At 42.4% G+C, this 288,358-nt stretch overlaps 8 protein-coding genes and 2 long non-coding RNA genes across 31 annotated transcripts; 6 read left to right on the top strand and 4 right to left on the bottom strand.

Annotated features, from left to right (window-relative positions):
* Positions 1-77,731: 77,731 nt before the first annotated feature.
* On the bottom strand, positions 77,732-90,434 carry tfap2a (transcription factor AP-2 alpha). Of its 8 annotated transcripts, none has more exons than XM_071328584.1 (7): positions 90,292-90,434; positions 85,643-86,077; positions 84,447-84,498; positions 82,914-83,139; positions 82,213-82,331; positions 79,993-80,134; positions 77,732-79,150 (listed from the first exon to the last, which is right to left on the bottom strand). In XM_071328584.1, exons 1-7 carry the CDS (start codon positions 90,325-90,327, stop codon positions 78,868-78,870), a joined length of 1,293 nt encoding a protein of 430 aa, XP_071184685.1. In that variant the 5' UTR covers positions 90,328-90,434; the 3' UTR covers positions 77,732-78,867. The 8 variants fall into 8 exon arrangements, with proteins under 8 accessions (XP_071184685.1, XP_071184689.1, XP_071184684.1 ...); XM_071328588.1 differs by having other exon boundaries at positions 85,661-86,077; XM_071328583.1 differs by lacking the exon at positions 90,292-90,434 and adding an exon at positions 88,393-88,645.
* A 3,866-nt stretch (positions 90,435-94,300) lies between these two features.
* tmem14ca (transmembrane protein 14Ca) lies at positions 94,301-96,477 on the top strand. The gene is made up of 5 exons (XM_071328580.1): positions 94,301-94,673; positions 95,294-95,366; positions 95,536-95,637; positions 96,036-96,123; positions 96,241-96,477. Exons 2-5 carry the CDS (start codon positions 95,294-95,296, stop codon positions 96,299-96,301), a joined length of 324 nt encoding a protein of 107 aa, XP_071184681.1. The 5' UTR covers positions 94,301-94,673; the 3' UTR covers positions 96,302-96,477.
* A 74-nt stretch (positions 96,478-96,551) lies between these two features.
* mak (male germ cell-associated kinase) lies at positions 96,552-112,360 on the bottom strand. 6 transcript variants are annotated; one of them, XM_071328575.1, is made up of 15 exons: positions 112,212-112,360; positions 110,016-110,332; positions 107,931-107,985; positions 107,544-107,665; positions 107,204-107,283; positions 105,990-106,122; positions 105,718-105,889; positions 105,203-105,370; positions 104,492-104,767; positions 102,443-102,648; positions 101,985-102,124; positions 101,680-101,817; positions 100,398-100,517; positions 100,103-100,189; positions 96,552-97,592 (listed from the first exon to the last, which is right to left on the bottom strand). In XM_071328575.1, exons 2-15 carry the CDS (start codon positions 110,114-110,116, stop codon positions 97,432-97,434), a joined length of 1,959 nt encoding a protein of 652 aa, XP_071184676.1. In that variant the 5' UTR covers positions 110,117-110,332; positions 112,212-112,360; the 3' UTR covers positions 96,552-97,431. The 6 variants fall into 6 exon arrangements, with proteins under 6 accessions (XP_071184676.1, XP_071184675.1, XP_071184678.1 ...); XM_071328574.1 differs by lacking the exon at positions 107,204-107,283 and adding an exon at positions 106,596-106,678; XM_071328577.1 differs by lacking the exon at positions 100,103-100,189 and having other exon boundaries at positions 112,212-112,359.
* Positions 112,361-112,543: 183 nt separating this feature from the next.
* Positions 112,544-126,060, top strand: LOC139531767 (uncharacterized). Its single transcript, XR_011666426.1, has 4 exons — positions 112,544-112,670; positions 115,962-116,024; positions 118,537-118,640; positions 125,858-126,060. It is a non-coding gene; the product is annotated as an uncharacterized lncRNA (long non-coding RNA).
* A 24,166-nt stretch (positions 126,061-150,226) lies between these two features.
* Positions 150,227-155,471, bottom strand: gcm2 (glial cells missing transcription factor 2). Its single transcript, XM_071328573.1, has 5 exons — positions 154,902-155,471; positions 154,224-154,476; positions 153,417-153,529; positions 152,763-152,888; positions 150,227-151,651 (listed from the first exon to the last, which is right to left on the bottom strand). The coding sequence occupies exons 1-5, from the start codon at positions 154,995-154,997 to the stop codon at positions 150,731-150,733; spliced, it is 1,509 nt and encodes a 502-aa protein (XP_071184674.1). The 5' UTR covers positions 154,998-155,471; the 3' UTR covers positions 150,227-150,730.
* A 1,781-nt stretch (positions 155,472-157,252) lies between these two features.
* sycp2l (synaptonemal complex protein 2-like) lies at positions 157,253-188,170 on the top strand. Its single transcript, XM_071331071.1, has 33 exons — positions 157,253-157,334; positions 157,559-157,678; positions 157,882-157,999; positions 158,107-158,219; positions 158,785-158,806; positions 158,903-158,988; positions 159,196-159,284; positions 159,750-159,784; positions 159,883-160,025; positions 160,174-160,320; positions 160,371-160,421; positions 160,636-160,728; positions 160,881-160,941; positions 161,070-161,218; positions 161,340-161,400; positions 163,553-163,592; positions 163,682-163,715; positions 163,890-163,933; positions 164,036-164,096; positions 169,864-169,916; positions 170,129-170,174; positions 173,144-173,261; positions 173,379-173,428; positions 177,814-177,946; positions 180,018-180,094; positions 180,522-180,576; positions 180,897-181,010; positions 183,418-183,527; positions 185,067-185,161; positions 185,353-185,452; positions 185,782-185,840; positions 185,966-186,038; positions 186,686-188,170. The coding sequence occupies exons 1-33, from the start codon at positions 157,329-157,331 to the stop codon at positions 186,698-186,700; spliced, it is 2,571 nt and encodes an 856-aa protein (XP_071187172.1). The 5' UTR covers positions 157,253-157,328; the 3' UTR covers positions 186,701-188,170.
* Positions 188,171-193,570: 5,400 nt separating this feature from the next.
* LOC139531343 (uncharacterized) lies at positions 193,571-200,109 on the bottom strand. Its single transcript, XR_011666335.1, has 3 exons — positions 199,970-200,109; positions 197,282-197,343; positions 193,571-195,805 (listed from the first exon to the last, which is right to left on the bottom strand). It is a non-coding gene; the product is annotated as an uncharacterized lncRNA (long non-coding RNA).
* A 6,111-nt stretch (positions 200,110-206,220) lies between these two features.
* On the top strand, positions 206,221-266,219 carry LOC139531791 (guanine nucleotide-binding protein G(olf) subunit alpha-like). 2 transcript variants are annotated; one of them, XM_071328635.1, is made up of 12 exons: positions 206,221-207,007; positions 222,155-222,227; positions 223,401-223,455; positions 223,606-223,725; positions 234,833-234,930; positions 252,420-252,474; positions 252,718-252,791; positions 260,264-260,322; positions 262,545-262,665; positions 263,182-263,312; positions 263,842-263,909; positions 264,034-266,219. In XM_071328635.1, exons 1-12 carry the CDS (start codon positions 206,566-206,568, stop codon positions 264,178-264,180), a joined length of 1,443 nt encoding a protein of 480 aa, XP_071184736.1. In that variant the 5' UTR covers positions 206,221-206,565; the 3' UTR covers positions 264,181-266,219. The 2 variants fall into 2 exon arrangements, with proteins under 2 accessions (XP_071184736.1, XP_071184737.1); XM_071328636.1 differs by lacking the exon at positions 206,221-207,007 and adding an exon at positions 221,354-221,924.
* A 5,728-nt stretch (positions 266,220-271,947) lies between these two features.
* On the top strand, positions 271,948-279,355 carry LOC139531793 (inositol monophosphatase 2-like). Its single transcript, XM_071328640.1, has 8 exons — positions 271,948-272,644; positions 273,956-274,089; positions 274,871-274,975; positions 275,160-275,205; positions 275,289-275,397; positions 276,770-276,878; positions 277,356-277,507; positions 278,427-279,355. Exons 1-8 carry the CDS (start codon positions 272,567-272,569, stop codon positions 278,555-278,557), a joined length of 864 nt encoding a protein of 287 aa, XP_071184741.1. The 5' UTR covers positions 271,948-272,566; the 3' UTR covers positions 278,558-279,355.
* Positions 279,356-284,431: 5,076 nt separating this feature from the next.
* On the top strand, positions 284,432-288,130 carry LOC139531761 (putative nuclease HARBI1). Of its 9 annotated transcripts, XM_071328571.1 has the most exons (11): positions 284,432-284,817; positions 285,097-285,167; positions 285,255-285,431; positions 285,522-285,583; positions 285,666-285,752; positions 285,840-285,881; positions 285,950-286,123; positions 286,203-286,238; positions 286,337-286,891; positions 287,173-287,284; positions 287,379-288,130. In XM_071328571.1, exons 1-8 carry the CDS (start codon positions 284,660-284,662, stop codon positions 286,236-286,238), a joined length of 807 nt encoding a protein of 268 aa, XP_071184672.1. In that variant the 5' UTR covers positions 284,432-284,659; the 3' UTR covers positions 286,337-286,891; positions 287,173-287,284; positions 287,379-288,130. The 9 variants fall into 9 exon arrangements, with proteins under 9 accessions (XP_071184672.1, XP_071184671.1, XP_071184669.1 ...); XM_071328570.1 differs by having other exon boundaries at positions 285,950-286,238; XM_071328568.1 differs by having other exon boundaries at positions 285,950-286,891.
* The last annotated feature ends 228 nt before the right edge of the window (positions 288,131-288,358 follow it).

The raw sequence follows: 288,358 nt of genomic DNA, 5'->3' as shown, positions 1-288,358 counted from the left end.
GTAACTTTAGAGGTTTTGTATTTTTCGTCAGATTCGGCCCGCAACTTTCACTGAGTCATGCTAGCTTCAATCAGGTGTTTTTCTTCGGTTTTTGACACAGGCCCCATAGTTGGACGATGGAAATGATCCACCTCCATCAAACACTGAAAGAAGGACCTGCCTCCCTTCCATGTTGTCACAGGCAAAGCAAAGAGAGTCGGCTCCCTATCTGCCCCACAGATATTTTCCCAAGCACCGTCGCCTTGGGGAAGGCAGGTGTGGGGCTCTGAAGTTCTACCTATGTGTTTTTTGGAAGAGTGGTTGGGAGGTGGGCAGGGGAAGAGGGAAAGAGGGGCAGATTCGTCAAGACATCCTGACATATACGGCCAATCCGATGACATGAGTTATACTCCTCTAAACGAGAAAAGACCACCTGCTTTTAAGGCCTCGGCTCTGCTGCAACACGCTATGAACGACAAACCATATCTATTATAATGAAGGTAGTTCAGGGCCAGGAATGGGCCAGACTGTGCCCGAGCATCAGACTCCATACTGGACTTGTCTTTCATCAGTAAAGGTGGTAGGTGGACTGAACGAGGGGGGAGCTGTCATTGGCCTAAGACCTCTATTAGCATGTCTCAGTCTTTTGCCACACACACACACACACGTGTGAACCCTGTGCCTAATAATACTCTGAAAGGTATGCGGTAAAGTAAGCGCACAGTCCTGAATAAGTAAAACTCCATTCCACTGCCGTGCTCCATTATTAATACACAGCAGCCTCATCTTTGATTAAGTTACTCAAGTAGCTCTTCCTGTGTGGATTTTGATTAAGACTCGGCTATGTCTCAGGAAGCCACCCGAATGGAGGCTCTCTCCTCTCCTTATGTCTCTATGTATTTTTTTTAACTTTCTCAGTCGCATCTCTCATTCCTTTACCCTCTCTGCCTCTTTTCCTCTCTCCCCGTTTCTCTGTAGTATTCACAAGGTGAGGAAAGACACAGGACTAGCCTTTCAGCATTATTTCTGCGGGAGTCATCATTACATTTTATACCACTCAAGTCTGCAAATGCCACAGTGTGTTGTGGACATAGTAGCATGGGAGTTTCTCTCTGTTCATACCTGTCTGTCATTATACCATGAATTATCACAGTGTGTGACACATCAGAGACCTGCTTGGCAAGATACAATGGAATTTAATAGTTTAAAAAGTTTATTCGCCACGTGCAGAGGTTACAACAGGTGTAAAACATAACAGTGAAAATCTTACCTTGAGAGCTCTTTCCCAACAATACAGTGATGATGATAATAATAATAATATACATTGAATAAAACAATTTAAAACAAGAAGTAGGAAGAAACATTAGAATGCCAGTATACACTGAGTGTACAAAACATAAGGAACACCTTCCTAATATTGAGTTGCACCCCATTTTGCCCTCAGAACAGCCTCAATTTGTTTGGGCATGGACTCTGCAAGGTGTCGAAAGCGTTCTACAGGGATGCTGGCCCATGTTGACTCAACAACCACAACAAAACAGGTGGGGTTTTAGTAGGGGTTCGGGAAGGACACTCATGGGGGTGTCCACTGAAAGTTGACTAGCAACAACAACTGGAACCTCAAAGACACCCACCATGAGCACCCACTAAATTTGCCCAAAAAAGGCAAACAAAAGAAAAACCCACACCAAACTTAAAGACAGGAAGCAACCAAAAAGGTGGAGCAAAACAAAATCAGGGAAATCAGACGAAGGAATGTTTTTTTAGTTGACCCTCCACATCTCTCAAGACTACTGGAGCCCTGGGCCAGCCACTTAAATAGCACCTGGGCCAGCACAAGTGAAACACCTTCCCACTAACGAGATGGCAACCAGCACAGGTGTAACACATACTGACTAACTAGGTCACACCAATCGGTGCGCCCTACATGCTAACAAGCTATACTGTACGTGCTAGTCCAACCTCAAAACATAACAGATTTCACCTGGATTCACCTGGTCAGTCTATGTCATGGAAAGCAGGTGTTACTAATGTTTTTTACACACAGTATATATAGCTCTATGCTTTTACCTTATTTAATTTGCAGGGGTACTGTAGTGGTTGAGGTGGGTTTATACATAAAAATTCACTGGTAGTAGGATATACTGTACATGTAAACAGGGCTGAAAAGTGACGTAGCAGGAATATATAAATACGGTAATATACTAATGGTAATACAGTGGGGCAAAAAAGTATTTAGTCAGCCACCAATTGTGCAAGTTCTCCCACTTAAAAAGATGAGAGAGGCCTGTAATTTTTATCATAGGTACACTTCAACTATGACAGACAAAATGAGAAAAAAAATCCAGAAAATCACATTGTAGGATTTTTAATGAATTTATTTGCAAATTATGGTGGAAAATAAGTATTTGGTCAATAACAAAAGTTTATCTCAATACTTTGTTATATACCCTTTGTTGGCAATGACAGAGGTCAAACATTTTCTGTAAGTCTTCACAAGGTTTTCACACACTGTTGCTGGTATTTTGGCCCATTCCTCCATGCAGATCTCCTCTAGAGCAGTGATGTTTTGGGGCTGTTGCTGGGCAACACGGACTTTCAACTGCCTCCAAAGATTTTCTATGGGGTTGAGATCTGGAGACTGCCTAGGCCACTCCAGGACCTTGAAATGCTTCTTACGAAGCCACTCCTTCGTTGCCCGGGCGGTGTGTTTGGGATCATTGTCATGCTGAAAGACCCAGCCACGTTTCATCTTCAATGCCCTTGCTGATGGAAGGAGGTTTTCACTCAAAATCTCACGATACATGGCCCCATTCATTCTTTCCTTTACACGGATCAGTCGTCCTGGTCCCTTTGCAGAAAAACAGCCCCAAAGCATGATGTTTCCACCCCCATGCTTCACAGTAGGTATGGTGTTCTTTGGATGCAACTCAGCATTCTTTGTCCTCCAAACACGACGAGTTGAGTTTTTACCAAAAAGTTCTATTTTGGTTTCATCTGACCATATGACATTCTCCCAATCTTCTTCTGGATCACCCAAATGCTCTCTAGCAAACCTCAGACGGTCCTGGACATGTACTGGCTTAAGTAGGGGGACACGTCTGGCACTGCAGGATTTGAGTCCCTGGCGGCGTAGTGTGTTACTGATGGTAGGCTTTGTTACTTTGGTCCCAGCTCTCTGCAGGTCATTCAATAGGTCCCCCCGTGTGGTTCTGGGATTTTTGCTCACTGTTCTTGTGATCATTTTGACCCCACGGGGTGAGATCTTGCGTGGAGCCCCAGATCGAGGGAGATTATCAGTGGTCTTGTATGTCTTCCATTTCCTAATAATTGCTCCCACAGTTGATTTCTTCAAACCAAGCTGCTTACCTATTGCAGATTCAGTCTTCCCAGCCTGGTGCAGGTCTACAATTTTGTTTCTGGTGTCCTTTGACAGCTCTTTGGTCTTGGCCATAGTGGAGTTTGGAGTGTGACTGTTTGAGGTTGTGGACAGGTGTCTTTTATACTGATAACAACTTCAAACAGGTGCCATTAATACAGGTAACGAGTGGAGGACAGAGGAGCCTCTTAAAGAAGAAGTTACAGGTCTGTGAGAGACAGAAATCTTGCTTGTTTGTAGGTGACCAAATACTTATTTTCCACCATAATTTGCAAATAAATTCATTAAAAATCCTACAATGTGATTTTCTGGATTTTTTTCCCTCATTTTGTCTGTCATAGTTGAAGTGTACCTATGATGAAAATTACAGGCCTCTCTCATCTTTTTAAGTGGGAGAACTTGCACAATTGGTGGCTGACTAAATACTTTTTTGCCCCACTGTATATACATGTAAACAGGAGTAATAGTGACCAGTAGCTGGATAAATAGAGAGATACTAATGGTAATCAATAATCAATGAACAGCACCGTAGTGGTAGTAATAAATCTAATCAGTAATCATTTTAGCAGCAGCGTAGGTGTGGGGGGGGGAGGGGGTGTGAGAGTAGGAGTGACAGTGAAGGTTTGTGTGTCTGAGTGGGTACGGACCTGTGGATGGGCATAGAGTCAGTGTGGATAGTCTGTGGGAGAGCAGTATTTATTAGCCATTTAACAAAGTAAACATAGTAGTAGCCATTTGTCTTGTGGCGGATAGAAGCTGTTTAGGATTCTGCTGGTCAGAGCCTTGATGTGCCAGACGGGAGCAAGGAGAACAATCCATGTCTCCGGTGGATGGAGTCTTTGGCAATTTTTCTGGACGTTTTCAGACACAGCCTGGCAAGTACGTCCTGGATGACTGAGAGCTCGCCCCCAGTGATGCGCTGGGCCATCCCATACCACCCTCTGTAGGGCCTTCCTGTCGAAGGCGGAGCAGTTGCCATACCAGACGGTGATACAACCAGTCAGGAAACTTTCAATGGTGCAGCTGTAAAAGTTCCCGAGGATCTGAGGGGCCATGCCAAATCGTTTCAGCCTCCTGAGGAAGAAGAGGCGCTGCCGTGCCTTCTTGACTGTGCTGGTGTAAGAGGACCATGTTATGTCCTCAGCAATGTGGACACAGAGGAACTTGAAGCTCTTGCCCTCTCCACTGTGGCCCCGTTGATATGGATGGGGATGTGCACCCCACTCTGTTTCCTGTAATCCACGATCAGCTCCTTGGTCTTGCTGACATTGAAGTAGAGGTTGTTGTCCTGGCACCACGCTGCCAGGTCACTGACCTCCTCCCTGTAGGCTGTCTCATCCCCATTGGTGATCAGGCCTACCACTGTCGTGTAATCAGTAAACTTGATGGAGTTGAGTCGTGCGTGGCCACACAGAAATGGATAAACAGGGAGTACAGAAGGGGGTTAAGCACAACCCCTGGGGGGCCCCTGTGTTGAGGGTCAGTGTGATGGAAGTGTCTTTGCCTACTCTCACCACCTGCATAAAGAATTTGCACCTGTTTTCAAGAGGGAATAAAACATGAAAGGAAGAACAATACATTTTAAGTAGATAAAGACAGAATATGTAGATTAAATAGATTAAATTCTTCTCTTCCCCACTGAAAATAATTGGTCTAAACTTTGCAGTAAAACCTTGGAATTTTTGATAATTTTTTGTTTACTTTTGTTATGAAATGTAGTGTTGCGCTCCACTATTTCAGCCGCTATCACTTTGTGGGTTTGAATTTGACACTGCCAAATGGTCATAAACTTCCTTATTATATAAGCTATTATGTCATTTGTCATCTCTTATGCAGTCATCAAACCCCCTTGGAGCAGTTCTCCAGCATTCTTTGACAACAGGGGACTGTACATGTTTACCATCCAACCTAGATGCTATCATATTACACATTTAAATGAGTGCAAAATGCACTGTGATACAGATACAATAGTTTATTGTAACCTGGGTACAGCTTAGTGATGATTAATTTAGCTTCATTTGTCTGTCTTTGAGACAATGGTTTAGTGGTTGATGGGTATGTAAGAAAACTGGCCAAACTCAACTTCTGTCAGTCACACTGAAAAGCAACTCATACGAGTCGTTGATTGATTAAGGGGTCTGCATGTCAGGCATGGTACAGTATGGTAAAGAATCCCGCCAATGCGATGTTATCTAAAACATGTAGCTAGCTCAGTGTAAATCCTATAAGTGCGCTTGGCAAACAAAAAATGGCTAGTATGTCAGTCTTGTGAAGGAAACGCCTATTCAGGAGGAAAACACTTCAGTTGGAAGATTAAGATCAGTCATTTAATAAGTCACTAAGTGCTAGTTAAACACACTGATTGTCCTCAGGTGTAACTCCTCATCCTCTAATGTCTGTGTATGTTATGGTAAACGTTAGAGAGCTGCCGTCTGTGTCCCTACCACCTGTTATTCTATAGCTACAGTAGTCAGACCCCTTCCTTTTCCCACATTTTGTTACGTTACAGCCTTAATCTAAAATGGATTTAAAAAATCCTAAATCTACACACAATACCCCATAATGAATAAGCGAAAACAGGTTTTTAGAAATCTGTGCAAATTTATAAAAAAAACAGAAATAACTTATTTACATAAGTATTCAGACCCTTTGCTATGAGACTCGAAATTGAGCTCAGGTGCATCCTGTGTCCATTGCTCATCCTTGAGATGTTTCTACAACTTGATTGGAGTCCACCTGTGGTCAATTCAATTGATTGAACATGATTTGGAAAAGCACACACCTGTCTATATAAGGTCCCACAGTTGACAATGCATGTCAGAGCAAAAACCGTGTCATGAGGTCGAAGGAATTGTCCGTAGAGCTCTGAGACAGGATTGTGTTGAGGCACAGATCTGGGGAAGGGTACCAAAAACATTCTGCATCATGTAAGGTCCCCAAGAACACAGTGGCCTCCATCATTCTTAAATTTGGAATCACCAAGACTCTTCCTAGAGCTTGCCGCCCTGCCAAACTGAGCAATCGGGGGAGAAGGGCCTTGGTCAGGAAGGTGACCAAGAACCCGATGGTCACTCTGACAGAGCTCCAGAGTTCCTCTGTGGAGATGGGAGAACCTTCCAGAAGGACAACCATCTCTGCAGCACTCCACAAATCAGGTGTTTATGGTAGAGTGGCCAAACGGAAGCCACTCCTCAGTAAAAAGCACATGACAACCCGCTTGGAGTTTGCCAAAGGGCACCTAAAGGACTCGCAGACCATGAGAATCAAGATTCTCTGGTCTGATCTAACCAAGATTGAACTCTTTGGCCCGAATGCCAAGCGTCACGTCTGGAGGACACCTGACACCATTCTTACAGTGAAGCATGGTGGTGGCAGCATCATGCTGTGGGGATGTTTTTCAGCGGCAGGGACTGGGAGACTAGACAGGATCGGGGGAAAGATGAACGGAGCAAAGTACAGAGAGATCCTTGATGAAAACATGCTCCAGAGTGCTCAGGACCTCAGACTGGGGTGAAGGTTCACCTTCCAACAGGACAATGACCCTAAGGACACAGCCAATACAACGCAGGAGTGGCTTCGGGACAAGTCTCTGAATGTCCTTTAGTGGCCCAGCTAGAGCCTGGACTTGAACCCGATCAAACATCTCTGGAGAGACCTGAAAATAGCTGTGCAGTGACGTTCCCCATCCAACCTGACAGAGCTTGAAAGGATCTGCAGAGAAGAATGGGAGAAATTCCCCAAATACAGGTGTGCCAAGCTTGTAGAGTCATACCCAAGAAGACTCGAGGCTGTAATCGCTACCAAAAGTGCTTCAACAAAGTACTGAGTAAAGGGTCTGAATACTTATGTAAATGTAATATTTCAGTTTTTTATAAATTTGCTAAGATTTCTAAAAACCTGTTTTTGTTTTGTCATTATGGGGTATTGTGTGTAGATTGATGAGGCAAAAAAACGATTTAATGAATTTTAGAATTAGGCTCTAACGTAACAAAATGTGGGAAAAGTTAAGGGTTCTGAATACTTTCCGACTGCACTGTAAAATACGTCTACATCCACTATATCAGAACTTTGGGTCTACTTGAAATACTGCTGAATGAATGGGGACATGGGGGAGTTATCTTCCAGAGATATTGATGATTATTTTGTTTCTGAAATGCATACTGTACCCGACTGATACTCCACTCTGTCTCCTGTTGCCACTCTTAACACAAGATTGACCTATAAATGACTGAATTCAAGATACAAGCCTCAAAATCCATTGTTTGTGATCCTAGCCCGGGTCTCCAGTGCTGGTCTCATGTGTAGATGTGATCCTAGCCTTGGTCTCCAGTGCTGGTCTCATGTGTAGATGTGATCCTAGCCTGGGTCTCCAGTGCTGGTCTCATGTGTAGATGTGATCCTAGCCTTGGTCTCCAGTGCTGGTCTCATGTGTAGATGTGATCCTAGCCTGGGTCTCCAGTGCTGGTCTCATGTGTAGATGTGATCCTAGCCTTGGTCTCCAGTGCTGGTCTCATGTGTAGATGTGATCCTAGCCTGGGTCTCCAGTGCTGGTCTCATGTGTAGATGTGATCCTAGCCTTGGTCTCCAGTGCTGGTCTCATGGGTAGATGTGATCCTAGCCTGGGTCTCCAGTGCTGGTCTCATGTGTAGATGTGATCCTAGCCTGGGTCTCCAGTGCTGGTCTCATGTGTAGATGTGATCCTAGCCTGGGTCTCCAGTGCTGGTCTCATGTGTAGATGTGATCCTAGCCTTGGTCTCCAGTGCTGGTCTCATGGGTAGATGTGATCCTAGCCTGGGTCTCCAGTGCTGGTCTCATGTGTAGATGTGATCCTAGCCTGGGTCTCCAGTGCTGGTCTCATGTGTAGATGTGATCCTAGCCTGGGTCTCCAGTGCTGGTCTCATGTGTAGATGTGATCCTAGCCTGGGTCTCCAGTGCTGGTTTCATGTGTAGATGTGATCCTAGCCTGGGTTTCCAGTGCTGGTCTCATGTGTAGATGTGATCCTAGCCTGGGTCTCCAGTGCTGGTCTAATGTGTAGATGTGTAGTGTAGCGGTAACCCCAGTAGAGTCTTGGTGGTTCCCACAGTCCAGGCAGTTGTGTGTGAGTGAGCTCAGGCCACTGGAGCCCACTAGGGGGATGGAGAGGAGGGCACCAGCCCACAGCTCTCTGCTGGGAGGACCTGTGCACCTGAGCCCACACAGCTATACAGTACAGGGGGCTAGAGCAGGGGCCAACTAAATTAAAACCCAAACAAACAATAAACATAGAAGACACAGATGCGTATGCACATACGGAAACACCCACATAAGCATATATATAATTTTGTGCCCTGGTCTTACTATTCTCTTTAGTGTCCCTACAATGAATGACATACGTACAAAATATATTACCCATTCAGTCCTCATATGAAAGCATTTCACATGAATGATTCTTCTTATAGGTGACACATGTGAGTGTGCTGGTGTGGCGCTTCACCTAACCACAACATGACAAGTTGGCACGCTAAGTAAGGTGACATTGCGACAGAGGGGATCAGTGGTGGGGACATGTGTGTGGTGGTGGTGGGGCGACATAGTGTCTGTTTCCCTGTTTCCATGCCTGTGCACAGTTTCCCGCATGTCAACACAACAAAAGCCACTTGGGAGGCCATTGAGAGCCACGACAGCTGTGGAATATTTTAATGAAATTGTGTTGCGGAGCAGACTTAAGGAGCCATGGTGGGATTTGCTCTGCTTGTAGAAGTAAACAGTGAGGACGTGGTGATGATGTGTCTCTGTGGGGAGATGTTGTTGATGATGTGAAGGTACGGTTACCTCTGCATGTCTTCTGCTCTGTCGATCTAGACACATGCTGCTTTATCCAGTCCTAAAGTATAGCAATATAGCCTAGTCGACAGATGAGCCCTGAGCTCCTTGACATATTCTAATGGTTGGAATGGGAGGAGAAAACCATATTTATAGATTTTTCTTGAGTAATGTAGCTATGAAGATCTATCAGAGTCCAAATAAGAAATACAGAAACTAAACAGAAAAGCAGCGGTTGACTCCTAATATGGTCAATGGCCTGGAACTGTGTGCACTAAACCAGAGCACCTGTTTTAAAGAGGGAATAAAACATGAAAGGAAGAACAATACATTTTAAGTAGATAAAGACAGGATATATAGATTACATGTACATTGTTTTTTCTTCTCTTCCCTACTGAAAATAATTGGTCTAAACTTTGCAGTAAAGTAAAACCTTTGCAAATGTTGCGTTCCACTATTTCAGCCGCTATCACTTTGTGGTTTTGAATTTGACACTGCCAAATGATCATACACTTCCTTATTATATAAGCTATTATGTCATTTGTCATCTCTTATGCAGTCATCAAACTCCCTTGGAGCAGTTCTCCAGCATTCTTTGACAACAGGGGACTGTACATGTTTACCATCCAACCTAGATCCTATCATATTACATGTATCACATATTACAAATCTGATACAGATACAATCATTTATTGTAACTTGGGCACAAGTTAGTGATGACTCATTTAGCTTCATCTGTCTGCCTTTGAGACAATGGGTCAGTGGCCGGTGGGTATGTAAGAAAACTGGTCAAGCACGACTTCTGTCAGTCAAACTGAAAAGCAACTCATACGAGTCGTTGATTGATTAAGGGGTCTGCATGTCAGGCATGGTACAGTATGGTAAAGAATCCCGCCAATGCGATGTCATCTAAAACATGTAGCTAGCTCAGTGTAAATCCTATAAGTGCGCTTGGAAAACAAAAATGTGCAATAAACCAGAGCATGCAAATATAATTCCTGAGCAAGCACAATGATTATTTGAACTGGGACAGGTCAAACTGAAGACACACACTGAAGACAAGCAGTGGTCTGCTGATAAGCAAACATTGGATGGTTATTGACTAGCTAGACAATAACCATCCAATGTTTGCTTATCAGCAGAACACTGCTTGTCTTCAGTGTGTGTCTTCAGTTTTCTATGGTCCCAAAACTGCACCATTGGAGTAAACACAACATCCCTCCATTTCCAAAGAGGCAGGTGGTGGAGTGCTGCTCACAACTCATTAGTCCTTGTGTTGTTTGTTTCTTTCTTCAGTAGCTCTGCTCTGTGTGTGTCTATAGGAGACATGCTGGGCCTGGGGGGCTACTCTCTACTCAGACCCAGCCATAGGTCCAGGGTGGTGGGGGGACTGCAGTGTCTCTTTAAGAGATCCCCTATTTCCTCCTCCTCCTCTTCTTCTTGCTCCTCAGTGCTGGAGCTGTGGCTGTGCATCTTTAGCTCTGTCTGTCTCTCCACAATGGTTCTGCTACCACACTGGGGGTGTGTGTGTGTGGTGTGTTGTGTGTGGTGTGTGTGTGTGGTGTGTGTGTGTCTTGCTCCCTGGCCCTCTGTGCCTTTGCAGCGAGGAGCAGGCCAGAGCTCTGTGTGCCTGCCTTGGCCCCGGGGGGGCCACCATTGTTCCCCGTCCTGCACGGCCCAGTGGCCACAGATGTTCCCCGTTTGATACCGCTCCCCGCACCCTCTCCTGGATGTGTGGGTGGCCAAGTGGGGCGCCTGTTGCGCCTGCCGCTCGCCTAGCACTCTTTGCCATTTGCTGCGGCACCCAAGCACGTGACACGGCGAGGCGAGCTGTGTTGTCTAATGCTTTAATCCTGTGACCGTGAAGAATGGAACAGAAGTCCCCCGAAGTGGAGAAGAATCAGTGGCGAGGTGTTCATAAAGGGATCCGGGAGAAGAGAAGTGTGTTGCCTTAGAGCTCCTGGAGAAACAGGCTTGGCTTCCAACTGCATCTCAGTATTGAGTTGACTAGAGGATGAAGTGGTGGGTTTATTGCAAAAAATAGGGTTTTTAAAGGAACAACAGATCCATGTGTTGTCACAAGGAAAGAAAGATATTGAGCTTTACTTTAAAACAATTATCTTCGACTCACCTAAGTATGTTGCTGCCGTTTCCCACAATTACAACAATGACTTACCTCTCCCATGTTCCACAATTAGTCCTAAAACAATGAACACATGTTCATTGTTCACACGTTACCCTGTGTTATTAGCATGTATTATTATTATTTTCAGTCATACTGCTAATAACAGGTGATTGTTGGAAGCTGGAGATCCAACAGTACTGGCAGTTATTTTTACCTCCTGTCACAGTCTTCTATTTCACAATCCTTCTTTATTCCAACTCCAAACCTTCTCAAATGCTCTCATTCACCACGATACTGTATGTTGCTCTGTGCATGCACATACTGGCCCCCTGGATTGGAATATGAGCAAGCCTGACGATCATCAAGGATCTCACATTGACACACCCTGACGGAGACACCCCTGGTTTATAACTGAGGAAAGACATGGATGGCATAGACGTTGCTAGCTCTCTCAATGTTGTTTGGATTTTGATCATTTCCAATTCTGGTGAATGCAATGTGAGTTGGTGTATTTCAGTCGTTTGTCGATTGTCATGTCACTCACACTTTTTCCAATTCCAATAGTTCAAATGTACAAAACACTTTATAGAATGTCATTTTTGCGCTACTGCTTTGACTTGTGATATTATGTATAGTACTTTACCTGAATAATGGCAGTTACATCTATACCAGGGACCCAACACGGAAATCCTGTAAAGGAAAGAGATATTTCTGTGGCCGTACGCCTGAAAGCTCAAGCTGTTCCTCGGAGGGACAGAGTAGTAAGTAGCTCTCTGGCTGCCTGCAGTTTAGAAAAGGACCTCAGAACTGCTACTTCTAATTTAATAAAAGGTTACAGGCCCGGCATAGGAACACGTTATTATGGCCATTGAACAGGGGGAAAGTGTGTCATTTTGCCAGGCGAGGCTTTACTTTATCTTGACGGTACTGAACCTTAAATCCCCGTCAGCCAGGCTAGTCTACACCGTTCTCACATTTCCATTTTAGCTGGCGGGGCGGCTGTGGCGGAGGCCGATGTTTGCTGACTGACTGGTTGGCTGGCTGGCTGGCTGACCTGGAGAAAAGCTCTTCAGCCTTTCTCTAGATTGCATTAATGCGTGGAGCGGAGCGGAGCGGGGCGGGGAGAAACACTTTCAACGTTCAGGGAGATTCCAATCTGTTTAACCGGGTTCCATGTTCTGTATAATAAACTGTCATAAGTGTCAGTGTTCCTCTCCCTTGGGGGGGATGGGCGCTACATTGGCGGCAGCACTGGGAGAGGCCTCAGAGGCAGTGGGATTTATCAATAGGAGCGTAATACTCTTTCAGACAGGCACAATGCTGGGTGCATGGGCCACAGGCAGGCAGTTGATTTCTGAGACAAGGTGATATGTTGATGGTCGAATGTTGAGGACTGGACCTGAGCTTCCAGACCACACACGTGGTTTGAAAACCACAATCAGATTATGGTATTAGGCATACGTTTACCGGGAGCCTTCCTGGAGTGCTGCCCAATGCATTGTTTTTGTTTGCGATTATATTATGGCCAAAATGGGTAGAAATATTTAAATTGGCCAATTATGAGATTATGCTAAATGCATTGCAGCTTCATGCCTACAAATACCAAATACCGTATCTCGCCACGAATGGAAAAATATGGTTTGTTGCTAATCATAATAATTCCATGTACAGAGCCATAATTGAATGTGCATAAATGAGGTATAATTGTCTCTTGTTCATTCATCTCAGCAATGCACTAATCATTTGGATTCCCTTGGCTGCTGTACTATGCTGTTTTCCCTTTATTTTGGTCAAGGCAGGGCTGAAGCCTCAGATTTTCACTGTATTTATTTATTTATGGATGCAATACACATTCAAAGAATGACTGTGCAAAATGTTGATCTTCAAAAAATGTATACAAAAAAATATAATTGAAGAAATGTATATATACAGTGCCTTGCAAAAGTATTCAGACCCCTTGGATTTCTTAAAGTCTTTTTTTGTCAACAATTTGCACAAAATACTCTGTCACAAGTGGAAGAAAAATTCGATTTTTTAAAAAGGATTAATACATTTTTTTATTTTGTACAAATAATCATTGCATATGTATTCAGCCCCTTTGTTTAGGCAAACCTAAATTAGTTCAGGAGTAAATTTGTCTTAACAAATCACATAAAAAGTTACATGGACTCACTCTGTGTGGAATAATAGAGGTTGGCATGATTTTTAAATGACTAAGCCTTCCTCTGTTCCCCATACAACATCTGTACGATCCCTCAGTCAGGTATTGAATTTGAAGCACAGATTCAACTACCAGGGCCGGCTCTAGCCTTTTGGGGGCTCTAAGCAAAATTGAGTTTCCTGCCATACTACATATGTTGCCATGGGGCAATTCTACACATTATGACATCGGTCTGAGAGACATTTTTGCAGTTTTGAAGCAAATTTCCTGCAATTCTACACATTTTGCCATGACTTATACAATGTTAATATGAAATCAGAGTAATAGTGACTTACAAAATCAATGGGGGCCCCCTGGAGGTCAGGGCCCCGGTCGGTAATTCGAACCATGATTACTACAAGTTTGGATAGCTGACAAGACTAATTTACCAATCCCCCGAAAATTGCTGACATGGCAATGTTAATTTTCTCAACAATAATTTTGAGGAAAGATACTGGTCAATAACCTGTTATTCCTGACTAAAACTATGACGAGAACGAGACAATGCACACTGGGGAAAAAATATAACTATTACAAATTACTTTTCAATTTAGTTGACGGAAATGTGACGAGACAAGAATTCCACGTGAGACTAATGGACATTTAATTTGACATGAAGCTCCTTTTCATCTGTTTTGTCCAATCAGAAGCAGGCAGCATAGTTCATGCAATCCCCAATTGACATCTTTCAGTTGCACAGTCTGATTGAGCTGATCCGCCCAGCTCTCCCACACAGCTCCCATGCGGTCACTTCAGTCACTCATCAGGTGACTTCACTTGTAACTAACCTCAACTATATGAAACAATGTTTACTCTCTCTCTTACTTTCATGTAGACTATTTTTGCTTTGATCACATCAGAAGCTCTATTTTTCCATGTGTTATTCCTTCAGCTGTGTTGCCACTCTCACTCCACAGTCTGCAAATGCAAGTTGCTTTTGCTTTTTTGTGTGCTATTTGTGCTATTAGGAGTACAGTAATACTGTCATTTTTGTCAAATTCTCTCCTTTTCAGGGAAACCACTTATTTACCCCCTTGACAGTTATAATGGGGAGAAAATCTGAGCTGTAAATTGTTTAACCTGTAGCCAAGGCTTTATAGCCTATATGGTTACTTTATGGTTGGCATTGGTTACAATCTGCCATAATATCAATGTTGCCAGCTAAGGCGAACGAGGGGATAGTAGGCCTAGTTGTACAAGGCTATCTGAATGTGCACATGATGGAAGTTGGAGGTAGCATGAATATTAATTGTTTAATAGACAAAAATGCACGGACTATTATGTGACTAAAATGTCTGTGACTAAAACTAGACAAAAATGTAAGTTGAGATCCTGACTGAGTTCCCCAAAAATTTGCTACATTTAAAAAGTAAATACTTTGGGGGTCGGCGGCCCCCTAGCGGCCGCGGGGCCCTAAGCGTTCGCTTATGTTGCTTATGCCTGGAACCGGCCCCGAGAACTACAAAGACCAGGGAGCTTTTTGAAAGCGTCATAAAAGGGCAGTGATTGGTAGATGGGTAACAATAACAAATCAGACATTGAATATCTCTGTAAGCATGATTTAGTTAACTATGCAGTGCATTATGTATTAATCCACCCAGACACAGCAAAGATACAGTCGCCCTTCTGAACTGAGCTGCAGGACAGGGATGAAACTGCTCAGGGATGTTACCATGAGGCCATTGGTACAGAGTTCAATATCTGTGATGGTAGAAAACTGAGGATGGATCAACAACATTGTAGTGACCACAATAATGATCTAATTGACAGAGTGAAAATTTACACTGGAGTTGCTTACCAAGATGACATTGAATGTTCCTGAGTGGCCTAATTACAGTTTTGACTTAAATCTGCTTGAAAATCTATAGCAAGACATGAAAATGGCTGTCTAGCAATGATCAACAATCAACTTGACAGAACTTGTAGAATTTTTTTAATAATGAAGGTGAAATAATGTGCCAAATGTATTGACTCAGGGGGTTGAATACTTATATAATCAAGATATTAGTAAATATTTTACAAATTTTAGAATTTTTCTTCCACTTCGACATTGGAGTATTTTGTGTAGATCGTTTCTGTTTTTTTTAAATTTGTATTAAATCAATTTTAATCTCACTTTGTAAAACAACAAAATGTGGAAAAAAGTCAAGGGGTGTGAATACTTTCTGAAGGAACTGTATATGACCTTGTAATGGAAGCACACAGACCTTCTCCGAACATTAAGTGTTATATTCATATCAGTATCACATTCTCCGTCCGCCGCCATAGTGTATTCTATTCCCTCCTAGATCCGTATGCACTGGCCCTGCTCCCCTGTGTTGGTGTTGTAGCAGCCGTGTTTGGATAGCTAATGAATAGAATAGGAGGGAGATGAAAACAGCGGCATGCCCTGGCGTGATGGAGGAACCGAGTGTCAGTGGCTTTGTCCTATCAAAAAGAAATCAGCTTCGGCAACACTCCGGGTGCAGAAATGCGCATCTCGTCGGGTTTCACGGCAGAGATTGCTTTCACCTGCAACACCCGAGGCATCACACAACACACAGAAAGTCTCTCTCTCTCTCCCCTATCTCACTCTCTCTGACTACAATGGAATCATATTAGCTCCGACCATGCATTCTCAAACACGTATTACGTGGGAACACCGGACAGCGCAGAAAATCACAATTATAATCGCATACATTTAGGAGGCCTTTGTTCCTCTGTGTTTCTGCGTGTGTGCGTGTGTGCTCGCGTGCATGTGAAAGGGAGAACGAGAGAGAAGCTGGAATTTTGTTGTCAAAAAGGCGCATCTGTATTTAGTGCTAGACAGATATCCTTGACTTGACAGGTATACAGTCATTATCTGCTTGTCATATGTCGCCCGGGGCGTCCGTGGAACTCCAAACCCCAGGTTCCCATGTATCAGAGAGAGCCTATTAGCTTACCTGCTTCCAATTCAAAGGCTATCCCCAACCAAAAGACGCCAAGAGGACAAAACAAGGTGTCATATTTATGAATGTGTCAGCAGGCCCAGAAATGTAGCGTTTTGAGGAATGGGCCTGACAAGCTGCATTCTGGGCTTTTACAGTGAAGAGAAATGATATCTTCGCCACGGCAGGTGAAACCAGAAGCCTGGTGCAGGAAAATGATTGTAAATCGCCCAGGCATTATGGAGGACCCCAATTAGACAGGAAACTTGAACTTCTATGTAAAGAGGAGAGGAGTATCCAGTGTTCCTTAATCACTTAACTTTCTCTGGGTTGAGTGGAGTTAAGGGTGAAGGAGCTGTGTGTCTGTGTGTGTACATGTGGAGTGTGTGTGTGTGTTGGGAAAGGGGGGTACAGTTTCCTCTCCGACTGTATAGTCAGTAAATGAGGGTAATCTTAACCAATGAACTGGTCCAGTTGCAGTTGGAGACCCCAACAGTGGTCTGCCTCAAAAAGGAGTCCTAACTTTATATGCTCTTCTACAGAGCCATTTCACTCCATATTTCCATGCTATGCTAATTCAAGATGGCAAGTCTCCAAATATCGACATGTACAAGAACGGCAGGTTCAGCATGGGGGTAAAAAGGTGATTTGACACCTGGGGGGGGGGGGGGGGGGTGTTCTTCGTGCTACTTTGAAACAGGCGAATAGGGAAAACAGTCCAGGCAGTTCCATCAGTCTGGTCTGGTGGGTCTGTTCCTTACAGCCATGTGGCACCTGGGAGGGACATTTAGCAGCATAACTAATGGCAGCCCCCCCCACCCGCCCACACATTTTGGTTTTTGTCCTACTTATTGAACTTTGACCCTTGGTGCAGACTATATCTGAGCGCCCAGCGGTGGGGAGGTTGGCCTCACACCACTAGGGAGGGGCCAGGTGGCCAAGGCAAACAGAGGAAAATGTGTCTCTGTCATATTGACGTGCCAGGCGCCAGATCTACATGAGCACCTTTGCCTGTACCGCTCCCGCACTTGAAGCTAGGGCCAGAGTGGTGAGAGAGTTTGGCTTTCAGAGAAATTGTGTGCATGGGTGAACGTGCCTGTGTCTGTTCCTGCCTGTTTGTGTTTGCATGCATTTGTATACAGTTTGGAATGGCATGAATGCTTGATCCCATAGCCTAAAAGCCATATACATGTTATTATGACTGTTTGAGGTGACTCTGCTTGACGCATTTTACATTTACATTATCCAGAGCGACTTACAGTTAGTGCATTCATCTTAAGATAGCTAGGTGAAGCAACCACTTATCACAGTCAGTCACAGTAAGTATGTTTTAAATGAAGTAGCAAAAAGTCAGAGCTAGTAAGAAAAAATGATTAACTGAAATGCGAGTGTTAGTTCACCCTGCTTGATCTGATCTGTGGTTTAAATGCAAATAATTCTGATAGACACCATTCAATGACTTTCCCGAACTTCAAGGCAAGTTATGAAATTAAAAAAGAAGGTAAACTTGCCGATATTTTTGATTTGCATATAACAAGTGAACAACACAATGAAAATACATTATCACTCTGATTTTGTCACAAGAAATCAAGCTGGCAGTAGCTACAAGTGAAACCACAGACTGTTTAACAGCAGGCTAGCTAGGGAGGTACAGTATCAATCTTTTTTACATCAGTATTTTGCCTGAATTTTTTCTCAAGTCTGCCTCATGATGCCATCCTGAAGCCAAAGGCATTAGAGGTTGGATCAATACAATCTTGGAGCTCAGAATTTATATCATGAGCAAGGCTATTGATCTTTATCAACAGTTGAAAGTTTCTGGGGGGGGGGGGGGGGCTGTATATTTTCACAAAACATCCACACACACAGACCTACTTAGTACAGACTGGCTGAACTTTATATTGGGATTGCTCTACTTTTCAAAGGAAAATAGGATAGCGGAAGGGAAAGGCCTATTGCTGTTTTTAAACTAGTTTACAAATTAATTTAGAATGAATAATAATAATGAAGTAATAGTTGTATGTGTAGCTTGTTATTACAGTAGCTCTAGTAGCAGTGGTTGTTGTTGTTGTAGCTTTACTAGCAGCGTTAGCATCATTGGTCTCCATGATTGGTACTGTACATAAGCAGTCTAGCCGACCATCACCGTCCCCTCTCCCCACTCCCCTCCTCTCCCCACTCCCCTTCCTCCCCGCCAGGGTCAGCCCACTGTCTCTATCCGGGTCAACCACGGCAGCCTGGCTGAAACCCGCGCCGTTTCCTCCCTTCTTCCCCAGTGTCCTGTCTACACACAGACACACACACCACATATCAATAGGGTCGTGGGAGATGGACAGGTGTCCTGCTCTGTAGCTGTGGCCTCTCCAGGGGTCATACAGAAAAGCATGCAGCTGGTCAGGCATCCCACTCCAGGTCCCCACTCTCAGCTGCAGCCAGACAAGGCCAGCACCCACTGAGGGTGAGAGGGTGGGAGGGTGGGAGAGGGGGGGGGGGGGGGGGGGGTGAGGGATGAGGGGACAGAGAGAGAGAGGGAGGGGAGAGGGATGGAGGGAGGGATGATCTATGGAGGCTGGGGCTGAGGCCTGTCAGAGGGACAGGGACAGTGGTCTGGGCAGTGACAGCTAGGCTGATGTTGATGCAGCTTCCCTCCCTCTCACATGTCTGTAGGCTGCTGTTCTCAGCTAGATACAATGAGTGATTACAGGGCCTCGTCTCAGGTAGAATAGTGTATTTGGAGGTGGGCCAACAGTGCTCCGGGAAAGGTGTTGCCTATAATATTCTAGGAATCTGTGTGTCACCATGGTAAACTTCATCAAGTCACCCAAATCGGGATTAAACTGAGCAAGGCTTTTGTTTGAATCGAATCAGTTTAACATATCATTTTAATTATCTTCATCATTCCTTAGTATTAGTAGATGATTATGAACGTGTTATTTCACATGCTTCGTTGCTGAACATGAACATCTCCCTGAAGGAGGGGGTTTTGCCTCCTGGTGCAATGGATCATCATACACTTCAATGACTAACTGCGGAATCACTCACTGATCATGAAGGTTGGACCTCGGGGCTGTGTAATTCATAGATACAAATGTCATTATTAAAATCATGTCTGTCCTTCCGTCTGTCTCCCCATCTGCCCTTCTGTTTGTCTGTCTGTCCGTCTGTCTCCCAATCTGCCCTTCTGTCTGTATGTATGTATGTCTGTCTGTCTGTCTCTCCCCATCTGCCCTTGTGTCTGTCTGTCTGTCTGTCTGTCTCCCCTTCTGTTTGTCTGTCTGTCCGTCTGTCTCCCAATCTGCCCTTCTGTCTGTCTGTATGTATGTATGTATGTATGTATGTATGTATGTATGTATGTATGTATGTCTGTCTCTCCTCATCTGCCCGTCTGTCTGTTTGTCTGTCTGTCTCCCCATTTGCCCTTCTGTCTGTCTGTCTGTCTGTCTGTCTGTCTGTCTGTCTGTCTCTCTGTCTCTCTGTCTGCCTGTCTGTCTCCTCATCTGCCCGTCTGCCCGTCTGTCTGTCTGTCTGTCTGTCTGTCTCTCTGTCTGCCTGTCTGTCTCCTCATCTGCCCGTCTGCCCGTCTGTCTGTCTGTCTGTCTGTCTGTCTGTCTCCCCATCTCCCTGTCTGTCTGTCTGTCTGTCTCCCCATCTCCCTGTCTGTCTGTCTGTCTGTCTCCTCATCTGCCCGTCTGCCCGTCTGTCTGTCTGTCTGTCTGTCTGTCTCCCCATCTCCCTGTCTGTCTGTCTGTCTCCCCATCTCCCTGTCTGTCTGTCTGTCTGTCTCCCCATCTCCCCGTCTGTCTGTCTGTCTGTCTGTCTCCCCATCTCCCTGTCTGTCTGTCTGTCTCCCCATCTCCCTGTCTGTCTGTCTGTCTGTGTCTGTCTCCCCATCTCCCTGTCTGTCTGTCTGTCTGTCTGTCTGTCTGTCTGTCTGTCTGTCTGTCTGTCTGTCTGTCTGTCTGTCTGTCTGTCTGTCTGTCTGTCTGTCTGTCTGTCTGTCTGTCTGTCTGTCTGTCTGTCTGTCTGTTATAGAGGGTGTGGTTGGGCCTGTCTGTTATAGAGGGTGTGGTTGGGCCTGTCTGTTATAGTGGGTGTGGTTGGGCCTGTCTGTTATAGAGGGTGTGGTTGGGCCTGTCTGTTATAGAGGGTGTGGTTGGGCCTGTCTGTTATAGAGGGTGTGGTTCGTCTGTTATAGAGGGTGTGGTTGGGCCTGTCTGTTATAGAGGGTGTGGCTGGGCCTGTCTGTTATAGAGGGCGTGGTTAGTCTGTTATAGAGGGTGTGGTTGGGCCTGTCTGTTATAGAGGGTGTGGTTAGTCTGTTATAGAGGGTGTGGTTAGTCTGTTATAGGGGTGTGGTTAGTCTGTTATAGAGGGTGTGGTTAGTCTGTTATAGAGGGTGTGGTTAGCCTGTTATAGAGGGTGTGGTTAGTCTGTTATAGAGGGTGTGGTTAGTCTGTTATAGAGGGTGTGGTTAGTCTGTTATAGAGGGTGTGGTTAGTCTGTTATAGAGGGTGTGGTTAGTCTGTTATAGAGGGTGTGGTTAGTCTGTTATAGAGGGTGTGGTTAGTATGTTATAGAGGGTGTCGTTAGTCTGTTATAGAGGGTGTGGTTAGTCTGTTATAGAGGGTGTGGTTAGTCTGTTATAGAGGGTGTGGTTAGTCTGTTATAGAGGGTGTGGTTAGTCTGTTATAGAGGGTGTGGTTAGTCTGTTATAGAGGGTGTGGTTAGTATGTTATAGAGGGTGTCGTTAGTCTGTATAGAGGGTGTGGTTAGTCTGTTATAGAGGGTGTGGTTAGTCTGTTATAGAGGGTGTCGTTAGTCTGTTATAGAGGGTGTGGTTAGTCTGTTATAGAGGGTGTGGTTAGTATGTTATAGAGGGTGTCGTTAGTCTGTTATAGAGGGTGTGGTTAGTCTGTTATAGAGGGTGTGGTTAGTCTGTTATAGAGGGTGTGGTTAGCCCTAGCTCTACTTTGTGTTTGTTGTCAGATCTGAAAATGAGTGCAGTGCATTTATAATGGACTACAACGCTGCAATTTAATTAATATGGTTCAAATGTATCCGCAGTTTCAATAACAGCCTATATGCTTAAAGTCAGTCAGCAAGTTGGACACTTTGTATCAGTGTCTGGTCCCAGTAGACCTGAGCAGTAGGAGCAGTGCAGCTACCATGCAGAGAGCAGGGAGACAAGCCTGCCACTTTGACAACGTGCAGTTTTGTACAAGCCCTGCTCATGTAACAGATGCAGATTTTCCCAGGCACCGCAGAGCAGCGCACCGTGCTCGTCAACAGGGACAGCCGCTCAACTGCGCTGGAACAGAATAAATCACTGAGAAACTCGCTTGTCATTTCACCGCCATCCCAACGGTGGCTCGCCGGCGCCTGATCGACTTGATGGCATCATTTTAAAATGAGGGGAAGAGAAAGGCTGATTCAGCGGGGAAATGGTTTGAGTTAGAGCAGGCTGTTCGGGGGCCGCTGTCTAATTTTGAACAAAAGCCTTGGTGGGTTACTGCTGTAGGAATCTGGACAACGCGCTCTTATGCTAGGAGAATTTAAAATGGGTTGCCGGCCCATCTTTTTCTGGTAGAGTGCGGATAGATGGGGACTACAGAGACTTGTTAGGGGATTGGCTAACCAAATAAAAGGGTGTGAGTGGGACTGTGGGAATGTTCAGGGCTGGGCTGTCACCTGTTAACATTGCCAAGTAATGAATGTAATGTGCTCCTGTTTAAATGTAATCACCTGCAAGTGCATAACAAGTGCAATGCAATCATGCTGTAAGTAGTGCCCTAATTAATACCTTCTCCTTTTCTGGAGCTTACAGATCCACACAGTGTGTTTGCCACGTTCACGTGTCATTAGCGTTTAGCCTTTGATTGAATAACGTGCTTTAAGTTTATTTGGAAACATGTTTGTTTTGGCTTTGTTGTTGATTTTCAGAAGCAAACAGCTTTTGACTTTGACTGTCATTCATAGCATCACAAAACAAGTATTCATGTTACTATGGAAACCTATAATAAAGACGGCAAAAGATTTGAACAATGCACTACTGTACTAGATCTGAATTAGGCCTACTGTGTCCACAAACATATCCTATCCCTCTCTACCCCTCCAAAAATAAAATCACTTGAGGAAATAGGAACATTTGTTACTGTACATGTATGCAAACAATAACTGGTGAATAATTAGGTTTTGATTGACACATGTGACAATTGATCAATGACCCAGGAAAACAATTGATTCTAATATGATGACACACTGGTGGCTTTGTCATAAAAATTAATGCTTAGCAGAGGCATAGATGGACAGGGCTACACAGGAACACACACACACACACACACCCTTCCTCTCTCTCATGCACAAACACAGACACGGAGGGGAGGTTTCACTCCCAACACACTTCACTCAATCCGTGTATCCCAGCTTTGGGTAAAGTGATGGCCAAGTGGAATAGGTCACTGATGACTAGCCAGCCAGGCAGATCGGTTTGTCACTCAGTGAAAGGGGATAGATTTGTGTCTCACTGTCTGTCTCACTGTACGGCTTCCTGGAAGGGGGGGGGGGGGGTCAGGAGGGGGGCAGCGGTAGTGCCTCTCACAGGGTTATTCATTACAATCTGTCCAGGAAACCGATAAGGAAGCTCAGCCTGAGACATATTAACCTCCTTTTGAACAGCTAATTATAGTCGGCATTTGGACTTTTCCCCCTCTGTTAAAGATATAAAACTTGGAATTGTAGCTGTCAAGTAAACAGCGTGTTGACTGGTGAACTCTTGAATGATACATTAAGCTATCAACAGTTGATATTTGATATTCACTCTGGTGTGGTACACGTTTGGACAAATGTATGAGAAGGGTCTTCTGTTTTGTGTTGTACTTGATTATAATTTATGCTAATTCTATGCTAGCTTGCATCTCTCTATTGAAGAATGTTTTTATTCTTTTTTATCAGATAGTATAAAGTGCCTTCGGAAAGTATTCAGACCCCTTGACTTTTTTAAATCAAATACAACAGGTTTTTACTTACGAGCCCCTAACCAACAATGCAGTTTAAAAAAAATATGGATAAGAATAAGAAGTAACAGTAACAAGTAATTAAAGAGCAGCACTAAAATAATAATAGGGAGACTATATACAGGGGGGTACCGGTACAGAGTCAATGTGCAGAGGCAACGATTAGTTGAGGTAATACGTACATGTAGGCAGCGGTGTAAAATGGGGGGGGGGGCAATGCAAATAGTCTGGGTAGCAATTTGATTAGGTGTTCAGGAGTCTTATGACTTGGGGGTAGAAGCTGTTTAGAAGCCTCTTGGACCTAGACTTGGCGCTCCGGTACCGCTTGCCGTGCGGTAGCAGAGAGAACAGTCTACGACTAGGGTGGCTGGAGTCTATGACAATTTTTAGGGCCTTCCTTTGACACCGCCTGGTATAGAGGTCCTGGATGGCAGGAAGTTTGGCCCCAGTGATGTACTGGGCCGTTCACACTACCCTCTGTAGTGCCTTGCAGTCTGAGACCGAGCAATTGCCATACCAGGCAGTGATGCAACCAGGCAGGATGCTCTTGATGGTGCAGCTGTAGAACCTTTGAGGATCTGAGGACCCATGCCAAATCTTTTCAGTCTCCTGAGGGGAAATCGGTTTTGTCGTGCTCTCTACACGACTGTCTTGGTGTGCTTGGACCATGTTAGTTTGTTGGTGATGTGGACACCAAGGAACTTGAAGCTCTCAACCTGCTCCCCTGCAGCCCCGTCGATGAGAATGGGGACGTGCTCAGCCCTCCTTTTCCTGTAATCCACAGTCATCTCCTTTGTCTTGATCACGTTGAGGGAGAGGTTATTGTCCTGGCACCACACGGCCAAGTCTCTGACCTCCTCTCTATAGGCTGTCTCGTCGTTGTCGATGATCAGGCCTACCACTGTTGTGTCATCGGCAAACTTAATGATGGTGTTGGAGTCGTGCCTGGGCGTGCAGTCATGAGTGAATAGGGAGTACAGGAGGGGACTGAGCACGCACCCCTGAGGGGCCCCTGTGTTGAAGATCAGCATGGTGGATGTGTTGTTACCTACCCTTACCACCTGGGGGCGGCCCGTCAGGAAGTCCAGGATCCAGTTGCAGAGGGAGGTGTTTAGTTCCAGGGTCCTTAGCTTATTGATGAGCTTTGAGGGCACTATTGTGTTGAACGCTGAGCTGTAGTCAATGAATAGCATTCTCACATAGGTGTTCCTTTTGTCCAGGTGGGAAAGGGCAGTGTGGAGTGCAATAGAGATTGCATCCTCTGTGGATCTGTTGGGGCGGTATGCAAATTGGAGTGGGTCTATGGTTTCTGGGATAATGGTGTTGATGTGAGCCATGACCAGCCTTTTGATGCACTTCATGGCTACAGACGTGAGTGCTACGGGTCGGTAGTCGTGTAGGCAGGTTACCTTAGTGTTCTTGGGCACAGGCACTGTGGTGGTCTGCTTAAAACATGTTGGTATTACAGACTCGGACAGTGAGAGGTTGAAAATGTCAGTGAAGACACTTGCCACTTGGTCAGCGCATGCTTGCAGTACACATCCTGGTAATCCATCTGGCCCTGCGGCCTTGTGAATGTTGACCTGTTTTAAAGGTCTTACTCACATCGGCTGCGGAGAGCGTGATCACACAGTCTTCCAGAACAGCTGGTGCTCTCATGCATCTTTCAGTGTTATTTGCCTCGAAGCGAGCATAGAAGTAGTTTAGCTCGTCTGGTAGGCTAGTGTCACTGGGAAGCTCTCGGCTGTGCTTCCCTTTGTAGTCTGTAATGGTGGGCCAGCCCTGCCACATCCGACGAGCGTCAGAGCCGGTGTAGTACGATTCGATCTTAGTCCAGTATTGACGCTTTGCCTGTTTGATGGTTCGTTGGTGGGCATAGCGGGATTTCTTATAAGCTTCCGGGTTAGAGTCCCGTTCCTTGAAAGCGGCAGCACTAGCTTTTAGCTCAGTGCCGATGTTGCCTGTAATCCATGGCTTCTGGTTGGGGTATGTACTGTACGTACGGTCACTGTGGGGACGACGTCATCAATGCACTTTTTGATGAAGCCAATGACTGATGGGGTGTACTCCTCAATGCCATCGGAGAAATCCCGGAACATATTCCAGTCTGTGCTAGCAAAACAGTCCTGTAGCTGAGCATCTGCTTCATCTGACCAATTTTATTGATCTAGTGACTGGTGCTTCCTGCTTTAATGTTTGCTTGTAAGCAGGAATCAGGAGGATAGAATTATGGTCAGATTTACCAAATGGAGGGCGAGGGAGAGCTTTGTATGTGTCTCTGTGTGTGGAGTAAAGGTGGTCCAGAGTTTTTTCCCCTCTAGTGGCACATTTAACATGCTGATAGAAATTTGGTAAAACGGATTTAAGTTTCCCTGCATTAAAGCCCCCGGCTACTAGGTGCGCCGCCTCTGGGTGAGCGTTTTCTTGTTTGCTTATGGCGAAATACAGCTCATTCAATGCTGTCTTAGTCCCAGCCTACTGACTGTGGTGGTATGTAAACAGCTACGAAAAATACAGATGAAAACTCTAGGTAGGTAGTGTGGTCTACAGTTTATCATGAGATACTCTACCTCAGGCGAGCAATAGCTTGAGACTTCCTTAGATATCGTGCACCAGCTGTTACAAAAATACATAGTCTGCCGCCCCTTGTCTTACCAGACGCCGCTGTTCTATCCTGCCAGTGCAGCGTGTAACCAGCCAGCTGTACAGTCGTGGCCAAAAGTTTTGAGAATGACACAAATATTAATTTTCACAAAGTCTGCTGCCTCAGTTTGTATGATGGCAATTTGCATATACTTCAGAATGTTATGAAGATTGATCAGATGAATTGCAATTAATTGCAAAGTCCCTCTTTGCCATACAAATTAACTGAATCACCAAAAAAACATTTCCACTGCATTTCAGCCATGCCACAAAAGGACCAGCTGACATCATGTCAGTGATTTTCTTGTTAACACAGGTGTGAGTGTTGACGAGGACAAGGCTGGAGATCACTCTGTCATGCTGATTGAGTTCGAATAACAGACTGGAAGCTTCAAAAGGAGGGTGGTGCTTGGAATCATTGTTCTTCCTCTGTCAACCATGGTTACCTGCAAGGAAACACGTGCCGTCATCATTGCTTTGCACAAAAAGGGCTTCACAGGCAAGGATATTGCTGCCAGTAAGATTGCACCTAAATCAACCATTTATCGGATCATCAAGAACTTCAAGGAGAGCGGTTCAATTGTTGTGAAGGCGGCTTCAGGGCGCCCGAGAAAGTCCAGCAAGCACCAGGACCGTCTCCTAAAGTTGATTCATCTGCGGGATCGGGGCACCACCAGTACAGAGCTTGCTCAGGAATGGCAGCAGGCAGGTGTGAGTGCATCTGCATGCACAGTGAGGCAAAGACGTTTGGAGGATGGCCTGGTGTCAAGAAGGGCAGCAAAGAAGCTACTTCTCTCCAGGAAAAACATCAGGGAGACTGATATTCTGCAAAAGGTACAGGGATTGGACTGCTGAGGACTGGGGTAAAGTCATTTTCTCTGATGAATTCCCTTTCCGATTGTTTGAGGCATCCGGGAAAAGCTTGTCCGTAGAAGACAAGGTGAGCGCTGACATCAGTCCTGTGTCATGCCAACAGTAAAGCATCCTGAGACCATTAATGTGTGGGGTTGCTTCTCAGCCAAGGGAGTGGGCTCACTCACAATTTTGCCTAAGAACACAGCCATGAATAAAGAATGGTACCAACACATCCTCCGAGAGCAACTTCCCCCAACCATCCAGCATGATGGAGCACCTTGCCATAAGGCAAAAGTGATAACTAAGTGGCTCGGGGAACAAAACATCAATATTTTGGGTCCATGGCCAGGAAACTCCCCAGACCTTAATCCCATTGAGAAATTGTGGTCAATCCTCAAGAGGCGGGTGGATAAACAAAACCCCACAAATTCTGACATACTCCAAGCATTGATTATGCAAGAATGTGCTGCCATAAGTGAGGATGTGGCCCAGAAGTTAATTAACAGCATGCCAGGGCGGATTGCAGAGGTCTTGAAAAAGAAGGGTCAACACTGCAAATATTGACTCTTTGCATCAACTTCATGTAATTGTCAATAAAAGCCTTATGAAATTTAATTATACTTCAGTATTCCATAGTAACATCTGACAAAAATATCTAAAGACACTGAAGCAGCAAACTTTGTGGAAATGAATATTCGTGTCATTCTCAAAACTTTTGGCCACGACTGTATGTTGATAGTGTCGTTGTTCAGCCACGTCTCCGTGAAGCATAAGATTTTACAGTTTTGAATGTCCCGTTGGTAGTTTAATCTTCCGCGTAGGTCATCTATTTTTTTGTCCAAAGATTGCATGTTTGCTAGCAGAATGGAAGGAAGTGGGGGTTTATTCGATCGCCTACAAATTCTCAGAAGGCAGCACGCCGTCCGGACCCTTTTTCTCTGCCTCCTCTTCACGCAAATCACGGAGATCTGGGCCTGTTCCCGAGAAAGCAGTATATCATTCACGTCGGCCTTGTCAGACTCGTTAAAGGAAAAAAAGGATTCTGCCAGTCCGTGGTGAGTAATCGCAGTCCTGATGTCCAGAAGTTATTTTCGCCATAAGAGACGGTAGCGGCAACATTATGTACAAAATAAGTTACAAAATAAGTTACAAACAACGCAAATAAACGAACAAAAAAACACAATGGGTTGGGGGCACGTAAAACGTCCGCCTTCTTCTCCGGCGCCATCTGTTTTTGCTTTCCACATTTTTGGAAAATTGATTAAATAAATATGAAAACCTGCTACAGAGCACTCACGACCTCAGACTGGGGCGAAGGTTTACCTTCCAACAGGACAACGACCCTAAGCACATAGCCAAGACAAAGCAGGAGTGGCCCAGCCAGAGCCCGGACTAGAACCCGATCAAACATCTCTGGAGAGACCTGAAAATAGCTGTGCAGCAACTTTCACTATCCAACCTGACAGAGCTTGAGGCGATCTGCAGAGAAGAAAGGAAGAAACTCCCCAAATACAGGTGTGCCAAGCTTGTAGCGTCATACCCATTAAGATTCCAATGTAATCGCTGCCAAAGGTACTGAGTAAAGGGTCTGAAAACTTATGGAAATGTGATATCTGTTTTTATTTTTAATAAATTAGCAAACATTCTAAAAACCTGTTTTTGCTTTGTCATTATGGGGTATTGTGTGCAGATGAGGGGGAAAAAATGTAAATCAATTTTAGAATAATGCTGTAACGTAAACAAAATGTGGAAAAAGTCAAGGGGTCTGAATACTTTCCGAAGGCACTGTATGTAGAAACCACACTCTCAAACTGGTGCAAAGCATCGTCTTTATTCCATCCTTACTAAAGCGGCATCCTAAGCTTCAGGGCATGCATACTTTATTACAGAGCCACTTGGTGACAGCTTGGATAGTCACAAGAAGATGCGGAGGCCTACAATGTCACTCCACCGCGCTGCATTCATCCCAGACCCCCTAACTCTTGACTTTCTCTGTTAGCTAGCCTTGTTACCGCTCCCTTTATCCTTACAGTTGGCCACTCTTCAGTCAATGGCGTCTGGCGACCACGTCTTTGGTGGTATTTGGGGGGATTTCGGGATAATTGAATGTGCCAGGGCGCCTTGGATATAATTCGATTTGGTCCGATACAGTTTTAGACGGAGCGATGACACCACTTCCTTTCAAAAGCACATACTTGGGGGCCTGTGTAATCGTCACATTTCAGCCACTCAACAGATGACTTATTGTGGATGGAGAATGGCTGGGTATGGAGAGAAGAAATACACAGTGGGTAAGTGAGGAGTTTTGGCTAATGTGTTCGGGGAGGTTATGTTGAGTTTTTAGCTGTCGAGAGACTCCTGGTTTGCCTTTGAACGTGACCCTTTTGATTTGTCCCTCAGGGTCTCTAGTTTGTCATTATTACCTGAAGTGATGAATGTGTGTTGCACTTAGTCTCCTCTACATCCTGAACATGGAGCCTCCTGACTCGAGTTTAAAAAAAATACACTTATCTATCTACCCTCAATCCATTACACCTCCAATACATAACCAGAGAGAGATGGAGTTACATAGGTTCGAACCTGCCAGGGACAGAAAGAGAGAGAGAGAGAGGGCCTGAAAACCAAGCATGCTTCAATGTTTACTACATGAGGTCAACAGTCATTGGATCTGATTCCATTATGTAAGAACCATGCTTATGTTTGACAGGGGGGGATTTTTTAAAAAAATTTTAAAATGTATTTCACATTTATTTAACCAGGTAGGCCAGTTGAGAACAAGTTCTCATTTACAACTGCGACCTGGCCAAGATAAAGCAAAGCAGTGTGAATAAAACAACACACAGTTACACATGGGATAAACAAACGTACAGTCAATAACACAATAGAAACATCTATATACGGTGTGTGCAAATGTAGTAAGATTAGGGAGGTAAGGCAACAAATAGGACATAGTGGCGAAATAATTACAATTTAGCATTAACAGTGGAGTGATAGATGTGCAAGTAGGGATACTGGGATGCAAAAGAGCAATAATAAATAACAATATGGGGATGAGGTAGTTGGGTGGGTTATTTGCAGATGGGCTGTGTACAGGTGCAGTGATCGATAAGCTGCTCTGACAGCTGATGCTTAAAGTTAGTGAGGGAGATATAAGTCTCCAGCTTCAGTGATTTTCGCAATTCGTTCCAGTCATTGGCAGCAGAGAACTGGAAGGAAAGGCGGCCAAAGTAGGTGTTGGCTTTGGGATGACCAGTGAAATATACCTGCTGGAGCACGTGCTACTGGTGGGTGTTGCTATGGTGACCAGTGAGCTGAGATAAGGCGGGGCTTTACCAAGCAAAGACTTATAGATGACCTGGAGCCAGTGTGCTTGGCGACGAATATGAAGCGAGGGCCAGCCAACGAGAGCATACAGGTCACAGTGGTGGGTAGTATATGGGGCTTTGGTGACAAAACGGATGGCAATGTGATAGACTACATCCAATTGCTGAGTAGACTGTTGGAGGCTATTTTGTAAATTACATCGCTGAAGTCAAGGATTGGTAGGATAGAGAAGGTGCGTGGCACCAATTCCCTGAGGGGGAACCATCTTTTTGGGGAGCAGTGTTTCCAGACATAGTAGGAAGCAGTGTGAGTGTGACTCCTCGTGCCCAGGCTCAAGAGTGGGGGAAGCGTCCTCTTTGATTAGATTACATGCTTGGCTGTGATGAGAGAGGAATGAAAACACATCTCAGGGTATTTTACATCTCAATGCATCATTGAATCCCCCCAGCTGGTTATGATAGCGGTAGCTCTAGCTCTAGCCTCCCACAGAAGGTGTGTGAGGAAGAGGGCGGGGGAACCACGAATGTGTCTAGGGGAGCCGCATGTGTTCGAACGCCGAGTGGCCTATTGTCGGTGCGTTGAGGAAGCCTGTCTCTCTAGGCCAAGGTCACAGTATTTTACACGTGGGAGGGTTGAGGGGCTGTTTTGTTTTGCCTGTTTCTGTGAGGTGATGTGTGTGCAGCAGGGCCTTGTGTGTTTGTTTGGTTTCTCCATGCGGTAAAATTGAGCCGAGATGTTAGTAGGCTTTTTGGCTACAGCAGAGGTGGTTGAACAGAGTCAACATCAAATCGTCCTATTTGTCAAAGGGTGTGTGCGTGTGTGCTTTTTTCTGTTTTTGCCTGAATGCTTGTGTGCATGTTTTGGTGTTTGCCTGTGTGTTTCAGTGTGTGTGTGTGTGTGTACAGAGAATCTGGGTCATCAGCATTAACAAACACGTCTCTGGCAGTTTCCTGGTTTCTCTTCATCTAAAACCATTCCTGCTACTTGTCGCGGTGCCAGAGTAAATGTCTCTGAAGTGGCTAGCTGCACTAACATCTTTATAATACAGACCTCTCTATCCTTCCTTCCCCGTGTCTTGCATTCACCCCGTTCGTCACATCCCCATTCAGGCAGCTGGGACCGAGGCCTAATTTGTTTAGCCTCTTGGAGTAAACAGGGCTGTCAAAGGGAAAGAACATCTCCCTTTTATAACCATGCAGAGAGGAAACCACATTGGCTAGGCTAACTCGAAACAGATCATCTTTAAGACAAACATGTGCATTACAAGGACCTTGGGTGCTTTATGGGGACCTGTCTGATCTGCAGACAGTCAATCCGTTTTAATGACAAAGTCCTTTGGCTTGTTATATCAGATTTAGAAACGATTTCACCAGGGACTCGGTTTTTTATTTTAATTTGGAGCAAATTTGCACTGGGGAAATTACACTTCTTCTTTATCTCGTTCTCACCAGAGACACGGCTGTCCGCTATGGAGTTTACTACGTTCTGTATGTACTAACATCCCAGACTAACTGGGCCTTAGGAACTCATGTGTCTGGTGAAAGAGAGATGCTGCAATGCTGGAAATGAATGGATTTGTATCAATCAGGTCTCATTTCCCGGATACATTGTGGTGTATGTGTAGCTAGCTAGAGGTACAGGTACTCTAACTCAAAGCCTGGGTTTGGCCGATAAAGATACGTATCCACTCGCGAAAGTCTAGTTTAGCCTCTTTAGATGATACTTTTATTGTGTGAGTGAATTTAACAGATGACAGTACAGGTTCCGCTTTTATTGATTGATTTATTGATTACTTTCACTTTTAACGTCCCTTCTATTTCTGATGCACAGTCTCTAAGGAGTCAAATTATTAGTTAATAAAGTCAAATCATTAGTTAAAGCCAACAGTGTTCCACAATTTTTTACTTTTCCTACCATTTCTCAGGCTCACCTCAAGTAATGCTGCATCAGCGATTATCAAAGCTTGATGAATTTGGATTAAAAAATGAGTATTTTGCCCAGAGACAAATGTATCCTGTGATGGAAAACAAGCTGGCAGAGGAACTTGTTTAACGATGATCTTGGTGCCAGTGCAGTCGGCCATTTCCATGCACACTGTCCTCATTAACGTATTCATAATTTACAGACACACAGAGTATACAAAACATTAAGGACACCTGCTCTTTCCATGACATAGACTGACCAGGTGAATCCAGGTGAAAGCTATGATTGCTTATTGATGTCACTTGTTAAATCCACTTCAATCAGTGTAGATGAAGGGGAGGAGACAGGTTAAATAAGGATTTCTAAGCCTTGAGACAATTGAGTCATGGATTGTGTATGTGTGCCATTCAGAGGGTGAATGGGCAAGACACAATATTTACTGTAAGTGCCTTTGAACAGGGTATGGTAGTAGGTGCCAGGCCCACCGGTTTGTGTCAAGAACTGCAACGCTGCTGGGTTTTTCACACTCAACAGTTTCCCGTGTGTATCAAGAATGGTCCACCACCCAAAGGACATCCAGCCAACTTGACACAACTGTGGGAGGCATTGGAGTGAACATGGGTCAGCATCCCTGTGGAACGCTTGAGACCTTGTAGAGTCCATACCCCGACGAATTGAGGCTGTTCTGAGGCCTGGGGACGGGGGGGTGTTCCTAATGTTTGGTATACTCAGTGTTTATCCACAAGTCATATATTACCATATTTGTCTCTCACAACACTAACTTATCAATCACCCCCACTTCCTTTTATGTCAATGCAAAGACTTGTCACTTACAGTACAGTTCACAATCATTACCCTCCAATGATTGGTTCAAACGGCTCCTTTAACTCCCCCCTCTCAATCATCTGTCAATCCAGTAGTGTGTGAGAAAAAATAAGAGGCCAGGAAGGGAGTGTGTCACGTTTATTTATATGCAGATCCTTCTTTCTTTCCCTCGTTCTCTCTCTGAGGCTGGATAATTAGGGGTCCATAATCTTTTGCTGAGGGAGCACCTTGTCCTCTCCCCTGTTTATAACATCATCAAAGTTGTGCCTCTGGGGGCCCCCGGCTTCATTAATAATTTAGGTGTGCGCTGCCTGGTTATAGCAGGAAGCCCTTATTGAGTTTGTAAACCATGTGATGATTTACGAGAACACCTTGCGTGCGTCATGCTCATTAAATAAAATACTCCCGGTTTAATCAGAAACACTGAGGTAAACTGGACTCACTCTTCCCTCATTTATTTTCTCTTTCCCTCCTTCTCTGTCTCTCCCCTTATTTTTCTCCCTCTCCCCCTCTCTTTACAGGGTGACCAAGCTGAGTGAGTGTGGAGTTGTGAAGAGTTATTGTCTGAGGCAATGACACAGAGAGCTAGGCCTAGTCGGTCCTTCTGCCTGTCTGTCTGTTTGCCTGTCGCTAGCTGCTTCCGAGGGGCAGAGGGTAAGTGCTTCACGCTCAGAAGGAAGTCAAAGCCCCGCCACCCTGACCTTCAACACGCCACTTTACACCCCAATTTAGCTTATGGAATTGATTGTGATATGCCTTGGTTTTTTGGCTGGTCGGGTGGGGAGAAGCAGAGGGCTGGAGAAATTTAATAAATTCTACACCTAGAGAATTTATGGCTTTGAGAAAGTTGAACATTGTGTGTGGGATTGGTGTGTGTGGCGGCGGGGTAGTGTGTGTGGTCGGGAAGGGAGAGTTAGTGTGTGTGTGCGTCCGTGCATGCGTGCGGGCTCCTTCAGCATGTGTGCCTGTGTGTGTTTGCTGTGAGAAAGTATTTGAAACTTTATGTCGGTGGAGTGCCCCATAGTCATTAGAGAATCACTTGCAGAGGACAGGTCAGTATGTTGTCCACACATAATCATTGCTCTGGTCTATTGCACTGGCTGACAGAAACGTCACAAACATCACTTCACTCCCAGATTTTCACAGACACCTCTCACCAGGGGTCAGCAGGCCAAACTAAAGAGGGTCACTGAAGAACAAGAGTCAATCCTCTAATGAACTTTGGGGGGGGTCTCTCTCTCTCTCTCTCTCTCTCTCTCTCTCTCTCTCTCTCTCTCTCTCTCTCTCTCTCTCTCTCTCTCGCTCTGTCTCGTAAACATTACACTCACAAAAGTTCCAAAAGAATAAAGACATTTCAAATGTCATATTATGTCTATATACAGTGTTGTAATGATGTTCAAATAGTTAAAGTACAAAAGGGGTCTCTCTCTCTCTCTCTCCCTCTCCACCATGTGCAAATGTCTGACCTCTGTGGCCCATAATCTGCCTATGACCCGAGGCCAGTTGGATAGCAGAAATGTAAATGGGACTGCATGGTGTAAAAGCCCCATGAATCTGGTTCCCCAGGCAATGTTATGGAAACCACAGGAGCTACTCACCCATGTCATCCCTGGTATTGAGGTAACATGTTGAACTACTGTGTGAGAGCAAATATTTTGAGAAATACTTAGAGAGTACTTCTTAGCTCTATCGTAAGCTGTTCATCAGTTGAGAGTTTAAATTGTGTTATTGTTCATTGTTGAGTTCACAGATGTGTTTGTTTGTGCTGATTCATCCATGTTTAGTAGTTCTTTCTGTTATACAATTTAGTAGTTTAAATGAAAGGGCCTTTTAGAATCAATGACTATGCCCCTTGCTAAATAAATCCCAGAAATGCAAACACATTAGCTACATATTACTTACTGCAAAACACACAGCCTTTTATCTGAAGAGGTCACCAAAAACTCCCCCCCCCCCCTCTCTCTCCCTTCCCCTCCCTGTGGATTTAGGGTGTCAGTCTAATGTGGTTTACAGTTTAAAATAGATTATGCTTTGGGATTACTACCTGAGCAGAGCGGGCCTCGGAAAGGTTCAAAAGTGCCTTTGATGTCCCCAAGCCTAAACAACACCTGGGGCCAACCTGAGTTGGAAGGGCCTTTTTTTGTTATTCAGAGCCACGGCCCTTAATTGTGGGCCCCGGCACAAATGGAGAGAGAGAGAACATTTAACATTTAAAAGGGGGGGTAACTCCGCGAGGGCCTCCTGCTTTACATACATAAATATCTGCGAGATTCATTCACCGATTCCAACCTGCTAAATCACTGACTAACCAGGTTCATCACCAGTGCACTTTAACCCTTCTTCTACTTGTGAAGGTCCACTACTTGATAAGTATTTATCGTTATAGCTCCAGTATTTAGCACTAACAGCCCCTACATATTTAAACTGCCAGCTCCATTGAGTCTAAGGCTTAGCGCTCCTCAGCAGCTCCTGTCTGTGTTATCACCATGCAAATGGGTCTTAATGTGTCCACCAGGCCCTCTAAAGGTGGCTACCGTACAGGCCCTCTGTCTCAGAGATGGGCCTCCTGGTGTAGGAGAAATAGCTATAGCTCTGTAGCTGCTTGATGAGGCTCTGCCTGACTGATACCATATCTTCCCGCCATTGGTGATGGGAAGCTATTAGCAATGAATTAGATAAATAGGCCTTTAAAGATCAGAGCACCTGGTAGCTGGCTATCTTTTACCATTTAGGCTAAGGCGGGTATTGACTGAGGATGGTGTTATAGATTTTGTATGTCAGGTGTGGCTCGGCTCTATTTAGCCAATGGAAATGCGGTATTAGACCCATGAGGGTCACTCTTACTGACACCTGTCTGTCCCCACTCTCATCTCAGCCACGCCTTCCTCTTCTCCACACATTCCCACAGCATTACCCTATGGTGCGTCTCTGCTCCTCTGTCACACCTGAGAGAGACAGAGAGAGAGAGGGATACAGAATACATCTAACTATGTGTTGTGACAGTTCTTGTCCACTACCTTCCACCCAGGCCATATTATGTCCAGAGAAAAAGTCAATCAATATTGTCATTCACAACTTCAGATTAAACTTAACTTCTTCTTACTGCACAGTGCTCGTTTTTGCGAGCGTTCGATCCACCTCGTCGCAGAAACAGAAATAACGCCTTATCGATCGATGTCAGCGAATTAACAAGTGGAATGTTCTTCGAAAATGGCCAAGAAGTGAAGCAATGGAGCAAAGCAAATAAAAGACGGCACTCGTCAACAAACACTATAAAACCCAATCTGGAAACAAGTTTGGTGAGTGAGGCGCATTGCCGTGCAAATGTATTGCAATTTGGAGTCGGTTGCCACAAACCACTAAATGCCTTTAAATAGTACCATGCACTTAACATTTTCAACAGCACAGCCGTTCCATGGCTTTATGTGCGCAAACAAGACACGCATTAAAACTATGAAGGACAAACAGTGGTAAGTATTGAAAATATCCCCAAATTCACTACAAATATTTGAATATATTGACGCACGCTTTCTGCCCGGCAACTATTGTTATGAAAAATATAGTCGACCATGTCTGACTGCTACCACAACTATCCACGTGCTTTAAAACAAGAATGTCGCTGTACTTTTGGACACAGACAAACAGCATTGTTTTATTATATAAACAACGGAGCGGATCACCACTTGCGGCTAGGACTTCCTCATACAGTGAAGATCCAGATTGCCGTTGCAGTGTTGAAAGCCATGATGTCTTGGTTTAGAAGCCAGGATGTCTTGGTTTGGCATGCACGCATCAGCCTCCATTGTCTAAGGCAGCGGCAAGTAGATTATAGTATACTTAGTGTGTAATGCGCTGTGGGACTGGCTTCCCGGTTTCTGCAGTGGGTGTGAGAGGGCCATCCGAAGGTCACTGGCTCGCATTCCCATATGGATCAGTGTAATTTTACACGCCACTAGAGTATCTCACCTGGATCTCTCAGGCAGGACTCAATGTTCTCTAAACCCTCCCATCAACGTTTCTTTAATGTTTCCAAAACCCTCACATGTTCAAGATGTTTGTCCAGAGGAAGAATAGAAGCATTTCCTCAGGTTTGGCTCCTGTTGAGTCATGGATTTTAGTGTGTGTGTGTGTGTTGGGGGAGTGGGCGCAGCCCCTTTGCCTCATTTGGACCTTCATTTTGACCCCCCCCCCCGACACAAGGACAGGGGTCACACTTCAAAGTGCCTCAATGATGATTGAATGAGAGGGGCTTCTTAAAAAGCCTGCCACAGCCTGCTCTTCTGGCTTTAGCCTCTCAGCATTAAGACTGGGGAAGATCAGTGTACTGGATCTACCTTCACACGCACACACACTCGCCACCTCCCCTTAGACTCCTTAAATGCATATCGGCTTCTCAGCTGCTGACCATCCCCCATAGGGGTTGACAACGTAGTCATATGAATGTTAAAGTACACACTGCACACAAGATCTTAAGGCAGAGTGAAACTCATTCCGTGTACCAAAGACTGAGTAACTCTACCACTCTGTCGTCTATTGTTGTCTTTTCCTCATTTTAACCAGTGCACTAAGGACCTCTCTCTCTCTCTCTGTCTCTCTCTCTCTCTCTCCCGCAGGAACAATGCATGGTGGCTGAATGAGAAGATGTGACTGTCAGTTGATTTGTGACCGCACAATGACTGCAGAATGGGAGGCCGGTCTCCAAAAGAGGAGCCAGAGTGGTACAGGCCCGGATGTAATCACACACACACACACACACACACACACACACACACACACACACACACACACACACACACACACACACACACACACCTTGACCCAGCCCCCCTCCTCCTCCCAAAGTGCGTCCTGAATGATGTTAAAGAAACCAGGTATTTACGCTCTACCTGGCTCATCAGATGTCAGCCTGCCCTCCGGGGCGTCATGACATAAAACAGATAGCAATCTATTCAAGAGCTCATAGAGATCACCAGCCCCCAACACAAGTCTGCACCAGCTCTCGTATGTGTGTGTGTGTGTGTGTGTGTGTGTGTGTGTGTGTGTGTGTGTGTGTGTGTGTGTGTGTGTGTGTGTGTGTGTGTGTGTGTGTGTGTGTGTGTGTGTGTGTGTGTGTGTGTGTGTGTGTGTGTGTGTGTGTGTGTGTGTGTGTGTGTGTGTGTGTGTTTTTCCCGTATTTATATCCATCCGGTAAATGGACGATTTGACTTCCGATCCCCCGTATCCTAATGTGACCTTAAACAGCCTAGCGCCACACGACGAGCCTATCCCCTTTTGTTGCCCGTATCTGTAATCTCATATCTCTGCATATCTCCTTAGTCGCCTAGCGTGAGAAAAATAGTGCTCCCCCCCGAAGATTGATCGTTTTAAATGATGATAATTCACAGCCATATTGTTTGTGTTGATAAGCCCCGACTAGATCAGATCCCGTCAGACTGATAGCGGAGGGAGGTTAGATCCTGCCGATGACATTCAGGCAGTTTCAGGTTTGTTTTCTCTGAAGTCTTATCAGCGAGTTAGCTGCTTCTGAGAGAATTGAACCTCGCACCACTTTTCTGGAGCGAGCGTCCCATGGAGATAAATGGATGTAAATCCCTGATAATTGAGCAGAGCCCAGAGATTCTTCTTCTTATTGTCATGTGGGCCTGGCTCACCTGGCAGATAGCATCTGATTTCATCAGCCTTGTGCCTCTTGGCCCCGGGCCAGCTCTGTTTATTTAACTTTAAATGGTTTTAAGGTATCTTTTTTGTTGCTGGATACTTTTAGTTATTTATTTATTTTTGATGCAGATCTCGGGAGGGCAGGGGAGTGAAGGGGGGAGGGGACCAGTTCACATCCTCAAACAATCATATTCTTGGCCCCACACTTCCTATCTTCTACCCTCTCTGGAACCATCTTTTTCATTTTTGGGTCCCAGGAACAGACTTTTTATTTGTATTAATCTCCCCTCTGCACAGTGCACCCGGGACTATAGTTTAATAGACTTAAATGGATGGAAAAAGATTAGCATAGCTGTAACCATTTTCCGGATGCAGAGATTGGGTAATATGATGTGTGGTCACAGCGACTGATTGGCTGATTGTTAGAGGTTAAAGGTCAAGCATTGGAGGTGACAGCCTGGCGCTTTGATGTCTCACCGTTTCCCCCTGCGGTTAGCTGGTACCCTCAGGCTCTGCTCCTTCTTTTTCTCCTCTCTTTCTCTCTCCCCCTCCCTCTCCTCCTCTCTCTCTCTGCTCATCCCGCATGAGTGACTGGCATGAACTGTGTTTTCTTAACAGTTTAGATAAGATAATATATGCAGTTGCTCTGGAGCATAGAGATAGATGTGATAGAAGGTGTGCATGCATACAGTACATGTTGAAATCACCAGTCGTGTTCTTTGGATTGGGGCTGATTCAAATACATTCTAAGAATACAGCCCAGATCAAGCTTATTCCTGAACTATGTTCATTGGAAGTGCTTTGTAGACCAGCAGGCTTAATTTGGGACCATGAAACCACCCTTTAGTGTAATGAGCCTTGTGTGTATGTTCAGAGTTTAATTTGAGATAAAAACCTATTGCAAATTAGGCTGTTGTTCAATCTAGTCCTTTCTAGATTGGACAACAGAATAACTTCTCGCCTAGGGGATGAAAGTGAGATGTGTGCAAGCCCCCCCCCCCCCCCCCCCCACACACACACAGTATGTCATCATGACAGGCTTCTGACTCTTTTACACCCCAAACGTTTAGAATTCAGATAGAACCAGCAGATCTGGAGTATTCTGTTTGGGCACGGCGCAACATTTTTAAATGTCCCCAGAGTGTCTGCTCCGGTATCTAATCTGTCATGTCATGCTCAAAGCAGCAAAGCTTTCCCTCGTATTCCACTAGTCTATTTAAGAGCAGCCAACGCTATGTTTTACTTTCAGATGGAGGGAGACGGCTGGTTCTCCTTAGACTCGCTCCCTCTGGAATACAGTATGTCTCTCTCAGACAGAATCAGCATGCGGCACATCTTGCTCCAGATTCAGAATTCCTCCAGCACGCACCCAGCATGCACTTGTGCATTCTTTACCAGGGAGACGAAAACATGAGTGGCTCTGCAGAGAGAGAGAGAGAGAGAGACAGAGAGAGAGAGAAAAGAGATGGAGAGAGAGGAGGCAGAAAGAGACAGAGGGGTAGAGGGCAGCAGAGGAAAGCAGGCCTAGTTGAACCCTAGCACACAGAGAGCCCTCTCCTCCTCTTGTGCTTCTCTCTCTCCCCTCCACCCACTCATACTGTGCTTCCTAATAGACAGATGGCAGTCTATTGTTTACTGAGCCAAGGTACAATGCCTTATCTGCCATTGCAGCGGAAACTGGGCTAGCGTTTCTGCTTGACCCAGCTTACAACTGCCACCACCAAAGAAAAGAAGGGAGGGAGCGATGGCGAGAGGGAGCGATGGAGAGAGGGAAGGGCAGCTCAGGATAATAAACATTAACATGGGCAAAAATTCACCCAAATTTGATTTCTTTCCTCTTTTTTCTTTCCCTGGTTGACTCCTTGTCTGCTGTGTCACGATGGTGAAAACACACACAAAATATTGCCTCTCCTCTCTCCTCCAATACTCCCTTACCCCTCCCTCAGTAATGGAGTGTGCTGCAGCAGCACAGCAGCTCTCGCCATGCCTTGGGGGCCGAAGGTGATTTCTTGACTGTGGGTTGGGGTGCCATCAGCTCAGACCAATCAGTAATGAGGGTTAATCAGCTGATCGATTGGCCGCTGTGGTGCTGCAGCGGTCCCGGCTCCTGTGTGACTGGCTGCCATGGCCCCTTCAACCCCCCGAGGGCCAAGGGTTGGGAACTTTTAATTATCCAGCCGCTACTCGGACTGACTGAATGGTCAATGGCTTTACTACCGAGGCATCACCGCTTGAATAATAATAGAAAACAATGCGAGGGTTGCTGGGATCGCCGAGCTCCAACCCAACGGGAGGGCCCGGGACTAAGAGGGTCTAAGACACAGGGATATGGGGTATCATTAGATAACAAGTTAATTACCCTTCCAGGGGAGAGGGAGATGCCATGCCAAGCAAGAAGGCATCCCTCCTGGAGAAATGGCCATCAGGCGTTAGCCACGGATGCCTTTTTTCTGTGTTTGTTTTTTTACAGGCCCTCTCTTGCAAAGAAACTCAGTGCCTAGGTTGTTAAGCAGAACCCCAACAGTATGGGGCCATATGGCAGCAGGCTGGAAACCACACTGTTGCCTTGTCTGACAGGGAAGAAAACTTTTATGTAAAGGGGAAGAAGATGTCGTGTTACGCTCCAGCTGCTTGTTAGACGTGGACTCTAAAAAAGTAGTTCCCCCTGTGATGTGGCTGAATAGGTTTCCTCCATCAGGTCGCTTCACTGGAATGCTCCTGAACACACCACCGGCAAATTCACATGACAATGGATAGTTTGCCATTACAAATGTCTGGCTGGCTCCCACACTGAGTGCACTAATAGTTAGGGCCAGGAGTTTGACCAAATGGGAGTAAAAATAGTTTTTCCTGGTCATGTGGTCAACCCATATTCAAAACAGTGATGCTCAGTGGATGTATTAAAATGTGTTCTTAGACAGACAGTTGACGTTCAAGTCTCTCCTATGGTACTACTGAAAATATAGGAGTCCCACCAAAACCGCAGCTCAAAGTGTATCAGTATATTAAGGGAAAATACCCAGAAACAATGACGGCACAGAGATGCTGGTTTATTCAATACAACACCAGAAGACCAAGTCTAAAAAAGCCTCTCTCCTTGTGATTTCACACACTTGCATGGCATTGTGTGGGATTCATTTACTATTTATATTACCATATACACTGGCTTTTGTGCAGTCAATTCATAATTGTCCATTTTTTTTCTAATTAATCACAAAATATTTTTGTTTTGCCTGCAGCTGATTTGAGGGGGTGGTGACTCACAATGGCAAGCCAGAGCTCATACATCAAACACAAGGCCTTTTTCTCTCTCTCTCTATCCTCTGCTAAGAAACGTCCCCCTCTCCCCTCCCTCGCCTCAGTGGCGCTGTGCAGGCCCAGGCCTCGGGGCAGAGGAGAAGCGCCCAGATCTGTCCTCTGCCGTGTGACTTGTTATTCTTATCTGAAGCCACTCCCCCAGACCATCTCCTGGAGCTTAAAAAAAATAAAATCCTTCCTTTTTGTGTTTCTTTTATCTTTTTTTGTAAGGTTCTTGGTTTTACTCCTAGTGCAATACATTGCATGTTGTATTTACCTTTAACATCAGTGCAAGTGGTGCTTGTGTGTTGTTAGTGTCAGAAACAGGTAAGTACAATCCCAGGCCAACACACAGACAACTTTTGATAAGAGTTTAGATTCTCTTTCCTTGAGGTCTCAGTGGTTTACAGAAGTTCAACACAAAGGCACACAGACACTCAGTTCCAAGATTAAGTTCCAGCTGCTGGTTATGTAGAACAAAATGGCCGACGCCACTGTCCATGTCTGTCCGTTGTTTGTTGGTCCATAGTTGCCCATCTGGTCACTTGTTGCCAGTGCCATGTCTAGGCATAAGTGACATAAGCGGCCGCTTAGGGCCCCGCGGCCGCTAGGAGGCCCCCAACCAGGAAGTCATTCGGGGTCACAACATGACATTTTTTAGATTTGGTAGTGCATCAGCAGTTTCTCTTGTTATTTCAGTCACTGACAGTCACTCAATTAGCCCATGTCAGCTGACATTTTATAGATTGCTAGGTAAGTTAGTCTAGCCATCTATCTTAACCTTGTAGTAACCATGGCCAAATTACTGACCGGGCACGCAAGGCACATGCCCAGGGGCCCTTACCTCCAGGGGGCCACCATTGATTTTGTTAGTCACTCAAATAAAATTGTATTCATCACATTCTTGGTAAACAACAGGTGTAGACTAACAGTGAAAGTATTACTTAAGGGTCAGTTTCCAACAATGCAGAGTTAAAGATACAAATAGAAATAGTGACATGAGGAATAAATACACAGTGAATATCAAATAACAACAAGAGTAAATATAACATGGCTGTATACAGGAAGTAGAAAACAACATGGCTATATACAGGAAGTAGAAAACAACATGGCTATATACAGGGAGTACCAGTACCGAGTCGATGTGCAGGGGTACGAGGTAATTCAGGTAGCTATGTACATATAGGTAGGGTTATAGTAATCTTGGTTACCCAGAAGTACAATTATCTCACAATAGTTTGTCATTTCCTGTTTTACTTCTGGGGGGAATGCCATTAACAATTGTGATTACCTTTGTGCAAAGGAAGGAAGCCAAGTCTCCTCCCTCGCAAACGGAAACTCTCGGCCAAACCCCTCCCTTCCGCTAATTTCACCGGTTTATCATGGCCAAAAAGCACATTTTTGTTTTCATGAATGCTTTACCTGTTGCTGTGGAATCTAGTGTAAACCGTTTATCATCCTCAGATGGGCTTGAAAATCACTGCACCAGTTGAAGCACCACCTTCGCCCAATCCTGATTCGTCCAAATATCAATGACGGAAACCCCAAACCAGGAACTACTGGTGCTTGTAATCAAATAATGATTTGTGTGCCTTGACAGATTCTCACCATTTTATCTGTCCACGAGAATCTGTCAACGAGAAATTAGGGGAAAGGCAACAGGATAGATAGACAGTAGCAGCGTATGTGGTGAGTGTGAAAGTGTGTGTCTGGCATCAGTGTGTGTGTGTGGGCATATGTAGTGTGTATGTGTTTGTTGGGGTGTCAGTATGTTTGAGTGTGTGGGTAGAGTCCAGTGTGTGTGCAGAGTCAGTGCAAGAGAGTTAGTGCAAAAAAGGGTCATTGCAGGTACTTGCACTCAAATGAACATGGCATAAATCATGGCAAAATGTGTAGAATTGCAGGAAATTAGCTATAAAATTGCTACATTTTCTCTCCATCCCATGGCAAAATGTGTAGAATTGCAGGTCATTAACTTTGAAACTGCAAATGTTTCTCTCTGCCGCCAAAAGAGGGGGGCCACTAAAAGATTTACCCGCGAGGCCCCCAAAAAGCTAGAAACGGGACCTGCTCATTGGCATGTGCTGAATTACCACTGCCGCAGGCGGAAAGAACAGAGCAGGGATCAGGGGGGAGCATTCTCTCTGCAGGACACTTTCTTCACTCACTCAGGTCAGGAAAGACCGTCCACGCGTTGTGCATCATAGCACTTGTTGGTTCGGCTCTGCCCTCCATCCCACCTCCAGGCGGCAGCATGGCTCGGTTCTGGTGGTGCTCATCTGACGACGAAGGCGGCAGCATCGTATCGTGGCGTGGTATCTGTAGTTGTTCTCCCCAGCAGCAGAAGTGAGGGTATTAGCATCAGGTCTGTCAATTAGGGGAGTGCCGATCGCCGTGGAGACCAGCCAAAAGGGAGGAGACTATAATTAGGAGACACATAGAATATAGGTACAGCAAACCAAAGGAAATGCAAAGGAAAAATAATGGATGCTAATAAAGATAATATGTTTTCAAGAATAAAGTAATAAATACACAGAAAACGAGCCGGTCTCCACGTGACATTAGCACTGATTCAGCTTGCAGCTTTGCCATTTATGTAGATATACATTAAGCAAGAACCTACTCATATCTTCTGAAATTAACTGAATAAATTAAAGCATATGTCCAGTGAAAATCTAACTTTTAAAAGTTCCTATTCTGTTAAGTCATACCCAAATAATGTTGTTGACTCGTCCTATTCGTCCTATTCGTATTTGTGGCCAAAGCATAAATTGGGAAAAACACACTTCAAAAATCCCACATCAAACATATCAAACAGACCGTTTAAAAAATCCTTGCTATTTCCTCATAGGGTATGATGTCATACTCCTGAGGAGAATGAGCTGGCCAGTCAACGGTCTACTTGTGTTAATATTTTTAATGACTGGTATACTCCCACACCATTCTGTTGTTGGTGTACGCCCACACCATTCCAACACAGAAAATATGCTTTTTAACATACTTAATTAAAAACAATTTGGAAGGAAAGCTATTTCACTCAAGTAATTATAGGTTGTATTTCATAGAAATCTGGAAAATACAGGACAGTTACTTTAATAGGCGCCAGGTAGCCTAGTGGTTAGAGCATTGGACTTGTAACCGAAAGGTTGCAATCACCGAGCTGACAAGGTAAAACTCTGTTGTTCTGCCCCTGAACAAGGCAGTTAACCCACTGTTCCTAGGCCATCATTGAAAATAAGAATTTGTTCTTAACTTCTTATGGCTGCAGGGGCAGTATTGAGTAGCTTGGATGAAAGGTGCACAGAGGTGCCCAGAGTAAACGGCCTGCTCCTCAGTCATAGTTGCTAATATATGCATATTATTATTAGTATTTGATAGAAAACACTCTGAAGTTTCTAAAACTGTTTGAATTAAGTCAGGGAGTATAACAGAACTCATATGGCAGGCAAAAACCTGAGAAGTTCCACTTCCTGTTTGGATTTTTTCTGAGGCTGGTAGATTTTCAACCAAGCTCCCATTGAAATTACAGCGAGATATGGATGAGTTTTCACTTCCTACGGCTTCCACTAGATGTCAACAGTCAATAGAACTTTGTCTGATGACTCTACTGTGAAGGGGGGCCGAAGGAGACAGGAATGAGTCACCACTGCCATGAGGTGAACATTTTTTCACCATGCGCGTTCACCTAAGAGGGAGCTCCGTTCCATCGCTCATCTGAAGTCAATGTAATTCTCCGGTTGGAACGTTATTCAAGATGTATGTTAAAAACATTCTAAAGATTGATTCAATACATCGTTTGACATGTTTCTATGGACTGTTACGGAACTTTTGGACATTTCGTCAGGTTTTAGTGAACGCGCTTTCCTGACGTTGGATTTGTATACCAAACACGCGACAAAAATAGCTATTATGGACATAGATGATGGACATTACCGAAAAAAACTAACATTTCTTGTGGAAGTGGGAGTCCTGGGAGTGCATTCGGACGAAGATCAGCAAAGGTAAGTGAAGATTTAGAATGCTTTTTATGAGTTTTGTTGACTGCACAATTTGGGCGGGTAACTGTATGGCTTGCTTTTGTGGCTGAACGCTGTTTTCAGATGATTGAATATTGTGTTTTGCCGTAAAGCTTTTTGAAATCTGACACAGCGGTTGCGTTAAGAACAAGTGTATCTTTAATTCTATGTAAAACATGTATCTTTCATCAAAGTTTATGATGAGTATTTCTGTTATTTGACGTGGCTCTCTGCATTTCTGAACATGGCACCAATGTAAACGGAGGTTTTTGGATATAAATATGAACTTAATCGAACAAGACATATACAGTGGGGAGAACAAGTATTTGATACACTGCCGATTTTGCAGGTTTTCCTACTTACAAAGCATGTAGAGGTCTGTAATTTTTATCATAGGTACACTTCAACTGTGAGAGACGGAATCTAAAACAAAAATCCAGAAAATCACATTGTATGATTTTTAAGTAATTAATTAGCATTTTATTGCATGACATAAGTATTTGATCACCTACCAACCAGTAAGAATTCCGGCTCTCACAGACCTGTTAGGTTTTCTTTAAGAAGCCCTCCTGTTCTCCACTCATTACCTGTATTAACTGCACCTGTTTGAACTCGTTACCTGTATAAAAGACACCTGTCCACACACTCAATCAAACAGACTCCAACCTCTCCACAAGGCCCAAGACCAGAGAGCTGTGTAAGGACATCAGGGATCGAATTGTAGACCTGCACAAGGCTGGGATGGGCTACAGGACAATAGGCAAGCAGCTTGGTGAGAAGGCAACAACTGTTGGCGCAATTATTAGAAAATGGAAGAAGTTCAAGGTTACGGTCAATCACCCTCGGTCTGGGGCTCCATGCAAGATCTCACCTCGTGGGGCATCAATGATCATGAGGAAGGTGAGAGATCAGCCCAGAACTACACGGCAGGACCTGGTCAATGACCTGAAGAGAGCTGTCTCAAAGAAAACCATTAGTAACACACTACACCGTCATGGATTAAAATCCTGCAGCGCACGCAAGGTCCCCCTATTCAAGCCAGCGCATGTCCAGGCCCGTCTGAAGTTTGCCAATGACCATCTGGATGATCCAGAGGAGGAATGGGAGAAGGTCATGTGGTCTGATGAGACAAAAATAGAGCTTTTTGGTCTAAACTCAACTCGCCGTGTTTGGAGGAAGAAGAAGGATGAGTACAACCCCAAGAACACCATCCCAACCGTGAAGCATGGAGGTGGAAACATCATTCTTTGGGGATGCTTTTCTGCAAAAGGGACAGGACGATTGCACCGTATTGACGGGAGGATGGATGGGGCCATGTATCGCAAGATCTTGGCCAACAACCTCCTTCCCTCAGTAAGAGCATTGAAGATGGGTCGTGGCTGGGTCTTCCAGCATGACAACGACCCGAAACACACAGCCAGGGCAACTAAGGAGTGGCTCCGTAAGAAGCATCTCAAGGTCCTGGAGTGGCCTAGCTAGTCTCCAGACCTGAACCCAATAGAAAATCTTTGGAGGGAGCTGAAAGTCCGTATTGCCCAGCGACAGCCCCGAAACCTGAAGGATCTGGAGAAGGTCTGTATGGAGGAGTGGGCCAAAATCCCTGCTGCAGTGTGTGCAAACCTGGTCAAGAACTACAGGAAACGTATGATCTCTGGAATTGCAAACAAAGGTTTCTGTACCAAATATTAAGTTCTGCTTTTCTGATGTATCAAATACTTATGTCATGCAATAAAATGCAAATTAATTACTTAAAAATCATACAATGTGATTTTCTGGATTTTTGTTTTAGATTCCGTCTCTCACAGTTGAAGTGTACCTATGATAAAAATTACAGACCTCTACATGCTTTGTAAGTAGGAAAACCTGCAAAATCGTCAGTGTATCAAATACTTGTTCTCCCCACTGTATGTATTGTGTAATATGAAGTCCTATGAGTGTCATCTGATGAAGATCATCAAAGGTTAGTGATTAATTTTATCTCTATTTGTGCTATTTGTGACTCCTCTCTTTGGCTGGAAAAATGGCTGAATTTTTCTTTGAGTTGGTGGTGACCTAACATAATCGTTTGTGGTGCTTTTGCTGAAAAGCCTATTTGAAATCGGACACTTTGGTGGGATTAACAACAAGATTACCCTTAAAATGGTATAAGACACATGTATGTTTGAGGAATTTTAATTATGAGATTTCTGTTGTTTGAATTTGGCGCCCTGCACTTTCACTGGCTGTTGTCATATCGATCCCGTTACCGGGATTGCAGCCATAAGAAGTTTAACTGACTTGCCTAGTTACATAAAGGTTTAAAAAAAAATAATAATAATAATCACAAGGTAGTGGTTTTAATATGCTAGAATAGGTGATTACAAATGGAAGGAATAAGCAATACCCCTATATTTCTATAATCATTAGGAAATATGATGCAGTATATAACCTAACCTCTGACTAAAACAACACAGAGAATAAACAGCAGTATATAACCTAACCTCTGACTAAAACAACACGGAGAATGAACAGCAGTATATAACCTAACCTCTGACTAAAACAACACAGAGAATAAACAGCAGTATATAACCTAACCTCTGACTAAAACAACACAGAGAATAAGCAGCAGTATATAACCTAACCTCTGACTAAAACAACACAGAGAATAAACAGCAGTATATAACCTAACCTCTGACTAAAACAACACAGAGAATAAACAGCAGTATATAACCTAACCTCTGACTAAAACAACACAGAGAATAAGCAGCAGTATATAACCTAACCTCTGACTAAAACAACACAGAGAATAAACAGCAGTATATAACCTAACCTCTGACTAAAACAACACAGAGAATAAACAGCAGTATATAACCTAACCTCTGACTAAAACAACACAGAGAATAAACAGCAGTATATAACCTAACCTCTGACTAAAACAACACAGAGAATAAACAGCAGTATATAACCTAACCTCTGACTAAAACAACACAGAGAATAAACAGCAGTATATAACCTAACCTCTGACTAAAACAACACAGAGAATAAACAGCAATAAAACATGTTTTTTATTAGCATTAATATCAGACCCTCAAGAAGAGACCTTGGAGAGTAGAGTCTTTGTGGGCCTAAAATACGTTGTTATAAACGAGGACACAAAGACAGACACACACACACAGTCTATTCTTCCCGAGGAGGAAACCTATTTTGCGGAGTGAAGATCGATGAGGAGGTCAGCCCGTGTCAGGAGAGGTAAAGCAGAAACAAGCAGAAGATTGTTTTCTTCCTATTTTTCCCTTCCACTGGAGGGGCAGTGGTCAATCCACTCTACCAGGGTGCCAAATCGCTACACAGGCAGCAGCTTTATTCAAAACAGCATTGGGTTTGCCTCTGTTAGTTTGTGCTCTTGCTTCATCTGTCTGCTCAGAATACAACTGCTGGTTTGACGTCTGCGGACATAAGGGAATATTTCTTACATTATTAACCAGCGACCACCTATCACGTATGTATGAGTCACAATAGACAAACATTTAAGTAAGTACAGTATATTGAGTACGCTATTCTCCCTGGTCAAACAATGCTCCCTCACTCCCATTGTCATCGCTGTCAACTCATCACCACTATTTCTAACCTGTGACATTATTTGTGGACCACAGTTTCATTGATAAGTGTTGGAAAGGGGCATGTGTCAGTGTGTTTCCACTTCCCTGTCCTGAGCCACAATGGCTGCCTTTGTGCCAGTCTCACCTCAGCCCTGTCTGCCTTGGGCCCCGTATGCACAGCGTTTGCATTTAATGGCATTTAATGAAGTTACAAGCAGCTGTAGCGACGGTCCCCTGGGTAGTGGTAGCCTATACGGCTAGCTAACTGTAGGAGGTTGAAGAGCCCAAAAGAACATTGATCCCTGATCCCTAGATCACCGACAGGGCCCATCTCATTGAATTAGCCGCCTGGCGGCTTCCTCAACTTCCTCATTGTTCCCCTCAACGCGGCGCGACCGTGGAGGGTACAGTGGCACCAGGCGGTGACGGATAGGCTGGGGTGTTAGCTGTTAGGGTAGGGGGGTAGGAGGCCTGTGGTGGTGGGTTAACACATTGCATGTGTGGCAGGGGGGCACAGACGGAGGGGTGTGGGGGCACAGACGGAGGGGTGCGGGGGCTCACAGGAGGGGTGCGGGGGCTCACAGGAGATATGCTAGAGAGAGAGAGAGAGAGAAGCCCAGCATGGAGGTAATTAGAAGACCATGTTGACCACCAGCAGTTCATCTCTTCCTCCACCACTTCCTACTCACAGATCCTTCACAGGGTCCCTCTCTCTCTCACCTAAATCCACAAGAGCCCCTTGCGACCATTTGGTGACCTCCACCCTCCTTCCAGGTCGGGATTCCAAAGAGGTAGCCATAGCCGGTGTCTTGGCTAGCTGTCGGCCCTGAGTGACTGTATGCACTCCTCTCATACCGTCAGTCCCTTGACGTCCCCCCCCCCCCCCCCAGGGTGTCCTGGCCCGGGTGTATCTCCCCAGTGCAGGTGGCTGAGTGTGACAGCTCACTCCACAGGTAATATCAAGGCTGCCATAGTAAGGGTCCCCTGAGGGCCAGAGCAGTCCACCACCATCACCCCTACCAGTCCCCCCAGGGGAGGAAAGAAAGAGAGAGGGGTGGATGGGTCAGTCAACCAGGGGGTCCAGTAGTGTAGGAGAGTTGAAAGCCTGGTCCCCCCTGGGTTGAACCCCCAAACCACACACATACACACACACGCTCTCACTACCACCACTTAGTTCTTGTCCCCTAAGTCCCATCCTCACTGACAGAGCTGGAGAGGCGAAATGAGAGGCTGGGATTTTTGAGAGTGTAAATGTGTGTGTCCTTGCATGCGGCCGTGTGTGTGTCTGTGCATGTGAGACACACTGAAAAGTGCCCCTCGGAGTGTGAGCGCAGGTTTGCGGTGCACGGACATCTGGCTGCTAATTGTAATGAGGTCAGGATGTGACAATTGCATGATAAATGACTTCTTGATCCCCTCGCTTCCTCTGGTCAACTCATACGTGTGTGTGTGTGTGTGTGTGTGTGTGTGTGTGTGTGTGTGTGTGTGTGTGTGTGTGTGTGTGTGTGTGTGTGTGTGTGTGTGTGTGTGTGTGTGTGTGTGTGTGTGTGTGTGTGTGTGTGTGTGTGTGTGTGTGTGTGTGTGTGGCAGTGGCTGACTCTTGACCTACTTGGACCTCAGTCAGTAATGGTCTTAGTGTGGAGAAACTTATGAGGCCAATCTGACAAGAACACAAAGTGAGATGTATCACTAAGATACGTATAGTCAAACTAAATATCATCTTATGAAAATAATTGAGGTCTGATTGCACCAACCCATTTCAAAGCACACCTCGATGAGGGTGTGTCTATTGCGGTATACCTGCCAGGTAAGACCAGATAATTAAATTAATCAATTGGAAACCCAGTAGTAAAGCCTGTGAAGGTCCTGGGCCCTATGACAGCTAACTAACCTAACCTGTAATTGTAACAACTACTCCTCCTTTAACTGCCTATGTGCGTGCAGGTAGAGATTTCATGGAAATGACAATAATCAGATTGCTCCAAACTAGCAGGTGTCTGCAGGACTGTAATGACATGCACGTGTCTGGGCACGCTTCGCCCAGGCTGATGGGAAAGTGTGTATTCTGTGGGACGGCTCAGAGAGGATTTGTGTGTGCTCTCAAAGTTTAACTCCAGAAATACACACTTGAGGGAGAGCGCGGGGGTGGGGGTGGGGGGGGGGGGGGGGGTAGTAGTTGTGCCGTGTAGTATCCCAGCGACACAACCAAAACAGGATTTGAGTCAGAACATTCCTACTCATGTCTCACGAGACGACGGCAGCAGGCCTCCCTATCTGGTAACGCATCGTCAATGAGTCCCACTAGCAAAACTCCATGCAGGCAACACAAACACCCTCTCTTCAGCTGACTTATATGGCAAGTGGGGAGCTGGGGTGGGAGGTATCCTATCATCACCCTCTCCAAGTGTTTTCATGGAGCCTATCTTTAGGACATCATTTGACATCATATACACATTCCACAGGGCCCAGATGCTCCCTTGTGATATGCCGTGTGTGTTCCCCGTCTTAAAATGGCCCTCAATGGGACGCTTTCTTTCGAAATCTCCCCTCTCTCTCCACACACACATACACACACACACACACACACACACACAAACATGTAGGGCCATAGCCCACCACTCGTCCCAGCCCTATTCAGCTGGCAGCGGCTTCTCACAGGGTGAAAAAGCCACCACATGATAGTAGCAGGGCCGTGGAGAAACCACCTTTTCTGTGCTGGGGGAACAGACAATGCATTGTGGGTCGTCTGGAGGGGAGTGGGGAGTCTGCCCCCCCATTAAGGCCAGTGACGCCCAGCTGCTTAAGCTCGTTCTCCAGACTATGGGCCATTGTTTCCACGCATGCCCCGCTTTAGTCACATCCCGGGCCCCGATGGGCCCCTAGTGATGATCTATGGCCAAGGCCCCTGTTGGTCTGGGCCTGGCTTTACGGGGGCACCACAGGGCTCTGTGGGTGGACCACTCATTTTTGACTGATAGCCTGTCACCCCTCCGCCCCTACCCCTCGCCCCTTCTTCTGGCCAAGTGTCCTAAAAGAGGCAGTCGTCTGTCCCCCCCCACCCGAATCCATCCATGCTCGTATTGTTCTTGTTGTTTCTGGGATTGTCCGAGTATGCAGAAACTACACCTCATTATTCACAATGTGTATTTTTATTGGTGGCAACTTCTCTCAAGATAGGTGTGCTCAGCCTTGTGTGTTTCATTCCGTCTTCTTTTTTACGACGGGCCTTAAAAAGATAATGTCTGTCTTCTCATCTGCTTGGTGGCAATTAAATGCTGTTGTGGGGGTATTGCAGCAAGGCCGTGGCTAGCACGTCCATCAGATTGAGGGTTGCATGGGAGACATGCTCAGTTAGGCCGTGCGGTCGTAAAGGGGTGTATTAATGGTTTTATGTACCTCACTGCAGCATTGTTAATGGCAAATGACATTTACTGTGTGCTGCAAGAGGAGGCTATTCAATCCACTGTATGGTTTATCTGTCTTGTCAAGCGCTCAATAAAAAAGCCCTCCGTAATATCAAAGGAGAGGCTGAACAAAGCCTCCAACCCCTGGGCTAGGTTTAAACCTCCTCTTGTGTTCTCCCCAAACAAAATGAATAGTTTATATTTTCAAATCCGGCTGAAATGAATCAAATTTAATTTCAGTCACACTGTACGAATGCACACACGCGTATGTGCACACTCATGGATGCACATACACCCAATTTGCACAAACACACACACACAATACTCAGAGCATTTCAGGAAGCATTTTAAGCTGGGCCATGAAATGGGCAACAACAATCAACCGCAGGATAGTTTGTTTGCTTGTTTGTTTGTTAACGTCAATGCCATTGCTTTAGTGTTTTCCCTTTGCCTTTTACTGTGAACCATTGGCCCCGACGTTGTGGGGAATGTGGCGGGGGTAACGATAATGATGATGAAGGTAATGACGGAATAATTCATAATTACCACTCATCGAGGAGCCATACAGTGTGGATTTGGAACAAACAGGCAGATAGAGAGGGAGGGAGCAAAGGAGGGAACGAAGGAGGGAGCGAAGGAGGGAGCGAAGGAGGAAAAGGGGGGCTTTAGTCTTTCTCTTTAAGTGTGTCGCCTGATTGAAGTGTAAGGTTCAGAGCTAATTACATCCAGAGCCACAGACCTCGGGAACAGATGCCACACTTGTGCATCAATAAATACTTATAAGTCACTTATTTAGGGGCTGACTGCCTGGGCTGCCACCAAGGGAAATGGCATGACTGGAAGCACTGGCGCCCAGGGCCATTTCTCTCTCTCCCCCAGCTCTTTGTCTTGTCATCCTACATCTTTAAGTGTGTGTGTGTGTGTTTGTGTTTGTGTGTGTGTGTGTGTGTGTGTGTGTGTGTGTGTGTGTGTGTGTGTGTGTGTGTGTGTGTGTGTGTGTGTGTGTGTGTGTGTGTGTGTGTGTGTGTGTGTGTGTGTGTGTGTGTGTGTGTGTGTGTGTGTGTGTGTGTGTGTGTTGAATCTATTCACTGCTTTAGAACAACATAGGAAGCCAGAGACAGCAGGGCCTGATGCATGAAAAAGAATTACTCAAAATATTCACCCTCTTTATAGTGTTTTTAATGTCTTGTCTGTCTCTCATCATGAAAGTTGTCTCTTCTGGCTTGATCATTGTTAACAGAGTAGTCTGCTAGAGCTATGCTTCTGTTTTTAATGCCAGGATCCCTGTCTCTTTTTGAAGGCGTTAAGATCAATATTTGTTTACTATAGCTCGTAGTACTTCATTCTTGACAGGAAATATTGTTTTATCCATTTAGTTCTCTCTTAAAGTATTAGAGGCATTAAAGTGTTAGTTATTCAATGTAAACGTGTATAATGCTCCTTTTACAATTGAGAAGTGTCATAGCCGGCCCATGGGATTCTCTGCCATCATTGTTATTGACCGTTTATAGTGCCATTCAGATTGTAGTTGACTGTCTGACTGGCCTGACAATAGGCCACTACTGCCCTCCACCTATCTCTAAGGCGTGCCATTGCAGAGGAAGATCTAAACCCCAAACCACCACTAAGACTTGGTGATCCTGCTAAACAGATTCAAGTCATTGCATCATTTTGATTGACAGGGCAAATGTTATATTGACAGCTTTTAAAGTGAATGAACGAAGCATGCAATCGCAATTATCTCAATTAGATATCACACTATTTCAATAATGCATTAGCTAAATTTACAAATACTTATCCTGTAATTGCAGTTTAGACCTGTAAATAGCTGTAGTTGTTCACAGTAGAACACTCCTTGTTTTCACTGTAAATCAGCCATCCCTCTGGTGTCGTTATGTTACCTGCTGTCATCATGGCTCTGATCAGCCCTAGCTGTCTTTCCTGCTCCTATGCCTCACTCCACACCTTAATGCAAATGTGTGTGCCTGTGTGTGCAATTGATGTGTGTTTGTGTGTGTTCGTGTCTGTCTTTGGTATTAACATTGTGTCTGTCTTTGGTATTAACATTGTGTCTGTCTTTGGTATCAACATTGCACAGATCTGCATATAGAGAGGGAGAGTTCTGTGCTCATTATCGCCGCGGCAACATGATGAAAGAGGACGAAAGTCGCAGGAAATTCTGGTTGGTTGAGATGCATGGCCGACCGCAGCTCAAAACACGACACACTGAAGCCTCCCAACAGAGAGTTTCACAGCTATATTTTGAATGCGAGAAGCTGTTTTGCAATTGATTATTTTCCAGAATAATTAGGAAGCGGTATGTTTTTTCATAAGCTCCAAAGCACGGCTTTCTAATGTGCATTTTGTAACTGCATGTTGCAAATATTCCCGGGCCTATTAACATATTTGAAATATGTATGATCTTTAAGGCATGTGCCAGATGTGTTTTAATCGAACGCTGCTCCCCAAGTTCATTCATGTGGATGAGAATAAATGACCTAGTTTGTTTTAATATTTAATAGTTTTTTTTTTTTTTTATACGTTAGAAAAGTTGAATTTTCACATGTACTTGTCTGGTCTTATTGGACGTACAGTAGTGTGCACTCTGAAGTGTTCATAAGCATCGCTGGTGCCCCTCCATCTCAAACACACACACAAACACATGCACACACACTCACACACACACACACAAGTGTTGTGTTATGAGTAAACTGAGGACTGTATGACTACTCTGTTTAAAATGTGAGCCTGATTAACTTATATCAGGAGTGAAACACATGGAAATCCTTAGTGTGTGTGTGTGTGTGTGTGTGTGTGTGTGTGTGTGTGTGTGTGTGTGTGTGTGTGTGTGTGTGTGTGTGTGTGTGTGTGTGTGTGTGTGTGTGTGTGTGTGTGTGTGTGTGTGTGTGTGTGTTTGTGTGTGTGTGTAGTCAGTGGAAATGGAAGACTTGGGAACGGCCATTCATCCCCCCCACGTGGCCCAACGAGGTGGTAGAGAGGGGCGGGTGTTGGTGATCAGCAACTTTTCCATGACATCACTCGTCAGGCATTAACCCCATTAACGTGTCTGTTCTCTCTTTTCCTCCTCTCTCCTGTTGTCACTCAAAGCAAGGCGATGTGGGAGAGAGAGAAAGCGTTGCAGGTTTTATTGGGGTTCCATGTGGCGTCTTGCCAGAGACTCGGCTTCATATTTCTTCCCAGGGCTAATTTATCACTTCTTTGTTTAGTTGTTCACTTGTCCCACTTTTTTCCAGGGTGTGAGCATCCACCACTCCTAAATGTTCTGGAGTTTAGTGGTAGTGTGGTAGAGTTCAGTGGTAGCGGGGTAGAATTTAGTGGTAGTGGGGTAGAGGGCAGTGGTAGTGCGGTAGAGTTTAGTGGTAGTGTGGTAGAGTTTAGTCGTAGTGTGGTAGAGTTCAGTGGTAGTTTTGGTAGAGTTCAGTAGTAGTGTAGTATAGTTGAGTGGTAGTGGGTTAGAGTTCAGTGGTAGTGTGGTAGAGATCAGTGGTAGTGTGGTGGAGTTCAGTGGCAGTTTGGTAGAGATCAGTGGTAGTGTGGTAGAGATCAGTGGTAGTTTTGGTAGAGTTCAGTAGTAGTGTAGTATAGTTGAGTGGTAGTGGGTTAGAGTTCAGTGGTATTGTGGTAGAGATCAGTGGTAGTGTGGTAGAGTTCAGTGGTAGTTTTGGTAGAGTTCAGTGGTAGTGGGGTAGAGATCAGTGGTAGTGTGGTAGAGATCAGTGGTAGTGTGGTAGAGTTCAGTGGCAGTTTGGTAGAGTTCAGTGGTGGTGGGGTAGAGTTCAGTGGTAGTGTGGTAGAGATCAGTTGTAGTGGGGTGGAGTTCAGTAGTGATGCGGTAGTGGGGTAGAGTGCAGTTGTAGTGTGGTAGAGTGCAGTGGTAGTGTGGTAGAGATCAGTGGTAGTGTGTTAGAGTTCAGTGGTAGTTTGGTAAAGTTCAGTGGTAGTGGTGTAGAGTTCAGTGGTAGTGTGTTAGAGTTCAGTGGTAGTTTGGTAAAGTTCAGTGGTAGTGTGGTAGAGTTCAGTGGTAGTGTGGTAAAGTTCAGTGGTAGTGTGGTAGAGTTCAGTGATAGTGTGGTAGAGTTCAGTGGTAGTGGGGTAGAATTTAGTGGTAGTGGGGTAGAGTTTAGTGGTGTTGGGGTACAGTTCAGTGGTAGTGGGGGTAGAGTTTAGTGGTAGTAGGGTTGAGATCAGTGGTAGTGTGGTAGAGTTCAGTGGTAGTGGGGTGGAGTTCAGTGGTGATGTGGTAGTGGGATAGAGTTAAGTGGTAGTGTGGTAGAGTATAGTGGTATGGTAAAGTTCAGTGGTAGTGTGGTAAAGTTCGGAGGTAGTGTGGTATAGTTTAGTGGTAGTGGGGTAGAGTGCAGTGGTGATGTGGGAGTGGGATAGAGTTAAGTGGTGGTGTGGTATAGTTTAGTAGTAGTGTGGTAGAGTTCAGTGGTAGTGTGGTATAGTTTAGTGGTAGTGTGGTAGAGTTTAGTGATAGTGTGTTAGAGTTCAGTGGTAGTGTGGCAAAGTTCATTGGTAGTGTGGTAGAGTTCAGTGGTAGTGTGGTGGAGTTCAGTGGTGGTGGGGTAGAGTTCAGTGGTAGTTTGGTAAAGTTCAGTGGTAGTGTGGTAGAGTTCAGTTGTAGTGTGGCAAAGTTCATTGGTAGTGTGGTAAAGTTCAGTGGTATTGTGGTAGAGATCAGTGGTGGTGTGGTAGAGTTCAGTGGTAGTGTGGCAAAGTTCATTGGTAGTGTGGTAGAGTTCAGTGGTAGTGTGGTGGAGTTCAGTGGTGGTGGGGTAGAGTTCAGTGGTAGTTTTGGTAGTGTCCAGTGGTGGTGGGGTAGAGTTCAGTGGTAGTTTGGTAAAGTTCAGTGGTAGTGTGGTAGAGTTCTGTTGTAGTGGGGTAGAGGGCAGTGGTAGTGTGGTAGAGATTAGTGGTAGTGGGCTAGAGTGCAGTGGTGGTGCGGTAGAATTTAGTGGTAGTGGGGTATAGTTCAGTGGTAGTGTGGTAGAGTTCAGTGGTAATGGGGTGGAGTTCAGTAGTGATGCGGTAGTGGGGTGGAGTTCAGTGGTAGTGTGGTAGAGTTCAGTGGTAATGGGGTGGAGTTCAGTAGTGATGCGGTAGTGGGGTAGAGTTCAGTGGTAGTGTGGTAAAGTTCAGTGGTAGTGTGGTAAAGTTCAGTGGTAGTGGGGTAGAGGGCAGTGGTAGTGTGGGAGAGATCAGTCGTAGTGGGGTGGAGCTCAGTGTTGATGTGGTAGTGGGGTAGAGTTCAGTGGTAGTGTGGTAGAGTTCAGTGGTAATGGGGTGGAGTTCAGTAGTGATGCGGTAGTGGTGTAGAGGGCAGTGGTAGAGCGGTAGAGTTTTGTGGTTGTGTGGTAGAGTTTAGTCATAGTGGGGTAGAGTTCAGTGGTAGTTTTGGTAGAGTTCAGTGGTGGTGGGGTAGAGTTCAGTGGTAGTTTTGGTAGTGTCCAGTGGTGGTGGGGTAGAGTTCAGTGGTAGTTTTGGTAGAGTTCAGTGGTAGTGTGGTAGAGTTCAGTGGTAGTTTTGGTAGAGTTCAGTGGTGGTGGGGTAGAGTTCAGTGGTAGTGTGGTAGAGATCAGTCGTAGTGGGGTGGAGTTCAGTAGTGATGCGGTAGTGGGGTAGAGTTCAGTGGTGGTGGGGTAGAGTTCAGTGGTAGTGTGGTAGAGTTCAGTGGTGGTGGGGTAGAGTTCAGTGGTAGTTTGGTAGAGTTCAGTGGTGGTGGGGTAGAGTTCAGTGGTAGTGGGGTGGAGTTCAGTGGTGATGCGATAGTGTGGTAGAGATCAGTTGTAGTGGGGTGGAGTTCAGTAGTGATGCGGTAGTGTGGTAGAGTTCAGTGGTGGTGGGGTAGAGTTTAGTGGTAGTGGGTTAGAGTTCAGTTGTAGTGTGGTAGAGATCAGTCGTAGTGGGGTGGAGTTCAGTGGTGATGTGGTAGTGGGATAGAGTTAAGTGGTAGTGTGGTAGAGTTTAGTGGTAGTGGGTTAGAGTTCAGTTGTAGTGTGGTAGAGTGCAGTGGTAGTGTGGTAGAGTTCAGTGGTAGTGTGGTAGAGTTCAGTGATAGTGTGGTAGAGTTCAGTGGTAGTGTGGTATCATTACGTGGTAGTGGGGTAGAGTTTAGTGGTAGTGGGGTAGAGTTTAGTGGTAGTGGGGTTGAGATCAGTGGTAGTGTGGTTGAGTTCAGTAGTAGTGGGGTAGAATTTAGTGGTAGTGGGGTAGAGTTTAGTGGTGTTGGGGTACAGTTCAGTGGTAGTGGGGGTAGAGTTTAGTGGTAGTAGGGTTGAGATCAGTGGTAGTGTGGTAGAGTTCAGTGGTAGTGTGGTCGAGATCAGTGGTAGTGGGGTGGAGTTCAGTGGTGATGTGGTAGTGGGATAGAGTTAAGTGGTAGTGTGGTAGAGTATAGTGGTATGGTAAAGTTCAGTGGTAGTGTGGTAAAGTTCGGAGGTAGTGTGGTATAGTTTAGTGGTAGTTGGGTAGAGTGCAGTGGTGATGTGGGAGTGGGATAGAGTTAAGTGGTGGTGTGGTATAGTTTAGTGGTAGTGGGGTAGAGTTCAGTGGTAGTGTGGTATAGTTCAGTGGTAGTGGGGTAGAGTTCAGTTGTAGTGTGGCAAAGTTCATTGGTAGTGTGGTAGAGTTCAGTGGTATTGTGGTAGAGATCAGTGGTGGTGTGGTAGAGTTCAGTGGTAGTGTGGTAGAGTTCAGTGGTAGTGTGGTGGAGTTCAGTGGTGGTGGGGTAGAGTTCAGTGGTAGTTTGGTCAAGTTCATTGGTAGTGTGGTAGAGTTCAGTGGTAGTGTGGTGGAGTTCAGTGGTGGTGGGGTAGAGTTCAGTGGTAGTTTGGTAAAGTTCAGTGGTGGTGGGGTAGAGTTCAGTGGTAGTTTTGGTAGTGTCCAGTGGTGGTGGGGTAGAGTTTTGTTGTAGTGGGGTAGAGGGCAGTGGTAGTGTGGTAGAGATTAGTGGTAGTAGGCTAGAGTGCAGTGGTGGTGCGGTAGAATTTAGTGGTAGTGGGTTATAGTTCAGTGGTAGTGTGGTGGAGTTCAGTGGTAGTGGGGTAGAGTTCAGTGGTAGTGGGGTGGAGTTCAGTAGTGATGCGGTAGTGGGGTAGAGTTCAGTGGTAGTGTGGTAAAGTTCAGTGGTAGTGTGGTAAAGTTCAGTGGTAGTGGGGTAGAGTTCAGTGGTAGTGTGGTAGAGTTCAGTGGTAATGGGGTGGAGTTCAGTAGTGATGCGGTAGTGGTGTAGAGGGCAGTGGTAGAGCGGTAGAGTTTTGTGGTTGTGTGGTAGAGTTTAGTCATAGTGGGGTAGAGTTCAGTGGTAGTTTTGGTAGAGTTCAGTGGTGGTGGGGTAGAGTTCAGTGGTAGTTTTGGTAGTGTCCAGTGGTGGTGGGGTAGAGTTCAGTGGTAGTTTTGGTAGAGTTCAGTGGTAGTGTGGTAGAGTTCAGTGGTAGTTTTGGTAGAGTTCAGTGGTGGTGGGGTAGAGTTCAGTGGTGATGTGGTAGTGGGATAGAGTTAAGTGGCAGTGTGGTAGAGTTTAGTGGTAGTGGGTTAGAGTTCAGTTGTAGTGTGGTAGAGTGCAGTGGTAGTGTGGTAGAGATCAGTCGTAGTGGGGTGGAGTGCAGTGGTGATGTGGTAGTGGGATAGAGTTAAGTGGCAGTGTGGTAGAGTTTAGTGGTATTGGGTTAGAGTTCAGTTGTAGTGTGGTAGAGTGCAGTGGTAGTGTGGTAGTGTGGTAGAGTTCAGTGGTAGTGTTTTAGAGTACAGTGGTAGTGTGGTATAGTTCAGTGGTAGTGGGGTAGAGTTCAGTTGTAGTGTGGCAAAGTTCATTGGTAGTGTGGTAGAGTTCAGTGGTATTGTGGTAGAGATCAGTGGTGGTGTGGTAGAGTTCAGTGGTAGTGTGGTAGAGTTCAGTGGTAGTGTGGTGGAGTTCAGTGGTGGTGGGGTAGAGTTCAGTGGTAGTTTGGTCAAGTTCATTGGTAGTGTGGTAGAGTTCAGTGGTAGTGTGGTGGAGTTCAGTGGTGGTGGGGTAGAGTTCAGTGGTAGTTTGGTAAAGTTCAGTGGTGGTGGGGTAGAGTTCAGTGGTAGTTTTGGTAGTGTCCAGTGGTGGTGGGGTAGAGTTTTGTTGTAGTGGGGTAGAGGGCAGTGGTAGTGTGGTAGAGATTAGTGGTAGTAGGCTAGAGTGCAGTGGTGGTGCGGTAGAATTTAGTGGTAGTGGGTTATAGTTCAGTGGTAGTGTGGTGGAGTTCAGTGGTAGTGGGGTAGAGTTCAGTGGTAGTGGGGTGGAGTTCAGTAGTGATGCGGTAGTGGGGTAGAGTTCAGTGGTAGTGTGGTAAAGTTCAGTGGTAGTGTGGTAAAGTTCAGTGGTAGTGGGGTAGAGTTCAGTGGTAGTGTGGTAGAGTTCAGTGGTAATGGGGTGGAGTTCAGTAGTGATGCGGTAGTGGTGTAGAGGGCAGTGGTAGAGCGGTAGAGTTTTGTGGTTGTGTGGTAGAGTTTAGTCATAGTGGGGTAGAGTTCAGTGGTAGTTTTGGTAGAGTTCAGTGGTGGTGGGGTAGAGTTCAGTGGTAGTTTTGGTAGTGTCCAGTGGTGGTGGGGTAGAGTTCAGTGGTAGTTTTGGTAGAGTTCAGTGGTAGTGTGGTAGAGTTCAGTGGTAGTTTTGGTAGAGTTCAGTGGTGGTGGGGTAGAGTTCAGTGGTGATGTGGTAGTGGGATAGAGTTAAGTGGCAGTGTGGTAGAGTTTAGTGGTAGTGGGTTAGAGTTCAGTTGTAGTGTGGTAGAGTGCAGTGGTAGTGTGGTAGAGATCAGTCGTAGTGGGGTGGAGTGCAGTGGTGATGTGGTAGTGGGATAGAGTTAAGTGGCAGTGTGGTAGAGTTTAGTGGTATTGGGTTAGAGTTCAGTTGTAGTGTGGTAGAGTGCAGTGGTAGTGTGGTAGTGTGGTAGAGTTCAGTGGTAGTGTTTTAGAGTACAGTGGTAGTGTGGTAGAGTTCAGTGGTAGTGTGGCAGTGTGGTATCGTTAAATGGTAGTGGGGTAGAGTTTAGTGGTGGCGGGGTAGAGATCAATGGTAGTGTGGTAGAGTTTAGTGGTAGTGTGGTAGAGTTCAGTGGTAGTGGGGTAGAATTTAGTGGTAGCGTGGTAGAGATCAGTGGTAGAGTTCAGTGGTAGTGTGGTAGAGATCAGTGGTAGTGCGGTAGAGTTCATTGGTAGTGGGGTAGAGTTTAGTGGTAGTGGGGTAGAGTTTAGTGGTAGTGGGGTAGAGTTTAGTCATGGTGGGGTAGAGTTCAGTGGTAGTTTTGGTAGAGTTCAGTGGTGGTGGGGTAGAGTTCAGTGGTAGTTTTGGTAGAGTTCAGTGGTAGTGTGGTAGAGTTCAGTGGTAGATTTGGTAGAGTTCAGTGGTAGTGGGGTAGAGTTTAGTGGTGGCGGGGTAGAGATCAATGGTAGTGTGGTAGAGTTTAGTGGTAGTGTGGTAGAGTTCAGTGGTAGTGGGGTAGAATTTAGTGGTAGCGTGGTAGAGATCAGTGGTAGAGTTCAGTGGTAGTGTGGTAGAGATCAGTGGTAGTGCGGTAGAGTTCATTGGTAGTGGGGTAGAGTTTAGTGGTAGTGGGGTAGAGTTTAGTGGTAGTGGGGTAGAGTTTAGTCATGGTGGGGTAGAGTTCAGTGGTAGTTTTGGTAGAGTTCAGTGGTGGTGGGGTAGAGTTCAGTGGTAGTTTTGGTAGAGTTCAGTGGTAGTGTGGTAGAGTTCAGTGGTAGATTTGGTAGAGTTCAGTGGTGGTGGGGTAGAGATCAGTCGTAGTAGGGTGGAGTTCAGTGGTGATGTGGTAGTGGGATAGAGTTAAGTGGCAGTGTGGTAGAGTTTAGTGGTAGTGGGTTAGAGTTCAGTTGTAGTGTGGTAGAGTGCAGTGGTAGTGTGGTAGTGTGGTAGAGTTCAGTGGTAGTGTTTTAGAGTACAGTGGTAGTGTGGTAGAGTTCAGTGGTAGTGTGCCAGTGTGGTATCGTTAAATGGTAGTGGGGTAGAGATCAGTGGTAGTGTGGTAGAGTTCAGTGGTAGTGGGGTAGAGTTTAGTGGTGGCAGGGTAGAGATCAATGGTAGTGGGGTAGAATTTAGTGGTAGCGTGGTAGAGATCAGTGGTAGAGTTCAGTGGTAGTGTGGTAGAGATCAGTGGTAGTGCGGTAGAGTTCATTGGTAGTGGGGTAGAGTTTAGTGGTAGTGGGGTAGAGTTTAGTGGTAGTGGGGTAGAGTTCAGTGGTAGTGGGGTAGAGTTCAGTGGTAGTGGGGTAGAGTTCAGTAGTAGTGTGGTATTGTTCAGTAGTGATGCGGTAGTGGGGTAGAGTTTAGTGGTAGTGGGCTAGAGTGCAGTGGTGGTGCGGTAGAATTTAGTGGTAGTGGGGTATAGTTCAGTGTTAGTGTGGTGGAGTTCAGTGGTAGTGTGGTAGAGTTCAGTGGTAGTGTGGTAGAGTTCTGTGGTAGTGTGGTAGAGATCAGTCGTAGTGGGGTGGAGTTCAGTGGTGATGTGGTAGTGGGATAGAGTTAAGTGGCAGTGTGGTAGAGTTTAGTGGTAGTGGGTTAGAGTTCACTTGTAGTGTGGTAGAGTGCAGTGGTAGTGTGGTAGTGGGGTAGATTTCAGTGGTAGTGTTGTAGAGTACAGCGGTAGTGTGGTAGAGTTCAGTTGTAGTGTGGTAGAGTGCAGTGGTAGTGTGGTAGTGGGGTAGATTTCAGTGGTAGTGTTTTAGAGTACAGTGGTAGTGTGGTAGAGTATAGTGGAATGGTAGAGTTTCAGTGGTAGTGTGGTAGAGATCAGTGATAGTATGCTTGGTGACCCCTTAGTGTCTGTGGACCTCGTGGCACGCTGACTAAGCTACATTAGTATACTGTACACCACAACCAAGTGCCTTTGCTACTCGGACTGAGTTACAGATAGGCCTACTACACGCTGTAAAGGTTTGCTTCAGTTGCAGGTCTATGGTGTCTAATCCATTTCTATATCATTGGTCTTTATGAAATATCTCTAATTCATCTGGGATTAGTTTGTCTGAGTTCATACTAACAAACTATCCATAACAATGTATAGTTGTGCTAATACTTGAGATGTCTGGAGAGAGTATCTCAACATTGCCTTAAAATAACAAGGGCACATTCAAGACAGCAATGGTAGACTAGTACATTTCATTTGAATTCAATCGATGAATTGGTATAAAAACCTTGAAAACCCCACTGCCTGTCTGTCAGAGAAGTCGGTATAGGGCTGCAGGTAGTGTTACGTTCAAAGCTGCTCCTGCACACTTTCTCACGCTGAGGAGTAAGTGCTAAAACAATGTGGGCTCCACAATGAACTAATCCGAGGTGTCTGCTTTCACCTCGGGGGCAAGAGGAAAAAGTGTCGAGAGGCACCATATTTTAACGTCTCGAAAAATTACGAGGCACTATTTGTCGACTTGTTGGGGCGTCAACCAGACTCACAGTGGAGCATATACATTTTGTTCCTGCCACCACCCTGTCTTTTTGATCTAATTTCCTTTCCTGTTTTTTTTCTCCCCCTTTTCCTTTCCCCCTGAAATTGATTTCTTCTTGTTAGGTTTGGCAGTAATAAGATCAACAGAAGGATTACATTTCAATGGCATACTACCTTCAACCCGGGGCAAATGATTTGTCCAAACTTAATAATAGAATACTTAGGATGTATTGTCAGATGTAAACAGTAGTCGTAATAAAACAGAGCCCCGGGTAAAATACTTATTTAAGTTGTAAAGCCCCTGTACTGCCTTGTGTTGGCCTATTCAACACCCGGGCTGAGGGCTCCCCCAAACATTATGATAAAATGTATCCCCATTTACCCTGATGAAAAGTCACTATAAAAGTCATGCGCTAGGCTAGCAGAGGCTAACAGAGGCTAAGCCCACAGAGTGAAGACATGTTTATCTCCCCACCAAGCAAGTCAAACAAGCAGAGATTGCGGGTCCTGAGTGACACGAGAACAGGCTACTTCAACGTGCTACATTAGCGTTAGTAGCGATGTTCAGTTGGGTCTGTCACTGCTTTGATGAACAGGGGCAACACTGGGGCAGTGGATCGTGTCTGCATGTTAGCTAGATATCTACAACTATTCTGGAGGATGCCTGTATTTGCATCAAAATTCAACTCCGCTACCAAACTCAGCATACACTGCCCTCACATTTGCAAAGAAAATGGTATCTTGACTTATTTAAACTTTGCATATGTATTTGCATGTGATTATAACTGAAGATCTTTAGAGTAAGCCTAAAACTTTAGAGTAAGCCGACTTCTAAAATCCAAACAAATGGGTCATCCTTAGCCTTTTTGTAACTGTTGATATGTTTGAGTTGATACTTAGAGCTAACCAATGTGATTGTGGCATACTTGTTACAGATATATCCATGCTTCATTCTCATGCATCTGTTTTGTTGTCTGGACTGCTGTAGGCACCACATGAGTCCTTGTGACTAAGGCCTTCTGAAGATATCAAGATAACAACCCTTGGTAGTCAGCAGCTCTTGGTACATAGCCTGCTCTGCAAGCACCCAAATCCCGGGACAGTGACAGTCCCTCTGACCCTGTTCCGCCATAAAAAAATGCACTTCACGACATGCAGCTGCCGGTTTACAAAGATCTCATTGACCTGCAGGGTGTGAATCACTCCATCTAATTTTTGGGGATAAATTACACAAACTCAATCTCGAGCCAAATTGAATTTGTTATCATGCCACTTTTTTTCACACGTTCATCAAGATCAGTACTGTAAATGTGACACGAATGTTGACGCAGGGACATTACAAAATCTGGAGTCTGGACACAAGGTGGCCTTTGATTGTGTGCGACTTAAATGTGACCCTAAATGTGACTGAGTGTGGGTTTCTCCTTAGAAAGGAAATGAAAAGTGGGTCGATGTTGGAATGATTTGACCTTAATAAGAGAATACAGACCTCTTTTTCTGACTACTTACTATTTCAGGTGTACGCACCTACTGTCTAAATTTTTTTGAACTGATTCGTAAAACACCTGTTTGCCGTGGCTGAAAGCAGGAGCCTTTAATAGCCTGTCATAAATCACTCACTCTATTGTCCTGCCACCAAGTTACAGGTCCACATTTTTTTTTCAGTTAAAAACTTTGCTTCTGTTTTTCCCGAAGATGCCACGTTTTGCATTTGTCATGATCACCGTGCAGTCACATCTCACTCGTCTTTGAGTGCGTAGAAATAATTGGAGAGCTGATTAACCCCAGCTCAATCTCATTTGAATTTGCCCTCTTGCACGAGTTCTCCTTTTTGCTGGAGTTTGAGTTTGATAGTGTGATTCATTTATGCTAAACAAAACCACCAGCTTTTTAAAAAATTTAGTTTAACTTCTGTTGACCTTTCTAATTGCTACTCCAAGCAGGGAGGGGTCATTTTTCTTAATCACTCTTTTGACAACAAACACAGTCTGTTTTGGCCAGGAAGGCCCAGCAATGGATTTGTGTGTGTGTGTGTGTGTGTGTGTGTGTGTGTGTGTGTGTGTGTGTGTGTGTGTGTGTGTGTGTGTGTGTGTGTGTGTGTGTGTGTGTGTGTGTGTGTGTGTGTGTGTGTGTGTGTGTGTGTGTGTGTGTGTGTGTGTGTGTGTGTGTGTGTGTGTGTGTGTGTGTGTGTGTGTGTGTGTAAATAATGTGATAGGACGCAGGCTGGCCTGACAAAGAGAGAGAAAAGAGCAGTCCACAAACTAGCCTGAATGGGGAAGGTGGCCGCTATAGCCCTTTAGATGAAGGGCTTGGTTGACGGTAAGAAGCTCCACAAAGACAGAGGGAGGAGAATAAATGGGAGAAGGTATGGAGAGCACCTGAGATCAGATCAGTTGGCTACAGTGAGGGGCGTCTCTGTAGCTACTGAAAGGGCCCGGTCTCCATTATGAGGCCAAACATCAAGGGGTTAACAAAAAAGACAGAGAAGAAACAGAGGGCCACACCAGCTTGTCTGCATTCTCTGTCTAGTTAATGTGGGGAAGCTCTAATAAAAATCCACCATGTGCCAATTGAGCGCCTACAATTAACAGATTAGGGTGATAAAGAGGTTGCATGGCTGCGAGGCAAGCCCCCCCCCCCCCCCAAGGCCCCGGGCAGAGGGTAGAGGGGAGTGGGCCCAGCACCGCTGATGAGGGGGCCAGATAATCTCTCCTTCTCCTCCCCTCACCCCTCTCCCCCTGTGCCCTGAAGCACCTTCAGCAAATACCTGCTCAATATTCTAGTACAGAGGGGATAGGGAGGAGGGAGGGGAGGGCATGTGGCGCGTCTGCAGAGGGGAGATACACAAAAGCCGAGCAAAACAAAAACCGGAACATCTGCTAAAGCGATTGCGGGTAAATATGTTTGACAATTATTGTTTACAGTGACAGTGGTAACAGTTCACGAAATCAAACCCCATTTCTATTTGCAATGAACCAGATGGGCCTACAGCGATCCATTAACGGGCTGTCAAGAGCTTAATTTTGAAGTTACTTTTATGTCTTTGCTTCGCTGTCTCGCAAACGAAGCGTTATTATTTGGGATAATGATTGCTATCCATTTGCTGGGCTTCAATCAAGATACCTAGCGTTCATTGTGCCGTTTTGTCTTTCAAGTTTCTTTCACTGCAAGTGTTTAGAGTGGAATGATGATTCCCTCCTTGACTCTGTATTTGTGTATTGAGGCACATATTGTGTTATATTATTGATGGTGGAATCTGTTTCACTTGAAAGCACATCTCTGCAAAGACAATGATTTTTCTGTTTGTTTGGCTACAGAAAAGCCTCCACATTAGGGGGCATTTGGGTTGGTAACTTGTGAGTAATTCTATCAACAACACAAATGATTAATAGCAACTGCTTGTCTTTCATCATCCAACAGGGTTTTTCCTGCTATCTAGTCTGCATAAACACTAAACACAAAGGTACCAGCCATTGTGTGCATGCAAAGCACTCATTTTGAATAACACGTGCAAAACCACTTGATCAAATAAATAGCAGTGGTTTTGTCATGGGGGCCTTTACGTGTCAGTATTTACCAATGCGACAGGAAGGGGGGGAGGAAGTGAGTGGTGTACACACATGAAGACGAACGTGTTATCTACCGTTACCCCTTGTCATCGTTCCTCCCAAACACTGTACATTCTAATGACGTTCAATCAAAATGTGTTGAGGCATAATTAACCCCGGCCTCCCGTCGCTCTAATTGACGCTTATTAGAGGGCCCACGTGATTCTATGATAAATGAGAGAGAGAGAGAGAGAGAGACAGAGAGAGAGAGAGAGAGAGAGAGAGAGAGAGAGAGAGAGAGAGAGAGAGAGAGAGAGAGAGAGAGAGAGAGAGAGAGAGAGACCTGTGATTGGTAAGCAACGTTTGGAAGCGATGCATACCAGGGTAACCAACACTTAATTATCAATGAGGTTTTTTGCAACACTTTGAGAACCCCGGGGCACTGTTTCCCCTCAGTAATAGTAATGGGCTCTTTTAATGGAACTTGTGTTAAACACAGTGCTGCTGCTTGCTAGATGCTGGCGTTTCGTCCCCACCAGTTGAGGCTGCCATGCTAATTTGGGTGATTAGAAGGAGCGGAGGCTCATTTCGCTCATTTCGCCGCAATGACTTTTGAATGTGGTTGGAGGCTGTGGTGAATGTGGTTGGAGGCTGTGGTGAATGTGGTTGGTGGCTGTGGTGAATGTGGTTGGAGGCTGTAGTGAATGTGGTTGGAGACTGTGGTGAATGTGGTTGGGGGCTGCGGTGAATGTGGTTGGAGGCTGTGGTGAATGTTAATGCAGGCTGTGGTGAATGTGGTTGGAGGCTGTGGTGAATATGGTTGGAGGCTGTGGTGAATGTGGTTGGAGGCTGTGGTGAATGTGGTTGGAGACTGTGGTGAATGTGGTTGGGGGCTGCGGTGAATGTTAATGCAGGCTGTGGTGAATGTGGTTGGAGGCTGTGGTGAATATGGTTGGAGGCTGTGGTGAATGTGGTTGGAGGCTGTGGTGAATGTGGTTGGAGGCTGTGGTGAATGTTAATGCAGGCTGTGGTGAATGTGGTTGGAGGCTGTGGTGAATGTTAATGCAGGCTGTGGTGAATGTGGTTGGAGGCTGTGGTGAATGTTAATGCAGGCTGTGGTGAATGTGGTTGGAGGCTGTGGTGTGGTATGAGATATATGGCCACCGTGTGACGAGAGGAGTGACGGTATGTGAATGAGGACAACCACGGATGGTGTCACCGTTCTGTCACTGTGTCATCGGTCAAACTCAAGGCTGCAGGAGTAGTCGAACTGTCGTCAGATACTGTCTCTGTGGTTTTGAATGTATAGTATGCTGTGGAGACCAGCATTTGACCTTCTGTGACCAGTTCCAAACATGCATTTTCACCTATCTAGTTGCACGTACCATGAACAGTTTGAACCCTTTCTAACTAACTGAATGATTGAATTGACTGAATGATTGACACTAGTCCACCAGTCCCACTGACAACATGAGTACTTCCTGGTTTAGCTAGCTAGCATCAGACCATACCCACTCAGCTCCTTTCTCCACTCAATACCTTCCACCAACCAGTAGAAAACAGGTTTTGGTGACAGATTGTGCACACCAACAGCCCACCTCACACTTTGAGGAGGGTGGCGATGCAGGCTTGGCAATGAAATGTTTATTTTTTAACCTTTATTTGACTAGGCAAGTCAGTTAAGAACAAATTATTGTGTACAATGACGGCCTACCAGGGAACAGTGGGTTAACTGCCTTGTTCAGGGGCAGAACGACAGATTTTTACCTTGTCAGGTCAGGTCACCGCTCTAACCACTAGGCTACCTCCAGCCTCTCACTCATAATGCTGGAGCTGTGGGCTGTGACTGGAGCATGTGCGGGCAAGGGCTGAGTATGAGGCTGCATGGGCTGGGAATGGGGCTGAAGCTGGGTATGGGGCTGGAGCCGAAGCAGGGGGCCCCAAGAGCCAGGCGAGGCCCAACTGACCCACTTTGCTGAGGATCCTGTCATGAGGCTCCTGGGTCTGTTTGGGAATCAGGGAAACCCTCTTCCGTCAATGCTAGCTGCCGTGATCTGGGTTAGCACGTGCCAATCAACCCGGATGGGATGACAAGTTTGTGATGACACGGCTAGAGAGCTCCCTCTCCTCTCACTGCCTGGCTATGTCAAAGACAGGATGATGTCTCGATGGCCATGGCATTTCAATGTCAACTGGCAGACTAGGTTGGATAGTGCATGATTGACTGAGACAACAGCACGTGTTTGTGACAACAATTTTTTTTATGAAGTTTGGGAAGTTTATTGGGTAGGGGTGAAACAGACAAACAAAAGGGTCCGCACTCAAAAAGATGTCGCATAAGCTTACTTCCTTTTTCAGGACAGAGAATAGAGCACACTATTAGCACACAACAACATTTCTTAATAACGAAACACAATACACACATCCAATTTGATGATTCATTGTGATTACCCTTTCTGTTTACATGGTAAATGCTATTTTTTCGTTACCTTGATTACCCTACAGACATATTCAATGTTTCACTCCAAATAGTATTGACATGGGGTTCCTCCATCTAAAGAATGGGAAAATCAAAGTTGTCAGTTGTTTGCAAAAATAAATCTCCGCCATTTTGAAAATGGCCTCTCCCTTTAGCAATGGTTGTCAGGGAACTCTGACTGTCACAGTCAGTCAGACTAGCAGGAGCAAGGAAGAAATACATCTGACAATTCACTGGCATGAAAGCGATCCCCTCAAGCTAACAAATTCAGAGAGAAAATTACAGTTTTGCACGTTTGTGTCAATATGCATGTCAAAAGGTAATTGGGAAATTGTTCTGCAATGTCAAGTCCTGTTGGAAGTGTTTAGCCTGTGGTTAGATCTAACCGTTTCTTCTCACACTCGAGAGGTCGAAGCAATCTCCCCTCCCCTATAGGTTTCCTCTAATAAGTTAATAATGTAGCAATTCATCATCAAAAGTTATTACACATGATCTACCCCTTTCCCGTGTACTGAAAATGACATTTCAGGCAAAATTTATATCAAGTCATAAACAATTGCAATTTGTTATAAGTACATTTCTTATTATCGTAAGGGATTTTTAGGAGTAGGTTATCAAACGTTACTATCCAAGTGACTCACTCTGGCCTCCTTTAAACGTTTAGTCAGACATCAGGTATTCTGTCCTAGAGCTAAACTCACTTCTTCTGTGCATCAAATTTTTTATATTTACATTTTTTGTCATTTAGCAGAAGCTCTTATCCAGAGCATGCATTTTCGTACTGGTCCCACATAGGAATCGAATCCACAACACTGGCGTTGCCATGCTCTACCAACTGAGCCACACAGGACCACATCCTTTGCCTATAGGGAACTAGACGGCCATAGCATCTTTATCTGTACAGACAGGATTAATAATGATGACCATGAGAATGATGATCAGCATGATGATGATGATGAGGATAGTGATGCTGATGATGAATATGGTGTTAATGTGAACAGGTTCTATTTAGACAGCATAGTTCAGTCTTCACAACATACACATGGGAGGGCTAGACACACACACACACACACACACACACACACACACACACACACACACACACACACACACACACACACACACACACACACACACACACACTGCAACACCTGGGGCTTAGAGTCCACCGCTTCAGACAGCCCAGGTAGAGAGACATTTGGAGTGTCAGTGCATTGCAATTCATAGCTTTAGTGTCCATTCAGATTAAAGTGGGAATTCATCTTTGGCTCAATCACAGACACACAAACATTTATAAAAATGTTCCAAACAGCAGGAAATAAAATACATTGGAAAAGTGGAAAAAGACAATTGGGGAAAACATCAGTGCAATGCATCAATATACTCTTCTTATTGGCATTTAGAGTGGAAATTACTTTGTAAAAGTGATATAGGCCTACCTTAGTGGATAAAGTTTAAACCATCAACCTTAAAGGCAGATGCTCAAATGAGCTGTAGACAGAATGGTTCCGTTCCTACCATCAAGTCTTAGTGTGTCTTGTAACTTGCTTAACAACTGCACTATTTCATTATTGTAATTCTAAATAAATGTTTTTTAAAACAATTGTTGTGGATTCTAACGATTTGTGAGCAAATTCACCCTTACAGCATTTCTATGTCCCTCAAATCCACTCCTTTCTTTGGCAGGATAAATAAAGAAATATCCAGGAAATGTGCAATAAGCCAAAAGTTAGCTGTATTATGAAAAAAGGATAGAGGGAGGAAAAACCGAAAAGCAGTATAGGCCAAGCCTGCGAGTTGATTAGTCTCAAGTGAAAGCTGCTCTCTTTCTTTGCGCACAGAGTAAGTCCTTTATCACCGGGCGGCACTGGCGTTGCCTCGAGCTATTGCTTGCCTCGAGCAAGGTACTAGGATAGCAAACGGGATCCTATCATCAAACTTCATAATAACGCTGGGTTCGCCACAGCTGCGCGGTGACCCTTTGTGATGGAACCGATAGCAGCTTAGATGAAATAGTGTTCTTCTTTGGTATGAAATAATCATGTCTATTAATTCAGTCAGACATCAGAGTCTCTCCCCTCTCTTCCACTCTCTCTCTTATTCCATTCCTTATCCGTGAAAATATGCGATTTTCTAGCAAATGGTCCATTTTACTCAAGTAATTTTTCATCGTTGATTCACAGAAAATAAGGCTGGGGGGTGTGAGCTTCAAAAAAGGGCAGCTTCGTTGAAGGCACAGTACAGGGGGCCTTTAAACTGTAACAAAACATACGATGCATTTTGTCATTATCTTTTCGAATTTGCTGGACTCGTTCACATTGAAGGCTATGTCATAAATTCATCACAGAAAAATAGGCAATAGAGAGTGCTTATCGAATAACCTAGTTCTCTTGTGAATTCATGTATCTCAATTAATAGATGTAGGCTGACGTTGCTGCTGTAAATTGTCAATATGATCAACAAACCAGGTGTAATAGTTATACAGCATTAATAGTAATTTTTTTATTTATATACTTTCGTAGTAATGTCACTATGGTAATATTATAGTCTTAAATAAGTTTGCTTCGCAATGAAATTAGATTTTTTTTCACTCCATAAAAAATTACACCAATAGGCTATTACTTTGATTTAGATATAGGCATATTCGTTTTTTGGTATGAAAAAAATCTAACACATGTAAGCATTATTCTATTATTATTAGGTAATTTTGCCTGATATTATTGTTATTAATATTATTACACCAATAACACCAACTTCGATCATAGGGTATAATTTTAGCAAGCAGTTTTGAGCATGAGAAAGATTTCCACTTGTTTTGGACATATAGGACGTGTTACCATGGTATAAGCCAGCATGGCTTGAAGCTTTGGTTCTTTTCAAAAGTTGTATATCTTCAGATTGCACACTCCAAGTCTTGGTGCAACTGTTCGTTTGGGTTAAAACAGTTTCTCAATACAAACCATTCGTAGTTTTTTCTAATGTTATGTTAATATTTACTTATAACCCAATAGCTGATGCTCCTGAAGACAGAACTTTATGAGGCAAATTGATGGAATTTCGTGTGTGTTATCTAATTTCATTGAGTGTGATAAAATTCTAATTTTCCATTGACCACATAAATATACATTGTGGGCTAGGTTTCTATATGTATAATGCATAATTAAGATGCGCAATAAAATAGATAGGCCTACCACTCCCCACTTTTACCAAGTTCACCAACTAGGTGCCCTACACAGACAAGTCGTTCTACGGGTCCCCAAAAATCTGTAACGAACGTCATGTGATCGAATAACCAACATAATGACACAATAACTAAAGGGGAACAGACTGCATGAGACCAATAAATAAATAAATGGATAGATTAATAAATTAATAAAAAAATGAATAGTCTTTTGGGGGTGTTGTTTATGGAGCGTGAAGCCGTTTGGTTAAATGTTCGCATCATTTTCGAGGTCTAATGTTTGATAGAAAAGAGACAGCCCTCAAAAGGCGTTTGATTGAAATGGCGTGTGCCGGGCTGACGGGAGCCAGCGAGGGACAAAGCCCCGCGAAGCCATGGCCACTCGAGCAATTATTCCTCCACGCTGAATTTGGATTAGTGCAATGGAAAGAAGCATATGTTTGGCCCGGGGCGACACTCCCCCCGGCTGCCTTCAGAGAATGCGGGGGGAGAGAGAGACAGAGAGACTGAAACTAGAATATAAACTATATAAACCGACAGGGGAAACATTAACAACATTTTTAATCCCCTCTTTTTGTATATTTGGGAGACACAAACCCATGAAATTAGTCGACCTCCGCTTTTAACAGGTGATGGAAATGATCGGAAAACAACCTTGCAGCCTATGAATTGTGATGAGCACGAGCAGTCATCACACCACTAACATTTTAAGATACAAAGTAAATGCATGCCAAGATGACACCATATAAACATGATATTAAACTTAACAAAACGTAATCAATATCGTGTAGGCCTATTAGGCTATTATTGGTCTGAAAACAACATTCATGTTTATAAGCCAAGATAAGGCCATCTAGTCGAAATATTGTCTTTTGATGTTAAATTGATGTTATCTCTGACAATTTTGTGTACGTAATATTAATTGGATAATCTAATTCTGGTTGAGATTTTTTCCCTTCACATTAAAGAAGAAATCAGTGGTAGCCTGTGAACATACAGCCTAGGCCTATATATCTATATACTTCCGATGTTATGTGGGTGTGTGTGGTTCCAAAGTTGTCACCCCAAGACTCATCCAACACCTATCATTATTTCGGAATGACCCATATTGCGTTGGAATTATCGACTTCTCAGCTTACTTGTGAGTCCTTTTGTTTATTCAGTTAATGTTTTGTAATCGATTACCTGATGTCCCAAGTAATCAAGAACGATTTGGTGGAGTCGTTGACCTTTCGTGGCTTTTGAGCCCCGGCTCGCACAGTGGGGTGAGGTCAGTGGAGGGGTGTCGAGACCGAAATGAGGGTTGATGTCAGTCTTGACGACAATTAGCCATTTTGCGCTTCATTGCAATCTTATAGAGTCACATAATTCGATTGCACCGGTCCGCGTTTCAATTGTCATTTGAGTGAACCCTATATCCATCGAACACATATTTCTCTACTTGTAGAATTTCCTGCAGTTTTCAATTCGTCATTAATAAGATATAAAGAAATTAGCAATTTGGTAAACAGATGTGTCCATGCAGGAACTAAAAGTAGCTTGAATACAATAAAGAAATAGATTTACATGGTATACTCTCCAAATAGCCTATACATCGTTTGCATGTTGCAGATGGAAGGTTACACTGTATGCATGCTTGACACAACCGGTTTTCAGTCCGGAGGTCAATATTATAAGGTTACTTGTGTACACAGCACATGACAAAAACCTATCTAGTATTCCATCTTTATGGAAACTGCACGGTTCAAAGCTATAGTTGCACGTGACTAAAAACATATATTTTTTTGTTAGCTAGCCATTCTGATGCAATGGCATTAAATGCAATTTTTATCATTTTAGGCCTGTGTTAGTCTATTTCATCATTTTTTATTTTTGTTAACCCTTGACTTTGTATTTGGGGCCATTCACACTTGAAGGGTCAATTAATTACATTTCTGTTATTTCATGCATTGACTGGTATCGAAATGGAATTGACCCAGCACTGCACATCAAACCAACGCTATATATAGCCACTAGTAACAGTCTTTAGTCTATTGCCAAATCCGCCAGCTCAAAGTATTGTATTGCCATTAAAAATGTTGGATGTTGTGAGTTTGGTCTTGTCTATTTTGAAGAACGGATCGTGGTGTAGTGAAGTCAGCTCACCAACCAATGGCTCCCAACAACATCTCATCAAAATAGTTTCTGACTACGATCAGATAATGAAGCGTGTGGAGTGTATGCGTGCCTGAGCGCATGCATCTCTGCATATTCGTGTGTATGCAATCAAGGGTATGCTGATGCATGGGAAGATCAGATTTTTTTTTAAAGTAAATTGTAGCCTAACATTTAAGAATAGGCTATTTAATAACAACTCGGGGAACAGTACACAACAGACGCACGTATTAATTATTATAGTGGAATCAAGTGTAATTGATGTAGCTGAAACCAGGGGTTACGGATTGAATTAGCCAAATTCAGTTGGGTATTGCTGACTGGCTCTTCAAATTTCAGGCCTCTTCGTTGTTGCAAATTACTTTAGCTGTAAGGCATTATGTAAAACTAGTTCTACCTGTTTAAGATCAAATTATGGCAAAATTTAAAATTTCGTATTAAAACAGTAGCCTATGTAAATTACAGGTTTGTATCAAAGTAAACAAACCAAAGAAAATGTGTTTTTTTTTCTTCAGAAATGGGGGCAATAGCATTGCATGTTCATTCCTTGATAGGCCTATAGCCTTCACGTGCTTTCGATAGCTGCCATTGTGATAGACATGTATAATGCTTTCGTTTCGCTCTCAAAAAACGCTTTCATTTACCCCCGATACATTTATTAAATAACATTAGCATTAATGACACACGTGAGGGGCTTCCTAATACCAGTGAATGCTATTTAATACGATTGTTTCCTTTAAAGTGACTATTTATGCTTTTTTTTAATGGAAGGAGCAGCCGGGTATTCCTCTTTATGAGTGAGCTATTGTGCCTGGGGTTAGGATCCCACACACAATCTGAGATGCAGCCAACAAAAACAGCCCTGACAGACAATGGCTCGCTTCACCTGCTACAGCACTGCACCGCAATTATGCCAAGGACGTGTACAGTTAGGCTTCATTCACCTTATTTGAAAACAACTGCTTCGGAATAAAACAGACCGTCTGGGCTTAAAATATGCAGATAATAAATAACCGCTATTTTGGAAAATGTAAAAGAAAAGGAGGGGGGGTTGAAGAAAAGTTGCTCAGTAGGCCTAAATCTATCTCGATGTCACAACATCCCCATGCCACAACGCTCTCGACTAGAACCAGAGAGTGGAAAATAGAACAGAGCACAGACACAGGATATGCATATACATCCACCGACTCCACTCCACCATGCTTCAGTAGAGATTGATTTCGAGGTGCATGCCATCAATACACAATCAAAACTCCATTTGAATTCGCTTATGTAATGCATCGTCCCCGTGGCTTTGTGCACGCAAAACAAGGCTACAGCAGGTGTGTTAGAAGCATACATGATCATTTGCATCGATATGACTACAACGAAGCCTATTGGTAGAGATGTGAGCAAATATAAGAGATATCCACAGGCCAACTTATTTGTCATATCATTTAACTGAATGCAGTTGAAATAGGTTTCCCACATTTTATTCCAACTGAATGCTGTCAAACAACACCAATAATTACAGACAGGCTAGTAATAACAAATATTTGATGCATGTCTTAAAAAAGCTTTAACAAAAACGAAATAAAGAAAACAATAGAGTGGTAGGGAAAGGCAAATGTAATAACCTTCAACACAGCCATATACATCTCACTGATTTTAAAGAACGGTTTTGCTTGAGGGCTGGCGCTTCACACACACACTTCAAACACCAATGAATTCATTGTTTTCTGTGTCATTTGGCATGGTAAAAAAGCTCGGCTACGGTTTTGAATGATCCTGTGCTCTGAACTATGAGTTGAAAGTATAAGTTGTTTTATTATACTTGAGGGAAACAATGGGTTCAGCTGCTTATTGCAAGGAACACTCGTCAGGGGAGAGTTAAACTCAATTACTGTAACCGTGCTGAATAGAAAAAAATTGCCAATAACGAAAATACACCCGGGCGTATCAACCACTGAATAAAAAATGAAAATATATGAATAAAAATCAACATGAAGCGTATCAAATGTTTATTTTTTTCTGGGCAACAAAGGACTATAATACATTGACAGGCATGGGAACTATTGCCAGCACAAGTCTATACAATACAGCTAAAACCGCCTCCAATTTGGACATTGGACATACAAGATATCAGATGGTCCCAAATGCTTAGAATTACTTCGAACATAAAAAAAATAATCAAAAGACAATATCCATTTATTGCTTTTATGGTGCTTCAAGGGAAGAACAAGTGAAACGTATTCTGATTGGCACAACACATAAAAGCTTGTATAAAAACAAGAAAGTAGAAACACAAAACAGTTCTCTTCGGGGTCTCGATTATGCACGTTTCAATTAAAAAACTGAATGGAATAAGGATGATATAGCTAGAGAGAAATGGATGTTTATTTCTATTAAATTTGTTTACTTGCTTCAATGTCGCCTCAACATGCTACAAGAGGGCTGAATTGAAATATCCCAGAGAAAAAATACCCCAAACTTCTGTTTTCTAAGAACCATAAAACCACATGAAGAACTAACCGAATATTTAAACCCACTAAAACAGGAGGCACCAGATAAATAAAAAAGAAGTTTCAACAGACGCACCATATTTACAATTCCCATTAAATTACACATAAATAAATATATACATACATGAACACAGATTCCCTTATATAACCGTGAATCGTGTTGAAATTCAAAGTTCAAGTTGGTCGCTTGGAGTGAGAGTCTACAACTGAAGTCATGACATGGAACTCTGTGGATTTTTTTTCAAGTTTATTATTCACAATACTGATAATAATTCATCCTCTTTTAGCTTCTTTTTGTCACATGGCTACAATCGTAAATTGAGAGATATAAGGGTCGCTCGATTTCAGTCCGTTGCAGCTCATAAAAAGAGGGAGTACATAAAAAGTCATAGATGTGGCAGAGATCTTTTCCTCTCTGGATCTGTTCCTTTGCGCCTTTCAGCATTTTTTTTCTTTTTAATAATTGTGGGGATCTTGCGCATCACTTCCCGTGAATCCAAAGTTGAATGGAATTAAAAACAAACATGTAAAATCATCGCGAGATCAGGAAGTGGCACGTTTACTTGATCAATAGTATTTATATGTATTTATAATATTTATATTGGGCTTTCAGGTGGGAATCACTTTCTGTGCTTCTCGTCTTTGTCTCCGCCTTTAGTGCCGCTGTCTGAGTGACTGTTGTTGTTCAGGTACATTTTGTCCATGGCTTTAATCGCCTCGGTCAGATAGTTCTGGAGAGCGGTGAGGGCCGCGCACATGGCTGGGGTCCCGAATCCGTGAGAAATGAGACTGAAATGGGTCAAGCAACTCTGAATCCCTGGCTCAAGAATAGGTTGTGGTCGAGAATTCCCCAAGGGCGTACGGTCCTGGGAAAGCAGGTCTGTGAATTCTTTGCAGATTTGCCTAAAATGGGGAGACAATATATATGTTAATTACAATCATAATGCCAGTCTGCCCCTAATATGACGTATAGGCCTATACAAGACATGTTCAAAGATCCTATTAATTTTATATAGTTAGTACTACAACATTAGAATGTGGCCTATCGCATATTTGCTCAAAGGGACGTATAAGTATAGTGTCATAGTATGTCTAAATCTTTTAATGCAGTGGGGAAAGGTTGACGTTGGAGTAAAACCAACTATGTCTCAATGCAATCCCAATCACAGCAAACAAAATGGTTGCATATGGATGAATCTGAGGCCTGTTCAATCGACCAATAACAGTAAACTTAATATTGGATAGTCTCAGATAGGCTATTCGTGCACGTGTTTTATTCAATGCTTACGCAACGCGAAAATGCTTGGCATGAATCGAATACAGAGCATGGATATCAAATTCAGTAGACCTAGTTGAAAGTGTCGAATTCAAGAAGTGTTTGTTCATTGTGGCATTTTGTCATGTGCATAACATCACCTGATGCCCTATCTGGCTTATTAGAAGGACAAATAATTTGACATTAGTCGATTAATTTGTATCCAATTATTTTTTGGTCAGTTTTAATGTCACATCCATTCAATAGCCTACTATAATGTAACACAAATAATGAGTTCATAAATAAACACTTTAGAAATGTATGTGGAATATATAGGCCTAACTAAAAGCCTACAAAAATATATAAAAAACGAATTTATAGAATTGACCACGACCATCCATTTGTGTTTGTAAACACTGTCGATGTAAACACGATAATTCCTTTTTTTTTTTTTTTTTTTACATATGAAATGTGATAATATAGCACTTACTTCGTTGCCAATAACATGTTTTTCCTCTGGACTTGTTCATTTGGGTCGGAATGCTGACGGTTTGTATATTCAGCTACTGCCTTGGCTGGAAACTCAGTCTCGCATACGTAACCAAAATCTCTGGCAAGATGCACGGCTTCGCCTGAGAAGGAAAGAATGGATTGAGTGTATACTATATTGCTCTAAATTGGACATCAAATATAGACCAATTAACACTTCCATTTAACACATGATTCATCTAATGAACGTCTTCCGCCAAAGAGAAGGCCTTGTCTTTGCATCAACTTCTAAATCAGTAGGCTATAGGCTAGCCTTGTACCTTATTTTATTTTTGTATTTTTTGTTGTTGTCATTTAGCAGACGCTGTTATCCAGAGAGACATTTCGGTTAAGTGTCTTGCTCAACAGAACATCTACATATTTTTCACCTTGTCGGCCCGGGAATTCGAACCAGCATCCTTTCGATTACTGGCCCAACGCCCATAACCGCTAGGCTACCTGTTATCAATAAGAGTCAGGCCCCCATTCCGTGAGAATAGTTAAATATCAGGGAAGCAATATAAAATGCCATAAGTAGCGTCATGCATATCACCATGTCATTGCTTAGCCATCCCTAAACATTATTGAAAGTCCAGCAGATCATACAACGAAAGCAATTTTAAAAGGCTATATGCAAATCTCGCTCCTACAAACTTTAGCCATGAGAATTATAGGTTCATTCCATTGAGGTCTGCCTTTTTTTGTAGATTTTTTCAAATATTTGGTTTTAATTTCCTGAAACAGTTGGGTTTTTACTGCGGGGCTTCCTACCATAAGCCTCAACTCCGGAAGAACGCATGCGCCAATTAGCATCAAAGCTCAAGTCCAGTAAACTCGTTTCCATAAAATGGAGCGGATCATAAACAATAACAGCACTTCAGAAAAACGCAGTGTCTCTTCGCTAAATAACCGAGTGTCTTCATACCCCCCCCCACACACACACTTTATCGCAAAGAATCATATATTTCTTCAACCTCATTACCATACAGCACCCAATTTCAATGAAGTACAATGAATATTGCATTCGCTCTACGGCTGTAATGATTAACAGGAACCAATGAACCGTCCCAGGCTTTCACCTTTAAAATCCACAGCTCACCAAATACCACAGCACTGAATAATAAGGTTCAACTTTGCAAGCAAAATGGATTTATTCAATAGCAATGGCATCCTCATAGTGTGCCACAATTACCTGATTTATTATTTAATAGTCTCACAACATATAGATCTTCCATAGGTCACTTCCACTTGAATCACAGAGAAACAGAAAGTGTCCCTGCATGTGTAAATAATAGAAGCCTAATAGCAGTTGCAGTAGCTGTTGGCTAGTAGGCCTACTACTAGTAGTATTATTATAACTATGATTATTACTACTACTACTACTACTATAACTATGATTATTACTACAACTACTACTACTATTACTATAACAATGATTATTACTACTACTACTACTACTATAACTATGATTATTACTACAACTACTACTACTATTACTATAACAATGATTATTACTACTACTACTACTACTATTATAACTATGATTATTACTACAACTACTACTACTATAACAATGATTATTACTACTACTACTGATTATTACTATGACTACTACTATTATTACTATTACTACTATTACTACTACTACTACTACTATTACTATAACTATGATTATTACTACGACTACTACTACTACTAGCCTAATATAGGCTTTATAATAATGATCATGATAACAAGCCACTATAGGGTTAATAAATCAATCGATCCACCTCTGCCAGAGGTGAAACAGCTCCACACTCACGCTAGACAATAAATAAGCAAATGCCCATAACCCTGCTTCAACAAGGAGCCTAGTTCATCTGGCACAAACTAGGCCAGCCAGGCTAACCGACCCCCACCTCACACTGTAGTAGCCTATTCTAGGACCACTTTCACGAGAGGATTGCACACATGAAGGCTAAATACACAGGCCAATGTTGCGAAAAGCCTTTTAAAAGTATTACCATCATCCTCTCTCTCAAAAACACACATATATCCTTCATGCATGACTGGTTTGCAAGGTAAAGTCAGTCCAAATTACATGGATGAGCGCATATACTGATTTCGAATGTCGCCCCTGAAACCGTTCAAAGCACCTGCTATCCCGGGAACCGGAACTCAGATCATTTACAACGCAACTTACCTTCGACTAGTGACGTCAGCAGGGTAACGTTTGCGGCTTTGCGTCTACCTGCAGGTAGATTTAATCCGATTTTATCCAATTTCTCTCTGAGGGACCTTCCGCCATTCTTAGACTTGGCCCTGTGACAAGAACAGAAAAATAGGTTGTATGAATAGGCTAATTTGTAAAATGGCATGTATTTTTTAAAATTACTATCATTGTTACACACTATCTGATCCAAAAAGGGCTGAATGAATAAGTATGTTATTAATCATATTATTGAATCAAATTTTAAAAATAACAATGCCATAATAGCATCGTCTTCCTTCCATACACTTATATAACACTATCGGTGTCTACAGGCCTGTGTGTGTCAATATAGGCAATGTATTTTCAAATCACTGAAACTACTTTATTTGAATGCACAGTGTATACCCAAAATACTGGATTTGTGTCTAGGTTGGAATCTATAGACTAAACACTGACGTAGTTTACTGTTGTTGGTGTAGGCCTATATATGATGTGCGTAAACTAGTCTTACAGGGTTGAGGGTAAGGCCAAAAGGCCTACATTCATTTGTGGGCTACATTGTGAGTGTAAAGTTAATATGGAATTTAACAGTCTGCCTTTTGGGCTGTTTTAAATGCAGGAGGTGTCACGCTTGGTCGATTTTAATTATACCTGGGATAAAGAATGAGGAGCGACATTAAAGTCCGGCTCACCTTCTCAGCACCCCGCCCAGCAGTGACGCGTTGAGGCACTCAGGCGGCGAAAGGCGTCTCTGCACTTCCGCCACCGTGACCTTGTATTTTGATGTGGAGCTGAGCAGAGACAGACGACCCGGAACAGAGCAGAACACCTCGTTGGGGTTTACCACACCGCCAAAAAGACCATCCTTATTTATCGGAATGGCGGAGACGTTGTTGTTCTTGGATAAAGAAACTGGACCTAGGGAAGAAAGAGAACAAGTTCTGTGAATATTATTCAATGTAGACCGTTAATCAGATGAGATTCATATTAAACGCGGTGTGGGTGTAGAGGCCTACACACAATTAAAACAATTGGCATAGGGTATGACAGGCCAAATAATAATACTATTAACACGAATAATAAACATTAATAATGATAATATAGGCCTATTTATTGTTTTCTTATTTTTGTTATTAGGCCAACGCACAAAGGCCTAACCATTGCTAAATGTTGTACAATATTGTAGGCCTCGCATAGGCCCAATATTTGTTTAGGGTAGGCTATCTATGCAATTTGAGCTCTGAAACATCTCACGCTTTTGCAGACGCGCGCGCACACATGTTGCAATACATAAAACACACACACACAGCAAGCGAAGAGAAGCCTTTTTTCAAATATCCATGGTCTCCCCAAAAATACAGTCGCGCGTGTGATTTCACTTTGCAGGGGTTACCGTTTTGTGTGCAGTAACCGGAGACAAAGGGACTAGCGCTTTTGGATAGATCACTTGTGACATTAATAGCCCAGGGGAGGCTAATAGAGACGATAGGAGTTAAACGAACTCTTGAGATTACTAATATAAGAGCCAATTATCATGTTGATGCGGAAAGAGCATCTCTCAAGATTTATCCCCTGCGCATCTAATTTGAACTGACAAAAGACTCCACATGGCGAGAGGAGTAACGTTCAACCTGACCATGAAGTAGGCCTAGCACGCCAGAAATGCTCTTATAGAGGTAAACAATCGAATTCACACGCAATTATGCTAGGCCCGTATATGATAATGCAACACTGAACGCATTATTCCATAATCAACCGAAGCCAAACACTGATGGAATGAGACTCTATAAATGGTTTAAAGACCTAGCCTATTTTTGCAGCCTATATTTTTTCCACCTTTGATGCAGGATCTGGTATCATCCTGATACTTAATACATAGAGCATTACCAACTGCCATGTTAGATCTGCTCGCGAACGGGCCTATATTTACGATATATAGCGAAAAGATGCGTCAACACATTAAAACCACTAGCCTAAACAGCATAGCCTATATAGGGCATATTCGCATCTGACTAGGCCTACTCTGAAATGCTGACATTGGCATTAATTGATGAAAAGGTGCATGCAGTTAGTTTGATGCACTCGAGCTCACGTAATAAAAAACACTGCGCATTAACCCACTTGGTTCAGTGAGGCGCTGACTACCGCACAAGCTCCGGAGCAGAGTGGTGGTGTGGTGTGCAGCTTGTGGAAACATACATGGCATCTCGAAGGAAATTGCTTACCTTTTTTAATTACAGTCTGATCTGGGATGTGAATTCCTTGATCCTCAACATGCTGCAACACACAGACGCAAAATACACTATTTAATATAGAATACAATTGAATTAATTTTACATGTCATGCTGTTTGCAAAAGATTGGCATGTAAGCCCACAATCCAAATATATATGATGGGCCTGTTATTATTTTCAATGAGGGTGATATTGGCTATAGCTGTTGGGCAGTGCGCGTCATGCATATCAGACTTAAATAATGAAGCTCTGTCGCCCAATAATCGTGACCTCATTCCATCCGCAGAGTGGATACTTACGAATAACTATGAAACCAAATTGTATTCGGAATAAAGGTGGTATTACACGTCGTGCACGCTAATTGGGGATTAGGTATTTGTTTTAGAAAAAAAACAAACGCGTCATTGTACAGGCCTTTACTTATTCGATGTATTCGTATTACCTGCGGAGCGATGGAACTTAATCTAAAACATGGTGCTCATAGTGTGCCTGCATGTGCAAAACTCCCGAGTGGACATTTTATTATTGCTCTCAGCCTCCCGCTCATATCGGGACTTGAGTATTTTCAATGAGCACAATTAAATTAAAGATGAAGGGAGGATATCCAGAATCATGTCCAAAAATGACAGGCAATATTAATCAACAAGCGCGGTTACCATCCATTTTGTGAGAGGTGTTGCAGATCATATTATAGTTCTCAGAGCTTCAGCTTTGATCTGTTTGCTTAGGGCAAGTGTTTATAACACTATGCATCTTTTCAGTGGAGGGAGGGGGTCAACAAAATAATACGGCGAATAAAGTGCAAACACAGCTCGAGAATATAGACTGAATAATCCATGCAAATAGGCTTTTATACAGTGTTTCACTCCAGAGCCTTTTGTAAAATTGTATTTCTGTTAGAACATTTACATAAAAAGGGCTCTGTCAATTAAATGCAATGGTTATGGCCATAATCTTTGACCATTTCTGCATTTATAAAATTGCATGCCATGCACTGAGTGAAATGTAGGCCGTGACATTTCATACAGAGCTGCCAATTTACAGCAGCAAACACTTAGGCTATAGAAGGCTACGTGTGTAGGCCTAATAATAATTTGAAAATAATAATAAGAAAATAATAACAACAATTATTATAATAATAATAACAACAATAGTGTAAAAATGTAATAGTAATAATAATATAATTACCAAATAATGCTGAATTACCTGAACATCTTCTAAAGAGTGAGGTATTCCATGGATTGGGATAGAATCTGAGAGTCCGGTATCGATTCCGTGGCCCGACGGCAGGAGCACTTCTCTACGGTACTCCCTACAGAGCTGATGGGGCAAGCCACGGTGCTGGTGCAGCAAACTGCTCTCCTGACTTTGCCTCTGGCCCGGCCAGCCAGGGTGTTGTGGCTGCGGCTGAGCGTGCAGGGAGTTGAGGGAGTAGGGGTCGTTGACGTGCGAGTATGGGTCCTGAGACTGGGGGTAGATTGGCTGGTAGGGCGGAGGAAAGTACGGTGGCTGGAAGTCGGAGTTTGGGGTATGGGAGAGTGGAGGGGCGCTATATGGAGACTGGCCCACGCCTCCCAGCTGAGGTAGCCTGGCTGTCCCATTGCTGGTACCGTCGTGACGATCCTGCAGGAAAAAAGAATCGGAGAAATTAAACCTATACACCAACCCTCCATTTTACCCGTTTTCACCGGGGCTTTTATGGACTGTCACCTACCATAATTGAATGTCTATTCAAAGTCGTTGGTTGAAATAAAATCAACAGCATTTATCTGTTGAACGCTAGCAATAATAGCCTAATAATTATAATAATAATAATAATGCTAACAATAATAATAGTGATAATTACTGTAGGCTAATAACACACCCGTAGGCCTATTTCATAATTTTCTGGGGAAAAATGATTACAGTTGAAATATTTAGATAGGCCTACTGAAATGAAATGTGAGAGCAATCTTGCATTCTTTTTTGTATGATAGTTTAGCAAAACTATTTGACTAAAAAAGGCAATAATCGGAGTCTGATTGCTGCACGAAGTAGGCTATAACTCAGTCTTTGCCACCGAGTCCAACTTACCATCGCGGAAAAGCTGTGCACTAACATCTGCGAAGATTTTCGAGCGATTCAAAAGAGAATTTTCAGAAGAAAAACGTTGATAAAACAACGAAAATTTACGAGCAAACAAAATAATGCCAGCAACAACACTATTGAAAGATCACGGAGCCCAATGTTCAGATAAGCACCACCGAAGAACGATAATCCATCAGAATTTGGTTAAATTCCCACTGCCCTTCATTCGATTCTAAAATGCAATGTTTGGTCTTGCGGATTTATGTTTAAAGTTTCTTGTATCCCTGTTCCGTCTTCTGTCTCTATCACTGTGCTGTTCCCTCGACTGAGCTCATATTAGCAAAGAGCTGCTTCTTTCCTTGGACTCCTAATAGCAGATATTCATGACTATTAATATTACACGAATTCTTAATAAGGGAAGAATGGTCGGAAATCGAGCGTGAAGCGAGGAAGCAACTCAAGGCAGAGTCTGCACTAAATGACGTCCATTGAATGAGGAATCAGTATATCTATCTAATCAGAGATGGGGAGAGAAAGAGGGAGTGAGTGAGGAGGGGAGAGAGAGAGGGAGACAAAAAGAGGGACATTCTCTTGCGTCTGACGAATCAGAGAGAGGGGGGAACATTTTAAAAGGTTCGAAGGCAAGCACAACTGAAAGAAAGACAGAATGAAGGGGGGACCAGAGATAGAGGAAGAGCCATGGAAGGAAACAATGTGCACCTCTGATTCGTGTGAAAATCCAGCAAACGCTGAGGGCATCTCGGCTGGCACATTTTTACTGTTCAGAGGGCGGTTGTCTGCTCGCCATGTCCCTTTGTTTTTCACTTCAGTTTCCGACGCCTCGCTTTCCATGGCCCTTCCCGAGTCTCTCGAATGAATTAATCCACGGTTATTTGAATTCAAACTACGCCAGCCGAGCTAACTTTCACTCCGAGCAAATATATTCAAAAGTTATTATAGGGATACGCAAGCTTAAGACATCCACTTTCCACTTCTAACCTATTTGCACGCGACCATTTTGACAAAACAGCAAAAGAGTAACCATTATGAAAACACGGTTAACGCTGATTTCGATAAAAACAGAAACATGTCTATTAGCCTAACCGTAAACTTGACTTGAATGAGAGAATCACAAATTCAAACACGGGCAGCGAAATCCAGCCCAGCCTTTCTCCCCTGCTCTTTGCATGCGTATTCTCCAGACGCGGTTAAAACACGTTCAACTGGCTGCGCCACTCCTAAACAACTCCCTGATATGACTGCCAAACTTTCTATTTTATAATAACAATCACACAGCGTGTGCAGTGCACACACACCACTAAGGGCTCGAAATGCACCGATTTATTTGATAAGTAAGGGATAGGCATCCTATTATTTAAACACATTATTTTAAACATACTTCTTTTTCGATGATACAGTCAACACATGCATTTTGGGTATGTCTCCCTAAGTACATTCTCGTACATTCTATGTACATTTAGCATGTTTCAGCAGTGAGTTTTGATAAATTCTATTTTATACAATTACGTTTTAAATTATATAAATATATATATATTTTCCTATGGGTTTGCCATGTATTACTTTAATTTATTGATGTGAAAATGTATTATTATTATTACTATTACTTTATTTGCACTGTTAATATTGAAACTGTGTAAAATGTATTTTTCTACACAATTAAAACTTGCATTACTCCATAGCAAAATATCTAACATATGAAATAAACCAGTATGCATCTGTATATCCTTCAATGAATTAAATATGTTCCCAGACAACTGTCAAAACAATTAGAGATTTGACAAAATGAAAATAAAGCAGTAAACTCCATTAATTACATGAAAACAGCAATAAATCAAATATGAGCCTCTTACCTCGCAATCTTCATATTTTATATTATCAGTTAATTTCCAAAGCATTTTCATGGGTTGTGGTGGGTATTGAGAGCGCCTTTCCTTGTTTTACACAGTGAATTGTGCTCTAGCTGAAACTATTTTAGTTGAGCTTGGCTGTCTGCGCTCTGAGATCTCCCTCTAATGGTGAAAGTAAAAGGCTCGCGCACCACTGTAATAACATTCGCATTCCCTCATTAGCATATCAACAGCCGCTTGATTCCCATCTGCCCAACACCAATGGACAACACAGGTAACAACACTGGAGCGAGATTTCACATGTATTTACTTCTCCCACATTCAATGAGAATATACAGAAGGAATTGAGCGTACATTTTATAAGCATTCTCTATGACAAAAAGGCAACAACACACCCTGCACCTGGGGGTGTGAACGTTCATTTGATGGCTATGATAAAACCAATAATTGGATAATACATGTTATGTATTCATTTGCTTCCTTTGTCGTGCATATTCGTTTTAGGAAACGTGGTTTCATAAAAACAACTGTTTATGTAACAGCTTCATAAAAACAAGTTCCATCATCTCACACCCTATATGGGCCTATGGTATAATCTGTCTGTGCTTACATTTTAGGATGGTTAACTTGCTCTGAAGAGCGTGCCACACGCAAATACTCTATCTAGTGCTCTCTTCATACTTTGTTGCCAAACTGATGTCCGTAAAACTGTTGTTTTAGACATATTGAGAGTTGAGACCATGAAAGGCTATTCTGTCACTGTCATGCAAAATAAGAAACACTCTAAAGTAGGTATACAGTTCCATTGACGACATGTAAGAGCGACGTTTTTGGAATGTAAATAATTAACACAACAACATAGCTTGTTTAATGTGAATGAGGGTCTGAAGTATTTGGGCGGGTCAAGAACCAGGTCGCCAACTCCTAGGCGTTGGCCTCTCCTAGTTCAGATTTACATTTTTGGTGGGGTACCTTTACAACCGGTTGTTATTAATGAGAGGGCCCATGAATCTAGATCACAATGACAACTATCAGCGGGGTAAAGGTGCCTTAAAAAATAAATCGTGGGGTGTGTGGGTCTGTATGTGCTTCTATATGCTGCTGTGTGGATTTTAGAGGTTGTGTGCTTTTGGAGAGTGAAACCAAAGGCTCAATCTTACCATGGCTTGGATTGTTTCACCGACTCCAGTTTCACCGCGTTAGAAAGTTCTGTTTTACAATCGACATGAAATAATTCTTTAAAAATCAATTGCATTAGGCCAACATGCCCCTCCAAAGTAATAGGCCTACATCGGAGAGATTTGTTTTGACATTTTAGATGACAAGAACCACAACTTCCGGGCGAGCTATAACTTTAGTATGAGATGCCATTTATCATATCATAGACGAATTAACATCTATAATGATAAGTTGGAGCATCCTATGTATGATTTATTATATTTTTATTGATTTTATTCACATTTCAATAAACACTAGCCTATAGCAAAACAATACGTGTTATATCCTAAAGGATACTCTATAGGCTATTATTTGCTTCTATATAAGGAACGGTTTTCTATAGTCTTAAATTGCATGATATATAAAGTGATGTAGCCTTCTATGCAAGTTAAACCTGCTTTCCCCAAGTTATTACGAGAGCCAATGCGCTATTGTTAATCAGGCGTAAATAGGAACATTATCGACTTTTGCGAGAAAAAAGAACACTGTCAAAGTAAAAATAATTAAAACTATTGAATAACTGTATAATATTTAGGCTAAATATAGTGCTTGCCTACTAATTCTACAATGAAAAGTTGATGGCAATGCATTTACCAATTGTGGCCATATATTCGACATATATTACACTCCTGTAGGCTAGTTAGTAGCCTACACGTTCTTTGTCTTGAAATAAACAGCACATACCTGCCAATCCCCCATTTTGCCCATTATTGACATCATTGTTTCTTCAATTTGCCTGGATATGGTAGATCACACGTCGTGTTATCTCATTGAGGCTTCCGTCCATAAGCCAATTTTTGCTTTTACTTGTGGTGAACGAGATCAGCTCACCTGGCCATAAAAACCCTCTGGGCCACCTGGTTGCACATGCGCAATAGACCGGATGTGTTAACCTACCTGAAGTAGAGGTAATGCTCTTTTGTGAATATGCTTTTGGGGCTTACTGCGTTCAATTGTGAATTAACATATGGCTGGAAAGTGTGTGGACGAAAGTTTGTTGTGAATACAACAATATAACAATATAATTTGCATGCCATTTATATATGTAAAATACAAAAGTAAATGAAAAATCTATATATTATTGAATATCAATATCATGTCAATTAGTCGGCTATATCAGTTGATTATAAAATATTTATTCACATTAAAAATGAAACTGTGTCAAGATAAAATCTGAAGGTTAACTGTAACATCATTACTTAAACACAATCTACCAGGTTCCCTTACGTGTATTGGGGTCATGGTTTATTTATCATCTGTTTATTTCTAATACATACTTATAAAGACGCCTCAGGCCAGAAATGAATGAGCTCAGCTCTTCACCAGGCACACCAAAAAATAAAAAGAGCAACACGTGAGCTCACGGAGGTGTTAATGGTAATGATGGTCGAAAAGGTATTTTCTTTCTAATTCTAACGGCACGTATGTCTACTCTACCTATGGGGCGCTCAACAACATGGTTGCACTGCACTGTCAATTGCAGAATGGAAAGATATAGCTGGCTTGAATTATGATGTATTATTTAGTTGATATAAATATGACAAATAAACCATAACGATAAGTATTCCCTTTCAAATTCAACAGTGAATTATAAGCTATATAGTCTAGATATATAGCCTATTTTAAACAACAGGCCTTTTCCTGCGAAAACACAGCTCAGTTGAATTACAGTCACAAAATTGGGCAAATATTGAAATATTTTAGATTACATATTTGTTTTTGTCTTGCATTTGACTGTGGTGTTTGACAACTGTGCGGTCTATAAACTTGTATTCTATACATATTTGTACTATATTTGGGAAACTTTAATATTCCCTCAATGTTGGTCTTCAAAGACAATCGATTTGAAAATAATAAAAGTGCAGGCAGGAATAGAGATAAAATAGAACAATCTAAAACATATATTCAGAGCAACAAGGTGTAGCTTACTGCAGTACTGTGCACAGGGAACGCGAGCAAGTGTGTTAAAGAGTTCTGGACAGGATCCGTTTCCATGTGAATATCCAACCTGTTTGTCTAAGGCTTGGTTTCAACCACTTCCACCCCTGCCAGGAGCCCCCGGCACAATTTCAGTTAAGCATCATAAAACCGTACAAGATGTTTAATAGGCAACGATACTGAAACGACTGGTTGCACCTTTTGGGCATTGATATATCTCACAATTTAGCAAGGATAATGCGCAATGCATTTTTCCAATAACATCTAAAATGTATTATTATTATTATTAGTAGTAGTAGTAGTATTTCAGATGTTTACTGAAATATTAGTCCTATGCTAAATAAATGGTCTACTTCAAAACATGACATGTCATAGAATATTACAATGGCTAGAGAAACGCATCCTCGTGCGTAATTCTTATTTGTCCAAACTTTGGCGCATTACTTTATTCATTATTTAAAGTTAGGAGTGATGAAACGCTAAGCCGTATAGCTAAGTAAAGAAATATCTAATGGTTTGAAGCACTATAAAATCACTCCGCTGCAAGGTATTTACCATTATCCAGGAGTAAAACATAATTTACACAGAATGTGCCTATATTATATTCCTCCGCAAATCTATAGAGAGGCCTCTCACATAATGTTATGAATTCTGGATTTCTGGTCGTGTAGGCCTACCCTATGCGTTTCAAGTGATGAAACAATCGTTGGTTTTCAAATTATGATCCCCAGAAGAATAAACTGTGGTCTGGCGCCATCAAGTTCTAAAAGAAAGAAAAGCGCTGCAGAAAGGCAAAAAAGTTTCAAATTCAACTGTAATTGAAACCAAATGTATTGAAATGGAAATACAGGAAGAAATAGTAAGCCAAAAGTCTACCATGTCTGTGCAGTGCAGTTCGCAACATGAGTTTTCATATGCAACGAAAATTAAAAAATAAATAATAATCTATATGCCAAAAATTACTTTATGTTATATCAATAACCTATAAGAGTGATTTATGCGTTATACTGGAATCGAACACATATTCTTCTTTCAAATTAACCCTTTGATCTCAACCTAAAATCCTTCATAATGATAATCATCTCAGATTTGGCCCAATCTGGACACAGACGTCAACAGGCATAAATCTTAATTGATCCTCTGGCGCCATCTTGTGGCTGAAATTATACAATTTAAAGGGACCATATCGCTCCCAAACTAAAATGTAGTCAATTCACCTGGACAGTTATTACATATTTCACTTAGGTACTTGATAGACCTATTCTGTTTTGGCAGAAGACCTAGTTGGCTATAGTGCTCCATTCTGAAAATATGTCAATCTAAAACACCTTACAAACACTCAAATTCAACTCATATTAGGCGTATCTCTGACTGAGGATACTCTTGTCAGTATTAGGCCTATATTTATGAAAAGTAATACATTCATTACATAGCATTGTTAAATACAAGTGGTAGGCCTAATGTGTCACAATACATTCACTGAAAATAAGGTCCCACATATATATCTACTATCAGTTGTTTTTCATCAATTAATTACAGTCCTTTCATTGTAGGGTTTCACAATTCATTGTAGACTTTTAACAGAGCTCGTGTGACTTTAATGCTATTGGGCGCATTCCGGCAGATCACTTTTGTCAAGTCGGTGACATGGTCGGACTACTGCATTTGGCGCCCACTCATAGTGAAGAGAGAGAAATGTGCAGTTTTAAAATGCTATTCTACACATTTTGTCATAAGGCTAAGAGAAAATGTTGCAGTTTTAAAGAACATTTCTGCAATTCTACACTTTTTGCCATGGGGCAGGTATTTTTTGTTGTTGCGGTTTTATAGTTCATCTCTTGCTTTTGTTCATATTTTGCCAATAGGCTGAAAAAACATTTTGCAATTTCAAAGCAAATTTCCTGCTATTCTACATATTTTCCCATGAGGTTGAGAGACAATTTTGCAGTTTTAAAGCAAATTTCCTGCAATTCTACAAATTTTGCTGTCATATGCTATCTGGGAACACTGCGTGCACCTTCGGTAATCCGGCCCTGGTCAGTCACCACCTTTCAAAGTGTGTTGCTTTATGGGGATAAAATTTGTCCGATTTGCATCTACTGCAAGTTTCTGCAGTTGCTCTTCAATGTCATCCTGCTGCCATTGCCTGCATTGTGGGAGGCTTTATTGTCAACAAATCATTTTTATTGTATTTTTAACTCACACGAACGTGACCAAAGACATGATTGAAACATGAACCAACTTTGCTGTGAATCACGTATACAGTGGATACATACAAATTAATGTGATGTTTGAGGCTCTCTCACTAATTGATTGTACAATGTGCACACATATTGTATGATTTCAGTTTGTGAGTGTGTTATATGGGGGTTGGAGACATGTTTATTTCGACATTATAAAGAAAAACTTTTATCAACAATGGCAACACTGCCATGTTGGATCTGAGCCTTGCTGTTGGAAAACCTCCCCCGACTTCACTCCTCCACATTCATCTACCATCGGTTGCTTTAGCCTTACAACTCAAATGCTCCCATTTGAAAGGGTGTCAGTCTTAGAGATAGAAGAGGACTTATGCTACGTTCACATGCCAGTCGGGACTCAGAAATGTTCGACTTGCTATCTGGTTGAACGTGGCACGTGTATTACTACAACCAGTTTACAAGTCGTAAATTTCAGCGTTTCCTAGTTCCGACTAGCACGTGAACGCAGCATCATCTTTATATCTGTGCCATTATAGCGGCTGTGACAGCATGGGCAGCTCCATTGAGGCTACAACCCACAGGAATCTTCACCCAGTTGACTACTTTGACTACTTTAAAATGGCGGAAGCATGGTGGATGCCCTCAATGGCGCTGCCCATGCTAAATTGGCCTTTTGGCAACCAGAGGCCTCTATCCTTCTCTATGTTGTCAATTTTAAAACGTTTTGGGTTTGGGTAAATGGGATACGAGTTCTAGTTGTGTGCCAGACAGCTGACGGTATACTGGCTACCATGTTGAGAAAAACTTCACTTCCCATCAGTTATTTGACAACGCGTCATTGCTACGATTTACGTTGTGTGTGCGCCATCATTGGTGGCTCGGTTGTCACTACGAAGCAGCGGTAAAGGACGTATCGAAAGAAGCAAGGTTGTACACAAACGAGTGTTTTAGTATCCAAATGTTTCCAAAGTTTGACAATGTATCTGCATATACATTTATATCGGTAGGAAACATACATGCTAGTCGAGATTCTAGTATGCATGTAGGCTACTGTGGTGCACTGCTCTCATAACATTGATGCTAGGCTATGTTGCTCTGACTTACTCTTGTGGGACTGGCTTAGCCTACTAGTTACCCAACCGACACACAAAATGTACCGAAGAAAGTCAAATATGTGATCAATGTTGAAATGGGAAACATTGTAGTAACGTTGGGGAAATTAACCACGGTGTTCCCCTGATGAATTCAGCTAAACTAGGATAGGCTATTGTATGGAAGAACAGTTTAGCTGCAGATACCATTTATTTGCCCATGTTTTGTTTTTTTACAACATTCATACTGTATGTACAGTACTTTTATGTGTTTTGCAACTATGTAAAAATAAATGACATGCACAGCGCAACGGAATGATCGTTTAATCTTCTATTACTAATTTGCTACATTTGTATCGTCGGCACGTGCCCATTGCCAATTGTTCTGCAGTGGGTGTGTGGAGAATGGCGATAGTAACGTTCTCCCTCATTACTTCGTTATGTGTTCTAATCTAGATGACTGATTGGGTTGGATATGGGTATGCAGCCCTCATTGCATCCGGGGGAGCGATGGGCTATGTCAAAGCAGGTAAGTTTATTATTGTGCCGTCCGGGTTTACTCAATTATATAGTTATGCAGCCATTTACAGGTGAGTTTAATGCATTCTATCATATTTCTACTCTTGTGCTTGCCCATACTTGATAATGAACTGGTAACCAAGTTACCACTCACCCTGAACTTCTTTTTGTGTCTCCAGGCAGTGTCCCCTCTTTGGCAGCAGGTCTTCTATTCGGGGGCCTAGCTGGGGTTGGTGCCTACCAGATATCACAAGATCCCAAAAATATTTGGGTGTCACTAGGTTGGTGAACTTAGGTGTTGGCCCCTACTGTTTTATGAATGTGAAAGCATGCTTGCAACAGGCCTCCCATCGCCCAGACCTCTTTTGATCACCGCTAAACAACTTCTAGATACTCATGATGATTAGGTTTACAATAGACAAAAGATGTAATGGGTTACATAAAAAGATGTTACATAAAGCTTACTTCACTTTTCAATTGTAATTTTCACTACGTCGGGGATAGCATACACAGACGTGCAACATCTTTGAGTGTGGACCCATTACACCTTTTGTTTGTCTGCATTTGTGGGTTTTACGCACCAGCCAAGCGTCTGGGAGAGCATGATGGTCCCCTATTGAGTAGGTCTACAATAGGCCTACTATACTGTACTGAGAGTCATTTCCCCCCTGTATCACAGTCACATCAGGAGCCCTGGCAGGTGTGATGGGAAAGAGATTCTACGGCTCCAGGAAGATTATGCCTGCTGGAATGATGGCAGCAGCAAGGTAGCTGAGATGACCAACTCCTTACTTTGTTTCAGGAGTAGGTCATAGGTATGCATGTAGATGATACAGTACATGATCTTACAGTACTTAACGTGTTATTTTCTCTACTTTGTCTAGTATCCTTATGGTGGGAAACCTCGGTGTTGGAATGCTGCTGCAGAAGCCCCAGGAGTCATAATACACTGATTTGAACACTTTGACACTGATGTCAAAATCATTATCCTCGCTTTCTTTTCCAGTGTCTTGTATTATTCAGGAACAACCGGTCATCAGTCATATGTGGATGTTATTTTGTAAAAATGTATAATTGAACACTGATTATAATATCTTGTTTATAAAATTACAAGGATGGCATGCGTTTTTGTTCATATTGTTACACAGATTGTCATTACATGTTACGAGAGATGAATGAACCGTGAAGTTGTGTAAAAGGTTTTAAAAAATGGCCAGTGTTTAATAGCTGCATCTTAAGCGTGGATTGTCATAATAACTGAAGTCAACACTTCTTTAGCCACTGATACAGTAAGTGGCTATTCAAGAGATTACAATGAGTGATAAACCTTTACAATAAGTTTTAGGAAACATTTCCTTATATAATTTCATTTGAGTAATGTAAACAAAAGTTAAAAAATAAACAGAATATAACTACATTATAAAAATCTAAAATACAAAATCCACCATTATTGGTTCTAATCGTATCATAAAACCGATTGTAAGACGAATGTCATGTTTCGGCATCAGACTCAATCCAGACAACACCCAATGGGCATCAGGACATAGTTATCTTTGAGGGATACTTTAGAGCAGCCCTATCAGCCAGTCTATCATCAATTACCATACAGTAGATCAGTGTTTCCCAACTCTGCTCCTCAAGTACATATTTGTTGTGGCACAAGACTAGCACACCTGATTCTACTTGTCAACTAATCATCAAGCCCTTGACAAGTTGAATCAGGTATTTTTGTCGGGGCTACAACAACAGTATGTACTGTTGAGGGTACTGAAGGACTGGAGTTGGAAAACACTGCAATAGATGGCGCCGGGTCTTCTGTTGAAGTTACAGGGATCAGGCCTCCTGGCGTATGTCTTGCCTTCATACATCACCCAATGATGCCAGTATAAAACATGTATATATCTCTTTGAACCTCCCAGTACATGTGTTACTTAGTTCTAATAATGTATTGGAGGTCTTTCAGAAGTACATTCACTGAGGGTAGTAAAATTCAGAGCAGAGCTACAAAAGGTTTTCCTTCTCAGTGCAAAGACTGGCTAAACCTGTGAGTTGGTTTAATAGCATCTCTTGATGCACTACCGATTGCCTCCGTACTTGGATGCCCAGTCTACCCTCCCATGGACTGGCTGTACAGGTGGACCTCTAGTCAGAAGGTTGCCAGAGGTTTTCCCCAGGGCAGAGTAGTCCTGGCCTTTCATTTGAGGCTTGTCCGCCCTTCTTTTCCAGCCGTCATAATCTGAAAAGAAAAAAGATCTGAGTGAGTGATACCTCCATGTGCTGAATTTACTATTCCATATTTACAGGACTCCCTCTATTAACAGACACCCAGGTACAATCCTGAAACAACACCCCTACCACCCATATAGGCACGTGTGTAGATCAGAGTATTGTGCAGGTATATGCAATATTCTACACAACTTATCAGTTGGCAAGGTGGAGCAACAAATATATTTTTATACCTGTCCAATCCTTTCAGATCTAGGCAAGTGCCCTGGTATGAGGGGGTTGTTACTAGACAGGGATACAGTGTCTACTGGTATGAGGGGGTTGTTCCTGGACAGGGATATAGTGTCTACTGGTATGAGGGGTTGTTTCTAGACAGGGGTATAGTGTCTACTGGTATGAGGGGTTGTTTCTAGACAGGGATACAGTGTCTACTGGTATGAGGGGGTTGTTCATGGACAGGGATATAGTGTCTACTGGTATGAGGGGGTTGTTACTGGACAGGGATATAGTGTCTACTGGTATGAGGGGGTTGTTACTGGACAGGGATACAGTGTCTACTGGTATGAGGGGGTTGTTCCTGGACAGGGATATAGTGTCTACTGGTATGAGGGGTTGTTTCTAGACAGGGGTATAGTGTCTACTGGTATGAGGGGTTGTTTCTAGACAGGGATACAGTGTCTACTGGTATGAGGGGGTTGTTCCTGGACAGGGATATAGTGTCTACTGGTATGAGGGGGTTGTTACTGGACAGGGATATAGTGTCTACTGGTATGAGGGGGTTGTTACTGGACAGGGATATAGTGTCTACTGGTATGAGGGTTTGTTTCTAGACAGGGGTATAGTGTCTACTGGTATGAGGGGTTGTTCCTGGACAGGGATATAGTGTCTACTGGTATGAGGGGTTGTTACTGGACAGGGATATAGTGTCTACTGGTATGAGGGGGTTGTTACTGGACAGGGATATAGTGTCTACTGGTATGAGGGGGTTGTTACTGGACAGGGATATAGTGTCTACTGGTATGAGGGGGTTGTTACTGGACAGGGATATAGTGTCTACTGGTATGAGGGGGTTGTTACTGGACAGGGATATAGTGTCTACTGGTATGAGGGGGTTGTTACTAGACAGGTATATAGTGTCTACTGGTATGAGGGGGTTGTTACTGGACAGGGATATAGTGTCTACTGGTATGAGGGGGTTGTTACTAGACAGGGATATAGTGTCTACTGGTATGAGGGGGTTGTTACTGGACAGGGATATAGTGTCTACTGGTATGAGGGGGTTGTTACTGGACAGGGATATAGTGTCTACTGGTATGAGGGGGTTGTTACTAGACAGGGATATAGTGTCTACTGGTATGAGGGGGTTGTTACTGGACAGGGATATAGTGTCTACTGGTATGAGGGGGTTGTTACTGGACAGGGATATAGTGTCTACTGGTATGAGGGGGTTGTTACTGGACAGGGATATAGTGTCTACTGGTATGAGGGGGTTGTTACTGGACAGGGATATCGTGTCTACTGGTATGAGGGGGTTGTTACTGGACAGGGATATAGTGTCTACTGGTATGAGGGGGTTGTTACTAGACAGGGATATAGTGTCTACTGGTATGAGGGGGTTGTTTCTAGACAGGGATATAGTGTCTACTGGTATGAGGGGGTTGTTACTGGACAGGGATATAGTGTCTACTGGTATGAGGGGGTTGTTTCTAGACAGGGATATAGTGTCTACTGGTATGAGGGGGTTGTTACTGGACAGGGATATAGTGTCTACTGGTATGAGGGGGTTGTTACTGGACAGGGATATAGTGTCTACTGGTATGAGGGGGTTGTTACTAGACAGGGATATAGTGTCTACTGGTATGAGGGGGTTGTTTCTAGACAGGGATATAGTGTCTACTGGTATGAGGGGGTTGTTACTGGACAGGGATATAGTGTCTACTGGTATGAGGGGGTTGTTTCTAGACAGGGATATAGTGTCTACTATATCCCTGTCGTGTAGACACGTGTCTACACCAGCCTCAATGTAACCGCCTCCCTTGTCTACTTGAGACAGATATCCCTGGGAGACCATCTGGTCACTTTGACTGAGCCCAATAAGTGCTCATAACAATGCATCAAAATGGCTCTAGTTAATGTAATGTAGATTAATGTAAATGTTGATTAAGTGCTTCAGATCTTTAGCAATGCAGATCCCCGGTTCACGGTGTGTATTTGGGCTCCCTTTCCAACTGTGGCCTAACAAAGAATCACAGGCTTCTTATCAGGTTTAAGGGCAGGCTATTGACGAACAAAGGATTGCTATAAATAAATAGACTTCAAATGGCACCTACATCAGTACCTGTGTGGGTCGGTATTAAGAGCATGGTGGTAACAACACCAAGGTAGTGGGTTCAATTCCCAGAAGGATCGCATACACACACAAACTGTATGCACTCATTGTAGTGTAATTTGCTCCGGATAAAAGCCTCTGCTAAGTGGCGTATTTGATATTATTAGCCTGGGACTGAAACACTGCATTACCTTCAGTGTTTTCACTCATGGGCGAGGTGGACTTTGTCTTTGAAGGTTTTGGTTTGACATTTTTGTTATCAGGAGTAGCAAGATCAACTGAGAGGGACAGCAAGAGATGAGTTTAATGCAAAAACAAATGGATAGAAAAAGAGTAAAGAATGATGAAATGGCAGAAAAAGAGAAAGCATGTAATGGTATCAATCCCTTCCAAGTAGCCTTATCTGTGTCTGCTGACTGCTGTGCCATCTAGTCCAAAGACCAGAGCATTTTTATGCCAATTAAAATGGTAACTATAGGATCTTACTTGTGTGCTGGCCGGCAAGAGGAGCAAGCTGGATCCTTTGACCCACAGAGCCGACCTCTTTCTTCTGAAAGGAGGGAACATAACCTCCAGACAGATTGTACTTTGTACTGACAAAGTTTCCTGAAAGACAAAAAAACTAATTGATTTAAATGTAGACAAATGTTATTCATCACAATGATTTAATACAGACAAACTCTATTCATAACAAATAACGCTTCACTTGTACATCTTTAGCAGCAGTTCATTTGTTATTTAGAGTTTGGTCATAAAAATGACCATGGTTCCAGCAACCTTAATCTATTTAGTAATCTGGAGCGTGGTTCTCGTGTAGCAGTGTGTGTTTGGGCTCTCTCTCCTGCTGTGTCATAATTGGCTGGGCTCATCAACATGTTAACCCACACCCACAGTATTAGGAAAATGGTTGCATAAGCAGAAACACTTATTTCACTTTAGTATAGCCACCATAAAACAGATACGTAACAACATGTTACTAAATGTTTATGAAAATTGATTATACTTAATAATAAACCACTTCAATTAATTTTACTATAGATCTTAGCTAGAGGTCAGCAGAGGTCAACAGCAGGAATCCATGAACATTCAACTCTAAAAGTCTTTACAATTAAAGTACCTTTAGCTGAATCAGATATTCTTTCTTTTAGAACAGATTTATCCGTAGATTTATCAGAAGGGTTATCAGTGTCTTCTGCTCCCACAGTTAAAGACAGGGGGATAAGACAATACACACATGCAAGCAGAGGGAAAAGAGAGAGCGGAAAGGAGAGAAATTGGTGAAATGAAGCAACAATTTATCGAGTCATTAGAGAAGCACAGTGAAATATAAGTCAGAAATAGAGAGGAAGACGAGGAAGGCTGCTGTAGATTTCTGCGAGAAATTGGGCCATCCAGTCCATAAACTCAAGATGCAGGGTGGGAGGGTGGGCTTGGAGACACTTGATCCTAAGCAACTGTCTTAATAGTCCTCTAATCTCATGAATAAGGAAAGTGGGGGGCAGAGGGAGAGCACAGAGGCACATATTGTGTGTCTGTCTACATGACAAATGAATAATGGAGGCTCCCGTCTCCAAAGTGGCCCAGACGCTTAAGCACAGTAGCATACTCCAAACAGTTGCCTTTTTTGTGCCGAGCCAACACTAAAAGATCAGGGCGAATCAGGAAATGAGCATTGTGGAACTAAAGCATATGACGTTTAGGTCCTTTGTGATATGGGGGGCATAAGAGTAGGAGGGCAAGCGTGTAATATAAAGCGACAAAGGGTTACCTGCGTTGACTCTGGTGACGGACAAACCAGCTCCAATGGGGCCGAGGGGTTTACTGTTGATATTGGTGGTGTTGTCCCACAGATCTCGAAGTGTCGGCCCACCGGGCTCCTTGTCTACAGAGTTCTTGCCGATCAACCCTGAAAGGAAAGAAGAGCTGGGTCTGAAAATGTGGATGGCTGAAACCGACATAAGAGGAACCAGTTGATACATGAGAAAATATACGTCCTAAAAATGACTTGCTTATCTCCCATTCTTCTTGTTTAAAAGAAAACAAACAAATAAGCAAATTTTCAGATGGTCTTACCAGGCAGATATCTTGATTGACTAAGGTAATGTTGTCTTGCTGAGGAGCCCGGGAGACTGGAGTCCATTTGGCCCTTCTTAATATTGCTTGGTAACTTAGTAACAGTGCTGAACGAGTATATCGGTTTTTGCTCTTTGGATCTGATATATAAGAAAGGCAGAAAATCAAACAGTAGGAACAACTCAGACGATTCATCTCAGCCAATGAATATTTCAGTTAGATTGAATATGAACCTCCTACAGGTAAATCAACCTATAATAGGGTAGCTAACTGTAAAGGCCACTTTTGTTTCTCATCGTTTGCACAAATAGTATAACGGTTGTCCCAGAAAGGGAATTGGTTTGTGCCATAATACATGAAATGTAAACATAAGGTTACAGGTAAATCAATACAAGGAGAAGTCTATGCAGGGAGGAAGGGGAAATGGTCCCCTGCTGTAATATAATCATTGATCTTACTGTGGATTACTATGGTCCTTTGGGCCCTTCTCTTCCTCTGATCCCAGGCTGGGTTTCTTGGAGTGGGACACGGAGGTCTCAGAAGGTTCTGACTCATCCCAGCTCTCTGTTGCCTTTATCAATGTCTGGCCCCAGCGCCTCCGCCCGCTCTTCAGACCCACCGCTGCACTGTTCTCACTCCCAGTCCCCACCACGACAGATGGCTTCTGCCAAACGCAATACATTTCATAGGTCATGAGTCATTCAGTTACAGTTGAAGTCGGAAGTTTACATACACCTTAGCCAAATACATTTAAACTCAGTTTTTCACAATTCCTGACATTTAATCCTAGTAAAAATGCCCCGTCTTAGGTCAGTTAGAAACACCACTTTATTTTAAGAATGTGAAATGTCAGACTAATAGAAGAGAGAATGATTTATTTCAGCTTTTATTTCTTTCATCACATTCCCAGTGGGTCACAAGTTTACATGCACTCAATTAGTATTTGGTAGCATTGCCTTTAAATTGTTTAACTTGGGTCAAACATTTCGGGTAGCCTTCCACAAGCTTCCCACGATAAGTTAGGTGAATTTTGGGCTATTCCTCCTGACAGAGCTGGTGTAACTGAGTCAGGTTTCTAGGCCTCCTTGCTCGCACCTGCTTTTTCAGTTCTGCCCACACATTTTCTATGGGATTGAGGTCAGGGCTTTGTGATGGCCACTCCAATACCTTGACTTTGTTGTCCTTAAGCCATTTTGCCACAACTTTGGAAGTATGCTTGGGGTCATTGTCCATTTGGAAGACTCATTTGCGACCAAGCTTTAACTTCCTGACTGATGTCTTGAGATGTTGCTTCAATATATCCACATAATTTTCCTACCTCATGATGCCATCTATTTTGTGAAGTGCACCAGTCCCTCCTGCAGCAAAGCACCCCCACAACACGATGCTGCCATCCCCGTGCTTCACAGTTGGGATGGTGTTCTTCAGCTTGCAAGTCTCCCCCTTTTTCCTCCAAACATAACAATGGTCATTATGGCCAAACAGTTCTATTTTTGTTCATCAGACCAGAGGACATTTCTCCAAAAAGTACAATCTTTGTCCCCATGTACAGTTGCAAACCGTAGTCTGGCTTTTTTATGGCGGTTTTGGAGCAGCGGCTTCTTGCTTGCTGAGCGGCCTTTCAGGTTATGTCGATATAGTACTCGTTTTAATGTGGATATAGATACTTTTGTACCTGTTTCCTCCAGCATCTTCACAAGGTCCGTTGCTGTTGTTCTGGGATTGATTTGCACTTTTCGCACCAAAGTACGTTCATCTCTAGGAGACAGAACGCGTCTCCTTCCTGAGCGGTATGACGACTGCATGGTCCCATGGTGTTTATACTTACATACTATTGTTTGTACAGATGAACGTGGTACCTTCAGGCATTTGGAAATTGCTTCCAAGGATGAATCAGACTTGTGGTGGAGGTCTACAATTTATCTTCTGAGGTCTTGGCTGATTTCTTTGGATTTTCCCATGATGTCAAGCAAAGAGGCACTGAGTTTGAAGGTAGGCCTTGAAATACATCCACAGGTACACCTCCAATTGACTCAAATGATGTCAATTAGCCTATCAGAAGCTTCTAAAGCCATTTCGGGACTTTTCCAAGCTGTTTAAAGGCACAGTCAACTTAGTGTATGTAAACTCTGACCCACTGGAATTGTGATACAGTGAATTATAAGTGAAATAATCTGTCTGTAAACAATTGTTGGCAAAATGACTTGTGTCATGCACAAAGTAGATGTCCTAACCGACTTGCCAAAACTATAGTTTGTTAACAATACATTTGTGGAGTGGTTGAAAAACGAGTTTTAATGACTCCAACCTAAGTGTATGTAAACTTCCGACTTCAACTGTATATGTCCAAGTCCAAGTAGATACACAGACGTCTCAGAGTTTGATTTCAAGGGGGGACTGTGTAATAATGTTACAAATGTTATATAACTTCTACTGTTTTTGACATGTTTAGCAGCTATTCCATGTTTCCTCAGATCTCTTTGTATGGACACAGTCCTGCCACTCACCGTGTTGGAGTTAGTGACTTGGCCATGTGGAGATGTCTGGTCAATCTGATGGTCTGTCTGCTGGAGGGGCTGTTGGGGGGCCTGGTGGTGTCTGCTGGAAGCTTTGGGGTGGTTGCACTGAGACGTCCGGGCAGAAGAGTCTCCTGAAGAGGACTGCAGCTCACCTTTCGGCTCTGATGAGCCTCGGGATTGAGTCCTCACCGTGGCCTTGCGTATCTCACTCCCGGGCCGAGGCCCCAAAACCTGACCCACCTGGAAGTAAGGGTACCGCAGAGCCTAGAACACAGAATGGGGATATGAATAGGATGAATTACTTATCATTAATGACTCCGGAACATAAAGGACATATGTTGACCAGCCATAAACAGGTATTGGGTAAGCAGCACACAGAAGAGCCCCATGAGGCTCTTGGGGTAATCATTCTTTGTAGGGCATGACTCACAGCACACCTAGCCAACGACTATGTAACAGGCATTACGGTGCTGCTTAACCGTACCTCTTCCTTCCTCACCAGCTAACACAGACACTGGAACTCAGAACCTCGTCTTTTGACAACATCTTAGCCAGCTATGCCACCAAAAAGCTAGAAATCCGGTGGCGTGGATAGAGACATTTCAAGCTGAGGAATGAGTTTTTATCATGCCCCATCAGTTACATATAGGAGTTGAAACAGATCTGGGACCAGGCTACAGCACTGTGATGACTGAATACCTGCACGGCCGTGGGTCTCTTCTTAGGGTCCCACATGAGCAGGTCCTTCATCAGGGCGATGGCCTCTGTGCTGGCGTTGGGGATGAGGGTCTTCAGGTGGGTGGGCACACACTGAGGGAAGCGGAAGTTCATGGCCGAGGCCAGCTGGTATCCCTCCGGCCAGTCAGACTGGTAGAACAGGAGAGGAAAGTTAATTTAGAGAAATAATACTGTATGACGTTTCATGAACTCTCTCAATGCTTCACAATATCTGTGTATATTGGAAGCAATACAGTATGTCAACTATTCATACCCATTAGAGCTAATTCTAATAGATTTTGATTAGAAACACATTCCATTACACAAATGTTAATAGAAAACGGTATTATTCTAATCAGTTTAAATGAGCATGAATAGCTGGTTTACTGGATTACTTCCAACACACACATTTTCACCAGGCCATCATTTAAACTATAACACACTAGTACTATATCTCTCTCTGTAGACAGAGGATTGGTTGCTCTTCCCTCTCTTACCTTCTTGACTGTCCCCAGAACCTGGCAGATCTTGAAGATCTCGTCCACCTCGCTGTTCCCGGGGAACAGAGGCCTAAGTGTGTAGAGCTCAGCCATGATGCAGCCCACTGCCCACATGTCTATGGGAGAGCTGTAGATGGACGACCTGAGCAGCACCTCTGGGGCGCGATACCTGGACACGACGACAGCGGAGCGTTCTTTCAACTTCGTTATGCATTGTTTAAAATAAGAGGGGACCAAATGTTCCCACTAGACTATGGAGGGTACCTCACCATCTTGTGGACACGTAGTCCGTGTATGGGGGGCGGGAGCGGATCTCTCTGGCCAATCCAAAGTCGGCTATCTTGACTAGCTCTGGGCCCATGCAGAGCAGGTTTTCAGGTTTCATATCCCGGTGGAAGAATCCTACGCAAGGGGTCATGGAGAACACTCAGCTCAACCTCTTCACAAGTCATCCAGAAGGACGTTTTAAATATTTATATTGATCATGGAGTGTTTAGGTGAAGACCACATTTCATACTTGATTACTGTTATGGATTTTAGTTTTACATGAATCATTCAGTAAAAATAGATTCAAATGGCTTTAAATTGATAGTTCAGTACAATTATTTGGGATTGAGATCTATAGATTCTAATATACTGGGATCTACACACAACAAGCATACAATAAGGATTTTGCTTGACTTAAGACCACTTTTGAGGAAAATATCAGACTAACTTTGAACCAACCATCCCTTTAATCCCAAGACAATGGAGTGAACCATCCCTTTAATATTCATCATATGGGGTTTTGCGACATGGAGTAGTATGCTAATTTACAAAAAGCAATGTCACGCAAACAATAGACAAAAGAGCAGCAGGAGGACAAAGCATCTTACCATGCTTGTGCACAAACGCCATACCAGACAGCACTTGGAACATGATGTTCCTAATTTCATTCTCAGTGAACATCTTATTTTCCCTGGCAGCGCAAAGGAAAGGCACACAAGAGGAAAAAAGAAAGGAGGGAGGAGAAAAGAGACCAAATAAGAAGAGAGAGAGAGAGGAGATAAGGAGACAGCCCCAGGATGCATGCAGCCCATAGGACTAGTGGAAACCGTGGCCGTGTTGGACAAGCACAGACTGAGTTAGCGTGGTGTGAGAAAATAACAACTCTTGCCAAGTCACTCACGCTCTAACAGGCCAGATGGACTAGAAACCTGTTTACCTCAGAGTTTAAAGTGCTTTTCAACGCTGGGTTGCACAAGTGAGGTATCCACATGTCCGTTCACCGAAACAGCAAGACAACAGAGGTCTAACCAAGGGTGACAGCCAGCCAGGTGCTAGCTAGCTAGCGTGTGAAAAGCTAAATATTTGTCAGTGTTTACAGACAATAGCCAACTCTATGAATGATGGGAGTGCCCGTGACAGCAGAGACCTCTGTAGCCCCAGTTGTCCTTGGTGTGTCAGAGGACAGAGTCAAGTGGTTCTTATGCGGGAGACCTACCATGTTTATGGATAAATGATAGGCCTTGTAATATCTGAAAGCTTATGTTTCTGATCGCTGATTCAGGGAACAATTTATTTCTGCAAATGAAGAATTGATAGAATTGTCAACTGATAAGACTCTATATGAAACTTCAAATAAATGTTGGGTTGTATTCATAAGGGCACGGAACGAAAAACATTTTAAAACGTTTTGTAACGGAAAACGAAAATACGGCCTTTTCCATTTTCTTCAGTTTGGTGCCTAATGAACACAATCCTGTTGTTTCCCACTCTTAAATAAATTACTTGCCCAACAAGCATTATCTATTAAACCATTTTCAGGGTTTCGTCACCCTTACCTGTCCTTCATGAGCTGATAGAGATTTTCTTTCATGTATTCAAAGACAAAGTACAGGTGGTCGTTTTCTCTGATGACTTCCTTTAACTTCACCACGTTGGCATGATTCAGCTTCTTCAGGGACTGTGGAAATACATCATGGGATGGACCAAGATGATGAAATATGATCATGTCTTTTAATTAAATATAGTGACAAACATTCTCTAGAATATAGTCATCATAAAATATAAACTGAAATTGAATCATTGAATTCCATAAGCAAGACACGGATGGCATTGTTGTTAGTGATAATTGTAAGCACTTCCAGTTGGTGCTGATACCATCCCGTACGAAACATGAAATGTACCTAAAACATTCTGTTAATCATGTGTTGTGTACCAATCTTTACCTTTACTTCTCTCAGATTCATGCACTCTTCCCACGAATAAAACTTCCTCTTCATTCTGTAAACGAGACAAACGACATGGTGTTTACAGTTTCAATACCATTTTTTCACACAAGAACATACTATCCTATATTTATTATTCACTCTGCAGCCCACTATTTACATAGAAATCCCACACTAATATATAACATAAGAATATCCTAATCGTTACATTTCAGTTTCTTTTTAATCTATACAAGCACCACTACTAAATTTGTAATCCTAAGATATTATTATTAGGCCTAATTCTAAGTAAAAGTGCCAAAAATGTATCTATCTATATAGTGACCACATCTTTTTAATAAATGCTAGGTAAACACTAACTGAAACAGGACTGTAAAACAAGGTGTTAATGCATCGTCGAGGCGTCATTTACAGATGTACTGTACATGAAATGAAACCTTATTCCCAATTAACATTGGAGGTGTCCATTACGTGTCAGCTAATACATGTGGCTATGCTTGGTAGATAGTAGGTCCACCACCTGGTATAACTGACACTCTAGTACAACCTAATCTGTCGAGGACCTTTATTCTGACACTCCCATCTGATATTATGTAACTGGACACTGGGACCTGCAGATATCACACTCCTCCTCCTCCCGTGCATCCGCCAATGCCTCTCTCCGCGGCAACACAACACTGCAGACTACTTTCACTCCTTTCACCGTCACCATGGCTATCACTTTGCATGGTAACGAAGTGTTCACCCCTCTCCCCGTATCCATTATTCAACCTACCCTCCATGATGAAAGGCAGAGTTGTAAGCTGGCTTGCCTTAGACATGGGGAAACCTAAATTGAGACTTCAGCCGGATTTGTTTGTAGTTAGGCATTATACAGCCAGAGAATTGTGCATGGTTCCGGAGTGTGGTTACCTTAAACCTAACCTTAAGCCTAACATTAATCCTGAACTTAACCAATATTGATCCCTATGCTTAACCCTTCTCTTTCTGTCGACTGAATATACACTTCCTTGTTACTACGTTGTGCCAGGCATGAAGGTGTTTCAGTCATCATGAAGGTGTATTTTAGGATGGTAGTGCACTTATGTGCTTCAAAATGGCTGCTTGTGAGAACACTTAAGGCGTCTGCATGCTTCCCTCCCGAAACAGTACGGAAGAGTTTGTGCATATATTATGATGACGTTTTTGTTAGTTTTGGACTTCGGTAAGGGTTTTTTCAGCTGTTCGGGCACACAACATTTTTTCTCGAGGCAGGCCGTAGTTGGTAGCCGAAGTCGACACCCCTTCGTCAGTGATAGGTCAACAGTAAGGATTCTTCAATAAATTCTTTCAACAAGAGACGACTCGTTTTCATGCACATTTTTTAATTGAGAAATACTGCACCAAACATCTTAATGTAAAATTATGCGACTAAGATCTCCTCTGCAAAAACGTCAAAATTAATGACAGATTTCTTGAGTTATATTATATTAATTCTGACTATTTTGAGGAAGTGTATACTGGCTATGGAGTCTCCAAATTGACAAACAGTACTATTGCTGCATTTTTCTTGTTTTTCAAGCGAAAGTCTTTTAAGGGAGTATGTGAGCACACTCGTTCGGTTTCGCCTAGCCGAAGCCAAACTGAAGCATACTGACACCTTTAGCCTCTCAGAACAAAGCCATGTGAGTAAACAAACCACCCAGACCCTTGACTAGTTTATTAGTACTGATGGCCACCAGTGTAGGACTATACGTACCTGTTGATGGTCACCAGTGTAGGACTATGGACTATACGTACCTGTTGATGGCCACCAGTGTAGGACCATACATACCTGTTGATGGCCACCAGTGTAGGACTATACATACATGTTGATGGCCACCAGTGTAGGACTATACATACCTGTTGATGGCCACCAGTGTAGGACTATACATACCTGTTGATGGCCACCAGTGTAGGACTATACATACCTGTTGATGGCCACCAGTGTAGGACTATACATACCTGTTGATGGCCACCATTGTAGGACTATACGTACCTGTTGATGGTCACCAGTGTAGGACTATACGTACCTGTTGATGGCCACCAGTGTAGGACTATACGTACCTCTTGATGGCCACCAGTTCTCCCGACTCGTTGCTTTTCCCCATCAGCACGCTGCCATAGGTGCCATCTCCCAACTGCTTCAGCTGCGTGTAGCGATTCATTGTCTCAGAATCATCAGCTTGGGGGAGTTGCAGGGTGCTTCTCTCTCCTAAATGATAGTTCTACCAGTCCTCTCTTTCTCGCTCACTATGTCAATATGTGATGTTCTTCATGGGTGGGATTCACAATAGGTCACACAGGAACGGTGCCATTGCTCTCTCCTGATCGCCACACTGGAGGTCAGCCAAATGTTACACTCCTTCCTGATGCTGGCATATCTTCAACAACACAGGAAAAAATACAATACTGTCAACTTTAAGGTAACCAGTCGCCTACAGGAAATCATAAAACAACAACAAAACAGGACTTCAGTAGTGGAAGCTCCCAAAGTATAGTCCTAAATATCTCAATGAAAGGGCTGTTAAATGAAAGTAAAGAAGTAGAGAACGTCCTCTCTTCCTCCTCATTGAGAAAGAGGTGAGGAGGTGGATTAAGTGTGTGACAGCAGGGCTTGAGCCTGAGCTGACGCCGTCGTCACACTACCCAGGGACATGACACATCCGTGGCCAGGCGTGGCCTGCCGGTGATTAGGTCCACTGGGATATAAATAGGGCATTACATCACCACCATGCTCACTTACCAGCACTCACTCTATCCCAAGCTCCCAACTCCCAACCCTGCATGACTGGCAATTGGATTTCAAGGGGCACAGCAACAGTAATCAGAGAGTTGGCTGCTATAGTACAGAGGTTTGTTTGAGGTAAACATGTCATGTCATGCTTACGACAGGGACACAGCATTGCCCATGTAGGCTATGACCCCAGTTGCTTTGTGTTATATTCTGAGGGGCCGATACAATATAGTCTAAATATAGCAAACCATTATCAAAAGACTAAAATGACAGAGAGGCTATACTATAAGTCTACCTCAAACTTTTTGAGGTAGATTGAGTTTGTTCAATAAAGGAGACTAAAACGGACATCTCAAAGCAGATTTCTTATCTGGATTAGACAATGCAGACTTGACGAAGCCATTTGGTCTCTTTGGCTAATTCTGATTTCAAATGCAGTTATAGGTGATCATTGTTGAGTGGAAATTTGAATACTCATATCGCCAACAGCATTCTAAACAGCCATATTTGCACAATAAAATGGGCACATCTAGGGTAAATAATAATACCACTATATGTGTATACTGTCTGTATTTAGGCTAGTCGATTCAAGGCCACGGAATTAGATTATTCTCTAGGATTAAATAAGACTGGTCCACTCAATTGAATTTCAAGACAGGAAAGAGACTGCTCTCCATCAAATATGAAAATAATATTTTGAAAATACTTTGCACTCTTCTTGTAGTAGACAAATGTCTGCCATAAATCACTTTATAAAAGAACTGAAAACAGAGAAAACTGAATAAAAGTATTATGTTCTATCTTCTCTATAATTGAATAACTTGCTCCAGTTAATAACAAAACTCCCTTTCTTAAGACCATATGCCTCAGTCTAAAGTAGGCAGGGAATGGTGAGCAAGGAAGGGCCTCTGTAACAGATTGCTGGAGTCCACTAAGCTTTCACAGTATTGTAATCTGTTAGAGAGGGGGTTAGGAGGAATTACAAAAATGTATTAAGGGCACATGACATTAAGAAGCTCCTGAAGGTCGATGATGAAGCTGAAATACGCACACGTTTTATGATACCAAAAGTGCTAGGATAACCTAACAACCACAGGGGAATTAGAGTTTTGAATTGGGAGACAGTCTTTTCTGGGTAAAAAACTACATGATAAAATTGGACACAGGCCCAATATGTCAGGATGCCTTACATTTCAAATCAATAAAACTCAAATTATATTAGAACCTAACCTTAAATTGAAGCTATGCTGATATCAAGTGTTTCACATTTCTATGATTAAAGAATATTTAGGCCTTGAATAATATTAGATTTGACAAACTTCTGTCTCTTAATTATTATAGCCAATTATACAGGTCTATTTTTGGCTTAGAATTAACCTACACAACAGTAACGTTACATGTTCTGTCATGTGTGGACATGTGTTGACATATGCCCATAATAACAGTCCTCTCAACTGTCCCTCTTTCTTGGCCAAAACGTTTCTTCTTGCCTGTCGTTCTTTTTAAAATATTTTCTCGGAACTCACCATTTTAGGGTGTTGTTCCTCCCACTGTTTTCTGAGCTTGTAGATAGCACTGAAGTTTCTTGAGATAAAATGCAAGTAGCGTCCTTAGTGTTCCGATAAGGTGTGTGGCGCTTCTCCTTGGCAACGTACACAGACCAACGATGTCAGGTGGAAACGCAAGGGTTTGTGGGACTTATTGTCGCGTGCCTGAGTGTGTCTTCAGAATCGAGGCCTACCACCAAGGCTAACCAGGGACGGACAAAACCATAGGCTTCTATATTTGCGTTAGCTTTTAGTTTCCTATTTTTGTCAACCATGGCACACAGTACACAAGTAGTCAACCAAATAACAGTAAAATAGTCCTCACCATAGCCTCGCTGCCACCAGATGGCGCTATTATTCTTTACATATTTTGTCACCAGCAGAGCAGGATACGTAGGCAACCTTGCAGGCTTATCTCTGCGCCTTCAGTTCCCTCGGGTAAGTATTGCCAGCCATTGCGCACAAAAGTGTAGTTCGTTCCCGACGTTTGAATTATTTTTAATAATGCCAATATTCAGAAAGAATATAGAAGGCCGTATTATTTTCTGTAGGCTTCATCATGCACGGTGTTTTACAATTAGACGCATAGATGCTGTTTAATTTATATTATTGTAGGCTAACTTTTTTAGCACCTATTGATGAAATTATCTCCTGACCTGGGGAGTTTTGTTAAAATTTTCTGTACGTTTTTGGAAACATAAGGAACATATATTTCAGATCAGCAATAAATATATTTTTTTCAACAAAAGGTTAAACTACTACACACCTTTATAGGGTTAGTCTTCCCACAGGGTCATATCTCCATGTTACATGGCTTGTTTACTGAATACAGATGGAAGACAGAGTGCGGTTTCATGCACACAATAATGTGATAATTGTGTATTGTCAGATTATATAATAGTTCCATTTAAAACGTTTACATGCTTTGCAAGAATAACAATTTCCCAATAATCCTGTTTACATGGACACCTCTGAAATCAGGCAACCTGATAAATGCAGAAAATCACCAATCAAAATAAACATTCTACCACAGCGAAAATGTTATTTTTCTGAAGTATATTTGATTCGGAGTTCGGACATATAAAGTTTGCGTGTGAAAATTATTTCTAAAACGCAGCTAAAGAGGGAGGCTAGCTCGGCTGGTGCTAGCACATGCGCAGATCAAATACACTGCTGGAACACCGATTAAGGTGTTTACTGTCTTAATAATTCTAAAGATTGCTCAGAAAGAGAAATGCATTTACATGACTATTGCATAATCTGCCTACTGCCAAAGTCAGTTCGATATCTAATTATTAGTGGGCATGTAGACCTACTCAGTGGCGGCCACCTGTGCTAATTAGCGATCTAACATTCTCCGAACAACTATGTGTAAGTGTAACTGGGGAGGAAGTGTAGTGCATCAACTGAAGGCATGCAGCTTGTGGATCTGTGCAAAACTGCTACAGTACGTGTATATTTTTTATTTTAAAGATTATTTCTCTGATATGCACGTTATTTTTCATATGTTTTTCGAACGCCGTTTTGAAAGCAATGATGATTAACTTTTCTAAACTTTAAAACACAGCTTCCTAATTGTAGTAAACGCTGAAAACGATTTTTCCCAGTTGGTGCTTTCTCCGAGTTCCATGTGTCTTGAACACACTGAAGTCGGAAGTCAGAGATTTCCGAGTTCCCAGTTGTTTTCAACGCGGCAATGCACCAACAACTAAAGAACGTTAACGCACAAGGCTAAACTTCTCAGCTGTTTTGGTGCTGTACCTACCACGCCCTACAGCGTGAAGCAAATCCATGCACCTGCGCAGATACTGTGTGAAAGCGAAGTACTACACCTCGCTCATCGCAATATCGGAGTCCTTAAATCCTTAGTTGCTACATCATTTTTTGGACTTCTAAATTTATGATCGGTAGGGCCTACCCATTGATTCTTGAAGAATATAACTTAGAAATGCCTCATGTGCTTAGTTCAACTGTCGTACCTCATCAAAACCCAACCTAAGCTTGTTTTTAAACAATGCAAATGTAAACAAACACTTTATAGCCTAATGGTTAAAACTATAATTTTGATATCATAGATTGTCTATGAATTTGAAAGTGGTTACATTTCTCCAGGCCCATTCCTCAGCTTTTACCTGAAACGAAGGTGGGGTGACGACTGTTATTGTTTCAATTAAGGGCTCTAACTTTAAACAACTATTTTGTAAAAATCACATCATTAGTCATTGTGCTTGGACCCAAATAATTATACAGTCGTTGGCATGGAGTGGAACTGTACTGAGATAATGTATACCGGGTGTTTGTTTCTCAATCCACAAGGGTTTTTGATACACAAATTGAAATACACAGTAACATTTTCCAATACAAGGAATACAGGAGCCAGTTTCCTGACCCAATATAAATAATTTAAAATGTCTAATCTAACAAAGAAAATATTGACCCTCCTATAATACTTTTCAAAACGTACCTCTAGAAAAGCATTCATTTTCAGTCACATTATATTTATCAATTTGTCCACTATTCCATTGTTTCTTTCACCTATCATAGCAAAACAGAGTAACACGGCTCTGACAGTGGCAGCAAGGGACCCAATTGTCTCAGGCTGAGGCACTTAGTGTCCAAAGTAACACTTCAGACAGACCAGTCAAAAAGGACAAGGAGGAAAGGCACAGGGAAATTGATTTTTTAACATCCCCATCCTCTAAGTGATTTTAGCATGGACTGAGCTCTCTGAGTAAGAAGCACCAGCTGACTACCAGCAGCACTCTACTGATTGAAGTTTCATCCTTTATTTGACTAGTGGTTGGAGATGGAGTGTCTGCCTTTTTATTATAAGACTCAGGTGCAGTGGACATACACTGAGTGAACAACACATTAGGAACACCTGCTCTTTCCATGCCATAGACTGACCAGGTGAATCCAGGTGAAAGCTATGATCCCTTATTGAAGTCACTTCGATCAGTGTACTGTAGATGAAGGGGAGGAGACAGGTTAAAGAGGAATTTTTAAGCCTTGGCACAATTTAGACATGGATTGTGTATGTGTGCCATTCAGTGTGTGAATGGACAAGATAAAATATTTAAGTGCCTTTGAACGGGGTATGGTAGAAGGTGCCAGGTGCACCGGTTTGAGTGTGTCAAGAACTACAACGCTGCTGGATTTTTCATTCACAACAGTTTCTCGTGTGTATCAAGAAGGGTCCACCACCCAAAGGACATCCAGCCAACTTGACACAACTGTAGGAAGCATTGGAGGTAACATGGGCCAGCATCCCTGTGAAATTCTTTTGACAACTTGTAGTCCATGCCCCGATGAAATGAGGCTATTCTGAGGGCTGAAGAGGCTGCAACTCAATATGAGGAAGGTGTTCCTAATGTTTTGTACACTCAGTGTATAGTCCCCCTCTATACTGGTTCTCCGGTCAAGGCGACATTGGGAGAATTGTTGTAACTCCGCAACACTTCAGTGTCTCTGTGTTTGTAATAAGTGTCACATACTGACACTAATTGATGAATGCTGTTAAAACTGTTGATTTAATGAGGTTGTTGTAATAACACTTCTTGGGAGAGATGGTCATGGGTCATCCTCACCTGAAAATATTTTTGCCTACTGTTGATAATCTATTCCTTTTGGCACAATATACCTGTGCAGAGCTATTATTGAGTATTATGATACCTTTCGTAACATTTATTAGCAGTGTATAACTCCCCTGATATTCTTTTTTCCCCCTAGGAGAAGTCTTCCCTCACTCCCCATCCACCCCCATGAAACAACACCTCTGATAAGGGTGTCTATGTAAGCATGTGTTGTTAGTTTTTCTATTCACTTGTATATTATTTCTATCTTATATGCTTGAAATAAAGTGAAAAATGTAATCGAATTTAAACATCTATAATAACAAGATATATCCTGGATTTCAAGAAAAGTTTAAATACTTATTTGGGTTGTTCCATTTGATTTCAATCACTTTTTGACCGCACCCCGTTCGATGTGGACAAAACATTCCATACATATTTGCCCATGGTAGAAGTGGTCAGAAAGTTACTTTTTTGGACCTGAATGCCAAAACATTTACGAGATAGAGGTACTCAAAGTTGACCCATTTTGCATACCCCACCCTACCATCAGATATCAATGTCTTCATCACTTTTATATGATTTAAAAGCTTACAAACAGGGTTGTCTTAACCTTAAACGTCAATTATATAAAAAAGCATAAACTCCGATTTTTGGGGGGTTAACATGTGTCACGTGAGAACTCATTCCATAGAGGGCCGAGTGTCTGCGGGTTTTCGCTCCTCCCTTGTACTTGATTGATGAAATAAGGTCACTAATTAGCAAGGAACTCCCCTCACCTGCTATTCTTCATTGAAAGGAAAAAACAAAAACCAGCAGACACTAGGCCCTCTATGGAATGAGTTTGACACCCCTGGTATATGTTGTAGTTTAGACAATATTTTACATAATCTGAGGTGTTTGTGTTGTGCCCTCCATCAGCTGAGACACAGCATACTCTTGAATAAAGGGTGGGTGTCATTTCAATCAAATAAATATAAATGGACATATCCCTTCAGACCACTACAATTTAGCTGGGACATTATTCAAATTGAATAAAAATCGATGATCTATATTTCTATCATTCCTATGGAAGATTGACAGTAAAAATGTAAAACGACTCCTATATTCCCATTCATGTCAACATTCTCTGATGTGTGGGTCTCCAACCCTCTTTGTGCTACCATTTGAACGTTGAAATTGAAATTGTATCCCCATTTTAGTACATTTATCAGCCAAAACATGACACCCACCCTATATTGAAGAGTATGCTGTGTCTCAACGGGCACAACACAAACACCTCAGATTATATTAAATAGGGTCTAAACTACGACATAAGATACAACATATGCGTGTTTTAGTTGACATGTTTTTAGATAATTTACATTTGAGGTAAAAAATGTCAATTTTGATTTTAAAATATTTTTTTCATGGAATTATAAAATTGTTTGACAACCTTGTTTGTAAGCTTTTAAATGAAATACAACTCAACAGTTCATCTTTTCAAGTGATGAAGACATGGATGTCTCATGGTATGGTGGGGTATGTAAAATGGGTCACCATTGAGCCCCTTTATCTATTATGTTTGGGCATTCAGGTCCAAAAAGTAACTTTCTGACCACTTCTACCATGGGCAAATATGTATAGAAAGTTTTGTTCAAATTTAAATGGGTGCAGTCAAAAACTATTCTCTCTCAAATATATTATTACCATGGTTTTTAAATTACAACTTGGCAAGCATACACCTGTGAATTCTACTTAGTGCTACAGCTGTAGGATCTTAATTTGATCACCCTGTTGCAGCATAACTTTACTGCAATGCAGGAAATTGAAAACATGTAGTGTATTTGAGGTTTAAAAAGGCTTCAGTTTGTAATTTACACTTTGACATTTCACACTTGATTTTCCCTTAAGAAAAATGTAGCAACCCCTACAAAAATGTCCATTATTTATAATCCACGTAATAATTCACATTTCCTGTTGCTGCAGGATTATTTTCCTTCTGTAACAAACTGGCTCAAATTAAGATCCTACATATGTACTAACTAATAACATATATTAGATTACTTAAACAGTTGATTAACCTGTCTTCTGATAAGCCTGGTGCCTCCATAACACTCTATTAACCAGCATGCAATTTGGCAAACACCGGAGCTGCATGGGGTGAATAAAAGGATGAGCACGTTTTCATCTGCTTTTTCTCTATGCAGGAGTAATCCATCAATCGGGGAAATGTTCAACATGATTTGGTTTTGCATTGGTATTCATTAACCATTACAGTCAAGGGGGGGATATCCTGCAGATGTGAGGATTGGGTTTCATAGGGGCATACTTTTCCTGGGCACCTCCATGAGACACTGGGGTTTTAAGGGCCACACACACAACGTAACCTTAGCATGACTTACATGGAACCTACAGTTCCCTTTTTTGTTTCCATGCTCAAAGGATCAGATGAACTCACATGTAAATTCACTGTAGCTTATACAAATCTGGATTGGATGACAAATAGGGAAAGGGACAGTCTGTGAAAATAGTTTTTAGTAGTGTTTGTATTGCTAATTTGATTAAAGTCTTCTAATGGTGAATAACACTTACTTACACTAAATTATTTAGGATTTATTTAATTGGTTAACTCTTGTGTTTTTTTTGTTTTTTTTAAAGGCATCACACATGACCATAAATAATTAGACTAGTGGAAATCTGGTGGGGTATTTATTTACTGTCACAGTAAAAGTAATGATGTGTTGCCGTAGGTGATTTTTGCACTTGCATAGGAGAGGAGACAGAGTGATTCCAACGGCACTTGACACCCAGCGGGGCAAGGTGGTCACTGACCTGGATGACTTTCAAGCAAAAGGTACAGCACCTTAAGCAAAGCAAACAGTGTTTGGTGTTTGGTTCATAATAAGTCAACATCTCCAAGCATGAAATGGACCACGTTTGTTTCCCCAACAAAAGTCATGCAGTGAGAAGGTGTCTGCATTTTACAGCCTATAGGCCTAGTGCATATTCCGCAAGAAGTGTTTGACTTGCAGTACCCCAGATACAGGTTATCTATCCACCATCTCAGTGAATAACGAACAGGACGGATCATAATAAAAATTAACAATTGTACCCAAAAAACAACTTTCCCAATGTTGGCACTTTCAAATGTAATGGTCTGAGGAACATCAAGTAAAATAAAGACGGTTGACGAATACATTAACAATGAGATTGTTTGGAATAGGTGGACATTTCTTCCACTTTAATCTCCATATGTGACAAGAACTTAAGTGTAAACCTACCACATTTTCACCCGCTGAAACCCCCCAAAAAGATGAAAGTAAAGGTTTTGACTTGAGAGGGAGGGAGATTGGGGGGGCTGTTTTTTGGGGTAAAGGGGTAAAGATCACCGCTGCAGAGGGTAACACCTGAGATACGTGTTATTACCCACAAGGGAAGCACTCTCAGGGCTCAGTGACAAGCACTTCACACTCTACAGCGCTCAAAGGCCTCTGCTTGCAGTTGACAGCACACACCAGTGGTGAAGAATAGCCCCCGCCCGATGCTTATCTATCACCCAGTTCCTCCACCCGCCTGTAGTAGTGGGCCTTCCACAGCTGCGTGGGGCTTTTTGTGTGAGTGTGTGTGTGACTGCGTCAGTGAATATGTGTGTTTGTGAGTGCGTGTCAGACTGGATCCAAAAGCGCTGATCCTAGTGGGTTTTCAACACACACCCGTGGGAATAGAGCTCTCAAGGTCTATATCCCGAGGCGTTTTCCGTTTGACCTCTAAACCCCCATATCTAACATGGCTGTGACTGTAGTAGCTATGTGTCACTGGTTCACACAGTCATTGTTTATCAAACATTGGATTTACTATACCTCTCGCTACAATTTTAGATCCGTTTTGTAAGGACAAACTGAGAATGCTATTGTGTGCATAAGAAGTGATGTTTTAGGATAGATTTTAATTTCTGCTTTCGGAAACATTTATTCCTGAATATCTGTATTATTATAATTTTTTTAACTAGGCAAGTCAGTTGAGAACAAATTCACAATTACGTCCTACCCCGGACGACACTGGGCCAATTGTGCGTCCCCCTATGGGACTCCCAATCAATCCCAGCCAGATGTGATTCAGCCTAGATTCGAACCAGGGACTGAAGTGTCGCCTCTTGCACTGAGATGCAGTGCCTTAGACTGCTGTGCCACCCGGGAGATACTTCAATGGTGTCCTAGTGTAACGGATGTGAAATGGCTAGCTAGTTAGCGGGTACGCGCTAATAGCATTTCAATCGGTTACGTCACTTGCTCTGAGACCTGAAGTAGGGTTTCCCCTTGCTCTGCAAGGGCCGTGGCCTTTGTATAGCGATGGGTAACGATGCTTCGTGGGCGACCGTTGTTGATGTGTGCAGAGGGTTCCTGGTTCGCGCCCGTGTCGGGGCGAGGGGACGGTTTAAAGTTATACTGTTACATTGATGCTGTTGACCCGGATCACTGGTTGCTGCGGAAAAGGAGGAGGTTGAAAGGGGGGTGAGTGTAACGGATGTGAAATGGCTAGCTAGTTAGCGGGTACGCGCTAATAGCATTTCAATCGGTTACGTCACTTGCTCTGAGACCTGAAGTAGGGTTTCCCCTTGCTCTGCAAGGGCCGCGGCCTTTGTGGAGCGATGGGTAACGATGCTTCGTGGGCGACCGTTGTTGATGTGTGCAGAAGGTCCCTGGTTCGCGCCCGAGGTCGGGGCGAGGGGCCGGTTTAAAGTTATACTGTTACACTAGTTCAGCTCTGAATCTGTAAATTACCCCTAAACTAGATGTAATCGTTTTCAATTAAAATTGTAAAAAATTTACTAAAATAGCTTCTTAGCAAATAGCAATTTCTCAAGCAAGAACTTAGTTAGGACTGTCTGGAAGTGGTCTGAGTGGGGAGAGGAAAACTGAGAACTAGCTGTTATCGGCAGAGAGGTTTGGAACTCTTTCTTATTATTAACTAATTTAACACCTGGTGATGTCACCAGGCAGGCCAAATCTCCATCCCACCAAAACAGGCAGAAATTTTAGGCGGTCTTTTCAAACACCTAATACACTAAAAAGGCATTATCATAATTTACGCAATTTCACACTATTATTCCAACCTCATAGTGTGGAAGTATATATAAATCACATTGTTTGACTGCACTGGGCCTTTAAACAATATAATAACTGAAATCTAATGACTTAAAAAAATGTCTGAATGAAAATTAATCACAAAATTAATCACATTGCCCAGAGGTCATTGACATTTAGCTTTAGTAGTGTGTCGGCCAGGCAGGTACTAAGTGACAGGCTGTGGTAAATATCAGTAGCCAGGTGTGCCTAATCCTGCTGAGTTTGGCAGTGTTTATGATGCGTCTCACATTACAAAGGGTAGAATTAAGGTCCGTTGGTTGAGCTCAGCAGTAATCAGCACATAGTTTGCACTGAATACTTTCCCCTCCCGTGTTTGTATGGGTATCTCTGCTTATTTTCTTTTTTTCTCCCTCATTACACCCGTCCTCTAAACACTTGCTGGAGGACCTAGGAGTGGTCACAGACTCTTAAAAGGCTCCTTTGCTTGTTTATGCGCAACACTGAGGATCCACTGGGCACAGACGTCAGTTCAACGTCTACTTTTGATTTACATTTGTTTGAGTTATCAAAGATCTCCATGTCATGGGATTTAGGTTAAAAGTTTGTTGGAAAAAATATAAAATTCCCTTATGCTGATGACTTTTTTCAAATCCGAACAGTTTTTCACGTTGATTCAACATCGTCACATTTTTTTTGGTTGAAATGACGTGGAAACAACTAATTCAACCAGTTTTTGCCCAGTGGGGACCGACTTTTCTGTAAGAATACTGTCCGCACACTGTTTTAATGTTAAACGCGTGGACCTTTTGTGGACTAAAATTGGTCTCTTTACAGATGTACGTTTGTATTACTTGTTCTCAGGGCCAAAAGTAGATTTAATTTCTTCCCGGTACAGGACCTCCTATGTGTGTATGTGCTTGTGAATATTTTTTTAAAGGCCAATTAGAATTACATCTAGAAAACCTATCATTTTAAAATGACACACACCTAAATCCAATGACATGGTGAAATGTTTTGTTGGTTTCACTTTGAATTCACATTATTTGACAACTCAACCAAATGTAAATCTAAACTAGACGTTGAACTGACGTCTGTGCCCAGTGAGATGTAGGCTACCCGCACACGTTTGTCCACTCACAAATTAATTCCAGCAGACAAAAAGTGCTCTGTGCACCTGCCATTTTATGAAACAAACACTAAAAAGTGTAAGGACATTTTAGCGATTGTCATTATGCCTACACTTGTAGCCTGAATTGATGTGTCTACTGCTGTCCATGTGCATCAGTCTCTGACAGTCATCTCCCAGCCAGCACATAATGTTCTGAGAACCATATGTTTCTTAGAGCTTGGTGAGAGCATGGTTGTCCTATGGTTATTTTGCATACAACCTTCCCACAACTTTCTGGGAATGGTGCAGGATAGTTTTCTTAGCTTTGGTACATTTTCAGCATATTTAAGGAACTTTTTTTCTTCTTGGTATTTCATTACTTTAACAGAACGTTTCATACAAGTTCAAACATGGTTACATTTCATTTCAATTTTCGTAATGTTCTAGGAACCTTCTCCAACTGGTTTGACATTGGGAATGTTCTCAAATAGTTCAGAGAATATTCTTCTGTGGGAATTTCAGTACTTCAGCATAACGTTTCCTATAGGTTTCCTCATGGTTCTATTTAAAGTCATGTTCTCAAAACCCAACATTAGTAATGTTCGTTCTAAGAATGTTTCGTTCTAAGAATGTTGTTTAAAAACATATACATTCCATTCTCAGCATCAACAAAACTCTCTTCATCCTCTGTCTTGTTAAGTGTGTTGGCCTTATTTCCTTTGAAAGGGATCTGTATGAATAGACTCAAATGAACAGCTTTGCATGAGTTAAAAAAACATGACATGCTAGCATGGTGGACTAATTCCATGGATAGAGAACAGAAGTTCATTGTTTTCAATTTCACTGAAGCCGTGCCATAATAAAGAAATGTGTTTGTATGATTATTGCCTAAGCATATGAATGTGTCCTATCTGTACTTGGAGTTCAAAACAGTTAAACTAAGCTAGCAATTATTAAAAATCTTATTGAAACGTTCTCAGAATGTTATTAAATTACCTTCAAATAACCTATAATTTCTGTTCTAGGTTAATAAATAAACTCCCAGGAAAACTTTCAGGGAATCACAGTAAAACGTTCTCAGAACCTCCCTGCAACCTAAACATTTACATTACCAGAACAGGTACAATTTTCACTTCCGTTCTCAGAACATTGAAAAAAAATTCAGTTTTACAGATCAGAAAAGTTATGGCTTTGTTCGCAGAACCAATGGGAAACCAAAAACAGATGTTCGCATAACTTCCAATGAACCAAATGCGCTAGCTGGGCTCTGCCTTGGAAAATGTTCAGTGTTCTTATCTAACCACAATACATTTTGGAGTGTATAGGCTACCACCTGTTTAAGTCCATTCGCAAATGTTTCATGTGGCTGACATGATAATGATAAATAATGTTGTAAAATCCTACAGTGTCCTTTTGTTTTAATTATTGTTATAGGCTCATGTTTTACCGGTACGGCGTAGGCTACCCCTACTATTTATTTTGCCGGGACGCTCTGCCGGACGGTACAGGTTTACTTTCACCCCTGTTTTTTCTAGTCTTTTTTAGTTTCTATCAAAGACCATTGTATGTTTGAGTTGGGACAGTGTATTGTGACATAAGGGCATCATTTACGGCTTGATTTGTGTTAATAGATATGGAGTGAATGTGTCCTTTTTAATTAAGTGGTAATGAAATGGCAAGGACAAGAAAAAATGAGCTGTTTTTTTAAAGTAATGTGTTAGCGGGAGCAAGGCAAAAAGTTTTACAATTTATGCAAAAAAAATTACTTGTTCGACATGCTACTTTTAAGAAAATCCTTGAGCCATGCTTAATTTTTTTCTGTGGAAAACATTGTGGGATTCAACAGTACCATTCTTACAAAAAATGTGGTTATATAGCATTTTAAAGGGTAAAGACTGTTATAGGGGACCCGCAACTTACACAGAATCTGAGTGGGTCTTTCTCAGAAAGGTTCAAGGTTGAGAACCTTTATGTTATGCCACAATGTCCCCATTCTTAACTGTAACCATCGCTTCACCTTGTCCCCCTGTATTTCCTACTACCGCCGATATACAACTTCCCCTGTCCACCCTACTACCGTAGTAATACAACTTCCCCTGTCCACCCTACTACCGCCGATATACAACTTCCCCTGTCCACCCTACTACCGTCGATATACAACTTCCCCTGTCCACCCTACTACCGTCGTAATACAACTTCCCCTGTCCACCCTACTACCGTCGATATACAACTTCCCCAGTCCACCCTACTACCGTCGATATACAACTTCCCCTATCCACCCTACTACCGTCGATATACAACTTCCCCTGTCCACCCTACTACCGTCGATATACAACTTCCCCTGTCCACCCTACTACCGTCGATATACAACTTCCCCTGTCCACCCTACTACCGTCGATATACAACTTCCCCTGTCCACCCTACTACCGTCGATATACAACTTCCCCTGTCCACCATACTACCGTCGATATACAACTTCCCCTGTCCACCCTACTACCGTCGATATACAACTTCCCCTGTCCACCCTACTACCGTCGATATACAACTTCCCCTGTCCACCCTACTACCGTCGATATACAACTTCCCCTGTCCACCCTACTACCGCCGATATACAACTTCCCCTGTCCACCCTACTACCGTCGATATACAACTTCCCCTGTCCACCCTACTACCGTCGATATACAACTTCCCCTGTCAACCCTACTACTGCCGATATACAACTTCCCCTGTCCACCCTACTACCGTCGTAATACAACTTCCCCTGTCCACCCTACTACCGTCGTAATACAACTTCCCCTGTCCACCCTACTACCGTCGATATACAACTTCCCCTGTCCACCCTACTACCGTCGATATACAACTTCCCCTGTCAACCCTACTACTGCCGATATACAACTTCCCCTGTCCACCCTACTACCGTCGTAATACAACTTCCCCTGTCCACCCTACTACCGTCGTAATACAACTTCCCCTGTCCACCCTACTACCGCCGATATACAACTTCCCCTGTCCACCCTACTACCGTCGTAATACAACTTCCCCTGTCCACCCTACTACCGTCGATATACAACTTCCCCTGTCCACCCTACTACCGTCGATATACAACTTCCCCTGTCAACCCTACTACTGCCGATATACAACTTCCCCTGTCCACCCTACTACCGTCGTAATACAACTTCCCCTGTCCACCCTACTACCGTCGTAATACAACTTCCCCTGTCCACCCTACTACCGTCGATATACAACTTCCCCTGTCCACCCTACTACCGTCGATATACAACTTCCCCTGTCAACCCTACTACTGCCGATATACAACTTCCCCTGTCCACCCTACTACCGTCGTAATACAACTTCCCCTGTCCACCCTACTACCGTCGTAATACAACTTCCCCTGTCCACCCTACTACCGCCGATATACAACTTCCCCTGTCCACCCTACTACCGTCGTAATACAACTTCCCCTGTCCACCCTACTACCGTCGATATACAACTTCCCCTGTCCACCCTACTACCGTCGATATACAACTTCCCCTGTCCACCCTACCACCGTCGATATACAACTTCCCCTGTCCACCCTACTACCGTCGATATACAACTTCCCCTGTCCACCCTACTACCGTCGATATACAACTTCCCCTGTCCACCCTACTACCGTCGATATACAACTTCCCCTGTCCACCCTACTACCGTCGATATACAACTTCCCCTGTCCACCCTACTACCGTCGTAATACAACTTCCCCTGTCCACCCTACTACCGTCGTAATACAACTTCCCCTGTCCACCATACTATCGTCAATATACAACTTCCCCTGTACACCCTACCATCACACTACCGTCCTCATAGACAGCTTTCATCCTTCTGACTGTGCATTAGGCATCGACGTCGACTTTCATCAGAATGAACAACAAGAAGAAGATCACAACGGATGCTTATCACAATAGGGGAGAAATCATCACAACGGGTCCATCAAAGGCCTTCTAGCTGAAATCAGCCAAGGTATCTCTGGCAATCAGCTATCTGTGGGTCGGCAGGGATAATGTGGAGACTGACGTGTGCAAGGGGCCACGCAGGAAAACATCATCTAAGCAACTGTGCAAATCAACAAAACATATCAAAGCCCAGTTCCATAGAAGTGGCTCTTATTGTGGGATCAATTGTATGGTCTATTGTGCATGGGAAAAAAATAACATTATTCAATGGACTTCTTTTACACCTTTTAGGGTAGTTATAAGCCCCTGTTTATTTAGAAAATCTACCACAGTGTTAACATATTCAGTGAATTTACAATTTACATGGAGTTACAGTATGGACATATTCTATCAGGTTTATTGCCTGCATCTGATTCTGTTGTTTCTTGTCTTTTAGTTGGAGTCCCTCTGCACAGCTGGTATCTGTGCTCTCCCTTCATCTTGGAGTTCTTAATGGCCCCTATGGCTGGAGAACTCACCCAGACGAATCACACAGTCCTCATCCATACACCCAGTACAGCCTTTTGTGTCCTAAATCTAAGAGCAGTCTATAACAGCCCAACCTAGTCAAAGGGTATCCATTACAAAACAAGGGGATTGTTTTGCAGGTTTTTTTTTTTTAAATCTTCCCGCTTGTAATGTTGATGAAACGTGGCAAGGCTTAATCAGCAAATCTCTATTTTTCATCATGCAAATAATTTTCTGTCCATACATATAAATAAATCACCATATTGGGATGAAATGCATCCTCCCCTTGCCTGTGACTCAGATGTGGCTCTGCACTAATGGCTGTTTTCCTTTGTGGGCCACTTGGTGATGATCAAAAACAGAAGGAGGTCTGAGAGGGAGGGTGCAAGACGGGGAGAAATCAAATGAGCCTAGTGGAATCCATGGTGCATGGCAGCTGGCAGATTGCTTATCGGGAACGATGCACAATATCCTGACTTTAAGATGTCTATCTGGGAGGCGGTGGCTTAAACCAGCAGCTTCATGCCTCTTAAAGAAGACAGTACATTTTTGGCTTTCGCTTCCTTCTCAGATAAGGATTCTCACGGAAAGGTGTCCTCTTTGGCCTTATCACCCCACTGCATCGGGCCGTCTCAGAATTAGTTACCTGAGCTGAGCTATCCTGATGGTAGGGTTCGTGGCTGGGGGGCGCTGGTGTCCTCTCAGGCAGCTAGCTACAGCAGAAAATCCGAACAGGACACAGCAGTATGAGACGCAGGGTGTACAGTATATCAATGGACTAAAGTAGTTCCCTCTTCTCGTCTTCTATCCCTCATCAGCACTGATCTGAAAGCTTGGTATGTGAAAGCAATATGCTGGATGGATAGGCTATCTATTGCTTACTGGGGAGTTGCTTTCACTTTTCAATGTCTTTTCATATCAGTGCAAATGGAAAGGATACATGGAAAGGAAGCCATTTTAGATCATTGAGATGCACCCCTGGAGTGCCAAACCAAAATATTACCCAATAGTTCCAGGAGCACAGGGGTATTTCCTGTGTGTCAGGTTTTCGGTGGAAGCAAGTGGCTGTCATGCTATCATTCAAAATAGTTCCCTGTAAGTGTTTTCTTTGCCTTTTTTGTAAATAACAATCATTGTTTGAATCCTACATCTCTCACAAGCTTCAGTGTCAATCAAACTATTCAGAGGCAGTGATGCATTTATCTGCTGACTATCAACAAACTAAAACAATTCTATGTTTAATTTGTTTCATGAATTCACATTAACTACTGTATATCTTGTTCAGATTTTTTGGAAGTATACAACCAGCTAGCACAAAGTTCTGAGAATCATATGTTTCTCAGAGCTTGGTGAGAGCGTGCTTGTCCTATGGTTATTTTTCATACAACCTTCCCACAACATTCTGGGAATGGTGTAGGATAGTTTCTTGGCTTTGGATCATTCCCAGCACATTTAAAGAACTTAACCAAACAACATTATTTGCTTGGTATTTCATAATTTTAACAGAATGTTGCCAAATAGTTCAAAATTGGTTACATTTTTTTCTTTAATTGTCATGTTTTAGGAACGTTCTCCAACTGGTTTGACATTGGGAATGTTCTCAAATAGTTCAGAGAACATTCAGTACTTCAGCATAACATTCTCTGCAGGTTTCCACATGGTTCTATTTAAAGTCATGTTCTCAGAACATTAAGAAAACATTACATAAAAAACACAAGAAAACAGTAACGTTCTAAGAATGTTGTTTAAAAACATATGCATTCTGTTCTCGGCATCAAAAAAACTCTCTATCTTCTAAAGTGTGTTGGCCGCGCCAACTAATTCATCACACCTGATCTTAATGAGTGCTTCTTTCCTTTGAAATGGGGTCTGTTTTATTTATAATTTAACTAGGTAAGTCGGTTAACTTCATAGTGATAGGGGGCAGCATTGGGAAGTTTGGATGAAAAGCGTGCCCAGTGTAAACTGCCTGTTACTCAGGCCCAGGAGCTAGAATATGCATATAATTAGTAGATTTGGAGAGCACGAGCTCCGTTCCCTTTCCTTTCTAATGACAACGGAATTGTCCGGTTGGAATATTATTGAAGATTTATGATAAAAACATCCTAAAGATTGATTATATACATCGTTTGACATGTTTCTACGAACTTTAATGGAAGTTTTCTGACTTTTCGTCTAGACTTTGTGCCCGCGCTTTGTGCATTTGGATTGCTGGACTAAACGCGCGGACAAAAAGGAGGTATTTGGATATAAAGATTAACTTTATCGAACAAAACAAACATTTATTGTCTAACATGGAGACCTGGGAGTGGCATCAGATGAAGATCATCAAAGGTAAGTGATTAATTTTAACGCTATTTCTGACTTTTGTGACACCTCTCCTTGGTTGGAAAATGGCTGTATGGTTTTCTGGGGCTAGGCGCTGACCTAACATAATCGCATGGTGTGCTTTCGCTGTAAAGCCTTTTTGAAATCGTACACAGCGGCTGGATTAACAAGAAATGTATCTTTAATCGTATGTATAACACTTGTATCTTTCATCAATGTTTATGATGAGTATTTCTGTAATTTGATGTGGCTCTCTGCAATTTCACCTGATGTTTTGTTTGAGACAATGCATTTCTGAACATAACGCGTCAATTTCAAATGAGGTTTTTGGACATAAAGATTAACTTTATCGAACAAAACACACATTTATTGTCTAACATGGAGTCCTGGGAGTGTCATCCGGTGAAGATCATCAAAGGTTAGTGATTCATTTTAACACTATTTCTGACATTTTTGACACCTCTCCTTCTTTGGAGAATGGCTGTAGGGTTTTCTATGGATAGGCGCTGACCTAACATTATCGCATGGTGTGCTTTCGCTTTAAAGCCATTTTGAAATCGGACACTGTGGAAGGATTAACAAGAAGTTTATCTTTAAAATGGTGTATAATACTTGTATGTTTGAGGAATTTTAAATATGAGATTTCTGTTGTTTGAATTTGGCGCCCTGCAATTTCACTGGCTGTTGTTCCCAGAGAAGTTAAGAACAAATTCTTATTTACAATGACAGCCTTGTTCAGGGTCAGAATTACAGATTTTTACCTTGTCAGCTTGGGGATTTGATCTAGGAACCTTTTGGTTACTGGTCCAATGCTCTAACCACTAGGCTACCTGCCACCCTAATAGACAAAAATTAACAGCTTTGTGTGAGTATCCTGGTGGCGCAGTGGCCTAATTCCATGGATATAGAACAGAAAATCATAGGTTAGAATCTTACTGATGTCGTGCCACAATAAAAAAGAAACGTGTTTGCATGATTAATGCCTAAGAAAATTAATTTCCATGTGTCATATCTGTGCTTGGAGTTTAAAACAATTAACCCAAACTAAGCTAGCAGTGTTATTAAAAAGTCTTATTGAAACATTCAGTGAAAGTTTTAAGGAAGTTATTCGAAACCCTCTAAATAACCTACAGTTTTCATTCTTAAAACCTCCCAGGAAAATTTTCGGGACCATCGTAAAATGTTCTCAGAACGACCTGCAACCTAAAAATGTACGTTCCCAGAACAGTCAATGTTCACTTCCGTTCTCAGAACGTTTAACTGGTCAGGAAACTTATGTCATCGTTCCCAGAACCAATGGGAAACCAAAAACGTATGTTCCCAGAACTTCCAAGGAACCAAATGGGCTGTGCTAGCTGGGCAGTATCTGAGTTCACATTAAAGTGATGCTCCAGAATTTTTTATAATTTCAACAAGCAGTTGTTTTGAAAATGGTCCCCAAAAATGTTGCACAATTGTATAATACGTCATCCCTTATGAATCTGTAAGTGCTTAAGATCCCGGACTGCATCTTTAACTACTGTGTATCTTGTTGGTACTTTTGGTACAGTTTCCCCAAGTTTGGCGCCAACCTCTCTATCAACCTGGAAAAGCTTCACCGGGGCGTGAACCGGGTTGTCACAACACCTCGTCTGCATTTGTCTGTGGCCTGCTAGCAGGATCATTACTCACACTGCGCAGAATGTGCATGAAGCGATATGGTCGCCAAAAGTTTATTTTGAATGCAGAAGCTACTGATGCCGAACTGTACAGGTTAGACCTGTTGAAAGTCTAATCTCCTGGTCAGCCTCATATTGACTGCCAGTTCACACCACTACTGCAGAAGAAGAACTGCACGTAGGCACCTCTCACACTGGTGGGACCAGAGCCAAAATGGAGGGAGGAAAAAACTCATGCTGGTAGCTTTGATAAAGTATCAGTTTCTCTACATCATCTAAACAACCATGTGTTCTGAATGCATCAGCAATGTCTGGAGATAGTAAAGAATGCAACTGTATACAAACTTTCCAAGACCTAAACTAGCGAAGGTTCCAAATAAGGAACAGCCATTTTGGATCTTCTTTGTGGAACGGTTTCTTAATTTGCCATTGTGCTCCTGTATGGACTTGCGGGCATTATATCCATCAGGTTTATCAGGGTTTTTGATTTCAAAAGGATCGGAGGGACTGTTTTGGCACTATTTTCAGGTTGGCTTGGCGTGCCTCTGGAACGGAGCCAGTCTCTGCTTTAGTGTCCAAGTTCGACAATCTCAGATACAAGACAGTGGTGCTAATTAATCTATAGCTACCAGAGCATGTCAGTATTTGCATTATGCAATTGCAGGGGAAGACGAGGCACTATTTTTCATTGGGCACCAGAGGGCTTCTGCAGTTTACATATTTGGGAGAATTGTCCTCCATGTCACATGCCTGTCGAATGCCAAGACTGGGTTTTATCCTAACTTTAGATCTGGGAAGTTATCATCCGATCTGAAAAACAGACATTTTATACTTCTCCAGTGCACAGACAGATTCCATCTGATTCAGAACCCTTTTTAAAATGCAGCAACGAACAGAAGAGTAACTTACAAAAATAATTTAGTTGTTGCAAGAAAAGTACACTTTTTAAATTTTATTTTTTGCTTTTGGGGAACATTTGCTTCTATGGGCAGTGGTGTAAAGTACTTAAGTAAAAATACTTTAAAGTACTACTTAAGTAGTTTTTTTGGGTATCTGTACTTTACTCTACTACTTATATTTTTGACTACTTGCCATCGTTGTAAATAAGAATTTGTTCTTAACTGACTTGCCTAGTTAAATAAATGTGATTTTTTTTAAATGGGAGACAAACTGAGAATATAATTGAATAAAACAATGTTTACGGCAATCACCAACGGAATATATTGCCTGTGAATATAGGAAGTGACACGACTGCATAACATAGGCTACCCATGTTAAAACAGATTACATTCACCCCAAGCCTATTCATATAATTTCTAGATTGACACAGTTCTGACATATAGACAGTTGTGGAAAAAGTACTCAATTGTCATACTTGAGTAAAAGTAAAGATACCTTAATAGAAAATCACTCAAGTAAAAGTGAAAGTCACTCAGTAAAATACTACTTGAGTAAAAGTCTAAAAGTATTTGGTTTTAAATATATTTAAGTATCAAAAGTAAATGTAATTGCAAAAATATGCTTAAGTATCAAAAGTAAAAGTATAAATCATTTCAAATTTCTTATATTAAGCAAACCAGACGGAACAATTTTTATGACATTTTTATTTACAGATAGTCAGGGGCGCACTCCAACACGCATACATAATTTACAAATGAAGCATTTGTGTTTAGTGAGTCCCTTATGTATGTAAGTAAAAATTATATTTTCTTTAGGAATTAGTGGTATTTTCTTTTAATATATATCTTTTTAAAATGTAACCTTTATTTAACTAGGCAAGTCAGTTAAGAACAAATTCTTATTTTCAATGACGGCCTAGGAATAGTGGGTTTAACTGCCTGTTCAGGGGCAGAACGACAGATTTGCACCTTGTCAGCTCGGGGATTCGAATTTGCAACTTTTTGGTTACTAGTCCAACCCTCTAACCACTAAAGACTTATAGATGACCTGGAGCCAGTGGGTCTGGCGACGAATATCTAGCGAAGGCCAGCCGACGAGAGCATACAGGTCGCAGTGGTGGGTGGTATATGGGGCTTTGGTCACAAAACGGATGGCACTGTAATAGACTGCATCCAGTTTGCTGAGTAGAGTGTTGGAGGCTATTTTGTAAATTACATTGCCAAAGTCGAGGATCGGTAGGACAGTCAGTTTTACGAGGGTATGTTTGGCAGCGTGAGTGAAGGAGGCTTTGTTGCGAAATAGGAAGCCGATTCTAGATTTGATTTTGGATTGGAGATGTTTAATATGAGTCTGGAAGGAGAGTTTACAGTCTAGCCTAGGTATTTGTAGTTGTCCACATATTCTAAGTCAGAACCGTCCAGAGTAGTGATGCTAGTCGGGCGGGCGGGTGCGGGCAGCGATTGGTTGAAAAGCATGCATTTCGTTTTACTAGCGTTTAAGAGTAGTTGGAGGCCACGGATGGAGTGTTGTATGGCATTGAAGCTCATTTGTTAACAGTGTCCAAAGAAGAGCCAGATGTATACAGAATGGTGTCGTCTGCGTAAAGGTGGATCAGAGAATCACCCGCAGCAAGAGCGACAAGACAATCACCCGCAGCAAGAGTATGAGTCTCATAATACCCATAAAACCTAGCAGTCAAACAGGGAAATGGTTCCAATCATTTTTACACCATTCATTTTTTCCATAGGGTGTTTAAGAAACTTAAAATGAGGTCTGGGTTTCGTGTAGGCTTACCCTGGCGTGACGTTTTGATAACTGTGTAAATCTCTCTAGGACAAGGTGACTTTTATCAATATATGGGCCTGTATTTACCCCCCCAAAATGAAATGCTAATTAGCTGCTAATGTGGATATCATAAAGAACTAGAAATGCCATGATGATCTGGACGAGATTACCGAATCGAGGCAAAAGTTAATCCAGAGATTCTTACCATCAAATGTTGGCTAAATGTAGCAATGAATAAATTGGCTGCATTTCTTTTAAATTGACAATTCTGTGAACTGTCTTGTGCAAGTTTTAAATTGACACAATACTTGTTGGCAAAGGTGTCAGCTAGAGAATACGTGCAGGAGCTTGCAGGGATTTGTATTTTTGCATGATGTCTACTTTGACGCTAATTACCATTTTTGAGAGTAAATAGAGCTGAATATATTGATAAAAGTCAGCTTGTCCTAGAGAGATTTACACGGTTATTAAAACGTTGCGCCAGGGTAAGCCTACATGAAATACAGCTTTTATTTGACATGTTTCTAAAATCCCCTATGGAAAAAATGAAGGGTGTAAAAATGATTGGAACCATTTCCCTGTGACCGCTAGGTTTTATGGGTATTATGACACCTCCACTGTGGGGCTCTATGGGAACGTCACACAGTTTTTCACAGGCACCGTCAGGTTGGATGCTAGAGGATTTCACAGTGGTTTGTTTTCAACTTTTGGCTCCACTTTTGCTTATGTGTCCCTGACATCCATTCCCTGGCACTTGCATTTGTTTAGAGTTGTGTCACTCACAACGCAGCGGCAACAATCACCTGACCCTACTACATCAAATCACATGGTTTTCTCTGACTCGCATGATTCATGATGCCAACGGCTGATGTCACTACCTATCATGTTTAGATGCTGAAGATCTCTGAGATATGGCAGTGCTATGATACCTGTGGAGGGCACTGATGTTGTGATAAAATAGCTGTAAACTATTTTTATATGTGCGTCACTGAGAACTTGGAGACCATTATCAGCTTTAATGCCAAGACATGATTAATGATGATGATGATGATGATCTTGTTATTCGCTAATTACCTGTTGAGGGATTAGCACATTCTAGTGTTCGAACGACAGAGACATTTCCAATTAAATTATTTTGCAAATAAATATTCCCTTCTAAATGCCAAACTTTCCATTGCAAGCCTCGAGGCAGACGTCTAAGTGTCCTCTCTTGGACGAATGGCAGTTCCAGGTGAGTGGCTGTCTATAAGGACCTCTCTCACAGCAGCATCCTTTACATTTCTCTACATCACTTTGTCCTTTAGCCTTGACAGGTCATTGAGGACAGTGGAGGCCACTTACCACTGCCTCTGTATGTATCATTGTCAATGTCATTTTCGCTGTCCATTTATTAGATTGAAAGTGTGAATGAATTTAGGCAGGTGTCTTATCAGTATGTGCTAATTTTATGAGATTAGTCTTCTTCATCCAACTAGCTCCAATATGTTCATGCCTTGTACCGTATGGCTCTTTTTTCTGTTGGTAAAATAGTACCATTCATTCATACCTATCAATACACACTGAGGCAGGTCTCTAAGGTAAATGATTGACACATCGAAGCTACACCACCCTACCACCCACATGTGAGTTAGCGTACAGACTCATCCCTGTGCAACCCCTGTTTGCCCTGTTAGTGTTGGGTGTCAGCCATAAGGGGGTTGAAGGGTGATGAGAGGGGCGTCGCGGCGCTTGCTCATGAGCTCATGAGGTGCCGCTGATATGGGGATTACCCCATGGCGCTGATCCATCCCTTCCAGCTCTCTCTCTCTCTCTGCGTTCCCTGGTGGTGCATCATCATCATCGTCTTCGCTCGTGGTGCCCTTCCGCCCCACCAAGCTACACAGACACCCTTTCACCACCTTCATCGGGATTAAATTAGAGATCAAGTAGATGCATTTGCAACTTGCTCTCCATGCTCGAACTCTTGTGTGTACATGCCCTGGGGGCCAAACGGCGCTCACTGTTAAGAAGCAGACTTTTTGTTTTCCTTTTCTTTTGATTTGTGTTTTGCTCTCGGTATGTTGACTTTAGGCGCATGCTTTAAAGCTAGACAATTTTCAATCAGAAATGTCTTACATTGAATCGGAAAGACAGGAAAATGTTTAAGTACTAACTTACACAGTGCACAGTGGAGACCCAATGAATAAATTGGGTGATATGACAGCAAACCTTACGCAAACCAGGAAGCAAACCGTTTCCATTGCGAACATAGGCAATCGTATTGTGCCTGGATGGTTACCTATTCCTTGACGTGAGGCTATTGCATTGTGTTCCAGTTTTTTTCTTTAAACAAGACTGATTTCCCCCAGCTATTGTGGCCTACACACAGATGTTCCCAGTGTTGCGTGTCTGCGGATAACACTGACGAGTTGTAATGTTTTTATCTTCAACAAAGACAAACGAAATGCCTCATACAAAAGGCAGCTGAGAGGCCAAACAAACTGGTTGCTTCAAACACGGGTTGCTCTCTCTCTCGCTCTCTCTCTCTCTCTCTCTCTCTCTCTCTCTCTCTCTCTCTCTCTCTCTCTCTCTCTCTCTCTCTCTCTCTCTCTCTCTCTCTCTCTCTCTCTCTCTCTCTCTCTCTCTCTCTCTCTCTCTCTCTCTCTCTCTCTCTCTCTCTCTCTCTCTCTCTCTCTCTCTCTCTCTCATTCCTCACCTTTGAAATACATTTAAAAAATCAAAAAGAAAACGGGTGAATAGCTTCTCACATTAAACGTCCTCAAGACATGGTCGTCGCTCAGAGCTTTCAGAACTTGGTCCCCGTCAAATCCATTAGCACTTCATTTTAGCACACAGACATAACACGGCTAATGTGCTCTGCTGCTCTCTACATGAACCAGGAAACAATGATTAACATGGATGAATGGGGGTGTGGAAGGGGGGGGTACAAGAGCAGGTTAACCTGAAACAAAGAAGGGTGTACAAGCACAAGCATGACACACACACACACTCATATTCAAGCATGACACACATACGTACACACACCTGCTCGTCTTCTCGTTTTACACCAGGTATGTCCCATACCTGCTGACTTGGCTGGGGTTCATCTCTTTTGGAGGGTCAGGCAAGAATCAACACCCCCCACCCGGCAACAGGAGGACCAGTGGGGGGAACCCTTGCCCAACCAGCCAGCCTAATCCGGTTACAGTGATTTAGCGTTCACAAGGAGCTTATAGGCTGTTATGAGGAAGGGGGTCCGGTGGTAACATGTCACTGTTTGGTTTGTGGACCTGGAGGGGTTCACAAGGTACAAGGCGATGACACCTGTGGATAACCTGGTCCCAGATCTTTTTGTGCTGTTTAGACAACTTCTATGCTTGTTGTTATGCCAAACTGGACCAGGCTAACTTGTGGAGGCCCTGACAACCTACTTACAGTTAAAGTCGGAAGCTTACATACACTTAGGTTGGAGTCATTAAAACTCATTTTTCAACCACTCCACAAATGTATTTTTAACAAACTATAGTTTTGGAAAGTCGGTTAGGACATCTACTTTGTGCATGACACAAGTCATTTTGCCAACAATTGTTTACAGACAGATTAATTCACTGTATCACAATTCCAGTGGGTCAGAGTTTACATACACTAAGTTGACTGTGCCTTTAAACAGCTTGGAAAATTCCAGAATATGATGTCATGGCTTTAGAAGCTTCTGATAGGCTAATTGACATCATTTGAGTCAATTGGAGGTGTACCTGTGGATGTATTTCAAGGCCTACCTTCAAACGCAGTGCCTCTTTGCTTGACATCATGGGAAAATCCAAAGAAATCAGCCAAGACCTTAGAAAATAAATTGTAGACCTCCACAAGTCTGGTTCATCCTTGGGAGCAATTTCAAAACACCTGAAGGTAACACGTTCATCTGTATAAACAACAGTATGCAAGTATAAACACCATGGGACCACGCAGCCATCATACCGCTGAGGAAGGAGACGCGTTCTGTCTCCTAGAAATGAATGTACTTTGGTGCGAAAAGTGCAAATCAATCCCAGAACAACAGTAAAGGACCTTGTGAAGATGCTGGAGGAAACAGGTACACAAGTATCTATATCCACTGTAAAACGAGTCCTATATCGACATAACCTGAAAGTCCGCTCAGCAAGGAAGAAGCCAGTGCTCCAAAACCGCAATAAAAAAGCCAGACTACGGTTTGCAACTGCACATGGGGACAAAGATTGTACTTTTTGGAGAAATGTCCTCTGGTCTGATGAAACAAAAATAGAACTGTTGGACATAATGACCATCGTTACGTTTAGAGGAAAAAGGGCGAGGCTTGCAAGCCGAAGAACACCATCCCAACCGTGAAGCACGGGGGTGGCAGCATCATGTTGTGGGGGTGCTTTGCTGCAGGAGGGACTGGTGCACTTCACAAAATAGATGGCATCATGAGGTAGGAAAATTATGTGGATATATTGAAGCAACATCTCAAGACATCAGTCAGGAAGTTAAAGCTTGGTCGCAAATGGGTCTTCCAAATAGACAATGACCCCAAGCATACTTCCAAAGTTGTGTCAAAATGGCTTAAGGTCAACAAAGTCAAGGTTTTGGGGTGGCAATCACAAAGCCCTGACCTCAAACCTACAGAAAATCTGTGGGCAGAACTGCGTGTGCATGTGCGAGCAAGGAGGCCTAGAAACCTGATTCAGTTACACCAGCTCTGTCAGGAGGAATGGGCCAAAATTCACCCAACTTATTGTGGGAAGCTTGTGGAAGGCTACCCGAAACGTTTGACCCAAGTTAAACAATTTTAAAAGGCAATGCTACCAAATACTAATTGAGTTTATGTAAAATTCTGACCCATTGGTAATATGATGAAAGATAAAAGCTGAAATAAATCATTCTCTCTACTATTATTCTGACATTTCACATTCTGAAAATAAAGTGGTGATCCTAACTGACCTAAAACAGGGAATTTGTACTAGGATTACATGTCAGGAATTGTGAAAAACTGAGTTTAAATGTATTTAGCCAAGGTGTATGTAAACTTCTGACTTCAACTGTATCTATATAAGAGGAGTTGGCATTGACACTTTTAACTTTTCACATTTCATAATTGAGTTATGTTTTCCACCACTTTTGGCAGTCGTGAGTTGTATCCTTGATCTGTGTCCTTGCAGCCACTATTCATTTTGTTTCGTTGTGATAACATGACATACATAACACTGATGGCCAACGCTCAGTTTCCCAACCTTCGTGATGATGAATCTGATGCATGTAGATACAGTAAATAGCATGGCTGTTGGCAGGGAGGACAGAGGCACACACTCATGCGCGCGTGTACACACACACACACACACTGTCAATGTGATGAAATAGTAACAAGCTGTTCAGATCACACCGATAGAGAGGAAAAATGTGTCAGGACGTGAAAGAGAAATGATAGTGTTTCTTCTCCCGGCGCCTTTGTGAGGAGACAGGCTGGACTGGGGGGGCACACCCTTCTTCTGTCTCGGTAGGCACTGTGGGAGTTTCTCTAATTGTGAGACATCCTGTCCGTGTCCTCAGCATCTGCACCTGTCCTGTCTGTCCCCAGACGGTACCGTAGTCATCATCAGTCTCTGTCGACCTCGATAATAATATTTAACATAACATGTTACATAGGTATATGGGGGGTTTAGGCCTGGTTTGCATTCACTTTGTACTTTCACAAATGTATTTGTAATAAACACAATACATACAACAATTTGATTAACTTTGATTTAGAAGGAATCATAAAGAGTATGCACCCGCCCAAAAAATTCTGAAAGGCTTGAAGTAGCTTTTCCAAACAGTGTTCTGTTAGCCATGCTTGGTGTTGTGGCCTGCTGCCTTTGTCTCGGCCAATGCTTGACTTGGGCAGGAGCTCACCGGAGCTGAGTACCGGCACCTCCCATTTTCTACTGCTTGAGCTCCTGTTCCTTTTATAGAATATTATCTCAAAAGTATTGTGGACATCCTGTCCCTAAATATAAATAGTACCGGCACCTATTCCAGTCCAAGTCGAGCACTGGTCTAGGCCATAGAGGACATACTATTAACAGCGGAGCTCACTTTGTGGTTTTACGTTATTCCTGTAGTCTAACTGCTAATGCAGTAGAAGGGTTATTTTCGTTTTTCAGATAATATCCATCAAGTTATGCTGTTTAAATATACCACAAAACTTATGGACCTGACAGTTCTAGTTTTAAACATTCATTGTATGAGTGTGAATATGGTTCTCATAAGTATGACAATTATTTCCTTGTTGTAATATAGGTTGCGAGACAGGGTAACATTCAGTGCTACATTTTTACAAACCGCACAAAAAGTCAAGAGCAGTTTCTTAGTCTGTATTTTCTCACCTTCCATTCACAGCAGAGGAAGTCTTTCTGGTTCAGTTGAGAAGAATGAAGTTGGCTTACTCAAAGTTTATCTTGACGCAAGACAAGTGTGGGGTTGTTTTCTGTCATAACTTGTCTGTAGTTCACCGTGGCTGAAGTGATTGAGTGCTTAAATATGTGAAGAGTTTATTTCCAAAACTCTATATCAACCAATTTTTCACATTTGTGTTTTTTCATCAGAAATGATTGCCAATGGGTACCTTCATGTGTGTGTAAAATATTACTGTTCTCAGATGTTTTATTTGTCGATTTTATGAATGTGTTTTTTTGGAAAAAACTATAAATCCATTGTTTAGCTGGATTGGAATGTTCATATCCTGTATATTTGACTGTGATGTGGTTGTCTCACATAGCTATCTTAAGGTGATTGCACTACCTGTAAGTCGCTCTGGATAAGAGCATCTGAAAAATGACTCAAATGTCAAATGTTAAGGTTTTACATACAGATCTCATATTACTGTATTGAATTATTATTATTTTATTATTTTATTTATATTGATGTCACAAATGTATCATTTGTACAATTCTTTATAAAAAATGTAGTTATTTGTTAAATTTGACTGTAAAATCTAGCAGTACTACTTATTTCTCTGAGAGAGGCAGATATATAGCATTTTGCAAAAAACATTTGTTGATTATTTGTGTCTCTGGAATGAAACCATCAAGTGATAGATTTTAAACAAATACGTCTGTCATTGAACATGCCATGATTAGATAGTTAAAAAAACAGAACTTCTTCATAATTTCTTTAAACAATAAAAGCTAATTTACCAACATTTATGAAACCGGATATATAGCATTTTGGAATGAAACCCTTCATGTGTTGTTGTAGGTGCAGCAGCAGTCTAGGTCTAATGTCTGCAACATATTCTGGTAAAACATTTAATCATCCCTCTAAACTCATGATAAGGATCGGATGACTGATCGCTGACCCCGAGACAGTACACAAGTGAAATGAAGCAGAACAGACGTTCTTGATGCTCGGATACAGGAAAGTGTTTGGTCACGTCTCAACCAAAAAGGATTTTCAGAGTCATTAGGTCATTGATGGGTTTTTTCAAGCATTGTATTCTCAATGTCAATTGTACTGTAAATTCAGCACTTGTATAATATGAAACTCATTAACTGGGTGTACAAGTTTGTTATAGGATTCAGATTTTGAAATTATAGTTACAGTACATAAGACATATGTAGCAAGTACATATGTAGGATCTTAATTTGAGCCAATTTGCTACATCAGGAAAATAATCCTGCAGCAACAGGAAATGTGAATTATTATGTGGATTATAAATATACATTTTTGTAGGGGTTAATACATTTTTCGCGAAGGAAATACAAGTCATACATTTGTGGAAGTTACAAACTTCCGAAGCCTTTGTAAACCTCAAATGCACTACAAGTATTACATATCCTGCATTGCAGGAAAGTTCTCCTGCAACCGGGGGATCAAATTACATAGCACATACAGTAACATATGCATAGAGCCCTATTTCATACGCTGTTAACCACTGTATGAAAGAATATTTGAACTAATGCATAAAATGTAATTTGTTTCTAGAAACCAGGTTGAGGTTTTGATTGACATGTCCAGGTCCCACAATAGTCTTTTGTCAGTATGATTCTGGTCAACGATCTTTGTCTGCCAGTCATCGTATTTGCTATGTATCCCATACTAAAATTCATACATCATTGGTTAGCTACATGTACTAATCAAACACTGTGTTGATGCAAATCACTGGTTTACGCTGATACAATCTGGGTCCATATTCATACGTTTGACTGTTTATCGCTAATGCTAAATTAGTAAACACAGGAAATGTAACTTCATGGGGATTAGGGATTAGTTCAGTCATTTGGAAATGAGGGCCGTGTTTATGTTCTGAGACACGAGGAAAGCTATTATTTAGACACCTCAGGGTGTTACTGTAAATGCTCTATGCTCTAAATACTCAGTGCTGCCTCATAGAATACCCTACGCAGGCATTGTCACTGTTAGCTAGTGCCCAACCACCTTGTCTGGTAGCAGTTTATAAGAAAAATGATATAAAGAGGGCCAGTAAATTAGTTGACAAACTATTATGATTGGTAGCTTTAGCCCCATGGCATGTATTATGGTAACTACAACAAAGCCACAAATAGGTTGGCTAAAATAAAAACTACTATTTAACCTTACCTGGGAAAATGGGCTCCTTTTTGATGGTATTTCCTTCTGGAATCTTTTTTCTGAGCTCGGCAGGATCTTTGGCACTAGTCATTGGTTTACAGACAAACAACCGATCCTTACTCTGCACAGGCCGTATTTTTCCCACGTCCGTCTGCTCTAACCTTACCTGTGAAAATAGGCCCCATTTTGAAGCCCTTCCCTTCTCTAGTCTATTTTGAGTTCGTTTCTGGTGCCTGTTTGAGATCATTGGCCCCAGTCATTGGTTTACAGACAAACAACAGATCCTGACTCTGCCCAGATCCCAAGAATAGATGGTGATGATACCAGTTGGACATCTTCCTCTGGCAGTTTATACTACAAATGATAGCTTTACATTCTGGGTCCTCTCGTTAAGACCCGATAATGGAGGGGGTCAGAATTATTAAGGATTATTTTTCCATACTTACACAGTCATTGACGTCCGAATTCTCCTTTGACACTTTTGAGTGTGAGGTCTCGGCATACCTTCAGAAACCCATCCACATGGCCCTATACGAGATCCATTAACAAATCTGTCACTGTTGGGCTACTTTGTTACAGTTAGATGGAGATTTAAGCTCTCTGTGCCATTGTTCAGCTAATAAAAACAAATTGACACATGGATTTTACAGATACCTGTACCGCATTTCTCTCTAGGCCTCTTTGGACTCATCCATCAGGGCATTTATATTCCGACAGGTGTGGGGTCGGGGGGGTGGATACGTACGATCCTCGGTACTGCAGGTGCTAATCTTTCCCCGTGCTGGAAGGCTCAGTTGGGGTTCATGGGAGCTGTGAGAGGGGGAGATCTGAGGCAGCGGCTGGTTTACTCCCAGCCCCGATGGAGCAAACCGAGCATGGCCGTCTGCTTTGTCCTTAATCAAACGTATTTTTACTCCATCCCCTTGCCTTCAAGGGGCTCTCAGCTCTCTGGAAGACTTAATGGTTCCATCATAATCTTTGGCAAAGGTAGAGGAGAGATCCGGGAGAGTTTGATAGATGCGTTCATACTGGATGACTGTATGAAGGGAGGGGGACTTGAGTTGAATCTGTCAGACAACCGAAACAGGGAATCCATTGTGATAACTACAAAAAAAGGAGCTATCTAGAATATTAAAGGGTTCTTCGGCTATCCCCATATGAGAACCCTTTGAAGAACCCTTGGTTGGTTCCATGTAGAACCCTTTCCACAGAGGGCTCTACATGGAACCCAAAATAGTTCTATCTGGAACCCAAAAAGTTTTACCTGGAACCAAAAAGGGTTCTCCTATGGCAGTGGTCATCAAACAGTCAAAATGAAAGCCAAGATCTACCGCTCACATTTTTTAAAAACATGACTTAAAAAACATAAGCCTATGCAACACTAACCTATTAAAAACAGTACTGGAGCAATTTGTTTTTTTGCAGTAGGCTATAGGCCCAATACATTATCACTGCATATTGGCTTTACTTTAATTGACCTGCCAATGCATTGTTGTTCAGACCATTTTTTTGAGGTAGGCTATATGATCACACCAGTAATAGATCAGTTGTGTATTACTTATGAGGCACAGCTGAGTGAGCTTACTTTTAAATAATTTGCTTTTTATTTTACTGGGCTGATGGGGCCTGCATCTGATGGTCAGTCTCAGCAGAGGGAGAGAGCAGCAGACTGAGGGTTCACCTTTTAACATGCCTCCGCTCTCCCTTTCCTCCACTGACACTGACCATAAAGGGACACCGTCTTCCAGCTGATGGGGAAACTAGTTGCACTGCATTATTTCTGCCTCATGGACAAATTCCTGTTGTTACTCCTATGAACAGAGAAAGTGAAATATTCCTCAATATTAAAAAAGAGGCTAATAATAACAACACAAGCTTATAGATACACTTTCCTACTCATTCATTACAGCTGCAGTGCTGGTTGTAGCGTGACTGGAAGTAAGGAGATTGCACATTTTGTGTGTTGACAGTGCTGAGTAAGAACTTATAAAAACTCACTCATAAAAACTGCAGCTCTTTGCTGTATTCGTTGACAAGTCTCCCTCTAGTCATGGTTTTAAAAGTTTTGGAACCTTACAGTATCAACTTTGCTGTAGCTTTCTTTTACGCCTGATACGTTACTGCAGACACGGGAATCTGAGCCATCTGATTGGCCAGCGATAGGCCTATAGCAGTGGCGGTTGGTGCCGTTTAAGATGAGGGAGGATTACTTTTTTTTTATGGACATGATCTTATTTTTTTTACAGCATATTGGATGACTGTCATTCATATTCCATTCACCCAGCTCAATGAAACATAGATAGGTTTAGGCAACTGCATGACACTCACATTTTCCCTATACCCGTCACAACCTAGCCTATGAATGGTTACAGGGTAGGTGCACAGGTAGAGAACATTTTGAGTAATCAAGGTGACAGACAGTGACACATTCAATACCGCCTTGCACACTCTTGCATGCATCTAGCTGATCTAGGGTGTAATCGTTAGTCCAACAGTTGCAAATTAGAGTTTCTATTGGACAAATTCAGTTATGTTTATCCCTGTTTCATTCCATTTGCTTCTGTTTAAGATATATTTTTCAGCAGATTTGGCGGAATGAATACACCCCTGATCACACACTTCACTTTCATAGCAGCCACATAAAAACAGCATGATCACTTTTCTCGTTGTACATATAATTCCTTCTCGCAACTATCTACGCGCGTTCATCCTCTCATCTTTTTCCTTCGCTTGTGGACTTCAGTGGACACAACACATCAGCTGTCTGTGGCCAGGCGAAAAGCATTTCCAAGCCAAACCTTCATATCATGACGCTAACCGCGACACACAGCCTACATCATTGTCACGTCATAGTCAACATAGCTACTAGAACCAATGCATTAGTAAGCCTGCTACAATCATGCAGTACAGTGTACAGTCAGAAAGCAGTTTAGCAGTTACATCGACGGAGCCCGGTGGCAATAAATTAATAAAACCAAAAGCTTACCTTGACTTGGAAGAGTTCCAGTGTTGGATAGCCATAGCCAGCTAGCTACAATAGCATCCCTCTCTGTTTGAACCGGGTGTAGGGTAAACTAGCTAGCTGCATTCGCCAGCTAATTGAAAGCGAAAATTTAAAAAAACATAACCAAATATAGATAGCTCTCTCTCACTTCTCCTTAATTTTGGAACAAACTAATTTGTTCAAAACTGTTCAACTATTTTCTTTCTCTCTTTGAGTCAACTACTCACCACATTTTATACACTGCAGTGCTAGCTAACTGTAGCTTATACTTTCAGTACTATATTCATTCTCTGATCCTTTGATTGGGTGGACAACATGTCAGTTTATGCTGCAAGAGCTCTGATAGGTTGGAAGACGTCCTCCGGATGTTGTCATAATTACTGTGTAAGTCTATGGAAGGGGGTGAGAACCATGAGCCTCCTAGGATTTGTATTGAAGTCAATGTACCCAGAGGAGGACAGAAGCTAGTTGTCCTCCGGCTATACCATGGTGCTATGCTACAGAGTTCTGCTGAGGCTACTGTAGACCTTCATTGCAAAATAGTATGTTTTACTCAATTATTTGATGATGTGTATATATTAAGTATAGTTTTATCTAAAAAGGATAACTTTAATGTTTTACAATTGTTTTATTTTATTAAATTCACTGAGGAGGATGGTACTACACTGAGGAGCCTCCACTGGCCTATAGTGCACTTGAATTGCTCTCTGGGCCCACCAGGAAGGGAGAGTTTGTACCTTCAGACACATGAAATGGTTCAAAATGGGAACACTTCGCCTACCCGGCACGAAGGGCTGCTGAATCGGATGCGCCTACCGCACAAGAGAACAAACAAAAATAGGAACGCAAGACTTTATTGTTGGGCTTTTTATTGAAATCTTTGCCGATCGACTAGGAATGCCTTGGAGATCGATTGCTATCAACCTGTTGGTGACCCCTGTCCTATGGGGACGAAGAACCCTTTTGGAAACCTAGTCTAAGAGTGTACTGTGTTCCATCCACATTTGTTTTTTTAGATATTACTCAAAAACTGATATAGCTTATATTGTAGTGACAGTCATTCAAGTGACAATACAATACGTTGTATCCATTTCCTATTGACCATTTAAACCCATTTTGGGGGGCCCTAGTGGAGATGTTAAATACTGGCAGGTACATCGGACATGCTCTGCACTCTTACAAATTACAGAACACTTAAGCTGCCAGACTGGGCTGTCTGCTGTCAACAGCAGTTATTGATATTACAGTCCAATGCGGCAGATGAAGGTTTAAAGGGAAACAATAGGCGCAAGGTTTGTTTTTGCAGGCGATGTGGTGACATGGACTCTAGCGCTCAGCGCCCTTTAGAATCGGTTTCAGTTGATTTATGTTAATGATACCTGGCCGCCGCATTCAGCAAAGCACCTGCATTCCAGCAGCCTTTCAGGCAGAGATATCGAGGCCTGGTATAAAGAATAACCTGTCCCTAACCATCTATTCTTAACAATTATGTGACATCTTCAGACTGGCATGCCTGAGATTCTTGCTTGGGTTCACGGCTAAGGGCAAAACAACAGAATCCATCAGGTGCGACAGCTTCCTAGGCTAGCAGACTTACAGTACGTGTCTGAAGACCAGATGTGTGAACCGTGGGATGATTGTCGTTGACTGTTGTTGTTTGAAGAAGAAGCTAAAAAAGAAACAGTGAGAGACTTAACTTGTTGGAGATTGATGAGTTTTTAGTTAATTATTATTGTGTCACAGATCAATTTCATCTGCATTTATGTCTGGATTTGACTGGAGGTCGCTGTGGTGTGATGAATCAGCTTTGTGTAATCTATAGGTGGAACTGAATGTGTTTCTGGGCTCTTCAAGAACAAAATGTATAGAAGTCACTCATCAATGGTTCTCACTTAAAGGGATCAGAAAAGCTGAAAGGCTCAGCGTTTGAGGCCGCGTGTGTGTGTACACGCTTTACTATACTTGTGAGTAACAGAAGTCCTCACTTGTAAAGGGGCTATTTTAGGATTATGGGTTAGGCAGTTAGGGTTATGGGTTAGGGAAAATAGTATGTTGATTGGGAATCGATTGTTGGTCCACAAAATGTTTATGCGCCCATCAGTGTGTGTGTGTGTGTGTGTGTGTGTGTGTGTGTGTGTGTGTGTGTGTGTGTGTGTGTGTGTGTGTGTGTGTGTGTGTGTGTGTGTGTGTGTGTGTGTGTTTTTATTTATGCGCCCATCAGTGTGTGTGCGTGTGTGAGGTACACTCAGACAGAGAGATAAAGGGCTGTATAAATGGCCTATTTTTCTGGCCAGCAGCTGAGGCCCTGCACTAATCAGCCTGAGTGACCTGTAGAGAGAGAGAGGCCTACAGAGCTAGAGAGCACCTAGCCTGCCTGTGCTGTGTACCCCTACCACCACCGCTCAGCAGCTAATGTAAAAGTAGTAGAGGGTCTGTTGAGGAGCGTAAAAGGCTGTGGCTCAAGCTGTTGGAAGGCTGGTTCAGTGGGCCCACCACATGGGACCTTCCATCTTAATTTTCACAGGAATGCTTTTTGGAAAAATACTCAAAGCCCCATTCTTTGGGGAGAAATTTTGAAAATGTATAATGGTAAAAAAGAGACATGTCAATGCAGAAAGCAAATGTTTGTTGCTTTTGAAAGAGAAAATTGAACCATGAAGGTACAATACAATGCTTTCCTACTGGTAGTCTGTGTTTACCAGCTTTAAAGCGGAAATGTGCAATTTATGTAAAAAGCTGAGGGATGGGGCTGGAGAAATGTAACCACTCTCAAATTTATAGAACTATGGAAGGACGTATTATATATTTTTTTATTTTTAACCATGTTTTGAGGCTATATAGTGATTGTTTACATTTACTTTGTTTACAAACATTGGAGGCAAGCAAGCTTATATTTTGGTTTCAGATGGGGTATGACAGTTGAACTAAGCTCATGAGGCATTTATAAGTTAAATTCTTCAAGAATCAATGAGTACATTTCATTAATGTATGTCCAAAAATGGATGTATAAACTGCAGATTGGCCCTTTAAGTTACTTTAGTTTTCCCAATATACATGTTCTGTACTGGGCACTGCAACCCTCGTTGTTGGCAATGCTTGCCAAGGCCCATAATGTGTTCAACAGTCAAAGGCATCGTCATACTTCTGAGTGGCTTTTGGATCCCTTTGAAGCGCTATATGGTTGGAGAGATAACCGGGCACCTGCTTTAAAGCATGGCATATCTCTATCCCACTGTTTGTAAACAAAACCTCTTGAAGTATGATGGTGTAGGATGAGGGCTGGGGGAGGAATATAGGGGTGGCTGCAGATTCACCAACATTAATCAGGCACCCATCAGGCAGCCAGTGCTACAGCCCTGACAGCAGTACCGTGGTTCTGTACCTTCTGAGTGGAGCATACTAGCTTAGTCAACCCCTCAGTGGAATTCAAGACAGGTTTCATGAGAGAGAATGATCAAAGGTCAAGCAGGGGTCAGAGGCCAAGAGGTTAAAGTTTGCTGTGTTTGGGTGAAGAGTAAAAATGTCACATAGGTGTGTATTATATGGGTTGGAATCCACGTGTTCTGGAATGTTCACTAATGAGGTTATTTGTACTATTATTAGCTACCACCACCATTACTATTTGTAGTACATGTACTACAATACAAATCGTTGGTAGTGGGGAAAGTTATGTTGATAGGATGATGATTATATGTTGAGGGTCAAAAGCAGAACAATTTGACTTGTTTTTCATCCAGTGTGAATGTGAGTTTAACACAGCTTGAGTCAATGCTTGAAAGAAAATACTGACTACTATCCAAGTTGTAACCTACAGAAACCATCTAAAACTGGACAGTGAAATACAGAGTTACAAACACATCAGAGCCTGGTTCCTCTCTAGGTTTCTTCCTAGGTTCCTGCCTTTCTAGGGAGTTTTTCCTAGCCACTGTGCTTCTACATCTGCATTGCTTGTTGTTTGGGGTTTTAGGCTGGATTTCTGTATAGCACATTGTGACATCTGCTGATGTAAAAAGGGCTTTATAAATACATTTGATTGATCACTCATTAGAAGAAAGCACCACAACATCAGTATGTAGGCCTGCAATTTGGTACCAGGTGGGCTCTATTCAATCCACATCGCGGAAGTTCAGCTTTACAAAGTGATTGAAATTTAAAGGCAATGTTCCTGCTTTAGCGGAGACTGCATTCACGGCTGACGCTGCATATGTCGATTCAATCGGGAAATGACCTTTACATTTCCACTGCGGAATGTGTAATGCTTCAGCATTACAGATTTAATAGAGCCCCTAGTTCATTTTTTGAGAAGTGCTAAAAAGTATCCATTGTCACAATTTGGTTGTAAATACTCTACTAAACAAGTGGAAGCTGAAACGGGACTGTGAAATAAAGCCAGGACTCATGTTTTTGTTAGTCATACAGTCCTACAGAGGGGAATTGTATTGTTAATTAGATGTATGGATGTACCTCGCAGCTAAACAAGTTAGGTTTGATGAATCACTCAAATCTCAATGAGCTAATCCTGTTTTGTGCTGTACTGCAGTACATTACTTGTGTAAGTAGGGCCTACAAATAATACACTGCACTGTACCGTGCACTGTAATATAATCTATGATTCTAATATACTATAAATCAGCCAAGTCTATAATCTTGAAGAGAGGAAATAGGGCTAACAGTCTGTACCCATCGTCCTGGCTATCCAGTCTCATGAGCTCTACGTTACATTTCAACATTTTTACAAACTTAACGTTTTTGTTGTCAACACGTTGTATATTAGGTGTAGCCGGCCTACACACCCAGCTTAATTAGAAAAGAATTAGAAAAGAAATAGAAAAGGCTACATCTCTGTAGAATTAAGCCAATACAAGGTAAGAGCTTTCTGAAATATTGAAACCGAGCCGTTATTAGTCATCTGTGATCAGTCTGTCTGACAAGGCTCCCATTATGTCTCCTGTCAGCACGCAGTTACACTAAAAAGGATCACACATATGGAGAAACTGATTCAGGGCTAGCACCACCTCTGTCCTTACAATAATAGAGAGTCATTTGTTTATCTAGACGGGACATCAGAGGAAAAGTCCCCGGCGGAGTCAGAGTGTTGAGCTTCGAAATGAAGCGGCGCCGCTTCCCTGCTGAACCGGCCGCGAGGAGAGATACTGTCAGCGTCAGGTATTACCGGCATTCTGGAAGGAGGGGAGAAAGACTCATCTCTTCTCCCTCTATCTTTCTCTCGTCTCTACCCCAGAGTGGAGGGAAATACTTGTCAGGGCGCCTCTGAACCACAAGATTGAAAGCGACCCGATGACAAACCTGACGATTAATTGCCCAACTTCATCCCTTTTGACACGAGCACATCCTTTTCTGAGTGAGTGAGTGAGTGTGTGTGTGGGGGGTGGCAATAAGCTTATGTTTTTGACTTATGTTCCTCACCCCCCAGTATTTTAAGACAGTCGATAACAGTGTAATTACTTTGTTTAAACTGCAAGGTCTTGCAAAGGGCTGGAAGTGAATGAAGTGAATTTGACCAAAAAAAGGCAACATCCATAACCACAGCATCAGAATGTGTCAAATCTATGGTGGGAGCTCATTGAATTTTTATGTCACATAACAATGTTCACAAACTGTACAGTTGAAGACTGCATTTACAGTTGCACTGTACCACAAGCATTTTCAATATACTTTGTTGGCCATTCCCAGTCTATAGAACATTTATTTCAGTGCCATAGGAATATGATGTGATATTGTAACAGACAAAATACCTTAAGAATACATATTATTCATATTCTACAAACACAATAATCCGATTTTTAAAAAAAATCCAAAGGCAATAATAACTACTTTGTGGCTTTTTCTTATGCATTAAATGGGGAAATGTTGGGAACATCCTTGAAGAGTCTAGACTCAATGTAGCGTCATCACTAGCAGTCCAAATGCAATCCAACACCTCAAATATATAAATAACAATAGAGCTTTACAAACCTGATAAAAGGTGGCAGAAAGTCTGTTCCAAGCGTTCTTTCTGATCATTTGCATAACTATCAAATCACAGTCTTTGTTTTGGTGGCTTCCTCTTTGATCAGTAGTCCCCTCCGTCGTATCTAAATGGATGAGAAACCCTGTCGGGATAGCTGTTGGACGCGTAGTTGCCGTAACGGTAAGTGTCAAAGTTCTCAGCCCTCTCAATTTTAGCTGGCAGGGTTTCCGGCTGGTACGACAGCGCAGACTTGATGACCCCAGAATCTTCAGGAATCTTGAGATCGGAGTAAGAGGTGGGCGAGGTGTCCTCGAGCAGGGAGCTGCAGCTGGGCAGGCCCTTGACGTCGTAGATGTTGTCGCCGTACTTGACCACGGAGGACTTGGGGCAGGGCTGGTAGGACACTTTGGTGGTGGTGGTGATGATGGTCTGCAGGGCAGCGGGCGTGGCTGGTGCTGGGCCAGGGTACCTGCACGGGTACTCACTGTTGTAGTAGTGGTGGTTGGTGTTGCCAGGAAACTGTCCGTACTCGCCCCGCTCGCTGTACGTCCCCTTGCCCAAGATCTGTTTCCAGCCGTGGTGCTTGCTGGTCGTGTCGTAGTTGTTGCGGTCGTGGCCCGAAAGGACCCCGGTGGTGTGGGGTGTGGCAGTGCTGGTACCCAGGCCCGAGCTCACCTTGCTGGGCTCAGGGGTCTCCGTCTGGGGGCTACTGGGGTCCTTATAGAGGGCTGTGTAGGAGCCCGAGCCTAAATAGCTCGGCACGGCAAAGTCGTAGCCACACGGAGGCCGGGGCATGTACAGACGGTGGTTGGCCTGCTTCTGGAGTGTGGATGGGGCCTCACCCATGTTGGCGTGGGAATCGTAGGCAAACTTGTAGGGCTCAGGGTTTTGGAAGGGAGGGTAGTGCTGGGTCTGGATGGGGAAGTTGGACTCAGCGATGATGCTAAAGCGGTCCGGGCCCTCCATGCAGGACAGCTGGTGCAGGTTGGGGAAAGGAGCACCCAGGTCGTGGTATCTCCCGGTCTGAAGAATATTTAGTACATATTAGTGATTGGCTAGGCAAAGACAGTCCACTGCATCTACCAATTTAATAAAAGATATGTGGGTAGTTTGAGTTTTTTACTTTTCAATCACATTGTATGTGCAAAGAAAGGATTTTACAGTATACGAAGTACAGGTCACAAAGTGCTTACTGTTTCTGCAAACCAAACTAAACAACCACAACGAGAAAGCAAAGGCAACAGTGGCAAGGAAAACATGTTGAAAGGAACCATCCACCTCTGGCTGAGCAGGTAAATATTCAAAGTACACTTGAACAAAAATATAAACGCAACATGTAAAGTGTTGGTCCCATGTTTCATGAGCTGAAACAAAAGATCCCAGAAATGTTCCATACCCTCAAAAAGCTTTTTTCTCTCAAATGTTGTGCACAAATTTGTTTAAATCCCTGTTAGGGAGCATTTCTCCTTTGCCAAAATAATCCATCCATCTGACAGGTGTGGCAAATCAAGAAGCTGATTAAACAGCATGATCATTACACAGGTATACCTTGTGCTGGGGACAATAAAAGGCCACTAAAATGTGCAGTTTTGTCACACAACACAATGCCACAGATGTCTAAAGTGGAGGGAGTGTGCAATTGGCATGCTGACTGCAGGAATGTCCACCAGAGCCGTTGCCAGATAATTGAATGTTCAATTTTCTACCATAAGCCGCATCCAATGTTGTTTTAGAGAATTTGACAGTACGTCTAACCGGCCTCATAACCGCAGACCACGTGTATGGCGTCGTGTGGGCAAGCGGTTTGCTGATGTGACCAGAGTGCCCCATGGTGGCAGTGGGGTAATGTTATGGGCATGCATAAGCTACGGACAAAGTACACAATTTAATTTTATCGATGGCAATTTGAATGCACAAAAATACTGCGAAGAGATTCTGAGGCCCATTGTGAGGCCCATTTTTTAAAAGATATCTGTGACCAACAGATGCATATCTGTATTCCCAGTCATGAAATCCATAGATTAGGGCCTATGGAATTTATTTCAATTGACTGATTTCCTCATATGAACTGTTGCATGTTGCGTTTGTATTTTTGTTCAGTATAGATATGACTATTGAGGGCAAAGTTTCTTACATCTGGCTCCATCAGCCTCCTCTTCTGGGAAAAGTGTGGAGAGGACATCCTCCTCTTCACTGCACTCCTCCGGACCTCTGTCTCAGACTTACTCTCTGGTCTGGGGTGGTCATGGACCCCCTTCGCCTGCAATCACATCAATACATACTAGGATGTTACTTTCTTGAAATTAGAAACATCTTTGGTTACATTTAGGATTACTCTTAATAACTAAATAAATTGTAATATTTGTGTGGGAATGTTTTGCACAGAAGCTCATAACTAAAAATGGTTTGTTTATTGATTTTTACTTTAATTAACTCATATCTTTACATTTCACTAATAAAACAACAAATCCATGAAGGCATGTTAATTATTATTTATTGCCTAATATCACAAAATAGAAATACTAAAAACTCAACACTTAAGTTTACAATACTTATAGGTCTGCTTATAAACGGCTAATAAACATACATAGTTAAGTAAATGCATGTATAAGATCTGCTGTACTGTACAATACATTACAGTACTGTACATTATTGTATGAACAATTGATATACAATGATTATCAAACAGTTTATTAATGGTGACAGACTATTAAACAATGCTTAAAAACGGTTAATAGAGAGACCTACAAACGTGTTACCTCTCAATTCAGAATATGAGCCCACAAACCTGGAAGAATATAGCTTTTCCATCTATTCTCCAGAAGTTGGTGACGGGATAGCCACTGTGTCCTCTGCATGGCATCAGCTCCAGGGCAGAGTTACAACTGGGGCACAGCTTCTCTGGAGAACAACCACCAATACACACAACCACACCGTTTTAAACAAAGCCATGTTGGCTAATAGTATAGAAGTGATTTTTGTATTCAAGTATTGTAAGTTTATTTCAGAAATATTATACTGTTATGGTTGTGAGGAGAAGAATAGTCTATTATGTGGAGAGTGGTTGAAAGTGAATACGGATGAATACATTTTTTACAATAAAAAAAATATACATATTTACTATGAGGGGTATTATTTTTAATTAGACCTTTTTTTTCAGTCAGACCAACAATATCTGAAGTTGTTTAATAAGTAGGTGTTCTGTATATAAAGCGTTATTGAGTTTATTTTATTGAAGCACCAAGTGTCACATTTCTATAGTGTATCAAGGTCATGACGATGTGAATGAATGAGTCAGATGTCAAGTGTTACCAGGTGTTAAGTTTTTAATAGTTTAATCTCTTTACAGAGTGAGTGGAATTATAGGCCATTCTCAAAAACAGTCGACAATATCAACAGGCCCAATAAGTAGGCTATCATTATGAATAATTTAACTGAGCTCATTAAGCTTTGAAAATAATTAGTGTTTTAGACAATAGGCAATTATTTGATTCAACATCAACAAGTGTTTTAATGTCTTCCTCGTTTTTCCGAGGAGACGGGTCGCCAGGTGTACACCATATGCATGACAGCTGTGCATAATGCATTTACTCACTTTGTTGTTTTTGTCGTGCTTTGTCGCAGATAGCCGGTCGGAGCTGGAGTTTGCTTCCGTCAGCCAGCGTGCAGTTTCGGCCACAGACTACTACACCGAGGCAGGACTTCTTGAGAATCTGACAGTTGTGGTTGTTGGTGTTCCGCATGGCCCATCCGCTCAGGTGCCGCTGTGCGTTCTTATCCTCGCCGGTGTAGATGTAACGAACATACCCATCCGTCCACTCCTGGAAAGCGTCATACTGCTTTGTGTCCTGTCAGAATTAGGGAAAAATATAGATTTTGATAGATTCATTATTTTCAAGTGCTTTTTATTAAAATGGATAATACGGTTAAAACAAAAACTACCGGCCAATTAATAGAATATTCCTGCAATTAGTGTTTATTGTGACGAGAACCACAGATATGGACAAACTGCAAATGAATATATGTTATTTGATATCTGAGCTATGAAAGCATGGTCTATAAGGCAAATCATGACAACATGCGTGTCAACTAATGTATCATTAACTCTGCATATCTTTACAAATTAAAACTGATTTATTCGATTCAACCGTGACCTACTTTTATTTTATAGGCTACCAAATGCTATAGAATTTGTTATTTTAAATAGCTGTCACTGAATATATTTTAAATGATAGCGTCAACTGGCGTATGCAAAACGTCGACATTAGCATACCTGAGGCAGCTTTGGGTCGTTGATATCCCACGTTAACTTCATACCAAAGGAAGAAACACAGTCGGGGTCTTCAAACTGATCCGAGGACTTTGACATCTTGTTAGAATCTCACAATTTTACGGTTTTGAACTTGACTCATAGCAGGACCCACCAATACAGGTACCGTCCCGTAGCCGCGCACCTTACGAAATCACTTTCTTTGTCAAAAATAAAGCATATGACAGACAACGCTAAAAAGGAAAAATAATTAGAGAATATATGTCCAGAAGTACATGATCTTCATCCGACTTCCTCTGTCTTTTCTCGGTGTTAATCCAAAATTCCCTTGTGTCCTGGGGAGTGTCACGCGATGCCACCGGAATAGCAAGGTGAATGACTGTAGGTAAGGGCTGTCTCGTCTATGTAAAGGAGGAGGCAGGACTAGGAAATATGTCTAGCCTCAGCTCTGTTGAGGCTGAGCGCTGTGCACTTTCAGTTCACCTGATCCGTGGCACTGACCTCCACTTACTGCATGTCCGTTTCCCCGAACGTTTCTTTCTAGCACTGTGTATGCCTGAAACATCAAAAACTATTAGGCTAGTATGCCGTGTCTCTATGTTGATCTTGAATACACACAGACGTCATGACATTACCCAAGGCCGCCCACAAACGATGGGAAATGGCCTGGGCTGTTTCTGTGTGTCTATCAGATTTTTTTTTCGATGATGCTTGCAGTTCTGACAGGAAAATGATCTGTTGTAAATTTCAAACCTGTTGGTTAGGATTAACGAGTCCTCTAAACTCATAAATAAGCAAAAATATATGTGAATAATCTGAATGTGAAATAGCAACATTCAACGGTTACACAAGTAGCCTACATTGACAGGTGTCAACAAGTGATCTATCTGAGATCATTAAGAGTTGTTGTATGTAAACCTAAAGCCACACTGACGTGTAAACATCAAAACAGCTGGGGCTGCACATTAACAATAAACAAAGCATCAATCATTCGGCATTGTTAACGAATGTCATGTTTTAGAGATTTTTGTAGGCTACACCCATGTCTTTACCTATTGTTTAATTGTAGAATGTTGTTCACTTTTATTTTATTCGGGAATCAGAATTTGGATCTTTTCCCGACAGCATTTGGCAGAGTATAATACACATCTGAAGCATGTCAGGGGTTTGTTTGCATGTTTCCATCCGCCAAATTGGCACTGTTACAACTTGAGGCTGATCAAAACATAGGCTACTGTATACGGTTAAATGTACTTTTTCCGATTATTATTCTCCTTCATGTGAAATTAAAATCTATTGCTGTACATTAGGCTATTCATTGAGCGAATGACCAGAATACCTAAATATATACCACTGGCGTAGCACCCCCATCCAACCCAAACATATAACAAAATATATATTATATATATATATTTATTTAGCCTATTTATTTAATCGTTTGTTTGGGGTCGCCCCAGAGGTAAGCCCCCGCCCCTCAAACTCTCCAAAAAAGTGTTTACAATAAAAAAATTAACTGGCCATAATGGATATTAACTGGAAAAGGATCTTATGTAGTTTCTTGCAATAGTGACTAAGAAATATTTCTCTCAAAACTGTGATTCCTATAATATGTGTCTGGAGATTTGGTCAACTGTCAGATTTGTCCAAAATTAAACAGTAATGAGTAGGGTCAGCTATAACATAAGGACCCCTTATTCATGTCCTTGTTACATGTAGTGCAACAAGACCACTCTGTAAAGTTCTCTACTGTTGATAGATTTAAACAAACAATATTGTAATCACCAAGGTCACAACCATAAACTGTCAGCAACATCTGACTGATAGGTTAAACTAGCATATGCATTTTGGCTCAAATATGTTACATTTAATTCGGTTTGAAAGTCATACAGCAACTGAGGAAAAACAAAATTGCTACTGTGTATACCACTTGAATGAAGTAGAACATTTTAATTTGTGAACTCAGTAAGACAAACAGTCAGATTTTTGTCTAACTTCAACTCCGTCACATTGCTGAAAGATCCGATAGAACGGTTGTTTTTATTGGGGATTTTTACCACTAACTGTGAAAGTCCCATTTTAATTTATAAAAATTCCAATGTTATGCACAACTTTAGATGTTTCTTTGGTCATTATGTATCCTCATTATGCAAATAAGATCGAATGGCTTCACACACACAAAAAACTAATGTTTTTCCGCCCAAAAAATACTTTCAAACACAATAATGGATTCAGATTGCTGTTATCAAGAAAACTTTCACAGTTTCACTGAGTTAAGTTTGAATTACCCGTAACGAAAAGGAAGGAGATTACAACATGTATTTATTTGGACAGATCATGGTCCTTCATGTGCGTCTTTTCTAGCGATAGTTCACTAATTAGATTCACCTGTGGCAAAATTGTTCCTATAGCTGCGCTCGCACACCGCTAATTATGAACGTAAGTTTGTTAATTTTTTAACAATTATATGCAATCGTTTCTTCGTGAATTATTGCCTAGCTGCCTAAAAAAACGGCAATATTATCGTAAAACATGGTAAATTATGGAAATGTATTTAGATTTGCTTATGTTAGTGAATAGGACCCCATTGAAGAGACCAGCGGTGTAAACGCTAACTATAGGCCTATCTCAAAACTATGCGTATTTTTCACATTTTCTATCAGTTCGAAATAATTTTGGAGGATGCTTTCGTCAGCAATAATGTTGGAGCCATCACAGCAGCACTTCTGAGGGAGAAAGCCTCCAAGTCGTTGGTTAACAGATTGAACAAAGTCGCTAACAAGGTAGCCTATTTTCTCACATCCACATTCATCAAATTACATTTAACCCTTTGTGGGTATGAAATTCCTGCTTGAAGTAGCCTATTCAAAAAAAAACATTGATCAGTAAAACCTTACCAAAGCATATTGGTTCCACAATAAATGTGCTGAACAGTGTTCACAATTCTAACAAAATTCTCTTCCCCGTTCTCCTCTGTGGATTGCAGGAACTTGACAGAAGTGTGTTCAAAAGTGTCACTTTGCTTTTGAGAGCAATTGAAGATGTATGCCAGTGTGATGAAGACTGCTTTAACAGCCTGGCCAGGCAAGGTCTCGTTTACAAGATAAGTATCTTACCAAGAAAAATATATTTTTTTAAATCTCCAAAGATGTGTTTAACATTCAAATGTAATCTATCGGGTTCTGATGGGTCTATTTGACTGTGTTTGTTCATTTCCACATGTTGACGTGGTTTGAAAGAGCTGCAGACTTTCTGAAAATGGACGAATACAAAGGCGTGAAGGACCTGCCCAGCCTTATTGAGACCTTTTTTGATTTTTTCCTGGTAAGGTGTGAGTTGGCCAAATTTTAAATCAACCCCTACCCACTCATGTAGATCTGAAAATATTGGATGTCTTAACAATATGTTAATTACTTCACTTTGCCTTATGATAGGCTGGGTGAGTTGTTTGCCATGTTGCTTTCCTATCTAGGTTTGCAAAATTCCACAAACTTTCTCAACAGGTTGTCCAGAAATCCTGGTTTGAAGACTCCTGGAATCAGGAGGGAATAAGCAGGAAATCCGTGAATTTTGGAAAAGTTACAGGAATTTTGCGACGTTATCCTTATCAAATCATTTCAGATCTACAGAAGTGTCTAGGGCAGAGCTCTCTAACCCTGTTCCTGGAGCGCTACAGTCATGTAGGTTTTTGCTCCAACCCTTATCTAGCACACTTGATTCTAATAATTAGCTGATAACCTGAATTAGGTTAGTTACAGGAAAACCTACAGGAGGGCAGCTCTAAAAGAACAGTTGGAGAGCCCTGGTCTAGGGTCGATTTAGAATACATTTCCAATGTTATTCACTGCATCCGCCAACTAAATACAAATGTTTTCACCTCATTTTTCAGCGTTTGCCTCCTTCTATTGAAGGTGAGCTTTTTCTCTAATTTTGATCATTCCACAATTGCCATGTTGCTTTGTTTTATGCTGGTAGCTACAGTAATGCTGTTTGTTTTGGGGGGAAAGACAGAGGTCAGCTCACCAGCGTCTTCCTGCTGCATGTTGGAGTGATTGGGACTGACCCAGACGTCACGTTTAGTCTGAGATTAGAGGTAAGGCTGTACAGTCATTGAGAGCGATGTTGTTGGTTCAGAAGGTTATGAAGAAATACATTTTGTTCACTAAAAAGGGAGGTTGTCTAATAGAAAAGCAGGAAAAACGTTACTAAAGAACGGGATATATTTTTTTCTAAACATTAACATCCTGCAATTCTATTGGATGTTACATTGTTCTTCACTGTTTTCTTTCTATCCATTCAGGCTATAAGGACGATTAACTCGATCCTCGACAATACCACAAAAGAAGAGAGGAGGAAACTGAGCATGTCCAAAGACCATTGTCTACTCCTGTAAGCTTTCAGTCATGACAGATTCCTGTAAATACGAGAACATGGAGAGGCCTTTCCAACATTGAATTGGTTGTCTGAGAATGCATTGCCCCCTAGTGGATAGTTTTAGTCTACACTACTTTTATTTTCTTTCTCAAGATCGTGTTCATCAGGCACCAAGCGGAAGAACACGGCCTGAAACAGGGAGTGACTACATGGAATTCCCCCATATGAAATGCTCTATTTCTTTTACCGTTGCAAAACAGTCAAATGTTTTACATTGCATGCACCAATTAACACGACCCAGTGAATTATGTCCCAATTACCACATTGACTAAGGATCTATATTCTCCAACCTTGTATCGATGCAGATCACCGGTTTCATCTCCCTCATTTTTTTCACGTCGGCATTTACCAATACAGTCATGACATCACTTGCACATCCTCAGAATTTTAATGCAGTTTGACGTTTTTTTTTTCCTCCAGTGAAAAATTTGCAAAAGTAATTCTCAATGTGGGCGGTGAGTGACACTTTTCAGTTGTTTTTTTATGGCATGCAATTCACTGTATGAAAAATGCATAGTTGTCTGTGACTGACTTGGGTCGTGGTTTTGTTCAGACTATGAGATGCAGGTGGCCCTATCAGAAGCACTCTGTCGAATGACCATAAAGAGGTCGAGGAAAGAGCTGACCAACAAGTGGTTTGCCAACCCAGTTTTTGCAGAGGGCTTCAACGCAATAAACGATACAGAATTTGAGATAGTAAGTTTCTCTAAGTCTGAGTTCTAACCTCCCCCATAAATAATTCAAATGTTGATAGTGGTATTCAGAGGACTGTTATTTGGGGTAAAACATGCATGTCTTAACTGTCAAAGACTAGCCTTAATTTTTTTTCTCTGTTGAAAAATAGGACTGCAGAACTTTTCTCAATGACTTGAACAGCTATTTTGGAGATGAAAGAAGGGGAGTCCACACTATTTTTCTCTACATTTCAAACACCCACCTCATTATTCTCATTTCATATTATTTAAATAAAAAAATATTATTCTGTAAAGAATAAATTGCATCAAACACAAGTTTCACATGGTAAGATAATGGCTTGTTTCTCATAGGGTGTTCACGTTCCACTGCATCTGTGTGTTTCTTGACACCACTGAGGTAAGACCAGCAGTAGTCCCAGGATCACTGCTCCAAAGTCATAAGGGGACATGGATGACACTACAGATAATATAAAGATAAATGTGTGGCAGTTACAAATGTCTTATTTAAAGCTAACTGTGTCTCATGTCATGCATGGGTACCTCCAATTGGGTCTGATATTCCCCTCAGGCAATGGTGTGTAACACTTACAAATGAATGTCTTTGTCTTCAGCTGTTCATGCCAGAGGATGAGAAACTGGAACATTTCTGGGTGGACTTCAACCTAGGAACGTCCTGTATCAGCCTCTTTGTCAACAACCCCGAGGTGAGACTGACCAGACCACACACACCAGTGTACGTCAGCGATAAATGAATGTCAGTAGTGTTTACTTTAATGGGTCGCTCCTAGATTTACAATGTCCTAAGTGAGGTTTTTAAATGTGTTTTCCCCCTCTGCCATGTCGTCTGGCGCTACAGGGTTCACTGTGGGAATCAATCCATTTGCTAAGAGCAGACGTCTTTAGGTTCAGTGTGTGTGGTGAGTGGAGAATTCCTCTTGCATCATTAGCCCTTCAGTTTGATGCTGAAATGAGGATATGGGGCTTTTCCTTTATTTGAGAAGTAACGAGCTGCATTTTATATTGTTTACCATGATTCTCCCTCCAGACTGTGATAATCAGACCATTCTGACTGTTCACCTGTCCAACCCCCTCACCTATCGCATGACCAAGGGAAAGATGGTCCAGATCATCTTCGATTCCAAGCATGACATCCTGGACGCTGCCAAGAGGGTCTTTGAAAGCAAACGACTACTGGTAACCCCTAACATGACAGTTGAATTATGAGGACAATGCTTTACCAATAAATTTACGAGCATGAGAAGCCCATTGTTAAGTTATGAAAGTAGGCTATGCCATATTCTTCCCTTTCCCACAGCAAAGTGTACGTTCAGATGACCAGACATCGATACAACATGTCATGGAACCCTTGCAATCAGATATGTTCAGTTCTTTAATCTCATAGACTGATGTATCAGACCAGATCACATAGGCTATGCTATATTAATTTCCACATTAAAGGGATGCTTTGGGATTTTGGCAATATTTGTTAACTTATACCCATACACTTCCAGTCAATAGTTAGCATTGGCTCGCAAAACTACCTCGAACTTCCTTCATACTGTACGTAGATACAATTGAAGTCGGAAGTTTACATGCACTTAGGTTGGAGTCATTAAAACTTGTTTTTAATCCTCTCCACAAATTTCTTGTTAACAAACTATAGTTTTGGCAAGTCGGTTAGGACATCTACCTTGTGCATGACACAAGTGGTGTCATGGCTTTAGAAGCTTCTGATAGGCTAATTGACATCATTTGAGTCAATTGGAGGTGTACCTGTGGATGTATTTCAAGACCTTCCTTCAAACTCAGTGCCTCTTTGCTTGACATCATGGGAAAATCAAAAGAAATCAGCCGAGACCTCAAAAAACAATTGTAGACCTCCACAAGTCTGGTTCATCCTTGGGAGCAATTTCCAAATGCCTGAAGGTACCACGTTCATCTGTACAAACAATAGTACACACGTATAAACACCATGGGACCACGCAGCCGTCATACCACTCAGGAAGGAGACGAGTTCTGTCTCCTAGAAATGAACGTACTTTGGTGCGAAAAGTGCAACTCAATCCCAGAACAACAGCAAAGGACCTTCTGGAGATGCTGGAGGAAACATGTACAAAAGTATTTCTATCCACAGTAAAACGATTCCTATAACGACATAACCTGAAAGGCCGCTCAGCAAGCAAGAAGCCAGTGTTCCAAAACCACCATTAAAAAAAGCCAGACTACGGTTTGCAACTGCACATGGGGACAAAGATTGTACTTTTTGGAGAAATGTCCTCTGGTCTGATGAAGCAAAAATATAACTGTTTGGACATAATGACCTTCGTTACGTTTGGAGGAAAAAGGGGGACGCTTGCAAGCCGAAGAACACCATCCCAACCGTGAAGCACGGGGGTGGCAGCATCATGTTGTGGGGGTGCTTTGCTGCAGGAGGGACTGGTGCACGTCACAAAATAGATGGCATCATGAGGTAGGAAAATTATGTGGATATATTGAAGCAACATCTCAAGACATCAGTCAGGAAGTTAAAGCTTGGTCGCAAATGGGTCTTCCGAATGAACAATGACCCCTAGCATACTTCCAAAGTTGTGACAGAATGGCTTAAGGACAACAAAGTCAAGGTATTGGAGTGGCTATCACAAAGCCCTGACCTCAATCCCATAGAAAATGTGTGGGCAGAACTGAAAAAGCATGTGCGAGCAAGGAGGCCTACAGACCTGACTCAGTTACACAAGCTCTGTCAGGAGGAATGGGCCAAAATTCCACCAACTTATCGTGGGAAGCTTGTGGAAGTTTGTGGAAGGCTACCCGAAGTTAAACAATTTAAAGGCAATGCTACCAAATACTAATTGAGTGCATGTAAACTTCTGACCCACTGAGAATGTGATGAAAGAAAGAAATCATTCTCTCTACTATTATTCTGACATTTCATATTCTTAAAATAAAGTGGTGAACCTAACTGACCTAAGACAGGGAATTTCTACTCGGATTAAATGTCAGGAATTGTGAAACTGAGTTTAAATATATTTGGCTAAGGTGTATGTAAACCTCAGACTTCAACTGTACATAAAAATGGTATCCACAAGTTCATCTGACTCTGAGGAAGTAGATGAAGGGCCCCAGTGCCAAAATCCCGACATGTCCTTTTAAACAACCTTGACTCTGGGGTAGAGGTAACATAGTAATTGTACATCCGGGACACTCCAATATGGTGTGTATTAATTTGGTAGATGTTCATCCATTTCATTTAATATGTTACGAATTCCAGTTTGTTTTGGCTAAGTTAGCTAGGGAGCTATAGTTAGGGGAGGGATTAGCTAACATGCTATGTAGTTAAAGTTGCTACAGTTGTCTGTGATTCGAACACGCAATATTTGGTTTTCTAGACTTCGCCCTACTTTTGTTTTTGCTTTAAGAAACCTGTCTTATGTAACCGATCATACTCTGTTTACATTTACTATGTTAAGTCTAGTCTGAGATCAGGCTGCTGTAAAAGAATGTATGAATTCATGGAATGTATTTCTCCACTAGATCTCGACGTGCTAGCTGCATTGGAGACCTCATCACTGTAAGTACCCTATGCTTTATTTGTCAGTCTATATGGTTATTTATGATACATTGGGTTTTTAAGATGAGCAACTGATTGTTTCCGCCAAGGTCCCCTACTCTGGCAACTGCAGGCAGCACAGAGGTAAGCATTAGCACACATGAAGGGGTAACTTAACCATACTCAGTGGGGCTCCTTCAACCTAGTCCCACACTGTGTCCAACTCTGTCAAGCTATGTCATTATATGGCACGTGGTAATAAAGAGTTGACTGCTGCACAAATAGTATGGGAGTACTAATGATTGTTTTGTCCTATAGATCCCTGCTGTAAACCAGACCAGTCTGGCAACAGCTCTGTCTCGGTGAGTGATCACAGTAAAAAGTGTTTCAATGGTTCACCGATACTGTACTCTTTCTGTATTGCCATATTTCCGTCAAGTCATTGTTTTTTTCTCATATCACAGGGAAAGAATTGAAACTTCACCGGAGGACATCTTCAAACTGTGTGCCAGCTCTGACACTGAGGTTTGCTATTTGAGTCTTGTCATCTTATGTCTGCTGTGATGCTATTTGAGCAATGCTTTCAATGAGACAAGTATTGATCAAGACAGTGGATCTAATGACTGAGGATGCCTTTAAAAAATATACAGTAGAAGTCGGAAGTTTACATACACCTTAGCCAAATACATTTTAAGCTCAGTTTTTCACAATTCCTGACATTTAATCCTAGTAAAAATTCCCTGTCTTACGTCAGTTAGGATCACCACTTTATTTTAAGAATGTGAACTGTCAGAATAATAGTAGAGCGAGTGATTTAATTCAGCTTTTGTCTTTCATCACATTCCCAGTGGGTCAGAAGTTTACATGCACTCAATTAGTATTTGGTAGCATTGCCTTAAACAATTTAAACTTGGGTCAAATGTTTCGGGTAGCCTTCCACAAGCTTCCCACAATAAGTTGGGTGAATTTTGGCCCATTCCTCCTGACAGAGCTGGTGTAACTGAGTCATGTTTTTAGGCCACCTTGCTCGCACATGCTTTTTCAGTTCTGCCCACACATTTTCTATGGGATTGAGGTCAGGGCTTTGTGATGGCCACTCCAATACCTTGACTTTGTTGTCCTTAAGCCATTCTGCCACAACTTTGGAAGTATGCTAGGGGTCATTGTCCATTTGGAAGACCCATTTGCGACCAAGCTTTAACTTCCTGACTGATGTCTTGAGATGTTGCTTCAATATATCCACATAATTCTCCTACCTCATGATGCCATCTATTTTGTGAAGTGCACCAGTCCCTCCTGCAGCAAAGCACCCCCACAACATGATGCTGCCACCCCCGTGCTTCACGGTTGGGATGGTGTTCTTCGGCTTGCAAGCCTCCCCCTTTTTCCTCCAAACGTAACGATGGTCATTATGTCCAACAGTTCTATTTTTGTTTCATCAGACCAGAGGACATTTCTCCAAAAAGTACAATCTTGTCCCCATGTGCAGTTGCAAACCGTAGTCTGGCTTTTTTATTGCGGTTTTGGAGCACTGGCTTCTTCCTTGCTGAGCGGCCTTTCAGGTTATGTTGATATAGGACTCGTTTTACTGTGGATATACATACTTTTGTACATGTTTCCTCCAGCATCTTCACAAGGTCCTTTGCTGTTGTTCTGGGATTGATTTGCACTTTTCACACTAAAGTACGTTCATCTCTAGGAGACAGAACGCGTGTCCTTCCTGAGCGGTATGATGGCTGCGTGGTCCCATGGTGTTTATACTTGTGTACTATTGTTTGTACAGATGAACGTGTTACCTTCAGGCATTTGGAAATTTCTCCCAAGGATGAACCAGACTTGTGGAGGTCTACAATTTTTTTCTGAGGTCTTGGCTGATTTCTTTGGATTTTCCCATGATGTCAAGCAAAGAGGCACTGAGTTTGAAGGTAGGCCTTGAAATACATCCACAGGTACACCTCCAATTGACTCAAATGATGTCAAGTAGCCTATCAGAAGCTTCTAAAGCCATGACATAATTTTCTGGAATTTTCCAAGCTGTTTAAAAGCACAATCAACTTAGTGTATATAAACTTCTGACCCACTGGAATTGTGATACAGTGAAATAATCTGTCTGTAAACAATTGTTGGAAACATTATGTGTCAGGACATCTTCTTGTGCATAACTGACTTGCCAAAACTATAGTTTGTTAAAAATACATTTGTGGAGTGGTTGAAAAACGAATTTTAATGACTCCAACCTAAGTGTATGTAAACTTCTGACCCACTGGAATTGTGATACAGTGAAATAATCTGTCTGTAAACAATTGTTGGAAACATTATGTGTCAGGACATCTTCTTGTGCATAACTGACTTGCCAAAACTATAGTTTGTTAAAAATACATTTGTGGAGTGGTTGAAAAACGAATTTTAATGACTCCAACCTAAGTGTATGTAAACTTCCGACTTCAACTGTACATTCAATACGCTTGGTTGGTACTCCCCTCCTGTATTTATTTGGACAGTGACGATAAAATTTGTTAATTTGGCTCTATACTAAGCATTTTAGATTTGGGAACAATGTTTCATGAGGCGACAGTGCAAAATGTCACTTTTTATTTGAGGGAATTTTCATGCAAATGTTTAACCATTTAGAAATAAAAGCACAATGTATCTAGTCCCTTCATTTGAAAGTTTGTCTGTGTGGACACCTACTCATTCAAGGGTTTTTCTTTATTTTTATTATTTTCTACATTGTAGAATAATAGTGAAGACAAACTATGGAATCATGTAGTAACCGAAAAGGTGTTAATTAAAAATGATTTTAGATTCTTCAAAGTAGCCACCCTTTGCCTTGACCACTTTGCAGACTCTTGGCATTCTCTCAACCAGCTTCATGAGGAATGCTTTTCCAATGTTCTTGAAGGAGTTCCCACATATGCAGAGCACTTGTTGGCTGCTTTTCCTTCACTCTGCGGTCCAACTCATCTCAATTGGGTTGAGGTCTGGGTGATTGTGGAGGCCAGGTCATCTGATGCAGCACTCCATCACTCTCCTCCTTGGTCAAATAGCCATTACACAGCCTAGAAGTGTGTTGGGTCATTGTCCTATTGAAAAACAAATGATAGTCCCACTAAGCGCAAACCAGATTGGATGCCGTATCACTGCAGAATGCTGTGCCTTGAATTCTAAATAGATCACCAGCAAAGCACCATCACACCACCACCTCCATGCTTCATGGTGGGAACCACACGTGGAGAGCATCCGTTCACCTACTCTCTCACAAAGACAGTGGTGTGAACCAAAAATCTCAAATTTGGACTCATCAGACCAAAGGACAGATTTCCACCGGTCTAATGTCCATTGCTCGTGTTTCTTGGCCCAAGCAAGTCTCTTCTTATTGGTGTCCTTTAGTGCCAGTAGACCATGAAGGCCTGATTTCACGCAGTCTCCTCTGAACAGTTGATGTCTGTTATTTGAACTCTGAAGCATTTATTTGGCCTGCAATTTCTGAGGCTGGTAACTAACTTTTCCTCTGCAGCAGATGTAACTCTGGGCCTTCTTTTCCTGTGGCGGTCCTCATGAGAGCCAGTTTGTTCAAGTGCAGTCGCGAAAACCGTCAAGCGCTATGAAGAAACTTTAAGTTCTTGACATTTTCCGGGATTGACTGACCTTCATGTCTTAAAGTAATGATGGATTGTCACTTCTCTTTGCTTATTTGAGCTGTTCTTGCCATGATATGGACTTGGTCTTTTACCAAATAGGGATATCATCTGTATGCCACCCCTACCTTGTCACAACACAACTGATTAGCTCAAACACATTAAGAAGGAAAGAAATTCCACAAATGTACTTTTTAACAAGGCACACCTGTTAATTGAAATGCAATCCAGGTGACTACCTCATGAAGCTGGTGAGAGAATGGCAAGAGTGTGCAAAGGGTGGCTACTTTGAAGAATGTCCAATATAAAATATATTTTGATTCAACACTTTTTACTTTCTACATGATTCCATGTGTTAGTTGTTAGTTTTGATGTCTTCACTGTTATTCTACAATGTAGAAAATAGTAAAAATAAATAAAAGCCTATGAATGAGTAGGCGTGTTCAAACTTGTGACTGGTACTGCACACACACTGTGCATTCGGGAAAGTATTCAGACACTGAATTTTTCCACATTTAGTTACGTTAAATAAGAAAAATCCTTAATCTACACAATATACCCCATAACAACAAAACAAAGTTGTTTTTTTGTGCACATTTCGTTAAACTCGAATACCTTATTTACGTAAGTATTCAGACCCTTTTGTTATGAGGCTCCTTCCATTGATCATCCTTGCTGTTTCTACAACTTGATTGAAGTTCTCCTGTGGTAAATTCAATTGATTGGACATGATTTGGAAAGGCATACACTTCTATATAAGGTCCCGCAGTTGACAGTGTATGTCAGAGCAAAATCCAAGCCATGAGGTTGAAGGAATTGTCCGTAGAGCTCTGAGACAGGATTGTCTCATATCTGGGAAGGGTACCAAAACATTTCTGCAGCTTTGAAGGTCCCCAAGAACACTGACGCCTCCATCATTCTTAAATGGAAGAAGTTTAGAACCACCAAGACTCTTCCTAGAGCTGTCCGCCTGGCCAAACTAGCAATCGGGGGAGAAGGGCCTTGGTCAGGGAGGTGACCAAGAACTCGATGGTCACTCTGACAGCTCCAGAGTTCCTCTCTGGAAATGGGAGAACTTTCCAGAAGGACAAACATCTCTGCAGCACTCCGCCAATCAGCCTTTTTTGGTAGAGCGGCCAGATGGAAGCCACTCTTCAGTAAAAGGCACATGACAGCCCACTTGGAGTTTGCCAAAAGGCACCTTAAAACTCTCAGACAATGATTAACAAGATTGAACTCTGTTTCTGCATGACAATGCCCATGTGCACAAAGCGAGGCCCATACAGAAATGGTTTGAGATCGGTGTGGAAGAACTTGAGTGGCCTGCACAGAGCCCTGACCTTTTGGGATGTATTGGAACGCCGACTGCGAGCCAGGTCTATTCGCCCAACATCAGTGTCCTCACTAACGCTCTTGTGGCTGAATGGCAGAAAGTCCCCGCAGCAATGTTTCAACATCTAGTGGAAACCTTCCCAGAAGAGTGGAGGCTGTTATCAGCAAAGGTGGGACCAACTCCATATTATTGCCCATGATTTTGGAATGAAATGTTCAATGAGCAGATGTCCACATACTTTTGTATGTGTATATTTTGACATGAACTTATAGTGTCTTAAAGTAGGCGTAAGTTTAGTATCTGGTCCCGTATTTCTAGCACTCAATGACTAGCACTTGGATGCATTTGTAGGTTGTTTCTGATTTTTGTTTTGTTTTGCCCAAAAAGAACTGAAGGGTGAATAATGTTTGTCACTTTTGAATTGTAACTAAGAATGGAAGACCTTTCTGAACACCTACATTAATATGGATGCTGTCATGGGTAATGAATAATCGTGAATGAGTGATTATCCATAATCATGGTAGGTAGCATCCAAATTAATGTAGATGTGTTCAGTGACCTCTTCCATTCTTATTTACAATAACAGTGACTCCAAAATGACACTACATTATTAACCATTCAGTTCCTATTGGGCACAACATAATCAGAAACACAACCCAAACTGCAAATGCATGTAAATAAGGTATTCACTAAGTGAATTTGTCCAAATGCTCATGAAAAAATGGAGGGACTAGATGCATAAAGTGCTTTCATTTCTAAACGGTAAAATGGATATCAATGAAAATACCCTCAAGTAGGTGACATTCTGTACTGTGCCTCGTATGAGAAATGTTATCTCAAATCCAAAATGCTGGACTATAGAGACAAATGTAGCTTCACTGTCTCTAAATAAATACGGAGGGGAGTGTCCAAGATCATAATGAAAACCTGCCACCTTCTGGAGACCACAGGAACACTGCTTGTGCAGTCAGATCATGTCACTGAAAACGTCTGTGATGTCTTGGGCCTCGGCATCACCATCACTGCATGTCTGACTGCCTCAGGTCACTGTTGAAGTAACTGAGACTATTGGTGCCACGTATACAGACTTGTCACATGTCAGGAAGCCAGAGAGTATTACATTCTTGACTGCTTTGAAGAGGTACCAGGTCAGTTTGTAGATAGAGAAATGTATATAGACTACTTATTGTCGACTGGCTATTGTGTACGTTTAGTGTGTCAAGTACTAAATGACTTTCCTCAAGGCCATCTGTTTGGCTATATTTCCCTCTACATTTAAATATCTGTGTGTGTGTGTGTGTGCTGTTTGTCTGTTTTGCAGGTGGCCAGAGCAAAAACAAGGCTCTTCAGCACTCAGTCTCTCTCCTCTGGCGGGTAAGGCCACAGTCCCAAACACTTGTCCAAAAGACCTCTACAGGACACCTAACAGTTCTGTTCCTGTTATATTAGTCACAGTTGTCTGAAACTGTGTCTATAGTTGATGTTGTCCCTTGGTAATCGAGTGGTCACTACTAGTTGCAGAGGACTAGTGCAATTACAGTTCATTGATTGTCAATCTCCATGTCCTTCTGTGTCTTCTGCTTCAGGTCAACACACTCCACCCCAACCAACAAGGAGAAACCGAAGCAAAAGGTTTGCAAAACAACTTTCACTATTTGATCGAAGTACACTGCTCAAAAAAATAAAGGGAACACTTAAACAACACAATGTAACTCCAAGTCAATCACACTTCTGTGAAATCAAACTGTCCACTTAGGAAGCAACACTGATTGACATTTAATTTCACATGCTGTTGTGCAAATGGAATAGACAAAAGGTGGAAATTATAGGCAATTAGCAAGACACCCCCAATAAAGGAGTGGTTCTACAGACCACTTCTCATTTCCTATGCTTCCTGGCTGATGTTTTGGTCACTTTTGAATGCTGGCGGTGCTTTCACTCTAGTGGTAGCATGAGACGGAGTCTACAACCCACACAAGTGGCTCAGGTAGTGCAGCTCATCCAGGATGGGACATCAATGCGAGCTGTGGCAAGAAGGTTTGCTGTGTCTGTCAGCGTAGTGTCCAGAGCATGGAGGCGCTACCAGGAGACAGGCCAGTACATCAGGAGACGTGGAGGAGGCCGTAGGAGGGCAACAACCCAGCAGCAGGACCGCTACCTCCGCCTTTGTGCAAGGAGGAGCACTGCCAAAGCCCTGCAAAATGACCTCCAGCAGGCCACAAATGTGCATGTGTCAGCAGATGGTCTCACAAGGTATCTCATCTCGGTACCTAATGGCAGTCAGGCTACCTCTGGCGAGCACTACCTGAGCCACTTGTGTGGGTTGTAGACTCTGTCTCATGCTACCACTAGAGTGAAAGCACCGCCAGCATTCAAAAGTGACCAAAACATCAGCCAGGAAGCATAGGAACTGAGAAGTGGTCTGTGGTCACCACCTGCAGAACCACTCCTTTATTGGGGGTGTCTTGCTAACTGCCTATAATTTCCACCTTTTGTCTATTCCATTTGCACAACAGCATGTGAAATTTATTGTCAATCAGTGTTGCTTCCTAAGTGGACAGTTTGATTTCACAGAAGTGTGATTGACTTGGAGTTACATTGTGTTGTTTAAGTGTTCCCTTTATTTTTTTGAGCAGTGTATAATGGTATTGCACTCTGAATGGGATTCGCTGCTAACCATTTGTGATATCGTAGCTATTTTCCACCAATTTCATTCATACTGAAGCCCAGTGTTTCCTAACTCCAGTACTCCAGGACCCCCAACAAAACACATTTTGTCGTAAACTAAAACACCTGATTCAACTTAAGGTCTTGACGATTAGTTGACTAGTAGAATCAGGTGTGCTTGTCTGAGGCCACAACAAATATACAGTGGGGAGAACAAGTATTTGATACACTGCCGATATTGCAGGTTTTCCTACTTACAAAGCATGTAGAGGTCTGTAATTTTTATCATAGGTACACTTCAACTGTGAGAGACGGAATCTAAAACAAAAATCCAGAAAATCACATTGTATGATTTTTAAGTAATTCATTTGCATTTTATTGCATGACATAAGTATTTGATACATCAGAAAAGCAGAACTTAATATTTGGTACAGAAACCTTTGTTTGCAATTACAGAGATCATACGTTTCCTGTAGTTCTTGACCAGGTTTGCACACACTGCAGCAGGGATTTTGGCCCACTCCTCCATACAGACCTTCTCCAGATCCTTCAGGTTTCGGGGCTGTCGCTGGGCAATACGGACTTTCAGCTCCCTCCAAAGATTTTCTATTGGGTTCAGGTCTGGAGACTGGCTAGGCCACTCCAGGACCTTGAGATGCTTCTTACGGAGCCACTCCTTAGTTGCCCTGGCTGTGTGTTTCGGGTCGTTGTCATGCTGGAAGACCCAGCCACGACCTATCTTCAATGCTCTTACTGAGGGAAGGAGGTTGTTGGCCAAGATCTCGCGATGCATGGCCCCATCCATCCTCCCCTCAATACGGTGCAGTCGTCCTGTCCCCTTTGCAGAAAAGCATCCCCAAAGAATGATGTTTCCACCTCCAAGCTTCACGGTTAGGATGGTGTTCTTGGGGTTGTACTAATCCTTCTTCTTCCTCCAAACACGGCGAGTGGAGTTTAGACCAAAAAGCTCTATTTTTGTCTCATCAGACCACATGACCTTCTCCAATTCCTCCTCTGGATCATCCAGATGGTCATTGGCAAACTTCAGACGGGCCTGGACATGCGCTGGCTTGAGCAGGGGGACCTTGCGTGCGCTGCAGGATTTTAATCCATGACGGCGTAGTGTGTTACTAATGGTTTTCTTTGAGACTGTGGTCCCAGCTCTCTTCAGGTCATTGACCAGGTCCTGCCGTGTAGTTCTGGGCTGATCCCTCACCTTCCTCATGATCATTGATGCCCCACGAGGTGAGATCTTGCATGGAGCCCTAGACCGAGGGTGATTGACCATCATCTTGAACTTCTTCCATTTTCTAATAATTGCGCCAACAGTTGTTGCCTTCTCACCAAGCTGCTTACCTATTGTCCTGTAGCCCATCCCAGCCTTGTGCAGGTCTACAATTTTATCCCTGATGTCCTTACACAGCTTTCTGGTCTTGGCCATTGTGGAGAGGTTGGAGTCTGTTTGATTGAGTGTGTGGACAGGTGTCTTTTATACAGGTAATGAGTTCAAACAGGTGCAGTTAATACAGGTAATGAGTGGAGAACAGGAGGGCTTCTTAAAGTAAAACTAACAGGTCTGTGAGAGCCGGAATTCTTACTGGTTGGTAGGTGATCAAATACTTATGTCATGCAATAAAATGCAAATTAATTACTTAAAAATCATACAATGTGATTTTCTGGATTTTTGTTTTAGATTCCGTCTCTCTCAGTTGAAGTGTACCTATGATAAAAATTACAGACCTCTACATGCTTTGTAAGTAGGAAAACCTGCAAAATCGGCAGTGTATCAAATACTTGTTCTCCCCACTGTATGTACTGTTGAGGGTATGGGGGACCGGAGTTGGGAAACACTGCTGTAGCCAGTGGCGTTGTTTTGAAACTGTCCTATTCGTATGAATGAATAAGGTATTGAACTTTATTGATATCCTCTATAGTCTAAATCAAAAGGCTCTCCTCCTCCCCCTGCTGAGGCTGGCAGCAGTGTGATCCTGTCCCAGCGGGCCAAACACGACTACACCAGGAAGAAGCCCAAAACCAAGAGCAAACTGAAGAGTGAGCATGCCACGTCCCGCCTCCCCTCACACCCACTCATTCTGTTTGAGTGCTCTGAGCTGCGTTGGTCTAGTAGACATCCTGCTGTAGCCCGTCTCCCCCTCACTCTCTCTACAGTTCTCCCACTGTCCTCTCCCAGCAGTGCAGACGAGGCCTCCCCTGTCAAGGTAACACGTCTCTCCTTTATTCTAGGTTAGTAACTTCATAGCTAATGGCAACCATAGCCCTATTTCACCTAGGCTACCAGACAGTACCACCCCTTAGAACAGACTGTCATTAACATGTTGGGCAGTTATCAAAATGGACAGAATGATTGGGTATGCCACAGTGTTTTTTTATAGGTACAGTATGGGATCTAGGAATCCGTTTCATGGTAATTTATTCTTGAAGAATATCAAGTGAAAAACAAATCCTAGGATGTACAGTCGTGGCCAAAAGTTTTGAGAATGACACAAATATTAATTTCCACAAAGTTTGCTGCTTCAGTGTCTTTAGATATTTTTGTCAGATGTTACTATGGAATACTGAAGTATAATTACAAGCATTTCATAAGTGTCAAAGGCTTTTATTGACAATTACATGACGTTGATGCAAAGAGTTAATATTTGCAGTGTTGACCCTTCTTTTTCAAGATCTCTGCAATCCGCCCTGGCATGCTGTCATTTAACTTCTGGGCCACATCCTGACTGATGGCAGCCCATTCTTGCATAATCAATGCTTGGAGTTTGGCAGAATTTGTGGGTTTTTGTTTGTCCACCCACCTCTTGAGGATTGACCACAAGTTCTCAATGGGATTAAGGTCTGGGGAGTTTCCTGGCCATGGACCCAAAATATTGATGTTTTGTTCCCCGAGCCACTTAGTTATCACTTTTGCCTTATGGCAAGGTGCTCTATCATGCTGGAAAAAGGCATTGTTTGTCACCAAACTGTTCCTGGATGGTTGGGGGAAGTTGCTCTCTGAGGATGTGTTGGTACCATTCTTTATTCATGGCTGTGTTCTTAGGCAAAATTGTGATTGAGCCCACTCTCTTGGCTGAGAAGCAACCCCACACATGAATGGTCTCAGGATGCTTTACTGTTGGCATGACACAGGACTGATGGTAGCGCTCACCTTGTCTTCTCCGGACAAGCTTTTTCCCGGATGCCTCAAACAATCGGAAAGGGGATTCATCTCTTCTTCACAACAGAAATCAGCATCACTGGTCATTTTCCGGTCACAACTTGCAGACTTGTTTACGTGTTGCTGTGCGTTTTGTTGCCAACCTTACTTTGCTACCTGACAACTTTACGGTTTTTACTTTTCAATTACTGTTTATATTTTTAGTTTTTCCCTCACTCAACTTTTTCACTCCGGACGCTTTATCTGGACATGGTTCATCAGGACTTCCAACAGCCGAAGCTAAGTAGTAACATTAACATGATGCCTTCTAATTGCAGTCGCTGTACTCATAATATACAGGAGAACGATCGCCTTACGGCGAGGATAGCTGTGCTGCAAGCCCAGCATCAGACGCAATCGTTAGGCAAGGGTCATTTCAGTGTAGGGAAGGATGAAACAGCGTCTGTGCCACCAGTAAGTACAGATAGTAACGTTAGTACAAATCCCCTCGCACGGTCCCTGCAGCCGGACAACTTTCTCATGGCTTCTGGAGGGAAATGCTGTAGGAATGCTCAACCGGTGTCGCTCATTCAGCCAACAAACTTTCAACCGGTTTTCCTCATTAAGCAGCGAGTCGGAGTCTGAGGCCGAGCCTTCTCTGGTCTCTACTCCTCCCGTTACGGGGTCTGAGACGCCGAAGCTTTCCATCATTAGCTCTGACAAATTGAAAACCCTAGTCATTGGCGACTCCATTACCCGCAGTATTAGATTTAAAACGAATCATCCAGCGATCATACACTGTTTACCAGGGGGCAGGGCTACCAACGTTAACGCTAATCTGAAGATGGTGCTGGCTAAAGCTAAAACTGGAGAGTATAGAGATATTGTTATCCACGTCGGCACCAACGATGTTAGGATGAAAGTCAGAGGTCACCAAGCGCAACATAGCTTCAGCCTGTAAATCAGCTAGAAAGCTGTGTCGGCATCGAGGAATTGTCTCTGGCCCCCTCCCAGTTAGGGGGAGTGATGAGCTCTACAGCAGAGTCTCACAACTCAATCGCTGGTTGAAAACTGTTTTCTGCCCCTCCCAAAATATAGAATTTGTAGATAATTGTCCCTCTTTCTGGGACTCACCCACAAACAGGACCAAGCCTGACCTGCTGAGGAGTGACGGACTCCATCCTAGCTGGAGTGGTGCTCTCATCTTATCTACCAACATAGACAGGGCTCTAACTCCTCTAGCTCCACAATGAAATAGGGTGCAGGTCAGGCAGCAGGCTGTCAGGCAGCAGGCTGTTAGCCAGCCTGCCAGCTTAGTGGAGTCTGCCACTAGCACAGTCAGTGTAGTCAGCTCAGCTATCCCCATTGAGACCGTGTCTGTGCCTCGACATAGGTTGGGAAAAACTAAACATGGCGGTGTTCACCTTAGCAATCTCACTAGAATAAAGACCTCCTCCATTCCTGCCATTATTGAAAGAGATCGTGATACCTCACATCTCAAAATAGGGCTACTTAATGTTAGATCCCTCACTTCAAAGGCACTTATAGTCAATGAACTAATCACTGATCATGATCTTGATGTGATTGGCCTGACTGAAACATGGCTTAAGCCTGATGAATTTACTTTGTTAAATGAGGCCTCACCTCCTGGTTACACTATTGACCATATCCCCCGTGCATCCCGCAAAGGCGGAGGTGTTGCTAACATTTACGATAGCAAATTTCAATTTACAAACGCCCCCCCGACGTTTTCGTCTTTTGAGCTTCTAGTCATGAAATCTATGCAGCCTACTCAATCACTTTTTATAGCTACTGTTTACAGGCCTCCTGGGCCATATACAGCGTTCCTCACTGAGTTCCCTGGGGGGCTAGGGTCAGTCTTATCTGGAGTACTTCTCCTGTCTTATCCGGTGTCCTGTGTGAATTTAAGTATGCTCTCTCTAATTCTTTCTCTCTTTCTTTCGCTCTCTCGGAGGACCTGAGCCCAAGGACCATGCCTCAGGACTACCTGGCATGATGACTCCTTGCTGTCCCCAGTCCACCTGGCCGTGCTGCTGCTCCAGTTTCAACTGTTCTGCCTGCGGCTATGGAACCCTGACCTGTTCACTGGACGTGCTACCTGTCCCAGACCTGCTGTTTTCAACTCTCTAGAGACAGCAGGAGCAGTAGAGATACTCTTAATGATCAGCTATGAAAAGCCAACTGACATTTACTCCTGAGGTGCTGACTTGTTGCACCCTCGACAACTACTGTGATTATTATTATTTTACCATGCTGGTCATTTATGAACATTTGAACATCTTTGCCATGTTCTGTTATAATCTCCACCCGGCACAGCCAGAAGAGGACTGGCCACCCCTCATAGCATGGTTCCTCTCTAGGTTTCTTCCTAGGTTTTGGCCTTTCTAGGGAGTTTTTCCTAGCCACCGTGCTTCTACACCTGCATTGCTTGCTGTTTGGGGTTTTAGGCTGGGTTTCTGTACAGCACTTTGAGATATCAGCTGATGTAAGAAGGGCTATATAAATACATTTGATTTGATCAGAGAAAATGACTTTACCCCAGTCCTCAGCAGTCCAATCTCTGTACCTTTTGCAGAATATCAGTCTGTCCCTGATGTTTTACCTGGAGAGAAGTGGCTTCTTTGCTGCCCTTCTTGACACCAGGCCATCCTCCAAAAGTCTTCACCTCACTGTGCGTGCAGATGCACTCACACCTGCCTGCTGCCATTCCTGAGCAAGCTCTGTACTGGTGGTGCCCCGATCCCGCAGCTGAATCAACTTTAGGAGACGGTCCTGGCGCTTGCTGGACTTTTTTGGGCGCCCTGAAGCCGCCTTCACAACAATTGAACCGCTCTCCTTGAAGTTCTTGATGATCCGATAAATGGTTGATTTAGGTGCAATCTTACTGGCAGCAATATCCTTGCCTGTGAAGCCCTTTTTGTGCAAAGCAATGACGACGACACGTGTTTCCTTGCAGGTAACCACGGTTGACAGAGGAAGAACAATGATTCCAAGCACCACCCTCCTTTTGAAGCTTCCAGTCTGTTATTCGAACTCAATCAGCATGACAGAGTGATCTCCAGCCTTGTCCTCGTCAACATTCACACCTGTGTTAACGAGAGAATCACTGACATGATGATGATGACAGGTGGTCCTTTTGTGGCAGGGATGAAATGCAGTGGAAATGTTTTTGGGGGGATTCAGTTCATTTCCATGGAAAAGAGGGACTTTGCAATTAATTGATATTCATCTGATCACTCTTCATAACATTCTGGAGTATATGCAAATTGCCATCATACAAACTGAGGCAGCAGACTTTGAAGATTAATATTTGTGTCTGTAGCTGTAATAGCATAGGTCATGTTCTTGGTTTGCCTCTACCTCGGTGTGATATGAAATGTTGTTGCTGTTTGACAATTGATGTCCACGACATCCCCTTTCTGTTTTGAACAGCACCGTACACCAGCATGCAGATCAGCGGGGGGAACACCAAGTAAAAACATTGCAGAACGGCTATTTGACAAGCTCAAAGAGGAAGAATCTCTGGAGTTTCCTCCTCCGTCCAAACTGATATCACGAGATTCAGGCAAGCAATACAGTGCCTTCGGAAAGTATTCAGACCCCTTTTTCCACATTTTGTTACGTTACAGCCTTACTCTAAAATTGAATAAATAAGTAAAAATCCTCAGCAATCTACACAGAATACCCCATAATGACAAAGTGAAAACACGTTTTTAGAAAACAGAAATACCTTTGTTACATAAGTATTCAGACCCTTTGCTATGAGACTCGAAATTGAGCTCAGGTGCATCCTGTTTCCATTATCATCCTTGAGTTAACCCACTGTTCCCCGGTAGGCCGTCATTGTAAATAAGAATTTGTTCTTAACTGACTTGCCTAGTTAAATAAATGTTACATTTGAAAAAATATTTTTTATCTACAACTTGATTGCATTCCACCTCTACCCAAATCAGGTCCAATCAATTGAATTTACCAGAGACCCACCTGTTAATATAAGGTCCCACAGTTGACAGTGCCAGAAGGTCAGAACAAAAACCAAGCCATGAGGTCGAAGGAATTGTACGTAGATCTCCGAGACAAGATTGTGTCGGGGCGAAGACCTGGGGAAGGGTACCAAAACATTTCTGAAGGTCCCCGAAAACACAGTGGCCTCCGCCAAGACTCTGGCCAGGCGGCCAGCCCTATGAAAACTAGCAATTGGGAAGAAGGGCCTTGGTCAGGGAAATGACCAAGAACCCGATGGTCACTCTGACAGAGCTCCAGAGTTCCTCTGTGGAGATGGGAGAACTTTCCAGAAGGACAACATTTACATTTAAGTCATTTAGCAGACGCTCTTATCCAGAGCGACTTACAAGTTCTGGAGCACTCCACCAGTCAGGCATTTATGGTAGAGTGGCTAGATGGAAGCCACTCCTCAGTAAAAGACACATGAGAGCCCGCTTGGAGTTTGCCAAAAGGCACCTAAAGCATCTGACTATGAGAAACAAGATTTTCTGGTCTGATGAAACCAAGATTTAACTCTTTGGCCTGAATGCCAAGCATCACGTCTGGAGGAAACCTGGCACCATCCCCATGGTGAACCGCGTTGGTAGCATGCTGTGGGGTTGTTTTTCAGGGACTGGGAGACTGGTCAGGATCAAGGGAAAGATGAACTGAGCAAAGTACAGAGATCCTTGATGAAAACCTGCTCAGGACCTCAGACTGGGGTGTAGGTTCACCTTCCAACAGGACAACGACCCTAAGCACACAGCCAAGACAACACAGGAGTGGCTTCGGGACAAGTCTCTGAATGTCCTTGAGTGGCCCAGCCAGAGCCCGGACTTGAACCAGATCTAACATCTCCTTAGAGACCTGAAAATAGCTGTGCAGCGACGCTCCCATCCAACATGACACTGTTTGAGAGGGTCTGCAGAGAAGAATGGAAGAAACTCCCCAAATGCAGGTGTGCCAAGCTTGTAGGATCATACCCAATAATTGATGCTGTAATCACTGCCAAAGGTGCTTCAACAAAGTACAGAGTAAAGGGTTTCAATACATATGTAAATGTGATATTTCAGTGATTTTTTTTTTTAATTATTATTTTTTAGCAAAAATGTCTCTGTTCTTGCTTTGATGTTATGGGTATTGTGTGTAGATTGACACAAAAAAACAACGATTTAGTACATTTTAGAATAGGCTGTAGCATTACAAAATCTGGAAAAAGTCAAGGGGTCTGAATACTTTACGAAGGCATTCATCGGAACAAGGCTGCATCTGAAATGGTACCCTATTCAATATAGTACAGTTGACCAGGGCTCATAAGGGCAATGTTAACTATGTTTGAATTGATTTTATTTTTGTCATTTAGCAGACACTTTTATCCAGTGTGACTTACAGGAGCATTCGGGTTAAGTGCCTTTCTCAAGCTTGGCACATCGGCAGATTTGTTTTCACACCTGCCACCCACATCGCACATTGTGGTATACAGACATGTTTCTCATGGATAATGGGGCTATATTTAGACCTGTAGCTGATGTGAAACCTGTATGGGATTTTCCCTTCAATACAGGTATACAGCGTGTCAAAATAAAAGTCCCATACAGGTCTCACATCACATACAGGTGTCACATTAGCTAACAACATTGCATTCCTTGTAGGCTTCCAAGATGTGACTGGGGAGGACTGGGATGAATCTGTGTTTCACCGGGAGGAACAAGATGAATCTACACCTACTGTAAGGTACTCCGTAGTACTTGCCTGGTGCCAGATCTGTTTGTGATCTTTAGCCAACGCCATAGACTATGACCATAAGCATTGGCACAACAGCACAAACAGATCTGGCACCAGACTCATGATACATCCCAATAACACATGTTTCACCTCTCCAATAGGAGAATCCCTCTCCTATTCCTAAGTCTTCTCTTGGAAGATTTACTAACAGAGAACCTCCATTTGTACCCTGGTGCTAGTTATTCTATTGTTTTGTTGGGTGTTTACTGTACTGTTGTTTCTAAGTAATGTGTTATAACATGTATAGATTTTAATAATATACACATAATCTGTCATAATGCTCCTGCACCTAAATATAAACAGTACTGGCACACAAAATGAGTACCAGCACCTATTTCAGTCCAGGTCATAATGTAAAATTATTATTTCAGGACCATGTTCCCAATCAGGAGGCTGGAATTCATAGGAAGAGGCCTTGGGCCTCAGGTATGTCTCTGAAGTCTCTCTGCAATGACTTGACATGTACTGTTGACCAATCTGGTCTCTTAAAAATTCTAAAAGAGCATCTGTTTTCAAATACTTACCGTGGTCGTATTCATTAGGCATCAAACTGAATTTAAAGTATTAACTGGGAGGGACTACCTGAACTTGTCCTATAACAAAAGTTTGTTCGTTTTCAGTTGCAAAATGTTTTAATATGATAGAACACTTGATAAAACATGGCCCTCAGTGAAGGATAAATTACCATAAAGGTGTGGACTGGAGCTGACCATGGTCAATGGCCATGTTGTGGTCATATTACTCAGCAGAGCGTGCTGACTCGGGAGGTGCAGCGGAGAAGAAGAGTGTGCCGCTAGAAAGTGATCCAAGGCAAAGACCCAGGGCCTTCTTTCCCTCAGAACCTCTCGAGGAGGCTGCTGGTAATACATACATACATACAGTTGAAGTTGGAAGTTTACATACACTTAGGTTGGAGTCATTAACTCGTTTTTCAACCCCTCCACAAATTTCTTGTTAAAACAAACTATAGTTTTGGCAAGTTGGTTAGGACATCTGCTTTGTGCATTGACACAAGTAACCCACAAGTAATGTGGTCCCGTGTGGCTCAGTTGGTAGAGCATGGCGCTTGCAACGCCAGGGTTGTGGGTTCATTCCCCACGGGGGGACCAGGATGAATATGTATGAACTTTCCAATTTGTAAGTCGCTCTGGATAAGAGCGTCTGCTAAATGACGTAAATGTAATGTAATTTTTCCAACAATTGTTTACAGACAGATTATTTCATTTATAATTCAATGTATCACAATTCCAGTGGGTCAGAAGTTTACATACACTAAGTTGACTGTGCCTTTAAACAGCTTGGAAAATTCCAGAAAATGATGTCAATGCTTTAGAAGCTTCTGATAGGCTAATTGACATCATTTGAGTCAATTGGAGGTGTACCTGTGGATGTATTTCAAGGCCTACCTTCAAACTCTGTATCCATGGGAGCAATTTCCAAATGCCTGAAGGTACCACGTTCATGTGTACAAACAATAGTACGCAAGTATAAACACCATGGGACCACGCAGCCGTCATACCGCTCAGGAAGGAGACGCATTCTGTCTCCTAGAGATGAACGTACTTTGGTGTAAAAAGTGCAAATCAATCCCAGAACAACAGCCTTGTGACGATGCTAGAGGAAACCGGTACAAAAGTCTGTCCCTGATCCTTCTCGAAGCCACCCTTTGCCTTGATGACAGCTTTGCACACTCTTGGTATTCTCTCAACCAGCTTCATGAGGAATGCTTTTCCAACAGTCTTGAAAGAGTTCCCACATGTTGAGCACTTGTTGGCTGCATTTCCTTCACTCTGCGTTCCAAATCATCCCAAACCATCTCAATTGGGTTGAGGTCGGGTGATTGGAGGCCAGGTCATCTGATGCAGCACTCCATCACTCTCCTTGGTCAAAAAGCCCTTACACAGCCTGATGGTGTGTTTTGAGTCATTGTCCCGTTGAAAAGCAAATGATAGTCCCACTAAGCCCAAACAAGATGGGATGGCGTATTGCTACAGAATGCTGTGGTAGCCGTGCTGGTTAAGTGTGCCTTTTGAATTCTAAATAAATCAGTGTCACCAGCAAAGCACCATCACACCACCACCTCCATGCTTCATGGTGGGAACCACACGTGGAGAGCATCCGTTCACCTACTCTCTCACAAAGACAGTGGTGTGAACCAAAAATCTCAAATTTGGACTCATCAGACCAAAGGACAGATTTCCACCGGTCTAATGTCCATTGCTCGTGTTTCTTGGCCCAAGCAAGTCTCTTCTTATTGGTGTCCTTTAGTGCCAGTAGACCATGAAGGCCTGATTTCACGCAGTCTCCTCTGAACAGTTGATGTCTGTTATTTGAACTCTGAAGCATTTATTTGGGCTGAAACCTGAGGTGCAGTTAATTGCCGATTTCACACCTTTTAATTGAAATGCATTCCAGGTGACTATCCCATGAAGCTGGTTGAGAGAATGCCAAGAGTGTGCAAAGCTGCCATCAAGGCAAAGGGTGGCTACTTTGAAGAATTTCAAATATATTTTGACTTGTAAACACTCATTTGGTTACTACATGATTCCATATGTATTATTTAATTGTTTTGATGTCTTAACTATTATTCTACAATGTAGAAAATTGTTAAAAAAAATAAAAACCCTTGAATGAGTAGTGTATTCAAACTTCTGACTGGTACTGTACATACATACAGTGCATTCAGAAAGTATTCAAACCTTTGACTTTTTCCACATTTTGTTATGTTACAGTATTATTCTGAAATAGATTAAATGTTTTTCCTTATCAATCTAAAACAACCTTATTTACATAAGTATTCAGACCCTTTGATATGGTACTCGAAATTAAGGTTAGGTGCATCCTGTTTCCATTGATCATCCTTGAGATGTTTCTACATCTTGATTGTGGTCCCCATGTGGTAAATTCAATTGATTGGACATGATTTGGAAAGGCACACACCTGTCTTTATAAGGTCCCACAGTTGACAGTGCATGTCAGAGCAAAGACCAAGCCATGAGGTCGAAGGAGTTGTCCGTAGAATATTTGTATAAATTAGACTTCTGTATTTCATTTTCCCAAAATTTGCTAATGTTTAAAGAAAACAACATGTTTTCACTTCATCATTATGGGGTGTAGATGGGTGAGATTTTATTTATCCAGTTTTAAATTCAGGCTGTAACACATCAATGTGAAATAAGTCGAGGGGTAAGAATATTTTCTGAATGCACTGTATGCTACTGGTTGTGCAGGCGTTCATTCCAACCCCATCTGTTTCATGCTTTCCAGAATCAATGAGCAGAGTGCTGAATGAGGAGGTGGAGTCTGAGATGGAGATGGGCTCTGGAGTCATCGCTGCTTTCCAGACCTTCAAGAGCCAGCTGAGAGCACACTTCTCGGTGATCACATCACACAGACTTGTGCAACAAACTCAGCAAAAAAAGAAACGTCCTCTCACTGTCAACTGCTTTTATTTTCAGCAAACTTAACATGTGTAAATATTTGTATGAACATAAGGTTCAACAACTGAGACATGAACTGAACAAGTTCCACAGACATGTGACTAACATAAATGGAATAATGTGTCCCTGAACAAAAGGGGGGGGGGGGGGTCAAAATCAAAAGTAACAGTCAGTATCTGGTGTGGCCACCAGCTGCATTAAGTACTGCAGTGCATCTCCTTCTCATGGACTGCACCAGATTTGCCAGTTCTTGCTGTGAGATGTTACCCCACTCTTCCACCAAGGCACCTACAAGTTCCCGGACATGTCTGGGGGGAATGGCCCTAGCCCTCACCCTCCGATCTAACAGGTCCCAGACGTGCTCAATGGGATTGAGATCCGGGCTCTTCACTGGCCATGGCAGAACACTGACATTCCTGTCTGACACTGACATTCTTGAGTACAGGCCTTGGTGTAACGCTCATTCCTTCGACAATAAACTCAAATCTGACCATCACCCTCTTGAGACAAAACCGTGACTCGTCAGTGAATAGTCCTTTTTGCTAGTCCTGTCTGGTCCAGTGACGGTGGGTTTGTGCCCCCCGTTGTTGCCAGTGAGGATCTGCCTTACAACAGGCCTACAAGCCCTCAGTCCAGCCTCTCTCAGCCTATTGCGGACAGTCTGAGCACTGATGGAGGGATTATGCGTTCCTGGTGTAACTCGGGCAGTTATTGTTGCCATCCTGTGATGTTTGGATCTACCGATCCTGTTCAGGTGTTGTTACCCATGGTCTGCCACTGCGAGGACGATCAGCTGTCGATCCTGTAGCTCTGTCTTAGGCGTCTCACAGTACGGACATTGCAATTTATTGCCCTGGCCACGTCTGCAGTCCTCATGCCTCCTTGCAGCATGGTAAGGCACGTTCACACAGATGAGCAGGGACCCTGGGCATCTTTCTTTTGGTGTTTTTCAGAGTCAGTAGAAGGGGCTCTTTAGTGTCCTAAGTTTTCATAACTGTGACCTTAATTGCCTACCGTCTGTAAGCTGTTAGTGTCTCAATGACCGTTCCACAGGTGCATGTTCATTAATTGTTTATGGTTCATTGAACAAGCATGGGAAACAGTGTTTAAACCCTTTACAATGAAGATCTGTGAAGTTATTTGGATTATTTTGAATTATCTTTGAAAGACAGGGTCCTGAAAAAGGGACATTAATTTTTTTGCTGAGTTTACAATCATGGTCCCTACTGTTACCCTGGTCCTGGAGAGCTCCAGCTTGATCCATTCTAATCTCCAACCCAGAATTATCTTGCGTGCGCTGACCAGCTACTGCCACCAGAGACCAGCCCGGCACTAACACACGATTCCTCCAATCGCTTATCCATCAAGACCTTTAAAACTAGACACTAGGAAACATTTGACCATGGAGCTATTTGATAAAGGTTGCTACCATTCATGTTTCAGATGACTAATCCCCCTTTCCTATTGTTCCTACAGTCCAGATACAAGAAGATTGAAGCCCGCTCCCTGCAGTCTCTGATGGACTGTCAGAAAAACGTCACCTCTCTCCTGGGTGCTGTCCACGACAGCAGGTAAAAACCATCACCTGGACCAGTCTTAAATAATAATGGATTCATTAATAATTGATGTAGTCATTTAGATGACTCAAGTCACTTTCCACTTGGGAACTCGCCTCATCCATTCTTGTCTTATGATTGTTGGAAGGTTCCGCAGAGGTTGGTTGAGGATGTGGTTTACAGTGACATTCTTCCTGTTTGTGCAGGCTGGTCCACCTGGAGCGCTTCCAGGCCACCGTAGTCCAGGAGCTGGGCCGCCTGGAGAATGACTGCATCTCGCTCAAAGAGATCGAGGGGGAAACTGTGGTCTGTCTCTCTGGCTAGCACACCATTCTCATTGAAACGCGTTACTTAATTTGATGTTACCATTACTAAAACCTGGGCCGTGTGTTTGTTAGGGCAAGCAAAGGAAAAGATTTGTAACAGAATTACATGTCTTATGGACGGGTGGTTCAACTTCTGTTTTCTGCCTTCCGGTGCCTAATGAACACGACCCAGGCTGCCTTATGTTCACTAGGGTTCACTCTTGCTTCTACTACACCATAATGCTTTCTGGCCCACTCCTAGGAGTTAGGGTTTGGTTCAAAATGATTCAAAGGGTTCACATTGTTTTGTTAACTCCTTTCATTTTTCAGAACTTTTGGCAGAGCGAGTCTCAGTCCGTGCGGTCGTTCTGTGACCGACAGCAGCAGAGGTAAGCAAGCACTAAACGGCAACTGACCTAACCTCAATGTAGGGATATAGTACATGTTACATCACATGTATCTAATAATAATAGCCATGTCAGATTGAAAGTCATGCTCTCCCATGTCCTTCCAGGTTAGAGTCACTAGGAGAGCCCAGAGATGGCTGGAGCAGCATGTTACAGAGGGAGGAGGCTGCAGCACCACCGGTACACTTCTGACCCACACAATGTATACCATGCATCACATGGCACGTCCCGTGGAATAGTCTGTCCACCCTGCCCTTGGACATCATTCTTGTATTTTCAAATGGCAAATGAGATATTGTATTATAACCTATAAACGCAGACACGGGTCACCCATCTATTGTTTTTTTTGGGGGACGATGTCTGTGAAAACAAGAGTTAAAACACTATGTACACTGTAAATCTAGCCAGGGTGAAGCAGGAGAACCCGTCATCTCTGTAGCCGTGCTCTTGGTTGTGGTGTGAATCATGGTCACAGAGTTACTGTGTTGGTGGACTTCGGATGTACTCGGGCTCCCCCAGGATGAGCTACAGCCCACACTGAACCAAGCAGAACTGAGCCAGCAGCAGCACTTCGTAACCCACCGGACTCCTAGAGTATCAAAGACAATATTCCCAGCCTGAGCACAGTCAGTGTAGAATATGGCTGTTTTGGATTTCTAGGTCTGGCAGGATGCCTGTAACAATATTCAACATGGGATTACGTTGGCGTAAAGGGATAGGTCACTTTTTGAAGTTGGGAGATTCTGCATGTGGCTAAATAACCAGACTTTTAAAAGTCTCTCTTTTTACAATTACAATAAAGATGACTTCTCTCTTCCTCTCCTCAGGAACCTCCAAAGTAGAACGCTGGTGACAAAGGAAATAGAAGCTAAGACTCTCCAGTTCCTGATGAAACCAACACCACTTTGGACCTTTATACTGACATTGAACCATGAGTGACGTCGTACAGACACGTAATGGCTGATAGACCGTGACCAAAGTTCTCACACAGGCAATGACCTACCTTGCTCATTTATTTTTTTCTGCCATTGTTCAAAATACACTCAATTAGAGCTAATACATGAATAGCTGAAGGATAATAATAGGCTGATGAATTTCAGGGACTTGGTTAGACATCAGAGAGCAAGGCAGACCATGCGTGTTTATTTTTTTAATTAACTTTTGTCATGTTTGTCGATAGCCACTCAAAGACATTCAGTGATTGATTGAGAAATGCAATGTATGAAGTCTACGAAAGTCATCAGGAAAGCCTGTAAAATATAGTTTTTCTAAAGAACCAGTCAAATGTTTACTATGTTTTGCACCCATAAACTTGCATTCAAATACAGTGGGATATATCAGGTAGGTTTAGCAGTGTTTCTAAGGCATCTTTAGTTTAACAATGATTTGAGTGAATGCTCTGGAGGGATATTTTTGGTGAGTACATACCGGAGGCTATATGCAATAAAGGCATAGTTGTGGCCAAATATATATTGGCACTTTTCTTAAATAATTCCCTCTAAAATAAGTTAATAACTTTTGCAATGTTCAACCCAGTGATATTGGATTTAACATTCCAGAAACAATTTTTTTGTGAACTTGTTTATAAAAAAAGTGTTTAGAAAATACAGGCAAATGGCATGGACAAAATGATTGCCACTCCGGAGCTAGTACTTGATTGCACAGTCTTTGGCCAAGATAACGGCAGACAAATGCTTCTTGTAGCTATCAATAAGCTTGCTGCACTTTTTCTACTGACAATTTGGCCCACTTTTCAGCAGCAAATGGCTCTAATTTGTCAATGTTTGAGGGGTGCCCTCCACCAACTGCTGTTTTTAGATCTCTCGTAGGTTTTGGATGTGATTCAAATCTGGACTTGTCACTGGCCACTTCACAACAGTCAAGCATCTCTTTTCCATTCCTGGGTGCTTTTTGTGTGTTTGGGGTTGTTGTCGTGCTGGAAGATCCACAACCATTAATGGAGACCCTGTTTTTGGCTACTGGGTTGAACATTGGACTCCAACACCTAATCTGCTGATTTCATGATGCCTTGTGCACATTCAAGGCCCCCAGTACAAAAAGCAAAGTAACCCTGCAGCATTATCAAACCCCGTCTTTGATTGTACGGAGGCTGTTCTTTTAATTGAATACTTAATTTGGTCGTCAGTAAAAAGCGCTGATCTGTATTGCCATAGAACTCATTTTGTTTCTTTGGTCCACATAACAATGAAGTGTTTAGTAGTTTTTGTGTAGTTAAAGCAGGCTTTCTTGTCTCCATCAGCAGTGTGGTCTTCCTATGTTTACCATCAACCAAATAAAGCGTTCAAAGAAAAGAACACCTTTCCTACAATTTATTAGAACGAGGTTTGATAATGCTGTGAGGTTGCTTTGGTGCTGGGGTCCTAAATGTGTGCAAGACCTCGTGAAATCTCCAGTTTGAGTTCAACGTTCAACCAAGTGTCCAAAAATGCTCTTTGAGCAGGACAACCTAAAACACAAACAAAAATCTCCCTGGAATGGTTCAAGAAGAAACACTGGACTGTTCTGGAGTGGCCAGTGAAGAGTCCAGGACATGGTTTCCCAAAAGCATCTTCAGGTTAAGTTCATTATAGAATTGATGGTTCTAACGACTTGAGCCTTAAAATGCAAATGATAACCGGGCTCAGATTCCAATCCATAAAATCTAAGATGGCAGCATGTCAATGTTTGACTGTGACTATTAGATTTTTAACCTAATAACCTATTAGTTTATGGTGGAGCAAATCTACAATTTCCTTGTGTTGTGCAAACGATTTAGTTTTGCTGGTGTGAAGCTCGCGGGTCTCCAAATCGGATACACTTTTTTGACATTTATTTTTCGCTATTTGCACTTGTTTACTTGACGTTTACCAAAGTAACCCTCTCTGGCTGGCCTGGGTTCTATCCTCAGATTTACATTAGCGGAGTATCTCGTCCAAGCGGCTCCTCTTCGCTCTCTGCCTGGCTGTCAGAGGCAGCTCAACAACCCCCAATCTACTCACGCGCACACACTCACATACAGACTGATACATGCACACAGTCCCTCCTTACCTTTCATTGGTCACCATTTCTTACATCGCTCAGAGAAAATGACAATTTTCGTGGTATTGCTTTATGCACTAAAATGCGGTACTACAGGATATTTCTTAACGTAGCTCTTTATTAGCTACGTTAAGAATGTTCACGTATCTCCAACCATGATCAACTGCCCATGACCTAACCATCTGGGTGGTCTTAACCAATCATAGCACAGTATGATACGGCGGTAAAATGCATCTAATTATAATTCAGTATGTTTACACATATGAATATTACAGCACTGACTTTACTGAACTCTGGAGAAAACATTGTCGCTGGGTGAGTACATCTGACAATGTGCTCTCCCGTCCATTAGACATTTTGTCTGCGGGAACTCGCTCTTTTTCACTCGGTCCACTTGTCCAAGTGCCGATGCATTTGTGGCATGATGTGACCAGTACGAACTTGTCACAACCAAAGTCTAATGGTTTTAAATGACTGTTTTGTATTGTCTGGAAACTCGTAGAATTCACTTGCAGTAGGTCTCTTAAAAAAGAGAAGCCGTGCAAGGTTATTAGAGGTGCCTAGTTATTTTGTTGATATCAGGTAACGTGCAACCTGGCCCTTATATGCAATGTCTCCAAACCCCCTCTGATTTTAAATCTAGATCTGGTTTTGGTAATTTTAATTTAAATGTACGCAGCCGGTTGTAAAAATGGGGTTAGGATTTGGCCAAAATCAACAGATGCTGATGTAATTGTGTTTTCTGAAACCTGGCTCATCAAGTTTGTTCTTGATAAGGATATTTGAAATGTTCACACTGATCGAGTTAAGGTGGGGGTGCGGCTATATATGTAAAGACTACATTCCTTGTAAGTGTGCCAAAGTCTGAAACTATTTGTAAACCGTTGGAATTTCTTGTTTTGAACCTTGAGGTTTCAAAAGGTCTGTTATAGACCCACCTCCTGCTATCGGTGATGCATTTTCTTCTCTGATGCACCTTATGTCTAAACGTGTTTACAGTGAAATTATCTTGATAGGTGAGCTCAACTGGTGTTGGTTAAAACCGGTGTCTGATTTGAAAATGTATTGTAATTCTATGAATGTTACCCAGTTGATTAGCTCACCCACCCGCCCAAATCTCAAATATCCAGAGAAATCTACCCTGATTGATTTGATATTGACAAATGTTCCACATAAATATTCTGCGGTTGGTGTTTTTTGTAATGACCATTGTGCAGTTGTTGCTGTTCCTAAGGTTCCTAAAACAAACCCACGCTTTATTCGTAAAATACATTTTTAGATTTTTAATGATCAGGCTTTCTTTCATGATTTTGTTTTATTTTGACTGGAGAAAGATTGAGCTTATTCCTGACGTGGAAACTGCCTGGAAGTTCTTTTCATGAAGGTTTTTTCCCCAAATAGTAAACAAACATGCCCCATTCCGCAGGTTCTGAGTTAAAAGGCAGGATAATCCATGGTTTTCTTCTGAGCTGTCTTGCATTATTCACTAACGTAATCTAGCCTGGGCTAAAGCAAGGAAATCATGTTCTGATTGGCTTCTTTTTAAGCAGCTGTGAAACAAGTGTTTATGTTCTTCTCATGAAGGCCAAGTCTGAATATTTTATGTCTGTTACCACTGATAACCTGAATGACCCTAAAGTTTTGGGAGGCTATTAAATCGATCTGGTAACAGTAATGTTAATGAATTACCGTCATGTGTATTGAAGGACTCTGTTGCTGTATATGACAGCTGAATTGTTTCAATGAGCACTTTGTATCATTTGGTAGGCTGCTTAATTCAGTATCCTCTGGCTCTGTACAACCCTGTGTGCATGAACCAGTGAGAGTTGGTCAAACTTTTTGCTATTCTTAGTGCCCTGAAATCCTTAGATCAGAGAAAGCCTGCAGGTCCTGATCATCTTGATCCCTGCATTTTAAAACTGGCAGCTGATTTCACAGCTGAACCACTTACGTATTTGTTCAATCTAACCCTGGAATGTAATGAAATTCCAAAGATCTGGAAATCAGCATTTGCCCTACCACTTTTAAAGGGGGGAGATCCAACTCTTTTAAATAATTATAGTCCAATCTCAAAGCTGTCACCCCTGGCGCAAATTCTTGAAATGTTTGTTAGTGAACAGCTAATTGTTTTTATATACTATAATTTATCAATGTACCAATCGGGCTTCAGGAAGAAGCATAGCACAATTACAGCAGCCATTAAGGTTTAAATTATATCACTGAAGCCCTTGACAAAAAACAGCACTGTCTCACTTTTTATTGATCTCTCTAAGGCTTTTGATACAGTTGATCATGCTATACTGAGGCATGGTTTGCTAACTGCCTGATAGAACTCAGTGCACTCAATTTGATGGGCTCATGTCTGTTAAATGGTCTGTCTAATGGTGTGCACCAGGGCTCTGTACTTCACTATTTATATAAATAATTAAGACAAATTTGCAAAATGCGCAACTTAACTTCTTTGCTGATGATACTGCTCTTTGTTGTGCCTCGTCTCTCTCTCAAGCTTTCAAGAACTTGCAAACTGCTTTTTATACTGTTCAACATACCTTGTCAGTTAAAGCTTATCCTCAATACTGACTAAACTAATGGTATTTTCTAAAGCAAGAAATAGATCTCTGAGCCTTTCACCTATTACTACCTGTCAGGGTAATGAGATTGAGACTGTAACCTGATATTTATATCTTGGAATTTTAATTGATGACTGCCTCTTTTTAAATAAGGCCTGAAGTAATTCATGGACACTAACTGACCATCATATCATACAACTCATTCCCTTAGAAGTTGGATGAGGTACATTAGCAGCATGAGCATGTACAGGTAACTGCCAAACTAGAGGAAACACTATCATAGTGTCTTAATAGGTCGTTGGGCCACTACGAGCTGGCAGAACAGTTTCAATGCACCTTGCCATAGATCAGGGATCGTCAACTATATAGATTTAGCTGTGGGACAATTATTTTTCTTGAGTGGATGGTCGGGCGTCAGGAACATAATTCTTCAGAGTTCAAGTAACAGACACATCTCAACATCAACTGTTCAGAGGAGACTCAGGCCTTCAAGGTCAAATTGCTGCAAAGAAACCACTACTAAAAGGACACCAATAATAAGAAGAGACTTGCTTGGGCCAAAAAACACGAGCAATGGACATTAGACCGGTGGAAATATGTCCTTTGTTCTGATGAGTCCAAATGTGAAGTTTTTGGTTCCAACCGCTGTGTCTTTGTGAGACGCAGAGTAAGAGAACGGATGATCTCCGCATGTGTGGTTCTCACAGTGAGGCATGGAGGAGGAGGTGTGATGGTGCTTTACTTGTGACACCATTTGTGATTTATTTAGAATTCAAAGCCCACTTAACCAGAATGGCTACCACAGCATTCTGCAGCGATACGCCATCCCATCTGGTTTGCACTTAGTTGGGGACTATTATTTGTTTTTCAACAGGACAATGACCAAACACACCTTTTTTAAGCTGTGTAAGGGCTATTTGACCAAGAAGGAGAGTGAAGAGGGCTTCATCAGATGACTTGGCCTCCACAATCACCCGACCTCAACCCAATTGAGATGGCTTGGCATGAGTTGGACCGCAGAGTGAAGGAAAAGCAGCCAACAATTGCTCAGCATATGTGGGAACTCTTTCAAGACTGTTGGAAAAGCATTCCTCATGGTTGAGAGAATGCCAAGAGTCTGCAAAGCTGTCATCAGGCAAAGGGTGGCTTCGAGAAGAATCTCAAATATAAAATATATTTTGATTTGTTTTTTGTTACTACATTATTCCATTTAAGTTATTTCATAGTTTTGATGTCTTCACTATTATTCTACAATGTAGAAAATAGTAAAAATAAAGAAAAACCCTTGAATGAGTAGGTGTGTCCAAACTTTTGACTGGTACTGTATATATTCTTTTGTAATTTTTACCCCCTTTTTCTCCCCAATTTTCGCGATTACGATCTCGTCTCATCACTGCAAGTCCCCAAAGGGCTCGGGAGAGGCGAAGGTCGAGTCATGCTTTCTCCGAAACATGACCCGCCAAGCCGCGCTACTTAACACCCGCTCGCTTAACCTGGAAGCCAGCTGCACCAATGTGTCGGAGGAAACCCTGTTCAACTGACGACCGAAGTCAGCCTGCAGGCTAGAGCTCGATGAGCCAAGTAAAGCCCTCCCGGCCAAACCCTCCCCAAACCCGGACCATGCTGGGCCAATTGTGCACCGCCATATGGGACTACCGGTCACGGCAGGTTGTGACGTAACTAGGTATCGAACCCCAGGCTGTAGTGATTCCACAACATTGTGATGCAGTGCCCTAGACCGCTGCGCCACTTGGGTGGCCCTGGCATACGCTACCGATCAAATGTTTTAGAACACCTACTCATTCAAGGGTTTTTCTTTATTTTTTCTGTTTTCTACATTGTATAATAATAGTGAAGACATCAAAACTATGTCATAACACATATAGAATTATGTAATAACCAAGAAAAGGGTTAAACAAATCAAAATTGATTTGAGATTCTTCAAAGAGCCACCCTTTGCCTTTATGACAGATTTGCACACTCTTGGGAATGTCATAATTTGGTGTTTTGTTGATGGTGGAAAACGCTGTGTCAGGCGCCACTCCAGAATCGGCAAGTCTGATATCGCGAGCTTACATAAATGATTTGCTATACTGTGTCTGTGTAGCGAATCATTTATGTAAGTTTGCAAGATCAGGTTGGTTGTACGAGGCTAAACAAAGGGCTTTAACATAATTTACTTGAGTCATGGAGAACTGGTTCATACAAGCTCCATAGTTTCAACTCATATTGAACTCGTATATATGACGCTTTATATGTGAGTGCAGGCGACATCAAATTTTATTGGTCACATACACATGGTTAGCAAATGTTAATGTGAGTGTAGCGAAATGCTTGTGCTTCTAGTTCCGATAGTGCAGTAATATCTAACAATTCCCCAACAACTGCCTAATATATACAAATCTAAAGGGGTGAATGAGTATGTACATATAAGTATATGGATGAGCGATGGCAGAGTGGCATAGGCAAGGTGCAATAGATGGTATAAAATACAGTATATACATGTGATATGAGTAATGTAAGATATGTAAACATTATTAAAGTGCCATTATTTAAAGTGCCATTGTTTAAAGTGACTAGTGATCCATTTATTAAAGTGTCCAGTGATTGGGTCTCAATGTAGGCAGCAGTCTCTCTGAGTTAGTGATTGCTGTTTAGCAGTCTGATGGCCTTGAGATAGAAGCTGCTTTTCAATCTCTCGGTCCCAGCTTTGATGCACCTGTACTGACCTCGCCTTCTGGATGATAGCGGTGTGAACAGGCAGTGGCTCAGGTGGTTATCATCCTAGATTATATTTTTGGCCTTCCTGTGACATCAGGTGCTGTAGGTGTCATGGGGGGCAGGTAGTTTTCCCCCAGTGATGCGTTGTGCAGACTGCACCACCCTCTGGAGAGCTTTGCGGTTGAGGGCGGTGCAGTTGCCGCATCAGGCTGTGATACAGCCCAACAGGATGCTCTCGATTGTGCATCTGTAAAAGTTTGTCAGGGTTTTGGGTGACAAGCCAAATTTCTTCAGCCTCCTGAGGTTGAAGAGGCGCTATTGCGCCTTCTTCACTACACTGTCTGTGTGGGTGAACCATTTGTTTGTCTGTGATGTGTATGCCCAGGAACTTAACTTTCCACCTTCTCCACTGCTGTCCCTTCGATGTGGATAGGGGGGTGCTCCTTCCTGAAGTCCACGATCATCTCCTTTGTTTTGTTGACATTGGGGATCAGGCCCACTACTGTTGTGTCGTCTACAAACTTGATGATTGAGTTGGAGGTGTGCATGGCCACGCAGTCATGGGTGAACAGGGAGTACATGAGAGGGCTGAGCACACACCCTTGTGGGGCCCCAGTGTTGAGGGTCAGCGAAGTGGAGATGTTGTTCACCACCTGGGGGCGGCCCGTCAAAGTCCAGGACCCAGTTGCACAGGGTGGGGTTGAGACCCAGGGCATCCAGCTTGATGATGAGCTTGGAGGGTACTATGGTGTTGAATGCTGAGCTGTAGTCAATGAACAGCATTCTTACATAGGTATTCTTTTTTCCCAGATGGGATAGGTCAGTGGGCAGTGTGATGGCGATATGCGTCATCTGTGGACCTGTTGGGGCGGTATGCAAACTGAAGTGGGTCTAGGGTGGCCGGTAAGGAGGCGGTGATATGATCCTTGACTAGCCTCTCAAAGCACTTCATGATGACAGAAGTAAGTGATACGGGGTGATAGTCATTTAGTTCCGTTATCTTTGCCTTCTTGGGTACGGGAACAATGGTAGTCATCTTGAAGCATGTGGGGACAACAGACTGTGATAGGGAGCGATTTAATATGTCCGTAAACACACCAACCAGCTGGTCTGTGCATGCTCTGAGGACGCGGCTAGGGATGCCATCCGGGCCAGCGGCCTTGCGAGGGTTAAGTTAACCCTTTTAGGTTCTAGATAGAAAAAAAGGTGCTAAGAGTGTAGTTAAGAAATGCAATATGTTGTACCCACTGTGACTATTAAAACCTACCCTAACCAGAAACCGTCTTATTGGAGAAGTCTAGGTAATTCCTGTTTGTCTTTTTCTTCCGTTTGATCCCTAATTAACATGACCCAGGGTATCAAGGCACTCAATAGCCCCAACTCATCCATAGAAATCTCTCTTCAGGCGATTTGTCTTTGAACAACTTACCTCAACAAGCATATAGAGGGAGAGCATGAATACAGAGAAGTTGTACACTAGTAAAACACCCTTGAGTGAGTACGATGGCCTGTTCCTCATGTATTTTGGTCCCAGGTATACTATGAGGAGGTAGATGATGGTGAAGGAGAGGGTGGGGAGGTACGAGTCCAACAGAAGCCATCCTCGTACTCTGGAGTCTAAGGAAAGGAAAGAGAACACAGTGAACGATCGCCGCTTGCCACACCCTAATCTGTTTCACCTGTCTTTGTGCTTGTCTCCACCCCCCTCCAGGTGTTGCCCATCTTCCTCATTATCCCCAGTGTATTTATACCTGTGTTCTCTGTCTGTTGCCAGTTCGTTTTGTTTCGTCAAGCCTACCAGCGTTTTTTCCCGTGCTGATGTCTGTGTCTCGTGCCTGTTTTCTAGCTCTCCCGGTTTTTGACCATTCTGCTTGCCCCGACCTTGAGCCTGCCTGCAGTTCTGTACCTTGTCACACCACCCTGGACTACTGACTTCTGCCTGTCGTTTACCTGCCCCCCTTTTTTTGTAAATGTTGTTTCATTGAAACTGTCTGCATCTGGGTCTTCTCCTGAGCCTTGACACCGCTGGTATCATCATCCAATCACATCTCATTATTACTCCATTGAAACCGTGACTGCTCAACGTGTCATAGGCAATAAGATCTGATATTAAACTCTATTTGAACTGATTATAAACATATATAGTCTGTTGTTAATATGATTTTTATATGATTAGAGTCCCTTATAGTAGCCTAGTTAAATGGTTTATAACTAAATACAAGATAATGCTATAAAGGATAACAAGACTGTTGACGAATTGTTAACAAACTGAAATGTAAATAGACTAGTGTTTATACATGATCAGAAACGTCCTACACATTATCTATGATCCAGATAATGTACATTCAAATCAGTTTATTGAATTTCACTATGTCCTTGTCTATGAACTTAATGGTTCATAAACTGAATATGAGAAGAATCTATAAAGAATAACAAGACTGTTGACTAATTGTTAATATAAATAGAGTATGTCACCATGTTCTTGAACTAATGGGGTGTGAACAAGCTGCTTTGCAAGCTGTCACTGCTTTCATTTTCATAGTTAAGGGTGTTGTTTTTCTACTATGGGGTGGCATTTCTTTTCCATTCCAGCTTCGGCTTGACTCTGGCCAATGGATCTTGTGAAGCTGAGTAGAGGCTATGACTAGAAACTAATTACCATCACAACTTTAGGGCAGCACTTCTATCGTAACTTACCTTGAACCTGTTATGTGCAGATAGGTAGTTACAGATTACGTCTGTATCAAAAGTTATAAGTATTCCATAAGTGTATGTATTTACTAATCTATTAGAGTTATGACATAGGCTATTACACCTTAATTACACAGGTGTAAATCCTAATAGGCTTACTTAACAAGGTGATAAGGCACCGCTGTGGAGATTCCTAGTATTCAGAAGGGCCATTCTGATGACATACAGTTTCCTGGATCTAGACTGCTACTCTCCTGCATGTGGTGAGCCTTGAAGGACTCTGTAATGTCAGTCACACGTCAGCTGATGCTACGCTGTAGTCTGAGCAGACTTATTTTTTCAAAAAACATATTTGTAGTTTTTCAACAGCCATATTTGCCGTCTTCATTGGGAAGTACATACCTCTCGCTCCAAACACAGTACAAAAGCGTGTTTAACCGCTGGTCCAAACTTTCTAAATGGTTCTGAAAGCAAAAAAAAAATGAAGTCACTTGCAATAAATGTGTGTGTGCGTATGTGCCACCGTGTGTCCGGTTTTCTATGGCATTTATCAAAATAATGCACATTACATCATAGAACCCATTTTCATGTAAACAGTCTGATTTTAGATGACACATCAAGGTCCTCAAATGCATGGGATAAACGCCTAAAAAGTGGTCTATGTCACATTCAATGATGACTCCTGTTCTTTAAGCGTCTTTGGGTTTTAGCAAAGCACTATATAAATACTATGTATTATCAAGCAATGGACAACATGGACTCCTTAGCCATGCAGGAGAAGGAAGTCCTTCCTTCCTGTCTGACCTCCCACTCCTCTCCTCCGCTCTCCTCTCATTTCTTCTCCTACCATCTCCTCCACTTTACTTTCCTCTCCTCCACTCTCCTACCCTTTCCTCCACTCCTCTCCTTACCTTTCCTCTCCTACCCTCTCTTTTCCTCTCCTCTCCTACCCTCTCTTTTCCTCTCCTACCCTCTCCTTTCCTACCCTCTCCTACCCTTTTCTATCCTCTCCTCGCCTCTCCTCTGCACTCCTATGCTTTCCTCTCTACTCCATTCTTGTCTACTCCTCTCCTCCTCTTTCCTCTGGTCCAGGAAGCTGGCCAGACTAGGCCTACACTCTGGACAAGTGACCTTCAATTATCCATTGATCTATGGCCCCCAGCGCTGACATGAACATAATCAGGTTAAAACACCTGCTTATTTCCATGAAAACGATCTCCCACGTGTAAGTGAAGTGTTATCAGAACAATGCATTCCACCTCCTGTGGGGAGATGACCCAACAGACCAAAGCTGTTATGGGGTGATGGATTTCTGATACAGAGGTGAGGAGTACAACTTGTGGCCTGTCCTCGGCTCTTTGGTGTCACCATATTGACAACTCCTGTCCTGTCCTGTCCAGCAGCACTTAGTGTCTCTTATCTCATTAAACTAAGCTGAGAGGTAAAACTATCCCTTAGGCCTATAGACAGACAGACAGACAGACAGGCAGGCAGGCAGGACTGGCCACTTAGATAGAGAGCCATCAATGAGAGTCAGAGCACATTAATTTTACTTTCTCTGAATAACCATCTTTCATATTGTTGATAAGCCATAACACCGTTCTGCAAGAACTATTGAGCATTTTGTGAAGAAAACAACTGGGTTATTCAAATAATATATCAATGAGAAATGTCATCTCAGCACCCAGAAACAAATCAGCTGTGCAGTCACGAGGAGATAGGAGAAAAGTAACTTTTTCATACATTTTGGCACACATACCTGTGGTATTGGCCTGAAATACATAGCTTGTTGTGAAGTAGGTCTAGGTATGAAACTTTTCCATATGGTATCCTCTTTTGCTCTCAGATTCTTTACATTGTCACCTGGCTGTCTTGTCTACTGTCTTTTTTTGACCTGGCTTAGCTTCAGGCAGGTACTCTAAGCTATAACTACTCAAATTTGGTTCAGATTGTCAGTGTCTCTCCCTACACTAAGTGCAGTGTCTCCTTAAGAATTCCCCCATGGACATTGACAAGGTTATAGTTAGCCCAATTTGTTCCTTTGTATTTTTAATCAAGGAATGAAATGGTGGTATGTATTGGTAAGAACCTGAATTGGTGGTCACATCAGAAGGGCCAGGATTTAGGATTAGCTGTGACTGGAAGGACAGGAAGCATTTTAGTGTGCATCTCAGTAGCCCAGAGCAGCGTTGTAATTCCTGATATTCCAGCTCCTGGCTGACGGCATCTACAGTATGAAGTCACTCTGACTCTTGTTTAAGATGTTTAATAACTCATTCAGATGGATTTGGAAGTATTGTTGTGTTTGAACAGGGTTTGTTGTCAATGGTCAACCAGGCCATAACCAACAAAAATGTAGATTCCTTTAAACAATGTAATTGGTTCTTGCTGATAGAAGCACTCAACTAAAAGTGACCAACAAGCAATATATTGCAAGGCATTAACAAAGTACAAAAGACAAAAAATAAATAAAGGTCTGAATGATAAAAAAAAACCTATTAAATGTTTTCATCATCAGCTTATATCTGACAGAAGACTAGTTCTTGACAGTGAGCACACTGCACAGATTAATAGGCTACATGCCTCATCAAAATACATATGATCTATGCGCCATGCAATAATAGCAGGCTACAACATACAGGTCTTTCAAATCAAATATGAATAGGCTAATATAAAAAATATATGTTCAGCCATCTACAGTAAACAAAATCAGTGCCAATGTAATAAACATGTAGCTAAGTATTGATTCGAGTTTGCAATTTGCACTTCCTATTACCTGCTTCCCATTGCACTGACCCTCTTTCAATTCAAATGGGAGGTCCACATTCCTTGCTGTGACATTCAACTTTTCCAAGGGTTAAAAAGAGATACTGACTCTAGTTCAAGTCAGACAATACTTCCACCTATTCAACGCACATTTAGACAAGCACAAGAATCCAGAGCAACCAAATCCCTTACACTCTCACATCAACAAGGGGTACTGTATCTTCCCTAGAATATGTGGTAAGTCTGTGCCAAACATCACTTTACGCCTAAACATTTCCAATAGATGCCGACAGTAGGCTATAGCCTATAGGCTAGTGTGCTTACCATCTCTTTTTGCTGGGTGTAAGAAGACGAGTATTTGGTACAGCGGAGGTCAAATAGCGTTAAGATTGTGAGGCACGTTACCCTGAAGAGAGACAGATAAGCTAGAGGAAACAGAAGGTGCGCTGTCCGGGGTATCTCGGGATCCGCCTTTATAGCTCGCTGTGGCACGCTTCCACAGACCCTACAAAGTATGGCCCGTCATATGCCGGTCTGTGTAGCCACGACAAGGCGGTTGGGGGATGCTGAAATGACCGATAGGGACTGTGACCAATCAAGGCGCACGCCAGCGTGGGCGCGGTTCCAGCAGCGGCGGCAAGGCAATCTAATCATACATTGGAGGCTGCCGGTGTTGGACATGACGGAACAGAGGGGATGGATGGGACGGCATTGTTTTTGTATTGACGACGATGATGCTACTGAATCGGTGTGGGAATCGGTGTGTGTGAGAGAGAACCACTGGATGGATGACACCTGAGCATAGGCTGCGGGCAGGAAAAAAGCAACCTTATTGACCCGACAAAGACAGGACACTTTGCGGGATCAACCTACTATGCTCATTTTCTGCTATGTGGGATGTGAACGGCTGTATCTCCCCTGTAATGCAAATAGTGCATTCAGATGGCCTTATCCAGCAATGTAATAGAATATATTTTTTCAGTGCATTCAGGCAGCTTAGCGTTCATACCTCCAAATGGATTTCAGACTGTTTTTGACTGCTCGGGGAATGAGTGGAATATGAAAAATTAATGGAGAAAACATGATGATGATGTGGGCTATTTTTGCAGTAGGAATATTTTTTCTAAATTCTCTTGCACACACACACACACACACACACACACACACACACACACACACACACACACACACACACACACACACACACACACACACACACACACACACAACATGGCCATCATATCCCTTTGATGGTGTTATCGCTGTATGAATGTTCCTCAAAGACCAATATGCAAACTATTTACCTTCTCCTTTGTATAAACATACAATTTCCTGTGTTTATGTGACCATTAGAACACCCTCCACTCTGCAAGAGAACACCTGCAAACTTGCTCTATGTGTACACCATTGCATGGCTTAATACCTTCCTTTGGGATTCATTTGAATAGGCAAACTTCCCAAACATGGAATCTTTACCCATGACACACAAAATGTCCATTGACCAATGCATCCAACTTCAAGGTGTGGTTGTTGATTTGAAAACACTTTGCATAGTGCCAAGTGTTGCCATAAACCCATTCTCAATGCTGTCAGTCAGTGTAGTTCTACCCCGACAAGACAATTACCAAGGTTTATAATATATTAGCCTAATATGATTGGTATTAGTATATATGTTTAGAGTTTATGATTTATTTATGAAATACAAGACTAAACATAATGGAGAGTGCATGAGAAAAAATTTACAAGAAAGTATGTTCCACTAGGGCAGGGCTCTCCAGCCCTGGTCAGGGATAACTAACTTCCTGTAGGTTTTCACTCCAAGCCTAATCTACCACACCTGATTCTAATATGTAGCTGGTTGATAAACGGAATCAGGTTAGTTACAAATTGGGCTGGAGCGAAAGCCTACAGGGCGGTAGCTCTCCAGGAATAGGGTTGGAGGAACCTGCCCTAGGGCCTATGCACGGAGGTAAGATCTTCATTTGCTGTCTTTTGTTGCTGAAAATGATCCTGCACTGCAGGAAATGCAGATGAGCGTTGTAATTTACATAAATGAACTGAAAACCCACACTCACACACTGTTGTATTAACAGTATTGCACTGTTCATGTAGTCTACTTTTGGCCGGGTAATAGCCTAACCACCAAAAAAAGCAACATTGTGGCCTAAACGCTCAAATCCTGTTGGTGTAGGATTATTTTGCTGTGAAAATATAGGTCAAATTAAGATCCCACACCTGTAAATGCTGCAGTGCAGGCTGGGCTGAATTGTGTGCAAGCTGATCATAATGATCTGAACGATCTGGGGGAGCATATGATCTGTAGCTTTGGTGGTGCTGCCACCCTGTGGATATGCAGCTGAAGGTCTTGTGGTGGTTACCAGTTGACAGTCACATGCATTGGAAGTGAGGTGTTTGGAATGAAACTGTTGTCGGTCAACTTAGCCTGGTCCCTGGTCCGTTTGTGCTTTTGTATACTCCGCTGTCATTGTCAAGCCAAACATGTTAATTGACTACAGCTCAGCATTCAACACCACAGTGCCCTCCAAGCTAATCACAAAGCTAAGGCCACTGGGACTGAACGCCTCCCTCTGCAACTGGATCCTGGACTTCATGTTTGGCCGTCCTCAAGTGGTGAGGGTAGGCAACAACACATCCGCCACGCTGACCCTAAACATGTGGCCTCTCAGGGGTGCGTGCCCCCTCTACTCCCAGTTCACCCACGACTGCATGGCAGCGCACGACTCCAACACCATCATTAAGTTTGCTGACAGCACGACGGTGGTAGGTCTGATCATCAATGACGATGAGACAGCCTATAGGGAGGAGATCAGAGACCTGGCAGTGTGGTGCCAGGACAACAACCTTTCCCGCAATGACAGCAAGACAAAGGAGCCGGTCGTGAATTACAGGAAACGGAGGGCCATTCACATCGATGGGGCTGTAGTGGAGCTTGTCGAGAGCTTCAAGTTCCTTGGTGTCTACATCATTTAGGATCTATCATGGTCCACACACACCAACATAGTCGTGAAGAGGGCATAACATGGCATATTTCCCCTCAAGAGGCTGAAAAGATTTGGCATGTGCCCTCAGATAGCTGCACCATTGAGAATATTTTGGCTGGGTGTATCACCGCTTGGTATGGCATCTGCTTGGCATCCGACCGCAAGGCGCTAAAGAGGTTAGTGCGTATGGCCCTGTACATCACTGGGACCAAGCTCCCTGCCATCCAGGGCCTCTATACCAGGCTGTGTCAAAGACTCCAGCCACCCAAATCATAAACTGTTTTCTCTGCTGTTGCATGGCAACCGGTACCGATGCACTAAATCTGGAATTAACAGGACCCTGAACCGCTTCTACCTCCAAGACTGCTAAATAGTTAGTTAAATATTTTGATGTACAATATGCAGAAATCACCCCTCCATTTCATGGTTGCTAAAATTCGAATAGTTTGCCTAGTTTGTGACAAAACAAGCAATGTAAAGTGTCGAGAATCATTGTACCATCTAAATCGTTGTGAAATATATTTTCAATAAGCAAACATATTGTATTTTCAGCTGTTTAAAGCTTGTGTACAAAACCGAAAGTAAAAGAAGCAAAAACGAAACTTAAGAACTGGAAGCATAGAAATAGCGCACATAGAACAGATCTACAGCTTCTTAGACTTGCGCACAACGAGAATGACAGATCGGGTCGCCCAAAAAGTTACATATTGCAGCTTTAATCAAAAAGCTACCTGGACTATCGGCATTGACCCATTTTGCACTAACTTTTTTGACTCATCACATACGCTGATGCTGCTGTTTAATATGTATCCTGTCGCCTAGCCACTTTATTCATAGTGATGTGTACATATCTACCTCAATTGCCTCGTACCCCCATGTATATAGCCAAGTTCTCATTACTCATTGTGTATTTATTATTACTTTTATTATTAGGTTTTATTATTTTTCCATTATTGCTCTCTGCATTGTTGAAAAGGGCCCCCAAGTAAGCATTTCATGTGACAAATACAATTTTATTTTATTTGAGTTGGCAGGAGAGCAGAAACAGACTGGCACCCAGGCTAATGTAAACTCTCATGAGTAATTCATTTTTGTTTACTTTTGACAGTTATTGTCCTCCATTGCGTTCAATGTGTTGCTTACAAGAAGAAGTGTGCCTTGACTTGCAGAAACTAGGCTTGCATGTACAAAATTTCTCCACAAGGTGACAACAATGTATCGTTTTAGAGCATGCACCTGTGATGGCCTCACCACAGACACAGCATAGCCATTCCATGGGAATCCCTTTATGACCTTTGTACTGTGACACACCTCACTCTCTGCACTGCACTGGCCCATCCATACAACATTGTTTATTTCCCAAGATATGAGTTATGGTTACCAATCAACAGGACTGTATACTGTCTAGTCATGGAACTGTTTCGATAAGGAAGCTACCGTGCCTTCGGGAGGTATTCATACCCCTTGACTTATTCCAAATTTTGTTGTGCTCAAAGGGATATTCAATGTCTGCTTTTTTGTGTGCCCTTCTTTGCGAGGCAAGGGAAAACCTCCCTGGTCTTTGTGGTTGAATCTGTGTTTGAAATTCACTGCTTGACTGAGGGACCTTACAGATAATTATATGTGTGGGGTATAAAGATGAGGCAGTCATTAAACAATTGTGCTAAACACTCTTATGCACACAGAGTGAGTCCATGCAACTGTGACTTCTTCAGAATTATTTTACTCCTGAACTTAGTTATGCTTACCATAACAAAGGGGTTGAATATTTATTGACTCTCAACATTTTGGTTTTTAATTTTTAATTCATTTGTAAAAAAAATTGATGAAATATTGTGTGTAGGCCAGTGACAAATCTAAATTTCCTTTAAAAAATTATTCAAGCTGTAACACAACAAAATGTGTGTGATGGCCCCATGGACTCAGTTGATTATTCTTTCTGAAGTAACTCAAGATATCTAGAAAGATGACGTTTATTTTTCTTAGTGATATGATATCATCATAGTCTTATAAAACACCCCTAATTAATGTATGGTCTTATGTGGATAATGCATTGGTGCCAACCTCTCACTTATTTTCTGAGTGCTTAAATTGCATATCCAAAGAGATCAATCACCCCGATGAAGGCTTTAATACCAAATTGTTTTTTAAGTTAATAAAGAATGACTTTATATTTAATTTCAATTGTCCAAATTTTGGAACATTCAGTTTATTATTCAATTCATACACCTTGGTTGGACTGTGAGGTAGAGGCAGTATACTTTCCCCATTGCTACACAGACCGACTGAGTAGAACATCTATTCTCAGAGCTGTGGGTGTCACACCTCTACCAGGCAATACCAATCTCTTTGGCTCCAAGTTGCTCTTCTTATCTGTTCAAGAGTCTACTGCCCTGCGTTACACAACTAGTTGCACACACTGTAAAGAGTCAAGGTAGTACATATGTGGGATCATAATTTGACCTATTTTGTCACAGCAAAATAATCCTGCAGCAACAGGATTTAAATATTTTGTCCATAATATTGCTTTATTGGTGGTTAAGCTAATAGCTGGCCAAAATTATAGGCTACTTTAGGTGCAGGAAAATTCTCAGCAACAAAAGTGTGATCAGATTAAGATCCTGCACCTGTAGACAGAACATTCTGGATATCTCCTTTGGGGAAAGTTCACAGACAATTCAGGCAATCAACACCTATCAGTATTTGGTGCTGACACAATGTTTTATTACCCCTGCATTGTAGAGTCTACTTCAGCCCTGTGGTATCAAATAGGCTTTATTGGTGAACTGCCCAATAAATGTTGAGATCACCATTCAAGGCTGACAGCCTGTGCTGGGCTGAAACCTTTGGTCATTGCTGCTGTAGGAATGGTGTAGACCTACACAGGAATCTACACTCATATGTGTAGTGAGAAGTGCCATTTTAGTTTTCTGGTAACATTTTACTTTAAGCTGACATGTATAATGCATTGGGATGCTGTTATCTGCATTGTAAGACTTGTCATAAGCATGCATGATCCCCATAATGTCTTAAATATCACCTCATAATGTGTTAAATAACATCTATTTTCAGATTTCTATCTTTGGGCAAGGTACAAATGGAAACTAAACCAGCAACCATAGAGCTGATGGTAGGACCCTCATCCAAGATAGCCTACCAATAACTGCCATTGTGCCCTTGAGCAAGGCACCCTACACTTTATCCTGACATGTGTGTGTGGTTGGGTATTGTGACAGCAAAATTATAAATTTCCATAGAAAAATGGGCAGTAAAGTATATATTCTGTTTTATTATAAATGACCTATTATTTCAGCATATAATAAGATCATATGGGCTCATACAAATAACAAGTAATAAATCATATCTCTTGATAAAGTGTTACCAAAATATTTAGGTTAGGCTATTGTAGGAGAGAATTTGAAAACAATTCTAACAACTGAGCTTTTACTTTGTCCTGGCACACGAATAGTTAAAGTCCATGACTACACCAGTAGTGAATTTAACGCTGACGCCTCACCATGAGGGGGATGCACATACTACTGGCGCCCCTAGAGAGTGTTCTGGTATAAGAATTCGAGAGCCAGTCCTGGGCGCACACTCTCCCTTGTGTATTTTTTAGGTTGTACTTTAGATTTATTTACGGTAAGGTGGACCAGCGGTGGCCACTGTTACAATCAGGTTATCCACCAACTACAGGCTGGCATTGACAGACGGGACAAAATGCAAAATGGCTCACATGGTGGCAAGTCCAGAACCGTGATTAGATCCCCTCTGCAGTTTGAATTCAACAAGCATCCCAGGACAGGGGAAATGCCACAATGAGTACAGGCGAGCAGGTAGGCCTACCATCTCTCTAGGAATTTTGCGCTTTTCACCTGAAAATTTCCCTTCCATTTTACTAACGGAACAAACCCCACAATGGGACTGTGCTACAGCCTGCGTCTTAGTCTTGACGAATCCAGTGACACCGAGAAACCGGCGGACTGCTCTGTATCGTTACGTTCCAAGGACCTTGACCACGAGGATACAGAGGCATATAATGACATGACACTGCTCAGTGGTTGTTGGTGTCGCCGCGGGGGCCCTAGCAAAGGCAAGCCGAATGCACGAGATGCCCGTAGAGGGGACACGACTAAAGGCGTGCCCATACAGAATGGGGACAATGTTGGAGCTGACCGCAGCCAGCGGCAACATTTGCTGCAGAAGAAGCTCAGCAAACAGAAACAGAAAACCTTGGACAAAAAGTTATCGGAGGAGAAGGAGGTCAAAAAACAGGCGAAGAAAGTCAGTAAACATATTGACCGAACTCTGAAGGAGCAGAAACGGGAATACGAGCAGACGCATCGTCTGCTTTTACTCGGTAGGTGTGTGAGATAGATGGCTGGGACTAATACATTGACCAGCCCAGGCTATGTTATCCTTCTACAAACCAATGAGATGTATGTCAGGTCATGAATAGGCTATAGGCTAACTTATTTAATCTATTCACTAGCTTTATCAAAATAAATACATTAAATGAAATAGGCTATGTCCGCTAGGTTCGAGAACCCCTCATACCTCAACCTTGTATTCCCGCGCTATGAAAAAAACGGCCAGTGTAATTAACCCTCTACTGCGCACATTTCTTTTCTTCTGGAAAAATATATATTCCATCCTATTTTAATTTAATGTATCAAAAGTAATAAAATACTTTTACCCCCCCACACCCAGAATTAGTTTTGCTGTGCCATAAGGGTACTAAAAAAACAAAGAACATCTTGATATTTTAATATATAAATTCAAGTTGGGCATAAACTAGTATTTCACTTCCTCTCAATCCTGATTCTGGGGCCCATTCTTCCTTGCTGCCATTGTAGTCAAGCTCACTGTTCTTACTATCAGAGGATATGAGCCTCCTAACTGCTTTATTAGGGTCCTATCAACCATAGAATGTCCCTGTGTCCACTGCCTGTGAATGTCAGTGGATATGTTGGCAAAAACATTGACCAAGGCCATAATTTTACATCAAATTGCTTTCAAATGGTATTTCATCGAGCATGATATTTCCCTGAAATGTAGCCTAACTGCACAATGTTGCTCTGAATATATATATATATATGTATATATGTGTGTTCAAAACCTATCAAATATGCTTCTTTAGAGGTTACTACACAGCTTGACAATAGAAAATGTGTACTTATCTCTAATTAAACATGTAATATAATGAAATGTGTTGTACCCTTCACTCACACCATGCGCTAACATTGCTCTGCTTCCTGAAAGAAGGTCCCTGCCCCAATTGATACATCATACCTACTTCTGCACCTCATTGGATTGTTTACAGACATTTCATCACATATTGTCATGTGTAGGATATTTTTATATGGTGGGTGGGTGGGTGAGGGGAAAAAAGGTTTTCTGTTGCCTGAGGGCGATGATGTGCAGTAGAGGGCTAATGCACGGCATACTTCCAACACGCGTCATGATGGTCCCTGAGGGCTATGGTCTAGTTGTCCTCTACCAATTAATTCAGCTGTAATATTTCATATATATTTGCATTAATGAATGGACATTGGTCATTAGGCCTGACAATATAGCCTACCAGTGATTAATACAGTCACAGGAGTATGGACAATAGTGCATTGATAACAGAATATTAAGTAGGCTACTGGTTCTCATTCCAGGTTGAAGCATTATATGTGCAAAATGTCCTTGAAAATGCACTTGGACTATAGGACAACAGATAAGCAATGGGTTAATCATTATAGCACAATGCCGTACAAGACACACAGAAGATTTTAAAGGGACACTTCACCCCAAACCTTCAAATTATATTTTCAGTCACTAAAGGAAATTCTACCCTAGGCTAATGCATGTATGCTAACATATGTATTCCACATTTTGTTGTGTTACAGCCTGAATTCAAAATTGATTAAATATATTGTTTTCTCTCACCCATCTACACACAGTGCCTCATAGTGACAAAGTTAAAACATGTTTTTAGACATTTTTGCAAATGTATTGGAAATGAAATACAGATCTCTAATTTACATAATTATTCACACCCCTGTGGCAATACTTTGTAGAAGCACCTTTAGCAGCGATTACAGCTTTGAGTCGTCTTGGGTTTGGGGATTTTCTCCTATTCTTCCATGGAGATTTTCTCAAGCTCTGTTAAGTTAGATGGGGAGCAGTTGTGAACAGCAATCTTCAAGTCTTTCTACAGATTTTCAATGGGATTCAAGTCTGGGCTTTGGCTGGGCCACTCAAGGACTTTCACATTCTTGTTCTGAAGCCATTCCAGCATTGCTTTGGCTGTATGCTTGGGGTCATTGTCCTGTTGGAAAGTAAATCTTCGCCCCCAGTCTAAGGTTGTTTGTTCTCATCAAGGATTTGTGTGTATTTTGCGCCATTCATTGTTCCTTCTATCTTTACCAGTCTCCCAGTCCCTGCCACTGAAAAGTATCTCCAGAGCATGATGCTGCCACCACCATGCTTCACGGTAGGGATGGTGTTAGACAGGTGATGAGCTGTGCCTGGTTTTCTCCAGACAACGCTTTGCATTCAGGCAAAAGAGTAACATTTTTGTCTCATTATAAGGCAAAAGTTGATGTGGTCTGATCTCAAAATCTTTCACGTGCCTTTTTGCAAACTCTAGGTGTGCTCTCGTGCCTATTTCTCAGGAGTGGCTTCCATTTGGCCACAGTCCCATGAAGCCCAGATTGGTTTAGTGCTATAGAGACTGTTGTCCTTCTGGCAGATTCTCCCATCTCAGCCAAGCAACTCTGTAGTTTTGCCTGAGAGGTCATTGGGTTCTTGGTCACCTCCCTGACCAAGGTCCCTCTTGCCCAGTTGCTCAGTTTGATCGGACGGCCAGAGTCTGGGTTGTTCCATATTATTTCCATTTCCCAATGATGGAGACTGTGCTCTTGGAAACTTTCAGCATTCTAGAGATTGGTTTATACCCTTTCCCAGATACACTGAGTGTACAAAACATTAAGTACACCTGTTCTTCCATGACAGACTGACCAGGAGAATCCAGGAGAAAGCTATGATCCCTTATTGATGTCACCTGTTAAATCCACTTAAATTAGCGTAGATGACGGGGAAGAGACAGGTTAAAGAAGGATTTTTAAGCCTTGATACAATTGAGACATGGATTGTGTATTTATTCCATTCAGAGGGTGAATGGGCAAGACAAAAGATTTAAGTGCCTTTGAACGGGTTATGGTAGTAGGTGCCGGTAGTAGGTGCCGGCACACTGGTTTGAGTGTGTCAAGAACTGCAACACTGCTGGGTTTTTCATGCTCAACAGTTTCCCATTTGTATCAAGAATGGTTCACCACCCAAAGGACGTCCAGCCAACGACAGACCAGTGGACAAAAACAGGTAATTGATGAAAGATGACAAAGGAGGCTGACACGAATTGTGCAGAGCATTGTGCAGAGCAACAGACGGCTACAGTTAGTCAACTGACAGTCCAGTACAACAAAGACCCATAAAAGAATGCACAACCCGTCGTGCCTTGACACAAATGGGGTATGGCAGCCAACGACCTTAGAGTTCCACTTCTTTCAGCAAAAAAACAAGAAACTGTGGTTATAGTGGGCTAATGAACGAAAACACTGGACACTGGAGAATTGGAAAAACATTGCCTGGTCTGGTGAATCCTGGCTCTTGCTGTTTCACGCTGATGGGAGAAAACCACATGAGTACATGCATCCATCATGCAGCGTGTCAACATTGCAGGCTTGTGGTGGTGTTATGGTGTGGGGTGTGTTCAAATTGGAGCAACGTTTGAGTGCCACAGTATATCTGAACATCATTTACCAATCAGGTGCATCCCATCATGACAGCAGGGTATCCATTTGCAAATAGATTTATTTCAGCAGAATAATGCCCCATGCCACAAGACTAGGATGGTCCAGGAATGGTTTCACAAACATGACAGTAGAGTCCATGCCCCGACGAATTGAGGCTGTTCTGAGGGCAAACTCAATATTAGGAAGGTGCTCCTTATGTTTTTACTGTCAGTATATATGACTCATCACAATTCTATCTCAGAGATCTACAGACCGTTCCTCATGGTATAGTTTCTGTTCTGAAATCAATCAATAAATCAAATGTATTTATAAAGCCCTTTTTTTACATCAGCCGATGACACAAAGTGCTATACACTAAAATGCAGATGCACTGTCAACTGTGGAACCTTATGTAGACAGGTGTGTTTCTTTCTAAATCGTGTCCAAAGAATTGAATTAGCCACAGGTTGATTCCAATCAAGTTGTAGCGACATCTCAAGGATGATCAAAGGAAATTGGATGCACCTGTGTGAATACTGTAAATGAGATATTTCTGTATTTAATTTTCAATAAATTAGCTAAAATTTCTAAAAATCTGCTTTCACTTTGTCATTATGGGGTATTGTGTGTAGCTGGATTAGAAAAGCAAATATGTAACCCATTTTGAATTCAGGCTGAACACAACAAAATGTGGAATAAGTCAAGGGGTATGAATACTTTCTGAAAGCACTACATGGTACCCTGAAGTTGTGGCACACAGGCGTGAAGCACACCAATGGCAATATGCAGTCACTAGTCATTCGTTAGTGACAGTTATAGCCTACCTCACATCCCAACTCATCATGAAACCTCTGATGTGACATGAGGTCATGTGTGTCAGACTATTTCAGGCAAAGAAGAACAGAAGAACAGATTTTTTTTCAAGGCTAGCCTACCACATGCATCCACAGGGATGGCCTACGTTCATCCAGGACCATTTATTCCAAATCAAGCATGGAATCAGTGTTGTCTAACCATGTCATAATGACAGCCCCTAGGTTACCTAGCCTGTCCCCAGATCTGTTTGTGATGTCTTGCCTTGGCGTGACAATTATCATATAGCTGTTGCAAGACTGCGGTAACAGATCTGGGACCAGGCTATGTGTAAACGTCACAGTGGTAGTATCTCAGCATTCCAAGAACTAGCTTATCAAATACCAAGAAGCACACATCAAGTGCTGCTTAACTAGCTGTGGCAATAGGCTAGTGCATGTGACCTGCTAGTGTCCTGGAACATGGCAATTGGTCAGTCAGTCAGTTCCCCTTATGACCTCAGATGGAGTCTGGATTTTAAATTAGGGTAGCAATCTGTATTTACTGTTTTTGAATAAAAAATTGAGAGCTGGCAGTGAATATTAGAAAATACTTTGCTGACTATAAAACTCACATGGGCTATTGAAAAATGAGCTATACCATGATACAGTCATCTGTAGCTCAGTTGGTAGTGCATGGTGCTTGTTACGCCAGGGTTGTGGGTTCAATTCCTTGGACAACCCATATGTAAAATCTATGCTTATGACTGTAAGTTGCTTTGGATAAAAGCATATTCTAAATGGTTTATATTATTATATACTGTATATATTATACAGTGCATTTGGCAGGTATTCAGACCCCTTGACTTTTTCCCCATTTTACAGCCTTATTCTAAAATGGATTACATTTTTTTTTTGACACACCATGACACACAATACCCCATAATGACAAAGCGAAAACAGGTTTTAGAAATGTTTCCAGATTTATTAAAAATAAAAAACAGAAATACCTTATTTACGTAAGTATTCAGACCCTTTGCTATGAGACTCAAAATTGAGCTCAGGTGCATCCTGTTTCCATTGATCATCCTTGAGATGTTTCTACAACTTGATTGGAGTCCAGCTGTGGTAAATGCAATTGATTGGACATGATTTGGAAAGGCACACACCTGTTTATATAAGGTCCCACAGTTGACAGTGCATGTCAGAGCAAAAACCGTGTCATGAGGTCGAAGGAATTGTCCGTAGAGCTCCGAGACAGGATTGTGTTGTGGCACAGATCTGGGGAAGGGTAGATTTTTTTTTTTTGCAGCAATGAAGGTCCCCAAGAACACAGTGGCCTCCATCATTCTTAAATGGAAGCAGTTTGGAACCACCAAGACTCTTCCTAGAGCTGGCCGCCCGGCCAAACTGAGCAATCGGGGGAGAAGGGCCTTGGTCAGTTAGGTGACCAAGAACCTGATGGTCACTCTGACAGCTCCAGAGTTCCTAATGGAGAGATGGTTGTCCTTATAGAAGTTTCTCCCATATCTGGAGAACTCCACCAATCAGGCCTTTATGGTAGCATGGTCAGATGGAAGCCACTCCTCAGTAAAAGGCACATGACAGCCCGGTTGGAGTTTGCCAAAAGGCACCTAAAGACTCAAATCATGAGAAACAAGATTCTCTGGTTTGATGAAACGAAGATTGAAATCTTTGGCCTGTATGCCAAGCGTCACGTCTGGAGGAAACCTTGCACCATCCCTATAATGAAGCATAGTGGTGGCATCATTGTGTTGTGGGGATGTTTTTCAGCGGCAGGGACTGGGAGACTCGTCAGGATCGAGGGAAAGATGAACAGAGTAAAGTACAGAGAGATCCTTGATGAAAACCTGCTCCAGAGCGCTCAGGACCTCAGACTGGGGTGAAGGTTCACCTTCCAATAGGACAATGACACTAAGCACACAGCCAAGACAATGCAGGAGTGGCTTCGGGACAAGTCTCTGAATGTCCTTGAATGACCCAGCCAGAGCCCGGACTTGAACCCAATCGAACATCTCTGGAGAGATGTGAAAATAGCTGTGCAACGACGCTCCCCATCCAACCTGACAGAGCTTGAGAGGATCTGCAGAGAAGAATGGGAGAAACTCCCCAAATACAGGTGTGCTAAGCTTGTATCATCATACCCAAAAAGACTCGAGGCTGTAATCGCTGCCAAAGGTGCTTCAACAAAGTACTGAGCAAAGGGTCTGAATGCTTATGTAGATGTAATATTTCAGTTTTTTATTTAAAAAAAATGTGCAATGTCTAAACCTTTTTTAGCTTTGTCATTATGAGGTATTGTGTTTAGATGGATGAGGGAAAAAACTATTTAGTACATTTTAGTCAGGCTGTAACGTAACAAAATGTGGAAAAAGTCAAGGGGTCTGAGTACTTTCCGAATGCATTGTGTGTGTGTGTGTGTGTGTGTGTGTGTGTGTGTGTGTGCTTTATTTATATATATATTGTACTTCATTTTGTTATACAGTGCAAGCTGTAGCATTTTATTGCTGAGACTATAAGGACACTCGATATGACACCATTCCTCTGCTTTTTATGCATAATGGAAGTCGAAGGAAGTTGACAACTTCAGCTAGGTTTATATGACTGGCGCCTAGCAACCATGGGTATCAGGACGTTAGCATATGGAATTTAACGTTGAGGGTGGTCAGAGTTCTTGTGTGGCTCAATTGGCAGAGCATAGCACTTGCAAGGCCAGGGTTGTGGGTTCGATTCCCATGGGGGACCAGTACAAATTGAAATGTATCCACTCACTGCTGTTAGTTGCTCTGGATACATGACCCTTTCCACACTACTGAGTTAAGCCAAACAGAGTTGTACTGTGCTAGCCTGGTTACTCATCTACCATATTGCTTACCTGTGGTGAGAAGGGAAATGTGAAAAGAAAATATCAGAGCCAACACAGTATGGGTTGTGTCTCATAATAGTTAGAAAATGGTACATACATGTTGGTACTCATATCTCTGGGTTGCCTGTGTGCATCTAAACCAATTTCTAACCCCAGATGTTCTTTCAGGTGGGGGACCAAGGCCACGAATGCAGCCTCTAGGAAAACTGACTGAATTGTTTATAATACTTCCTTTTATCTTTTATTTGAACAACTAACAATTTTATCCTATGTGGGTAGTGTATGTTACACATTATCTCTCACTCTGTCTTTCTCTCACACGCACACATCGCCCTGTCCCCATTCTACTACTCTGAAAAACTCTATGCGTGTGTATTTAGGCATTACAGATGTAGGATCTTAATTTGATCACTCTTTTGTTGCTGAGAATGCAGGAAATGCAAACTTGTATTAGAGTTTTAAAAATCCTTCTAAAGTTTGTAATTTCCACTTTCAAATGTCAGACTTGATTTTGCCATAGTGAAACATTTATCAAACCCTACAAAAATGTCCATTAATTATAATCCACATAATAATTTACAATTCCTGTTGCTGCAGGATTATTTTCCTGCTGTAGCAAACTGGCTCAAATTAAGATCCAACATATGTACCCTTCACTGCATACAGTACACTTGTCCTGGCGGGTATGTATCAAAGTTTTACAAATATTTCTACTTTACCTTGCTACTGCTAGCATACTTTACTGCTGGCATGCGGGTCTGTCTGTAACCAAATAAGGGCTGAAATTATTAGGATTAGCCCTATTCTTTCCTTGACTAAGAACTCCAAACTCTCATTCTGTAATGCATGTGTCATTGTTATGATATTGTGTTTATTGAGAGTGGGGTCCATCCTTGTGTCATGTTGCCATATATAGACTCATGTGGGAATAGTCCAAAGTCTGTGCTATTTTTGCTGCCGGCCCATCCCATAAAACCTTCCCCACCTTGCTTTCTCAGTCTCATGACCTGATCATAGCAGCCACGTTTTCAGCTATTGTAATCTTTCATATCTGGGGTGACCAATGGCCAATGATAAGAGATTGAGGGGAAAGGCTTGGCCTCAGAGCGCCATAGTGCATGTTCATTGATCATTCATACAATACATTTTCCTTCGTTATTAATATGGAGTTTGAGTTCAAGTGTGGTGTGTGTGTGTGTGTGGTGGAAGATGTTTGTGAGGCAACAAAGGGATGAGTAAATACGTCTGAGTGCAGTGTAACACGTCTGTCTGCAGTGTAACACGTCTGTGTGCTGTGTAACACGTCTGTGTGCTGTGTAACACGTCTGTGTGCTGTGCAACACGTCTCTGTGCAGTGCAACACGTCTCTGTGCAGTGTAACACGTCTGTCTGCATGCATGTGTAACACGTCTCTGTGCTGTGTAACACGTCTGTCTGCATGCATGTGTTTTTCTGCACGCTAAGGGGCAGGTTGGCTCTGTTATCATTCCATATCAGAGCTGCAGAGAGAGGCACAGCGAGAGCGAGAGAGATGCTCTCTGGGAGGGCTATTTTTAGCCCATATTCAGATGGAATCTGGGTTACGGAATTTCAAGATATGGAACAGAGATGCTCTCAAGCAGGTTCAGGTTCCATCCAAATATGCAAATGTTCGGAGATCAGTTGGGAAAGATCCTATCCCCTCAAGTAGCTGTGATTTACCTGAATGGATATAGCTGCCATCTTTTGAAAAGTAACACCAAACTCATATACATTCAACCTTCTAAGTGAGTAAGTAATCAACAATTGAGAGCTCTTAACAACGCCACATTGTCAGGGCTAGGCTAGCTAATCAGTTCCGTGTTTCCCGGTGTCACTTAATTGCAATATTCATTAAGGATAGTTCTGAGCTAAGAACTTGCCATGTGAAAAGGCAAAATATGTCTCCAAATGGTTTTATCTATTGTTCATGCCTTCTGTGTTTGGTAATAGGAAAAATAGCACTGTGTTATTTACATTTTTATCGGCATGTACTGCCGGTCTGGTCATTGGGACAAAAGCCTCCTTCTCACTGCTGACCTCTTCTAACGTCCTTTAATGTTCTTTGACGTCAACGTCCCTAATCAGTTTTCACCCTCAGTCACTAGACCAGTAGACCTGACCTGGGAGTTTACTCAAAATCAGAGCTATAGAGTGCCAGAGTCGGTATCCAAAAATGTTATAGATAATTTAGTCATCTATTTAGGCTAATTATCAAGGCTGACAGACATGCACACAGTTTAATGTTATTGTCTGTGTGTATATATTGAAACGTCTGTTGGTTACACTTAAGTGGAAATCTAAGGGTTACATACAGAAAAACAACATGTTTTCACATTTTTATTTAGAACACTTCACATGTTTACACATGTAGCTTCATGTTATCACATTTTGCTTTACATGTTGTCACATTGTGATCACATGAAAATGTGTTTTTGGAACACTTCACATGTGTTCACGTGAAAATGTGTTTTTGGAACACTTCACATGTGTTCACGTGAAAATGTGTTTTTGGAACACTTCACATGTGTTCACGTGAAATTCATGTGTTGTTCCATAAGGGGTGCTTATGTCAACTGACTTTACTCGTGACATAAAATAGCACTGAGGTAAGCAAGTTGGCTAGCATTAAACTTTGGGATTAGTTCTGTTTGTAAGCTGACAGCAATCCAGCAGACAGATATATTTATGACATCCGTTACATAATTACTATGTCAGTGATATGTAGCCCTTTCTATAACGGGTTCAAGTTAAGGTGACTTAATTCTGGATGGACTTTTTTGTAAAGTTATGTCGTCCCTGGAAATGGTTTCACTTTCTCAGTCCTGTGCCACTCTGGTCAGACAGACAGTGGCGGTGAACCTATCATCCAACCCAACAACCAGCAGCTATGGCCTCATCTTGACCTCATCAGACCTCTCTTACACCTCCCGTTCTCTGGGGAGAAAATGTGCGTCCTGTTTTTTTTACTCTCGCTTTCTAAATCGGGCCCCACGTCCTACGGAAACTAGCCCGGGGCTGTCCAGCGGGGTTGAAAGTTCACCCCGAACCAAAACAAAACAAAAGATCACGCACCAGGAATGTGTGACAAAGGACAGTAATATCCCAAATTCACTCATTTGGCCACCAGCCTGCTGACAGACTGCCCTACTATAAAAAAGGAATGATTGTCTTAGATGCACTCTCAACTCAGTTGACTGAAAGCAGTTGCTTTTGCAATTTGCAAGTTTATCCGGTCAATACTAACCTGCAGATCTCCTCGGTCATGTTCAGTAGGGCACACCATAGCAAAGTGTTTTGAAAACCGAAAACAAAAATGACTGTTTGTTATCGGACAAGTCCAGGTAGTCCCTCCCCTTGTCAAGCCGTTTTATTCCATTTAGTGCCAAATGAACATGACCCTGCACTGGGCCTTTGGGAATACCATGTTATGACTACGGAGAGCTTTTAGAAAGCTAGCTACCATTCCAGGTATCTTAATCTCTAACCATCTCTGTGTACTCACTGGAAAGAGAAACTAGAATACCAGTTTTCCAGCCTAAGTATGACCTGAGCTATATACTAACTTATCATACACAAGCTATTTTTATCCAGGCAACAGGGTACAAGGAGGAAGGGTGAAAGTCATACAGTCATAGCTTTCTAGTAAAGTACGCATGTATTCTTGACCATTCCTTTGTTGTACATGCATATTGTCATCAAGCATACACACACACACACACACACACACACTGAAGTGTATAGTATTAATCTAAACCACAAGAGGGAGACCAAAGGCAATGTAAGACGATAGTCAATGGGCTGCTCTAGTTGACACTATAGAAAGAATTAGATAAGATGATGGTGATCATTTCTACTGACTTTAAACAATATGTTTGTTACTTAACTCCTTGTGCCAAACAGGGGAATAACTTTGGCTCTGTAGTTCACATAGTTGTGACTGGGCGCGATGCAAACAGGTGACAAAAACCAAAACAAGTGAAAGCAAAGATTGTCTTAACTCCCCATGGCATTGTAGGGAGACATACAGTAAATGACTAATTTCTGAATAGTAGAGAGGTAGGTTAGCCTCGTACGAACCATCCTGATCTTGTGAGTTTATATTCTGTAACAGAGCGTAAGCTCATGAGATCAGGATGGTCTGTACGAGGCTAGAGGTAAGTAGAGCCGACACTCTCAACCAACACACAACATTAACAGTTAGGAAGCTCCGCGGGCTAGATTTGCATCCAGAGGAGCCACACACTGGCCAACTCGACCTATAACATCACATTTGCATCATGTTTTCATATTTTTCTTGTACTGGAAAATCTTTCCATTGTTCTGGAGGCTGCTAATGTTCCAAACAGTGACACATCACGACAGATAACCATCTCATATGGTCCCTCAGTTGCCAGTTTGCCTCACACTACTTTTGATATAATCCATGTTTTGATATGTCTGATTTATTTTTGTATGTTTTGAAATCAATCAATCGTTCAATTGATGTAAATAATTCTAGTCCTTCCGAGTCTGGTTTGCCACTGAAATAGTCAAACACATCTACCTCACTTACTTTAAATTTTAGTCATTTAGCAGACGCTCTTATCCAGAGCGACTTACAGTAGAGTGCATACATTTTATTACATTATGCCAATTGTGCGTCGCCCCACGGACCTCCCGGTTGCGGCCGGCTGCGACAGAGCCTGGGCGCGAACCCAGCCCAGCCTGGGCGCGAACCCAGAGACTCTGGTGGCGCAGCTAGCACTGCGATGCAGTGCCCTAGACCACTGCGCCACCCGGGAGGTACTTTAGATCACAAAGTACTACTTTAGTCAGTGTATCTGTCATCTTTGAATTAGTTTACTACATCTTATTGGGGTTTGAAAGGACTTCTTTAATGATTCATTTTCTCAACAATGCTTTACTTTGAGGATGGCTTTTATTGGTTGTCAGGGCATTTGTCTGTTCATCCACACTAACCTTAAAATGACCCAGACAACACCTCCATCCTATCATATTGGGAGATTGTCTTTGGCTCTCGCTCACTACATGGATATACTCTCCACTGTTGATGGAGGCACTGCCCAGCTGTGCTGCTAGGACATGGATGCTGATATGCAAACACATGAACTCGTTTGCATATATTCCATTGCATTTGCATTGTGCCTTTTTTTCTCAAAGCTTGAGGTGCTGTTATATTCACACCTTTGGATTCTCTACTAAACTCAGCAAAAAAAGAAACGTCCCTTTTTTAGGACCCTGTCTTTCAAAGATAATTAATAAAATCCAAATAACTTCACAGATCTTCATTGTAAATGGTTTAAACACTGTTTCCCATGCTTGTTCAATGAACCATGAAAAATGTATGAACATGAACCTGTGGAACGGTCATTGAGACACTAACAGCTTACAGACGGTAGGCAATTAAGGTCACAGTTATGAAAGCTTAGGACACTAAAGAGGCCTTTCTACTGACTCTGAAAAACACCAAAAGAAAGATGCCCAGGGTCCCTGCTCATCTGTGTGAACGTGCCTTAGGCATGATGCAAGGAGGCATGAAGACTGCAGATGTGGCCAGGACAATAAATTGCAATGTCCGTACTGTGAAACGCCTAAGACAGCGCTACAGGGAGACATTACGGATAGCTGATCGTCCTCGCAGTGGCAGACCATGTGTAACAACATCTGCACAGGATCGGTACATCCGAACATCACACCTGCGGGATAGGTACAGGATGGCAACAACAACTGCCCGAGTTACACCAGGAACGCACAATCCCTCCATCAGTGCTCAGACTGTCCTCAATAGGCTGAGAGAGGCTGGACTGAGGGCTTGTAGGCCTGTTGTAAGGCAGGTCTTCACCAGACATCACCGGCAACAACGTCGTCTATGGGCACAAACCCACCGGCGCTGGACTACAGGACTGGCAAAAAGTGCTCTTCACTGACGAGTCGCGGTTTTGTCTCACCAGGGGTGATGGTCGGATTCGTGTTTATCGTCGAAGGAATGAGCGTTACACCGAGGCCTGTACTCTGGAGCGGGATCGATTTGGAGGTGGAGGGTCCGTCATGGTCTGGGGCGGTGTGTCACAGCATCATCGGACTGAGCTTGTTGTCATTGCAGGTAATCTCAACCCTGTGCGTTACAGGGAAGACATCCACTTCCCTCGTGGTACCCTTCTTGCAGGCTCATCCTGACATGACCCTCCAGCATGACAATGCCACCAGCCAGACTGCTCGTTCTGTGTGATTTCCTGCAAGACAGGAATGTCAGTGTTCTGCCAGGGCCAGTGAAGAGCACAGATCTCAATCCCATTGAGCACGTCTGGGACCTGTTGGATCGGAGGGTGAGGGCCAGGGCCATTCGCCCCAGAAATGTCCGGGAACTTGCAGGTGCCTTGGTGGTAGAGTGGGGTAACATCTCACAGCAAGAACTGGCAAATCTGGTGCAGTCCATGAGGAGGAGATGTACTGCAGTACTTAATGCAGCTGGTGGCCACACCAGATACTGACTGTTACTTTTGATTTTGACCCTCCCTTTGTTCAGGCACACATGATTCCATTTCTGTTAGTCACATGTCTGTGGAACTTGTTCAGTTCATGTATCAGTTGTTGAACCTTATGTTCATACAAATATTTACACATGTTAAGTTTGCTGAAAATTAAAGCAGTTGACAGTGAGAGGACGTTTCTTTTTTTGCTAAGTTTCTTATTGTAGTGTGGCATTTTGTATTGCTACAGATGAAAGAGAACCTACTAGGCTATAGAGTAGGCTATAGTAGGCCTATGTCAAGTTAATAGGCTATTTCAGAGAAATTTGAATAGCAGAAAACAACTAGTTTTTTAATTATCTTTTGTATAGAGTTTAACAGTGTTATTAGTTGGTTTTGTAATATGATCCATATGGTTTGTGTGATTATAACGCTGGTGCGCGGCCCTGGTTAACCTCCATTTACCGGTGTTTGCAAGCACCTGTGAAATGATTTACGCACGCAAAGTGGATAGGGAAATGATTTGTGTAGGAAACGTGATTAAAGTGTCTGTCTGGATCAAACATAAACCCGTTTTTGGAAACAATTGTACTATATTATTCACCAATTATTTTACACTGAACAGCCTATTGAAACGAAACTTTTCGGCGCACATTTTATTAGATAAACGCAGCCTATCTTTTTGTTTGTTGTACATGTGAAAGTAAGAAATGTTGTTTTAAACTGGGTATTCAAACAGTGGTAAGGTGGCGCGCGCTCTGTGAGGTGTTTCTCTTTCGGTGCAGTGTGACTTCCTGGTGCTACAGAGAGAGGCAGTGCTGAGTTAAAGGGACCGAAACACAAACAGAATTTTAGACCGGAAAAATAGAGAGTGGGAAGCAGGAGCGAGAGAGAAGAGCAGTTGGCTGGCTTCCAGATTCAGCCCCGCTCCACTCTTTGCATATTTATGAAGTCAATGTATCTTTTTGTTCTATTTATGATGCACATATTTATTAGAATCGACTGAATCCACTGGGTTGGGTTTGACAAGGGGTTAAAACGAAATTGTAACGGGGAAGATTTTTTTCTGAGCGACGGAGAAGTGGCGCACGGATTTTTCGCCCTATTTCTTCTCCTTTTATATTGAACGTAGGATTTGCATTAGCTGTTATTTTATACTTTCTTTTTACGAGAAGAGCTCAGCGGAAGATGGGGTGTTTGGGCAACAGCAAGACTGAAGATCAACGCATCGATGAAAAGGCACAAAGAGAAGCGAATAAAAAAATCGAGAAACAATTACAAAAGGAAAGACAAGCATATAAAGCCACACACCGACTGCTTTTATTGGGTAAGGTCCAGAAGGTGGATGTGATAACGGATATGTATCATGTATGTTTTCAGATTCGCCCCCAGCCCACATATGTTGACAGGTCTCGCAAGCGAGCGCTGACTGAATCGTCAGATGGATTGTACAATTGGCATGGATTTTAAACACCAGCATATGCGGCACTCAAGTACATTCTTATATTTTAGCAATGGCTCCATTTCCTTATGCTTCATCTGTGTTTTATTTCGAAGGGGCCGGAGAGTCTGGGAAAAGTACGATTGTCAAGCAGATGCGGATTCTGCACGTCAATGGCTTTAATGCAGAGTAAGTACCCGTTATTTCATTTATTTAAAATTATTTACGTGCAAAATTGGACATATTCCTGTTCTGTTTTGATAGTGTTGAGTATTAAAATATATTTTCTTGTTGTCATTTTGATTTGTTTGATGTAAGATAAGAAAAGGATCGAGGATTGGGTAGACGTTTCTTTGCTCTGTAGCACTGCAGTGTCCATCGGGCCCAATGGTTTAGCAACAGCATGGCAACAAGCCTGCTATGTCCAACTGATTTCTAATAGCTGTCACGGTGATAAAGACGACATAGTAGCAGATTTAGGCCTACTTGTGGTCGAGATTATGCGTGTCAAAACACTGACAGATACATGTTACGCTGTATTTACAGTTGCTATTGCATTATAATGTGGACCCCCAAAAAATACATCTCAACTGAATTCATGTGTTGAAATAAAAACCTTCTGCGACAGTAATGTGTGCAGTGGTATTTTAAAACGGTGCTAAAACGATGTATCTTTATATGTATGTGTCAATGTATCCCACTGGACACAGGCGTCAATTCAAGGTCTATTCCACGTTGGCTCAACGTAATTTCATTGAAATGACGTGTGAACAATGTTGATTCAACCAGTGTGTGCCCAGTGGGATCTTTCTATGGTTTATGATATCCTACTATATTCAATCTAGACTTGGTTACATTGTAGTTTGATTTGGTTACATTGTGCACTGTAGTATATGCTTCTGTATAGACTGTAGTGTATTGACTACGTTTTTTAGGAAATTAATGATGATACCCAATCGTAAACTGTCCTCAATATTTATATCTTTAATAATACATTTTATATTATTTGAGAAAATGGACCAAGTAAATACAGTCTATGCTTAATTTCCATCCACCTTTGGTTCTAAATGAGACGCATCTCGTTGAATATTGGTGTAGCATAGGCTAGCCTAATGTAATAGCTTAAAAAGTAAACTTTCAAATAACATTTTAGCACAAAACATCATTACTGTTAATTTACAAATTGTGAGTATTACTTAATAGGCTATTAGGCCTATGATGGTTTGCATTAGTGGTGATATGAGACAACCTTTCCTTTCTGTGGGGCAGCATAAAGATTCCTTTAATGAATCCAATTATAATTTTTAAGGTATTTAATTCATGTTTAACAGACCTATTTGTATATGTTGTTTCTCCACCCAGGGAAAAGAAACAGAAAGTCCTGGATATTCGGAAAAATGTGAAGGATGCCATTGTGGTAAGTTGATGATGTGCTGAGATTTGTATGATAGAATATGGTCACACCCTATGAGGTTGTTTCCTGCAATCCCATTTTACTGATTAGACTGGCTTATCCCACATTTATCCAGCTTAATGTCTAATGTTTTTGTTTTTATCCGCTTTTTAGACGGTAGTTTCGGCGATGAGCACGTTAATACCCCCAGTTCCAATAGGCAACCCAGCAAACGAGTCCAGAATTGACTACATCAAAAGTATAGCACCTCTCTCGGACTTCGACTACACAGAGGTAAGGGCGACTGACCGACCGTCAAACACTGTCATTAATGCTTTATAGTCTTTGACGCTGATTTCTGTCTGTCTGTCTTTGTCTCTCTACAGCTTGTTAGTTATGCCCTGAGAAGCAACTTTAAGGCATTGATCAGGCCTGCTATTGATAGACTATCCAACTGATTGAATTTACTCATTCAGTGGACACTCTAACACAAATGTTTTCTAAGTTTATTTATAGTCAAGTTGTTCAATGTGGAGTCTAAATGCTGATGCCAAATATACGGTCACCATGAAAAAGCGGTTATGTAGGCCTATACTCAAATAGCAGTAATCTAAATTAGCCACATTCACTAGTGTCCTTTTTTAAAGCTGTAATCAGACTAGTTTAGTAGGCCTGGTGGATGGACATTTTTGCCAATGGGGAGGAGTCATATGCTTCAGACAATCAACCACAGCACTATTTGCAATTACTTCCTTGAGGAAACAACGAGAAGCGAGTTATTCAAGTTTGTACTGAGAAGTGTTCAGATCCTACTCACAAAGGATAAGATTCCAGTCAAAACCACAAACTACTGAGCCATAAGCTACATGATTAGGTCATTTATAAATGTATGAACCATTACAGGGTTTAATAATAATAACAAGTTGTAAATGCTTTACTGAATTGTGTAATATGAATGACTACCTGAGCTCTGCAACAGGTTCTACAAATGCCCAGTAGTAGGCTACTGTGGATACCTTGGATGTTTTCTTTACTTTGGATTTGAATGAAAGGGCCTGATGTGGGCAAATAGATGACATCACTCCTGGTGTTTGCTTTCAATGATATCTCCCAGCTATGAAATGAATTGTTGTATGAAGTTAACAGTACTTTGTATGAGCCAGAGAAAATAGATAGACCTGTATTTGACTCCCTGGAAATATATGATATTTTAGAAATATGTCATTTTAGAAGATGCTGTTATCCAGAGCGATGAGGGGTTATGTACATTGCTCAAGGGCACATGGAGGGAGGGGGGGGGGGGGGGAAATCACCTTGTCAGCTCTGGGATTCAAACCAGCAACCTATCAGTTACTGGTCCAATATTCTTAACCACAAGGCTACCTGCTGCCTTATACACAGTATATACCCTATAACGTAGGGCCCAGGGGTTTGTTTGATCATGTCACATGACCTTGAGCTTACCCTTTTCTTTAAAGCTTTTTCATCGAACTGTTCACTATTGCATTCATAAAAAAAATATGTCGCTCTGGATTATAGCATCTGCTAAATGTAAATGTTATTTTGTTGTAATTCTCATTTCTTGAAAGGCTTGAAATAAAAAACCGTAACATGACATGATTTAACTAAAACAAGAGAGTTACTATTGGCTGTGATATTTGTTGTTACGTCCTCCCATTGGAATGTCCACAAAATAGGACATAGGTCCAAAAGTTTGCTCCAATCAGTAACCTTGTTTTTTCAGACAGTGAGTAAGGGGAGGCTGGCCCAGTGTGCAAGCTGGGCACATCTGTTGGACTAGATAAATACTAATCAACTGTTACATGATGAGTCTGCTTCCTAGAAAAAGCTTTTAGTAACCTAATTTAGTTTTTTTGGAGGAGGGGTGAGTTTGGGGGAGTGCATCGTTAGACATTTAAATTAAAGCGTCCCTTCTTCCTCACAAGGAATTGTTTGATGCCTTCTCTGCGTTCACTGGGTCAAGGCAAGGCAGACAAAGCGTTGGTCTGTTGGTGTTGAGGTGTTACGAAAGAATCCAAACAGTAGTTTCTTTTAGTGTTTTAGATTCCCTGTGTTGGTTCTGAGACGTTGCAGACGACATGAAACGGATGACGAGAATATGGTTCTGCTCCAGGATGTGTTGATGCTGAGTTATCTAATGCTTTTAACTTTGTACTGTACAAGCCCTGATGAAGGCCGTTGTGAGTTTGACATTGGCTTGCTAATGATAAGCAGTGGTTGTGATTGTCCGACAAACTTGAAATATGGGACTTTCAAAAGTTTATTTGACCCCAAGATGTGGATATTTCAAGCTTTCGTTTCCTGTATTTAGTGTTTTCAATTTGTTTTTATAACGGGACGTTGTAAAGAAGAGGTGGTACATAAAGTTTATTGCATTGCGTCTCAAACATGTTCAGGTCAGACATTTTGAGTTGGATCTGATATTTCAACCGAGTGCTTTTGCTTTAGCGTTCAAATTAAAGCTGATTAGAACGCCATTTCAGTCCTATTCTCTCGTGTTGCCCAGTTGTTGGAGGTGTCGGTCCGTCCGTTTGTGTATTTATACTAGTGGAGATGCATACTGTATTACTAGTCTGTCAAAACATGGACAGTAGGAACAGTAGATGTTTTGGCTGCAACACACAGGCTTCATTAATTAGGCCTATTATGTAATGGCGCATCGATTTCTGTTAGTAAACATGTTGGCTAGAGGCTCAGAGACAAAGAGAGGCCCTCGCAGCAACCAAACGACTTAATAATTTCCCTCTAAAGCAGGTCTGTGTTTTATGTCTGGCCTCCCATGTCACATGTACGGCCCTGTTTCTGCTGGGACTCAAAACCCTCTTTGTCTACTACAGCAGAGATTCAAAATGCAATTTTTCCTCAAATCGGATTTTAAAAAATTACAATAATACATTTCAGCATTGGCCTCCGCTGAAGATTTGACATTTGATGTGATGTCTTTACTTCCATGCTAGGCTATATAGGCCTTTAGGTAAATCATATCATCCAATTAGCTTCTTAATGTTGCTAAAAAACAGACTTTAAAAAGAGTCCGGTGTTGAGAAATAAATGGATTTGTCCACGTTTTTTCTAATTTAAACCTGAATGAATGAAATTATGCCTTCAACTAAATTCACAATGCCCACACACACACACTTTCAAAATGGTTCCTTTCAGATTATTAAAACAATAAAATGCAGAGTCTGCATACCATACGCTTTAATCTCTACCCACCCGCATTCGTTGATAATTGAGTATCACAGTAGTCCATTTTTTCATACTGCAATATGAAACCGCGAATAGACGTGTTTCTTTTTTTTCAAAGATTGTTCAGTGATTTATTTAGGGGGGGAAAAAATATATGGCTTGTGTTGCTGTGGCCCTGGCTCAAATGCTTATATTGGCAGCAGGTGACATACACCCTTGGTTAAAAACCACTGCTTTAAAGGCCCAATCAACAGTTGAACAATAATAAAGTGGATCACCCCACATCTGTTTTGGTAAAAAGCTGAAGGATGGGTCTGGAGAAATGTAATTACTCTCAAATTCATAGATAGCGCTATGGACTGACCATCCATGATATCAAACATTGGAGTAGAACAATCTTATACCCTGGGTTCTGACCAGGTGCCACAGTTGAACTAAGTTCATGAGGAATTTATAAGTTATATATATATACCCATTTATTCTTGAAGAATATATCATTCATTTATAAGTTTAAAAATGGATGTAGCAACTACAGATTTCCCCTTTCTCAAAATAACGCCTCAGCAGTTGAGCATTTGATTGTGGTTACATAATTGAAGAGCATTAATTTTTTTTATCCATTCCAAGATTTCTTGACATGGTGCCAGTAGCGGCTAGACTAGAATAATCGTAGATAGTATTTTGGGCCTGCGACTTGGCTCCAATGCATTCTCGTGTTCAGTTTGCTCTGCTTTTTGCATTTGCCCGAAGTTGACATGTGATACTTCATTATGCAACATCACGACTACACTTTATCTACTTGTCTATCTATTCTATTTAGCGGGAAATATTGATGGCAGATGCAGGTGTTAAGCGGAAACTATCAATGATATAAAACGCACGTTAATATCTCCTGTAAATTGCGGAATCTACCAATGAATACATCTATCTGAGACAACTACAGAATTGTCAATACAAAACATACGAATGGGTTTGGCCAATATGGTGAGAATGCGGTACCTGGCCATAGGTATGAAACGGTTAAGGAGACGTAAGCTAAGTACACATCGTTCCGTTTGCTGTCTTTCACGGGCGCCTCCATTAGAGACCGTAAACTGTACACTGCGTTTATTCAGGCTGTGTCACGAGCATCCCTAAACCCGAGCCCTGAGGAGTGTCTCCTGCTTCTCTACACACACACACACACAGCTTGATCATATTAGGCCTCCTTTGTTAAGCCATCGGAAGAGGAGAGAGAAGCGCCAGTGGGTTTTTAGATTGTCGGCTGGAGGGACGCTCCAGAGTGTAATGGACGACAGGGCTGGAATGGTGGACAGGATTGATACCATACAGTACGATATGGAGTAAACTGCCTCTCTTTAACTTCATTAAGCCTACTTAGTATACATACAGTATATTGGGCGTTGGCCACCATGAGCCAGAACAGCTTCAATGCACCTTGGCATAGATTCTACAAGTGTCTGGAAGTCTAGATGCGACACCATTGTTCCACGAGAAACTCCATAATTTGGTGTTTTGTTGATGGTGGTTGAAAACTCTGTCTGAGGCACCACTTCAGAATCTCCCATAAGTGTTCAACTAGGTTGAGATCTGGTGACTGAGATGGCCATGGCATATGGTTTACATCGTATTCATGCTCATCAAAGCATTCAGTGACCACTCGTGCCCTTTGAAAAAGGGGCATTGTCATCCTATGGGGGCATAGCCATGGTAGACAAAATAATGGCCTGCCCATTATCATTATACATGACCGTAAGCATGATATTAATTGCTTAATTAACTCAGAAACAACACCTGTGTGGAAGCACCTGCTTTCAATATACTTTGTATACTCATGCGTTTCCATTATTTTGGGGCAGTTACCTGTAGTATGTGTAAGCCGTCAGATCAGTCCTACGTTCTTTAGTAGGCCAATGATGGCAAGTTGAAGACCGATATGCTTTAAAATCCAAATAAAATGATCATATGAGACACAGACCTCTAGTCTTCAGACATGCATAGGCAATGGCGTTTTGTAATGCTTGTTGAAGACACTGAATACTACTGTATAATTGTGTGCCCTCCCGAACTTCCTTAAACTGGATTAAAAGCGACCATTGCTAATTGTGGATTAATCCTGAAGTGCTGTGTGACATGTTAGTAAAATGTTACCTCATAGGGCTTTTTTTGGTCTAAGGAGTGTGTATGTCAGGCTAGCATTTCAACACATTGTCACCGACAGATCCATTTCAGTGCTGTTCTTCTCTTTGTCTGCCAGTGAAAAATTCATATATCAAGAAGAGTTGGTAACAAGACCAGATGTTCTCTTACTCTCTTCTCTCATTTGCTCTCTCTTTCTCTTACTCTCTTCTCTCATTTGTTCTCTCTTGTTTTCTCTCTTTCTCTTACTCTCTCCTCTCGTTTGCTCTCTGTTTTCTCTCTTCTCTTACTCTCTTCTCTCGTTTGTTCTCTCGTTTTCTCTCTTTCTCTTACTCTCTTCTCTCGTTTGCTCTCTCGTTTGCTCTTTCTCTTACTCCTCTCGTTTGCTCTCGTTTTCTCTCTCTTTCTCTTACTCTCTTCTCTCGTTTGCTCTCTGTTTTCTCTCTTTCTCTTACTCTCTTCTCTCGTTTGCTCTCTCGTTTGCTCTTTCTCTTACTCCTCTCGTTTGCTCTGTTTTCTCTCTTTCTCTTACTCTCTTCTCTCGTTTGCTCTCTCGTTTGCTCTTTCTCTTACTCCTCTCGTTTTCTCTCGTTTTCTCTCTCTTTCTCTTACTCTCTTCTCTCGTTTGCTCTCGTCTTCTCTCTCACGCGCACGCTCCCCTTCTCTTTTGCGCTCCCCTTCTCTCTAGATCTCTTCCTGTTAATCCTTTGTCTAGGGCTCCTTTGCTCTGGCCTGCATCACCATTTCCTGACGGCAGCCATTTACACCAGATTATCTTAGTGACAGACTGACAGACAGGCAAAAGGGCAGAGAGACAGTTGTGTGTGTGTGTGTGTTTGACAGGAAGGGGTGTTTTGAAGTGTAACAGGACGTATCTGAGAGACGCAGGATCATGCCTCGCTGGCGTTGTGACCAGCATTATGTCTCCCCTGACGGTTTTGTCTGAGGGTGTGTGTTGTGTTCGAGAACTATTAGGTGCTAAAAATATCCTCTTCATTTTGTTGATGACTCATCGTAGCTTTATGTGTGACAGGAAAGCTAAACCTGGGGCAGAAAAGCAGGCTCTGTGATAGAGTGGGATTCCTGAGAAATTGCATAATGCATAGCTGTGCGTTGACAAATATATCTAAGAATCCTTTGTCTGATTGTACTCTGAAATTTGGTTTCTGAGCAGAAATTCATTCAAGGGAGTTGTTCTTGGGGCTTCTTGTTTTGATGTTGTTTTCATTAAAGTTGATTCAAAAAAGGATGGCCATGACTAACAATGTGGAAATTGCAACGTGAGTTTTATGGAACATGCATACAATTGTATTCAACCCTGCATCCATACGCACAAACAACTGAAACACTTGAACATTTAATTGAGCGTTTAGTGACAGCAAACCGTAGCTGACAGGCAGGCTACCAAAAAGGCTTTTTATTTCATTGTAAGTGTGCTCATTACTTGTTACACATGGCTGAGGATGTCGTCTCACCAGAATGTAGATTTGTCTGTGAAGGTTACCATAACATTGTTAGTGTTGCAGAAGACACGGCTAGTACCCCCCTCTCTCCCTCCAACCACCCACACACACTTGTTTTGAATGGAACATCCCCAGTGAAAACATGGCCTTCCTGGGTTCTAGGTCAGGTACCAGACCACAGGCGCTGCCTGAACCCTGCCTAACCCATCACTTAGCACCCACCTGGACAGAACTGTGGCCCTAAAAATGAACAAACACGCCATAGATTGAGACCCTACCCTGGGAGCTCAAATGTTGTGGCACTAAAGACAGTGGTATCCTAGCACAATCTCCCTCACTGATCCACTGGAGGGTATACAAGGGGGAGTGTTGATAACTAGGGTAGCAGTGTGGAGGGACTGGAGGAAGCCCCAAAGTGGCCAGGGGCGCCATTAGCCAAAGCCCCTTGGCACAGGACTAGCTCTGTTTAACACACTCCTAATTACTCTTTTTACCATCGCTTCATCGCTAATGAAGGCCTAGGTACAGTAAAGGACATACTTGTTAAATGGGCATCAGGGTTTTGTTAACGTGTTTTTGTGTCACCAGGTGTTCCCCAGGGCTCAGTGTTGGGCCTTGTGAGTTTTGACTGTGGGGACCCACAGAGCCGCTTTAGTGATCCCCAGCCATGTGATATGCTGCCTGTCACAGGCTACATACATTCTTTACAGTTCCTTTGGTTTTAGCTCGGGTGATTTTCCAGCAATTTAAACTGGTGTAAATTTGGATTTCATTAACAGCGTTTAGACAGGCAGCCCAATTCTGATCATTTTTTCCACTAATTGGTCTTTTGACCAATCAATCGCATTAGATCTTTTCACGTCAGATCTTTTCAGAGCTGATCTGATTGGTCAAAAGACCTTTTAGTGAAAAGAATATCAGAATTGGGCTGCCTGTCTAAACGCAGCCGAAGTCGTGGATTTCACTTATTTTCGAGGTGGATTTAACTAGGCTGGGTACCTCCTCATTTCTACACTCCACAATGCTCAATCATTCACTTGCTAAGTCAAAAACAATTTGACAAAATTGTAGAAACAGATGGGCTGGGTGTTTGTCACTTGGAAATAGTAGTTCTAAGACATTTTAGAGCACCCTTGTTGTGCTCCCTGTTTTGGTCCAGTGCAAGTAATAACTCATTAATTTGGGGAAAAACATCTAATTTTCCTGTCACAAGACAGATAGTACCTGGCTCAGTGTTGCTGTAACATAATAACATGGCACACGTTAAAGCAACATCCCTGTATCTTCTCCAGTCTCCCTGTAAACACATAGTACAGCAGCATCTGGGCTGATATAGGCAGCAGAGCATATGAACTGGCTCGGTGTCCTCCCGCTTCTTTCCTCCTCTCCGCTTATCAACTTCCTGTTCCCGCGGTAAGATCATCAGCCTTGACTAGGAAACTGCCCTGGCAGAGAGACGCACTCTGCTTTGTGGAGAAAGAGAGATCCTGACTCTGCTTTGCATGTGGAGAAAGAGATCCCCACTCTGCTTTGTGGAGAGCGACATCCTGACTCTGCTTTGTGGAGAGAGCGAGACATCCTGACTCTGCTTTGTGGAGAGAGCGAGACATCCTGACTCTGCTTTGTGGAGAGAGCGAGACATCCTGACTCTGCTTTGTGGAGAGAGCGACTCTGCTGGGTCAGTACATCAAAATGTCACCTGGAACTAATGGGGGCAAAGAGGAAGTCCGAGAGGTGCGGTTGTGATCATATACAGAGCTGTATTTCAGTGGAGACATTAAACCTGATAAGTGACGCTTAGTAAGTCGTTTTGGAGCGTTTTTTATTTGTTATGAAATATCATAGGAACTATGTAAGAATTTTTTTCTTGCAATTTGCACATTCCAGTGTGTGGAAGGATGATTTTTCCCCTCTGATGGCAGCTTTGAGGCGTGCGTGGTGAAAACCTTTCTCTACCACCGTATGAAAGTAAACTATGACAATATGACTAAATGTCCTACTGTGTTGGGTTTCTGGAAAATGGTTGACACATGGTAGATAGTAGGGATGTCCATATTTTCCTTTTAAGACCAATCGATACGTTTCTAGATAGATGGGCTCTGATATGATACAGGAATGATACGTTTTATACTGAACGAAAAATATAAACACAACATGTAAAGTGTTGGTCCCATGTTTCATGGGCTGAAATAAAATATCCCAGAAATGTTCCATAAGCACAAAAAGCTTATTTCGCTCAAATTTTGTGCACAAATGTGTTTACATCCCTGTAAGTGAGCATTTCCATCCACCTGATGTGTGTGACATATCAAGAAGCTGATTAAACAACAAGATCATTACACAGGTGCACCTTGTGCTGGGGACAATAAAGGAGACTCTAAAGTGTGTTACACAACACAATGCTACAGATGTCTCAAGTTGAGGGAGCGCACAATTTGCATGGTGACTGCAGGAATGTCCATCAGAGCTGTTGCCAGAGAATTGAATGTTTATTTCTCTACCAACATCGTTTTAGAGAATTTGACAGTATGTCCAACCGGCATCTTAACCACAGACAACGTGTAACCATTCCAGCCATGACATCCACATATAACTTCTTCTCCTGTGGGATTGTCTGAGACCAGTCACCCGGACAGCTGATAAAACTGAGGAGTATTTCTGTTTGTAATAAAGCCCTTTTGTGGGGAAAAAGTCAATTTGATTGGCTGGGCCTGGCTCCCATGTGGGTGGGCCTATGCCCTCCCAGGCCCACTCATGGCTGCGCCCCTGCCCAGTTATGTGAAATCCACAAATTAGGGCCTAATACATTTTATTTAAATTGACTGATTTCCTTATAGTAACTGTAACTCAGTAAAATCTTTGAAATTGTTGCATTTATATTTTGTGCGATTCGTTTTGATTAGAGAACGGATCGATGCGATATGATTTGATGCACTAACATTTGTTGCATAAACACATTTTCCATTGTACATTAACATCTGTGGCTGATGGAGCTCATGAGCTGTGCCTCTCTGAGCTGGGTCTGTCTGAGCTGACCTCTCTCTCTCTGTGTGTGTGTGTGTGTGTCTATGGTGTATGTACTATGTAGGCAACTGATCTGAGCTATAAGGTAGACTAGGGATCTACCAACCCACTACCAATAAGATTAGGGGGGGGGGGGGGGCAATGTTTTTTTGTCCCACGTACTTTGGTTCTGAAATCACCATCACCCACTAATATGTAAATATTTATTCTTTACAAATTAGCTATGACATATGAATATATAGCACAACTTTGGATTTCACCCCCCCATCTCAAAATCCAATTGTTTTGACCATTTGGAAGTTGTAATGAAGTGATCTTCTACTCTCTCCCTTCGGCCATGCAGTGTGCCCTTGCAAAAGTGATTGTGTTCCCCATTAGGAAATTATAAGCTTTACCTTGTACAGTATATCTAAAAATAGCATATACACTGATTTTGTTTAAAGAAAAACTACCAAAACTATTGCCTAAGGTAAACCTGAACAATCAAAATAAAATCAAAATTGGGTGTTGAGAATTATTGGGACAAATGATCTTGTTGGGACAAGTAACTTTCGAAAGTGAATAATCTGTCCTACCTTGTTCGATGGACAAGTAGATAAAACAAGTTAATGTCAAGCCCTGTTTAGCATTTGAGTTTGTTTTGAGTGTCTGTTGCCATTTGTTTGCCTGTGTTGTGGTTATTATGTGATGACCCCACCAGGGGACTAATTATTGTATACCCATCTCTCGACTCTCTCTAAGGAACGAGCCTCTGTTTCTCAGAACCTCCCTCTCTCCTCTGTTCGTCTTCCTGCCTCCAATCATCCCTCCCTTCTCCCTCCCTCCCTCTTTCCTATTGGTATACTTCTGAGGCAGAAGACAGCGAACAGTGTGTTTGTGTTGTGTCCAAAAAAGCGTTTTGGATTTTAGCGCTGGTTTGTCCCTAAAAGTTCAGCATTATATTGTCTTGTCGTTCTCGGTTTGGATATTAAAAGTTCATCTTTATACAGTATGTCTCTCTGGCTCTCTAAAAGCCACCAGTATCATGTGAGATTAGCCCTGTCCTCATATGATACAAGTTCCCTTCCCAACCTCCTCCACCACACACCTTCTGTCCTTACAAACCATAGACTGCTTCTCCACTCACTAGCCCCTCATTGAATTGGTAATTATGGGGATGCTCTTTTTCCGCGAGCGGTATCATTTTACCCCCCTTTTTCTTGTTTTTGTGTTCACGCTGTGGATGGATCAGACGTTTTCCACCTTAGTTTTATTTATTTCATCCCTTATGACCAATCTTTTCACGTGGTGCATCACGTGAATAATGTATAATGGAAGACACTTGTGATCATCTAACCTGCTGCTACAGAGGGCACTTACATGAAATGTACTTTAATCTATCATGCAAATATACATGGAACTCAAAGTGATGATAAGTTGGCTCTCTTGTCTAAAAGAAAATCCCCTGTTGAAGACACTCTGCTTTGACAACACAGGTTTCTCCCTGGGCTGTTACGTGTCTCTCCTCCTCCTAACCCTGTCCCTCTCTGTTCTTCCCTCTTTTATTTTCATTCGTGGAAAAACAGGAGTTCTTCGAACATGCCAAGCAGCTCTGGGACGATGAAGGCGTGAAGGCGTGCTTCGAGCGCTCCAACGAGTACCAGCTCATCGACTGTGCACAGTAGTGAGTAACCCCCCCATCCCTCGTGCCCTCCCTTTCTCCCATCTCATCCTTCTTTCTCCATCCATCCCTCCTTGCCTCTTTCATCCTCCATCCCAATCATTCTCCCCCCGTCCTCATCCTATCTCCCCTCTCTCTTGTCCCTGTGGACTCCCCATCTCTCCACTGACGTTGCATGCAAACTATTCGAATTTTATCAACCAGGAAATGGAGAAGCGATTTCTACATAGTGCAACTTCAATTAAGCCGGTCCAATTGTGTTACGGGTGAGAATATCCATTGTGTGCATGAGTGTTACTCAAGCATCCTCTTTAATGAAAGCTGGGTCCTTACAGATGTAGTAACTTAATTTGAGCTAGTTTTCTTCAGCAGGAAAATAATCCTGCAGCAATAGGAAATGTGCATTATAATTGATGGATCTTTTTGTAGGGGTTGATACATATTTAGTAAGGGAAAGTTCTCCACGTTGATCCAATTAAGATCCTACAGCTGTAGAAGAGTTCTGCAGTTTCCATCCAATCACAGCCCTGGTTGCTTTCTCAGCCAATGACATGTCTCCGTTGACTCTCCTCTTGTGTCCTGGTCCCTCACGGCATTCTGATTTGGCCTTTTAGACCTCACATAAGCACCCAAGTCCTCAGAGGTGCTCCTTAGGGATTTAATGGAGCATGATGTTTTAGGCGTTTGTGTCAGTGTGTGTTTGGGCACGTGTGTGTATACAGTACCAGTCAAAAGTTTGGACACACTTACTCATTTCAGGGTTTTTCTTTATTTTACTATTTTCTACATTGTAGAATAAGACATCAAAACTATGAAATAACATAGATGGAATCATGTAGTAACCAAAAAAGTGTTAAACAAATCAAAATAGATTTTATATTTGAGATTCTTCAAAGTAGCCACCCTTTGCCTTGATGACAGATTTGCACACTCTTGGCTTTCTCTCAACCAGCTTCATGAGGTAGTCACCTGGAATGCATTTCAATTAACAGGTGTGCCTTAAGTTAATTCATCGGATTTCTTTCCTTCTTAATACGTTTGAGCCAATCAGTTGTGTTGTGGGAAGATAGCCCTATTTGGTAAAAGACCAAGTCCATATTATGGCAAAAACAGCTCAAATAAGTAAAGAGAAACAACAGTCCGTCATTACTTTGACTGACCTTCATGTCTTAATCTGGAACATGTCTTCAAGTGCAGTCACAAAAACCATCAAGCGCTACGATGAAACTGGTTCTCATGAGGACCACCACAGGAAAGGAAGACCCAGAGTTACCTCTGCTGCAGAGGATAAGTTCATTAGAGTTACCAGCCTCAGAAATTGCAGCCCAAATAAATGCTTCACCTAGTTCAAGTAACAGACACATCTCAACATCAACTGTTCAGAGGAGACTGCGTGAATCAGGCCTTCATGGTTGAATTGCTGCAAAGAAACCACTACAGCATTCTGCAGCGGATACGCCATCCCATTTGATTTGCGCTTAGTGGGACTATCATTTGTTTTTCAACAGAACAATGCCCCAACACACACGCCCATGCTGTGTAAGGGCTATTTGACCAAGAATGAGAGTGATGGAGTGCTGCATCAGATGACCTGGCCTCCACAATCACCCGACCTCAACCCAATTGAGATGGTTTGGGATGAGTTGGACGGCAGAGTGAAGGAAAAGCAGCCAACAAGTGCTCAGCATGTATGGGAACTCCTTCAAGATTGTTGGAAAAGCATTCCATGTGAAGCTGGTTGAGAGAATGCCAAGAGTGTGCAAAGCTATCATCAAGGCAAAGGGTGGCTACTTTTGAATAATCAAAATATAAAATATCTTTTGATTTATTTAAAAAAAGAAATAGGTTACTACATGATTCCATATGTGTTATTTCATAGTTTTGATGGCTGTACTATTATTCTACAATGTAGAAAATGGTACAAATAAAGAAAAACCCTTGAATGAGTAGGTGTGTCCAAACTTTTGACTGGTACTATATGTGTGTACAATTTTTTGTGTGCACTTCGCAGAACCCGACCCCTTATTTGGCCTTTATTTGACCCTCATTAATAAACATACCATTTCCATAGGCGACGGTACAGCCCATTATGCAACATACATATTATGCAACATACATGTTGTTGATGTGCTTGAATGAGAAGCACTCCTTTGTTTAGGAAAAACGCTACGGACGCCACTTGGCTTACCGCGGTCTAGTCTCTGTGCTCCCCTCTTCGCTGTGAAGCAGTGTATTATACCCCTGGCAAATACTGTGACTGTGAAATACACACAAGTTGTCCTCTTCTAATCTCCAGTCATTCTGTACATGGCAGCGGGTTGTGTCGAGTGGAGTGAAATATGTGACGTCAGAACCCCTTTTTGTTCCTCTCCCAGGAAGTCACCCATTATGCTGAGGCTTACTGAAGGCAGACACACACCCATCTGAGTGTTTGCTCTGGCTGAGTGTGTGTGTGAGTGTCTGTGTGTCTGTGTGTGCGCACGCACATATCGCTCAATGCCATGACGCACAGTAGCTCCACTGTATCCATGTTCAACTGCTCACCGGCTATCTCGTTTCCATTGACACCCATTGGGCTAGGAGGAGGAAACTGCCATCTGTGAGGGCCCATAACTGATGGTTAGCGCTAAGTTAGCACAAGCTGGCATTTCAACCTCCTGTTCCTGTCCATTTAGCCGTAGCTAGTATGATAACATGTTTCTTCTAGTCCGCTCACTTTGTTTAGCTTTAAAGGTAGATTTAGCAATATCACATCATTATACTGAAGTCAAATCTGGCAAGACTGCCACTATTGGCTGTTTTAAAATCTGTTGTTGATGACTGTAAGCAAGAAGTCGCCCTTCTGTTATGATTGTCATATTGCTGAGTCTTTAAGTTGTGATCATCCAGTGGTAGCTGGTTCAGAACACATATTGATCTAGGCAGCCAGCATAGCCTACCCTCTTCTCTGTGCTGCATTTAGCCTGTGTAGTATCCAGGATGGCTCCATGGTGCTATTCTTAAGTCCTCCAATGACCTATGTAAAGCAATGGAAAATGCTCAGTAGTCAGTGTCCAGTAGCACCCCCTTTTCCACTTAGCTTTTTCACTTAGCCGCTGCTATCTCTCAACCCCAATTTAAACTCTAAATGATTATGGGCAGATAGACAAGTCGGCAGGTCCAAGTGCTTGTGTCAAAGAGGAGGACCATATTGACATTCCACAATCCTATAAGCCAATCAATACCGACTGTACATTGTACATTTAGACTGTACATAGTGCATCTAGGGTTTTTTTGGGAGGTGGGGGAGATCCGTTTTCTGTTTCATTTAAATTGATTTCAATGTTCTGTTCCGTTGTACAGTTCAGAGCCGTTGGGCCGTGCATTGATGCATCGTTGTGTGCCTTTTGAAAAGCCCATAAATGTCATGGAATGGCTAGTTTGTTTCATTCCACTTTGTTTATCCATTGGAGTGTTGTCATGAGATTGCCTCAACTTGTTGAGAAGTGTCTTGTTTAGTAACAATAGTGTTACGTATTTACTTTACTTCCTGCTATATCAATCCCAAAAAACGGTCAGTTTGTAGGCGTATCACACTGCATTGAAACTACAGTGACCTGAATGCAATGTACAAAACGACCAAGCAACTGATATAGGGGGGCAGTCCAACATTTTGACGACTTGCCAACAACTATAGCAAAGATGATATTTTTCTAGTTTTCTATATAATTTGTGAGCACACTGTACCGTAGCTTGAAGGCTAGCATCTAGACACACTGCCGTTTGTGTACCATTGAGTTTATCCATTAGCTTGCTGTATATTTCAGTAACTGATATCATACCAGCACAAGTACACAGAGGGTCCTCTTCCTCTCAGTCTCTGGTAATGTTAGCTTCAGGCTAGTCGATTACTTTATCCTAATATACAAAACTCTGAGATTTAAGCTCGTCGAAATGGACCCCGTCTGTGACTTCAGGTTTGAATTTGCATAAAAACAACCTTGCACAATAGTTACTGTAAGAAAAATAAATAAGAATTGGCATATGTAGAATTAAGACTTTTGTGCTTTATGACACATTGAATTCCTGACACTCACTGAACGTCTTAACTTTTGTTTTATGCTTTTCATCTTTTATTGTGCTCTTTTACTTTTCATTGTAGACATCTTGCATATTCACACTGTTAATTAGTGGTGGCAGCTATGTACATTCTATGCATGGACTTGGTGGTGTGGGGTGGCCCTGAGGGCTGTGTTGCATAACTGGACTTGCTTATGGACTATTGCTGATCTATGGATTGGTGTGAGAGAAGTCTCCATGATAATGTGAAAATGTCATGTGTGTCTGAACCTTGTTTTTCCTAAATAAAAACATAATTTCCACAACAACATGTATACAAATATACACATAGCAACCGTATGTTGTACTCTCAAAGCTACACAGCAACTCCCCTTGAGTATGTCACGGATGCTCAAGTAGTCATGTATTTAATAGCTACCATCACCACAATAGCAACAGCATCGCCACCTCAAAAACATTAGCATTAGCACGATAAACGTTAGCGTTAGCCTAGCACGCTAAAGCTGTCTGCGCTAGCTGCATATCCTGGTTTGTGTGCTCAGTGGGCAGTAGGAAGCAGAGGACACTGTTGATGTTGCAGGCTGATAAGGCCTTAATATAGTCCTGTGGGAGCACAATAGGAATCCTGTTCTGACTGGCCTGTTCTGTTCCTAGCTGGGGAGAGCATTGGGCATACACAAATGCTCGCGCACGCTCTCGCTCGCTGTCTCTTTTTTTCTGTCCTCTCTCGCTTTTTTTCTGTCCTCTCTCGCTTTCTTTCTGTCCTCTCTCGCTTTCTTTCTGTCCTCTCTCGCTTTCTTTCTGTCCTCTCTCGCTTTCTTTCTGTCGCTCGCTCTCCCGGCTAGCCTAGTTAATCTAGTTGGTCCTATGTGGAGATTGTTTTTCCTTGCCTAAACCAGGTTGGTATAAGGCCTTTAGTTGAGTTAAGGTTTCTGTCTCAGCTGTATTTCACCCTTAATTGTGGTAATCCAGTGAGTTTGGTATGAACTTTGGCTAAACACGTATAGCCTACATTGTACAAAAGAAAAATATCAAAACACAGTTTTGAGATTTGAACTTCAGATCAAGTATTGTTTTTGTTGAAGTGGGTGCGATTGCTTGTTTTCTCAATGAACTCAGGAATATCAGGTTTCCTATGCAAATATTTGCCATACAAGGCAGGGTCGGAACAGTCCCAGTAAGCAAAATGACTTTGAAAATACGTATTTTACAGACGTTGAAGTTGGGTTCAATTTCAGTTCTGAATTAAAGGTATTTTCTGTATTTTTTAAATACATATTTTACAGGACGTTGAAAAGGCATCTTATCCGGATGTTAAAAAATACGTATTTCCCGGACATTTTTGGTTTTGAATGAAAGTTGAAAATAAGTAATTTATAGACGTCTATGATTGGACCAAATCAAGGGTGGCCTACACCGGACAAAATCTGAACCAAACATAAACGGACCAAAAACAAATATCCGTGGATGTGGATATCAAGGCCGGTCCTGAGCTGCACCAAAAAATATGTCCAAAAGGCATCGGCCCGTGCTTACTGAGGTGTAGCCTACAGTGTTGCCTGAAATAGAATTTTAGGAATGCCCATATATCTACTGTATGTGGTAAGCCTACCGGTTGTAAAACACCAAAAAGCGACTTCTGGACAGGACCAAAAAAAGACGTCGGCTCGTGCTTACTGGGGTGTAGCCTACCATGTCGGACCGCAATATAATTTTATGAATGCCCATCCATGTGGTAGGCCATTGAATTGGCTTTATTAATCCTGATTCCTGTGACTAATCAATTTGGCTAAATAAGCTCTGAATATCATCTACCTAACTTTATCAGGAGTTATCACGAGCATATTTGTGTTATGTGTTTACACAGCGGGAAATGCAAGAGTATTTTCTTTTTCACTATGATCAGCTTGTCAAAAAATGTACAGATACAAACTTGAAACCACTGATCATGACAATGAGGTGAAACTTCTGGACAAAAGTTGATTGTCCATTCAACTTTGACCTGTCCTGTTTTTAAGATATGTTTCTTAACATGACAGTACATTTTTTTATTTGATTGAGCGCCATTAAGGTTAGGCTATTTGATCAGAGAAACCTGCATGATTTAAAAAGTGTAATTCATACAATGGATCTCCAGCCTGTAGGCTACAGAAAAGGTCACATACTCTTTCTACCATATCCTAGATCTGCTACATAATTTATGTTTGATCATCTTTTTTGGCGGAACATTGACGGAGCGCTGCAGAGATCCCGAGTGGCGCAGCATCTCAGTGCTAGAGGCGTCACTACAGACCCTGGTTCGATTCCAGGCTGTATCACAACCGGTCGTGATTGGGAGTCCCATAGGGCGGTGCGTAATTGGCCCAGTGTCGCCCGAGTTAGGGTGTCATTGTAAATAAGAATGTATTCTTAACTGACTTGCCTAGTTTAATAAATAAAAAAAGATGCATCTCTCCAACAGCACCCTGGAGAGACTCGCTGGGAATAGACAAGCTAAATCATTTCCCCCCTGTCTTTGACAAAGTGGGCACTGCTTATCAAAGGCCGGCATCAGCGCTCACCTAAAAAGCCCACATGCCACTGGTTGAGAGAAATTGTTATAGACAGAATTTTGTGAGGTTTATGTGTTGTTTGAGGTGCATCTTGGTCAGTATAGCTCAGAAAATGCCGCCCTTGTCAATCTGCCACCATAGACGGCCTCCTAATCCTACCTAATGAGCGGACCAGCCGTGATACAAGGGCTCCCTAGCATGTGCAATGCAGCCCAATTACTCAGTACAGTTGAATTCAATCACACTATGTCATTGTTCTACCATACTGTTCATGTGGTTCTGCCGTTGCACTGGACTTCTTCCAGATTATACAAAGAGGTGGCACTCACACAAGTGTGTAGCCTACACACCGGAGGTCCTCTGTACAGTAGCTCGTTTGGTAGAGCATGGTACTTGCAATGCCAGGATAGTGGGTTCGATTCCCGGGACCACCCATACGCAAAAAGTGTATGTACACATACAAGTAAGTCACTTTAGATAAAAGCATCTGCTAAATGGCATATTATATTATTGCACAGTGCCCTTATACTGCCTGACTTGTTTTAAAGACCATTGAGTTGCAGTTGCAGTAGTTGTTTTTAATTATGATTGGACCATGGTGCTTGCAACAGCTGGCTCCTGCATAGGCCACATACTGGATATACAGCTAAATATATCAATATGACCATATATCATGATAATACTGTTCATGACAAACTGTTCCCACCCCTCTTGTTGGTGGAGAGAATTTTGCAGTTTTAAAGCTAATTTTCTTGCAATTCTATACATTTTGCCATGTCTAATGTGTATTCATGTGAAATTTGAGTAACAAAAACAATTATATGGATTTAATATTTGTCCAATTATTGGGTATTTGCTCAACTCATAAGCATCAGAAATTGTCCTTATTTAGCATATCAAGATCCTGATATGGACCTCAGTCAGGAGCATATGTATTGTATGTGCTGAGAAAATATACTGTGTAGGCTGAGTGTCAGTGTCATTCCTCATATAGGCCTATCTGGACATTGTATGTTCTCTATCTCAGGATATCTAATGAGTCAATATCCAGCCATACCATGTATGATATCCAGACGGAATCCCCAAAAAGATTTGTGAATAATAAAAATTGATTTTATTTTTGACAAATTATTGAGTATGTGCTGAAAACTCAGAAATTATCCTTATTTTCAGCAAATCGAAAATCCTATCAAGATCCGGATATGGACCGCAGCCAAGAGAAGCGTATCTGAAATCAAAATAGCTTCATATCTTGAATGTGCTGAGAAAACACATATGTGATGTATACAGTCCGTTTTTGTCAACATGAAGAGAGAAAATAGGATGTCACATATCTCAGGATATGGAATGAGTCAATATCCGGCCATAGGAAATGTCCATGTGTAATATTCTGAGTAATCCCAATATCATACAGTGCCTTCAGAAAGTATTCAAACCCCTTGACTTATTCAACATTTTGTTGTGTTACAGCCTGAATTCAAAATTGATTAAATATATGTTGTGTTGTTGACATCTACACACAATACCCCATACTGACAGTGAAAACATGTTTTTAGAAATTTTTGCAACTGTGTTTTAATATGAAATACAGAAATATTTAATTTACATAAGTATTCAAATCCCTGAGTCAATACATGTTAGAATCACCAGCAGCAGCAATTTCAGCTGTGAGTCTTTCTGGGTAAGTCTGTAAGAGCTTTGCACACCTGGATTGCACAGTATTTGCACAATATTATTTTCAAAATTGGTTGTTGAGCATTGCTAGACAGCCATTTTTTAGGTCTTACCATAGCTTTTCAAGCAGATTTTGAGTCAAACTGTAACTCGCCTACTCAGGAACATTCACTGTCTTCTTGGTATGCAACTCCAGTGTAGATTTGGCCTTGTGTTTTAGGTTATTGTCCTGCTGAAAGGTGACTTAATCTCCCAGTGTCAAGTGGAAAGCAGACTGAACCAGGTTTTCCTCTAGGATTTTGCCTGTGCTTAGCTCCATTCCGTTTCTTTTTTATCCTTAACTCCCCAGTCCTTAACGATTACAAGCATACCCATAACATGATGCAGCTACCACTGTTTGAAAATATGTAGAGTGGTACTCTGTAATATGTTTGGTGCAAATCCAAAACAACACTTTGTATTCAGGACAAAAAGTTAATTGCTTAGCCACATTTTTTGCATTATTAGTTTAGTGCCTTGTTGCAAACAGGATGCATGTTTTGGAATATTTTTCAGTACAGGCTTCCTTCTTTTCACTCTGTCAATTCGTTATTATTGTGGAGTAACTACAATGTTGTTGATCCATCCTCAGTTTAATTGCTGTGATTGGAGAAAACTATGTAATTATTTTAAAGTCACCATTGGCCTCAGGATGAAATCCCTGAGCGTTTTCCTCCCTCTCCGGCAACTGAGTTAGGAAGGACACCTGTATCATTGTAATGACTGGGTGTATTGACACACCATCCAAAGTGTAATTAATAACTTCACCATGCTCAAAGGGATATTCAATGCCAGGTTTTTTTTAGGTGCCTTTCTTTGCAAGGCATTGGAAAACCTCCCTGGTCTTTTTGGTTGAATCTGTGTTTGAAATTCACTGCTTGATCTTACAATTATCTGTATGTGTGAGGTACAGAGATGAGGTAGTCATTTAAAAATCTTGTTGAACACTTTTATTGCACACAGAGTGAGTCCATGTGACTTGTTAAGCACATTTTTACTCCTGAACTTATTTAGGCTTGCCTTTTAAAAAGTATGGCTGAATGCTTATTGACTCAAGGCATTTTATGCTTTTCATTTTTAATTAATTAGTAAAACTTTTGAAAAACTTCCCTTTGACATTATGGGGTATTGTGTGTAGGCCAGTGACATAAAAATCTCAATTTAAAATGTAGAATGTAACAAAATTTCGAACGTCAAGTGGTGTGAATATTTCTGAAGGCACAGTACGTGTATATGTTAAAAGACACATCTGGATTCATCATTTGTAAGGATATGGTGCAAATCCACAAAACTCTAAATATGCATTTGGAAATGGTCTGTATTTTCTAGAATATCAAAAACATGTCATGTAAAGATATCCCCTGATATGGATCCTTTTTTGACAAGTGAATGCTTACTGTATCAACTTATGACATCCTATGACAGTTTAGTACAGCTTAGGACTACAGACGTTCCACCTGCACGATACAAGCTACAGGTGTAAGACCTTAATTTGACCAATATTGTTACAGCAAAATAATCCTGCAGCAACAGGATTTGAACATTTTAGTTCATAATGTTGCTTGATCAGTGGTTAGGATATTAGCTGGCCAAAAGTAGGCTACATGAAAAGTGCAATACTGTTAGTGTGGGTTTTCAGTGATTTTATGTTAATCACGATGCTCATCTGCATTTACTGCAGTGCAGGAAAATTCTCAGCAACAAAAGGGATCAAATTAAGATCCTATACCTGTAGTTTGGTTGATTGGTACTTTGACACATTAGTGGTGTGTGATTGGTTGTGCTTAGCAGCAGAGGAACATATCACCATAAGGACAGACTAGGGGCTCGATTCAATCAGATCAGCCTTAGCCAACATCCGCGTAGCGGTGGTTTTGGAGGTGTCTGAGGAGGAACTGAGTTAAAGCTGAGAAATCCACAAGTGGCTCCCGGCATTATACCTAAAGTGGAAATTGCCATTGGCTGTACGCAGTCGCATTAACAGAAATCCCATGCAGCGTTCTTTACAAGTTTGAACACTGGAATGTGAGATGTAATCTATACCTTGATTAGGATGATAGAAATTCTCATTGTTTTGTTGAATTAATATTACATTTGAGCATAATTATTTCTATAATATATAGCCTACACTTTCTCGTTCTGAACTTCTAACGCAAGTGGGGCGGGTGTGGCTGTGACATTGATCAGGAGTAGCTGCTCTCTGATTTGTTGGCTCCAACACCACCTCTGACACAGCCAAAACATCCGCTATGTGGGTGTCTGCTATCGCCCGTGAACTTGATCTGATTGAATCTAGAACTAGGTAATGCCTACTGTTTCAAAGCAGCTATGTTAAATGAGGTCAAGTAGAGCACCTCCCTATAGCGCTAGCTAGCACAAGGTACAGAGGCACAGGCAGCAGGGTGTCTGCATCTAGAGTGTGTATGTGTTTCTGTGTCAGTCTGTACGCGTGCGTACACCAGGCCCCAGCCCAGGAGTACAGAGAGAAGACTGGAGAGAGGAGGAGAGCGAAAAAGAAGGAGATCTTAAGGAAGGAAGGAAGAGAAGGGCAGAGCAGTCGGCAGCAGCGCTGCATTTTAGGCCCCAGCCAGCGCCTGTGGACTTCTGTACAATGCTCCTGTCCTCCCTCATCCCCTTCTCCCCTCTTCTCCACGGGGTCTCTCCTCCCCCTTCCTCAGAGCTTATGTAAACGAGCCGTGGAGCCGGGGCAAGCTGGAGCTATTTTTAGCCACTCGGTGCTGCCAAGCACAAACTGGCTACAGGGTCACATGGCTGCATGGCCAAATCAAAGGGAGAAACCCACCAATAGGCTCTAAACAAAGGAAGGTCAGCCACAGAAGGAGAGAGAGAGAGGAGGGAGGGAGGGAGGAACTATGCCACCGAGGTGGTCTGCACACATACTAGATAGTATTCCATGGTGTTTGGGCAGATTAACACACACACAGGCTGTACTACTTACACACATGAGGTGGTCTGCAGTGCACACACTAGCATAAACACACACACACCTACACTCAGACGGAGAGACATGCACATACACATAGCTTGGCTTGTGCACTCACACAGTCCTGCCAAACACTCCAACCCTACGGTTCACGGAACCTTCTTCTGTTCACGTGCAGAAGGCCTTGAGAGGATCTCATTGTGACACCATCTCTGATTATAGCAGCACAGGCACACGCACATTTGTGATGGTAGTGAAGAGGGATCGGTAGGCCTTTTTGAGGTGTGTGTGTGTGCTCACAGTCTGCTCATCCTTGTGTGAAGCCTCATCAGTGATAGGGAGCCCCCAGTGCCTTCCACCCCCTTCTCTGTCACTCAAGAGTGCGACAAGCTGTGTGTGTGTGTGTGTGTGAAGGAGACGTGAAAGCTAGCTGTTTTAGGAAAGTGGAGGGGACGGCCCCACAGAGACTACATACACAGAGCATTTGCTATAGTCATATAGCACAGGCAAACACACACACACACACCTACTGCATGCTCAGAAGATATGCTGCGCTTTAGGATTATATACATATATATTTGACTCTGGTTTGACTGTGTACGGCAACTTCTGTATATAGGCCCCAAAGGGCAACTATACTATATAGCTTCTTTTCACTCTGTCAATTCTTTAGTATTGTGGTGTAACTACAATGTTGTTGATCCATCCTCAGTTTTCTCCAATCACAGCAATTAAACTATGTAATTGTTTTAAAGCCACCATTGGCCTCATGGTGAAATCCCTGAGCGTTTTCCTCCCTCGACGGCAATTGAGTTAGGAGGGACACCTGTATCTTTGTAGTGACACCTGTATCTTTGTAGTGACTGGGTGTATTGATACACCATCCAAAGTGTAATTAATAACTTCAAAGGGATATTCAATATCATGTTTTTTTTTTTTTTTTTTTTTTACCCATCTACCAATATGCAAGGCATTGGAAAACCTCCCTGGTCTTTTTGGTTGAATCTGTGTTTGAAATTCACTGCTGGTAATCCATCTAAAATGGAGGATAGAGTAGGCCCGTCCTTCTTCTCTACCATTTGGTCCTCGTCAGTTCATTCCTTCTCTAGTTTACCTTCATCATTCCCTACATATCTTTTGGTCATTGTTTGTCCATGTGCAGATGTTTGTAGCCAGATCAAATCGGAAGACAGTGTGTGTGATGTACACTGTGATTCTTTGGCTAGTTTATGACTTCTCTCCCCAGTCAGCTAGGCCCAGCTGTTATGGCTTCTTTTCTCATTGTTGGACTGAATTTTGACATACTTGCATTCCTCCCGAGGTGGAGTAGGAGAGTGTGGTGCAGGGCAAGAGATGTGTGTGTACTCGCGAGTGTGTCTTTGTTTACATTTGATTCTGATCTAGGCTATTGTAGACGTGTGGGTTTGTTTGTGATTGTTTCATTGCCTATGGTTGTGTGAGTGAGCGAGCGCAAGCCAGCTAAGGAAGAGGAGGAGCGCTGTCTATCGACCCAGCTGACAGAGGTTGCCACGGCAACCCAGCTGCAGCTCAAAGCAGGCACAGTCAGTCACTAAAGGAGGTGCTCTGGCTTCACCCATCTCAGTCAGAGGGGGTGCCACCCAGTGGCCACAAGAAGAATAACACAAACAGAGCCTAGCCGTCTGCTGGGTTCGGTCAGTTAAGAGTCAAGAAGCTGGCCCTGTTCCTTTTGGATAAATCAAACATCCTATCACGGCTCTGCTTCTATTTCCGTCCCTGTTTTATTTATGGAAGTTAGTGATTGGACCAACTGTAGAGATACAGACCTCTCTCTCCTGCTCTCTCGCTTTTTCTCTCTCTCCATGAGCAGTTTCTCAAAAGTGTGTCTATAAATCTAGTCGTTTGTGTGTATGTGTGTCAAACTGGTGGGGCCTGCGCAGTGTATGTGCTGAGCTGTACTTCCCTAAATAGAATATGTTTTATAACATTAATGTGCAGTGCACAAATTATCCTTTAAACTACTACTACTTTTTATTTTACCATTTTTTTTGGGGGGGGGGGGGGTAGTCAGCTTTAAAATTGCAGATAAATGGTGGTTTCTATCAATGTAATTGTCTGCATTTCCAATCCCCTATATAATATTTTATTTTTTTCTTATTAAAAAAAAAAAGTTTTCTTCCTTTATTATTTTCCCCTAACCCTACCACCCCTCCCCTAATTGGAGTAAACTAATGGACAACAACACTTAGGCTTCTACTTCCAGCTTATACATACTATATACATTTTACGGACACAGTACATATTACACTAGTAATCCATTTTTTTGTCCCACCCTTCGGCTACCCTCAACCCCTCCCATCTATCTCTGAAAACCATCCAGAGTTGATTTCCATTTGACATATATTTTTTCAAATGTTCTGTGATGTTTCACAAAAGTTCTAAACCTTTCTATTCTCAGTTTCTACAGATTGTAAATTAAAGATGACAATTTTTACTAAGAGTATTATTATATTAGTGATCAAATGACTATGGCTTTTCAAGTCACCCAGCTGTGGTATTTGCAGAGTTAGCTTTAGGTAATTGTTGTGTTGTATCTACCATATACATAACGTTCTATTGGTTACAATGATTTTTTATAATTGAAATTGAAAAACGTATTTGTGTATCAGTTCATAAACCATGTGCGATGGAATCGGCACATTGCAAATCTCTTTCAAACTGTTTTGCAACTTGTATGGCGTAGATGTCATTTTTATGGTCTTTATATGGAACTGGTATGCTTTTTTATTTATCACAACAAAAACATTTGACCAATGTTAGTCTTTAATGCAGGGCTGACAAGTTCATTAGCTTCTCCCACTTTCCTCCTCCATTTTTAGCTGCATGGCGTGACAACTCCAACAGTCTTATTTATGATATAATTGAGAAAGATTTTACAGTAAAAAAAAAAATATCTAAAAATAATGTTTGATTAAAAAAAACTATTAGTATATTTGAGTTTAACCATAATAATTGTTGCAATATTTGTTTTGTCTTTTCTGGTGGATTAAACTGAAATTGCAACCAGCTTTTCTATGGCTTGTTTTAAAAATAGCTTTATTTTGGAGATTATTTAATTGTCAGATTAAGTGAGAGGTTGTAATCTGAATGAAGGGAAAGAGGCTATTTTTGAACCTTAGGTGAGCCATTCTTACTAATCTGCTGGAGAACCAGTTCGGATTAAAGTTTAACTTTTGCATGACTGAAGCTTTTAGTGAGAGGTTTAATGCTTTAATATTTAATCATTTTGGCCCTCCGAATTCATATGCATTATATAAATAGAGCGTTTTAAATGTGTCAGGTTTGCCGTTCCAAATAAAGTGGAATATTTTTTGGTCATATAATTTTAAAAAGTTGTTCCGTGTAGGCAGGGCCATAAGTAAATGAGTAAACTGGGATATGACTAAAGAATTAATCAGGGTGATTTTTCCACAAATAGACATATTTACCTTTCCATGGTAGCAAGATCAACTACTACTTTGATGGTTTTCGCCATCAATTGTCCCATTAACAATTTCCCTAGCATAAAGCTACTTATCGTAATGAACAATATCAGCAAAATGCCTGTGATAAGTGATGGTCCGTGTCGAAAATGTTCAGTTTATTGTCCCAGCTCTAATATGTGTGTGTGTGTGTGTCTGTGTTTTTATATGCCCGCTCGGGGCTTGTATAATCTGTCTTTTTCGGAGCGGATCCATTCCCAGGGATATTTTTAGCCCCAGCTCCCCTGCAGCTGGGTGTGTGTGTGTGTCTCTGTCTGTGTGGTATCTGTTAGGATGCAAAATGGCCCCGTCTTTCCTCGTATAAACTCTCTCCATTGCCAGGGAGAACGAGAGCTCCTATCATAGCTTCTAGTAGCACTAAGAATCCTAACATCAATCTAGTCAACTAAATCTTCATGTTCTTCCCTCATTTCCCCCCCTAGACATCAATGGCAACCTATTCCCTATATAGCGCACTACTTTCGACCAGAGCCTATATAGGTCAAAAATAGTGCACACTATATGAAAGTAGGGTCTATAATTTCAGACTAGCATTAATTTGGACCAGAGCTGGGCTTTGGTGAAAAGTAGTACACTATATAGGGAATAGTGTTTAATTTCAGACACAGACCTGGATGGAGATAGAGTTCGTAATGTTAAACGACTGCTGCTACCAGGAATATAGGAGTTGTGTAAATTCCTGCCGTTTTCTGGCGGAGCCAGAGATAACCAGGCCAGACTCACACACATAAACACCCAGCAGCTATTCAGACATGTAACACTAGAACCAGACAGAGCTATTTTAGTGTACTGCTCTGGTGTGTAACTGAGAACGTGTGTTGGGGGGGGGGGGGGGCTCAGTTGGTAGAGCATGGTGCTTGCAACGACAGGGTTGTGGGTTCGATTCCCACGGGGGACCACTACGCAAAAAGTATGAAAATGTATGAACTCACTACTCTAAGTTGCTGTGGATAATAGCATCTATTAAATGACCGAAAGTACAAATGTAACATTTCAGCATCCTAGTGTTCCTAGTGTGAAATGGGTTCAAACTCGTCAAGCTTACATATTTGCCTTTATACTATAACTTGTGGTGTAAAATACAGCCATTTTCTTCAATTTATTAATAGAAGTAGAAAAGACTACAGTATAGGCCGTCCAGATCCATTGGGAAAATATATATATTTCTCTGCCTGTTATTTGGAACTGTCAGGTTCCTCTGATAAAGCCATTCCCTGTACGTTGTGTTGTTGTTTTGGTGACTGACCAGATTTTCACATCAACCACAACAGCCACTCAAAATGTGGAAACTATTGATCCCATCTTTCCATTCAACCAATTAATAGCACCAGTCCAGTAGATCTAGGCTATGGACAAGTCTGAGTCAAAAAAGCAGGGCAGCATTGGTCTGTTTGTGGATTAACAGGTCAACCTTGCATTTAATAGCGGAGTGTTGGTAGCAGGGGATGGTGGGGGCGGGTCACTTACAGTCATGGATAATTAATTATGAAACTTGGCTGTGTTGCTGTAGCGTTTACAGGCCCAAACTCCAGAGGAGGGCACTTTTTTGTTTCAGTGTTTTTTGTGTAAACAATCTGGCACTTGTACCAGAGGTTTGTTAACACTTTATTAACTATGGTACTTGCTAAAGAATTCTATTAGTAACTGCCTTGTACCAAATGATGCCGACTGGTGCTAGTTTGAATAATTCCAATATAAACCAAAAGGTAAATGTTATTACCTTTTATATCATACGCTGTACATTCTGAAACTCAGTAACTACCTGGTTCTTTCTTTACTGTAAAATAAAGGTTTTAGTGGATCCAACTGTCTATGAACAGTGACTGGTTAAATAGACTTTATAATTGACCTGATTGGCCCTTTTCTAGGTACTTAGAGATGAGGACTGAGTCAGTTGGACTTCCCTAAGGCTCATAGTGTGATCATTGTCATCACACAAAGACCTACATATCAGTCAGTTCCTAGAACTGAATTCTTCGGTAAAAACACAATGTCAAATAAACCTGTACAGAACAGCTCTGTGCTGTGATTGGTGCCTAGAATACAATAGAACGGAACAGAATAGAACAGAACAGAATAGGCATTTGTAGTGTGGTATCTGCTGGTTGAGACTAGTGACAGTGCTGGTGATATCACCATGCTGTTCAGTGGTTACAGGCTGCCCTGTGTGTGTGTGTGTGTGTCTTTTCCCCCGTCTCTTCTACCGCGGGGACACACACTCACACACACCCAGGGAACATACAGCTCATGCACAGTGCACACCAGAGCGAGAGGCTCTCGTCTAGCTCTGGCAGGAACTAATTGCGGTCTTATGTAATGGGACAGGAAAAGGGGGACATAAATAGGCGGGGGATGTGCTCTGATGCCCTCTGTTGGGGAAGGATGGTGCAGTGCTGGGATCAGCCCTACAGTAGTATTATAGTCCGTTGTCATAGAGATATAGCTATGTAGTGAGGTGAAACATTCAAAGGCTACAGATAGAAATGCAGTGGAAAGATTGGGCCCCATTCTATATCTTACAATATAGCTCTGCTCTATGTGATGAGACATTATGATTGTTCTATGCTAGTGCCTGCATTAGTTCCTTTTCTTAGTTTAAATGTGTAGAGTCAGATCTTAAGCTATATCTACTGTAATGACAGTGATATTTACTGTTCTTAAGATCCAGGCCAGTGTCGTATAATGATGTTTTGTGTTTTGCAGCTTCTTGGACAGAATTGAGTCGGTGAGGTCGAATGACTACACACCAACAGATCAGGTAAGATGACTTTTCAACGCTCTAGAGCATGGCTAAAAATGTGGTGATAAAATGACATGCCAAATGTTACCAACCATAGCTGTAACTGTATTGCTTAATCAATAAGCACTATGTAGGAAAACATCATACACTTTTAGTCTCTCCGTCTCTCGCTCTCTCTTTCAATCTCTCGCTACCTCTCTTTTCTACTCATTCCTTTAGTGCATATCTTCATCTCTGTGCTCCTCTTGTTTTAAACCCCAGGACTTGCTTCGCTGCCGAGTTCTGACTTCAGGGATTTTCGAAACAAGATTTCAAGTCGACAAAGTGAACTTTCAGTAAGTGTCCAGATCATTGTGATGTCATGGTGCCCATTGTTGTCTGTTGTATTAACTGTATGAACAGTGTACTGTAAATGGCCATTTTGGTTTCATATTATATTGGAAATGTCCCCACCTTTTGGTCACTTAGGGTCGTTTTTCATTTCAGTTTGTTACGAACCGGCTCGTATTCCGTAACAAAGAGAGAGAAAACGCAGAGATAAAGAAGTAACAGAAATATATTTTAAAAAGTAAACTATATACAATTTTGTGTGTGTGTGTGTAGTGTAACTGAGTGGATGACTGCATAGATGGTGATAATGAGGGGTGTTGAGAGGTGCCAAATCAAATTAACACAAAGAAGCCCCAAAATGCCAAAAACAACAGCGCGTCTGCGTGGAGAGAGTCTCCTCAATGTATGGGGGGAAAGGTGTATTTATCCCCGGGACAGACCCGAGCCCAAGTAAACGCAAACAAAATACTGCCCTGGTAAACGCTACCCCACTGCCCCAGCCAACCTCAGCCACCCAGACCTCAGCAACCATTGCGCACAGGAAGCAACCTTTAAGAGGAAAGAAGAAAATGAGGACAGCAGGGAACAGAAGACAGGCACAACAGGACAACACAAAATAAACAGTGGCCGGTCACGTGGACGACACGCATACACTCGGGGACAACGCGTATGAGAACGCATGTCCACCGATCAATAGGATCAGAGGCGTTCAGGAACAGAGCGCACGAGAGTGTGTGTCAGCAACGACATTATCAGACCCCCTGATGTGCCGCACATCGAGATGGAATGCCTGTAAAAACGATCTCATTATCCTCTGGTTAGGACACATCATAGACCTCAAGAAGGTGAGATGGTTATGGTCAATGTAGACCACAATAGGTACTACACCCAACCTGATCTACACCTCGAAGTGTTGTAGCGCCCATATGAGTAGTTGAACTGATAACGATTAAACTTATTGGAAAATTAACTGACAGGCCTCTCAACACCGGACACATCTGCTTGCAGCAAAGCTGCACCTGCCCCCACGTGACTGCAAGGTAAATGACAAATCCACACGAGGAGCAGCCAGCACAGGAGTTGAGGTAAGTAACCTCAACGCCGAAACTCATAACCAAATACGTGTACAGACCTGAAGGTGTAACAAAGGCAGAGATTTCACATGCCCTATGCGTCAGTGGCACCAGCCAATAGCCCTTTAATAGGTCAAACTTGCTCACAAACCTCGCTGCTCCGACCTGATCAACGCAGTCCTCCATCCGAGGAAGAGGAAATGAATCTGGCTTAGTGACACTGTTTACCTTATGGTAGTACGTACAAAATCTGTTTGTCCCATCCGGTTTACTGACCAGGATACAGGGAGAAGCCCATCTGGAGAAAGGATGCTCTGCAATTCCATTCTCCATCATGTACCCGATCTCAGCATCCAGACAACGCCGTTTCTCTGAAGAAACTATAGAACTGCTGAAGGATGGGGTCAGCATCCCCAACGTCAATATCGTGTTCGATTACGTTTGTACATGTTGGTGTATCAGAATACAAAACTGGAAATCTCAGACTGACCAATTCGTCTCGCCTATCAGCAGGTAGATGAGCAAGAAGGCTATACAAAACATCAAGTGACTCTGTATTTTTCTGTATCTACCCTGCAGTACACAATAGTCAGGACCAAGGACATCCTCCTCACCATGCACGGACATAGCATGACAAAAAGAAGGACCCAGCAATGTAACAGTACTGGCCAAAAGAACAGGTTTACCATCCTCTGCGGACTCCCACTCTTCGTCCCCAGAGGAACGTGTGTAGTAGGGTTTCAGCAGATTGACATGGCACAGATGGTGCTTTTTTTCCTCCGTTCCCGGAGTGGCAACTAGATAGTTTTGCTCAGTGCACTGGCGCACAACCGTATATGGACCTTAAACTTGGCTTGAAAAGGAGAACCAACAATTGGCAGCAGAGCAAGAACCTGGTCACCTGGACTAAAGTGACGAGGCTCAGTTCGGCGATCAAATATTCCTTCCCTGTGAAGATGATAGCTTCTCTTTGGCCATCTCACCAGCGGCATACAGGCGGCACCGGAAATCACACACATAAGATAACAGGGACTGTGGCTTAGGAGACTTCCATTCATCCTGGAGCACTGCTAGAAGCCCACGTACACTATGTCCGAACACTAGGTCATTTGGACTGAAACCTGTGCTCTCCTGTGAAACCTCCCTGGTGGCTAACAGTAACCATGGCAACCCCTCCTCCCAATCCTTATCCATCTCCGTACAATAAGCTCTCAACAAAGACGTGTTTGATGGAAACGTTCCAGCACTCTTTGACTCTGCGCGGGATAGGCACTAGACAAATTGTGTTTAATATGGAGCTGTTGGAGAACCAAACATATTAGAGGTGAAATTAGAACCTTGGTCACTGAATAACCTTATGGATTCCAAACAGCGAGAAACTGAGTCAAAGCTTTTAGCACGGACTTAGTTGTGATAGACCGGAGAGGATAGGCAACAGGAAACTTAGTGGTCTGACACACATCACAGTGAACAGGTAACTACTACCTTTCTTAGAGCGAGGCAGAGGGCCAACACAGTCAACAATCAGATACTCAAAAGGCTGGCTGACTACGGGAATAGGAAACAGCAGTACCGGCTTAATAGCTTGTAGGTTTACCCGTTAATTGACAGGTTTTGATGAACGCAGAAACATCCCAGAAACATCCCTCTTTAACCTAGGCCAAAAGAAATGTCTCAGTATGCGATTGTAGGTTTTCCTCACGCCCAGATGACCAGCAACATCGTCGTGGGAAGTTTTCAGCACCAACTCACACAACTTAACTGGTATAACAACCTGACTAATAGCCTCCCCAACAAAACTACTAAACTTTCTCATCAGGACATCATCCTGGAGAAAATAGCCATGGTCGAATTTGGTCACGCAACTCTTCTAATGTGGGGTCAGACCGTTGCTCCTTGATTAGATTACCATTTTGTTTAATGTATGCACGCTAAATAGGAAAGCAGTATCTGCTCTAAAACATCACGACACAGGAATTCAACATACTGCCAGGTGGTTTAGTGTAGTGGTTAACTTTACCCACAGGAGCTCTGCTTCCATCATCACTCCATGTAGAAAACTAGCCTAATCAACTGTATTGCAAGGTCTTTATTTTGAAATCCCTATTCTATAAGTCACCTACAGTGCATTTGGAAAGTATTCAGACCCCTTGACTTTTTCCACATTTTGTTACGTTACAGCCTTATTATAAAATTGATAAAATTAAATGTTTTCCGCATCAATCTACACACAATACCCCATAATGACAAAGCGAAAAGAGGTCTCTCGAAAAAAAAAATCTAATGTATTAACAATAAAAAACAGAAACCTTATTTACATAAATAGTCAGACCCTTTGCTATGAGACTCAAAATTGAGCTCAGGTGCATCCTGTTTCCATTGATCAACCTTGAGGTGTTTCTACAACTTGATTGGAGTCCACCTGTGGTAAATTCAATTGATTGGACATGATTGGGAAAGGTGCACGCACACTTGTCAATATAAGGTCCCACAGTTGACAGTGCATGTCAGAGCAAAAACCAACCCATGAGGTCGAAGGAATTCTCCGTAGAGCTCCGAGACAGGATTGTGTCGAGGCACAGATCTGGGGAAGGGTACCAAAACATTTCTGCAGCATTGAAGGTCCCCAAGAACACAGTGCCATCCATCATTCTTAAATGGAAGAAGTTTGGAACCACCAAGACTCTTCCTAGAGCTGGCCGCCCGGCCAAACTGAGAAATCGAGGGAGAAGGGCCTTGGTCAGGGAGGTGACCAAGAACCCAATGGTCACTGACAGAGCTCCAGAGTTCCTCTGTGGAGATGGGAGAACCTTCCAGAAGGACAACCATCTCTACAGCACTCCACCAATCAGGACTTTATGGTAGCGTGGCCAGACGGAAGCCACTCCTCAGTAAAAGGCACATGACACCCCACTTGGAGTTTGCCAAAAGGCATCTAAAGACTCTCAGACCATGAGAAACAAGATTCTCTGGTCTGATGAAACCAAGATTGAACTCTTTAGGCTGAATGCCAAGTGTCACGTCTGGAGGAAACCTGGCACCATCCCTACGGTGAAGCATGGTGGTGGCAGCATAATGCTGTGGGGATGTTTTTCAGCGGCAGGGAGACTAGTCAGGATCGGGGTAAAGATGAACGGTGCAAAGTACAGAGATCCTTGATTTTTTTTTTTAACTGCTCCAGAGCGCTCAGGATCTCAGACAGGGGCAAAGGTTCACCTTCCAACAGGGCGATGACCCTAAGCACACAGCCAAGACAACGCTGGAGTGGCTTCGTGACAAGTCTCTGAATGTCCTTGAGTGGCCCAGCCAGAGCCCGGACCTGAACCCGATCAAACATCTCTGGAGAGACTTGAAAATAGCTGTGCAGTGACGCTCACCATCCTACCTGACCGAGCTTGAGAGGATCTGCAGAGAAGAATGGGAGACACTCCCCAAATACAGGTGTGTCAAGCTTGTATCATCATACCCATGAAGACTCAATGCTGTAGATTAGCTAAAATGTCAACAAAGCAATTTTTTTGTATTTATGGGGTATTATGTATAGATTGATGAGAAATATTTTCATCAATTTTAGAATAAGGCGTAACAAAAGTTGGAAAAAGTCAAGGGATCTGAATACTTTCCGAAGGCACTATATTCAAGTCCAATCAAGTCAAATTGTATTGGTCACATACACATGGTTAGCAGATGTTAATGCGAGTGTAGCGAAATGCTTGTGCTTGTAGTTCCGACAATGTAGTAATATCTAACAAATTCACAACAACTACCTTATACACACACACATGTAAAGGGATGAAAAAGAATATGTACAGTTGAAGTCGGAAGTTTACATACACCTTAGCCAAATACATTTAAACTCAGTTTTTCACAATTCCTGACATTTAATCCTAGTAAAAATTCCCTGTCTTAGGTCAGTTAGGATCACCACTTTATTTTAAGAATGTGAAATGTCAGAATAATAGTAGAGAGAATTATTTATTTCATCTTTTATTTCTTTCATCACATTCCCAGTGGGTCAGAAGTTTCCATACTTTCAATTAGTGTTTGGTAGCATTGCCTTTTAAAATTGTTTAACTTGGGTCAAACGTTTCGGGTAGCCTTCCACAAGCTTCCCACAATAAGTTTGGTGAATTTTGGCCCATTCCTCCTGACAGAGCTGGTGTAACTGAGTCAGGTTTGTAGGCCTCCTTGCTCAAAAGTTTTTTCAGTTCTGCCCACAAATTTTCTATAGGAGTGAGGTCAGGGCTTTGTGATGGCAACTCCAATACCTTGACTTTGTTGTCGCTAAGCCATTTTGCCAGAACTTTAGAAGTATACTTGGGGCGATTGTCCATTTGGAAGACCCATTTGCGACCAAGCTTTAACTTCCTGACTGATGTCTTGAGATGCTGCTTCAATATATCCACATAATTTCCCTCCCTCATGATGCCATCTATTTTGTGAAGTGCACAAGCCCCTCCTGCAGCAAAGCACCCCCACAACATGATGCTGCCACCCCCGTGCTTCACGGTTGGGATGGTGTTCTTCGGGTTGCAAGCATCCCCCTTTTTCCTCCAAACATAACGATGGTCATTATGGCCAAACAGTTCTATTTTTGTTTCATCAGACCAGGGACATTTCTCCAAAAAGTACGATCTTTGTCCCCATGTGCAGTTGCAAACCGCAGTCTGGCTTTTTTATGGCGGTTTTGGAGCAGTGGCTTCTTCCTTGCTGAGTGGCCTTTCAGGTTATGTCGATATAGGACTCGTTTTACAGTGGATATAGATACTTTTATACCTGTTTCCTCCAGCATCTCCAGAAGGTCCTTTGCTGTTGTTCTGGGATTGATTTGCACTTTTTACACCAAAGTACGTTCATCTCTAGGAGACAGAATGCGTCTCCCTCCTGAGCGGTATGACGTCTGCATGGTCCCATGGTGTTTATACTTGCGTACTATTGTTTGTACAGATGAACGTGGTACCTTCAGGCGTTTGGAAATTGCTCCCAAGGATGAACCAGACTTGTGGAGGTCTAAAAAAAAATTCTGAGGTCTTGGCTGATTTCTTAGGATTTTCCCATGATGTCAAGCAAAGAGGCACGGAGTTTGAAGGTAGACCTTGAAATACATCCACAAATACACCTCCAAATAACTCAAATGATGTCAGTTAGCCTATCAGAAGCTTCTAAAGCCATGACATCATTTTCTGGAATATTCCAAGCTGTTTAAAGGCACAGTCAACTTAGTGTATGTAATCTTCTGACCCACTGGAATTGTGATACAGTGAAATAATGTGTCTGTAAACAATTGTTGGAAAATTACTTGTGTAATCACAAAGTAGATGTCCTAACCGCCTTGCCAAAAGTATAGTTTGTTAACAAGAAATTTGTGGAGTGGTTGAAAAACGAGTTTTAATGACTCCAACCTAAGTGTATGTAAACTTCCGACTTCAACTGTACATATAAATTTGGAGGAGCGATGGCCGTGCGGCATAGGCAAGATGCAGTAGATGGTATAGAATACAGTTTTACTTATGAGATGAGTAATGTAGGATATGTACACATTATTAAAGTGGCGTTATTTAAAGTGACTAGTGATACCTTTTATTAAGTCTGTTTATTAAAGTGGCCAGAGATTTGAGTCTGTATGTAGGCAGCTGCCTCTGTGCTAATGATGGCTGTATAACAGTCTGATGGCCTTGAGATAGAAGCTGTTTTTCAGTCTCTCGGTCCCAGCTTTGGTGCACCTGTACTGACCTCGCCTTCTGGATGATAGCGGGGTGAACAGGCAGTGGCTCGGGTGGTTATTGTCCTTGATGATCTTTTTGGCCTTCCTGTGACATCGGGTGCTGTAGGTGTCATGGAGGGCAGGTAGTTTGCCCCCGGTGATGCGTTGTGCAGACCGCACTACCCTCTGGAGAGCCTTGCGGTTAAGGGCGGTGCAGTTACTGTACCAGGCGACAATACAGCCCGACAGGATTCTCTCGATTGTGCATCTGTAAAAGTTTGAGTGATTTAGGTGACAAGCCAAATTTCTTCAGCCTCCTGGGGTTGAAGATGCGCTATTGCGCCTTCTTCACCACGCTGTCCATTTCAATTTGTCCGTGATGTGTACCTCGACTAACCTGTACCCCGTACATTGACTCGATACAGGTACCCCCTGTATATAGTCTTGTTATTGTTATTTTGTAAAAATGTTTACTTTTGTTTATTTTGTAAATATTTTCTTAACACTATTTCCTTCAAACTGCATTGTTGGTTAAGGGCTTGTAAGTAAGCCTTTCACGATATGGTCTACACCTGTTGTATTCAGCGCATGTGATAAATAAGATATGTTTTGAGATCAAGACATGTTTGAGTTAAATAGGCACCTTCACACATTGGACCATACAGAAATGTGTTAAAGCGTTTTTTCCCTTCCCTCCCAGTATGTTTGATGTTGGTGGCCAGAGAGACGAGAGGAGAAAATGGATCCAGTGCTTCAATGGTAAGTTTGGATTATGTGTACAATTTTGCTGCCCACAATGTTGTTTTGCAAGTGTACTGTTGGTGGTTCAGTGAACCATGCTCGCTTAATGAGTAACCTTACCTGAAACCGGAAGACCTGGGACTGTGTCACAGTAGCTCAGCATTATATACCATCTGGATACACTTCCACATTTTATATGGAAGAATTCATTAAAGTAAAATACGACAAAAAAATATCCTATTTTGAAATTTGTTTAATTAGTCCATTTAAAAATATATATAATTTTACACTTATGTATTAGTTACAAATAAGACAGTCAACAGTTACAGAAATACAATTATTATTTTTCACCCTACCCAAAGACAAAAACATAACAACAACCCAACATTAACAACAGATAAACGGAAGAGAAAAAAAGTCCTCACATTATCATGCGGATTACGCTTGAACTATAGCCAATATTCATATCAATTCCTTTAGAATATACAGATGTGCAGTTCCAATGCTTCTACAATATCACCGGTTTGTAGGCGGCTGGTAGCCTAGTGGTTAGAGCGTTGGACTAGTAAACCGAAAGGTTGCCAGATCGAATCCCCGAGCTGACAAGGTAAAAATCTGTTGTTCTGCCCTTGAACAAGGCAGTTAACCCACTGTTCCTAGGCCGTCATTGAAAATAAGTATTTGTTCTTAACTGACTTGCCTAGTTAAACAAAGGTAAAATAAAATTGTAGATTTTCTTTTTTTCCCAAATAACATTCAACTCTGGGGCTATCAAGGCACAAGGCGAGACCCAGATGCAGACACAGGAGGAAGATGGTTGGAGTCTTACAATGTTTATTAATCCAAAAGGGGTAGGCAAGAGAATGGTAGTGTACAGGAAAAAGGTCAAAACAAGTTCAGAGTCCAATGGGTACCGAAGGGCAGGCCGATTCAAGGTCAGGGCAGGCAGGATGATCAGGCAGGCGGGAAAGTAGTCCAGAGTCAGGCAGTGGTCAAAACCGGGAAGACTAGCAAAAGAGAATAGAAAAGGAGTACGGGGAAAAACACGCTGGTTGACTAGACTAAACATACAAGACGAACTGGCACAGAGACAGGAAACACAGGGATAAATACACTGGGGAAAATAAGCGACACCTGGAGGGGGTGAAGACGATCACAAGGACAGGTGAAACAGTGATGGGGCTTTCTTTTTTACTATATAAGTGAATTTTTCAAGAGCTAGGCTTGACGTTAATTATTTTAACCGATGACCAAGTGAGGGGAAACTTACATACTTCCAAAGGAGAGAAATTGAACGGCTAGCTTGTAATAGACAGAGGTCAACCATTTTGTTCTCTCTCTCCTATGTAAAGAGATATTCTCTGGGTAAAGATTTAGGTCGCAAAGTTTAGGGATTAATGTTATTGGGGTAATCTCAGAGATATAGCGCCGCACTGAGCTCCAAAATGTTTATCTCAGCACACTCCCACAGGCAATGATACAAGGTGCCTAGATGTGTGTTACAATTTACACACAGGTCTGGGATATTGGGGTGTGTGAACGGGTTGGTTAATAGGGGTGATAGTGTATGTTTAGTAACCACAAGGACCGCATTAGTATTTTGTAGTGAGGATCTGTTGAAACAAACATAAATCTATCCTAACAGTAAAACACTGAACCCCATTCCCCTGTCTCCCTAACCGAGACACCCAACGCTTCCTCTTCCACCTCCCTCTAATCGTAGAGTGTAGTCTGGTGGACGACTGATCCGTTACAGGGAGCGGTCTAACCAATGTGACGCTTAACAAAACAGTGTCTCCTGCCTTCTCTTGGCTATTACTCCTCATGAATAAAACAGAAGGCATATATAGCAACTTGTTATGTGAAATATTACTTAGTCTTCGTTTGAAAAGTAGCAAAGAATATCTCCACTTAAAACCGTAACGTTAGTTAGTGAAGCCTGAGATTAACGTTAATGTTACAACTTGGACAGTCCAAAATAGTTGTACATGATCCGCAACACAGGGTCTGTAGCTAGTTGCTACCAAGTAACAAAAAATACAGAAGGTGTCATAGTATGACATTTTTGGACTGTATCAACAGTGGACTAATGAAACAAATGACTAAAGATAGTCTTTTAGTGGAATTTTCCTTTAACATTACATGGTTTACGATGTCACTGCGTCTGGTCCTCATAATGCACACCATTATGCACCAGTCATGCTAAAACAACCCATTTAATGTGCTCTTATTTCTTTTAGACGTGACGGCCATCATCTTTGTGGCGGCAAGCAGCAGTTATAACATGGTCATAAGGGAAGACAACAGCACCAACAGACTCCGGGAATCCCTGGATCTCTTCAAGAGCATCTGGAATAACAGGTTGGTCCTGGTCACCTAATCAGGCTCTCTGCCCTCTCCCGACTCAATTATGGCCTACAGAAAAATGTCACACCAGATTTAGTAATAGGCGAATGTAACGTTTGCATTCCATTTTGTTGTGATTTCAATATACTTGCAATACATTTGCAAACTGAATTAATTTCAAACCAGCTTTGTTTATTTTCTGTAGCAAATTCTTGGTGAAAATTTATTTTAAAGTACATTGCAACACTTCATGTATAATAATATGACTACTGGAGTAAATATTATTGTAATAGGATGTACTTTTAGCGATTGACAGTAATAATGGTAACAGACTGAAGCATGCTTCCCGTTTTAGTTTGAATCAGTCAAGGTGGTGATATCAGTGTGAATCGGTCAAACAGAAGCAAAACATGAGTTGGATAGAGATATTTTATTTTTAAACCCATCCATTCACATTCCAATAACTCTGACACAGTGTCATTGTTTAAATGCCTGTCTAGTCACGTCATTCTTTACAATCTTTCTTTTCAGATTTTTACGGACCATTTCAGTCATCCTGTTCTTGAACAAGCAGGACATGCTGGCTGACAAGATCTTAGCAGGGAAATCCAAACTTGAAGACTACTTCCCTGAGTACGCTCGCTATACTGTGCCGGCCGAAGGTGGGTACTGAGATGTGCGGAAAACACTGTTTTTTTAAGTAAAACTTGATCATAATAATATTAAGAAGATTTACTAACCTAAGAGACCCACACATTACACTCTTCCAGCAACGAAGCGTGCACCAAATCGTTGTTGTTGCTTCACAGTGAAGGACCTCCAAACCGGTCCTCAAGATGTATACAAAGGTTAACCCATTTTGGCGACTCACACTTTTGACATTTGTGACTCAAATGGAATCATTTCTGCGGGCCCTGGAATAAACCTTTATTTAGACCTCATATGACCCTCTAACTTATAGATATCCCAGGTACTCAATTGCAGTATGTAATAGCATAAACATGCCTTTCTTCCCCATCGTCAAATGAAATCACAGAATAGTTTTGAGCACGGAGAGCACTAGTTAGAGATGCTCCATAAACATTTGATTGCAGATACCGTCATCAGGCACTGCACTACATCCAGTCCTAATGATATTGTATCCTTGTACTGATGAACCTGGATTTCTTCTGTTTGTCTCTTTCTGAACAGCCGTTCCAGACCCCGGAGAGGACCCTAAAGTGACCCGGGCCAAGTTTTTCATCCGAGATGAGTTTCTTGTACGTAGTTTTCATTCTATGTACTGACTGTAGATGCTTGTTTTGTAGTGTTAACCATTTCAGGTTTGGGGTCATTTCTGTTTCAATTCAGGAAGTTAACAGAAATGTGCATGTCTCCCCACAGAGGATCAGCACGGCGAGCGGCGACGGAAAGCACTACTGCTACCCCCACTTCACCTGCGCCGTGGACACGGAGAACATCCGCCGCGTCTTCAACGACTGCCGAGACATCATCCAGAGGATGCACCTGCGCCAGTACGAACTCTTGTGATTGGTCGCAGCCCACCATCCAGTCGGCTCTGGGCCAATCCCGGTGCAGTTTGTTTCCACTCCCAAAACACAAGTTCCTTTCACCACAGGGACCAGGAGAACTACTGAAGCATCACAATGCTGTCATTTTGTTTGCCATTGTTGGATTTATTTTGTTCTTTAATTTTGGCCCATTTTGTTACTCTTATTTTGTAGGTATAAGTGGGGATGGGAAAGGATGTGTGTGTGCCTCTTTTATTTCAAATGCCTTTATTCTGCTCATTCCACTAAGCCTTTTTAGACATCTTGTTTTGTAGTTTTTGATTTGAACTAGTCTTCTGTAGTTTCTGTTGTGGTTGGATCTGGACCAGCTGATGTTGTCAGAGGGTGTGTGTGTATGTTTGTGTGTGTGTGCGTGAGAGAGTTGAGGTATCTAATGAGGTAACTCCTGTGTGTGTTGGTTCCAGAGTTGGAATCAACCTTCCGACACTCCTTTGCATGGATTACTCCGCTTTGCTCCCTCTCTCTCTCCCTCCCTCTCTCGCTCTCTCTCTCTATTCTGCTCTGAGTACTTGATGAAGGAGTGGGGCGGTGGGGCGGGCAGGAGATGTAATGCACTTTGCATCAGGTAACTTAACGCCGTCAAGGAAGTATACACATGATGTAGCACCGAGATATTTATTACTCTGTCACTTTTTATTTGGGTTTGTTTGTTTTTATTGCAACATGATGGAGAGAGAGGCTTTCAGACTGCCTTTGTGTGGATGCTGAGAGCTGTAGAATTAGCATAGAGGGGGTGGGACTTGTGGGAGGACCAGGAGGAGGCTGGGAGTTTGAGTCCAATGCACCTCCTGCCGTAGAGCAGCAGCAGCATTCTGCCACGTGTCTAGATGGAAAGAGAAATACCACACTCACTTTGATTTGCCCACAGACAGTCCTTTTTGACTTAGATCCTCTTGGGCAATAGTTCTATATATATATAATATATTTTTGTTTTTGTTTATTATCTTGCACACTGTGCAAGGTTGATTATCTTGTACAGACTGCAAAATGTAATGTTATTTTGTACAACTTTATTGAGAGAAACTTATTGTAGAATATCTTTGTGCCTTGATAATGGCTGTACCTGTAAATTGAGCTCTGATGTATGTTGTTGACTGCGCTGTACAGCTTGATGTCAAACTCTCTCTGACAGTAGAGACTGCAGGCAGGGAGTTTCTCTCTCTCTCTCTCTGTAGAGGTTAGTTTTTCTGGTTTATAAAAATGGAAAATGTTCTTTAGTAGAAAACGGCGGAAAAATTTGTGCGGTGTAAAAAAAAAACACACAAATCCTGTATACATTATGCAAATTAACCACTTACCTACCGCAGTGACCCCAGGTCGCAGCCAGAGACATGCCTTCATCCTCTTTCGTTTCGACGGTGAAAATGTATATTTTTATTTCTGATTCTCAGCTTTAATACATTGGAAGATCCATTGACGTGTCCAAATCGCAACCTGGCGTTGTTTTACTACAGTAGGAAGCATCTTTTTAGATATGAAGTGTGTATGAGATGTATACATGCGCGTGCCAGTAAATGTGTGTGTGTGCTTCAAAGCATGCATGTACTGTAAAACATATATACACACATGTACTCATGCATTGTATATGTACATTGTACATGTGCATTTTATATTAATATATATGTACATATACATTTATAAAGATATACATATATTCTATAAATCTATATGTACAATTATACATAGTAATGTGTGTGCCTATGCGTATACATATTTATGAATGTCTAGAACGTATGTATGCATACAGATACATAGGCATCAACTTATATAGAATGAGACGAGATGATAAAGTAGTGATCCTTCGGTCATAGAGATCCCTTCACAATGGCACAGGCATTGTGGGCACAGTTAGACAGGATATTCTTTACACTGAACAGAAGCTTTCAATGTGCAAGTCTATTCTGAGAGCGAGGAGGTAGATGTGATAACGTTTGTGTTTTCAGGCCTTTAAGGAATACAAAAAGTATTTTTATTTTAATAAAGAGGCACATCAGAAGACCTTTGTTTTTTTGTTGTTGGTTTGTCTAAACTGAATATGTGGGAAAATGATACTTATGTACACTTTGTATATGCATAAATTACAGTTGCAAGAAACCCAGTTCCGCCGTCTTCCCTCGACTGTTTTCATCCGGGTCACATTTAAAGGTCAAAGATGGCCCTGCCATAGCTTACTCACCGGGATAAAAAAAATAAAAGAATTGTTGCCAATAATTTATAAAGAGAATGAACGGATAACATATCATTGCACGCTATTAAAATGCACCAACAAAGCGTCACCAAAGGCCTTTAAAAGGTGCTGTTGGTTTGGATGTCAGGAGTGTCAACCCTACTACAGTCTCTTTGGTCTCAGTGATGAACATGGGTCAGGGTGAGGAGGTCAAAGGTGGTCGGTCACACAGATGAGACGTCCCCTGCCATTACTTTGATTTCAATCACACTTTTAGTTTATTTGCTAACCTGAATGCTACCCTTTTTTTATGTGGCCTGCCAAGGAAATAATTATTTGATCTAAGGAAAACACTCACTATAACAGTCACAGGCCCTTGTGCTTGCCCATGAAGCTGGTGGCTAGAAGCATGAATCTCTTTGAGAAGTGGAGGTGGGCCATGAGCATGAGGGAGACGACCATGGCTGTGGCGCAGTAGATGGCCACCACGCTGCTCTCCTCTAGCAGGAAGCACTTAGCCAACTGCAAGTCCGCGGGAAAGAAGGTGCCCTGCAGAGAGAGGGAGGTTGTGTCCCGATTCTCTACCCTTCTAAAACTATATTTAAATTCATGAAGTAAACTTAAATTGAAATGGAATTGAATTGACCCCAACCCTGACAGTTAGTTACTAGGATGAAGCTGGGGTTGTTGCTGTTTCTCCAGCTGAAGGAAGGAACGCTGATCTCTGGGTGCTTGTTGTCATGGACCACCTTACAGGCACTGTGGGTGTGGCCACTCAGGATAAGGCGGGGCTGAAACTAGCAAAGTAACTGCAGAGTGGAACCAAAAGAATCCATCATATTTCTCCAATCACAAGCTTGTAAGTGACAACCTATTATTGTTTTCAGTCAGAAAGATACCCTTCAGAATGATTCTTAGGGATTTATCTCAGTCTGAAGTGGCTTCCTCTGTTGGGACCTTTCTTTCATCTGCACTGATCTGGAAAAAACGACTTATGAAAGCAAGCAGAGGCCACTTCAGACAATAGAGATGAATCCCATGTGTGAGTGATAGTTCTGTGTATTTAAACTCACCCTTTGAGAAGCTTCCTGGTATAGCATGTCATAATGCTCATGGAACATCTGGTGGCGCTCTTCAGGAGAGGCGACATCCTGCCCAGTGCACTCTGCATCATTCAGATGGTACATAGGGTAGTGCTGCCCACAGAAAAGGTCAACAAACAGTAAATAGATGTTTTATTGTCACATACACCAGATAGATGCAGTGAAACGTGCTGTTCAAAGAGTCGGCCATAGTAGTCAAATCAAACTTTATTTGTCACATGCGCCAAATACAACAAGTGTAGACCTTACTGTGAAATGCTTACTTACAAGCCCTTAACAAACAGTGCAGTTCAAGAAGAGTTAAGAAAATATTTACCAAATAAACTAAAGGAAAAAATGATAAAAAGTAACACAATAACATAACAATAACGAGGCTATATACATGGGGCACCGGTACCGAGTCAGTGTGCGGGGGCACAGGTTAGAGGTAATTTGTACATGTAGGTAGGGGTGAAGTGACTGCATAGATAATAAACAGCGAGTAGCAGCAGTGTACAAAACAAATGGGGGGGCAATGTAAGAGTCCGGTGGCCATTTGATTAATTGTTCAGCAGTCTTATGGCTTGGGGGTAGAAGCTGTTAAGGAGACTTTTGGTACTAGACTTGGCGCTCCGGTACCGCTTGCCGTGCGGTGCAGAGAAAACAGTCTATGACTTGGGTGACTGGAGTCTGACAATTTTATGGGCTTTCCTCTGACACCGCCTATTATATAGGTCCTGGATGGCAGGAAGGTTGGCCCCAGTGATGTACTGGGCCATACGCACTACCCTCTGTAGTGTCTTACGGTCAGATGCAGAGCAGTTGCCATACCAGGCGGTGATGCAACTGGTCAGGATGCTCTCGATTGTGCAGCTGTAGAACTTTTTGAGGATCTGGGGACCCATGCCAAATCTTTTCAGTGTTCTGAGGGGAAAAGGTTTTGTTGTGCCCTCTTCACGACTGTCTTGGTGTGTTTGGACCAAGTACGCACCCTTGGAGAAATTTAGGGTTAAATGCCTTGCTCAAGGGCACATCGACAGATTTTCACCTAGTTGGCTCATGTATTCGAACCAGCGACCTTTTAGTTACTGGCACAGCGCTCTAACCGCTAGGCTACCTGCCACACTTTGTACATTACATGAGTGAACTATGCTAATGAATGCTAATGATACAGATGTGGTCAAATACACTGTGGCCACTGTATTATGTACACACATTTAGTACTGGCTTGGACTCTCTTTCCCTCCAGGACAGCCTGATTTCTTCGGGGCATGGATTCTACAAGGTGTCGGAAACCTTCCACAGGGATGTTGGTCCATATTGACTCAATGGCATCACACAGTTGCTGCAGATTGGACGGCGGTACATTCATGCTGCAAACAGCCCATTCCAACTCATCCCAAATATACTCTATTGGGTTTGGTCAGCAACAATGTTCAGATACCCTGTGGCATTCAATCGTTGCTCAATTGATATCAAGGGACCTAACGTGTGCCAGGAAAACATTCCCCACACCATTATGCCACCAGCCTGTACCGTTGACTCCTGACTCTGCCATCAGAATATGCAATAGGAACTGGGATTCGTCGGCCAGGCAATGTTTTTCCACCCCTCAATTGTACAGTGTTGGTGATCGCGTACCCACTGGAGCCCAGTGAAGGTTGCTGAGGGGAGGACGGCTCATAATATTGGCTGAAGTGGAGCAAATGGAATGGCATCAAACACATAGAAACCATGTGTTTGATGTATTTGATACCATTCCACATATTCCGCTCCAGCCATTACCACGAGCCCGTCCTCCCCAATTAAGGTCCCACCAACCTCCTGTGCTGTAGCCGCTTATTTTTGAATGTAGCTGATAGGAATGGAACCCGGTGTGGTCGTCTGCTGCAATAGCCCATCCGTGACAAGGATCGACGAGTTGTGTGTTCCAATAGGCACACCACCGTAATACTGTGCCTTAATTTGTCTGTTTGAGGCCCGCCGGTTAGCTTGCACGATTCTTGCCATTCACCTTCGACCTCTCTCATCAAAAAGCTATTTTCGCCAACAGGACTGCCGCCGCACAGATTTTTTATTTTTGTAGCTCCATTCTTGAAAAAGCCTAGACACTGTTGTGCGTAAAAAGCCCAGGAGGGATACTGAATCCGGCGCACCTGGCACCGACGATCATACCATGCTCAAAGTCACTTAGGTCACTCGTTTTGCCCACTCTAATGTACAATAGAACAGTAACTGAATGCCTCTGCCTGTCTGCCTGCTTTACAGTGCATTCAGAAAGTATTCAGACCCCTTCATTTTTTCCACATTTTGTTACGTTACAACTTTATTCAAAAATGTATTAAATCGTTTTTTTCCCTCATCAATCTACACACAATACCCCATTATGACAAAGCAAAAGCAGGTTTTTAGACATTTTTGCAAATGTATTACAAATAAAAAAACTATCAAATTTACCTAAGTATTTAGACCCTTTACGCAGTACTTTGTTGAAGCAACTTTTGCAGTGATTACAGCCTCAGGTCTTCTTGGGTATGATGCATTTCTCACGTTATTTTCTGCAGATCCTCTCAAGCACTGTCAGGTTGGATGGGGAGTGTCGCTACACAGCTATTTTCAGGTCTCTCCAGAGATGTTCGATCGGGTTCTGGCTGGGCCACTCAAGGACATTCAGAAGCCACTCCTACATTGTCTTGGCTGTGTGCTTAGAGTTGTTGTCCTGTTGGAAGGTGAATCTTCGCCCCAGTCTGAGGTCCTGATCTCGCTGTACTTTGCTCCGTTAATCTTTCACTCGTTTCTGACTAGTCTCCTAGTCCCTGCTGCTGGAAAAACATCCCCACAGCATGATACTGCCATCACCATGCTTCATCGTAGGGATGGTGCCAGGTTTCCTCCAGACGTGACGGTTGGCATTCAGGCCAAAGAGTTCAATCTTGGTTTCAACAGTTTCTCAGGGTCTGAGAGTCCTTTAGGTGCCTTTTGGCAAACTCCAAGCAGGCTGTCAAGTGCCTTTTTTTACTGAGAAGTGGCTTCTGACTGGCCACTCTATCATAAAGCCCTGATTGGAGGAGTGCTGCAGAGATTGTTGTCCTTCTGGAAGGTTCTCCCATCCCTCAGAGGAACTCTGGAGCTCTGTCAGAGTGACCATTGGGTTCTTCGTCACCTCCCTGACCAAGGCCCTTCTCCCCCGATTGCTCCGTTTGACTGGGCGGCCAGCTCTAGGAAGAGTCTTGGTGGTTCAAAACTTCTTCCATTTAAGAATGATGGAGGCCACTGTGTTCTTGGTGACCTACAATGCTGCAGACATTTTTTGGTACCCTCCCCCAGATCTGTGCCTCGACACAATCCTGTCACGGAGCTCTACGAACAATTCCTTCGACATCATGGCTTGGTTTTTGCTTTGACATGCACTGTCAACTGTGGGACCTTATATAGACAGGTGTGTGCCTTTCCAAATCTTGTCCATTCAATTGAATTTACCACCGGTGGACTCCAATCAAGTTGTGGAAACATTTTAAGGATGATCAATGGAAACAGGATGCATCTGAGCATAATTTCAAGTCTCATAGCAAAGGGTCTGAATAATTAAATAAGATATTTCTGGGGTTTATTTGTAATACATTTGCAAACATTTAAAAAATAACCTGTTTTTGCTTTGTCAATATGGTGCATGTTGGTGGCAGAATCATGCTGTGGGGATGTTTTTCAGTGGCAGGGACTGGGAGACTAATCAGGATCGAGGGAAAGATGAACGGAGAAAAATACAGCGAGATCCTTGATGAAAACCTGCTCCAGAGCGCTCAGGACCTCAGACTGGGGTGAAGGTTCACATTCCAACAGGACAACGACTCTAAGGACACAGCCAAGACAACGCAGGAGTGGCTTCGGGACAAGTCTCTGAATGTCATTGAGTGGCCCAGCCAGAGCCCGGACTTGAACCCGATCTAACATTTCTGGAGAGACCTGAAAATAGCTGTGCAGCGATGCTCCCCATCCAACCTGACAGAGCTTGAGAGGATCGGCAGAGAATAATGGGGAAAAATCCCCAAATACAGCCGTGCCAAGCTTGTAGCATCATACCCAAGAAGACTCGAGGCTGTACTGCGTAAAGTGCTTCAACAAAGTACTGAGTAAAGGGTCTGAATACTTATGTAAATGGTATATTTCCGTAAAAATCTGTTTTTTCTTTGTCATTATGGGGTATTGTGTGTAGATTGATCAATTTTTAAATAAGGCTGTAATGTAACAAAAGTCAAGGGGTCCGAATACTTTCCGAATGCACTGTAGATAGACTAAATATTTTCGATGCATTGAGAGACCTCACTTTGATCTTCTAGCACAAATGTATGCAGTCTACTAGGCTAGGATACATTCTTGGTCGTGTATACAATTGTAGGCCCTCTAGCAAAAGGGTGTTGCAAGTGACAGCCATTGGAGACCGCGGCGACAGCATGCCAGACATGATCACGTGGTGCAGTGGTAGTTCCGCTTACCTTTCTCACTGCGGCATCTCTTTCGTTATTACTGGAGAAGAATGCGTCTTGCATCCTCTTCTGGATAAATCGTTGTTACCTGCAATATATTTCATTCCACGTGCCGAGCTAACTTGAGTTAAATACGTAAAATACAATATTGTTTAATCAAGAGTTTTCCTCGCCAAATGTTATTTATTGGATTTATTTATAGGCTACAGGTTGACAATGGCTGTCAATAACATGGAGTTGCTTTTATTTAGTTCCGAACAGACAGGTCATGTTTCATCAGCGTTGACAGGACTATTTTAGAGATTTGTTTTGCGCCTATCAAGGCCCTTCGCATCCGACGTAGAATCGTACATTATTTACAAATGTTGTTGTATCGAAGGTCGGACATATAGGCCGCACAAATCCACTCAATAACAGGACAGTGGAGGCGAGAGCACCCGTCTGCAGCACCGAGTAAGTTGACAGAGGACAACGGCCATTACAGGACCATACCAGAGACCGTAGCCTACACCGCACGCAAGCCACATAATAGCTTATCATTTGCTGACTCTTGGATGTCTAGAATAAGTTGATGTAAACGGAAAAACAATAGCATCTGCTCCTCGTTATAAAATGGCAACATCGGAAAGCGACAAGTGCTGGCAGGAGTGCATGGATGTTGCTGTAGAAGTTGCATGTAGAGCTGGCAAGGTAAATCAAGGGCGCCGAAATCCATCAATTCCATGATGTCTCTATGTTGCTCTTTGTAACGTTTTTTTAATGTAGGTATCTTATATTTTTGCAAACCTGGCTAAAATGTTTTTAACCTGGCTACATTTCGAACCTGGCTAAATTTAACCTGGCTACATACCTTTATTTAACTAGGCAAGTCAGTTAAGAACTTATTTTTTATTTTGTATTGAGGACCTGCAGGGGTTATTTTGCCCCACAGACCTATTATATATATATATATATATATCTTTCTTTTTTTTACCTACATGGTAACACTGTATTTCAACAAGTGTTTAATCATTTCAATACAGTGCAGACTATTTATCATAGCACACTGATGCATACTTGTAAGTTTATCCATTGCACTTTACTTAGATAGCCCAATTGGCCGGCAGATGGCGGTATTATTCAATTTACGTCCGTTTGGGCTATACTTTAGACACAGCGCATGTTCATGACCTGCTATGCCTCACCGTGTTGACACATTGAGGTTGGCAGAACTTGCCACGCCGATCTTCCTATCCTGTTTAATCAGGCAGACATTGTAACAGTAGACAAGATAACTGGGCTCACTTTATGTGAAGTGACTCTAAGACCACGTTTTTGTGGTACTGCAGTTATAGGTACAGATACAATGTAATTACAGTGTAGGTACACATTGTTACGTATATGATACCTGTTTAAAAAAGTGGGACCAGTAAAGCTTATTGCATAGATTAGAATCTTCAAAATAGGCCTATTCCTTAATATATTGTAATGAAACAGGCAGGGAGCAGGTCTCGAACCCTCGACCTTCTAGCCCGAGGTCCGGCGCGCTATCGACTGTGCCGCAAAAGCATGCTCAAGCGGCAGAGTCGATTTCCGCGCTTATAAACCCAGGGTCGTTACACTACTCCCTCCTTTCAAAGAGCGCGTCCTCGCGCTAGCTTGCGACTCTACGTCTTACAGGAACGCGCTCACCGGCCAAGCACACGCACTGTCGTGGATGCAAGGTCCGATCACTTCCGACACCAATGTAATGAAACAGGCAGGGAGCAGGTCTCGAACCCTCGACCTTCTAGCCCGAGGTCCGGCGCGCTATCGACTGTGCCGCAAAAGCATGCTCAAGCGGCAGAGTCGATTTCCGCGCTTATAAACCCAGGGTCGTTACACTATTGATACTGTATAAACCAGGATTACCCTCAAAAATGACTTGGAAAGCCCATGTGCTGTATGTCACAGACAGTCCTGATTCCCAGTCTTGAATGTTGGTGGTGTGTGTTATATGTTACTTGTTCCCGCTCCCTCCAGGTAGTACAGGAGGCAGTGAAACATGAGAAGAGTGTGAGCACGAAGAGCACTCCAACTGACCTGGTGACGGAGGCAGACCAGCAGGTGGAAGAGCTCATCATCTCCACCCTCAGGGACAAGTTCCCCTCACACAGGTACGCAATGGTATCTTCCGCCCGAAATATCTAACCTTTATTTAACTAGGCAAGTCCGTTAAGAACAAATTCTTATTTACAATGACGGGCTACACCGGCCAAACCCAGACGACGCTGGGCCAATTGTGCACTGCCATATGTGACACCCAATCACGGCCAGTTGTGATACAGCCTGGATTCGAACCAGGGTGTCTGTAGTGACTTCTCTTGCCCCCATGAGAAGAGTGTGAGCACGAAGAGCACTCCAACTGACCTGGTATGCCAATGGTATCTTCCCAACACAGGGGTGGTTCCATTTTGGCCCCTAGCTAGCCCCTTAACCTAGTCCCTCTGCGTTTCCAGATCTGAAAGATCTCTGTGTTTACTGAATAAGTGTTAGCAGTATTGGAGGGCTAGGTGAAGCCACAGCCATGTAGCCATCCCTATATTGACAACATCCTTTACAGTCCATTCAGATCTGTGGATTTTGAAGAAATAGGATCGAGGGGAATTGTCTAGACAATTAAATGGAATGGGTCAAAAATAGTAAGCGTTGGCTTCTCTCTTCACAAGCGAGTGATGGTAAACTGAATCATCAAAAATAATCTCCTTGTAAGTAGTGAGCTAATAGTTAACTTTGCTTTGTGAATTGAAGCATTTTAACACACCAGTGAATTTAGGCATCTCATTCTGACACTGCTGAGTGGTAGTGAATGGTGCTTCCTTACAGCCATGGGGTATGCAAATACATTATTTTTACGTGAATCAAGGTACTCACTCACTGTAAATTGTGACCTGACAGGTTCATTGGAGAGGAGTCGTCTGCAGCTGGGGAGAAATGCATCCTCACAGACAGCCCTTCCTGGATCATAGACCCTATCGATGGGACCTGCAACTTTGTTCACAGGTACAATACAGATTCCTGCAGAAATATATACACAACAGCCATTTCCTCAGATTAGAGATTTGGAACTATACATGTTGAAATCAAGAGAACATAGCTGTTAATAAAAATAAAAGATGAATGCTTAGTCGTCGATAGAATACGATCACCAAAGATGATTTACTGATGATGTACTTGATTTTCTCAGTTTCCCCATGGTTGCAGTTAGCATTGGTTTCGCTGTAAAGAAAGAGGTAAGCATGAGAAATGTGGGTAAACAGAATTTATCAAGTTGAAAATATTCTCATTATTATTATTCATTTGTTTTCAAATGTAGCTTGAGTTTGGAGTGATCTACCATTGCTTCGATGGAACATTATACACAGCTAGAAAAGGCCATGGGGCATTTTGCAATGGTGTAAGGATCCAAGTATCAAAGGAAAAAGGTAAGTCAACTTCTCCTTGTTGTTTTGTGTGACACACCCACATTTTCAGAGTGGATTGTAATGTGTTAAACTACCAAGGGAAGCAACTCAAACATTGTACAATGTAGAATTATCAAAAGCTTGATTGATTAACCTCTCTAGGGTATGTGGGACGCTAGCGTCCCACCTGGCCAACATCCGGTAAAATTGCAGAGCGCCAAATTCAAAATACAGGAATACACATAATAAGCATTCATAAAATATACAAGTGTTATACATCGGCTGAAAGATGAACTTCTTGTTAATCCAGCCGCTGTGTCAGATTTCAAAAAGGCTTTATGGCGAAAGCATACCATGCGATTATCTTTATTGTCTTTATAATCAATAATATTTCAACCGGACAATACCGTTTTCAATAGAAAAGAAAAATAACAAACGGTGCGCCGAATCAGGTCTGCAAAGTTCCTCTGTCCTCTGACCAAAATGGCTGTTTACTCGTTGTTTTTCAAAATAAAAGCCTGAAACCATGTCTAAAGACTGTTGACATCTAGTGGAAGCCATAGGAACTGCAATCTGATTCCTAACCCATTGGATTCTCTATAGCACAGGTGTCAAACTCATTCCACGGGGGGCCGAGTGTCTGCGGGTTTTCGCTCCTCCCTTGTACTTGATTGATGAATTAACATCACTAATTAGTTAGGAACTCCCCACACCTGGTTGTCTAGGGCTTTATTGAAAGGAAAAACCAAAAACCTGCAGACACTAGGCCCTCCGTGGAATGAGTTTGACACCCCTGCTCTATAGGCATTGAGTTGAAAAACAGGCACATGAAAATAATTCCACTTCCTGGATGGATTTTTCTCAGGTTTTCGCCTGCCATATCAGTTCTGTTATACTCACAGACATTATTTTAACAGTTTTGGGAACTTTAGAGTGTTTTCTATCCAAATCTACCAATTATTATGTGTATATCCTAGCTTCTGGGCCTGAGTAACAGACAGTTTACTTTGGGCACGCTTTTCATCCGGAGGTGAAAATACTGCCCCCTACCCAAGAGAGGTTAATTTATGTTTAAAAAAATATTGGTTTACCAAAATGTACAGATATAAAATCTCCATTGACCTATATTGTCACAGCAAAATAATCCTGCAGCAATAGGATTCAAACATTTGTGATTAGGCTATTTACTTTGCCAAAATTAGACTACATGAAAGGTGCAATACTGTTAATATAACTGTGGGTTTTCAGTGAATTTATGTAAATCACAAAGATCTGTCTCCTGCGGTGCAGTAAAATTCTCAGCAACAAAAGAGTGATCAAATGAAGTTCCCACACCTGTACTGTATCCATTATCCTAATCTAAAGCTGTTTTTCTATTCCCAACGACTGTCAGATGTCTCCAAGGCGCTCATTTTGACCGAGATCGGAGCCAAGCGGGACCCAGCAACACTGAACATTTTCTCAGGGAACATCATGAAGTTACTGAGTGCTCCAACTCATGGGTACGAACTGACTGTTTGTTCTCCAATAATGTCAGTGGTCATTCTGGGTCATCTTCATTAGGCACCAAACGGAAGAAAACACACTAAAACAGGGAGGGATTACCTGGACACTCATTTTCCGTTGTGTTCCCTAATGAACACGATCCTGGTCTAATGGGCCTCACATCAGGGTCTATGTGGCACGCTCCAAATGTCAATACAGTGATGTATTTTGGCCCTAGACTTTCCTTGAATAGCCTGGTACCAGATCTGTTTGATCTTTCTCGCCAACTCCTATGGCCATTGTCACAACCTGATCTGGGACCAGGGGCCGTACATTTAAAATGTCTCAGAGTAGGAGTGCTGGTTTAGGATCAGTTTTGCCTTTTAGATAACAATGAATAAGATTACATGGACAGGGGGGACCTGACCCTAGATCAGCACTCTTATTCTGAGACGCTTGATACACACGGCCCTAGGCTACTCCTTGTGTTCCAGGGTGAGGATCATCGGCAGCTCCACCCTGGCCCTGTGTCTGATAGCCACGGGGGCGGCTGAGGCCTACTATCAGTACGGCCTGCACTGCTGGGACATCGCCGCCGCAGCTGTCATCATCCGAGAGGCCGGGGGGGTCGTCATAGACACCTCAGGTGGGGGTTCTAGAATAGAATATGTTACTGCTAGTCAATGATGGTCGATGGGTGATGGGGACCGGTTTCACAAGCAGTCAATGTTTGTTTAAATAAGTTGTCCCGTCTGTCCTCTGTTATCTGGTCTCAAACTGAGCTCTCAGCTGTATGGTTCTCCTGGAGGAGGCATAGATGAGATGGATATATTAACTAGAGCTTTCACTTGAGAAAATAACTATTGAGGCCCCACAGAATGCAAAGAATGCATGCTGTTATTATGGAAAAGTCCCTAGAGTATGATTAAAGCAGTTCTTATAGGCTGTCATTATTGTGATGGACACACTTACTTTTAAAAAGAGAATCCATAATGTATTGTATTTCACACGATGGCGGCTATCCCTTGAGTGATACTGTATGAGTGAATGGACTTCCGAAGCCTTTGTGGAGGCTGAGCTTGATATCCGGCTGAAGAAGTGACTGGCTGCCCGGCTCGTTCATCCCTTCCTCCCCAGTCCCGGGGTGTTGCACAAAAGGACCACTGTTGAGAGTGTGAGGGACTGGTCTGGGTGTGAGGCCAGGATCATGTGGTCAGCTGCTGGGTGTGCTGCAGTTCAGTCTGGCAGCCCAGAGAGAACAAGGGCCCTCTGAGGCCAGGCGAAGCCAAGCTATCAGTTCCTTCCCTGTAATGTTGGAAGAGACTCCATTCCATCTTTCAACCAGTTCCAACAGTCTAGTAGTGGGTCGCTATGGTGCCTGAATAGAAATGTGATTGAAATAGTTTATTTTTTATTTATTTTTATTAGTGGGGAGGCTTTTGGTGCTGAGGGTTAGGACTGATTAATGTATTTATCTATAGTTTTATTTTGTTATAGTTTATTTTAATATGTGGTTATATGAGTGTGTTTGTTACATAACATATGTATGTGTTTTTCTTTTCCAGGGGGTCCTCTTGACCTCATGTCCCGAAGAGTGGTCGCTGCAGGAACACACGAGATGGCCAATTACATCGTCCAGCAACTGCAGCCAATCAGCTACGAGCGGGACGACAGTGACCCAGGTGTGCAACAGTGAAAATCAACCTCCATCTTTCTAGTGGATTCTCCTCCGCCTTTTACCTCAAATCATGAAATCCTGCAGCACACTGTCCTGTTCACACCGTCTGCTGTGTACTCCGCAAGCCTACTCTTTCTTTCACGAGATTTAGCTAGAAACACAATTTTCCTCCTTCAATATGCAAATTTGTTACAGTTGAACATGTGTGTGTATATGTAATAATATACACGCAGGGACAGTTATACATTTTTGACTACATTTACAGTAGTTATTACCTAGATTGTTTGACCGTCTTTACCATACGTGGTACCAGACCATGATAGAAATGTATTATAGGAAATTAAAGGAATAGATCAGTCATATTCCAAATTGGACCTCATCCAACGCATATATCTACAGTAAAATTCTAGGTATTCATTCAAATGTCCCTTTAATTATGATCCACACACTGTTACATTACGTTAAAACTACTGAAACTCAATGAAACGGTTTTGTATGATTTATCGCTTATTTCTTACGGTTTATACACTGACTGAAGTTTTTAACCGTGTTTAACCTTCTTTTTTTAAACAACTTTTTCTAAATATGGATCCTCATACAGACAAAGGAAAATAGGAAAATGGTGGAAAATGTATAAGTGTTTTCAATGATGTAATGAAAATAGTGTAGATGGAGCAGGTCTGTATGGGAGCTAGAGATTTGGCTTGTAGTGATGGTTGTTCATGTTATTAAGACCTAAATCACTGCCAAGGTTATTTTCAGCACCTTTACTTATTCAATATGTAATATTAAATGAATAAATAAACAATTACAGTATGTTTTGATTTTTTCAAGCTGTATTCACCTGTTTCTCATTGTCTGTGCTGTTAGACAGCACCTTTTTCATAGTGTTTTTCCACAAGCATCTTCACAAGAAACTTGGATGTTCATTTTACACATTGTCTAATGAATTTTGTGGTTCCTTTCATATGATTGACAAATCTGTTTCTCTTTGATAGAATAGGCCTGATGTACAGTAGTTATCACTGGGAAACATTTTTTTATTGGTGCTGTATGCCTGTACAAATATGGATCCACATATGTGTCCTTTGGTTCTACAGTAGCTAGCTCTTTGGTTCTGTTTTTACTGGCCTGTTGTGTGATGCCTTATCCTTGTGCTGATGGCCGTATCTAATTCACTTCACACTCACATGGCCCCTCGCACAGGGCCGGCCCTAGGCATAAGCGAACATAAGGAACTCAGTCGGGGTCTCATCTTACTGTTGAGAGTAGGAATAGGAGAATACAAGGTGTAAGTTATAATTTTGATAGTGCATCAGTAGTTTTTCTCTTATGTCAGTCACTGACAGTCAATCAATTAGCCCATGTCAGCTAACACACAGTTGAAGTCAGAAGTTTACATACACCTTAGCCAAATACATTTAAACTCAGTTTCTTACAATTCCTGACATTTAATCTTAGTAAAAATTCCCTGTCTTAGGTCAGTCAGGATCACCACTTTATTTTAAGAATGTGAAATGTCAGAATAATAGTATAGAGAATGATTTCTTTCAGCTTTTATTTCTTTCATCACATTCCCAGTGGGTCAGAAGTTTACATACACTTAATTAGTATTTAGTAGCATTGCCTTTAAATTGTTTAATGTGGGTCAAACGTTTTGGGTAGCCTTCCACAAGCTTCCCACAATAAGTTGGGTGAATTTTGGCCCATTCCTCCTGACAGAGCTGGTTTAACTGAGTCAGGTTTGTAGGCCTCCTTGCTCGCACACGCTTTTTCAGTTCTGCCCACAGATTTTCTATAGGTTTGAGGTCAGGGCTTTGTGATAGCCACTCCAATACCTTGACTTTGTTGTCCTTAAGCCATTTGCCACATCTTTGGAAGTATGCTTGGGGTCATTGTCCATTTGGAAGACCTATTTGTGACCAAGCTTTAACTTCCTGACTGATGTCTTGAGATGTTGCTTCAATATATCCACATAATTTTCCTCCCTCATGAAGCCATCTATTTTGTGAAGTGCACCAGTCCCTCCTGCAGCAAAGCACCCCCACAACATGATGCTGCCACCCCTGTGCTTCACTGTTGGGATGGTGTTCTTTGGCTTGCAAGCATCCCCCTTTTTCCTCCAAACGTAACAATGGTCATTATGGCCAAACAGTTCTCTTTTTGTTTCATCAGACCAGAGGACATTTCTCTAAAAAGTAGCATCTTTGTCCCCATGTGCAGGTGCAAACCGTAGTCTGGCTTTTTTATGGTGGTTTTGGAGCAGTGGCTTCTTCCTTGCTGAGCGGCCTTTCAGGTTATGTCGATATAGGACTTGTTTTACTGTGGATATAGATACTTTTGTACCTGTTTCCTCCAGCATCTTCACAAGGTCCTTTGCTGTTTTGGGATTGATTTGCTCTTTTCACACAAAGTACATTCATCTCTAGGAGACAGAACGTGTCTCCTTCCTGAGCAGTATGACGGCTGCGTGGTCCCATGGTGTTTATACTTGCGTACTATTGTTTGTACAGATGAACATGGTACTTTCAGGCGTTTGGAAATTGCTCCCAAGGATGAACCAGACTTGTGGAGGTTTACAATTAATTTTCTGAGGTATTGGCTGATTTCTTTTGATTTTCCCATGATGTCAAGCAAAGAGGCACTGAAGGTAGGCCTTGAAATACATCCACAGGTACACCTCCAATTGACTCAAATTATGTCAATTAGCCCATCAGAAGCTTCTAAAGCCATGACATCATTTTCTGGAATTTTCCAAGCTGTTTAAAGGCACAGTCAACTTAGTGTATGTAAACATCTGACCCACTGGAATTGTGATACAATGAATAAGTGAAATAAGTGAAATAATCTGTCTAAACAATTGTTGGAAAATTACTTGTGTCATGCACAAAGTAGACGTCCTAACCGCCATGCCAAAACTATAGTTTGTTAACAAGAAATTTGAGGAGTGGTTGAAAAATTAGTTTTAATGACCCTAACCTAAGTGTATGAACATAATGTGTAGAATTGTAGGAAAATAGCTTTAAAACTGTAAATGTTTCTCTCCACCCTTGGCAAAATGTGTAGAATTGCAGGAACTTGTGCTTTAAAACTGTTTCTCTCCTCCATCAAGACGGAGACCACTAAATGTTTTACCCGTGAGGTGTGGGGGGGCACCAAAAACCTAGGGCTTGCCTTGCTCTCACAAGCTGTATGACAATATTTTATTTTGTTTCCTTTATTTAACTAGGCAAGTCAGTTAACAACAAATGTTTATTTACAATGACGGCCTACTCCGGCCAAACCCGGACAACGCTGGGCCAATTGTGCGCCATCCTATGGGACTCCCAATCACGGCCAGTTATTGTGATACCGCCTGGATTCGAACCAGGGTGTCACACCCTGATCTGTTTCACCTGTCTTTGTGCTTGTCTCCACCCCCCACCAGGTGTCTCCCATCTCCCCTCATTATCCCCTGTGTATTTATACCTGTGTTCTCTGTCTGTTGCCAGTTTGTTTTGTTCGTCAAGCCTATCAGCGGCTTCCCCCTTGCTCCTGTCTGTTTCTAGTTTTCCTGGTTTTGACCATTCTGCCTGCCCTGACCCTGACCCTGAGCCTGCCTGACATCCTTTAACTTGTCCCACCACACTGGATTACTGACCTCTGCCTGCCCTGACCTGGAGACTGCCTGCCCCCTGTTCTAGTAATAAACGTGTTACTTTGACACTGTCTACATCTGGGTCTTCCCTAAAACGTGATACAGGGTGTCTGTTGTGACGCCTCAAGCACTGAGATGCAGTGCCTTAGACTGCTGTGCCACTCGGGCGTTCCACTTTTAGATGGTCAAGAAGTGGTACAGTAGCATTGCTTAGCCACATTGCTTAGCAACATTAGACTATGCTACTCACAGTCCCTGTTCTCTCACCAAATTACATTCCAAGAAAATACAACTGATATAGATTTCATAACACTAGGTACAACCCATAGGGGGGCGCACAATTGGCCCAGCGTCGTCCGGGTTATGGTTTGGCCGGGGTAGGCCGTCATTGTAAATTAGAATTAGTTCTTAAATGACTTGCCTAGTTAAATAAAGGTTAAATAAATAAAAACTGGATAGGCCTTCTGGAAAGAGAATATCTCAGATGACAGTGACAGGTAGAAAGGTTACTGCTGTCTCGAATCCTTGTGACGTCCCTACCCTAAACCCTAACCTTAACCCTTGCCCCCAGGGCTCTCCAACCCAGTCCCTGGAACACCCATAGTCTTTTTGGGAGATAGAAATGCCCAAAAGTTTAGAAAAATTACTTAAAGCAACCCAGACATTGAAACTGCATCAATTATGTACTTTCTTTTAATATACATGTCCTGTTTGGCATGTCTCTTGTGATGCAATTCACAGCAGCTCTGACAGATGTGTTGACATGACAACTGCATCAGAGTTTTGAACAACCCTTCCCCCCCTTTTGTTCCATGCTGGTCAGTAACTAGCTAACACCAGACACAGATGAAAAGGGAAACATATAAGTATCTTTGCCATAGATGTATAGTGTAAACTTTTAATTATATTTGCTCAAACCCTACAGTCAGATTTTGACACGAGTAGAGTAGCTATTTACATATAAACGACGCCCCTCTGCAAACACACCTTCTCAGATGTTGGTTACAAGGTGGTACTTATTTAAATTAGGTAAGAGAATATCATATTACCATTGGTGTATTAAAACGAGAGCTAGGGTGATGTCACCATATCCCCTTAATAATCCTGAATCCAAGTCTTTGACATGGGGGAGGGGACCAGCAACTTTATGATCAAACTTTATCAATGTAGAAGCAACTGTCATTTTTCATACTTTGATCTGGTTTCATCCAAATATCACATTTCATGACAGTTCATTACTTTTAACCATTTTAAAATGCTAATTCAACGGGGTAGGGATGTCCCAAGGAACACAGATACTGTAGCAAGGCTCTAAAGCGCTCATGTTGCACCACTCAAATCCCGATAGATGTCGCTGTTGTAGCCTATACATGACTTTCACTATACATGACTATTCTTCTAAAACCAAATAGGCCTGCTACTGCGCTATTTGTTTTAAGTTGTGTAACACAAAGCAAATGCGTTTTAACCTATATCTGTACTCTACTTCAAACAAATTGTTCCACAAACTGTTTTGTAGCCTATAAATACCTCACCTAGATTACTGTTGCTGAGCCATAGGTTAGGCTATGATTGATTGTGTGTAGGTGTAGCCTACATAGGTCTACATGTTATTAAGTACAAAATCATAACCATATGCATGAAGGCCTATTCCTAATATAATCCTCAACTAGCCTATTTTTACACAATTAGTGTAGGCCTAACAATTAATGAATGAGAAAAGTCTGAATATGCAATAACCATAGATAATATGAATCAAATTTTATTGGTCGCATACACATATTTAGCAGATGTTATTGCGGGTGTAGCGGAATGCTTGTGTTCATAGCAATAACTGTGCAGTAATATCTCACACACAAATCTAAAAAGTAAAAGAATGAAATTAAGAAAAATATAGAACATTTAGGACGAGCAGTGTCAGAGTATTAATAAATATCTATCTATGTCAAGTTGTATAAATGATTGGAGACTGGCGCAGGAATACGTAATTGGGGATTTTAATACTCCACCCAAAAATACAACATGCCATGAAAGGCACAGGGACAAGCCCAAAACAAACACATATACATAAACAGGGATGTAACCCAAACAAAAGAGCGAGGTTAAACCTCTAATAAATACATGGGACGAGACCTGTAATAACAAGTGCACAACAATACACGGGACCGTAATAACGAAAACACAATACATGCAGCACGAAAGCCAAAACAACAAAACACAGGTACTCACAAGATCAACGGACATGGGAACAACGACCAGGGGCCTGTTGCACAAAAGTAGAATTAAGACATCCGGGATAAATGACTCAGCTGAGCTCAATGAAGCCAAAACATGTGCGTCCAGGCTTAATTGGTTGCACAAAGACCAAGCCAGGATGAGCAGACACGGATTCATTAAGCCAGGTGAAACCAATCCTGGATAGGTGCGCGCTCACGGCTCACTCAAATAGACCCCGCCACAGATCACAGATTAACTGATTTACCATGGCAACTAGAGCCGCGTACTTTTCCCCGTCGGAAGCACAAATCCTCATGGAGTCATACGAGGAGGTAAAAGATATAATTAAGAAGAAAGGCAACACCGCCACAGTGATAAAGCAAAGAGAAAAAGCGTGGCAAAGTATTGCAGACCGCCTGAATGCGTAAGTAGTGCACAATTACACACTCACCGCTCCGCTGAAACATCACAATTACAATTCAAATATTTAATTCACGTCTCCAAAAATGCAGTTGTACTGTAATTATGAAACGGTTAAATTTTTAATTGAAATGCACTGCAGATATGAGTGAAATTGTGTAAAGTAACTCCATCACACTGTATAAAGCTATGATAAATTTTTTGATATTTTTACTGAAAACAAGACAAAAATACCAAGTAATTTTTTGCAGTGTGACTCCATTAAATGTGTGTGTGTGTGTAGATTAAACATGAACGGGCCAAAACGGACATGGCAGCAGGTCAAAATCAAATACAAGAACATTCTGCAGAATGGTATGGTCCCTGACTAATATTTAACAAAGCACAAGCATATATTGTACCCAGAAGGTGCCTGCTCACACATTGTCTGTACTGTTTTAGCAGTGAAAAAGAATACCCACAGACAAGGCACGGGTGGTGGGTCACCAAAGGCTGACCTTACCCCAGCAGAGGACATGGCCTTGGAGCTAAATAAAGGCAGGCCCGTCTTAGAGGGGATCCCTGGAGGGAAAGAGACGAGCATAGGTTCCTCCCAAGATGCCACCCGCTTCATTCAAGGTATGTCCTTCCATCTCTACATGGGATACAACCACATTCATATTGAATCAATTTGGACTGTCTGACTTTGGTTTACCTATTGCCTTGCAGTGTCTGGCAGCACTGTGTTCCTGTTAGAGCCACCAGCACAAGCACCAGACGATGCTGATCCAGTGAGTACTCCATCAAAGGCATACTGTAGGCCTGGCATGTCTTGTCTACTAGCTTCAATATGAATCCGATTAAATGTGATAGGGTGAAGGCCCCAGTGCAGCAGCAACAGCACATGATGGAGACGATGATGAGGAGGAGACCATCTCTCTGGATTCCAGAAGGCATGAGGTATCATGTTAAGACTGTGAAAGTACTATTTACTCTACAATGGTGAGGAGTCCTCATCAAAATCAAAAAATCAAATTTCTTTTACAGGACCCAGATGCTATACAGTGGGAAAACCAGCCTGGCAACATAGTGCGTATTAATAAAAGGACACCACATCCTGCCAAATTCCAGCTGCGCTAATTGTATTGTGTTCACAGAGCTCACAAGCTATCAGAAAGTTGTATGGCAACCACCTCCGGCGCCAAATAGAACTGGCAGACATAGACATTCAGTACAAGAAGAAAAGGATGGAAAATCTTGCACTGGAGTCCGAAATAAAAAAGAGGACAATTAGGAAACTGGACCTTGAAATAAAAAAACTTGAGAGGGAGGTGAGATATGCCTTCAATGTACACTGTATGCTAACTGTAACACAAATGTATTAATCATTATTTTTCTTTCCTCCCCCAGCTCCAAGAAGATGACACAGCTCAAAATAAAAATTAGGTATATTCTCGTAAAGTCAAGTGAGCCATGACATATGAGCTCTTATTGTGAGCACACAGGACGGTGGCATCTTTCTAAGGTTTTTTTTATTTTCCCAGCAATCAGTACAACCAAGTCATCGTTATAAGGCATCGCCCTCTTTTGCCCACCCCCCCAGCACCAGGTGTGGCCACTAGCCTATATGAAGGGCCAAAATTGTGTGTTCCTTTCTGCTCTGACAATGGCATGCCCATTCGTGCGAGATGTGGTGGATGAAGAAGCACTTGTGCTGAGGAGAGCCTTCAGGCGAGAAAGGGTCTTCAGGGACCGGTTGGACCCACTGGCCTTCCCTGATGACCATCTATATGAAAGATACAGGTTTTCTGCAGATGGCATCAGGTATCTATGCAGACTACTGGGTCCCAGGATTAAGCACCGCACTGCACGGAGCCATGCACTGAGTGTGGAGCAAATGGTTTGTGTGGCCTTGCGCTTTTTTGCTAGTGGAGCCTTCCTGTACTCAGTGGGGGATGCAGAACAGCTGAACAAGGCCACAATTTGCCGCACAATAAGGAGTGTGTGTCTGGCTATCAAAGCATTAGCAGATGTCTTCATCTCCTTCCCTGGCCACAGAAGACTCTGTGACATCAAAGAGGAGTTCTATAGGATTGCAGGTAAGAGGATCTACAAATTACAGGACAACTGTTAACACATAGTAGGATACTCATTACTTTGTGTGACAGGTTTCCCCAATGTCATTGGTGCAGTGGACTGCACACACATAAGGATAAAAGCCCCCTCAGGTGCCCATGAGGCCGATTTTGTGAATAGGAAATCCTTTCACAGCATTAATGTTCAGGTGAACATAACTTTTTGATATTGTCCATTGACGAACACTCTGCATTGCCAGTGATGTGCATTGATTGGTGTAATATCCCTCATCTTATGATTTCAGATGGTCTGCAATGCTGACTGTGTGATCAGCAATGTTGTGGCAAAATGGCCTGGCTCAGTCCATGACTCCAGAATCTTTCGGGCCTCTGAAATCTATCAGTGCCTATCACAAGGTAAGCCACACAACCCCTATTTATAACCATCATGGCTGTGTCAAGAATATCACTGTGTTTATGAGGTAGTAATGATGAGATTTTGTGTTGACAGGTGAATTCTCTGGTGTGTTGCTGGGAGACAGGGGGTATGGCTGCCAGCCTTTTCTCCTGACACCTTTCACAGACCCCCAGGAAGCACAGCAGGCCTACAACCATGCCCATGCCAGGACCAGGGCCAGAGTTGAAATGACCTTTGGCCTCCTGAAGGCACGCTTTCACTGCCTTCACAAATTAAGGGTCAGCCCTGTTAGGGCATGTGATATTACTGTGGCTTGTGCTGTCCTCCACAATGTGGCCTGCCTGAGGAAGGAGAGGGCCCCCAGAGTGCCACCAGCCATGGACTGGGACAATCCGGCAATCTTCCCTGATGACGACAGTGGTCGGCTGCTGAGGGACCAATATGTGTTGAATTATTTTAGTTAGTATGTGTGCTTTAAATTTTGGTTAAATATGTCCTGCGGTGGCAGAGGAATTTGTTTTTTTTTGGGTTCGTTTTTTGACGAATTTGGCCTCTTATGATGTTTGTGCGGTATACTGTGTGTAATACAAGGCTGCAGGGAGGCTACTGCATCCATTCATTTGTCTGTTCAGTTGATGTGTATGGATTTGTCCTGCATTTATTTTAGTGTGCAGACATGCAGGGTGTGTTATATACAGACCTTTGAATGTGTATGTATCATTTTGTATAATATGCTTGGATTCTGTGCTTTCCATCTTGTAGAGTCACTGTGACTTCAGTTTCGAAAGGAGCTGATGGTTTACCTGCTTTGTTTTGTCCTTATTCAATAAAGGAACATAATGTTACACATTGTGTTTTTATATTCATATGGAATGTGTATTTGTTTATATGACAGAGTACTAGGGCCACACTGAAGAAAAAGGATAAAGTCATAAATTTATGAGGCTGGTTCTTTCTGCAGAAAAGCTACATATTGTTTTTACAGTTTTGATACTTATGACAATGTGATACTTAATATTCTGGCACATCAGCATGTCTTTGTTTATGAAACCATACTGAAGTACAATTTCACG

The sequence above is a fragment of the Salvelinus alpinus genome, chromosome 10 (assembly GCF_045679555.1).
Source record: "Salvelinus alpinus chromosome 10, SLU_Salpinus.1, whole genome shotgun sequence".
In the NCBI taxonomy this organism is placed as follows: Eukaryota; Metazoa; Chordata; class Actinopteri; order Salmoniformes; family Salmonidae; genus Salvelinus; species Salvelinus alpinus.
Note: the sequence above shows the minus strand (reverse complement) of the source record. Positions and strands in the feature narration are given on the sequence as shown.

Excerpts from the sequence above, each read along its gene's own strand:
- tfap2a (XM_071328581.1), bottom strand. The coding sequence starts at position 87,373 with ATGGAAAGCGAGGCGTCGGAAACTGAAGTGAAAAACAAAGGGACATGG. Across the intron at positions 86,078-87,241 it reads GATTTTCACACGAATCAGAG|GATCGTCACGACGGTACCAG; the intron begins GTGCACATTGTT and ends TTTTTCCTGCAG. Across the intron at positions 79,151-79,992 it reads AACATGTTATTGGCAACGAA|GCAAATCTGCAAAGAATTCA; the intron begins GTAAGTGCTATA and ends TCCCCATTTTAG.
- tmem14ca (XM_071328580.1), top strand. The coding sequence starts at position 95,294 with ATGACTGATTGGGTTGGATATGGGTATGCAGCCCTCATTGCATCCGGG. Across the intron at positions 95,367-95,535 it reads GATGGGCTATGTCAAAGCAG|GCAGTGTCCCCTCTTTGGCA; the intron begins GTAAGTTTATTA and ends TTGTGTCTCCAG. Across the intron at positions 95,638-96,035 it reads AAATATTTGGGTGTCACTAG|TCACATCAGGAGCCCTGGCA; the intron begins GTTGGTGAACTT and ends CCTGTATCACAG.
- mak (XM_071328574.1), bottom strand. The coding sequence starts at position 110,116 with ATGAATCGCTACACGCAGCTGAAGCAGTTGGGAGATGGCACCTATGGC. Across the intron at positions 106,123-106,595 it reads GGCGTTTGTGCACAAGCATG|GATTCTTCCACCGGGATATG; the intron begins GTAAGATGCTTT and ends CCCCTTGCGTAG. Across the intron at positions 105,890-105,989 it reads GACTACGTGTCCACAAGATG|GTATCGCGCCCCAGAGGTGC; the intron begins GTGAGGTACCCT and ends CGTCGTGTCCAG.
- gcm2 (XM_071328573.1), bottom strand. The coding sequence starts at position 154,997 with ATGTCAAAGTCCTCGGATCAGTTTGAAGACCCCGACTGTGTTTCTTCC. Across the intron at positions 153,530-154,223 it reads AGCACGACAAAAACAACAAA|AGAAGCTGTGCCCCAGTTGT; the intron begins GTGAGTAAATGC and ends GTTGTTCTCCAG. Across the intron at positions 151,652-152,762 it reads GGAGGCTGATGGAGCCAGAT|ACCGGGAGATACCACGACCT; the intron begins GTAAGAAACTTT and ends AATATTCTTCAG.
- sycp2l (XM_071331071.1), top strand. Across the intron at positions 183,528-185,066 it reads AGCTGAGAGCACACTTCTCG|TCCAGATACAAGAAGATTGA; the intron begins GTGATCACATCA and ends TTGTTCCTACAG. Across the intron at positions 185,162-185,352 it reads GGTGCTGTCCACGACAGCAG|GCTGGTCCACCTGGAGCGCT; the intron begins GTAAAAACCATC and ends CTGTTTGTGCAG.
- LOC139531791 (XM_071328635.1), top strand. The coding sequence starts at position 206,566 with ATGGGACTGTGCTACAGCCTGCGTCTTAGTCTTGACGAATCCAGTGAC. Across the intron at positions 252,475-252,717 it reads ACTACACACCAACAGATCAG|GACTTGCTTCGCTGCCGAGT; the intron begins GTAAGATGACTT and ends TTTAAACCCCAG. Across the intron at positions 262,666-263,181 it reads AAGAGCATCTGGAATAACAG|ATTTTTACGGACCATTTCAG; the intron begins GTTGGTCCTGGT and ends CTTTCTTTTCAG.
- LOC139531793 (XM_071328640.1), top strand. The coding sequence starts at position 272,567 with ATGGCAACATCGGAAAGCGACAAGTGCTGGCAGGAGTGCATGGATGTT. Across the intron at positions 275,206-275,288 it reads GTTTCGCTGTAAAGAAAGAG|CTTGAGTTTGGAGTGATCTA; the intron begins GTAAGCATGAGA and ends TTTCAAATGTAG. Across the intron at positions 276,879-277,355 it reads CTGAGTGCTCCAACTCATGG|GGTGAGGATCATCGGCAGCT; the intron begins GTACGAACTGAC and ends CTTGTGTTCCAG.
- LOC139531761 (XM_071328564.1), top strand. The coding sequence starts at position 286,420 with ATGAAGGGCCAAAATTGTGTGTTCCTTTCTGCTCTGACAATGGCATGC. Across the intron at positions 287,077-287,172 it reads TTCACAGCATTAATGTTCAG|ATGGTCTGCAATGCTGACTG; the intron begins GTGAACATAACT and ends TTATGATTTCAG. Across the intron at positions 287,285-287,378 it reads CTATCAGTGCCTATCACAAG|GTGAATTCTCTGGTGTGTTG; the intron begins GTAAGCCACACA and ends TTGTGTTGACAG.